General features: G+C 39.1%; 3 protein-coding genes across 5 annotated transcripts; 1 reads left to right on the plus strand and 2 right to left on the minus strand.

Annotated features, from left to right (window-relative positions):
* Positions 1–50149: 50149 nt before the first annotated feature.
* Positions 50150–52606, plus strand: LOC124358552 (trichohyalin-like). Its single transcript, XM_046810854.1, has one exon. It carries the CDS (start codon positions 50948–50950, stop codon positions 52604–52606), a length of 1659 nt encoding a protein of 552 aa, XP_046666810.1. The 5' UTR covers positions 50150–50947.
* Positions 52607–92779: 40173 nt separating this feature from the next.
* LOC124358023 (chondroadherin-like protein) lies at positions 92780–216992 on the minus strand. Of its 3 annotated transcripts, none has more exons than XM_046810275.1 (4): positions 216854–216992; positions 153525–153560; positions 97363–97478; positions 92780–94341 (listed from the first exon to the last, which is right to left on the minus strand). In XM_046810275.1, exons 3-4 carry the CDS (start codon positions 97471–97473, stop codon positions 93274–93276), a joined length of 1179 nt encoding a protein of 392 aa, XP_046666231.1. In that variant the 5' UTR covers positions 97474–97478; positions 153525–153560; positions 216854–216992; the 3' UTR covers positions 92780–93273. The 3 variants fall into 3 exon arrangements, with proteins under 3 accessions (XP_046666231.1, XP_046666232.1, XP_046666230.1); XM_046810276.1 differs by having other exon boundaries at positions 216923–216973; XM_046810274.1 differs by lacking the exons at positions 153525–153560; positions 216854–216992 and having other exon boundaries at positions 97363–97786.
* Positions 199063–200966, minus strand: LOC124358553 (keratin-associated protein 16-1-like). The gene is made up of 2 exons (XM_046810855.1): positions 200943–200966; positions 199063–199860 (listed from the first exon to the last, which is right to left on the minus strand). Exons 1-2 carry the CDS (start codon positions 200964–200966, stop codon positions 199063–199065), a joined length of 822 nt encoding a protein of 273 aa, XP_046666811.1.
* Positions 216993–288358: the final 71366 nt, after the last annotated feature.

A 288358-nucleotide genomic window follows, 5' to 3' on the forward strand; every position in this document is an offset into this window, starting at 1 on the left:
GGTGGCAGGTCGATAGTTATGTTGATTGGTTTGATACCGCGCTACATGTTCTCCTACAGCAACAGTGTTACATTTGTTGTGCACATGGCTACACCTTGTCTGACATTAGTGAAACATTTAAATAGCTATACAACACCTAGACGTGGTTACACTACAATGAATGTAACATAGACACGGTGGCAGGTCGATAGTTATGTTGATTGGGGTTGACAATCGCGCTACATGTTCTCCTACAACAACAGTGTTACATTTGTTGTGCACATGGCTACACCTTGTCTGACACTTAGTGAAACATTTAAATAGCTATACAACACCTAGACGTGGTTACACTACAATGAATGTAACATAGAGACGGTGGCAGGTCGATAGTTATGTTGATTGGTGTGACACCGCGCTACATGTTCTCCTACAACAACAGTGGTTACATTTGTTGTGCACATGGCTACACCTTGTCTGACACTAGTGAAACATTTAAATAGCTATACAACACCTAGACGGGGTTACACTACAATGATGTAACATAGAGACGGTGGCAGGGTCGATAGTTATGTTGATTGTTGTGACACCGCGCTACATGTTCCCTACAGCAACAGTGTTACATTTGTTGTGCACATGGCTACACCTTGTCTGACACTAGTGAAACATTTAAATAGCTATACAACACCTAGACGGGGTTACACTACAATGAATGTAACATAGAGACGGTGGCAGGTCGATAGTTATGTTGATTGTTGTGACACGCGCTACATGTTCTCCATACAGCAACAGTGTTACATTTGTTGTGCACATGGCTACACCTTGTCTGACATTAGTGAAACATTAAATAAATAGCTATACAACACCTAGACGTGGTTACACTACAATGATGTAACATAGAGACGGTGGAAGGTCGATAGTTATGTTGATTGGTTTGACACCGCGCTACATGTTCTCTACAACATACAGTGTTCGATACATTTGTTAGTGTTACATGGCTTGTGAACATGCACACCTTGTCTGGACAGTTTAAATAGCTATACAACACCTAGGTGGTTACTACAATGAATGTAACACTAGAGACGGTGGCAGGTCGATAGTTATGTTGATTGGTTTGGACACCGCGCATGTTTCTCTACAGCAACAGTGTTACATTTGTTGTGCACATGGCTACACCTTGTCTGACATTAGTCTGACACTAGTGAAACATTTAAATAGCTATACAACACCTAGACGTGGTTACACTACAATGAATGTAACATAGAGACGGTGGCAGGTCGATAGTTATGTTGATTGGTTTGACACCGCGCTACATGTTCTCCTACAACAACAGTGTTACATTTGTTGTGCACATGGCTACACCTTGTCTGACATTAGTGAAACATTTAAATAGCTATACAACACCTAGACGTGGTTACACTACAATGAATGTAACATAGAGACGGTGGCAGGTCGATAGTTATGTTGATTGGTGTGACACCGCGCTACATGTTCTCCTACAACAACAGTGTTACATTTGTTGTGCACATGGCTACACCTTGTCTGACATTAGTGAAACATTTAAATAGCTATACAACACCTAGACGTGGTTACACTACAATGAATGTAACATAGAGACGGTGGCAGGTCGATAGTTATGTTGATTGGTGTGACACCGCGCTACATGTTCTCCTACAACAACAGTGTTACATTTGTTGTGCACATGGCTACACCTTGTCTGACATTAGTGAAACATTTAAATAGCTATACAACACCTAGACGTGGTTACACTACAATGAATGTAACATAGAGACGGTGGCAGGTCGATAGTTATGTTGATTGGTTGTGACACCGCGCCTACATGTTCTCCTACAACAACAGTGTTACATTTGTTGTGCACATGGCTACACCTTGTCTGACATTAGTGAAACATTTAAATAGCTATACAACACCTAGACGTGGTTACACTACAATGAATGTAACATAGAGACGGTGGCAGGTCGATAGTTATGTTGATTTGTGTGACACCGCGCTACATGTTACGCAACAGTGTTACATTTGTTGTGCACATGGCTACACCTTGTCTGACACTAGTGAAACATTTAAATAGCTATACAACACCTAGAGTTACACTACAATGATGTAACATAGAGACGGTGGCAGGTCTGATTGTGTGCTACATGTTCTCCTACAACAACAGTGTTACATTTGTTGTGCACATGGCTACACCTTGTCTGCTGAAACATGATAGAAACATTATACTATACGGAGTGTAACAATGAATGTAACATAGACACGGTGGCAGGTCGATAGTTATGTTGATTGGTTTGACACCGCGCTACATGTTCTCCTACAACAACAGTGTTACATTTGTTGTGCACATGGCTACACCTTGTCTGACATTAGTGATACATATAAATAGCTATACAACACCTAGACGTGGTTACACTACAATGAATGTAACATAGACACGGTGGCAGGTCGATAGTTATGTTGATTGGGGTGACACCGCGCTACATGTTCTCCTACAACAACAGTGTTACATTTGTTGTGCACATGGCTACACCTTGTCTGACATTAGTGAAACATTTAAATAGCTATACAACACCTAGACGTGGTTACACTACAATGAATGTAACATAGAGACGGTGGCAGGTCGATAGTTATGTTGATTGGTGTGACACCGCGCTACATGTTCTCCTACAGCAACAGTGTTACATTTGTTGTGCACATGGCTACACCTTGTCTGACATTAGTGAAACATTTAAATAGCTATACAACACCTAGACGGGGTTACACTACAATGATGTAACATAGAGACGGTGGCAGGTCGATAGTTATGTTGATTGGTGTGACACCGCGCTACATGTTCCCATACAGCAACAGTGTTACATTTGTTGTGCACATGGCTACACCTTGTCTGACATTAGTGAAACATTTAAATAGCTATACAACACCTAGACGGGGTTACACTACAATGAATGTAACATAGAGACGGTGGCAGGTCGATAGTTATGTTGATTGGTTTGATACACCGCGCTACATGTTCTCCTACAGCAACAGTGTTACATTTGTTGTGCACATGGCTACACCTTGTCTGACATTAGTGAAACATATAAATAGCTATACAACACCTAGACGTGGTTACACTACAATGAATGTAACATAGACACGGTGGCAGGTCGATAGTTATGTTGATTGGGGTGACATCGCGCTACATGTTCTCCTACAACAACAGTGTTACATTTGTTGTGCACATGGCTACACCTTGTCTGACATTAGTGAAACATTTAAATAGCTATACAACACCTAGACGTGGTTACACTACAATGATGTATAACATAGAGACGGTGGCAGGTCGATAGTTATGTTGATTGGTGTGACACCGCGCTACATGTTCTCCTACAGCAACAGTGTTACATTTGTTGTGCACATGGCTACACCTTGTCTGACATTAGTGAAACATTTAAATAGCTATACAACACCTAGACGTGGTTACACTACAATGAATGTAACATAGAGACGGTGGCAGGTCGATAGTTATGTTGATTGGTGTGACACCGCGCTACATGTTCTCCATACAAGCAACAGTGTTACATTTGTTGTGCACATGGCTACACCTTGTCTGACATTAGTGAAACATTTAAATAGCTATACAACACCTAGACGTGGGTTACACTACAATGAATGTAACATAGAGACGGTGGCAGGTCGATAGTTATGTTGATTGGTGTGACACCGCGCCACATGTTCTCCTACAACAACAGTGTTACATTTGTTGTGCACATGGCTACACCTTGTCTGACATTAGTGAAACATTTAAATAGCTATACAACACCTAGACGTGGTTACACTACAATGAATGTAACATAGAGACGGTGGCAGGTCGATAGTTATGTTGATTGGTTTGACACCGCGCTACATGTTCTCCTACAACAACAGTGTTACATTTGTTGTGCACATGGCTACACCTTGTCTGACATTAGTGAAACATTTAAATAGCTATACAACACCTAGACGTGGTTACACTACAATGATGTAACATAGACACGGTGGCAGGTTGATAGTTATGTTGATTGGTTTGATACCGCGCTACATGTTCTCCTACAGCAACAGTGTTACATTTGTTGTGCACATGGCTACACCTTGTCTGACATTAGTGATACATATAAATAGCTATACAACACCTAGACGTGGTTACACTACAATGAATGTAACATAGACACGGTGGCAGGTCGATAGTTATGTTGATTGGGGTGACATCGCGCTACATGTTCTCCTACAACAACAGTGTTACATTTGTTGTGCACATGGCTACACCTTGTCTGACATTAGTGAAACATTTAAATAGCTATACAACACCTAGACGTGGTTACACTACAATGATGTAACATAGAGACGGTGGCAGGTCGATAGTTATGTTGATTGGTGTGACACCGCGCTACATGTTCTCCTACAGCAACAGTGTTACATTTGTTGTGCACATGGCTACACCTTGTCTGACATTAGTGAAACATTTAAATAGCTATACAACACCTAGACGGGGTTACACTACAATGATGTAACATAGAGACGGTGGCAGGTCGATAGTTATGTTGATTGGTGTGACACCGCGCCACATGTTCTCCATACAGCAACAGTGTTACATTTTTTTGTGCACATGGCTACACCTTGTCTGACATTAGTGAAACATTTAAATAGCTATACAACACCTAGACGGGGTTACACTACAATGAATGTAACATAGACACGGTGGCAGGTCGATAGTTATGTTGATTGGTGTGACACCGCGCTACATGTTCCCATACAGCAACAGTGTTACACTTGTGAGTACACTTCCACGTTGTATGTAATAAGCATAACATTGTATATAGTTGAATCGGTGAAGGCTTCGTAAGAAACAGTGTTTTAAATTACTGTTTATTATCATGAGTTCTTTTTATATTTATAAAAAAAATATTAATTTAAGGGGATGTGTGGACCTAACTCTCATGTTGTTTATAAAGCTAAGTGTGTTTTATTTATGTGACATTGTGCTGACTGCAGTATTTATAGCGTCGATTTAATAGTAGATGAGTAATACGGATTTGGTTTCCGCCGTTTAGTATTAACCAGTATCAACATAGCATTTGGCTAAAATGGTTCCCCATAGTGATATACCTAATTATCTCGAGATAGCAAATGTTTTTATAATGTTCTGACTTGGATTGAACCGAGAAACAAGTTAGGTAACCGAAACCATGGTTCTGAATTCACATTAAGCTTATCTATTAAACCTTTGTCATCCATTTCATTCACTTTTGTGACGTTTTTATAATACGGTAATTAATTTTAATATTAGGATCCTTAAATTCAAGAGGATAATGTTTGTAATTTTGATGATAGGCTCTGGATATTTCAGTTGATATTGTTATTTAATTGTAATGAGAATCAGCTGAAACTCAGTTTTCAAAGCCTTCTAAGAGTTCCGTATATCACAGTAACAAAAGATGTTAGTGGAAAGAACAATATCCTATGTCATTAAACCCCAATTGGTGGAGTATTTATTATGTAACTTGGAAATGTTAATGATCTTTACCAAAATAATGTTTTTGTACATAACTTACACTTACACTTTTAAGGAATCAAGAATTTTCATTCAAAAGATATATTGAAGATGTTAGTGGAAAGAAGAATATCCAACTCCAATAACCCCCTATTGGTGGGGTATTTATGATATAACTTGGAGAAATTTTAATAATCGTAACTAAAAGAATTTTTTTTACAGAAGTATACCTTTATTTTACATTTTTGTATACTCCAGCTCTCAATTCTTGGAATGACTGTCACTGTGTTCTTGTTATAACCTCAATATATTGTTTTATTTGATTTTATTCTTGTATAATCAGAATGTTTAGAATCAATCATTATATTCTTGGCGGAATTCAAAACTAAACCACCATCATTTTAGGTTCATGCCGAGTTCTCTATAGCTAGCAACACAAAAATTAATCCATTGACAAGTAAAAGAATAAAGACAAGGCTCAGAACAGAACCCTGTGGACTTACAATTAATTATAATCTGATCTTGGTCTGAATTTAGGATTCCCAGAACTCTTGGTTTACCGCAGATATTTTATTCACGTCGATGTATCAACTCTTAAAGAGCCGCATTAGACACTTAGAATGAGTTTAATGTTCTTGTTCTACCTCCGCTACAAATGGAAGGGCGGAGTTAGGGAGGGGTTTTATCTGGCCATTAGCTCGATAGTTCACAGACAGTCCGCCCCACACTCCACTACTTCTGCAGCCACTACTTCCCCGCAACCCAGTGATGGGAGAACCGAATACGGTGTATTCAAAACCAACCTTGTATTCGAATACTTTATCTGCGTTGTGCATTTGTAACAGACAAGTCTAGACTTGTCTTGCTTCCTTCCCCTAAGTTATTGTTTCTTGGTTATTTGGGATTGTTCTGTCAAAAAGGTAGAAAAATCCTTTGCCTTTTTGTGCCTCCTACAAACATATCATACCATGTTTTATGAACTTCAGAAAAAATTGTTTACTTGCTATTTCAGTCCCAACTGATTGTTTCCTACTGCAGGTTTTGTCACCAACGGTCGTAGAAATATATTGAAGCCGAAAACCTCAATAATGTATATTTATACAATTATACAGGTCTGAAAATGTTAATCACTTATTCAATTTCATATATATATATATATATATGTATATATATTTATCGAACACCCTCCAATTAATACTTGCCTATGAAGACGAATAGAGCTCATGAATATTTTATTTGAATACTATTAGTCCAAAGAATGAATACTGTAGGTTTGAATTCGATACTTCCAGAGAGTTGTATTCATTTCAAAAGTATTCTAATTCATGTTGAGGTAATGCCCGGGCTGTATTCAAATACTATTCGATTCGCACATCACTACCGCAACCTCCTCCAGCGATCTAAATCAAGTGGCCCACCGCGAGTACAAGAAGAGGAGTAAACTGAGCGGAATATCCGTTTCGTTTTTTTCCAAAAAGAAATTAAATCACTCTTAGTTGATATCTGTTAAAGAATAAACTCAGGTACGCTACTTACCTGAGATACTTTGAATTTGTAGAACTTGAACTTACATAATTGTAGGTCGTAATTGTCTATTCTCAAAATAAGGAGGAGATAAAAGCACATTTCGAAGATTTTTTTAAATATTGAAAATCATTTGCAGACTTGAATGAAATTTTTTTGATTAGTTTGGTTGATCGAGGTAAATTTTGTCAAACAATCGCGTGTCGCCAGTTCGGGTCTTCCTACTGAATATTAGATGCGGCTTCATGAGCATTATGTACCTGTGAATTTAGTTTGGATTTTTAACTGTGATTGATCGAGGTAAATTTTGTCAAACAATCGCGTGTCGCCAGTTCGGGTCTTCCTACTGAATATTAGATGCGGCTTCATGAGCATTATGTACCTGTGAATTTAGTTTGGATTTTTAACTGTGATTGATCGAGGTAAATTTTGTCAAACAATCGCGTGTCGCCAGTTCGGGTCTTCCTACTGAATATTAGATGCGGCTTCATGAGCATTATGTGACTGTGAATTTAGTTTGGATTTTTAACTGTGGTTGATCGAGGTAAATTTTGTCAAACAATCGCGTGTCGCCAGTTCGGGTCTTCCTACTGAATATTAGATGCGGCTTCATGAGCATTATGTACCTGTGAACTTAGTTTGGATTTTTAACTGTGGTTGATCGAGGTAAATTTTGTCAAACAATCGCGTGTCGCCAGTTCGGGTCTTCCTACTGAATATTAGATGCGGCTTCATGAGCATTATGTGACTGTGAATTTAGTTTGGATTTTTAACTGTGGTTGATCGAGGTAAATTTTGTCAAACAATCGCGTGTCGCCAGTTCGGGTCTTCCTACTGAATATTAGATGCGGCTTCATGAGCATTATGTACCTGTGAACTTAGTTTGGATTTTTAACTGTGGTTGATCGAGGTAAATTTTGTCAAACAATCGCGTGTCGCCAGTTCGGGTCTTCCTACTGAATATTAGATGCGGCTTCATGAGCATTATGTAACTGTGAATTTAGTTTGGATTTTTAACTGTGGTTGATCGAGGTAAATTTTGTCAAACAATCGCGTGTCGCCAGTTCGGGTCTTCCTACTGAATATTAGATGCGGCTTCATGAGCATTATGTACCTGTGAACTTAGTTTGGATTTTTAACTGTGGTTGATCGAGGTAAATTTTGTCAAACAATCGCGTGTCGCCAGTTCGGGTCTTCCTACTGAATATTAGATGCGGCTTCATGAGCATTATGTAACTGTGAACTTAGTTTGGATTTTTAACTGTGGTTGATCGAGGTAAATTTTGTCAAACAATCGCGTGTCGCCAGTTCGGGTCGTCCTACTGAATATTAGATGCGGCTTGACGGGAAAGTGCTATTTGGGTTTACAGTTATTTAGTAATTTTGTTAATAAAGCATTTTGTCATTCTAAAGTGGCCATAAGCAATTCAACACACATTTTGAAATTACGATTTGTTATAATTAGTTTGTTGTAAGAGACAGTAAGCAACTAACTTTCAAGTAACCAAAAATTACTAGTTTAATTTACAGTTACCTAAAAAAGTAATGATTTTGGTATGTGCACGCATAAATTCAAAATTCTATATTCTAATTATTAATTACAACTTGAAATTATTTAGCACAACATCAACACGTGAGTGGGAACATAGACTACCATGATACGCGATGCGGTTGGAAAATAAATTATAATTAGGTAGGAAACAGTAATTAAGAATTTTAAAATTGTTTCGTTCATTCTACCTAACTACCTACCATACGAGAGCTGAGTACTAATTTGTCTTGTACAATAATAAACCTATTTTTTCGAATGATTCATATATGACTAAATTTCTTTTACTTTGTCTCATGACAAAAGAACTGAGAAAAATGTCATTGCACATAGTCTTAAAACGATCTTTGCGCTGCTTCCGGAGTGCCAGGATATTCTGGATGGGTAAGGTTGGGGTAGGGGCCGCCTCCTGTGAGGATCCACAAGGAAGGATTTATTTATTAACGGAAAACAAGTACAGTATTCAATGCATGGAACAAGAACGGTACAACCATAGTGTTAGAGAAAGCATTGGACATATACAAACCAAAATGACAGCACACCAAAAAATAGTAATAACAATATTAATAATAAAGTATATCAACAGCAGTAGATAATATAATAAAATTTAAATATTACAGTACTATAAACAACAACACAACAGTCACAGAATAAAATAACTGCTTACTGTTTCTTACAACAAACTAATGATAACAAATCGTAATTTCTAAATGCGCTTTTTCAATTGTTTACACGATTTTAGAATGAGAAAATGATTTATTAACAAAATTTATTAAATAACTGTAAAAACAAAAAGCATTTTCTCGTCAAGCCGCATCAAGTATTCAGTAGGAAGACCCGAACTGGCGACACGCGGTTTTTTAAAACATGTACCTCGCTCAACCAGAGTTAAAAATCCAAACTAAGTTCAGAATTATATAATGTTCGTCCAGCCGCATTAAGAATCCAGAAGGAAGGCCCGAAATGGCAACACGAAATTGTTTTAAAAATTTACCTAGATCAACCAGAGTTAAAATTCCAAACTAAGTTCAGAGTTATATAATGTTCGTCAAGCCGCATCAAGCATTCAGTAGGAAGACCCGAACTGGCGACACGCGTTTGTTTTAAAACATTTACCTCAATCAACCAGAGTTAAAAATCTAAACTAAGTTCAGACTTATATAATGTTCGTCAAGCCGCATCAAGCATTCAGTAGGAAGGCCCGAACTGGCGACACGCGTTTGTTTTAAAACATTTACCTCAATCAACCAGAGTTAAAAATCTAAAATAAGTTCAGAGTTATATACAGGTAAGTTTTAATTTATTCCAAACAAACTTTGTCATTAAATTTTCAACAAGATATTTCTATTTTATATAATATGTTTCTTTCACCCGCCACATGCACTGGTTTACTACCAACGTTCGTTATTACATTGGTAGTAAACCAGTGCGCACATGGTAATGCGCACATTACCATGTGCGCATTTATTAATTCGGACAACATGGTGAGTTCGTATCAATAAAACTTAACTGTTATACCACATACTACTAGGAAAATTATTAAATTATGACCTTTTGTATTTTTCAAACAAAACAATTTATTAATGTACCTGAGCAAACAAATTTTAAATAATACATTTTTTTAAAGAAGACCTAACCTATTTCCGTAATTTGTTTAATCGTTTTGTCATTTGTTATTAAAAAAATCAACCCATTGTTCTAGGAAAAGAAGTTATAATTCAAAATATTTATTTCTGTGTGGTTTATGGGTTACCATAACTCATTATTCATGAAATCTACTTAAAAGATTTGTATTTAAAAACAATTCTCATAAACCTTATAGTTTCTCATGACAATGAATTACGTTATTATCAAATTAATGTATATGAATCAGATTATTAATTCTTTAGTTAGCCTGGATTTGGGTCTGATTTGAATACGATTTACGCAAATTCTCTTAATAAAATGTAAAGCAATTTGTAATTACAAACTTCCGTTTCAACTTTAGATTTTAATGTAAACTCAATATAATTTAAGAAGGTACGTGATATTTTTAATGGTTCAATCCAACATATATCTGATTTTATGGTTACTTCGAGCCAACTACACATATACAGTCAAATACACATTAGCAAATCTTGAAAAATACAATTAAAGGTTATTATTAAAATTTAACTGTAAAATTAAAACTTTCACAGTTAATAATACGGAACGCAGTTTAAGAGAGCTTTTTGAAATAGAACAACGAGTTTATTCAGTTTGCGGGCAAGGGAATATTCTGTCCCGTGATGGGAAATGTGAAACTTATTCCATTTGCGAAGAAAGGCTCTTTTGTCCACATTCTCCAGGGAGAGTGAGGGAGGGAGGGAAAGAAGAGGAAAGGACGGTGGAAGGGGTGGTGGTCCCAACGCGTGACGTAATCCACATTCTGAACAAGGGGAAAGAATTCAATAATTATTACTGCAACTGATTAACATATATTTGAAATATATCTGTCAAGTATTTAAATACCTAAATAAGAACTTCAAAGTCAAGTCAAAAGTCAAAACGTTTATTACACCATTCAACATTGGTTTTAGCGTTTTTTAAAACATAAAATAACTTATTTAAATAAACAATTGTTTGGAATAACGTATGTATATGTACTCAGTGAAGTAACTTTCAAGATCCTCATTAATAATATATTAGCTTAAAGGGCCATCTCTTCAGCTGTAGAAGGCCCTCTCGGATAGATAGAACCTTATTTTTTTCTTAAAAATTGATACATTAGTGGATGTTTTTATCTTAGGTGAAATACTACTGTACAACTAAGGCTCTTGAAAAAAATGAGTTCATACAAAAAGAAAGTTTAAAATGGTCAGGAACAAAGGGTTTTAACATCGTGTTATCTATAAACATATGTTTATGTTATGTTTCTTCCAAAAAGAGCAGTATTGCAGAATGTTTTGGGATTTAAATGATCTTGTACTCTAACTCTCTTCCCCCACCCAACAATGGCTGACTAAGATTTCACACACACGAAAATACGCAAAATTGACTTCTTTATGTATAAAAAAGTAATTTTGATTGAAGGCAAATCATATTATAGGTGGATTGAATCGATAAACAACAAACGAAAAGATCAGTCATATAAAACCAGTTGAAATTAAGCTTTCGTTAGACTTGGTGGAAAGCTTTGCTGAAAGTTTTGTTTTAAATTAACTATGTAAACGTGAAAACTGGAGGGGAGAGTGATCAAAGAATATAACTCAGTGGTTTTTATTTTAGGGCGATTCATTAAAAAAAATGAATTCAAACTCTCTGAGACGTCTTGTGCCAAGGCAGCTCACAGCATTGGTGATACAGGTAGACTCTTGGTTTACTTTTACTTTTTTGCGGAGAATTCAAAACTTTTAAATTGTAAAGATACTCATATAAGGTAGATATTATATTTTTCAATATATTTATTTTTTTGTGATAATATGTATGCGGTTCTTATTAAGGGTTCATTGGTGTAACTTAATACTTTTCTCTTATAATGAACTCAAAAATGTATTGCAATCTTCTCAAACTGTGACTCTAGGTAAAGAGTAAGCTCGCAGGATAAAATGTGCAAATAGAAAAAGCTGGAATCTATCCCTGGGGTAAGTTTAGCACTGGATGATCGAGATGAATGTTTAAAACAATCACGGCTCGGTCGGTTCGGATCGTGTCACTGAATTTTTGATTCTGATTGGCGAGGAAAGGCAATGGTTAATTGAGCTACTAATTAATTTACAGTACATTAAAATAAAGCAAATTAAAAATATCAGTGTATTCTTACTATACATGTAAAGATGCAATATTGAATTTATATATGTTTATCCATACGAGTAAAAACTTTAACTGATTGTTTTAAAATCTTAGCAGAGACATAGGTCATATTTAAATATAGTATTTAAAATATTTTGGTCTACAAGTTAGCCTTAACCTATATCAAAATTATGTAGACGCTTCAAGATATAGAGATGGCAACTGGTAACTGGTTATGTAGTATGTTACATAGTATGTTACAAATCAAAGTAGTATGTTAATTGGAAAGGAAATTTTGGAGAATAGAGCAAGATTTTTAACAAAAATGTGGGTTAATTAGGACGAATGAAAAAAACTTTAAAAAGTGTCTTTTCATTATTGGGTCCAAATATGGCGAAAATACTAGAAAATATGGATTAAAAACCCACGAGTAGCATTTGTTATCTCATATCCGATCCACTTTAAGTGGCAAAATCTCTAAAAATATACAAATTGGTGGCAATCCTTAACCGTATTGCAACGCAAATTATTTTCCAAACCTTAAGATAAATTGAGGTTTTAATTTTAAATATGTGATATGAAATAATGTGATTTTTAAATTACAATTTTATAGATGTCTAACCATCTTGCTAAAGTTGCAGAGTTTGAATTTAAAGTATAAATCTCATAAAAGTCTATTAAGTTATGGTTATGGGTAGATAATACCTCCATTTTGACTCTTTATGAAAAAATGTTCATCAATATAATTTAGTTTTTTCGCACATCAGTAAATAGTAGTAAAATAAATATTTGAATCAAGATGTGAATAAGTAAAATACTGGATGTACTGATTTAAAATCATTGTATTCATCACAACAACCACTGATGTTTTAACGAGTGAAACATCTTAGCTGCATTGAATATCATTACAATATACATTCGGTATTACTGTTAAGATTGATTGATTACAATAAATATGGTCAACATATATCCCTGACTCATAACAGTTGAATACCTCAAACAGTCAAACAATGCACCTTTGACTCTTGAAATTATTGGGTCCTTCCAGCTGAACTCAGAGTTGAAGGGCTCTTATTGATACTTTCCAGACTTAACGGACCTGTCGTTTTCTTTGTGTGTTCTTAACTTTCTGTCTCAAGGGCTCGCGAACTCTTCCAAACTTCTCACAACTTTTATAACACTTAAGTTGAGCAGAAAGCTATTGAAATATTAATGACGCTACGGAACTGTGTGGGGTGTTTTAGACTTTAAAACGAAACATGTCCACCATTGTTGCTTTAATTGTGGTGAGTGCTCGCCAAGCATCAGTGCTTATGTGCGGCAAGCACATTCACAACTTACATAATAAACCGTTTATGGAGGTTTGATAAATCTTTGAACATTACGCTCCTTAAGATTATTTTTTAAATACGTGATTTTTAAATATGGTCTTAAGTTACTACTAGAGCAGTTACAAATATTTGGTCCAACCAAAGGATAGTTTTCGTTATGCAATTTCGTTAATTATAGAACTGAATAATAGTAGAAAAATATTTCCACCGCGCCTTCACTTTATTAATAAATACTTTCATGTTTTCGGCTTTAACACATTGGGAATAAGTTTTATGTCTAAAAATGTGTATTTACTCTTAACTCTCAACTTTTCAATTCAAAAATAGAAAATGGACTCCATGGAAAGGGTAATGATAAATAATAAAAAATAATAAATTCTCTTTCCATGTTTTACATTTTGAATTAAAGGTTAAAAATAATTCTTGTCCTAGAATTTCAAAGAAACCAGAAACTGTCCGCTAGCCGACGACGATCTGAGTCTTTTAAACGATAACTGCATTGCGGTGTACTTTGTACATTTCCGTGTTATCTGAGGTTATGGAACTCTAGTCTATTCTGCTTATATATAAATTATACATTATAAATATATTATGCTTAAATAAATATTTTTATTTATTATTATTATTATGCTTGTTTATAAATATATTTTATAAATTATTTTATTTATTTCAATTATAAAAAGTATGAAGAAAGTTATTTATCTTAACAATGTGACTGTACAGTAATTATCCGTCAAATAGATGAAGTAATAAATTACAAATCCGTACCTTTACTGTAAATAATAATCAACACCACTAGATATATTATAAATATTCGTGATATTTCTTGTAATATATCACATCTTCTAATAATAAATTTATCGAAGCTAAACTAAAATATATTACATTTTAAAAGATAATTTTAAATCATAAACTAAAAACCCCTTTTCTTCTTTAATTAAAGGGTATCTATGAGGTTAAAGGCCGATCCGTTAAATTAAGAATTTGACGTTATTAATGTATTTTGCTCATCCTCCTGGACAAAAATATATTTAGGTTTTAGGGGGTGCAAATGACAAATAACATAGTTTTAGGGGATATATAGTTAAGTTACTAATATTTTAATGTTCTGTTTGTGTGCTGTGTGTCTCGATATCTGTGTACCTCAATGTTATGAGTGGCCAGGATTGATAGCGTATTTGTTATCTGAGCGCTCCGGGGCTGTGGCCCACTGTTTTACAAGATATCGCGGTTCGGATCGAGTGAGTGCTTGTTAATAATGGATCAACCATCCACTAGTTCGACGAATCGTAGTGAAATGTGTGTGTCGGAATGTTTTGTCGGGAATGTTTAGAGTTTAAGTTTTGACCGAAACGAGATTATTTCCTTTTTAATAGAACATGGAATTTTTAATAATGAGTGTATTTGTTCGTCGTGTGGTCGCGTATTGTTTTTAAACCGGGAGACTTTAATGTTTCATTGCGACAGAAAAATACGTAAAAGTAGTAGCAAAAGTTTTAAATGTTGTAATTTTATAAAGCGACCCGAGCAGGTTCATTTTTTGGAAGAACGCGATTTCACATAGAGACATTCTGTGGTGGACTGGTACTCTTTCTGCCGCGAAGTGTATTTCATTACATTTCAACGACGTCAAAGAGAATTGGCGGTCCTCGTTGATGAAATTGATGAGGCCAAATTTGGAAGGAGAAAATACAATCGCGGCAGAATAATTCAGGGACAGTGGGTTTTTAGGGGAATCGAAAGGCAGAGCAGAGATTCCTTCCTTGTTCCTGATGAACAACGCGACAGGGACACCCTGCTTGACGTTATTAAAAAGTGGGTTCTGCGAAAATAACGACAATTGTTAGCGACTGTTGGAAGGCCTACAACTGTTTCGGTGACGAGGTATTCCGGCACTTCACCGTTAATCATTTTATTAATTTTGTTGACCCTGATACCGGTGCACATACGAACACCACTGAGAGACACTGGCAAGAAGTCAGGGCGAACTTCCCTCGTTATGGTGTTCGGGGTGACCATTTTGTCGGGTACACCTGGCAGATTTCCTTTTCAAGGCCAAATACCCCCAACTACATACCAGGCTGCACCACTTTTTTGTTGCTGCTGCTCAACTCTATCCGCCAACATACTAATGGTAAGTGTTTTTATTACTGTCCATTTATATCTTAATATTGGATTTTGAGATGACTTGTTTTTTTACACTTTACATAAATGTCTTTGCAATATTTTTCAATTAATATTTCCGATCAGCCCCTCTATAATTTGAATTTTACTGAAAGGTACTATCTCTAGGGATGTTTTTATTTCATTTTCATCATTTTGTTGTGTTAGTTTTCTATTGTTTCGTCAATACTATCTCTCATCCATTGCGTTATGAAAGTTTTATAATTTTAAAAGAAATGTAAAATAATGTCATATATAAATAAGGAATAATATATAACAAATATATTTATTTTGTATAAGGATCCTACACTACAAGCCTAAAGACTACTTTTTTTAACGGTTTGTACAAGTACACTATATTATTAAAAAAGTTCTGACCGCTTAAATAATATTTTGAAGTGCGCCAAAGATAATACTCAGTATTTCACTTAACAAAATTACGCAAAGAAATGTATATAAAATATAAACATTTAAATATTTTGTACTACTGTATGCGTGCTGTAGTAGAAAACTATGAGAATTCCACAGATGTACCTCAAATTCTTAGTTGTAGAATTTTTGAGATAATGAAGCAACGTGAAGTTAATTTGAGGAGATTTTATATTTTAAAAACTAGATTTGGTATATTCAAGGATAAGTAATATAATATAAGTAATATAGTATTTAATTTTAATACTATAAGGTGGGAGTGTTAATAAACACAAACATATTTAGGTTCACAACAATCACATATTACTTTAGTGGGTCAGAAATCACAATATTATTATATAAAAATATCCAGCAGCAATAAAATATTTATTTGCACGCTAGTCTTTATTACAACCACGAACATGGTATTCAATAATTAGATATATGTGTATCTCTAGGAAAGTTTCAGTAAACGTGTGTATACGATGTCGAAACTATATATGCTCATACTTACGTAGTTTTTGAATCTGCAATAGCCTTACAATACAATTTCTCTTATATTAATTAACCTATAGCAAACATATTTTTTTATACACGTTAATGAATCTGCGATATATTTTTTGCCTCAATTTAGAACACAGTAATAAACATCTGGCCAAGTTAACCCCTGCTGTGCAAATGACACTTTATCTTACTTTTTTGCTTTACAATTCTTTGGTAAGTTTTTCTCAACTTTATTTTCTTTTTCATAAAACTACAACAAAGAGAGCAAAATCTTCTCCCTTTATTACCTTAATCGGTGTTAACCCTTGAAACTGAGTGCCAGCACGATATCTCGAGAACTGATTGACCTGTGGAAATGACATTTTTACACGTTACTTATTCCCAAGATAACCAGACATAATCGTACCAAAAATAATTAAGTTATTATTTCTTTTATAAGCTCGCCCAGATTCCTCATCGAATGCTCGGACTTAACATGTTCCCAAAATACCCTTATCCTCGAATTTGCCAACATCCCACTTAGGGGCCTGGGGGCGTAGCCCCCAGCGAGCCGAAGGCGAGTAGGAATATATAATCTGTAGAAGCAGAAAGTCCCAAGAGTATACGTAGGCTCAAATATCTTTTTCGTCTTACGCTGTCCTTGGTAACTTTTTAGTGGATTCTCCCCCTTATCTGAAATATTAAAAGTAAATAAAACTGTACAGGATTATACGTAGCAAATTTCATAAGATGAGTGGTGCTTAAATTTGGAATTAAAGGGGATTAGAAATTTGAAATACTGATTTACTGCTAATGAAATACTATTAAACGCAGCAGTTAGTTGCAAAATAATGTTCCGACAGATAATGTTAATTTAATTTAAACAAAACGTCCAGAAAGTTTTAGCGTTTTTGAATTGATGGTTTTATAACTCAGTTCAGTTTTATATAATATTACAAATAAAGTGTAACTTAATTGTATTTCGCATGCTAATGCAAGAACGGTATAACTTACAACCTTGTCGACGATTCCATTGTTTAATGATGTGTGCTTGGATGTTAAATGACAACAATGGTTATGTCAAGGTCGAAGTTGTCAATAGGAAGGGAGGAAGCGGCGACAAGGAGATAACGACCGCCGCTGTGACTATTGACTATTGACTACTGTCTGACAACTGACTGTTCCCTGTGAACTACTGACTGTAGGTTGCCTCTCTGCCGCATATTATGCACGACGCTCAGGATGCCTCTCGGCTGTTGATCTTTATTTTAAGACCGATAAAGGAGATAAAAGGCTGTGTTACCTGTGACACCCGTCTATCCTCGGTTCCCGACTGATTGACAAGAGCCCCTGAATTCCCTCTCTTACTCTTAGAACTTATTTCGCTTTTTCACTTGTGTAAGATAAAGGATTGATGCTAAACATGCACTTTCTTTAATCGTTTGAGTATTCTTTTCTCCTAAGCTAAAAGATTACAAAGAATATTTTTCAAAGTAATAGCAAAAATAAGAATTATCTAAGAATATTATATAGGAATTAAATTAAATACTAACCGAACTAACTCACAAACTCAGAGCGGGGAAAAAAATAAAATCTGCATAAAACTATTTGAAACTGAAAACAAATACATATTATACAAAATGTCCCGTAACTCTTTGGACAAATGTATACCACGCTATTGCTCAGGTCAAGACAAACATATTTCACCGTATGAACTTGGGTCTCTGATGCTTAGTTTCCCATCTGTCTGTCTCTATGTGTTTTCTATTAAAAAATAATATCTTAAAAAAGCCAATAAATTAAATTATACCAAATTTGGCTCAAATTTTTATAGTAATAAGGCCAGTAACTGAAAAAATCATGAAATTATCTTGAAAAACTGGCAGTTTTTTTCAAGAACTACCAGAATAACAGTTTTTAGAGGATAATCTAACTATTCAAAACTTATTTAAATCGAATAATAAATAATTAATTTCGAACAAAATTACTGTGACAAGACATGGCTCACATTGACATCTGCCGTTTATTCAGTTGTATTGTGGGCTATTCGCTCAGAACCTCAAATAAATTATTAAAAGTGAAGTAAAATATTTCATTGTTACTTTGAATTTCGACCGGTAAATTAAAACTTTATTAAAAATTTGTTAAACCTTGTTGTGTTATATTCAGGTTATTATTGTTGTTGTATTTACTGTCAAATTTTATAATAGCTTTGTTAGTATTAATTTGATTTATTTCAGTTATAAACTATGTTAAATTATTATCTTTTTGACTATAGTAATTATGGAAATAAAATGTATCCTGATAATAATTGAACAAATAAAGCCATTTTCACTCATTCATAACCATTTAAATTCACCCCTACCCCTACTATCGAATACGCAGTATAAAACGGAAACGCGGTAAGTGAAATATCTAACTTAACAATCTTATGTAACTCAATTATAAATGCAACAGATGTATCAGTTGTAAAAATATATATTTGTAAAATTTTAAACTCATTATTCTTCCACCCAATAATAAGTTAAAGAACAAAAATAATTATTTATATAAAAAACCTACACTTCAGTTACAATTATCTAAATACCATTTCAAGATGTTAATATAATTGATTATTTTTAAGTCGACACATGTTAAGTGATGGGAGATATGATAAAAACTATCATTGGATCAATGTGAAACACACATTAACATTTGTCAAGGGTGTCTCTGCATTATGTTTTATAATCAAATAATACCATTATATTATACAAAATTGAAAAGAATAATAATAATAATGGCTTAAATAAGATAGTATGATATTCCATTTTCCAAGGACTGTATTGTCTATAATACAACAGATGGATGAGTTAATTTCGTCATTAACCGTACTCTCAAATGGATAACGTGGAGGGACAAGAAATGATTTATCGAGTGTGTGATCACATACAACCCAGACAGGTGGTTAGCTGTCACATTAAACACGGTTCCCAACGTCAAGAGACAACGACATAATTAATTCCTATGCGGTTGTTTTCAATTTGCAGTCTCTCCGCGGCAGATTGCAGACTAAGCCGCGCTCTACCGTTCTGCTGGATGACGATCAGACCGCTTCAGCTGCTTCACACAACCACCTTACATTGTCATTGTGTTGTACTTGCTGAAGTATTTGTAGTCTCTCCGCGGCAGATTGCAGACTAAGCCGCGCTCTACCGTTCTGCTGGATGACGATCAGACCGCTTCAGCTGCTTCACACAACCACTTTACATTGTCATTGTGTTGTACTTGCTGAGGTATTTGTAGTCTCTCCGCGGCAGATTGCAGACTAAGTCGCGCTCTACCGTTCTGCTGGATGACGATCAGACCGCTTCAGCTGCTTCACACAACCACTTTACACTGTCATTGTGTTGTACTTGCTGAAGTATTTGCAGTCTCTCTGCGGCAGATTGAAGACTAAGCCGCGCTCTACCGCTCTGCTGGATGACGATCAGACCGCTTCAGCTGCTTCACACAACCACTTTACACTGTAATTGTGTTGTACTTGCTTAGGTATTTGTAGTCTCTCCGCGGCAGATTGCAGACTAAGCCGCGCTCTACCGTTCTGCTGGATGACGATCAGACCGCTTCAGCTGCTTCACACAACCACCTTACTCTAGGGAAGTTATAGCATGACCGGTGGGATGCGCGTGAGGAGTGGAGGAGTTGAGCGCGTGGGGGCACAATCTAAAGTAGGGGAGTGAATACGGTGCTACTAACCCTATTGAGAGTTTTCGGCTCCCGGCTCATAGTGGTGGCGGGAGCCGAATATTGTAGTGTTTGCCAACATTTCTAGACCCTTATGTTCTTACCACGGTGGTCTTTTATGATGAGCAATTTAGTATAGGAGACCTTGAGAATATTTGAAACATTTCTAGACTCTTTTGAAGTTACGGCGACGGATTTTTATGATGGGGAATTCAATACAGGAAATCTTGGAAATATTGGGACCGATGTACGTGATCTTAACAATGACTATGTTCTGCCGAAATTGTGTTCATAGCTCACCCTTCTTAATGAGTTCGCAGTAGAGATACCTGGTGGTAAGAAAGTGTTCTCATAAATTGGGAAAGGTTTGGAATTTATATTATTCTTGATCTCCAACGACGACAACAGTTCAGAATTGTAATTGTTACGCTTTGTTAGCCATTAAAATTCAATTTATCATATACTAACCGTGTAAGCTTCAGGATTTACGATAGTAGATACAATTATACACTACAAAATTTTTAACTGACATAGCCTAGCTGCTAAATTAAAAATTAATATAAAAATGGTTAAACTAATTTGTCAATATTCACAGTAGAATAAGAAAAAACTCAGTTTTCTCTACCAACTTGTATCAAGTTAATTTAATGATGTATACTTACAATAACAATAACGCCAACGATCCACACGCAATAGTTAACATAACAAAACCCCGTTGTCGATGAAAATTATTTATTGTTCTTCGAACTGCACCCAAATCAAAATTGTCCAGATTACTTTTAGTATGTTTGCGTTTTCTTACTTTGTTGGGAATAGGCTACTAAAAGAATTGCCAATTGGACTTATTTTTTTCCTCCTTGAAAATTCGTCTCAGCGTACTTTCAGAAATTCCAGTTGCCTCTACGACACGCTGTTGAACTTTCTTCAAATTTATAAGTGTGTTGGTTTCTGCTTCCCGTTTCATAAAATGGGAAGCACTTCTCTTGCTTGGCCGTGTATAACCTTTCTACCTCCAATTTTACTTTTTACATTATGATCCATCTCAAATTCTTTACTTAAAACGTAATGAGCACAACGCAATTAATTCACAAATTGTATTACAACTCGTGAATTGGCACAAGCGAATGTTTTTTGGGCGGCACGTATAGAAGACTGGAGACCGAAGTTCACAAGGCTAAATACGGCAACAGACTGAGGGGCTCCACCCCCCACCACTTTAGTTCCGTCTTTCCCTACGGCGCATCTCGAAGTCACCGGTCATGCTATAAATTCTCTACTATACATTGTCATTGTGTTGTACTTGCTAAAGTATTTGCAGTCTCTCCGCGGCAGATTGCAGACTAAGCCACCTCTACCGTTCTGCTGGATGACGATCAGACCGCTTCAGCTGCTTCACACAACCACTTAAAATTGGTTATTGTGTTGTACTTGCTGAAGTATTTGCAGTCTCTCCCCGGCAGATTGCAGACTAAGCCGCGCTCTACCGTTCTGCTGGATGACGATCAGACCGCTTCAGCTGCTTCACACAACCACTTTACATTGTCATTGTGTTGTACTTGCTGAAGTATTTGCAGTCTCTCCGCGGCAGATTGCAGACTAAGCCGCGCTCTACCGTTCTGCTGGATGACGATCAGACCGCTTCAGCTGCTTCACACAACCAAATTACATTGTCATTGTGTTGTACTTGCTGAGGTATTTGCAGTCTCTCCCCGGCAGATTGCAGACTAATCCGCGCTCTACCGTTCTGCTGGATGACGATCAGACCGCTTCAGCAGCATCACACAACCACGTTAAACTGTCATTGTACTCGTATTGTACTTGCTGAGGTATTTGCAGTCTCTCCCCGACAGATTGCAGACTAAGCCGCGCTCTACCGTTCTGCTGGATGACGATCAGACCGCTTCAGCTGCTTCACACAACCACTTTACACTGTCATTGTGTTGTACTTGCTTAGGTATTTGTAGTCTCTCCGCGGCAGATTGCAGACTAAGCCGCGCTCTACCGTTCTGCTGGATGACGATCAGACCGCTTCAGCTGCTTCACACAACCACCTTACATTGTCATTGTGTTGTACTTGCTAAAGTATTTGCAGTCTCTCCGCGGCAGATTGCGGACTAAGCCGCGCTCTACCGTTCTGCTGGATGACGATCAGACCGCTTCAGCTGCTTCACACAACCACTTTACACTGCCATTGTGTTGTACTTGCTGAAGTATTTGCAGTCTCTCCGCGGCAGATTGCAGACTAAGCCGCGCTCTACCGTTCTGCTGGATGACGATCAGACCGCTTCATCTGCTTCACACAACCAAATTACATTGTCATTGTGTTGTACTTGCTGAGGTATTTGCAGTCTCTCCCCGGCAGATTGCAGACTAATCCGCGCTCTACCGTTCTGCTGAATGACGATCAGACCGCTTCATCAGCAGCATCACACAACCACGTTAAACTGTCATTGTACTCGTATTGTACTTGCTGAGGTAGTTGCAGTCTCTCCCCGACAGATTGCAGAATAAGTCGCGCTCTACCGTTCTGCTGGATGACGATCAGACCGCTTCAGCTGCACCACACAACCACTTTACACTGTCATTGTGTTGTACTTGCTGGGGTATTTGCGGTCTCTCCGCGGCAGATTGCAGACTAAGCCGCGCTCTACCGTTCTGCTGGATGGCGATAAAACCGCTTCAGCTGCTTCACACAACCACTTTACACTGTCATTGTGTTGTACTTGCTGAAGTATTTGCAGTCTCTCTGCGGCAGATTGAAGACTAAGCCGCGCTCTGCCGTTCTGCTGGATGACGATCAGACCGCTTCAGCTGCTTCACACAACCACTTTACACTGTCATTGTATTGTACTTGCTGAGGTATTTGTAGTCTCTCCGCGGCAGATTGCAGACTAATCCGCGCTCTACCGTTCTGCTGGATGACGATCAGACCGCTTCAGCTGCTTCACACAACCACTTTACACTGTCATTGTATTGTACTTGCTGAGGTATTTGTAGTCTCTCCCCGACAGATTGCAGACTAAGTCGCGCTCTACCGTTCTGCTGGATGACGATCAGACCGCTTCAGCTGCACCACACAACCACTTTACACTGTCATTGTGTTGTACTTGCTTAGGTATTTGTAGTCTCTCCGCGGTAGATTGCAGACTAAGCCGCGATCTACCGTTCTGCTGGATGACGATCAGACCGCTTTAGCTGCTTCACACAACCACCTTACATTGTCATTGTGTTGTACTTGCTGAAGTATTTGTAGTCTCTCTGCGGCAGATTGCAGACTAAGCCGCGCTCTGCCGTTCTGCTGGATGACGATCAGACCGCTTCAGCTGCTTCACACAACCACTTTACACTGTCATTGTATTGTACTTGCTGAGGTATTTGTAGTCTCTCCGCGGCAGATTGCAGACTAATCCGCGCTCTACCGTTCTGCTGGATGACGATCAGACCGCTTCAGCTGCTTCACACAACCACTTTACACTGTCATTGTATTGTACTTGCTGAGGTATTTGTAGTCTTTCCGCGGCAGATTGCAGACTACGCCGCGCTCTACCGTTCTGCTGGATGACGATCAGACCGCTTCAGCTGCTTCACACAACCACTTTACACTGTCATTCTATTGTACTTGCTGAGGTATTTGTAGTCTCTCCGCGGCAGATTGCAGACTAAGTCGCGCTCTACCGTTCTGCTGGATGCCGATCAGACCGCTTCAGCTGCTTCACACAACCACTTTACACTGTCATTGTGTTGTACTTGCTGAAGTATTTGCAGTCTCTCTGCGGCAGATTGAAGACTAAGCCGCGCTCTCTACCGCTCTGCTGGATGACGATCAGACCGCTTCAGCTGCTTCACACAACCACTTTACACTGTAATTGTGTTGTACTTGCTTAGGTATTTGTAGTCTCTCCGCGGCAGATTGCTGACTAAGCCGCGCTCTACCGTTCTGCTGGATGACGATCAGACCGCTTCAGCTGCTTCACACAACCACCTTACATTGTCATTGTGTTGTACTTGCTAAAGTATTTGCAGTCTCTCCGCGGCAGATTGCAGACTAAGCCGCGCTCTACCGTTCTGCTGGATGACGATCAGACCGCTTCAGCTGCTTCACACAACCACTTTACATTGTCATTGTGTTGTACTTGCTGAAGTATTTGCAGTCTCTCCCCGGCAGATTGCAGACTAAGCCGCGCTCTACCGTTCTGCTGGATGACGATCAGACCGCTTCAGCTGCTTCACACACAACCACTTTACACTGTCATTGTATTGTACTTGCAAAGGTATTTGTAGTCTCTCCGCGGCAGATTGCAGACTAAGTCGCGCTCTACCGTTCTGCTGGATGACGATCAGACCGCTTCAGCTGCTTCACACAACCAAATTACATTGTCATTGTGTTGTACTTGCTGAGGTATTTGCAGTCTCTCCCCGGCAGATTGCAGACTAATCCGCGCTCTACCGTTCTGCTGGATGACGATCAGACCGCTTCAGCAGCATCATACAACCACGTTAAACTGTCATTGTACTCGTATTGTACTTGCTGAGGTATTTGCAGTCTCTCCCCGACAGATTGCAGACTAAGCCGCGCTCTACCGTTCTGCTGGATGACGATCAGACCGCTTCAGCTGCTTCACACAAACACTTTACCACTGTAATTGTGTTGTACTTGCTTAGGTATTTGTAGTCTCTCTCCGCGGTAGATTGCAGGACTAAGCCGCGCTCTACCGTTCTGCTGGATGACGATCAGACCGCTTCAGCTGCTTCACACAACCACCTTACATTGTCATTGTGTTGTACTTGCTAAAGTATTTGCAGTCTCTCCGCGGCAGATTGCAGACTAAGCCGCGCTCTACTGTTCTGCTGGATGACGATCAGACCGCTTCAGCTGCTTCACACAACCACTTTAAATTGTCATTGTGTTTGTACTTGCTGAAGTATCTGCAGTCTCTCCCCGGCAGATTGCAGACTAAGCCGCGCTCTACCGTTCTGCTGGATGACGATCAGACCGCTTCAGCTGCTTCACACAACCACTTTTACACTGTCATTGTGTTGTACATTGCTGAAGTATTTGCAGTCTCTCCGCGGCAGATTGCAGGACTAAGCCGCGCTCTAACCGTTCTGCTGGATGACGATCAGACCGCTTCAGCTGCTTCACACAAATCAAATTACATTGTCATTGTGTTGTACTTGCTGAGGTATTTGCAGTCTCTCCCCGGCAGATTGCAGACTAATCCGCGCTCTACCGTTCTGCTGGATGACGATCAGACCGCTTCAGCAGCATCACACAACCACGTTAATTTGTCATTGTACTCGTATTGTACTTGCTGAGGTAGTTGCAGTCTCTCCCCGACAGATTGCAAGCCTCTCCCGACAAGGAGTTTGCAAAGCCGGGAGCTAAAACTCCAAGAAGTGGCGTCCGACACCCCACCTCCAGCGGATAGTTGATTGCGCCATCATTGCCGGCACTAACGATGTTTTCGCCGGTCAACAGGTGAACATCTACCAACACCTGGAGCGGCGCATCACCAGCAAGCTGAGGACTGCCGGCGGGGTTGTCGTCGCTACTCTGCCCCACAGACACGGACCTGCCTGCGAGCCATCCTGTCAACCTGGAGACCGCGCGAGTAAACTCGTACATCCGAGGAGCTCTGCGTGAGGCATCGTGGGACAGAAGTACTCGACTTCGCGATCAAAAACTATAAACAAGAAAATAGAAAAACAAGAAGTCAACAAGAATATAAAGTCCAATAGTAAAAATATTAACAAAGCAAAGAAGAAAACAACATGCAAGACGAAAAAAATAACAATAGAGTGAAAACTAGCCAATTGCAATCAGGACAACATGGGGTCACGAAAACTCTTGGATTTCAGCTCAGTGGTGATCGAGGGTGACAGCCACGCGCGTGGTCTAGCAGCTCTTCTCCAACAAACGAGTGGATCGGAGGACTTCAGTGACGGGTATCTGCAAAGCCTTGGGGCCAAGCTGGGTGCTGTTACATCTGCATCACCACCGCCATCGAGGAGCTGCTGCGTCATACTTGCCGTACCAACGACATCGCAGCCGGAGAGTCTCAGACCATCTTTAGAGACCTCGAGCAGCGCATCCTCACCCGCACAGGCCCGGCCAGTGTGTTACTGGCTACTGTCCCCCACAGACACGACCTACCTGCCCGCCACCCAGTGAACCAACAAACCCGCCTGGTGAAACAACTATATGGAAGAGTTGTGTGTTCAGACACAAACGTCTACATTCTACTCAACTTCAACTCCATCAGTAGGCGGTGGTTCACTGGGCATGGAATGCACCTTGGGCCTGAGGGCAAGTGTCTACTGGCCGAGCTTATTCTGGACCATCTGGCGAGTCTCTCGGCACGTGCAAGGATAGGGCTACAGCCTAGAGTGCCCCCTACTCAACCGGCTCCCAGCTCCAACACTCTTCCAGCCACCCCAGCAGAGGACCCCACCACCGCCGCCTCCGCTGGTCAGCTCACCTCCGCCCCGGGTCACCTGTTTCCAGCTCGATAGTTACGCGGATGTGGTGAGAATGGCTCCTCTTGCTACAGTGCCTGAAGGACAATATAGACCATCAACATCACATGTTGAATCTGTTTTTTTAGGGACCCCGCTTCAACTCATAGGACCAAATTGACAAACAAAAACAAACAAAATCAGCAAATCTCAAATAATCACCCAGAAATTGAAATAAGACTGCTTCACCAAAATGCACAATCAGCAACCAACAAAATGGAAGAAATCCAACTCATGTGCGAGGATCAAAAAACTGATCTCCTTGTGGTAACTGAAAACTGGTTTAACGAGGAAAATCTCGCACATTACAAAATTCCAAATTACAAATTGGCTTGCGCGTTTTGTCGACCTCACTCCAAAGGAGGGGGCGTTGCCAATTTTTCTGAAACAAAATTTCATGTTCTCCCCCTTTCCGATCCAAGATTTAGCCGAAAAAGACTTTGAAGCAGTAGGAATCAATTTGCAAAACAAACAAATCTAAATTGTTAGTGATCGGAATTTACAAGTCTCCCAGCGGATGTAAGGACACTTTCTTTTCAAAATTCGAACAATTACTTACGAAACTGACTAACCAACGTCAGAAATTCGTCGTAATGGGGGATTTTAACATTGACGCGTTGGGACAAAAGTCATCAGTCCACCATTCGACTAGTCGATTTATTGAGGTCATTCAACCTTGAGTTGCTTGTCAACACTCCGACGAGAGTTACGGCTACAACTAAATCGGCTATCGACAAACGTCATCTCCAATCACTCAAGTGTCGCAGTGTCTGTGGTAAACACAGCGATTTCCGACCACTATGGCCAAGAGGTCATAATAAGTGGAATAAAATTAGAAAGGGAGCCCAAAAAGTACACAAACAGTAAGAGACGTATGGCCAGAAAAACATCGCTCACCTCAACACTTCCCTGTCTAAGAGACATGGAATTTTCTAAATTCATCTGATCCTGTAGAGCAGCAATTCAAAACGTTTAACGACACTCTAAATTTTCATTTTTAACATCTGCTGCCCTACCAGAAAAAATTAGTGTTGGCGAAAAAAAAATCAAACAACAAACATTGGATCACTAAAGGCATTTTGGTTTCTAGAGAAAAATTAAAGTTTTTCTCGGGAAATTAATAAAAAATACTTCAAATGACAACTTCAAAATTTTTTTTAGGAAATATAAAAGCATTTACAGAAAAGTGATCCAAGCTGCAAAAGCATATGATGTCTCTAAATCAATTCTCTCTTCCAAAAACATTTCAAAAACAACTTGGAGCATCATTAACAATAAAACAAAAGTTCACAAGCAAATCAAAATTAAAATTGGGGGACAAACTTGAGGAAGATGCAACTGAGATTGCGAAACCAGTTTAACGGGTTTTTTCGCAACCGTTGCTGGTGGGCTGAGTCCTCGACCATCTGAACCTCAAGTACGCCCCTCGCGAAGACAGAGCCCCACAGACTCCATGGTGTTGGCGCCTGTTGTTGAGGATGAGCTTAAACGAATTATTCAGCAGCTCCCAGCCAAAAAATCAAACGATTTAAATCTTATGTCAACATGGCTCATTAAAAGTGTCTTCAAGCACTTAGTGAGACCATTAACCCAACTGATAAATTCTTCATTCCAAAGTGGAGTTTTCCCCTCCCTCCTGAAAGTCGCTAAAGTTGTCCCAATATTTAAGAAAGATGATCCGCTGTTCTATCAATAATTATAGGCCTGTCTCAATTTTGCCAGTATTGAGCAAAATATTTGAAAAACTTTTTCTCATAAGAATGCTTTCTTTTTTGGACAAATACAATCAGTTCTCTGATGAACAATTTGGGTTCAGAAAGGGCAAATCGACAACTGACGCAGTTGTTAGTCTTGTTGATATGATTGTGGAGGGGATAGAAAATCGGAAACACACAATGAGTGTGTTTCTTGACCTGTCCAAAGCATTCGACTGCGTTGACCATAACACACTGCTAGACAAAACTGGAGTCTCATGGCATTCGAGGCGTGCCCCTTGAATGGCTTAGCTCATTCCTAAGCCACAGATCCCAAGTTGTCCCAAATTTCAAATCAACTGTCCAGGCCAATAAAACTGAAATATTGGTGTCCCACAGGGATCCATACTCAGTCCTGTGCTTTTCCTGCTTTATGTCAAACGACATAGGATCATCACTTCGGCATGGAAAACTAGTGCAGTATGCTGATGATACGACTCTCTGTTTCAGTGGGAAATCCAGTGAAGTTTTGGAACAACAGGCTTTTTGTTGACATCAACAACTGTGTCCAACACTTCAACAGCCTCAATCTCACAGCAAACTCATCAAAATCAAATGTTTTGAATTTCTCTTTGCGTGTGGTGGAAAACCTTAGTGAACCCGCAGTTTTCTTGGGGGACTCCACACTGGACGAAGTCTGCTCTTCAAAATTCCTGGGAATACACCTTGATAGAGGGTTGACCTGGAATGATCATATTGACCACGTTTGTGCCAAAATTTCCTCAGGAATTTTCGTTCTGAGGTCTTTAGCAAAAATACTGCCCGAGTCAGGTACTGATAACGGCGTATTACGGCTTGATTATTCCCCATCTGTCCTACGGTCTGGTTCTGTGGGGAGCGTGTGCAAACACTCACTTCCAGAGAGTTTTCAGACTTCAAAAAAAATCGATTCGAATCATCGCAAAAAAATCAATTACAGAGAGTCGTGCAGGCCGGTTTTCAAGAAATTGCAGCTGTTGACGTTGCCGTGTCTCTACATTTTAGAAACAACCATGTTTTGTATGTACAAATGTGCCTTAACCAGAGGCCGGGACATACACATGTATGAGACACGAGGCAGAGAAAACTACCGTACGGGAAGACACAGAACGGTAGTTTGTGAACACTTGCCTTCGCAAAGCAGGGGTTAATTTCCTCAACAGACTGCCCAACTCTATAAAAACTACCCCAACGCCCAAGGCGTTCAAAGCTCGTCTCAAACGCCTTTTGGTGTCGCATGCATTTTATAATGCAGATGAGTTTTTTGAATTCGACTGGGAGACCACACAATTGGAATGACTGACTCCAATGTTTGAAGTGGGTTTCATTGGCCAGGAATGAAAGATGCGTGATTGTAAAACTGTATGTTTGAATGAGGTAATGTGGTATGAATGTTTAAAATTTTAGAAATTACTCGTACAATATTGACGTTTGCTATGCAACTCATACATGTTGTCCTTGCAATAAAAGAATTTGATTTGATTTGATTTGATTTGACTTCAGCCTCATCGGCAGAGAGGCCTTCACACCGCACGGGATGCACCTCAAGCCCACACACAAACACCTGCTGGCCGAGCTGCTGCTGGAGTGTGTGCAAAGGTTGGACCACGCAGTCACCCCGGCCTTGGCGTCGCCCGCTAGCCCCTGCGGGCCGCCGCCGCCGGCCCAGCCGGGATCACCCGCCACCATGTGTCGCCAGCTTCTCCTGAACCTCCGGGTCCGGACCATGGCCTACGACACCTTCGCCGAGGCGGTGAAGAGCCAACGCCCAGCCAACCTCCAGTGCGGTGATGATTCTGGACAAAATAACTGTCGGTTTTTTAACCAATGTAAAAGAAGGATAGACAACATCAGAACCAGAGTGTCAAAATTTGCGACAAACATTCCACAGAAACTTCAAAACCACAACAAATTCAAAATTCAACCAAAATTTTTCTCGGTTGTGCATCAAAATGCACAGACTGCCACCAACAAAGCAGACGAGCTGTCGCTCATGGCACGCGAACTGCATCCTGACGTTTTTGTTATTTCTGAACATGGTTTCAAAACCTGAAACAGTCAGACTGTTCAGGATTGACAACTATAAATTGGCAACATCTTACGATCGAACTCATTTTAAAGGGGGAGGTGTGGCAATTTTCGTAAAATCTGATATTGAATTCCTTCCACACAAGTTGACTCACAGTTGTGATTTAGATTTTGAAGTGGATGGAATAAAAATCGGCCTGAATTCTGATGATTAAAATTACAATTATCGGTTTATTATCGTTCTCCAAACGGATGCAGCAATATTTTTTTTGAAAAATTTTGAAAATCTTCTAAATTCTAATCTGTTTGAAGTCGTCCAAGTTTATCGTTAACTGGCGACTTTAACATTGATGTTTTAGACCCCCCCCACACCAACCCTGACCCAGCGGCTACGCGACATCCTAAATTCTTTCGGGTTGATCTGGTCAGTAAACACGCCAACACGAGTGACCGCCACATCGAGTAAAGCCATCGACAACGTCATCACAAAACATTCCAAACGCCTCAGTCACTGTTTTCAATGCGGCCATCTCTGACCACTTCGCTCAGGAGACGACTATCAGTAGTAACTTTCAGCCAGAAATTGAACACCCGTCATCCAAAATCAAAAGAGACACTAGCTCGGAAAACATTTCCCTTTTGAATACGTTTTTAAAAAATGAGTCCTGGTCGTTTTTTAGACAATCTTGAAAGCGTAGATGAAGCTTACACCGCGTTTCATAATCTTTTTTTTATCACTTAAATATAACTTGTCCTTTCAAAAATTTTAAAGAGCGCAAACAAGCAAAACAAAAATTCTTGGGTGACGAAGGAAATTTTAGAATTACGTGAAACGGCTCAAATTTTACCATTCGATTTACATTAGCACCGAAAATGAACAATTTTAAAACTTTTTTTAGAAATTTCAAGAGCAAATATCGGAAAACAATAAAAATCTGCAAAAGCACGTGAAATTGAAAACAAAATTGAAAAATTGCGAAAACTTTTCCAAAACTGCTTGGGGCATTATGAAAAAATGTAACAAACAGCCAAATTGCTCAAAAAACTTCCAAATTCCAAAGCTCAAAATCCCAGGACGAAATTATTTCAGATCCCTCTAAAGTGGCAAGTGAATTCAACTCATTTTTTTCATCTGTTGCATCACTTGACCCATCATTCAAAGGCCTCAATTGCAGCGAAGTGTCATCGATAGGACCGGTCTCATCCATGGCACTGTCTCCTGTGAGTGAGGAAGAGGTGGCCCGCGTGATACAGGGATTGAATCCAAAAAAAATCATGTGACATCAACGGCATGTCTGTGTGGCTGCTCAAACGTTGCTCTAAGCATATTTTGGCTCTCCACTCACAAATTTGATCAAACTTGTCTTTCGCACAAGGCATTTTCCCCTCCCTTTTGAAATCTGCGAAAGTCACACCCATTTTCAAAAAAGACGATCCTTGCCTAGCAAGCAACTATCGTCCAATATTTCAATCCTCCCAGTTATGAGCAAAGTTTTTGAAAAGATTTTTCTTGTCAGATTTGAAAATTTTCTTGATCGATTTGAAATCCTCTGTTCCGAACAATTTGGTTTCAGAAAAAAACAAATCAACAATCGATGCGGGTCACAGACCTAATCGATACAGTTGTCGATGGCCTGGAGAGAAGAGAACATGTGTTAAGCATATTTCTAGACCTCTCTAAAGCATTCGACTGTGTACATCACGAAACACTGTTGTACCAGTTGACGACATGTGGTGTTCGAGGTCTGCCGCACGAATGGATCTCGTTCTTACCTTAGGGATAGAAGCCAGTGTGTGCAGATTGCGAATACCCTGTCAGGGAAAGGTTCAAATGACTTATGGTGTCCCACAGGGATCTATCCTTGGACCTGTCCCTTTTCCTTGTGTACGTCAACAGATTGAACTCTTCGATTCTTACGGGGAGGATGGTTCAGTATGCTGACGATACAACTCTCTGCATCAGAGCAAAAACAAAAGATGAATTAGAAATCAACTCATTTTTAGAACTGAATTCATGTATTTCAGTATTTTTCAACACTAAATCTGAGGGCCAACAGTTCCAAATCAAGCGTCGTCAATTTTTTTCTCCGGCAGCAAGAACCTGACAAACTTCGCTGCCGTGATGGTGGATGATGTTCTAATATAAGAAACTGATTCCACCAAGTTCCTCGGAATGCACCTAGATCGAGGGCTTGACTTGGGACGATCACATTGACGGCATTTGTTCAAAGGTTTCCTCAGGCATTTATGCCTTACGGAACCTTGCAAAATTCTGCTCTTTGGATATACTAAGAACGGCCTACTTTGGCTTGGTATATCCACATCTGACATACGGTTTGAGACTGTGGGGCAGCTGTTCTAAATACAAATTCGAACGTGTATTTAGAAGTCCAAAAGAAAGCTGTCCGAATCATTTCTAAATTGAACTTCAGAGATTCATGCAAAAACACCTTCAGGGAGCTTGGATTGCTGACTTTTGCCCTGTCTCTATATCCTGGAGGTTGTCCTGTACTGCCGTTCTAAGTGTAACTTGGTTCAAGGCAGGGACGTTCACCAGTATGGGACTAGAGGCAGGGGACAACTTCCGCGTTCAACAACACAGAACTGCAAACATTCGAACGTTTGCCGTCTGAGGTTGGTGTCAAGCTAATCAATAAGCTCCCTGAAGAGATCAAACAATTGAATGACCAAAAAAAATTTAAAACTCGACTAAGACATCTTTTGCTGTCGGGGGTGTTTTACTCGGTTGACGAGTTTATGGAGAGCCGTCTGGACGAAATTCAAAAACTAACACCATCAATCCTCTGGTTCTGGTGTGGCAGTGGCAGGATTGTCTGGTGAGAATGAAGATGAGAGTAAATGAGAGAAACCATGTGACTGTTGTGCGTGAGTGAATGAAGTTTAGGCCTACCTTTTTACTATTTAAATGTTGATTTATGACGTTTGTATGCAATTTTATAATTGTTACCGCAATAAAGAAATATTTATATTATTATTATTATTATTATTAATATTATTGCAGACTAAGTCGCGCTCTACCGTTCTGCTGGATGACGATCAGACCGCTTCAGCTGCACCACACAACCACTTTACATTGTCATTGTGTTGTACTTGCTAAAGTATTTGCAGTCTCTCCGCGGCAGATTGCAGACTAAGCCGCGCTCTAACGTTCTGCTGGATGACGATCAGACCGCTTCAGCTGCTTCACACAACCACTTTAAATTGTCATTGTGTTGTACTTGCTGAAGTATTTGCAGTCTCTCTGCGGCAGATTGAAGACTAAGCCGCGCTCTATCGCTCTGCTGGATGACGATCAGACCGCTTCAGCTGCTTCACACAACCACTTTACACCGTAATTGTGTTGAACTTGCTTAGGTATTTGTAGTCTCTCCGCGGCAGATTGCAGACTAAGCCGCGCTCTACCGCTCTGCTGGATGACGATCAGACCGCTTCAGCTGCTTCACACAACCACTTTACACTGTAATTGTGTTGTACTTGCTTAGGTATTTGTAGTCTCTCCGCGGCAGATTGCAAACTAAGCCGCGCTCTACGCTCTGCTGGATGACGATCAGACCGCTTCAGCTGCTTCACACAACCACTTTTACACTGTCAAATCAAATCAAAATCAAATCAAATCATTTTTATTTTGCAGAACATTACAAAAATGTATAGCAATAGTCATTTTTCTATTAATTTGGACCAATCACTCCACATTGAGACCAGTCAAACATACAGAAATTCAGTCGCCCCACATTCACTCTTGCCAATTTTCTCATTTTCCAACGCTGGTTGTCAGTGTTCCAATTGTGCGGTCACCCAGTCGAATGCCACTGTAATTGTGTTGTACTTGCTTAGGTATTTGTAGTCTCTCCCCGACAGATTGCAGACTAAGTCGCGCTCTACCGTTCTGCTGGATGACGATAAAACCGCTTCAGCTGCCTCACACAACCACTTTACACTGTCATTGTGTTATACTTGCTGAGGTATTTGCAGTCTCTCCGCGGCAGATTGTAGACTAAGCCGCGCTCTACCGTTCTGCTGGATGACGATCAGACCGCTTCAGCAGCTTCACGCAACCACTTTACACTGTCATTGTGTTGTACTTGCTGAGGTATTTGCAGTTTTTTCCTGGCAGATTGCAGACTAAGCCGCGATCTACCGTTCTGCTGGATGGACGATCAGACCGCTTCATCTGCTTCACACAACCAAATTACAATTGTCATTGTGTTGTACTTGCTGAGGTATTTGCAGTCTCTCCCCGACAGATTGCAGACAAGTTGCGCTCTACCGTTCTGCTGGATGACGATCAGACCGCTTCAGCTGCACCACACAACCACTTTACACTGTCATTGTGTTGTACTTGCTGAAGTATTTGCAGTTTCTCCGCGGCAGATTGCAGACTAAGCCGCGCTCTACCGTTCTGCTGGATGACGATAAAACCGCTTCAGCTGCTTCTCACAACCACTTTACACTGTCATTGTGTTGTACTTGCTGAGGTATTTGCAGTCTCTCCGCGGCAGATTGTTAGACTAAGCCGCGCTCTACCGTTCTGCTGGATGACGATCAGGCCGCTTCAGCTGCTTCACGCAACCATTTTTACACTGTCATGTGTTGTACTTGCTGAGGTATTTGCAGTCTCTCCCCGGCAGATTGCAGACTAATCCGCGCTCTACCGTTCTGCTGGATGACGATCAGACCGCTTCAGCAGCATCACACAACCACTTTAAAAACTGTCATCGTACTCGTATTGTACTTGCTGAGGTATTTTGCAGTCTCTCCCCGACAGATTGAAGACTAAGCCGCGCTCTACCGCTCTGCTGGATGACGATCAGACCGCTTCAGCTGCTTCACGCAACCACTTTACACTGTCATTGTGTTGTACTTGCTGAGGTATTTGCAGTTTTTTCCTGGCAGATTGCAGACTAAGCCGCGATCTACCGTTCTGCTGGATGACGATCAGACCGCTTCATATGCTTCACACAACCAAATTACATTGTCATTGTGTTGTACTTGCTGAGGTATTTGCAGTCTCTCCCCGACAGATTGCAGACAAGTTGCGCTCTACCGTTCTGCTGGATGACGATCAGACCGCTTCAGCTGCACCACACAACCACTTTACACTGTCATTGTGTTGTACTTGCTGAAGTATTTGCAGTTTCTCCGCGGCAGATTGCAGACTATGCCGCGCTCTACCGTTCTGCTGGATGACGATAAAACCGCTTCAGCTGCTTCTCACAACCACTTTACACTGTCATTGTGTTGTACTTGCTGAGGTATTTGCAGTCTCTCCGCGGCAGATTGTAGACTAAGCCGCGCTCTACCGTTCTGCTGGATGACGATCAGGCCGCTTCAGCTGCTTCACGCAACCATTTTACACTGTCATGTGTTTTGTACTTGCTGAGGTATTTGCAGTCTCTCCCCGGCAGATTGCAGACTAATCCGCGCTCTACCGTTCTGCTGGATGACGATCAGACCGCTTCAGCAGCATCACACAACCACTTTAAACTGTCATTGTACTCGTATTGTACTTGCTGAGGTATTTGCAGTCTCTCCCCGACAGATTGCAGACTAAGTCGCGCTCTACCGTTCTGCTGGATGACGATCAGACCGCTTCAGGTGCACCACACAATCACTTTACACTGTCATTGTGTTGTACTTGCTGGGGTATTTGCGGTCTCTCCGCGGCAGATTGCAGACTAAGCCGCGTTCTACCGTTCTGCTGGATGACGATAAAACCGCATCAGCTGCTTCACACAACCACTTTACACTGTCATTGTGTTGTGCCACCGCGGGGCCCACAGGAGATTCGGACACTCCTTCTGTGGAAATAATACCCGGAAAGCGCTCAAAGAGTTTATTGCGAGTGTAAGAGTTTACACCTGACCTGCCGGGCGGCAATCATTTAAAATTTATTTTAGTGGTTCGTACCGTACCGGGGCAGTGATGTAAGTAACAAGGTGAGATAAACGTTGAGAGCACTCCTCCACCTCCACGAGGTCGGTGGTGGGCAACGACTGAGGGCAATTAGCCAGGGACCCCATTTACCTGCAATAAGTAAGTTGCACGAATGTGTACCCTTCAGCGGCTAAGTGAGGAACGAGCGATGAGCGCTAAGGACGTAGATCAAGTGAGCCCTGACCAGGAGTCGACTGAGTGGCCACTGGAACCTACTCTAGCGGAGGCGAAGGCGGTCACGGAAGTGCCCGTCTTGACCCCTACCTGCTCGGAGATGAGGTGCCAGAAACGACCGCTTGTCATTCTGGAAAGGACCGACTTGGAAGAAGCCAAGAGGACAAGGCTGGAGCAAGCACTCGTGCCCAATCCAGACCCCCTCGAGGCAACCAGTGCAATGCACGAAACGGTGGCACTAAGACCAGAGGCGGGAAGCCTTGTCCTGGCAGCTTCGGGGAAAACCTCACAGAAGGGGCCTCCGAAGTCAAAGGGCGAGACCACTCCTAAGCCCGAGGCAGCCAACCGAAATGGGGCAGCACCAAACACGGCTCTGGTGACTGAACCCCGAAATAGGTCAGCACCAAACACGGCTCTGGTGGCTGAACCTGATGAGGCCAAATCCCCAGTAACCTCCAAGAGAGACGAGGGGAATGGCCAAAATACCCATGAGTGCCCAGTAACCTCCATTGGAGACGAGGGTACGAGACTCCCAGTAACCTCCATGAGAGACGAGGGAGCTAGGAGCGAAAGACACCCGACTAGGACAGAACCAGCTTGCTAGCATGCTAACCAAGCTGGATGCCCTGAGAGGGACATTGTCCAAATCACCGGGAGTTGCAGCCCGGAAACTCACCGAATAAGAGAGCCGGGACAGCAGAAGCGAAAGGCTACTACTGTTCCCGAGCCTCTCTGATGACCATAACTGAGATCTGTCAAGAACTCAGACGGGTGCTAGATCCGAAGCGATCTACATCCAAACCCAGACCCAAACCACCAGTCCAGACTGGAAGTGGGAAGTCTCACAATGGGGCGGGACCAGCCGGAGGAACCGGTCCTCAACCGCAAGGTGAGGGCAAGGCCGAAGGTGGAGTCGGGGGCGCGGGCACCACAGCCAGCCAGGGCCGAATCCCCCAGGGGAAGAAACCCTGGAAGGCGAAGGAGCCCGGACCTGGCACCGGTCCGGCCCGCAGTTACGCTGCGGTGGCCGCCAACAAGCCAAAGGGTGCCGCGAGGCCAGGAGTCGAGCGGACCCAAAAGCCACCTGGGAGGAGAGCTGCTACGCCCTCTAAACCCATGGCTGGTGAGATGGCTGAGGCGACTGCCGAAAGTGGGACTGACATTGTGGGAGAACCCAGCCTTGTCGGGGAGGAGAGCATGGAAGTGGAGGCCTGCGCGAACGACTGTAGCGCAGAACCCTTCACTGAAGTGAAAAAGCGCAGGAAGCAAAAAGGCAAAGCTAAGGCTGAACCCCTAGCCAAGTCTGCGGTCTCCTCCAAGACAACGGAGTCAGCGGCATCCCGACCTGGCCGAAATACCGGGGCGGGGAAAGCCGGGCCGAACAGGAAAGCTTACCCAGCCCTGATAGTTAACGCTGGGCCGGACACGCCTGCAAAGGCGACCGTCCGAGCCGAACTCATGAGGAACATCAACCCACGTGAGATAGGCGTGACAGTCAGGGCGGTACAGTGTCTCAGCAACGGAGTGCGTGTGGAGGTGAACGCGGTTGATCAGGCGGAGCGACTTGCTGAGGCTATTCACGCCAATACTACATTGGTGGTGAAGACGCCACAAAAGCGGTGGCCGACTGTGAAGATCAGCGGAATGCCTGCCCACATCACTCAGGCTGAGCTCCTGGAGTGTATCCATGAGCAAGTGGTAGAGCCTGCCGCAGGTGGATCCCTGGACGACACCTCAGTTGGTGTTCGGATCAGGACAGACAAGCTGCGGAATGGCCGACGGACCGCAATAGCGACGTGCAAGCCCGGAGTCTTTAAGGCACTGGTGGCGGCCGGTTCAGTTATGCTGGATTGGGTCGTCTGCCGCATCACCGAGGAGGCCCTGCCGCCTCGGTGTCACAGGTGTCTAGCCTACGGCCATCTTGCGCGGAGCTGTGCGGAAACCGAGGTTGTGTGCTCCCACTGTTCAGAGCGAGGACACGTGGCTGCCAACTGCCGTAACAAACGGCAGAAGCCACGCTGTGTTCTGTGCAGGCGAGCGGGCCGAGCGCATTCAACGCTTGGTACGGCCTGTCCAACTGCGCAACGGGCGGCGGCGAACCTCCGAAACAGAACGGACTATGGATCTTAAGATCGGTCAGTCCAATCTGGGGAGGGGGAGATCCACGCCCAGCGAGCTGGAACTGGTGGCGGCCTAACGCGGCCTACAGGCGGTGATGGTACAAGAACCTTACGTAACAACTAGGGGGACAGTGCCTCGTCCGCCAAAAGGCCGCAGCGTACATTATGGGCGGGCCGACGAACGGCCCACAGCGTTGGTTTTGGTGCGGGACGACTCAATAGACGTTCTAGCAATAGACGCTCTGATGAGACCGTACTGCGCCGTGGCGCAACTGACCTTCCAGAACGGCACCTCCCTATACCTGGTGTCGATCTACTTTAGGCCGGAAGTAGACGTCACGAATGAACTTAATCACCTATCCCATGTGGTCCAAACAATCCGTGCCAGTGGCTCAGAAATGATCATTGGCATGGACGCCAACGCCACGTCTGAACTCTGGCACAGCCAGAGGTCCAGATGGTGGCGCAGACCACGGGAGAGAAGGGGAAGGAGGCTCGTAGACTGGGCTGTGGCGGCGGGGATGCGTGTCATGAACCGCCCGGGCCAGCCGGATACCTTCATCAGCAACAATGGTAGACTCCGATCGAAGATCGATGTCACATTTTGCTCTGAGGGCCTGGCCCCCGGGATGACTTCGTGGGAGGTGTTACCGCACGCCACGACCAGTGATCACAGCTTAATAGTCGCCACCTTCGGAGAGCGCCAAGAGCAAGCGCCGGAGGTGAGACGACTACGATACATGACGAGCAGGGCCGATTGGCCACTGTTCACTAGAACACTACGGGGGACCGTAGGGAGTTGGCGAGACCAACAGGAACAACTGGATACGGCAGTTGAAACGCTCACGGAATGTCTCCAAACATCCTGCCGAGCGGCGATACCTAAAAGTGCAGGCGGCAGACGCCCAGTCCCCTGGTGGAACCAGAGACTGGAGCGGATGAGGAGGTCACTCCACCGCATGTACCGTAGGGTAGATCGACTGCCGGACCATGAGACACGTGAGGCGTATAGGGTTGCCCGCAATAGATACAGGCAACAAATACGAATGGAAAAGAAAGAAGCATGGCGATCTTTCGTGACAGACAACAGTCAGGAAAACTCTTGGGGCATCGCCTACAAGGTCCTGACTGGAAAACTAAGGGTAGAACAGGTGCTGAGTAACTTCACGATACCGGGCTCGCCGCCCACAATGGACATTGTGGCAACGGCAGAGTCATTGCTTGAGCGACTACTGCCTGCCGACGACCCAGCGGGGGACACCCCATGGCAAGCCGGCATCAGAGCGCAAAGCCTACTCGGATCGGATGGACCGGACACTCCACCGTTCACCCTAGCAGAACTGACGAGCGCACTCTGGTCGATGGCCAAGCGCAAAGCCCCAGGACTGGACCAGCTTACGGTGGAACTCTACCGTGCAGCCTGGCCAGTAATGGGAGAACATATTTTGACAGTCATAAACAGGATGCTAGCAACAGGCACCTTTCCTGCTCTGTGGAAGGAGGGCGACCTCAGGCTCCTGCTCAAAGGACCTGACAAAGATCCATCGGATCCAAAGTCGTACCGGCCGCTAGCTCTACTACCTGTTATGGCGAAAATGGCAGAAAAAGTAATAGCCGGACGTATCACGTACTGGCTAGATGAGATTCCCTTGCACTTACGCCTTTCTGAAAGGCAATTTGGCTTCCGGGCTGGAGTGGGGACGCAGGACGCACTCCGTAGCGTGATTTCTCACGTTCGAGAGTCACGTGAAAGATACGTCTTGGCGGTCTACCTCGACATCTCCGGGGCCTTTGACAGCGCCTGGTGGCCAGGAATACTCTGGAAACTACGGCGCATGCATTGTCCAAAGAACTTGCACCGCGTAGTGCAGAGCTACTTACATAATAGAGTCGGATCGCTCGTACTTCGGACGAGGACGATCCGCAGAGGACTAACCAAAGGTTGTCCACAAGGCTCGATCCTTGGCCCACTTCTGTGGAGACTCGTCTACGACGACTTCCTGAAGCTGGACCTGGGGATGGGAGTAGAGGCGTATGCGTACGCAGATGACGGGCTGCTCCTGATAAAAGGACGGTCGCGAGCGGAACTGGAGATCAGGGCAAATGCGGCCATGCGTACCGTCCTGGAATGGGGCGGGCGCATGAAGCTGACCTTTGCACCTGCAAAAACAAAGATGAGTATACTGGCTGGACGGCTCGATCCTGAGCGGCCACCCCGCATCCGTGCGGGGCCCGCCAGAGTAGAGCGGGTCAGGGTACACAAATACCTAGGGTTGCATGTAGGCGAGCTCCTCCACTTCGGGCATCACTGTCAGGAGATTGGAGAGACAGCAAAGACAGTTCTGGCAAAACTGTCGCATGCAACAAAGGCTAGTTGGGGCCTATCTTTCAGTGCACTCCGGACGATCTACCGTGGAGTCTTCGAATCCATGGTGACGTACGGAAGTGACAGTTGGAGCATAGCTCTGGACGTCAAACGAAATCGGACCAAGCTGCTATCAGCACAAAGGACAGCGCTCCTAATGGTCACTAGGGCCTACAGGACGGTGTCCGGGGTAGCACTACCGGTGATAGCCGGAGTGATACCTATCGACCTCCTGGTGAAGGAACGGGCATCTGCTTGCCAGATGATCCGGGACGGAACCACGAAACGTAGGGCAACTAAGTTGGCTCGAGAGTCAACTATGGACGAATGGCAAAGGAGATGGGATTCCAGCGTGGAAGGCCGCTGGACACACACGGTCTGGCCCAGTGTCAGAGAGAGGATGGCCTCACCTTGGTTTGCGACCAACCACTACACGACCCAGTTCGCTAGTGGCCATGGGAACTTCCGAGGGAAGCTGTACAGCTTCGCGAGGACAGACTCACCGTTGTGTACATCCTGTGACGTGGAAGATGACGTCGAGCACGCTCTCTTCCACTGTACCGCAACAGAAGGAGAGCGAGGGGAGCTAGTCGCGGACCTCACAGAGGCCGGTCTAGACTTCACACTCCACTCCCTGTTTAGAACGCCGTAAGGCATTGCATTATTCCTGACTCACGCAGTACGGATGGGGAAAGCGAGAGAGTCCCGGGACGCACAGGCGCAGGCAGCCGAACTTGTTCGGCCTGCAGGTGGCCGGCGTACCTAGGGTCTCCTCCCCCATGCCGACTGAGATGACGAGACAAGCTACCAATTGACACAAGAACTATCTCCCAGAAACACGGCTGGGAGATAGGAATGACAATACCTGGATGTGACACGCAACCTGTTGAACGCAGACGGACGCTGGCGCTGGTGCCCAGGTCGGCGAGCCCCATCATGGGACGAAGACCCCACCCCCAGGTGACTGGTTAAAGGACACCAGACAACCAGACGTGCCGCAGATGCAAGCGAGCAAACCCTTGCTTAGGCAGGGTGCAAACCTGCAAATGGGTAGGCGTGAAGATGGCACGCCGGGTAGGTTGACCTTAAGACCTACCTTAAAGGCTTCGGCAAACAAGGTACTATGGGTGTGGGGGAGCCCGACCTCCCAGGAGGTCCCCCCACAAACTGCGGTTGGACTCGTAGTGGCAGTGGTTTAACACCGCGCCGGGCCCAGGAGGGTCCCCACGGAACGCCCGGTGGGAGCGTTATCTCACAAGCCCCTGTGAGCTGGTAGGGGGGCGCCGGAGCGCAAACTGCCGGACCTTCATGCCATTGCACTGGTATGTGGGAAGCAAAAGTTGCACTTCCCGCCGTCACACACGCTGCCGATCGTCAGTAGGCTAGAAGTCTGGCGGTTGGGAAGTGGGGCGCCTTTGGCACTCGGAATAGGCGGAAGCCTCTCGAGACAGTCCCCAGCACCGGCATCCGGTGACAACCGTATGTCATTGTGTTGTACTTGCTGAGGTATTTGCAGTCTCTCCGCGGCAGATTTTAGACTAAGCCGCGCTCTACCGTTCTGCTGGATGACGATCAGACCGCTTCATCTGCTTCACACAACCAAATTACATTGTCATTGTGTTGTACTTACTGAGGTATTTGCAGTCTCTCCCCGACAGATTGCAGACAAGTCGCGCTCTACCGTTCTGCTGGATGACGATCAGACCGCTTCAGCTGCACCACACAACCACTTTACACTGTCATTGTACTCGTATTGTACTTGCTGAGGTATTTGCAGTCTCTCCTCGACAGATTGCAGACTAAGTCGCGCTCTACCGTTCTGCTGGATGACGATCAGACCGCTTCAGCTGCACCACACAACCACTTTACACTGTCATTGTACTCGTATTGTACTTGCTGAGGTATTTGCAGTCTCTCCTCGACAGATTGCAGACTAAGTCGCGCTCTACCGTTCTGCTGGATGACGATAAAACCGCTTCAGCTGCTTCACACAACCACTTTACACTGTCATTGTGTTGTGCCACTGGGGGCCTATAGGAGTTTCGGAAACTCCTCCTATGGAAAATATACCCAGGCAGCGATTAAACCTTTAGTCTTTTGCGATATCACCAGCGATATCAGTGTTCTATTAGTGGTTTTTCTGGATTAGATTTGTCAAAACACGTTCAAACATGTAGACGGACTACCTGGGTATATAGCCTTTCTCCACCTCCCTGAGGTCGGTGGCGGGCAACGACACAGGGTGTGAGTCAGGGGAAGTAGCCCTCTGCTATAATTCCCTGTGACGGCTGAGAGAGAAGGTTAGGTAGGATAAGACTTGGTAGGTTAAGGTGCTTAGGATGTAAGTAGGTTAAGGTTAGGTTAGGAAGGAAGAGTTAGGCCAAACGCGGACTGCGGTTGGAACCGCAGGAGTCCAGTTTGGAGCAGGGGGCGTGCAGCGACTGCGGACGCTAGAGCTCACCCCGGTCAGAAGGATCAGGCTAGGTTAGGGACCTTCAGGAAGAAGAGAAGAAGAAAACTTCAGGAACTTCCGGAAGATGTCGGATTTGGAGAAGGGGAAGGAGAGAAGAGAAGCGGATAGGGAAAGGGAGAGAAGAGAGAAGGAGAGAAGAGAGAAGGAAAGGATGGAAAGGGAGAGAAAGGAGGTTGAAGCGAAGGAGAGGCAGGAAAAGATGAAAAGGGATAGGCAAAGGTTAGGGAGAGAAGAATTGGATCGTAGGGAAATGGAGAGAAAGGAGGAAAAGGAAAGGTCCGAGAAGGCAGAGAAGGAGAGGATAAGGAAGGAGGTCGAGAGACGAGAAGAAGAGCGACTGGAAAGGGAGAGAATGGAGTTTGAGAAGCAACTCTTGACGCAGCACTCCAGAAGGAGCAGTCTGGAGAGATCGCCACCAGTAGCTAGGAAGAAGTCCAGAGAAGAGAAGAGGTCTGAAGATTCAGCGACATGTACGGAAGGAGGGGAAACTACGGAAGAAGAGAATAAGAAGAGAAAGTCCAGAGAAGAGGAGAGCCCACCGAAGATGAAGAAGAAGACCCGGAACGTCAAGACTCCAGAAGAAGAAGAAGAAGTGCCAGAAGTCATGGAGCTAGGAGAAGAAGAAAAGGCGCCGGAGAAGAAGATAGAGTTAGTCATGAAGAAGATGGAAGGATGGCTGGAGAAACAGGCTAGGCTGAAGACAGTCAGTAAGGTTCAGCTAGCGGAGATGGTTAGGTTAGTGGGAGAGATGAGGAAGGAAGTGAAGGAGATGGAGTTGGAGAAAGCGAAGCTGGAAGGGAGAGTCGAGGAAAGGAGAGAGTTAGTGGGGATGCTGAAGGAGATGGTTAGAGAGGGAGGAAGAAATGAAGGAGTAGGAAGGATAGAGGAAGGAGTTTCTTTCGCAGAGATAGTTAGAGAAGAGAAGAAGAAGAAAGTAAAGAAGAAAAATCCTGTTGTGACAGGTACTGGAAGAGAGCCGGTGAAGGCTTTGAACGTGGTGATAGTTAGGAAGGAAGGGAAGGAGAGCGAAGAAGTTAGGAAGGCGATGAAGGAAGCGGTGGACCCGAGGAAGGAGGGAATAAACGTGCGAAGAATGATGAAGATAAAGAATGGAATAGCTGTGGAAGTAGGTTCGAAGGAGGAAGCTAAGAAGATTGTGGAAAGTGAGGGAATGAAGAGGGCAGGCATGGAAGTGAGAGAGCCGGTTAGGAAGAGGCCAATGGTCATGCTTTATGACGTGGAGGTCTCTTTGACGAATGAGGAGGTAGTGAAGGAGATACACGAGCGAAATTTGAAAGAAGAGTTTACGGAAGAAGAGATGAAGGAAGAGTTCAGGATAAGGAACAGGATAGTGGAAGGTAAGGGTGACAGAAGGAAGAAGCTGGGAAGCCTGGTTGTAGAGTGTAGCGGAAGAATGAGGAATGCGCTGCGAAAGAGAGAGCGAGTGTACGTAGGATGGACATCCAGCAGGGTGAAGGACTATATTGACCTCCCAAGATGCTACAAGTGTCAGAGATTTGGCCATGTAGCCAAATTCTGCAATGGTAGGAAAGCGTGTCCGAGGTGCTCGGAGGAACACGATATCCGAGAATGCAAGAAGAGTGAGGACGCCACATGGAAATGTGTGAACTGCCATAGGGATGGAAGAATGGAGGCCAATCACGATGTCAGATGGAAGGAGTGCCCCGTCTACAGGAGAGCTGAAAGAAGATACCTTGAGTCCATTCAATATGAAGATTAGGATCGGCCAAGTGAACTGTGGAAGAGGAGTGATTGCGACGAGTGAGTTGGTCAAGAGTGCGAGAGAGAATGAGTGTGTGATTCTGTGTCTGCAGGAGCCGTATGCAAGAGGAGGGAGAGCGGTGGTGCCAGGAGCAAGAGTCCTGCAGGATAGGAAGCTGGGAGAGGAGCAAGTATGGGCCGCTGTAGCAGTCCTGGATGACAGAGTGGAAGCATTTGGTAGGGATGAAGAGTTGGATGATTGTTGTATGGTTGTGGACGTGAGGATGTGTGAATGGGAGGTGACAGTGGTGAGTGTGTACTGCAAGGGTCAGGAAGACATCCGGATGAGCCTGGAGAAGCTGAGGAGAGTTCTGCGGAGAAGAAGAGGTAGGAGGGTCTTCATTGCTGGAGACTTCAACGCCAAGTCGGAGGTGTGGTTTGCCAGGGATTTGAATGAGAGGGGAGAGCGTGTGGAAGAGTTCGTGGTGACAGAGGGTGTGGAAGTCATGAATGAGGTGAGTGAGTGGTCGACGTTTGAAGATAGTAGAGGGAGAGAGTCTAACATTGACATAACGATCGTGACAGCTGACATCAGCAGGAGCTTCACCGGATGGCAGGTCTTACCGGAGCTGATCAGCGACCACCGGATGGTGGTGAGTGAGGTGAGAGTCGGATGGGAAGGAGCAGGAAGAGAGGTTGCGATTCCCAAGCGTTGGAACCTGCGGAAGGCAAATTGGGGCAGGTTTAGGCAGGTAATGGAAGAGGAGAAGGCCGGATGGGAAGAGAGTAGGAGAGAAGGAGAGGAAGGAGAGGAAATCTTCCGACGGATAGAGGAGAGCTTGGGGAGAGCAGCGGATGAGGCGATCCCATATCTCACTAGACGCGACGTGAGATGCCCGTGGTGGAACGTCGAGTTGGAGGAGAAGAAGGTGAGGCTACGTGCGACCCTACAGAGATGGCGAAGAAGAAGAACTGAGGAAAGAAGAGAGCAATACGTAGAGGAAAGAAGGAGATACGTCCAAACACTAAAGAAGGCCAAGAGAGATCACTGGGAAAGGAAGAGGGCGGAAGGTGAGGAGGATCCCTGGGGATACGCCTATAAGTTGATCTCGGGAAAGGCGAAGAAGGATGCGGAGATCGGAGGAGTGCTGAAGGAGGATGGCCGGATCACTACGGGAGTCGAGGAGACTTTGGACGAGTTTCTGAGGGTTTTGGTACCGGATTACATCGTGGATGACGACGAAGAACGACACCGAGAGAAGCGGGCAAGGATGGAAGATCCCAGCGAAGGAGAGAGTGTGGTGGACTTCACCCTTGAGGAGGTACAATGGGCCATTGATAGGATCAAGGTGAGGAAGGCGCCGGGGATTGATGGCCTCAAAGGTGAGCTCATCAAGGAGGCGAAAAGGATCATCGGAAGTGAGATTTTGAGGGGCGCCAACCAAATCCTGAGAGATGGGAGGTTCCCTAGGAGATGGAAGAGGGGCCGAATAAAGGTGTTCCTCAAGAGCGACGACAAGGATCCTAGAAAGGTGAAGAGCTACCGGCCGGTCACTCTTCTGCCGGCGATGGGAAAGCTCGTAGAGAGGTTGATCGTGAGGCGTCTTGGAGAGTTCCTGAGAGAAGGAGGAAGGATAGGGGAGAGACAATATGGCTTCATGGAAGGACGAGGCACGGTGGATGCGCTGAAGAGAATGGAGGAGGTGACGAACAATATGGAGGAACGATATGTCATTGGCATATTCATGGATATCGCTGGAGCCTTCGATGGAGCATGGTGGCCAGAGATTATGGAGGTCTTGAGGAGCTGGAGATGCCCGAGGAATCTGTGGAAGGTGGTCAGAGACTATTTTAGGGAAAGGAGCGTGGAGATGGACATCGGCGGAGCAAAGAGAGGGAAGCTGGTGACAATGGGGTGTCCTCAGGGTTCTGTTCTGGGGCCCCTGTTGTGGAATGTTCTGTTTGAGGGCATCCTCGGATTAAACATAGGACCAGGTGCACAGGCCTTGGCCTATGCAGATGATTGTCTGGTGTTGGTAGGAGGAAGGAGTAGGGCAGTGCTGGAGAGGAGAGCTGGAGAAGTTATGGAGACCATCAAGGATAGGTGTGATGGAAGGAAACTCAAGGTGTCCACGGAAAAGACAGTGTGTGTCCTGTTAAGGGGCACGCTTAACAGGGAAAGGCTGCCTGTGATTAGGATGAGGGATTTCAGGCTGCGCTGTGTCGACGAAGTGAAGTACCTTGGTGTGAAAGTTTGCACAGGAATGAGCTTCAGGAAGCATGTCGAGGAGTTGGCAGGGAAGGTCAAGATCGCTTTCATGAAGTTTAGGAGGCTGTCAAGAGCGAGCGGCGGAGTAGGAGTAGGGATGCTGAGGGCAGTGTACAGAGGAGTGATCTGTGCGATGGTCAGGTATGGTGCTGAAGTGTGGGGCGTGGCCCTGAGGGAGAGAGCGGCGAGGATGAAGTTGATGTCTGCCCAGCGGACCATTTTGCTGGGGATGACGGCGGCATACTCAACAGACTCTCATGAGGCAATCAGGATAGTGGCGGCTGAAATCCCGTGGGACCTGCTGGTTCAGGCCAGGGTAGGAGTCAGAGAGGATGTGGAAGGAGGAATGGAGAGGAAGGAAGCGGAAGCACGAAGGAGAGAGGAATGTTTGGATAGGTGGCAAGCGAGATGGAGTACGTCGGAGAAGGGCCGAGAAACATTCCAGTTTTGGCCGGATGTTAAGAGTAGGCTGGAGTTGAAGGTGAAGGTGGATCACTATGCCACGCAGTATCTGACGGGCCATGGAAACTTCAAGGAAAAGTTGGCAAGCTTCAACCTCCGAAGAGATGGCATCTGCAGGAAGTGCGGTCAGCAAGAAACATCAGGGCACGTACTGATGGTTTGTGAGGCCTACGAGGAAGAGAGGGAAGAGTTGAGGAGGCATGTTGAGGAGAGAGGCGTCGAGTGGGCTAGGAAGAGTTTTGTGGAGACGGAAGAGTCTTTCGAAGTCTTCAGAAGAGTACTGCGTGCAATAGGCAACAAGAAGGAAGCAGATGATAGAGAAGAGCTTGTAGTGGAAGTGGGTAGAAACGCTAAGGGCTAGGAGGTTAAGTTAGCTTAGAGTTAAGGACTCAGTCAATGGCTGTGTTAGGTAAGGAATAGTATAAGGCATGTTAGGTTAGTGGACTTAGCCAATGGCTAAGTGAGGTATGGTAGATAGGCAGAGGGAATCTCGTGCTGGAACTCAGGTTTTGTACCTGAGGGGTAAGGTATAAGGTATTAGGTTAAGGATTAGAATTAAGATTAGGGTAAGGCATGGTAGAGTTAGTGTGCGGTGACTCGGGCATGTTCCCAGAGGTAGGTCTGGTAAGTTAGGATAAGGTAGGATTAGGAGGAAGTAGGATTAAGGAGTGTGTGGTGACTCGGGCGCATGTCCCTGAGTTAGATGTAAGGTAGTAGGTAGGGTCTAGGGTAAGTTCTTAGTGTGAGGTGACTCGGGCTTGTTCCCAGAGGTAGGTAGGTAGGTAAGGTATTAGGTTAAGGTCATTAGTGAGTAGGTAGGTTAGTGGTAGGACTCAACCCCGTGGTGTGAGGTAGGTTAAGGCATGTTAGTGTAGGATGTTTTCTGTGTGTGACTGACATTCTTTCTGCTGTTGCAGGTCCAGCGGCGGCAGAGTCACAGGAGTGACACAACCCGATGAAGCATAGTGCACAGGGCGCTATGCTGAGGGGGACACGGATAGGATTAAAGAGTACCGATACGCCCTATACCCTGTGACGTGCACAGGTGTGGGGCGTCAGGCCACAGAAGGTGGCGCAGGGAAAGGAGACTAGTGCTAAGGCACATTGCCCAAGAGGCAGGAACGGATAATGACATGCATGTCGGTACGAGGAACTGACTAATGAGGCTTATAAGCCTATAGTCAGGGGTGGTGGTGGGACCTCGGGGGGCAACCCCATATCATCCGTGTCATTGTGTTGTACTTGCTGAGGTATTTGCAGTCTCTCCGCGGCAGATTGTAGACTAATCCGCGCTCTGCCTTTCTGCTGGATGACGATCAGACCGCTTCAGCTGCTTCACACAACCACTTTACACTGTCATTGTATTGTACTTGCTGAGGTATTTGCAGTCTCTCCCCGGCAGATTGCAGACTAAGTCGCGCTCTACCGTTCTGCTGGATGACGATCAGACCGCTTCAGCTGCACCACACAACCACTTTACACTGTCATTGTGTTGTACTTGCTGCGGTATTTGCGGTCTCTCCGCGGCAGATTGCAGACTAAGCCGCGCTCTACCGTTCTGCTGGATGACGATCAGACCGCTTCAGCAGCATCACACAACCACTTTAAACTGTCATTGTACTCGTATTGTACTTGCTGAGGTATTTGCAGTCTCTCCCCGACAGATTGCAGACTAAGTCGTGCTCTACCGTTCTGCTGGATGACGATCAGACCGCTTCAGCTGCATCACACAACCACTTTACACTGTCATTGTGTTGTACTTGCTGGGGTATTTGCGGTCTCTCCGCGGCAGATTGCAGACTAAGCCGCGCTCTACCGTTCTGCTGGATGACGATCAGACGGCTTCAGCTCTTCACACAACCACTTTACACTGCCACTGTGTTTGCCCCTGGGGGCCCACAGGAGTATTTCGGATCACTCCTCCTGTGGAAAAATACCCAGGCAGCGCTCAGAACTCTTAAGGCTTTTGCGGTGTCACCAGCGTTTAAAGCGATTATTTTGGTGGTTTCCTGTTTAAATCTGATAAACTTGTTTGGACATGTAGGGCGACCTACCTGGGTATTAGCCTTTCTCCACCTCCCCGAGGTCGGGGGCGGGCAACGGACAAAGGTGTAGGTCGGGGGAATTAGCCCCCTGCAATAATTCCTTTGGACGGCCAAGTGAGAACAGGTGGTAGTGTGGGACAGAAGGAATCTGTGTGTAAGTTAAGGTAGTTATTAGTAGTGTAGCCCATTATACTGGTAAGAGGGTTAACATTGTTTATGTGTGCTATTGTCTCCTTTGTTACAGGTGCTGCCCTAATACTGGTAAGCAGGGTAAGTGTAAATAATTAATTAATTAGGTATAAGGTTAACTGTTTGCAGTGCTAACTAACTGGCTTGTTTATAGTGTGTGAACTAATTATAGGTGCTGCCCGAATTATACTGGTAAGTGGGTGAGTACGATTAAATTAGGTGCTAACGGATTGTTGTTTGAATTAACCACTTAACTGAGTGAGAATAATACAAGGTGACAGCCGTTTTATTAGGTGTAAGCGGCAACTGAGGTAAGTACCTGCCATTAATTAATCACAGCTGGGTGCGAACTGCGGCTGCTTTCCGCAGGAGTTTCAACCCGGATAAGAGGGGGCGTGCAGCAACTGCGTTGCTGGAGCTCACCCCAAGCTAGAGTAGATAAGTTCGAACACTCGAAAGAAGGAGATGTCGGACTACGAAAGAGATAAAGAAGGGAGAGAGCAGGATAGAGAGAGGGAGAGAAAGGAGAAGGAGAAGAGAGATCGGGAGAGAATGGAGAGAGAAAGGAGAGAGCTTGAGGAGAAGGAGAGATTGGTGAAGGCCGAAAGGGAGAGACGGCGAAGAGAGAAGGAGGAGAATGAAAAGAAGGGTGAGAAGGAGAGATTAGAGAAGGAGAGAAGTAGGAAAGAGCAAGAGAGGCTCGAAAGGGAAAAGAGAGAGAAGGAGAGAGAAGAGTACGAGAAGAGACTGCTTGAGCAGCATAAGAGAAGGAGCAGTCTGGAAAGATCCCCACCAGTAGGGATAAGGAGAGACATAAGACCGGAAAGAAGTACGGACGGAGAGTCCGAGACGACTACAGAAGATGATACCAAGAAGAGAAAGGAAAGAGAAGAAGAAAGTCCTAAAAAGGTGAAGAAAAAGAACAGAACCGGAAAGGAACGAGAAGAAGAAGAAGAAGAAGAGGCGGAAGAAGAGCCAATGGATGAAGAGACGCAAGAAATAGAGCCAACACCGCAGAAGAAGATGGAAGAGTTGTTAAAGAAGATGGAGAACTGGTCTGAGAGACAGATAAAGAGCAAAACAATAAGCAAGACGCAATTGAGTGAATTAAATAAGCTGGTGGGGATGATGAGGAAGGAGCTGAAAGAGATGGAGATAGAGAAGGCGAAGATGGAAGGAAGGCTCGAAGAGCGGAAGGAGATAGTAAACATGTTTAAGGAAGCCCTGAAGGAGGAAGGAGAGAGAAAGAGCAGAGAAGGAGCACAAGAAGAAGGGACGACTAAGTCCTTCGCTGATATTGTGAGAGATGAAAGAAAGATGAAGGAGAAAAGGCCCCCTGCAATTACAGGTAAGAGGGGAGAGCCGGCCAGATCATCAAACGTTGTGTTGGTGAGAAAAGAAGGAAGGGAAAGTGAGGAAGTGAGGAGAAAGATGAAGGAGTTGATAGATCCTGGGAAAGAAAGGATAAATGTAAAGAGAATGACAAATGTGAAAAATGGAATCTTGCTGGAGGTGACCTCAAAAGAAGAGGTGAAGAGATTAGTGGAGGATGAAGGAATGAAAAGAGAGGGAATAGAGGTGAAAGCACCGGATAAGAAAAGACCAATGCTGATGATTTATGATGTTGAAATGAGCTTAAAGGATGATGAAATCATGAAAGAAATTTATGAACGGAACCTGAAGGAGGAGATGACGGAGGATGAGATGAAGGAAGGATTCACAATACGGAGTCGGAAGGAGGAAGGGAAAGGAGACAGAAGAAGAAGGATAGGAAGTATAATTGTGCAATGTAGTGCGAAGGTGAGAAACCTGTTAAGAAGAAGGGAGAGGCTGTATATAGGATGGACATCAAACAGGGCTAAGGATTATATAGACTTGCCCAGATGTTACAGATGCCAACGTTTTGGACACGTGGCTAAGTACTGTAATGGTAAGAAAGCATGCCCCAGATGTAGTGAGGAGCATGATATCAAGGACTGCCGAGTGCAGGAAGATGCACCCTGGAAGTGTGTAAATTGTGAGAGAGATGGAAAGGTGGATCTCAACCACGATGTGCGATGGAAGGGATGCCCGGCATACAAGAGGGCGGAGAAGAGGTACTTGGAGTCAGTTGCCTATGATTAGGATTGGACAGGTCAACTGTGGAAGAGGAATGGTGGCGACGGGTGACTTGGTGGAGAGAGCCAAGGAGGAAGGATGTAATATAATATGCTTACAAGAACCTTACTCAAGAGAAGGTAGGATAAATATAAGCGGAAGGTGCTACCATGATAGGGATATTGGCGGAGAGCAGATATGGGCTGCGGTCGTGGTCCTGGATGAAGAAATGGAAGCAATACTAATGGATCATGAAACCGACGGATGCTGTGTAACGTTGGACATAAGAAAGAGAGAAAGGGGTATGACCATAATGAGCTTGTATTGTAAGAGACAAGGTGAAATAAGAAACGAAGCAAGAAAGATTGTGAGAGTTCTGAGAAGGAGAGGAGGAAGAGGAACCTTTATAGCAGGAGATTTCAATGCGAAATCAAGGATATGGCATGCTGGAGTGACGGACGAGAGAGGAGAGCAAGTGGAGGAGTTGGCTTTTGCAGAAGGACTGGACATAGTAAATGAAATGAGTGAATGGACTACGTTTGAGGATACGAGAGGTGGTACCTCAAACATAGATTTGACAATAGTTACAGGTGATGTGCGAGAGAGAATAAGGAGTTGGCAGGTGAAGGAGGAGCTGATAAGCGACCACAGAATGATTGTAACGGAAATTAAGTGGGAGAGAGAAGGAGAAGCAGAAGGAGAAGAGAGTGAGGAGAGAGTATCCTGGAACCTAAGAAAGGCAGATTGGCGAAAATTCAAAGATGTAATGATACGGGAGAGAAGGAGATGGAGAGAAGTAGAGGATGAAGGAGAGACCGGAGAGGATATATTCCGAAGGATGGAGGAAAGCATAGTAAAAGCGGCTAGCGAGTCGATACCAAAAATTGGAAGGAGAGATAGAAGGTGCCCGTGGTGGACCGAAGAGTTGACTGAAATAAAAAGAAAAATGAGATCCAAATTGCAAAGATGGAGAAGGAGAAGAGATGAGGAGAGCAGAATAGCGTATATTGAGGTGAGAAGGCAGTATGTGAGAGAAATCAAGAAAGCGAAGCAAGAATTCTGGGAAAGAAGGCTGAAAGAAGGAGAGGAGGATCCGTGGGGACACGCATACCGAATAATATCAGGGAAAATGAAAAGCGAAGTACTGTTGGGCGGGCTAAGGAAGCCCAATGGAGAGTTGACGACCTCCATAGAAGAAACCTTGGGAGAATTCCTACGAGTGCTGATACCTGATGATGATGTGGAAGGTGACACAATAGAGCAAGCTATGGTGAGAAGGGAGATGGAAAGAGAAGGAGAAGGAGAGGATGAAGAAGGGTTCGAAAAGAGAGAGATAGAGTGGGCGATACAAAGATTGAAAAATAGAAAAGCGCCTGGCTTAGATGGCATCAAAGGAGAAATGATAAAAGCGGTGAAGGATGTGATTGCGGAAGAAGTGCAGAAAGGAGCTAATAAGGTGCTGAGAGAAGGGAGATTCCCAAACAGATGGAAAGAAGGATTAGTTAAAGTATTCCTTAAGTCGGAGGATAAAGACAAGAAAAATCCAAAAAGCTACAGACCTGTAACCTTGTTGCCCGTGATGGGAAAGGTGATGGAGAGGCTGGTGGTGAAGAGGTTGGGAGATTTTCTAAGAAGGAATGGCAAAATTGGCGAAAATCAATACGGATTTCAGGAAGGACGTGGGACGGTAGATGCCCTGAAGAAGATGGAGGAATCGGTGGTGGACCTAAACCATAAATATGTACTTGGCATTTTCATGGACATATCCGGAGCCTTCGACGGAGCTTGGTGGCCGGAAATTTTGCGAGTGTTACGGGAATGGGAATGCCCCAGAAACCTGTGGAAGCTCGTAAAGGATTACTTTCAAGGAAGAGCCGTGAGAATAAGGGTTGGCGGCTCGGAAGGGAGGAAGGAGGTGACAATGGGGTGTCCGCAGGGGTCAGTGCTGGGGCCCCTGCTGTGGTGTGTGTGCTGTTTGAGGGAGTGCTCAGATTGGAGTTGGGAGAGGACACCAGGACGATGGCGTATGCTGATGACTGCTTGGTCCTTGTGGGGGGACGGAGCAGAGCAAGGTTAGAGGCGAGAGCCTCCGAAGTATCAATGGCGGTAATTGAGTGGTGTGAGGCCAGAAAGCTGAAAATCTCCAAGGAGAAAACTGTGTGCATGTTGTTAAAAGGAAAGCTGGACCGGGAGAGGATGCCAGTGGTAAGGATAGGGGAAGGAAGATTAAGATGCGTAAGTGAGTGTAAATATTTAGGATTAAGGATAACGACTGGATTGAGATACCACAAACATTTAGAGGATATAGAATATAAGATTAAAGTGATATTTATGAAATTTAGAAGGCTGGCAAGGGCAAATGGCGGTGTCGGCTGTGGCATGCTGGGAACGATTTACAGGGGCGTGATCATGCCCATAGTTCTGTATGGCTGTGAGGTGTGGGGCGAAGCCCTAAAGGATATGAGAGCGAGGAGGAGGCTGATGTCGGTCCAGAGGACCTTGTTGCTAGGCAGAACGATGGCCTATGCGACGGTGTCGCATGAAGCGATAAGGGTGTTGGCGGCAGAGATACCGTGGGACCTGCTGATCCTGGAGAAGATGGCGGTGAGGAGAGATGTGGAGGAGGGAATGGAGAAGAAGGAGTCGGAGGAGAGAAGGAGGGAGGAAACGGCTGAGAAATGGCAGAGAAGGTGGACGGATTCGACTAAAGGGAGAGAGACCTTTGCTTACTGGCAGGACATAGGAAAAAGGAAAGAATTGAAAGTGGAGCTGGACCATTATGTGAGTCAATTCTTGACGGGACATGGAAACTTTGCAGCAAAGCTAGAAGGCTTTGGTTTGAGGGAAGATGACCAGTGCCGACAGTGCGGGCAAGGAGAGACTGCTGAGCATGTATTGATGGAATGCGAAAGCTTTGAGGAAGAGAGAGAGGAGCTGAGGAGAAAGACTAGGGAGAAGGGACTCCCATGGGTGAGAAGTAGCTTTGTGGTGGATGAAGATATTTTTGAGGCTTTCAGAAGAGCAGCGAGAAGGATTGGGAGAAAGAAGGAAGAGATGGATAAAGAGGAGATGAGAATTATGGATCTGTTTCAGGATTAGCAGATTAGTATGTAAGTGGTGCATGGCGAATTAATGGATCTGTTTCAGGATTAGCAGATTAGTATGTAAGTGGTGCATGGCGAATTAAAGGTAAGACCTAAACCTTAAGCCCAAAACACTAGTGGATTAGTGGGTAAGAACAATTAGGTCAAGAGACATGCAGAGCATGCATGTGAGAATGGCGTTAGTAGGTTAGAAAATTAGTAGGTTAGCATGCAATTTGTTAGTAAGTGTTAGTAGGTTAGAATGTTAATAGCATGCAGAACATGCAGAGTTTGTAAATATTAGAAGTTAAGGCATGTAAATAGTAATTAGTAGGGTTAGTAGGAGGACTCAGCCTTTTGGTTGAAGGAAAGGACCAGAAGCATGCAGGACATGCAGTGTTGTAAGTGTTAGAAGCTAAGGAATGTAAATAGTAGTTAGTAGGGTTAGTAGGAGGACTCAGCCTTTTGGTTGAAGGAAAGGAACTGTAGATTAAGAGATTTGTGTAGGTTAGAGGTATATTGTGACATCTGTATGTATTGTTACAGGTACAGCATAAGCTGCAGAGTCACGGCGTGACAACGACCCGATGAGCCGTGGCATACTGGGATGCCATGGGGAGGGGGACACGGTAGGGCTAAAGAGATCCGATACGCCCTTCCATTTAATTGGGGGCGTCGGGCCACAGAAGGTGGCCAGGGAAAGGAGGCTAATGCACGGTAAGGACTAAATAACATGCAATGTCGGATCGAGGAACTGACTAAGGAGGCTAAATGCCTATAGTCAGGGGTGGCGGTGGGTCCTCTGGGGTTAATCCCCAAACAATCCGTGCCACTGTGTTGTCCTTGCTGAGGTATATGCAGTCATGTTATATGATGTAGAGGTGGCCCTAACGAATGAAGAGGTGGCGAGAGAGATACACGAGAGGAATGTGAAGGAGGACTTCACGGAGGAAGAAATGAAGGAGGAGTTTAGGATTAGGAATAGGATTGTGGAAGGTAAGGGTGATAGGAAGAAGAAATTGTGGAGTTTGGTTGTGGAGTGCAGTGGAAAGATGCGAAACGTACTGAGGAAGAAGGAGCGAGTCTTTGTAGGATGGACTTCTAGTAGAGTGAAGGACTACATAGATCTCCCTCGGTGTTACAAATGCCAAAGATTTGGCCATGTGGCCAAATTTTGTAACGGTAGGAGGGCGTGCCCGAGATGCTCGGAAGAGCTCGACATCCGGGAATGTAAGAGGACGGAAGATGCCACATGGAGATGTGTGAATTGTCACAGGGATGGGAGGACCGAGCTGAACCACGACGTCAGGTGGAAGGAATGCCCAGTGTACCGAAGAGCGGAGAGAAGATATCTGGAGTCGATAGAGTATGAGGATTAGGATTGGTCAGGTGAATTGTGGGAGAGGTGTGATTGCGACTGGTGAGCTAGTGAAGAGTCCGAGAGAGTGTGCAGGAGCCCTACACGAGAGGAGGAAGAGTGACAGTGCCGGGTGCAAGAGTTCTGCAAGAAAGAAAGGTAAGCGAGGAGCAGGTTTGGGCGGCGGTTGCGGTGTTGGATGACAGAGAGGAAGTGTTTGGAAGGGATGATGAATCGGACAGATGCTTTATGGTTGTGGATGTGAGAGTGAGTGAATGGGAATTGACTGTGGTGAGTGTCTATTGTAAGGGCCATGAAGATATCCGGGAAAGCTTGGGAAAGCTCCGAAGAGCGGAGGGGAAGAGGTAGGAAGGTGATCATCGCTGGGGACTTCAATGCCAAGTCGGAAGTCTGGTATGCTAGAGAACTGAATGAGAGGGGAGAGCGAGTGGAAGAGTTTGTCATGTGTGAAGGGTTGGAAGTGATGATTGAAGTGAGTGAGTGGTCGACTTTTGAAGATACGAGAGGGAGTCTCGAACATTGACATCACGATGGCGACACCGGATGTCAGCAGAGCTTTCACCGGATGGCAGATTCAGGCTCAGCTGATGAGTGATCATCGGATGGTGGTAAGTGAGCTGCGAGTGGAAGGTGAAGGAGTAGAAAGGGAGCTTGAGGGTCCCAAGAGGTGGAATCTGAGGAAGGCCAACTGAAACAGATTTAGGATGGTGATGGAAGAGGAGAAGGCTGGATGGGAAGAGAGTAGAAGAGAAGGTGAGGAAGGAGAGGACATTTTCCGGAGAATAGAGGAGAGTCTAGGAAGAGCGGCAGACGAAGCGATACCACAACTGACAGGAGGAGATGTGAGATGCCCGTGGTGGAACACAGCCCAGGAAGAGATCAAGATGAGGCTTAGGACGGCATTGCAGAGATGGAGAAGAAGGAGGACGGATAAGAGAAGGAAGGAATATGTGGAGGAAATAAGTAGGTATGTGCAGGGAATCAGGAAGACGAAGAGGGAGTACTGGGAGAGGAAGATGGAAGAAGGAGAGGAAGACCCGTGGGGACATGCCTATAAACTCATCGCAGGGAAACTGAAGAAGGAGGTGCTGCTGGGAGGAGTTACGAAGGAGGACGGTCGTCTAACAACAGGGATTGAAGAGACCCTGGGGGAATTCCTGAAGATCCTGGTGCTAGATGACACAAGAGAAGATGACGACGATAGGCACAGAGAGAAGCGTGAGAGGATGGAAGTGGTTAGTGAGGGAGAGAGCGTTCCAGATTTCACGTTTGAGGAAGTTTATTGGGCCATAGACAGGATCAAAGGGAGGAAGGGGCCGGGGCTCGACGGTCTGAAAGGTGAGATGATAAACGAGACGAGAAGAATAGTTGGCAGTGAAATCATGAGGGGCGCCAACCAGATCTTGCGAGACGAAAGGTTCCCGGGAAGATGGAAAAGGGGACTTGTAAAGGTATTCCTGAAGAACGAGGAGAAGGACCCCAGAAAAGTGAAGAGCTACCGCCCAGTAACTATCTTGCCGGTGATGGGAAAATTGGTGGAAAGGCTGATTGTGAGGCGGCTGGGAGAGTTTCTACGAGAAGGAGGAAGAATAGGTGAAAGGCAGTTCGGCTTCACAGAAGGGCGGAGTACGGTTGATGCGCTGGTGAGGATGGAGGAAGTGGTAGGTCGCATGGAGGAGAGATATGTGTTGGGCGTTTTTATGGACATCGCCGGCGCTTTTGACGGAGCCTGGTGGCCGGAGATTTTAGATGTGCTGAGGAGCTGGAGATGTCCGGAGAATTTGTGGAAAGTAGTGAGAGACTACTTTAAGGATAGGGAGGTTCTGATGAACATAGGAGAAACAACAGGTGTGAAGGTAGTCACAATGGGGTGTCCCCAGGGATCCGTCTTGGGCCCCCTGTTGTGGCACGTCCTTTTTGAGGGAATTTTGAGGCTGGACATAGGACCAAATGCGGAGGTTTTGGCCTATGCGGACGACTGTTTGGTGTTGGTAGGTGGAAGGAGTATGGCAGTGTTGGAGAGGAGAGCCGGAGAGGTGTTGGCGTTGGTCAATGACTGGTGTGACGGGAGAAAACTGAAGGTGACGGCGGAGAAGACTGTGTGTTTCCTTTTGAAGGGCACACTCAATAGGGAGCGGCTGCCGGTGGTCAGGATTAGGGACTTTTGGTTGCGCTGTGTTGAGGACATCAAGTACCTTGGAGTGTGGATCAGCACAGGTTTGAGCTTCAGGAAGCACGTGGAGGAGCTCGTGGGAAAGGTGAAGGTCGCCTTTATGAAGTTTAGACGGCTGGTGAGAGCAAGTGGATGAGTAGGAGTGGGGATGCTCAGGTCTGTCTACGAAGGTGTAACTGTTGCGATGATCCGATACGAGTGTGAAGTGTGGAGCGAGGCCCTGAAAGAAAGAGCCGTTAGGAGGAAGCTAATGTCTGCCCAGCGAACGATCTTGCTGGGTATGACGGCGGCGTATGCGACTGTCTCGCACGAGGCAATTAGGATCGTGGCGGCCGAAGTCCCGTGGGACCTGTTGGTGCAGGCTAGGGTAGGTGTGAGAGAGGACGTGGAAAGATGAATGGATAGGAAGGAGGCAGAAGGACGTAGGAGGAAAGAATGCATGGATAGTGTTAAATTACTAAACTTATAAAAATAAGAAAATAAACTGTTAAATCTGCCATAACATTGAATTGTATTTTCAAACCACATTTTTAAAACATAAACAAAAAAACATCTGATGGATTAATTATAAAAGGCAAAATTAAATCAATCATATGTATCAATTCTCCCCCCCCCCTAAACTTCACATTTCAATAGCTGGTCAACATGCCTCCTCCAAACACTTTCCATCGTCCATTTTAACTTTGTACAGTAGCGAACTTTCTTTTTTCCATAATTGTTCCAAAACTCCACTTGTATCTTGAGTTGGTGTAATCTCGAGCCTGTACTCTGTCTCCCACCTGAAATTGTCTGCGTACGATTCGTGTAACTTCTTGTGCATTTTTGCTATCTGGTAGTAATAGGCTCAAGTGAGTTCGAACACTTCTTTCCAAACATTAAGTTGTATGAGTTTGAGCCAGTTGTGTTTTGGAGATTGTCCGAAGTTGCATCAAAAGCCTATATAGTTTTAGCTCAATCTTTCCCCCCTCATCTTCCATTGCCCTCAGTGATTTTTTTACTGTTTGGACATAACGCTCAGCTTGTCCATTAGACGAAGGATGGTAGGGAGCTGTAGTTTTGTGTTACAACACCATTAGCAGCTAAGAACTGGCGAAATATTGTAGATGTAAAATTGCTTCCATTGTCTGAAACTAAGACCAAAGGAAGGCCGAATGTAGAAAAAAACATTTTTCTTAGCTCCTTCATACACCATTCTGCTGACGTGTTTTTTAGTAGGGATTACTTCAACCCACTTGGTAAAGGCGTTCCACAACAATGAAATACCACTGACCTTGTATCGGGCCAGCAAAATCTATGTGTAAACTCTCCCATGGTCCTTGAGGGGTCAGCCATGGATGATTCGGTCCTTTTGCAGGTTGATTTTGTTTTAGTCGACATTGTTTACATGTACGTACCATTTGCTCAATATCTCTGTCAATACTTTTCCACGTGCAAAAACTTCTAGCAAGGATTTTCATCTTCTCCATGCCTAGATGTCCCAACATGTAGTTCATTTAACACTGAGTGTTGTAAAGCTTCTGGAATCATTATCCTGTAGCCCTTGAATATGCAACCATTTTGTTAGTGTTAGTTCGTTGTCGTGGAAACCAAAAGGTTCGACCGTCTCTCCTGTTTCAAGGGCATGTAGTACTGTTTGTAAATATTTAATCTTGAGCAGTTGTTTCTGGATATAAGCATACTGTCAATCTGCAATGAATCAAGTTGATTAAGTTGAAAAAGGCTGCAATCGTCCACAAAGTTTGTAGTGCTATGTTCAGTAGGAAAGCGAGACAAAAAGTCAACGTTGGCATGGTCAGAGGTTTTTCTATATTCAATTGAGTAGTCAAAACCTGATAAAAAGTGTGCATAATTGAACAGTCTTGTAGCAGATATTGTTGGAAGGGTTTTGGTGGGACTGAATATTGACACTAACGGTCAGTCACTAAAATGAACTTTCGCCCGTAGCAGTAAGGGAAAAATTTCTTGAGTCCCCAGTAAATACCTGTTGCTTCCTTATCAATTTGACTATATTTTTTGTTCACATTTGGTCAAAGTGCGTGAGGCAAAACTAATTGGCCTCTCACTTCCATCGCTGTATCGATGTGAAAGACAGGCTCCAAGGCCCACTGGAGACGCATCGGTTGCAAGCACTAATGGGAGTTCTGGATTGTAGTGGACAAGTACATTGTTACTGGTTTATTTCCGACTTAACCTTCTGAAAGCTTTCTTCACATTTTGAAGTCCACATATAACGGTTGCCTTTCTCAGTAAATTATTGAGTGGGTGGAGGATTGTTGCTAAATCTTTGATGAACTTGTTGTAATAGTTTGCCAGACCGAGAAATTGTTCTAAGTTCACTTATGTTTCCGGTCTTTTGCTGTTTCATGATAGACAAGACTTTGTCTTTGGTTTTGTGAAGTCCTTGAGCATCAATGACATGCCCAAGATATTGGATACTCGTTTGAAAAAACTTGCATTTATCTCGGGTTCATCTTTAAGTTATTGTTTCTTAATCGTTCTAGAACTTTACGTAATCTAGCCAATAATTCTTCAGCTGTTTTACCTGAACGATAATATCGTCAAAGAAACATTGTACACCAGAAAGTCCCTGCAAGGTTTTGTCCATGAATGCCAGAGAGATGGTGCTACCTTCACCCCAAACATCAAACGATTTACTTTGTACATACCTTTATGGGTGCTGAGTGTCCTGCATGTGTGCACTTTCTTCGTCCATTTTCATGTGGAGTAAGCATTAGAAATATCCAAGGTACAAAATAATTTTCCTCCGTTCATTTGAGAGAATATTTCTTCAATCCTGGGTAATGGATGGTTTTCCGTCTTTGATCACTTTGTTTAAAGTCACTTTATAGTCAGCACAAATCCGTGTTTGACCGTTCTGCTTGACAACAGGTACGATGGGTGTTCCCCAGTCTGAATGATCTACTTTTGTTATGATTCCACATTCTTCTAGTCTCGTAAGTTCATTTTCTACTTTACTTCTTAGGAAAAAACGGTACTTGTCTTGGTTTTTACAAATATTGGCGTCGCGCCATCAGTAAGTCTAAAATGTCCCAGATATTCAGGTATAACACCAATTTTTCCATCAAATAAGTCACTAAATTCACTTAACAAGCTTCCTAGATTTGAAGTCTGACTCGTTGTAAGACTTTTAATCTCACCCCAATCTAATTTAACTTCTCCTCAACCAGTCCCTTCCGAATATGGCGTCAACGTTTTGATCAATTAGGTAAAGTTTTCCAACAAACTTCTGAGTCTTGTACGTGCATTTAACAAATGTGTTACTCCTTTTCGGTTTTATGGTTTCTCCTGTATAAGTTCGAAGTTCAATGTTAGTAGAAAAATATTTTCTGTGGGATGGCAAGCTTTTTAAACTCGTTGTAAGACATTGTACTAAGAGCTGCACCAGGTGTCCAATTCCATGGGTAATGTTCCTGCCTTCGATGTTGATGTTAACCATAAATTTGTCATTATTTCTGTCACTAATTACATTAATCTCATATTCAATTCTCACTATTCAAGTCACTTTTGTTTTCAGTTTGATGTTGTCCAGGTTTCATTTGTAATTGAGATTTTACTTTTGCAAACAAACACTAGCTATGTGTCCAAATTTTCCACATTTTCGACAAGTTTGCATCTATGAATCTGCAGTTATTAGCACGATGGGAGGGTGAACCACAACGATAGCATTTTCCTTTGAGCTTTTCAATAGCTGGAATTTGTTGAACGTGGACTAAGTAGAGGTTTTGGCCGAGGTGAGACTCTCTTAGATGTGTTTTTTCTTCATTTGAATGTCTTTGCTGAACCTGATTTAATTCAATGTGTTTCAGTACGTGTTCGGCTAACAGTCATACTTTCTGCTTTGGCAAGCTCTATAGCCGAAGCTATGTTCACAATGTCCTGATAGGTGTGTTTCTCGCGGTCTTGGAGTAATTTAGTCCGAATATCTATGTCTTTTCAATCCACGAATATAAACTGTAACTTGAGAAATAAGTCTGCAACTGATTTACCGCAACCACAATTGAAGTTACAGTTAATTGTCATCTCTTGAGAGCCACCGAGAACTCACTAAGTGATTCATGTTCTTGTTGAGTCCGTGAAATAAAATTTATTGCTGCAAGGCCCACTGGCTTGGTTGCGGTCGATAAAATCCTTAAGAAGCTGTACTAACTCGTCGTAATCTTTATCTAACGGGTCGTTGGGAGCACAAATATCGTACAGTTGTGTTGGTGCAGTTTGGGGAGTGAGAGCATGTAGCAATGTGTAAACTTTAGTTTTATCATCAGCTCTTTGATTCTTTAGTTGTAAAAAAACACTTCTAATCTTCTCACAAAATTTGAAATGGTTTCATCAGGGTGGTAGGGATTGAAAATTTATATTCCCTGAAAGTGTAGTTTGAAACCGTACAAACAGCTTCACTTGGAGATGAAGTAGATGTAATGTTTTGTGTCTTTGAGATTGTGTACCATTTCTTGTAATTTTGTTGTAAGGTTTAAATACTCATCCCTCCACATTACATCTGTATTCTATTTCATGTTCTAAATAGTTTTCATCTGTCAAACAATCAATGCCATTCTGAACCTGCTTGTAACGTTCCCAGTATTCAGTCACAAATTTAGTTCCCTTGGTTTTTATATTTAGTTCGGTTAATGTAGGGTTACCTTCAGCAAGTCTTTTGCCCTTTGAAAATTGGCCCTTAATAATAGATCGAAGCTTTTTTTAGTTTTTGTAACTCTTCTTCTTCTTTAGTCATTTCTCCTTCTTTTTACCTCGTCGCCACTGTTAAATTACTAAACTTATAAAAATAAGAAATAAACAGTAATCTGCCATAACATTGAATTGTATTTTCAGAACCACATTTTTAAAACATAAACAAAAAAACATCTGATGGATTAATTATAAAAGGCAAAATTAAATCAATCATATGTATCAGATAGGTGGCAGGAGAGGTGGAGTTTGTCGGACAAGGGGCGCGAAACCTTTCAGTTCTGGCCAGATGTGAGGAGCAGGATGAGCTTGAAGGTTAAGGTGGACCACTATGCCACTCAATTCCTGACAGGTCATGGAAAATTTAAAGCCAAGGTAATGAGCTTCAACCTCCGGAGAGACGGGATATGTAGGAAGTGTGGTCAGCAGGAGACATCAGGGCATGTGCTGATGGAGTGCGAGGCCTACGAGGAGGAGAGAGGGGACTTGAGGAGAGGTATTTTTGGGAAAGAGGAGTCGAGTGCGAGCGGAAGAGCTTCGTGGAGACGAAGGAATCCTTCGAGATCTTCCGAAGAGTGGTACGTCTCATCGGCCTCAAGAAAGAAGAGGATGACAGAGAGGAATTGGTGGTGGAAGAGTGGTAGGAACCTTAAGTTGTTAGGAGGTATAAGTTAGATTAGTATAAGGACTCAGTCACTTGGCTGTGATAGGTAAGGGTTAGTCGTAAGGCATGTTAGATTTAGTGGACTTAGCCTATTGGCTAAGTGAGGTAAACGGTGGATAGGAGAGGGAATCTCGTGGTAGGAACTCAGGCTTAGCACCTGAGGAGTGGAAGGTATTGGTAGGTTAAGGATTACACTTAAGAATAGGTTAAGGCACGTTAATTGGTGTATGTGGTGACTCGAGCATATTCCCAGAGGTAGGTCGGTAAGTTAGGAATAAGATAGGATTAGGAGGTAAGTAGGAATAAGTAGTGTGAGGTGACTCGGGCTTAGTTCCCTGAGAGTAGATGTAAGTTAGTAGGTACGGTTAGGGTAAGTATTAGTGTGAGGTGACTCGGGCTTGTTCCCAGAGGTAGGTGGTAAGGCTTTAGGTTAAGGTTAAGGTAGTAGGTAGTATGATACACATTTAATAAAAGTACATGATAAATATCTCAGGTTGTTATAAGCAACGAATTCCTTTGAATTAATGGGAAATCTGTTTACATCAGCATTGCACATTGCTGTTTACATGCTTTTGCAAATACAATTTTTGACGGCCAAGCCAGCAGTTCCAGGAAGATAACAAAGTACGATTTGCAAATATTAGTAAACATGTACAGTCGTACTAAACAAATTCAAACAATCCCAATACATCGTAAATACTATGAGGTATGGTTCCAAAATGGGATCACAACTTAGTACTAAAAATATCACATTTTTTTGTAGATACCCACTGCAGCCAACAACAAAACATTGCCAGAGAAAAGGAACAATTATCTGTAAAGCACAGTTACAAGTTACAAAACTTACATGTAATCTGATAGTGCTAAGTAAATACTATGAACTATATGGTTTTAAAGAACTATGATGCATTATTACAGAAACACAATCAACAATACAAAAATGATACACGATGAATCGTAAATAATATTATTAAAACAAAATAAATAAAATGTTGTTAAATAACTAAGCTATACAATATTCTGTTGACACTAAGCAAGGAATGTTAAGGAGAGGAAAACATCAGTGGCAACGAGATTTGTGTGCCAGTTACCGAAGTAATTCAAGTGGTAGCCGCGGCCAACTGTGGCCATTATTCTCCACTGTACCTCAGTGGCTAATCACGCTCAGTATTGTGTACTGTACTGTACCAAGCATTGTGACAGAACATGAGTAGGATTTGTGTATCAGTTACCGAAGTAATTCAAGTGGTAACCGCGGCCAACTGTTGCCATTATTCTTCACTGTACCTCAGTGGCTAATCACGCTCAGTATTGTGTACTGTACTGTACCAAGCATTGTGACAGAACAAGAGTAGGATTTGTGTGTCAGTTACCGAAGTAATTCAAGTGGTAACCGCGGCCAACTGTGGCCATTATTCTCCACTGTACCTCAGTGGCTAATCACACTCAGTATTGTGTACTGTACTGTACCAAGCATTGTGACAGAACATGAGCAGTATTTGTGTGTCAGTTACCAAAGTCACTCAAACAGTAAGTCACTGTATCTCAATGGATAATCAACTTCTGTATAGTCTGAAGTACTTTGCTAAAAATTTGAGATTTCTCCTTTGTAACTCAGTGGATAAACAACGTCAGTATTGTGTTTGCAATACTGTATTAAACTATGTGACAACTCTCCTCTGTACTTCAGTTGATAAACAACGTCAGTATTGTGTTTGCAATACTGTATTGAACTATGTGACAACTCTCCTCTGTACTTCAGTGGATAATCAACGTCAGTATTGTGTTTGCAATACTGTATTAAACTATGTGACAACTCTCCTCTGTACCTCAGTTGATAAAGAACGTCAGTATTGTGTTTGCAATACTGTATTAAACTATATGACAACTCTCCTCTGTACTTCAGTTGATAAAGAACGTCAGTATTGTGTTTGCAATACTGTATTAAACTATATGACAACTCTCCTCTGTACTGCAATTGATAAAGAACGTCAGTATTGTGTTTGCTATACTGTATTAAACTACAGTCACGTGCAAATTAATCTGAACAGAGAGGTAAATTTATATTTTCGGCGTTGGCCAACCTGCAGATGTGGTGTTATTTCTTTTGTACATGTGATTCATTGTTTCTACATCACTACAATACTTTTTGAGGTTATGTTTATGTTTGCACATGGTTAAGTGTTATTACTGTCTTTTTTTCGTCATTTTTTAACCTTCCGATTATTTTGGTGAGTTCTTGGGTTATTTTCGATATTAGTTTATTATGGATCTAACTCCTAGGAAAAGAAGCAAGATTGTAACTCTGCATGTACACACTTCTTTGACTCAAAGACAGATTGCTGAACAATGTGGTGATAGTTTGCGCTCTGTAAATAATATTATTAAGTTAAAAAACATAACCGGATAAATATCTCCTAAAAGAAAAGGGTTTTGTAGAAGAAAAAGAAAAACTACAACCAAAGATGATGCAATTTTGTTAAGAAATAGTAAACTTCACCCTGAAAAAAAACAGTTTTGATCTTAAAAAAGACTTAGAAGATGCTGAGGTTCATATTCATGACTCAACAGTCAGAAGACGTCTTTTGGCCGCAGAAAAGCCAGATGGCCAAGGAAAAAAAACAACTGTTAACAGCCGCTATGATGAAAAAACGGTTGGCTTGGGCCAAAAAGTACAAATTTTGGAAAGTTGAGTATTGGAGGAAGGTTTTATTTTCTGACGAGAGTCATTTTGAAGTCCAAGGTAGGAAGTTGCCCCATGTAAGAAGGTCAGATAATGAACCTGTTTCACCGAAACATTTGCAACAAACAGTAAAACACCCAGTTAAAAAAATGTTTTGGGGTTGTTTTTCGGCTTAGGCCTTTGGTACCAATATCTGGAATGATGAACAGTGAGAAATATATCCCTATTCTACAAAGCAGAGTGATTCCTCAACTTAAAAAAAGCTAGAAGCTGACTATCACGTAAAATATCCTGTGTTTGAACAAGATCTTACACCCTGTCACGCATCCAAGGCAGTTAAAAAAATTAATGGATGGACAGGGTATTTTGTGCTTGGAATGGCCTGGAAACTCGCCTGATGTCAATCCAATAGAAAATCTCTGGTCCATTTGTAAGAAAAGATTAAGAAAAAAGGACTGCACAACTAAAGAAAAGATGATTTCAGCCCTGATTCAGGTTTGGTTTCATGACCTTGAAATTCAAGAAATCTGCAAGAAACTGGTCGATTCAATGCCAAAAAGACTTGAAATGTTAATACAAGCAAAAGGATGCCACATTAAGTATTAAATGTAGTATGTATAGTGTGAAAACTTATGTAATTAGCCTAATAAATGTTTGTTTTTAACTGAAATTGGTTTTATTCAGATTAATTTGCACATGACTGTGTGTGACAACTCTCTGCTGTACTTCAGTTGATAAAGAACGTCATATTGTGTGTTTGCAATACTGTACTACTAAACTATGTGACAACTCTCCTCTGTACTTCAGTTGATAAAGAACGTCAGTATTGTGTTTGCAATACTGTACTAAACTATGTGACAACTCTCCTCTGTACTTCAGTTGATAAAGAACGGCAGTATTGTGTTTGCAATACTGTATTAAACTATATGACAACTCTCCTCTGTACTTCAGTTGATAAAGAACGTCAGTATTGTGTTTGTAATACTGTATTAAACTATATGACAACTCTCCTCTGTACTTCAGTTGATAATGAACGTCAGTATTGTGTTTGCAATACTGTATTAAACTATGTGACAACTCTCCTCTGTACTTCAGTTGATAAAGAACGGCAGTATTGTGTTTTCAATACTGTATTAAACTATATGACAACTCTCCTCTGTACTTCAGTTGATAAAGAACGTCAGTATTGTGTTTGCAATACTGTATTAAACTATATGACAACTCTCCTCTGTACTTCAGTTGATAAAGAACGTCAGTATTGTTGTTTGCAATACTGTATTAAACTATATGACAACTCTCCTCTGTACTTCAGTTGATAAAGAACGGCAGTATTGTGTTTGCAATACTGTATTAAACTATATGACAACTCTCCTCTGTACTTCAGTTGATAAAGAACGTCAGTATTGTGTTTGCAATACTGTATTAAACTATATGACAACTCTCCTCTGTACTTCAGTTGATAAAGAACGTCAGGATTGTTTTTGCAATACTGTATTAAACTATGTTACAGTTAGTTCTCTGTATCTCAGTGGGTAAACATATTAATATAGTTTAATACTGTTTCACACAATATGATATTTCTTCTGTATACCTCACTCTACAAAAACTTCATTACATTCTCTATTACTGCCCCAAACTTGTGTCAATTCTTCTTTATAACTCAGTGTATAAACAACGCCAGTATAGCGTTTGCAATACTGTATTCAAGTATGTGACAATACTCTTCTGTAACGCAACGGCGAAACATATTCAGTACTGTTTGACTTGTATTCTGTACCAAACAAAATTAGAGAACAGCAGCGAGATGTGAGTTACTTATTGAAATTATTCAAGCAGTAGTTAATATGTAATATTACCATTATACAGTCTCATTATTTCAGATAAGCCCCATACCTTACTCTTTCTACTCTTTTATATATTAACTCTTGACTATCACAAAATAGACAATATACTGTAATTGTTTTTATTAGTCACAAAGTTTGCATCAATGTTTAAATTTTTTGAGGTGTAAAAGTGGTATTACGATACATAATTTCAATGTAATGATTTGCACTGAATACGATGCTACAATATATTATAATATAGTAAAATAAATCACTAAATGCTATATAAGCGGTAATGTTAAGCTATATAAGCGGTAATGTTGAGCTATATAAGCGGTAATGTTGAGTTATATAAGCGATAATTTTGAGCTATATAAGCGGTAATGTTGAGCTATATAAGCGGTAATGTTGAGCTATATAAGCGGTAATGTTGAGCTGTATACGCGGTAATTTTGAGCTATATAAGCGGTAATGTTGAGCTATTTAAGCGGTAATATTGAGCTATTTAAGCGGTAATATTGAGCTATATAGGCGGTAATGTTGAGCTATATAAGCTGTAATATTGAGCTATTTAAGCGGTAATATTGAGCTATTTAAGCGGTAATATTGAGCTATATAGGCGGTAATGTTGAGCTATATAAGCTGTAATATTGAGCTATATAGGCGGTAATGTTGAGCTATATAAGCTGTAATATTGAGCTATATAAGCGGTAATATTGAGCTATTTAAGCGGTAATATTGAGCTATATAGGTGGTAATGTTGAGCTATATAAGCTGTAATATTGAGCTATATAAGCGGTAATATTGAGCTATTTAAGCGGTAATATTGAGCTATATAGGCGGTAATGTTGAGCTATATAAGCGGTAATGTTGAGCTATATAAGCTGTAATATTGAGCTATATAAGCGGTAATGTTGAGGTATATAAGCGGTAATGTTGAGCTATATAAGCGGTAATGTTGAGCTATATAAGCGGTAATGTTGAGCTATATAAGCGGTAATATTGAGCTATATAAGCGGTAATGTTGAGCTATATAAGCGGTAATGTTGAGCTATATAAGCGGTAATGTTGAGCTATATAAGCGGTAATGTTGAGCCATACGAGCAATGTTTGCAACTATTTTGATGTTTTGTAACTTTTCAAAGCTGTAATGTTTCTAAATTTTTTTAGTCCTGAATGCGTATTCTAGATTTTATATTCTCTACATTGGAGCCATATTATATACGAAAAGTAATTTTCTTCTGTATTAAATCCTTTGTCAAATGAAATTTAGTCCAGACAAGATTATTTAACTTAACATTAGGAAAATATGTTAAAGATATTTAATTTTAGTACCAAAGACATTGCAAAGTACCAAACTTAAAACGTTTCGACACGGTGTGAACTGGTAGACTTAAGTGTTACTTATGACACCTGCCGTGTAGATTAAGAATGTAAAATCATTTTAAATGCTCTCACCCGAGTTTACACAGTCCGTGGCGAGACGTATCATAACACTATGGCTGAATTGACTATATGACAGAAACATAGAATAGCTGTGTCTCTCTGACCACAATCCATTACCCAGGCTTTGACCCAACCAACCTGATTATAGGCAATCCACAGGCACCCTTGCGACCTGTACTGGCACTGGCGTACGCTTCTGCTAGCGGCCTTTACTCGTACAGTTTACTGTATTCGTATTATTAATATAATTCACTATACTGTACGATTAATTTAAGTTCTTGTCATTAGTTGTGTATAAAATTATAGGTAATCTTTCCCCTTGATTTAAAAAGCGACATTTGACATTTTTACAAAAATAGTAATGTTTGTTAAGAGCAAATAATAATATGTATGGTAGTATTTGTGTTGAAATATATTTATAACATTATTTCACGTTATAATACGTTATTTAATATTATTCACGACCTTTCTTGTAATTATTAAATAATCCGAGGTCAGCTTAACGATTCTAACTGCCTTCATGCTGCTTCATTCTCTAACAAAATCTTTACCCATATATTTTCAAGTGTATAGTAAATATTTTTATGAATTTTTATTACACTACCATAAAATTAATCGAAATTTAGGACTCTAATTTTTTTAATTAAACCATGTAATCAATCTATAGTTGAATTAAAGACAGAAGGGTATTGGGACCCGGCAGCGATGGCCGAGGTTTCGGGGCTCTTCGGGACCGGTCGGCTACAGTGTTGCCAAGTTGTTCTGTCTGACTCGATCATCCACAGCGTTCACATCAACCGCTTCTAGGTAGGGGTGGTTCGCAGCGGAAACATGTGGACACATTTATCGAAGCGATAAATTAATAGCGTTTCGTTGTTTTGAGAATTGTTATTTTATAAGTAATTGAATCAGAAATCAAAACCTTGTAAAGGATTTTTACTGAAACCACGAGTGTATTATTGAAAATATATACATAGGCCTAATAATAATAATTTGAATATGGTACATTTTACTGTTATTAATAGTTACACTTCAAAACACAAAGGAGTATATTGAAAAGAACTAAAATTATATTCGTTAAGTAAATGCAAGTCTGCTAAGTTATAATTATATACTCAGTCTTATCAGTCTTAGCAAATCCGTTGAAATGACCACTGTTGCCGCGGTCAAAAATCAACTTAAACAAATAAAGATACTGTAGTTTGAACCTGATAAAGCTCGTTTAGGGATAGTATTTTTAACCAATAAAAGGTATCCTGTTAAAACCGTTATAGTATAATAATTGTTAATTGTTGAGTCTAAACTTAAAATTGCTTAGAGTGACCAAAATGCAAAATTTGCGACTAGGGCGTCAATTCCGACTATGATATGAAATTTCCTTCAGTGTGACTTTTATCGATCAACTTAATGTAATCTAATTACTTTACAAAAAATCTGTAAAAATATTTCGAAACTTGTTATATTTTTTAATTTATTACTAAATGTTACTAACTTTAACCACAGATTTGTGATGAAGGATGTTTTTTTTTATTTTCTTATTATTCAATTTAGGAAATCAATTTGATATACAGAAAAAACGTGGATTTATTTACAAAATGTAAGATTTAGTGAGTCGATTATTTTTATTTGTCTTATAATTTTTTTCATTTATTTTTCAATAAGCGCCCATTTTATAATCGGCTAAAACCTCTTTGGAAATTACTTTTTATTTCTGAGTAAATTAAATACTAAACAGTACATATACAAAAAGCCAACTGACTTTGCTGCACAGTTTAACCAGGAATAAGTAGTGCCATTAAAATGCATTTAACAAAATTTTATTAGTAACATGTAAGGTGTAATATTTACCAATCATTACAAACTATCAATCAATACGGCTTTTTACAGTTCATCGAAGTCCAACACTCTTTCTGCCACCGGAGAGAGAGGGAAAAATACCACTCACGTTACTGCCGCGTTCTTCCTCTTCATTGTCACAGCTGTCACTGTCCGAATCCTCTTCACTGGAGCTGTCATTGCCGATGTTTATTACCATCCTGCTCAACGGAGTCTTCCATCAACCCTTCATTTTTCCAAGCATCTAGGATTATATTCTTCGTGTGGTCTACTACCTTCTTCCAATCAGACTCTGTTACACGTTCCAAACCCCTCTTTCGTCAACTGTAATATTTCAGATTTATATTAAATTTCCTGTTGCTTCTTGCAACATATTCCTTTACTTGAGCCCAGATTAATTCTATAGGATTGAAGTGACAGTGGTAGATTGGTGGCAGACGAAGTACTACCGGTGACCATGTTTTCTTTGCAATTTTCGTCGACTTCATATTTTGTCTGAGGTTGTTTCTTTGAATAAGTTCTAACAATTCAGCTTTTAACATCGCCTTTTCATACTGTATGTCATGATTATTTAACCACTCTATTATTTCATCCTTTCTAGAACTGCTGTTAGGTGGTTTGTCAACTACTTTTGAGTGGTACTTTGCATTGTCCCATTACAATGAGCGAGGGCCTCGTTAGGTTTTGGAAGTAAAGCATCTTGAAACCATTTTGAAAATACTTTGTGGTTCATCTCTTCATGATACTCGTTGGTTTTCTTTGATGTAAAAAGTAATGCACAGTTTAGGAATAAATCCAGCAGAGCTGCCCAGCATGCAACACAATTATCCTCCCCCCTTTTCCAACGGGAACAGGAAACGTACCTTCAACAGAATCATCAGTCCATTCCAATTTTTTTTACAGTGCCCAGAATTTACCCAAGTTTTCATCAAGCCAAACTATTTCCTCAAAATTTAAATCTTTTATTTCTCTAAGAAATCTGCACCTCCAAGCAATCCTCTTTCCATTAATATTTTACGGCTACCAAATTTCTTGTGTTTTGAAACCCAATCTCTTCAATATAATGGCAACAGATCATTTGCTTCCACGAAAAAGATCTGCTTCTGGAAGACTTACTTGTAGCTTCCTTACTGTGGGATACTCTCTTCTCACGAAGAATCCGTAGACATGGCGGCGGATGGCATCTTTTTGAAAGGCGTCCAGCTCCGTAACAGGCTTAAACCTCGAATATTTCTTATCAGGAGTGTTCAGTTTCAAGCCACTCTGTTCACTTTGTATTTTCTCCTTTCCAATTCTCACAACTGTATTTTTTCCTATCTCCAAAGCCGCAGCAGTTCTTTCGATAACTTTTTCTACTGGAAGTATCGGTCCTTTGTTAATTTTCTCTCGCTGGAAGTAGTCTCTCACTCGACAAACCAACTCACGGGATTGGCCTCGCAATGGAACGCCTTTTTCTCCAACCTTGGTGTAAGGCACGCTTATCACGCGAGTGCGGGGCCTACCGCGTTTTTTTATCACTGTTTCAGTGCACTGAGACATGGTACGGAATTAACAGTAATTAAATAATGTCTGTCACAAAAGTGTAAAACTAGAAAGTACGTGCGTACACTTGTCTTTCAAATAAGGTTTAGTCTTGAAAAAGACTGTTTTAAACACTTGGCCACGAACAAACAGAAGCGCAATAACACCACACCACACGAAACAACATACATAACAATAAAACCAACAACCAATAACGTAATGAAGCACGGTTTGCTACTGCGCATCACCCAGCTGATACCTACCGGATGACAGCTACAACAGAGGAGACGTGACAACGCTGCCTCCGTCGAAAAGGAAAGTGCTCGGCTGTGATTGGTGGAGCGTAGGGCGAGCCTTCGTGAGGCAGTTCGGCTGTCTTCGGTCGAGCTCGTCCCAATACCCTTCTGTCTTTAATTCAACTATAGTTGATTGAATCTATTACAAAATCTTACCAGGACACTTTATTCAGATTATTAATTTCAAACATTAAAAATTAACTCCATAGGTAGATTAATTATGTTTATTTAATGAAAATTATCGGTCACAAGTTGAGTGCGTTCCAAAACTGACTCAACAAACCAGCTAATCTGATAACGGCTTGTTTATTGCTGGTCGTTTGAGGCAAATCTAGATTGCATGGAAATAAATGAGTAAGTAGGCTAACGATACAACCCTTCTTGTGTATTACTTACTCACGAAGTTTTCATTTAATTTTCCAGAGAAACGCGTTACCTATTAATACACATTGAATACTTTGAGATTTTTACCAAAAGAATTTTGGGTCAGTAGAATTAATTTTTATATTTCTAGCAGATAAAAGGGCTACCGCAACGAAGATTAGTACATAATACAACCAACAACATTATAATTGGTGAAACACGGCCTTCTGTATCAGCTACTGTGCAGTAGCCCTCTGTACAGATCAAAGCCGGGGACACTAAATACATTATGGTGTCGGAACGTGCTTGTATGAAGGTAATACAGCATTGAAATTCAGGCTTCTATTTTGAAATTCTAAACTAAAGGACATCTGAAATGTTTTGTTCCATTGTAGTCATTGTTGAACGATCATCGCAGAAGCTGAGTACCATAGTATATTGATTATTGTACAATTAAAATTGATGTGCTTTATTGGGATCTTTGTGAAATAGATAAATCGCCTTTTTGTGAAACAGTTCAAAGACTACTGCAATTTTATGCATTGTCAGATCAAAAAGTTTGACTCATCTGAATTTTTCTTGAAGAACGAAATAAAGATAAGGACATTTTTAATAAGTTATTAGAACCAAATTATGCCTTCAAAATTGTCATGCCGGTTAAAACTACACTAGAAACGGATATGTCTCCAACTGCTGGCTCAGAGATTATTCAAGCAAAGTACAACCTTGGATACCTTACAAGAGCTTTAAGTGGAAAGCATAGTTTTAGATGTTCAATGACTAATCAGCACAAAAGTGATATTTGAGATGAAACTCGGGCTAGATTTTTAAATGTATAATTTTAAATGTAGATATTTCATTGTTTTTATAAGACGGATTTCGAGAACAGTATTGTCTCTCAATAAAATTGTATTAGTTTATAAGTCCACGAAGCACTTTGGATCCCCAACGTTCTGTCGTCAGCAGCATATTCCCTTCCTAAGCGTCATTCAACCACCAATTCGTCATTTTACTTCTACCACAAAGCGTCTCCTTGAAAGAATGTGGACTTATTTCAAAGCAATTTCAAATTCCACTAATGTAGGAACAGCAAATTTTCAGCTGATTACAGCATATTATGGGTTGATTTACCCCCACCTTTCTAACGGGGTTGTTTTGTGGGGAGCCTGTGCAGGCAGTCATTTCTTGAGGGTGTTCAGATTGCAAACAACAATTCGTGGTATTGCCAAGTTGACCTTCAGAGAGTCGTGCAAGACAGAATTAAAAAAAATAAAACTGTCGACTCTACCCAGTCTCTACATTTTTGAAACAACTTTATTTTTTATGTCTAAATGTGCCCTAGTCAGGGGCCAGGACATAGCCTACATAAGTATTAGACAAGAGGGAGAAACAACTACCGTACTGGAAGGCACATAATGCTAGTTTATGAGCACTTGCCTTCTCTGGCTGGTGTTCAAATCAACAACAGATTGTCCGATTTTACAAAATTTCCCCTACACTAAATGCGAAAAAAAACTCGCCCGAAACTCATTTTACAGAATTCACGAGTTTCTGGCATTTAACTGGGAGACCACCCAATTCGATGACTGACTCCGGCGCTGGATGAGGTTTGCAATTGGCGATGGACAAAAGAGACTTGAGTGTATGAATTTGTTGTAAGTTTGAATGTGGCAGGACTGTGGTGTGAATGTTCCAAATCTTAGAATTAAAAATGACGTTTTCCATGCATTGTTAATTGTAACGAGCAATTCAAAAATTTGATTTAATTCGTGTTTAAAGTTTTAGATGTTTTAGCGCAGCAGAGCAGTATATGAATAACATGGAGTAAGAATTTTTAGGTTTCATATGGTTTTATTGGTAACTAAAATATTTTTCTCTGTGTGTTTTCTGCCAAACCCCGTAACCTTGGTGACATTATTATCTATTAATACTTACCCAGAAAAAAGGAAGCTTGTTTTGGACTTCCAAAGATAAGTACTATACACCTTGTATAGTTTATTGTTTCCATTAGAAAAAATAACAAACGCATTATCCACAAATGCCTACCAATGTTCAGATTGAACCAAGGTAAAGCCAAACATTTTTGCTCAAATTTTTTGAAACTTATTGGCAAAAATATAATTCTTGACAGTAACTTGACCCTCTAACTCAAAATAAGAAATATTGAGTACATAGTTCTATCAGTTCTACAATAAGTTGTTCACGGTTTTGTTCACTAATTGCTTACTATAATATTTACGTCTATGTTAAAATTGTATGCTTAAATTTACGATGTTCTCGATTTAATAATGTATTGTAGTTTCATACCAATAACATGTGACTAATTTAAATACATACATACAAGCAATTGTTTTTAGCAATTCCCACATAATTTTCAATACAGGCTAATACCCTAAAGTGATAAAAACCTTTTATTACTACATTTTTATCTTTTTTCCGTGGTCTTGATTAGCGAATATCTTTTGTTCGCGAGGTTTGTTATTTCAAATTTCTAAACATTGGAACCACATGTACTCTCACGACACAATAACCCTGTTGACCCCAATGACGGGTGTGGTGGGGGGGGCGAGGGTGGTCAAGGGGGTGGGGGCGAGGCAGCCGTCTGGGGGGATTAATTATATGGCCCGAGTCGCTCCTTAAATTATCGAGTAACTGGCCTCACACTAATCTCATGGCCTTCTACTCAGTTTGCTCTGAAACTTTGCGTGTAAAAATTACGTAGTCGTGTTTGGTTAGGTCTTAATTTAGTGTTTTAGTTTGGTAGTTCATCATAAACGAAATAGTTAACTAAGTGATTTCAACGAAATAGTGGACATTTCTTATCGTTGTATATGAAATAATTATTTATTCCTACGCATCCTGAAGATAATTATAAAGACAAAAATTTCCTTAGAGATACACTGACCAGATTTGTAAGTATTGTGGCAAGCGATAAAAACACAAACAAGGAAGTTTTTCATCACTTGAAAACTTGCAAAGTTTTTCCAGAGCTGCACTCTGTTGCGAACGTCACTAGAGCTTACTCTTATCTTTGTCAATCTTTTATCTAGTACAGAAATCTGGTACAATTTTCAGTTTACATATTTTCTTTACAATTACATAAGAAAACATCAGTTGTATATAAAACAATTCTTACAAAATGGAGCGCTACAGTTTACACCCCCTTTACGCTTAGCTAACGATGCCACATCGTCCTTGTATCTCTATTATGTGCAATATGGCGTCAATGTCGAAGCCAAAAAAGAGTCAAACAGTATACAGTATTACTCTGTTTTTTAAGTTATAAATGCTGGTAATTCAAAATTTTCAGTTAATTTGGAGCGGTATAATTAATAAAATACTCCTAATAGAGACAGTTTAATATGTTTGAATTTTTGCGTGTATTGTTCAGAAATACAATACATTTTTTTATTTTAAATTAAATAAACGTTTACTTGAAAAAAAAAAAAACATTATTCCAGTTAAAATAATGTGGCTCTATTAAAAAACAAAAACAGTACTCGATAACTATGACTGCCCTACTATGACGTCACACAGATAATGGTCGCTGGCTACCGTAACCTTTTTTTATCTCATTGGTGGATTTGGAGTGAAATATTGGTGGAGAGAGGTGAAATATTTAGAATCCTACATCATAACTGACCATGTTTAGAAACTTGCTAGTATAATATGAACACTGGTGTTGTTTGTTTATTTGGCACAGTAGTATTCGGGAGTTGTTAGTGTCGTTAGTGTTTGTGACCTCGGTATTCTTTTGTCTTCTACCCTGGACTTCAGTGAGCACATCACTAACATTGCAAACAAATCTGCAAGAATACTTGGGTTCATCAGTTGCATCTGTTGGCAGAACTTCTCCATCGCATCATTTAAAGCTCTCTATGTTGCACTTGTTCGGACTATCTTGGAGTTCTCTACGGTGGTCTGGTCCCCCTACCAAGGGGACAAGCCTCTATTCTGGATTCAGTGCAGAGGCGGTTCCTCAGGATGGTCGGCATCAAACTTGGCTTCCGGTACAGAGATGTTGATGTGCAAGAAATTCAACTCAAACGTCAACTACCCACCATTGCATCCCGAAGAATATTAATGGACAGGGTTTTCTTGCAAAAATTATTGAATGGTCTCATCGACTGTCCAGAGATTCTTCGCCAGGCTAATCTTCCTGTTCCTCGTGGATCCAGACACTGTCAGCTTTTCTGCAAGCATCACCACCCTACAAACTACCACTACCACAGTAATATACCTAGACTAATGAGAACTGGTAATGCCGTATGTCGTGAAATTGATTTTTTTGGTTTATTTCTTGCTGCCTTCAAAAACAGATTGGCTAATATAATTATGATTGATTAATGTATATTTTTATGTTGTTACTATTATGAATATTGTTATGTTATTATTATTCTGGTAAATATTATTATAGACCTAGTTATTTTTTTCAAAAGTCTATCATTTGTTGCTGTTTTGCTGTTAAGTTTTCCACCATTTAAGTTTATTGTTTGTTATTATATTATCTAATTTAATTTATTGTTATTGGAGCACTTGCGCTTATCAAAGTTGCCTGTTAATAATTTTACAGTACATAGTATTATTTTGTTATATTTAAATATATTTGCTATATTGCAGTATTAGTATTTATTGTTATATCATTGTATCTGCATGTTAATCAGCCTTTCTCCATTATTAAATTCATGTAAAAAGGTGTATTTCCGTGTACAAATAAACAACAAAGTAAGTATTGAACTGAATATGTACTATGAGGGCGTGTATTCCGTATCGTGTATCTCTGTTATTCAGATTGCTGTCTCATATGTGTAAACTCATTATAATAATGCGATAACTGAAAGTTATTCCCATCATGTAACATTAAATTTAGAAATTCATTAGTTTTAAAGCATATTCTAGTTTTTTAATGTGACTCAGAAAAGTCATAATTTTAAAAGCACCAAAATGTATGCTGAATTTGTTTGTGCTGCTTTAAGAAAAGAGCAGCAGTTCTTGCTTCAAGTAGACTTCAAAACTCGTCTCTAAGAGATGATGTTCTTAAAGTGGTCTGTGTCAGGGGATCTGCCGCAATACTACGAGTACTTTAACTACCCTCATTAACAGTAGAAAAGCAAGTATTTATTTCGCTTTCTCTATCCTTCATTTTACTATTTGTGAAGGGGGAACTAGCATCAATGAAATAATACTTGGTACAACAGAAGACAATTAAGACAACTAGAAGAAAAATGCGGATAAAGGTGTCTTATGTTATACCCTCGGCAGACGTCTCTTACAATTCCTCAGGAGTATTGGGTTTGCCGACAAGAAGCGTATACTCGTACAAATCACCCTTTTCACTTTCACAATTACCTTGTGCATTCAAACTGCATACTTACAGAGTTATCTTCATAAATGATTCTTGTAAAATATTATTTACTATTTAAGAAGATTTAGGAAATAAAATATGATATTTCAAAAATTTGCATTCATTTTGTGTTGAAATAATAACTTTTCTTCGAACATAACATGCCTTAATGCAGTAACACATATTTCTAATTTCTATATTCTTATCAAAAAATATCGAATTACGTAAATTGACGTTCCAAAAATGTGGGACATAAAAAACAAACTTTTCATTTCTCAGCAAGCGTGGTAACAACGTTACAACTATTAAACGTTCGAACTATTAATTTCTTGACGAACTCCACATCCGACACAGCAAGAGTTTCTAACTTTTTTACGTATATTTTACTTAAACAGCGATAAAAGATAAAAAAACTGACAAAATATTTATAATTTACAATATAAATTTACAGCGGTACCAAACTGTTATTCTTATTGTAATAAATTATAATGTGAAATTGAATGATTTCAACAGTCAAAATGAAATATTTTTTTACGCGGCTGAGGTTTTTACAGTCCACAAGCTAGGGGTCTGTTTTTTCCGGGATTGTGGAGACATCGGTACAAACTATCGCCTTTAGTTTATTGTACTAGAAGGCGATTCATACTATATGTGATCGAGGAGAACAATTGAAACTATCCAGTTAAAATGTTTTTATATTAAAATTACTGGGAATTATGCGATAATAGAAAGGAGTTAGGAATAAGATTATGGTTATGAATACGTTAGAAAGTAAATCGTGTTTAATGTCAATTTCATCTTAGCTTTCTTGTTTTATTATGTATATTCAAATAAACACATAGAAAAGATTTTTTTAATTCCAATAAATCTTAACTTCTACATTTTCTTAATATTAGTGTCCTTGTCCTATTTATCAAATCACCTTGGAAGTGACGGAAAGAAACACAGAAATTATGCGGACAAGCGCCACATTGGTGTCCGAAATTCCGTTGAAAACCATTTCTCTAAATTTCCTTTAAGAAGAAAATGTTGTATTTAAAGGAGTTTTAAATGATTTCCACCAAACAGTGACTGCATTTGATCACCATAGAAGATGTTGTGTTCCACCAAACAGTGACTGCATTTGATCACCATAGGAGATGTTGTGTTCCACCAAACAGTGACTGCATTTGATCACCATAGGAGATGTTGTGTTCCACCAAACAGTGACTGCATTTGATCACCATAGGAGATGTTGTGTTCCACCAAACAGTGACTGCATTTGATCACCATAGGAGATGTTGTGTTCCACCAAACAGTGACTGCATTTGATCACCATAGGAGATGTTGTGTTCCACCAAACAGTGACTGCATTTGATCACCATAGGAGATGTTGTGTTCCACCAAACAGTGACTGCATTTGATCACCATAGGACATGTTGTGTGATATATAACAAATTGAGTGTTTCAAGTACGCCATCATTATTTTGCATTTATAAACTTGATTTTTACTAATAAAAACCAAACAGGATGAATAAATTTCGTTGGGCTATGCCAAATTTATTTTGCGGCAAATCGCAGTCAAATTCCAACTAAAGATTGTATTAACGTGTTTCCTGCAGAACTTGTGCGGAACTTTCTCAAGGCTTGTTGAGAGTTCGAAACGCTTGGGAAGTTGAAACAACACAGAGGGGAAAGCAGTGACTAACAACTTTAGGATATTTACAAAATCTCGTGAGTAGTATTTAAGTCCATTACAATTTTTATATACTAGGCATAAATATTAAGCAAATGTTTACAAAAACCCTACTTTGTCCTACTTTGTTATAATATGTTGAAGTTCAAGAGGAATACAAATATTAAGCGAGCAAGACAAGTACAATGTGTTGTGCTATATCAGGCTCTGCTACAATTTACTTTCTGGCCATTCTTGGACGAAATCTTTAAAGGCCTTATTTGGTTCTCACCACTTATGTACCTACATAGAACAGCTTACCGTTATGCCTACGCGCTGAGATGACAATGTCCAATCCTCTACCAAACATACTGTCTCATGATATTCACACACACACACACACACACACACACACACACACACACACACACACACACACACACACACACACACACACACACACACACACACACACACACACACACACACACACACACACACACACACACACATATAAAATAGGGGGCCTCTTTTATTTTTATTATTAATCCATTCTAGATGATTACTGTGATTCTTGTGTATTTAACTTTTCAAAATTAGCAAGCAAAGCTGTCCAGTGTCGACTGATAGTTAACTGTTCGAATGGTCCTATAATTTCATATATTAAATTAATGTTTTAGAGACAGTGTACATGGAGTTTACTCAAAACATATTTGATGTAATTCCTGGCTTATGCGTGTCACAACGCTCCAGTATGAGTTTTTTTAATACAATCTATATTGCTTTAGGTTAAATATATATCTGAGGAAGAGATGATTGCAGATACCGAACGTAGTGTATAACTAAACTAAGACAAATTTATGAAACAATCCTATTTCCTATCATCGACAAAAACTAAATTTAAATTATGTTTAGTAAATGTAGTTACCATGTAGAGCTGGTTTTGTATCTTGTAAATAATAAATGTAATTATGATACTGACTAGATATTATAGCAGAAAATCCAATAAGATCAATTGTACTTATCCATTCACATAGTAAATATTAACTGTAAAACATGCAACTTGTGTTGTAATTAAAATTTGAACCGTAAAATTATTAATAATATTTCTTAGAAAGATTTAATTTTTCATAATGAAATATAAAGCTAAATCCGTAACAAGAATATTAAATACAAACATTTATTTTAACGAAGAAAATTTCATTATAGAATATAAATGCACATGTTAGATTCGAGGAATAATAAATACTATTATCAAAGCTATTACCGTAGCCCTAGGAATAAACCATTAGATTCTGTTTCGAGTTTGATCCATCGATGCCCCACATTCCAACTGTTTGATTACCTTCAGTTGGGACAGAATGACTACGTAGGCAGCCACAAAGCATTGATTAAAGGCATAGTCACTGTCATATGGACAGCGGCATTGCATTCAGATTGTGTCTACGGTTCATTTGTGTCACATCTACGATAATTGTTTCATTACCTGTCAGTTTGGACAGAATGACTACGTAGGCAGCCACAAAGCATTGATTAAAGGCATAGTCACTGTCATATGGACAGCGGCATTGCATTCAGATTGTGTCTACGGTTCATTTGAGTCACATCTACGATAATTGTTTCATTACCTGTCAGTTGGGACAGAATGACTACGTAGGCAGCCACAAAGCATTGATTAAAGGCATAGTCACTGTCATATGGACAGCGGCATTGCATTCAGATTGTGTCTACGGTTCATTTGAGTCACATCTACGATAATTGTTTCATTACCTGTCAGTTTGGACAGAATGACTACGTAGGCAGCCACAAAGCATTGATTAAAGGCATAGTCACTGTCATATGGACAGCGGCATTGCATTCAGATTGTGTCTACGGTTCATTTGAGTCACATCTACGATAATTGTTTCATTACCTGTCAGTTTGGACAGAATGACTACGTAGGCAGCCACAAAGCATTGATTAAAGGCATAGTCACTGTCATATGGACAGCGGCATTGCATTCAGATTGTGTCTACGGTTCATTTGAGTCACATCTACGATAATTGTTTCATTACCTGTCAGTTTGGACAGAATGACTACGTAGGCAGCCACAAAGCATTGATTAAAGGCATAGTCACTGTCATATGGACAGCGGCATTGCATTCAGATTGTGTCTACGGTTCATTTGAGTCACATCTACGATAATTGTTTCATTACCTGTCAGTTTGGACAGAATGACTACGTAGGCAGCCACAAAGCATTGATTAAAGGCATAGTCACTGTCATATGGACAGCGGCATTGCATTCAGATTGTGTCTACGGTTCATTTGTGTCACATCTACGATAATTGTTTCATTACCTGTCAGTTGGGACAGAATGACTACGTAGGCAGCCACAAAGCATTGATTAAAGGCATAGTCACTGTCATATGGACAGCGGCATTGCATTCAGATTGTGTCTACGGTTCATTTGAGTCACATCTACGATAATTGTTTCATTACCTGTCAGTTTGGACAGAATGACTACGTAGGCAGCCACAAAGCATTGATTAAAGGCATAGTCACTGTCATATGGACAGCGGCATTGCATTCAGATTGTGTCTACGGTTCATTTGTGTCACATCTACGATAATTGTTTCATTACCTGTCAGTTTGGACAGAATGACTACGTAGGCTGCCACAAAGCATTGATTAAAGGCATAGTCACTGTCATATGGACAGCGGCATTGCATTCAGATTGTGTCTACGGTTCATTTGAGTCACATCTACGATAATTGTTTCATTACCTGTCAGTTTGGACAGAATGACTACGTAGGCAGCCACAAAGCATTGATTAAAGGCATAGTCACTGTCATATGGACAGCGGCATTGCATTCAGATTGTGTCTACGGTTCATTTGAGTCACATCTACGATAATTGTTTCATTACCTGTCAGTTGGGACAGAATGACTACGTAGGCAGCCACAAAGCATTGATTAAAGGCATAGTCACTGTCATATGGACAGCGGCATTGCATTCAGATTGTGTCTACGGTTCATTTGAGTCACATCTACGATAATTGTTTCATTACCTGTCAGTTTGGACAGAATGACTACGTAGGCAGCCACAAAGCATTGATTAAAGGCATAGTCACTGTCATATGGACAGCGGCATTGCATTCAGATTGTGTCTACGGTTCATTTGAGTCACATCTACGATAATTGTTTCATTACCTGTCAGTTTGGGACAGAATGACTACGTAGGCAGCCACAAAGCATTGATTAAAGGCATAGTCACTGTCATATGGACAGCAGCATTGCATTCAGATTGTGTCTACGGTTCATTTGTGTCACATCTACGATAATTGTTTCATTACCTGTCAGTTGGGACAGAATGACTACGTAGGCAGCCACAAAGCATTGATTAAAGGCATAGTCACTGTCATATGGACAGCGGCATTGCATTCAGATTGTGTCTACGGTTCATTTGAGTCACATCTACGATAATTGTTTCATTACCTGTCAGTTGGGACAGAATGACTACGTAGGCAGCCACAAAGCATTGATTAAAGGCATAGTCACTGTCATATGGACAGCAGCATTGCATTCAGATTGTGTCTACGGTTCATTTGAGTCACATCTACGATAATTGTTTCATTACCTGTCAGTTGGGACAGAATGACTACGTAGGCAGCCACAAAGCATTGATTAAAGGCATAGTCACTGTCATATGGACAGCAGCATTGCATTCAGATTGTGTCTACGGTTCATTTGAGTCACATCTACGATAATTGTTTCATTACCTGTCAGTTGGGACAGAATGACTACGTAGGCAGCCACAAAGCATTGATTAAAGGCATAGTCACTGTCATATGGACAGCAGCATTGCATTCAGATTGTGTCTACGGTTCATTTGTGTCACATCTACGATAATTGTTTCATTACCTGTCAGTTGGGACAGAATGACTACGTAGGCAGCCACAAAGCATTGATTAAAGGCATAGTCACTGTCATATGGACAGCAGCATTGCATTCAGATTGTGTCTACGGTTCATTTGAGTCACATCTACGATAATTGTTTCATTACCTGTCAGTTTGGACAGAATGACTACGTAGGCTGCCACAAAGCATTGATTAAAGGCATAGTCACTGTCATATGGACAGCGGCATTGCATTCAGATTGTGTCTACGGTTCATTTGTGTCACATCTACGATAATTGTTTCATTACCTGTCAGTTGGGACAGAATGACTACGTAGGCAGCCACAAAGCATTGATTAAAGGCATAGTCACTGTCATATGGACAGCAGCATTGCATTCAGATTGTGTCTACGGTTCATTTGTGTCACATCTACGATAATTGTTTCATTACCTGTCAGTTGGGACAGAATGACTACGTAGGCAGCCACAAAGCATTGATTAAAGGCATAGTCACTGTCATATGGACAGCAGCATTGCATTCAGATTGTGTCTACGGTTCATTTGAGTCACATCTACGATAATTGTTTCATTACCTGTCAGTTTGGACAGAATGACTACGTAGGCAGCCACAAAGCATTGATTAAAGGCATAGTCACTGTCATATGGACAGCGGCATTGCATTCAGATTGTGTCTACGGTTCATTTGTGTCACATCTACGATAATTGTTTCATTACCTGTCAGTTTGGGACAGAATGACTACGTAGGCAGCCACAAAGCATTGATTAAAGGCATAGTCACTGTCATATGGACAGCGGCATTGCATTCAGATTGTGTCTACGGTTCATTTGTGTCACATCTACGATAATTGTTTCATTACCTGTCAGTTTGGACAGAATGACTACGTAGGCAGCCACAAAGCATTGATTAAAGGCATAGTCACTGTCATATGGACAGCGGCATTGCATTCAGATTGTGTCTACGGTTCATTTGAGTCACATCTACGATAATTGTTTAATTACCTGTCAGTTTGGACAGAATGACTACGTAGGCAGCCACAAAGCATTTATTAAAGGCATAGTCACTGTCATATGGACAGCGGCATTGCATTCAGATTGTGTCTACGGTTCATTTGTGTCACATATACGATAACTTCAATGTCGATGTAGCTCTACGCATATCGTGAAACCTCTATCCTCACTAGTAAATGTTTCATTTTTTACTTGAGTTTTCCCCTCCTCCTTAAGTTTTAAAAACTAATTCCAATTTTAAAAGGAGACGATCCCATCAATAACTACATGCCTGTCTCAAGTTTGTCAGTCAAACTATTTTTTATGATAATGATTCCATTTCTAAACAAACAAAATCAGCTCTATAACGACCAGTTTGGATTTATAAGGGCGATATACGCTGTAATGAGTCTTGTCAATATAATTGTGGAGGGGCTGGATGGTCGAAACCGCACCGTAGTGTGTTTCTTGACCTATACAAGGCTTTAAATTGAGTTAACCATTTAAAGCTACTTGACAAATTAGAATTCAATTGGCATTCGAGGCGTGACTCTCTTGTGGCTTAAATAATTTCTAAGTCAAAGAAATATAGCCATCCGGACTTCAATGAAGATGAGCTATGGAGTTCCTCAAGGATCTATTATAAGTACCATTCTCTTCCCGCTTTACATAAAATCATCACTGACGCACGGTGCAATCTTACAATTCACAGATGATGCGACACTGCGACAAAAGCGTCCTACATTTCCAAAGCCTTAATCTAAAAACCAAATTCTTCAAAATCAAATGTTCTGAAATGACTTTGCGCTCGGTAAATTTCGAGTGTAGGCCAATCTTAATGGTGGCTGATATCATACCACATGAATTTTACTCTGAAAATTTTCTCGGAATTCACTTAGATCGAGCGCTATTTCTTTTAGTACGGCAGTTTACTAAGTACCCGCTTTTTTCAGTTATTACATGGATACCAAAGGCTTTCACAACCCATTCTCTTCTTTCCACACCTTATAATGAAGGATGACAAGTTGGAAGTTTAATAGTTAAAATTTTGAGTTAACTATTACGAGTTAACTCAATCACGATTATATAAACAACGTATTTCAACGTTTATATCCTTATTCCGTCATAGTATATTCAAGGTACGAAAAAAAACTTTCACACCAAGTAGTTGAAAAGATTTTAAAGATTTTCTACAGTTTATATTGAGGAAGTGAAAGTTCTCGAACAGAGCTAACCTCACGTTGAACCAATGAAGTTTTCAAAACCAAGCGCGTGCAAGGCAGGCTTCCCAACCAACAGCTGATATGGCGGCCACAACCGCTAATCTGATCACGCTTGCCAACCTCACAGCTCTTGTAATTCAATTATGGCTATTGATGCACCACCCTCGTACACCTATGGCCGAAATGTAACTCGATCATTTTACATTGGTCACCTTTCAGTGACTTAATACTATACTCCTAATAAGCGGGTGTATAATTATCTCATTATGACTTGTGAATTATAACGTATTGACAATTTTACAAAGCAAATGCATGAATGTGATAGTGAATTTTTTGAATAATTGACTTCAATATTTGTATTCAAACTTTGAGAGCTATTACCAAAACTTTAAATGTAAAACGTATTAAGTGGTAAATAAATATACAAGAACTGAAAGGATGAAATAAAAAAAGTAGAATACAATTTCAATGCATGTGCCTATACAGACCACTTACTTGTTGTTTGTTAGATTAAAAATATTCAAATTCTACGTAATAAACTACTGACTTTCGAACTTACCCTATCCGAGGGACGACCTCTATACCCCGGAATAAACCGCTAAACCCATGAGAAAACTACCCTGTATGAGAAGGTCAACCCAGATATACCCTACTCATGCCCTGGGGTATTACGGGGCAGTATACCCTCGTGTAGGGCTGTGGGTAAGGAAGGAGGGTGCACGTGCGTAACTATTACGTAATTAGGTAGGGTAAGTTTTCTAAATATTCTCATGACCAATTATGAATAGGAATATTCTCATGACCAATATGAATAGGAATATTCTCATCCCTGAATAGGAATGGTTTAAAGTGATGTACAGGCAGTATTCGACATGATACAGTAATGCTGCTGCACCTAACTAATTGTATCTTATCTTCATCTCGAAGAAATTAAATTAGATACAATATTTCTTTATTTAAAGCAAAATTAGGGCCTCAAGGCACTTTCTTATGTCTTCTATATAATGTCCTCACACTTACTACTCATGCCAGTGCAACCGTAGCGAAGAGACCTGTGCCGACCCTGCCACAGAATTTAAAATTGAATAGACTAATTTTATATCTATTGAAAATTCTTTGAATTAATATTATATGGTGTTATACGCTCATCTCTACTGAGATTAAATGCATATATCATACAATAATTTTTGGGTTGTCTGGAGTTTTTCACCCAAAGTCAGTCATACCGTTCATCACACTTTTACAATGAGAAAAATGAAGCAGTACTTTGACCAACAACAGTTTTATGTGAAGTGGCAAAAACCTCTGCAGTTTTTTTAGTAATTGTATTGATACAAAGACTTTCTTCAAGTCTGTGTCTCTGCACCAGTCCAGCTTACTGTCAGACCTAAGTTTTTAACTCTATAGTAATCTGGGAGTACAGTTCAATTTACAGTATCGTTACGTATATATGTAAAATCGATCAAAGATAGATAGCGGTAATGATATATAACAATCGGTTTAGTTTTTCGTGGTTTAGCTACGTCCATTTTTACTAAGTCCAGTCCAGCAAATTTTTGATGTCAGTGTTCTATAGATGTAGTGTTTTTGTTGGATAAAGCAGGCAGAATACTAATTGGTTTGAAGTCTTAGAAAGGTGTTGGAACTGAGGTTTTGCTCAAGGGGCGGAAAAAACAGCGGTGAAGGGAAAATAACCTGCCTAAGTGACGTGTTGAAAAAGTATGTAATTATTGGGAGAGTAGCAAAATTATTATTATTAAACAAATCGTTATGTCGTCTGACCCTTCAGCATTACTGTCAATACGGTAAATTACTCTTAACACGTCTGAAAGTATCAGGTTTAAAAGTAAATTTTTCACATTCGTGCCGATTGATAAGCATATTTAAAAGTTGGTTAGCAACATCTGTAACTTCATTTGTATTGACAGTCAGACAACAAGAAACAAAATAGTCATTAAGATCATTTGTGAGTAATTGGATCTAAGGGGAAGCGCGGTCTTTGCCTATACCAAGTTTCCTAAGACAGCAACAAAAATCGGTAGATTACTGTTTCTTTTCAAAAAATGTACGCGTGTATTTCAATCTGGAATTTCTTAGAAGTTGTTAAACTCTATTCCTCATTTGTCGATATTGAACCATTAAAATAGAGTCAATAGCTCGTCGAGCTCTCCTATACACGTTGAACCATCAAGCTAAGAATTTCTTCACACGTGATCCAAGGCACTGGGCGCTGCTTCTTGGTTATGCTTTTGGTAACAACTGGTGTATATTTATTTATCGTATAGCTCCAGAATGGTGGTGTTAAATGGTTTAACCATGCCATAAACAGATTAAACAGATTGTAATGTCTGTAGATTCTGTCCTCGGGTTCAATAATCATCACATATAAAAGAGGCTTCGTCCATTTTTTTAAAATCTCTGTATTTAATCAATTTTACTTTTAGCTTTGGAACTTTGACCTTGATAACACAGTACACAAGATCGTGGCGTGAAACAGCTGGAATTGGAAATTACCCTAGATGCGTCACGTCAGAGGGGTCAGTAACAACTAGAAGGTCCAGAAGGGTGTCTGACTCGGCAGTGTGATGTGTCGGGCCTAGTGGCAGTATAGTCATGTTAGTGGAGTCGAACATTGTTATCAGTTGCCTAGTATTATAATCTGCCTTTGTTAGTAAGTTTGTGTTAAAGTCACCCATGATCAAGACTCGACTGTAGCCGGGCAAGTGGTGTAAGAGAGCATTTTCAAAGTCTATCATATGACCTGTTCTGGGAGGACGATACCACATACCGAGCAATAGTAAACCCGATGCAGATAAACCAATTCAATAAACATGGATTCCGGCATGGCCAAATATTCAGAGGGACATGCAGACAATAGCCTACACCACAGGCCCTCTCTGACATAAACTGCCACCACCAATTTTAGAATTACTGTCTTTTCTCAGCAGAACATACCCTGAGAAGGCCACCTAACTTGACACAACACTTGGCTTAAGTCGTGATTCTGGTACACCAATAATGTCAAATATTTGAGGCCGAAATTTTTTCTCTGATTTCGTCTCTATTTCCAGGTATAGATAAGATACACCAACACAAAAATGTGTATCAAGTGTATTGTTATTATTGACCAATATATTTTCCTTTACTTTTACACATAAACGTACAAAAGAAAATAACGCTAACTGTGATCGGCATAATGGATACATGTCATAGTTTTAACAACCCTCCTAAATAGCAGATGGGTATCCGAAATAAATAAAAACTGCTAAAACTTAAAATTATTTGATTTGATGCCTCTCGGTATATCTCAATTTATTATCGTAGTGAGAATAAAAAACCCACAATATGAGAGTAACATTTCCAAACATCTTGCCAAGTGACGACTGTATTTTTAAGGATATATTTGAAGTAAACTTAAAATTTACAATATGATTATTCTCATGTAAAACTTCAAGTAAATATTCTGCAAAACGGTAAAAAGTTCGAAGATGGTTAAAACGTTTGATTTTATGTATTCTAAAAAAGATATATGGATTTTCCGAAACAGCAGATTAAATCAATTAATGGTATAATAAGAATAAAAATTGAATTCAAAACTACCAACAACGACAAGTCTTCTAAATTTGTACTTGTAATCAGCAAAATCAGATAGAGTTAATTCACTAAACCAGTACAGGCTATATGGATCGGTATATGACTAAATGGATAGATCAAAGCCAGTGTAATAGACTGTGGTGGAACCTCTCCCCCTCCTCCATCATCTCTATGACGATATTTACCTGTATACCAACTACAAAACAAAAAATATGATTAGGATATAGGTTTTTGGATATAGTTATTATGAAAATTATATTAGTAACTGTTACGTTCCTACTATCTAACAGAGATATACTTTCTCTGTAAAAAACAACAGGTTCATTGTTTCATTGATATATGAAATTGTGAATAGAATTCTCTCATTATTATTTCTCTCTTTACTGAAATATAAATGAAATGAAATGAAAAATGTCTTTATTAGAGGCGAAGTTAGGGCTATAAAGTCCTCTCTACCACTTAACCTCGCTACTAACGTAAGCTATCCAAGTATCTATTTCCATAATTTTGCGTCTTCTATAAATAATGAGTACGGTGTAATTTAGTCAAGTACATTTATTTCCATCTTTTGTTTTATGTCAGGACAACGTAAAGAGGATGGAGAAACAAAATTCTTAATCCTTTAAATATATAGAATACCTGATTTAGAAACTCATTTTATACTTTACAAACTATGTCCTTACAATCTTGTTACCTTTAAGTACTTCTTATGGTAAATAAGTTTTTAAAGTACAGTAAGTATGAGTATATTATACTATCCTTTTTTTAGACAATACATCAATAACACGAAGTAAAATATGAAATCGGAATTTGTTTTTCACGAAGCCACACGAATATCTCAATTGATTTTGCAGGTTTATTTTGCTTCAAAATTTAGAAGATCTCCTGTAGTGTGTTTTTAATTTAATGTGGAAAAAGTAATTTAAATCGTAAATAAGTAAATATATGTTATGGTATATTATTTGTTCGACACCATACGGTTACGGTTTGTACTAAAGTTAATATACATGCGTCAAAAGAGTATAACTATCCTAAAAGAATTGAATTTATTGATCTTCCGTCACAGAGTAAAATCCAAACCATGTAACCAATCCAGCCAAGGTAAATCCAAGTTGTAAATGTTGGGTAAACATTCCGAAAAAGAGCGCAAAGAGCAAACATTGGAGATGGGTTCCATTGTCTGAGAACCCACACCACAATCTCATAGAACTTCGATACTAATTCCTTATTTGGATTTCCATGCATTGAATTTGCTCATCCCAGATCAAAATCGATTCCAAAGAACCTTGTCCTTTTGAGGAAGGTCCGTACCACCTAATCTAATCGTTGCATTGGAAATCAAAAACTTAAACATATCTCAGGGGAGAGCCCTGTTAGCGTTCGGTGAAAAATCTGAGATAATGTGGGAAGTTGCATGTAAGAGAGGTTTGCAGGACTGTCGCCTGAGAATATTTATTTCCGAGAATAATAAAAAAAATTGCAAAGTACTACCATAACATAAAACAAACGAATGAGGAAACAATAAGACCAGTTGAACACAACACATTTTATTTGTCCATCAGTTTCAACGGCTAACAATACACTGTTTGTCGACAATAATTACAGTTACAATAGTTGATATCTTACATACATTACAGAATTATCTACATGTACAAGTCTGTGAAAGATAATAAGCGCATAGATCCACACTAGCGAGTGGGCAAGAGTCCGGCGAGAGGAAAGAATACCGATTTCTTCACGAGGTAGTCGTAGGCTTTGCCACTTGGGGGAGCACCTGCTCACAGAACATTTACGGTGTTGATCTCTGTCTATGAACAAAATCTTCCTTTGGTCCATTGATTTAAATAATAATTCCGGATGAATAACCGTTATGTAGACAGTAAGCACAAAGTGTCTCGAGGTAGGATACACTATTTATTCACTTAGTACTGTCAAGTACCACACGGCAACCAGCAGTCGGTGCTCCACCAAGTGCTCTTCAACCTACCAGAGGGTGCTCTATAAACACATGACGTCACATAACAGTCAGCTGACCCCCGCCCTCATAACCATCAACACGACAGACGTGAGACACGCGGACACTACCCCGGGGGCACTGGAGGGTGCGTCCCAGTTACCTCTGGTCACCTCCTCCTGACACCTCGCTATGGAGTCCACCTCCAGCTCAGCGATGGCCTTGCCGTTGACGTCGAGCGGTGATATGCAGAAGTTCTTCGTCTTGAAATCACCGCCCGTGGAGTTCCCGAACGGGCCTTCTAGGAGTGCGTGGATGTTGCAGTCGCACGGGAAATGGTTCGCGGTCACGCTGAGGGTCTCCACCCCTTGGATGGCGACCACCCCTGCCTTCGGCGCCTCCAGTAGGTGGTTCCCGTGGAACCTTATGATCTTCACCTTGTTCACGTACTTGATATGGAACTCCTGTATGGAGTCGATCTTGTTGTTGTAGATGTTGAGGCTCCCGATGTGGGCGAGGCCCTCGAACGCTCCGGACTTGATGGTACCGAGGTCGGACTCCTGGATGGCCAGGACGTGCACGTGGCTCAGACCCCGGAACGTGTGGGGCTTCAGGGCTTGCAGATCCATGAAGGGGAGTTTGATGAGGCCCACGGAGTCCAGACCGCTGAAGGCGTCCGGCTCCAGGGACTTGATGCCCGATGGTAGCAGGAGGTGCTCCACGTTGGTCAGACCCGAGAAGGCCGAGGTTTCCACCTTCTGGATGGGGTTGTTGTTGAGCAGCAAGAGCCGGACGTTGGAAGTCCCAGCGAAAGCGTACCCTTCGACCTTCTGTATCTTGTTGTGGCCGAGCAGAATCGCAGTGATGTTCTGGAGCCCGGCGAAGGCGAACTGCGCCACCGTCGTGAGGGGAGTGTGCTGGATGGACAACTCCCGCAGACGCGGCAGGCCCCGGAACGCGAAGGGTTTGATGGTGCTGATGTTGTTGCCGTCGAGAGACAACTTCCGCAGGTGGCGGAGTCCGGTGAAGGCGTCACTGCGTATCACCGGGAAGTGGTTCTTGGTGAGAGACAGATGTTCCACTGTCGAGGGCAGCATCTTCAGAGGGATCTCTGTCAGCCCTCCGGTGTTGCACAGTACCTGGAACATTACACCCTTATTAGGAAATTGTTCCATACAGTTTACTTGAAATGTTTAAGTACAGACATACTTGAAATTATGAATAATAATCTACACTTAACGACTAAAGCAATTCACACCAAAAATAATCAAGAGTCTAATTTTGGATTTAGCATTTTTCCACTCAGTGATATTTTAATAATTCTCGACCAAATTTTAAGTAGGTATCGAACTAAATTAAGGATTGAATGACGTGCTATTTGTCTGCATGTAGTCTAAAATTAAATATTTAAACCACTTTCTTTTTAGTATTTTACATCAAATCTTAAATTAAAACATTTATTTTGCTAAAGACACATTTTACTATTTAGCTATGAGGTTGTGTAGGTATAAAAGCGAAGAAAAATCACTTTTTTTGTGTTTAATTACTGCTATTTAACGGTGTGCTATGAAGTAGTTATTTTCCATTTCCATTTTCCACACACTGATATTTTAGTATTTCTCAACCACATTTTAAGTAGGTATCGAACAAATAAGGGCTGAATGTGCTACTCAAAATAAACTATTTATACATGTCAGCAATTAGTCTAAAATTCCATATTTAAACTTCTTTCTGTGTAGTATTGTAGATCAAGTTTGAAACAGCAAAATTTATTTTGCTAAAGATACAATTTCAGTATTTAGCTGTGAAGTTGTGTAGGTGTAAAAGCAAAGAAAAGTCATGCTTGGTGTGTTTTTAACTTACTGCTATTTAACGGTCTGCTGTGAAGCATTCAAACTCATCCTAGAATTTACTTTTGATACTGCTACCAGCATTGGTGGATGAACAGATTGAGATGGTCGTGAAAAATTTAATAATCGCGCAGGAAAGATAGATACGTGCAGCACGTTGATTATATTCACGTTATTTTTAACTATTACACAAATTTTGCTATTTAAAGTAACTTTTTCCTCGAACCTATAATAGAATTGAGCTTGCTTTTGTCAAATTAAAGTAAAGTAAAGACCAGAAATATGCCTAGTTGAAAATGATTGTCGGTTGTTTCATCACAGTTGTTTGATATTGAAACAACTATTTTAACTGCTTATAACAATGAACTTCACTAACAAGCATAGCATTAAAAAGACCAATATAACTTTGATCGTTATCCTAGATATTCGTTAAAACTGCATAAACAAGGAACAATGCACATTGTTGTTGCTGGTGAAGTTGCAGTCATCTTTGTTGGCATTGTTGCCCTGCACACAAATTCAACATTGTAGACATTCTAGCGTAAACCAATCAATAAAACTAACAAGAGTCTAGTCAATAGATTATGCAGTATGTATATGTAAGTCTGTGTAACCAAGCCTATCTGCTCCAAATACAGACTTGTAAATTTTTTCATACGTCGGTTTTCAAAGACAGAAGAACACCACGAAGACTCAAAAGTTTAGTTTTGGCTTAACTTGCCATATAAATGTAACTATAAATAAATTGCAGTAAACATATAACCAGATAGTTTTTAATTTCTTCAGTTTTCATTTATATATAAAATATTATATGCTTTGTAAAAGTTGTAAAGTGGTCTAATAAATTAATAAAACTTCAAAATTATGTCTTATTAATGCACTGAAAAATTCTAGAATTACGATTAACTTAAAATCAATAAAGAGAAAAATAAGTTTTAGAATCTATTGAATAATTTTTATTGTCCATGCAATTGACGTTGTAGACAATTTTCATGACATTGTTAATTTCGTGTTTTATAAATGAAGCTACTTGGCTGATTTTTGGCTTCTTAATGTGCCTTTGTAAACTTTATCCAGCTAATTAAAATTGTTTAAGTGTAACTTTGTTATTCAATTCAATTCAAGTAGTCTACATCAATAATGATTAGATTCTTGGTTCGTATACATAAAATTTTTGGAATAGACTCGATGTACATTGGATGGAAAACTACATGTGACTAGTACTATACACTTCCGTTTACAGAATTTTGATATTTGGACTATAAGTCTTTTAATATGGGTTTTAAGTTTTCAAATGAACACCCTGTATAAAGGTTTAGATAGTTCATTGCATTTGTTGTTTTAAGGTAAAGTTACGTTTTCATTTATCCTGATTAGAAAAGTATGTTTAAATCTAAAAAATGGCATTACATCACAACAAATCCATGTAAATTAAGAGGAGAAAACTCATTTTCAGAAACTCATTCAAATATTTCATGCCATGATGCTGTATGAATAAACATTCTTCTCAGTGTTTCCCATGAATAGGATAGCATACAAGGTGTACCAGACATTTTAGATAGTTCTTGTTGTTGAATTAAAAATTGTTCTTTGTGAGAACGAATCGAATGAAATTAATTAAAACGTTGATTGATGGAATAAAATTGGGTTTTCTATTATTTAGAACATTCCCTACAGCCTTCAGGCCGTCTTCATACGATATGATCGTGTATTTACTGTTATGAGAATTGAAATGTAAAGAAGTGGTTGGAGTACATTAATAATTATTTCATTGAAGTTGGTAAACATTTTATATACGATGGTAATTAGTGTACAAGCAGTTGTAATTGATCAACAGTAAAAGCCAAAATTCTTTCTGACGGATTGCCATAGGTAGAAACAATAGGTCTTAGATCTACCAGGAGGAGGAAGAATGAGATTGTGAATTTTGAAGTGTGTAAAATATTGATGTTCGAGGCCTTTTTGGAGTTAATAATTCAATATTCTGAGTAGACAACCCTTTACTGGGCTCGTAACATTTTTGGTTTGTAGGATCTTCAAGTAGTCTTTTGCACGCATGTTTATCAGATAACTGTGTAGCAACTTCTTGGATGTAATCTTTAAAATTTAAAATAAAAATTTTACACCCTTTATCAGTTGGGAGAGTAACTATATTGTGATTTTATTTTAGTTATTCACTGTGCTCTACTGCCAATGTGAAGGTAATAGTAATCGGTAACTTCTCTTTGTTACCGCAAGCACCACTACTAAACCAATCTAACACAAACGCGGTGTACCGAGATGGAAGAAATTTAAGGATGGAAGGATTACCTGAGACTGAGAGAGACAGATACACTCCGGCGGACAGGTGACGACCGACGAAGAGAACCTCAGGTACAGGATCAGGAGAGTCACAGACCCCAACACAGACACACGCCTCATGCCGCCTGCAACACACATGTATACTGTTACAGTACTGTAGTTTCTGACTTCACTTTACTGGTAGTTTTGGTGTGGTACTGAGAGAGACAGATACACTCCGGCGGACAGGTGACGACCGACGAAGAGAACCTCAGGTACAGGATCAGGAGAGTCACAGACCCTAACACAGACACATGCCTCATGCCGCCTGCAACACAAATGTATACTGTTACAGTACAGTAGTTTCTGACTTCACTTTACTGGTAGTTTTGGTGTGGTACTAAGAGAGACAGATACACTCCGGTGGACAGGTGACGACCGACGAAGAGAACCTCAGGTACAGGATCAGGAGAGTCACAAAACCCACACACGCCTCATGCCGCCTGCAACACACATGAGTACTGATACAGTACTGTAGTTTCTGACTTCACTTTACTGACAGTCTTGGTGTAGTACTGAGAGAGACAGATACACTCCGGCGGACAGGTGACGACCAACGAAGAGAACTTCAGGTACAGGATCAGGAGAGTCACAGACCCCAACACAGACACACGCCTCATGCCGCCTGCAACACACATGTACACTGTTACAGTACAGTAGTTTCTGACTTCACTTTACTAAGTCTTCGTGTGGTGAAATAAAAGTAAAGTGAAGTGGTGTTAGTGGACTCTGCACAATTAGCCTATTTGATAGAGGCTTAGAATGTTAGGGAGAGATTCATGGATATCTGCAACTGTGACGTATTCTTCACCAAAAACAAGAAGCCGCTATGATGCTGCTCCTGGATATCCATTGAGATATCCAGATGTGACATATTGGTTTCTGCTATACCCAGCGTAAGCTCCACTATTTGTTCCAGAAGTGCAATTTTAAGGTGCCGCAGTTTATTGCCGAATAATAAACTACGTATAGATAAATTATAGGTTGAAAGTGCCATCTAGAAAAGAAACAATGTTATAATTAAGTTTACCAGGTTTTTAATTTCCGTGACTGAACAAATTTGTTCTGACTATAGTTAAACTTTTAGATATTGTAGTTTTAGTCTTTGTAACTGTCATATTATATTACAAATATTTTTAGTATTTGTAGAATGACGTAATTATACAACATATAATGTTAAATAGAGAGTTTCTGTTTCAGATTTCAATCAAGTTTACAGTTATCTAAGTTTTGTCATCAATATATACTTACATGCTCATGAACTAGAACTATTAAAATATCCAGAAATAAATTTGAAACTAGTATTACGTAAGAGATCTTTGAAATGTCGGATACCACAGTTTTGTACGTTATTCTCTGTCACTATTAGAGTTGTAACCGCTTAATAATTTCAGTAAAAATTAAATCACCCTTGTTAATAAGTATATTATGAAAATAAGAATATTATAAAAATAAGTATAGGCCTATTATGAAAATAAGTTTATCAATAATTTACAGTTTAACAGTGAGTATGGAACCGTTTGACGGTATACTTAGTGTCACATAACGGTTTCGCTTGTAGTTGTTCGACAGCGTGAGTTATGGAGTCATAAATAGCTAGCTAAAAGCCTTGCCAGAGCTGACAGTAGGGTCAGTTCCATGAAGTATGCCATAGGAGAGTTCTTATTTGTGACCCTACTAACCCGCGCGTTACATGGTTATATTTGGCAAAATGTTCCTATGTAATTATTAAATATTAAAATATTTTTATATGTTTATATTTGTTATATATTTCAAATATAAAAATAATTGCTGAGCGTTAGCGAAGCCTATTACTCAATGGACTTGAAAATATTTATTTCAGTATAACTTTTATTTCTGTCCGTTCGTACGAGATCTCGAGAACGAATTGACCCATAGACTTGAAAGTTTGCATGAAGCTTCATTTGTATTTAAGGATCATCGAGTTTGATGATAGTGCACGTCCATACATGAGACTATGTGCTGCACTCCGTATGATTTGGCTGATCGTTAGATACCGTTTTTACCATGATGGCAGCAAGAAAATCATAGAAGAAACAATTTGTTACAGACTTAACAAGTATAATCATATGACACTTTAACATTGTAGAATTTGGTGGCTGGTTGGTAAAACATTTCGCTACATTCTACCAGATCCTTCAATATTCTGTTGTACCAATCAGAATCAGAAAATGTCTTTATTTCAAAAACATTAAGTTTTATAAAATACATAGTACATAGTGCGCCAGTGCATAGTATAGAATTATACTTGTGTGTGTGTGTGTGTGTGTGTGTGTGTGTGTGTGTGTGTGTGTGTGTGTGTGTGTGTGTTTGGTAACTTTAAGTTAGTTACAACATTTTATATTGTATGGTATATACAGTGTTTTATTGAAATTACTGGTTCGCCTGCAATAGTAAACAGTATAGGCTATACAGTGCGTTCCAAATTTTAATTCAAAATGAAGGGATCTTTGAATCTATAAGAGATAGAAAAAATATTAAATGGACAAAATTTTCCGTATCTTCTATGTTTTAAATATTATGATTAAACAATTTTCAAGGCAACCAAGCAGGAGGTGTAGGGGTTGAGTCACAACGACAAATTTTTACCTAATGAAACTAAAGTAAATTTTCTACTGATTTCAAAAATACCATATATTTTATACTTTCCTCGTAGTTTTCATCAAATAATTCATAAGAAGAACTCTTTTTTGTATGGTTGTGTGAAGGGAATTTTTATCCTACTATTCGGATAGTTGGTAACAACTGACCGATATTTCACTCCATACAGTATTGGAATCAGCTGCTTGCTGTTTAACCAAAAACAGTGTTTTGGATGTGGCGAGTGAACGACGCGACGACCAATCACATTAATCTGTTGACCTTGTTATTACGCACAATTTTGTCTATTTAATCTTTGCTGTATCTCTTAATCTATAGATTCCAAGATTACTTCGGTGTGCATAAAATTTGGAACACTGAATAGCAAACACTAACACCCTCAACTGTTAGTATACGGTATTAGTTTATGGATGTTCCTCTACAAAAGTGAAGAGCTAAATGTAAAAAGAGTGAAGTGAAAATGGGAGCAAACAAAGAAATTTACTATGAGGCAAGGTCTTAGTAGGTGATTCAATTCTATTGTCTTTCATAACAGTAGAAATTAAAAAAAAAATTATGGTTGCCTGTAAAGTCGGTTTTTACGGGCGAAGATTTTACGTGACAACGTCTTTTTCTCGGTAGAATATTTATTGATATGAATATTATTAAATTGCACAATAGGAACAAGGAATTGAATACAAATAAGAATTGCACAAATTTTAACTATAGAAATATATTTTGTTTACTAAAACATTGTACATAATTTGAAATTAATTAAAATTTGTTATTGTAAATGGTAAAGTTGAATAAAACATTTACTAAAATTGGAATTTGAAATTCTTGCTAAACACAGTTAAATTCTAACTTCGCGCGTGGTGATTGGTCGGTTTAGTTCGTTTGTTTGGTCGCACTGTTATGACAGGTTAGAGGTTATAATTTGTTATTTTAAATGTTTGACTAGCAATACGCGCTGTTTCTTCTCAATCGACTGAATTACGATTGATTGCAGAGTGATTTAAACTAATAATTTACTTAACACTATCAACATTTGTCAATAGTATGACATAACCTATAAACTCAGTTTCTCAACTTTTGTGTCAATCTAACAATTAATCAATCAATCATAGTTTACGATAATGAAATATCAGTGTACAATTATTTACCTTTATTGTTGTAGTTGTTGTAAATGACGAATCTAAGCACTCCACATTTTCACGAATAAACATAGTTATCTGCTTTATCCCGTGCGGCGGACCCACAGTTATCTGCTTTATCCCGTGCGGCGGACCCACTGGACGGGCATCGTAACGTTACCGGGCGTTACACTTTTTCATGAGTGACTCCGAGCCGCAACCTAATTTAAGACGTTGTCACGTCAATAACAATAACATTTTCAAACTTTAATTTATTAGGTAGGTATAGGAGAAATAACTATGCAACCTACTACGTTTTGAGATTTTATACTATGATGTTTAAAATAAAAACAAGAGAATTTTGAGGTTAAAGATCTGAACTTACCAACCAATCTGGACACAACCTGGAAAATCAAGGACATCTGGGATGTATACAAAGGTAACGAGGGTCTAGGTAGAGAGAATCGAAATTTCACATCATCAATAAGTTCACTACAACTGATCTGATCGGTTCTTTAGAGTGGATCTCTTAATTTCCGTACTCTTTTGCGCTTTTACTTAATAATTCTTTTAATGATGGTCAATGTTAAATATTAATCATATGAACCATTGCGAGAGGGTTGAAATATTTACCTTATTTACCCCGAATGTGGAAACAACTCTACTTAGGGGCCTGGCGAGCCAAAAGGTTAATCTTTACAACATAATGCCAAACGAATAAAAGTGTCTGAGAAGTAACTAACGCATAAGTTACTATACCTGTATCAAAGTTACATAACTAACATTCCATCAATATAAAATACAACTTAAAGCCAGACCTAAGATCAGAACAAGAACCCAAGAACATTACAATGGGAAGCCGACATAAGTCCCTTCGTTCCCTAATTCACGCTGCACTTTTAAGACGTCCTTTGTCTGAGTTATTGTTCGATAAACTCACAATGAATAGGTCATGGCCCTGCTGACATAACTTCTGGCACGGTTTGTACAGCACATGTTCATTTCTTACATAATTCAGATTAGTACTGTTCACTTACATAAATATCCTTGGGCTATTCGAGGAAAGTCTGAGAATGGGATTCTAATGTCAAAACACGTGTAGTCACGATAAAGAATTTGTATTGTAAATTTGACGGGATGTATATTTAACTAAAGAACCCCTAATATAAATATATTATTTAAATAATAGTTTTATATATTTAATTTATCTTTAATTTTAACGTGTTGTCATTGTATTGTTACAACAGGTATCCTAAAAGTAAATTTATCAATTAAGAGAAACCTTTTATACCCATAATACAGACAGCCGTGCGGTAAAACATGAGATAATTGTAATCTAGAAATATCGTGGCCAACATTTACTGTGGTGGATATGTTTGTCTAGGCAATCCCTCAACATTCGAATTGCCCGACTCAAAAGAACTTCAGGACCCAGAAATATTGTCCAAATAATTATGAAAATTAAGGTTCACCTCGGAGTGAAAATCATGTAACGTTTCAGTTCATCATGATGTAATCAATTCTGGGTAATATTTTTAATCAAGTGCAGGATGAAGATTACAGACAAGTGCAAGGTCCAAGTTCACAAAAAAGGTGTAAGTTCCAGGCTGATTTTCAGGTTCAGTTGCAGATGATGTGATAAATTCTGGGTGATATTGGCGGTCCAGCTAAGTTAAGAAGAGAAAAATATAGCTTCACTCATAGATATGTTCATAAGGTAATAGAATTTGGACAATATTAATCCTTACTACTTATAATTGCGAAAGCTTTATACTGAGGTGCATAGTTTGAGAACATTAGCCAGTTTCTTAAGAATACTTTTTCTGAACTCGCCATTAGTTCATTGGCACATTCTATGAACCCCTTATCCACTAGGCATTTGGGTTCATCGACTATAACCAGAAAATTACATAAATGTGTTGTATCTTTCAGTTTCAGTCAATTATACTTAATTCTTACTTAATTCCATGTTTTATATATCGATTAAATCGAGAATCTACAGATAATGTCGAGGTTTTAGGATTTCGACGTTTTTTATAGGTAAAATTACTTTTTTTGTGCTATCTCTACCATTTCATTACTTTGTTTCCATTGATTGTTTTTATGTGTACTTTTAAAAAAAAACCTTTTGCTATACTAATGCTACCATGTTTATGCTTATTTTAATAAAAAGGTAATTAACAATATTTCAGGTTCCTAATTATTATTATGAATTTATTAAATTTAAATTGCTTTGATTCGGAATATTTTACTAAAACTTTTATGTAACTATTTTTTTTCTGAAGCGACTAAAAATGTTCCCAAGAAAATTATCATGAAAACTATACTATTGATTAGAGACTTAAATAATGATTAAAAGTAATTATGGTGACATATATATATATATATATATATATATATATATACAGTCATTAAATATTTACCATTCGCAACATGCAAACCATGATATTGTATATTTGCCAGAAAAATATGCTTTCTAATAAAAGAATGTTTCAGTGCAATGCAGTGATTACTTTATAATGATATATTTGTAGATAAATATTGTTAGATGAATATAAACTAAGTTGTAACTGTAATAAGCTGTAAAAGTTTGTTTTTGTTTCAGCTTTTCCACAGTGTTGTGTTAATATAAGGATGCAGTATCGTTAAGAGAAATGTGCACTATTTTGTACGCGTATTTTAGACAGTTCCTCCTGTAAATATATTTGTTACAAGTTCCCGTGCACTTTTCAAACTAACTTAAGTAAAATCACTCAAGTTAAGGTCAAATAGCACGTTCATCGTGCCATAAACTGTGTCAATTAAACTTTAAGCTTGTCGAGTGAGTTTAAGCAAACATAGGGCAAGTTGTTGCTCAAGGGAGGTTAATTACAAACTATTGTCCCGCACAACACAAACACCCACTCACGCTTACGTGGCTACTCCTCGCCCCTCGTGAGCGTAGTGGCTCGGTACGCTGAGTTGAGCCATGATCGCTAAATAATTCCATGAGCGTAGTATTATTTTCATTTGCAAGATTAGTATCCCCGGAAAGGCAACATTTCCGTAAGATTAGCAATTTCAAGTAGCACCATGAAGTTGTACCGTTATTTAGTTTTACTTCATATAAGACATATTTTCGCAACCCAGTTGCTTGTTACTGGTTAGTATAAGTTACATCCAATGTTCTTAGAACTAAATTCTTGGCGGATTGATAACCTAATTGGCACGCGTATTAATTATTTTTGTCGGGAACTTTGTAGCTGCCGAACCTCGCTACCGAAGCAACACCTCGCGCGCCTTAAATGTATATTTTCGTATCATAAGTTAACCCTTTAATGCGAGACATCTAATTTGAATGTAATGTAAAGTAAAATTATAACTTGTAAAGCAACTTACCTTAAATGTGTTTTAATTGCCAGATCAACTTGGATAATATTTGTGGCGATGTCCTTCTGACGAGACCACGTTGTCGTGATTATAAATTGTCCCGATAAATGGCTAATACCGTCGCGATTTTATTTTAGGCGAGTTGCAGTTCGCTCTTCGAGCTCACTTCTTGAGTTCAAGCCCAATTACTTCATGTTTTAGACTTCCAGTTTACTAATCTTCCCTTTTCCGACTACAGCTGCTTTGTTGAGCCATGAATTCTGACGCCCGCGTTTAGAAGACAAGTTCACGTAAAAGGATGTTATTTTTTTAAAGTTTTGATAATTTTTAATTTCGAGGGTACAATCCATGGAACATTGGAATATTTAGGCCCATCCCATGGTATCATATTTTAGTTCATTCATAGTCTATTTAGCAGCAACGTGGCAATACTTTATTATATTTTACCAACTAGAAGTGGCGCTTTTATTTTTATTTGCCAATATTAAACATATTCGTAAACTTCGAATTTCGAGTATTTATTACTACGACCTCAGCGGTATCCAACCCCATGTGTATTGTCCATTCGGTTATCACATGCTTAAAGTTTGTTGCTGACGACGGATGATTTGAAAATATAATAGAATCTCGGACATTTGACATCGTTTGTTCACGCAGCATGTCATTAAGTTTCAGAACCACCAATAACGCTGGAGGTTGCTGTTATTCACCCGTCACAACCATCGCCATTCTGATTTCTTTGCGTATGATGACGCGCCACGATACCACAGGAAATGCCTACATTTATTTTCTCCTCAGTCTTCCGCCTTCACTGGTGCGCGTGATACTAATTGTGTAGTGCTCTTAATTATTTGTACTGACATTGCTTGAGTTCACTCTCCCCAGTCTGGAATTCATGCTGCTGGTGTACTAGTCAGGTATTACTAGAATGTTTTAATGGAAGTTTCAATACCACATTTTTAGTTTCTAAGTTTGTTTGCATGCTCATGTGTTAGGGATTTTTAATCTTGAAGAAGACGGTAGATTTAATCCTGGAAACGTTGCGTAATCTATAACGATGGTAAATGTTCGAAATCCTATAATATCATGTGATGACCAGACCCAATAATGATTAGCACTATGAAATCAGTCCACTACGATGAGAAGCCCAATGGGATGGCTCATCTCCGTGATCAGGAGCCATAAAAGATTAGCAGAACTGTGATATAACTAACCAAATTCGGTAAAAAAATTTTAGAGGAGTAGTTCAATGAGATCTGTAGGTTCTCGATGTAAGTAAATCCCAATACCTGACTAGCTTATACCTTTATAAAGCCTACTTTGAATGTTCATGTACGGTTACTTTTAATACATGTAAGCAGAAGATAACATTGCATATATACTTATCTCTTTACATGCACTTTAGTTAGAAATATTTTCATCTTCCATTCTACATTCGATCATAAAGTTCTATTTTATATATTAACATAAATTGATTTTTAAATTCAAACGTTGATGTGGTAAATACACTTTAATTTTTACTCATTTTTTATCTTTAAAGAAAGATATGTTGCTTAATACAACTAACCAATTGTGAGATGACTCTTAGTAAGGGTTTTGATGTTATCGTGATAAAAGTAGATGAACGTTTATACACATCTGTGACACTACAGGCAGCTGGAGTGAGTGACAGAGGACAGTCTCAGAGGACCGATACTCTATGTACGTTTGACCGCTACAGGTGACACATGAACGTTTATACACATCTGTGACACTACAGGCAGCCGGAGTGAGTGACAGAGGACAGTCTCAGAGGACCGATACTCTATGTACGTTTGACCGCTACAGGTGACACATGAACGTTTATACACATCTGTGACACTACAGGCAGCTGGAGTGAGTGACAGAGGACAGTCTCAGAGGACCGATACTCTATGTACGTTTGACCGCTACAGGTGACACATGAACGTTTTATACACATCTGTGACACTACAGGCAGCTGGAGTGAGTGACAGAGGACAGTCTCAGAGGACCGATACTCTATGTACGTTTGACCGCTACAGGTGACACATGAACGTTTATACACATCTGTGACACTACAGGCAGCTGGAGTGAGTGACAGAGGACAGTCTCAGAGGACCGATACTCTATGTACGTTTGACCGCTACAGGTGACACATGAACGTTTATACACATCTGTGACACTACAGGCAGCTGGAGTGAGTGACAGAGGACAGTCTCAGAGGACCGATACTCTATGTACGTTTGACCGCTACAGGTGACACATGAACGTTTATACACATCTGTGACACTACAGGCAGCCGGAGTGAGTGACAGAGGACAGTCTCAGAGGACCGATACTCTATGTACGTTTGACCGCTACAGGTGACACATGAACGTTTATACACATCTGTGACACTACAGGCAGCTGGAGTGAGTGACAGAGGACAGTCTCAGAGGACCGATACTCTATGTACGTTTGACCGCTACAGGTGACACATGAACGTTTATACACATCTGTGACACTACAGGCAGCTGGAGTGAGTGACAGAGGACAGTCTCAGAGGACCGATACTCTATGTACGTTTGACCGCTACAGGTGACACATGAACGTTTATACACATCTGTGACACTACAGGCAGCTGGAGTGAGTGACAGAGGACAGTCTCAGAGGACCGATACTCTATGTACGTTTGGACCGCTACAGGTGACACATGAACGTTTATACACATCTGTGACACTACAGGCAGCTGGAGTGAGTGACAGAGGACAGTCTCAGAGGACCGATACTCTATGTACGTTTGGACCGCTACAGGTGACACATGAACGTTTATACACATCTGTGACACTACAGGCAGCTGGAGTGAGTGACAGAGGACAGTCTCAGAGGACCGATACTCTATGTACGTTTGGCCGCTACAGGTGACACATGAACGTTTATACACATCTGTGACACTACAGGCAGCCGGAGTGAGTGACAGAGGACAGTCTCAGAGGACCGATACTCTATGTACGTTTGGACCGCTACAGGTGACACATGAACGTTTATACACATCTGTGACACTACAGGCAGCCGGAGTGAGTGACAGAGGACAGTCTCAGAGGACCGATACTCTATGTACGTTTGACCGCTACAGGTGACACATGAACGTTTATACACATCTGTGACACTACAGGCAGCTGGAGTGAGTGACAGAGGACAGTCTCAGAGGACCGATACTCTATGTACGTTTGACCGCTACAGGTGACACATGAACGTTTATACACATCTGTGACACTACAGGCAGCTGGAGTGAGTGACAGAGGACAGTCTCAGAGGACCGATACTCTATGTACGTTTGACCGCTACAGGTGACACATGAACGTTTATACACATCTGTGACACTACAGGCAGCTGGAGTGAGTGACAGAGGACAGTCTCAGAGGACCGATACTCTATGTACGTTTGGCCGCTACAGGTGACACATGAACGTTTATACACATCTGTGACACTACAGGCAGCCGGAGTGAGTGACAGAGGACAGTCTCAGAGGACCGATACTCTATGTACGTTTGACCGCTACAGGTGACACATGAACGTTTATACACATCTGTGACACTACAGGCAGCCGGAGTGAGTGACAGAGGACAGTCTCAGAGGACCGATACTCTATGTACGTTTGACCGCTACAGGTGACACATGAACGTTTATACACATCTGTGACACTACAGGCAGCTGGAGTGAGTGACAGAGGACAGTCTCAGAGGACCGATACTCTATGTACGTTTGACCGCTACAGGTGACACATGAACGTTTATACACATCTGTGACACTACAGGCAGCCGGAGTGAGTGACAGAGGACAGTCTCAGAGGACCGATACTCTATGTACGTTTGACCGCTACAGGTGACACATGAACGTTTATACACATCTGTGACACTACAGGCAGCTGGAGTGAGTGACAGAGGACAGTCTCAGAGGACCGATACTCTATGTACGTTTGACCGCTACAGGTGACACATGAACGTTTATACACATCTGTGACACTACAGGCAGCCGGAGTGAGTGACAGAGGACAGTCTCAGAGGACCGATACTCTATGTACGTTTGACCGCTACAGGTGACACATGAACGTTTATACACATCTGTGACACTACAGGCAGCCGGAGTGAGTGACAGAGGACAGTCTCTGAGGACCGATACTCTATGTACGTTTGACCGCTACAGGTGACACATTGCAATGTTAGTACTGTCTAATCAGGATATAACTGTTAGATTAGTAATGTAAAGGTAGGACCTGCCATAACAAACGTACATTTTATTTAAAGATCTTACCACCGTATTAATTGGTTAAACCGCTAGTTCGAAATGTGTTAGTTAACACACCGTGTGGTTTAAAAGGGCAACTTTAGTGAAATTAGTTTTAAGATTTTTCTATGTAAAGTGTTTTGGAACAAAATTTACTATTACAAAAACAAAACTTTGACAATGGCGTACATGATTTTATTTACTTTTTAATAAATTTATAATCATTTCAGAAATACGTAATTTTCTACGAAGGCGTTTATATTTTTAAAGAGCCATGACTGAAGTTAGCTAATTTGCATAATTATTTGTGTACAAATTAGAAACATATTGTAATGTTGCCTTAAAGTTTTTACCTTAATATCTGAAATATAAATAAAATGGCGGCTACCGAAAACAATGGACAGTTTAATCAGCAGCGCAGGTTGTCGATGAACATTGTATACACATGTTTGCAACATCTTTTATTTCGAAGAAACGTTTATTTAACAACAAACATTCTCCTGTGTACTCCGCGTAGAACAGTTGCTTACACAATTACTTCCTGAAATACTTCGGCCTCGATGTGGGGAACATATTCAATCAACAATAATCCGAAACTGCCAGTAATATGCAGTCGTCTGTACAGAGGCGAGCTTTGACGTCATATGGCGCGTAGACAGTTTCACGCTATTTTCTTTGTTGTTATTTTAGCTTTTGATTATTTCTAACATTTTTTTCCCTTAGAATTTTTGTAAATACATTTGTTGAACGGTTATAATATACGGTAAATAATGTAAACAATGCAAACTTTAATTGTTCATCCCAACCGTTAGAAAATCGTATACTTGTATCTACATTACGTACTGACCAATCTTTATGATATATATATCAAAATATTTTTAAGTCGATTTAAAAACTTACATTATTCTTTAAACAGTTTCACAATCTTAGTTTTAGCTTAAAAACGGTATTAAGCTTTAAAGTCTTCTACTAAATTCAACCAATGTTCTATCTCTTTTCGTTTAAATTTTGTCTGTCTTTACGTGTATAAAGATTGTAGACTTTAAACATGATATATTACTATAATATTAATTTTTTTGTTGCCACGATATGAAGAGACCCGCAAGAAAAATAGTTGTACCAAGTTTTATTTTTTTATTTCTAATATTTTCGGTAAGAAAAAATAAAAGACACGTATAGACAGAGAGAATGTATACGAAAAGAGATTGAACATTGGTTGAATTTAGTTTCTAGCTCCTCTTGGTTTGTGTAAAGAGTTTTATTACACCCTGTACAGAAACATTTACACGGAAAACCATGTTTCCCTAAACCTGATTCAGTGTTATATGGTAAATAGGAGATATGGTAAAATATTAAATTTGGTATAAAGCCAACTTACTTAGTTAAATACAGTAAACATTTAAAAAATTAAACACACCTCTAACTGCAATTATGTATTTTGGAGCTGGGTGTAGGGCACAAATTTCTATACTTTTAACAATAGATAACATCGCATGTATAATGATGACTTGGAACCAATTGCATTGGCGTTGTTACTAATTTGAAACACACCACCAATGATTGTAGAGGTAGAGTATCACTTACACTACATCCCGAACAGGTGCAATACAATACACTACAATACACAGTACAGAACTTGGGTGCCAATACATCTGGTAGGCCAGGAACCTAGTAGTACCTAATTAAGAAGTTTTCTTGTTATAGGGAATTTCACGCAGTTACGCGACTAGATTGCTTATTTATTAGAATAAACCAATTGAAACGAAAGCTGTTAGAATATAGAAAACCTCCATGTAGAATACATTTTTCCTGTTTGAATAAAGGATTAATTTCTTCTTTATAATAGTTAAAATTTGAACATTTTGTGACTAATTTGTGTAAATTTGGACATTAATAAGAATTCAATTTGTAGAAAGTTGCATTTGAATTTCAAAAATTAACTGAAACATAACGGAACTGAACAAAATTCGACGGATTGAGTTTAGCACGAGGGGTACAATAGAACATTAACACTAATTTTATTTCTATTTGATTCATTATTTTGTTTTAAGAAGGGAAAATCTTTATTTCATTTTAGTTTTGATTTGAAAAGCCGATTTTGTTTGAATATTAATATTCTTTGCAAAAGAGTTTTTGAATACGTATTCCAAATTTGATGGTAATATAAAGATTGAAAATTAGACCGTAAAGTGTTTTAATATTCAGTTTTCCAAGTGACATTACATTTTTTTAAATTGACTTTCAATTTCGAGTTTTATTTTAATACATTGCAATAATATTTCATAGGCGTAGATATATTTTTTGTTCACTTGTTAAGCATTGTTCAGGCATAAATAATAAATCAATATTTTTATACCTACTTGGAGATTTTATTACAATTTATTACTGGAATTTTATTCAGGGTTTTGTGACACAATAGGTATGCACTCAGCGGCCAACCAACTTGGCCGAAAAAGTTCTATTTGGTTGGCCGGTGCGTGCAGACCAATTTTGACCTGAGGATGAGATCAGATTGCACATCTCGAAACGTAGTGTTACTCATTGTATTGTATCAATGGACGATGGAAAAAATCCGGAAAACATGTAGATTCCTTCAAATTTCATCCATCGTCAAGAACGAACTTCTAACCATAAGCATTGGTTCCCGGGTCCAGATTATAATAGTATATTGTGTGACAGTATATCAAAACATAGAAGTCTAGTTGTGGTCAGAAACTTGCTAGTTTTGCGCCAGATCCCACTAATAGTAGTACTAGGCCTGGCTGACGGATCGTACTGTGAACAAATGTCACAGTAAGACTTTTTGTCAAATCTTTACTGTTTTTAGCATTTAGAAAATTAGTTCCCACCACACCAGTGGTCCTAAACTCTATGATGAGAATTTGTAGTCTTCTGTGTAAACCATAACCGTGGTATTAATGGAGCGAGCAGGTGTGATATACTCGCGTGTTTCTACACGAGGTGAGACGCCCTGTGAGACCTGTACCTACATTGACAGACGGAACTGTTGTTATGCAGCAGGAGTCTCCCGACGATCCAGCCTCGGCTCTAATCTCATGCATTTCCAATGAACTGTCATCCGTTTGATAAAATCACCATCAGTCTGTTTACACGCCGTTAACACTCTACTTCGTGACCGTCTTCCCAGGCCTAACATCTTTACGGCACGTTTCCTGCACAAAATAAAACTTTCAATTCTACTACAAATCAATAGAAAAATTCAAAATCATCAATTTTCACACAATAAACTTATTTTCTTTTATAAATTGCTCCGTATGCCCTTTCTTCGTTAATTTTAATTATATTCGTACTTGAAACAATTAGTATCATACTCGTTTTACTACAAATCAGTATATCGATCTGATCTGAGGCAAAGAACATCCCAAGGGCACATTTGTGGCCTGGCGATATGAGACAACCAGTATATTATCTTCATTACATAACCCATGAACTGTAAGAAGTATTACGTAATTCAAATTAATATTGTTTAAATTACTGAAATTTTTTTAGCAAGATTCTCGTCCTTTGTTATATGTTTATGAATTCCTCCATTGCGACCAGTGGCCTCTCAAAAATAAAGTAGTCCTGAGGTAAAAAAGTTTCACTTTCCGCGTACAATAAACCGAGTTCGAGAATTTTAGCAAGTTATAATTCACGTAACATTTTGTGTTCTGCTTGAACATTGCTAATACCTCACACAACAGATTTAAATTATCAGACATGTTTGAAATGCCAGTCCCAATCTAAATGAGTACCCAACATGAGACAGAAACAAAGTCAACCGGATAAGATTTAGACCTTATACGTCGCATGGTACATAAATATCACCTTAGCATGCTGCTAGGTGTTATTTTATTTTTTTTTTTTTTTTTTAGTTTTCAACATATAATGAATTCTTAAATTTGCTACGAAAATGGATATAAACTTTTTAGCTATGTCAATAATGCATGTTGCAAATACAATAAAATGTATATTATTAGGATTATTAGATTATTATTGTATATATGGTTAGATTAATGCATCTAAAATAATATATAGTCTCATTAATGACCAGTAAATCTATTCCACGCTGGTTAATGTAGAAGCACGATAGTATTATCACAGAAATCTGCTCATCAGTCTGACTTAATGACTTCACTAAATCTATTCCACGCTGGTTAATGTAGAAGCATATAGTATTATCACTGAAATTCATCACTATGACTTAATGACTTCACTAAATCTATTCCACGCTGGTTAATGTAGAAGCATATAGTATTATCACAGAAATCTGTTCACCAGTTTGACTTAATGACTTCACTAAATCTATTCCACGCTGGTTAATGTAGAAGCATATATTATTATCACAGAAATCTGGTCATCAGTATGACTTAATGACTTCACTAAATCTATTCCACGCTGGTTAATGTACAAGCTGGTTAATGTAGAAGCATATAGTATTATCACAGAAATCTGGTCATCAGTATGACTTAATGACTTCACTAAATCTATTCCACGCTGGTTAATGTAGAAGCATATAGTATTATCACAGAAATCTGCTCATCAGTATGACTTAATGACTTCACTAAATCTATTCCACGCTGGTTAATGTAGAAGCATATATTATTATCACAGAAATCTGCTCATCAGTATGACTTAATGACTTCACTAAATCTATTCCACGCTGGTTAATGTAGAAGCATATAGTATTATCACAGAAATCTGCTCATCAGTATGACTTAATGACTTCACTAAATCTATTCCACGCTGGTTAATGTAGAAGCATATATTATTATCACAGAAATCTGCTCATCAGTCTGACTTAATGACTTCACTAAATCTATTCCACGCTGGTTAATGTAGAAGCATATAGTATTATCACTGAAATCTGCTCATCAGTATGACTTAATGACTTCACTAAATCTATTCCACGCTGGTTAATGTAGAAGCATATAGTATTATCACAGAAATCTGCTCATCAGTATGACTTAATGACTTCACTAAATCTATTCCACGCTGGTTAATGTAGAAGCATATATTATTATCACAGAAATCTGCTCATCAGTATGACTTAATGACTTCACTAAATCTATTCCACGCTGGTTAATGTAGAAGCATATAGTATTATCACAGAAATCTGCTCATCAGTATGACTTAATGACTTCACTAAATCTATTCCACGCTGGTTAATGTAGAAGCATATATTATTATCACAGAAATCTGCTCATCAGTATGACTTAATGACTTCACTAAATCTATTCCACGCTGGTTAATGTAGAAGCATATAGTATTATCACAGAAATCTGCTCATCAGTATGACTTAATGACTTCACTAAATCTATTCCACGCTGGTTAATGTAGAAGCATATATTATTATCACAGAAATCTGCTCATCAGTATGACTTAATGACTTCACTAAATCTATTCCACGCTGGTTAATGTAGAAGCATATAGTATTATCACTGAAATCTGCTCATCAGTATGACTTAATGACTTCACTAAATCTATTCCACGCTGGTTAATGTAGAAGCATATAGTATTATCACAGAAATCTGCTCATCAGTATGACTTAATGACTTCACTAAATCTATTCCACGCTGGTTAATGTAGAAGCATATAGTATTATCACTGAAATCTGCTCATCAGTATGACTTAATGACTTCACTAAATCTATTCCACGCTGGTTAATGTAGAAGCATATAGTATTATTATCACTGAAAATCTGGCTCATCAGTATGACTTAATGACTATTCCACGCTGGTTAATGTAGAAGCATATAGTATTATCACTGAAATAACAGTATGACTTAATGACTTCACTATTCCACGCTGGTTAATGTAGAAGCATATATTATTATCACTGAAATCTGGTCATCAGTATGACTTCACTAAATCTATTCCACGCTGGTTAATGTAGAAGTACGTAGTATTATCACTGATATTTCCTAATTAGTCTGGTTTTATTGACCTTAGTAAATCTGTTGAACACTGGATAATGTACAATCATGTATAATGTTATCACTTATATATGCTCATCGATCTGACCTAATGACTTCAATAAATCTATTCCTTGCTGGATAATGTATGAATCATGTAGTATTATCATTGATATTTCTTAATTAGTCTGCTTTTATCGACTTCAGTAAATCCCATTGCATGCTGGATAATGCAGAAGAATGCAGTAAAAGACATTAACAGGTTATTATGACTTTAATCTAAAAAAACTACATTTCAAGAGTAGTTGCCACAACTCGATACCGGTATATGTTTACACAGACGTAATGACGTCATCTCTTGTATTCATTATGAGATATGTTCGCAGTAGTCTTGACAACCCACGCTGGACCATTCTACGTCATATCTTGAGATAAGAAAATATCAAAAACAAACGTGCATTGGAACTATTCCATTTCCATATTTTCTCAAAATCCAGTCTCATAATTTAAAAATATTTAAAGTTTACATGAATTCCCATCTGCATGGCACTTATTACAACCAAATGACAGACAAGACCAGGTTAACCTATGCAAGTACTTTTACATAAATTTAAGTTTCGCAAATAGTTTACTTCGTTCAGAAGTTGATCCTATCCAGACATATTTCTAATAACATGACAATTAATATAAATATATTATTTTGTAGTAATTTGTTTAAAAGCACTAACAAGGTTGCTTACTTCAAAAACGAACCCTCCAATAATGATTTTATTTTATTTCAGTGAGGTACTTCATTTTCAAAGAAAACAGCATAACACCCATATAACTAAACTAAAAGTGATTAGAATAATAGCATAAACAATTTATTTCAAAAAATCAAATGTTATTAAAAAACAATGAGATAAAATTAAAAAACCAGGAGTTTAATGTATATGTAAAAAATTTGTAATTACATTAAAGACAGTAACGGTGAATTTTGGAAACGCTCAGGTTCATTATTTACTAAATCATGTTGGTTCTTCTTTATAAAAATCGTTATTACTTTAACCAGTTTTTCCACTTAAGTGGGATTGATTATACTTTCTTTGAATACAAAAGGCCTCAAAAATAAAATTGATAATTATTGGTGTTTTTATTTTTTATTAAGTAATGAAATCCAGTAAGAAAGAAGCTGATGCAATATACTAACAAGGTATTTGCCGTTACGTCATGAAAAAGTTAAATTTTCTCATTTGATTCATAAAAATCCTTAAAAAAATATTTACTGTCTCTAAAATTCATAATAAAATTCTGTTTTTGTGATAGGTCAGTATTTTTAATTTTATGTTTATCATATTTTAACCTATTTATTAATTTCAACGAGAACAGTTACAAATTTCGTTACAAAGAAACAGGAGCTCTCTCATTTTGACAAGGTTTTACGCTTTAGCTAATTGACTATTATAGCGAAATGGACCTGCATTGGTAGATCTAAAATTTCATTAAAACCATTTTAGATTAAAATTTTCATTTTAAAAACGTATAATGTTATATTCCCATAGTTTAGAATAAGATGAAATAATAGGATGGGCTAATCTTTTGTCTATCAAAGAAGTAACATGCTTAAGCTTATACATTTTCATTACCGGTACATCTCGGCTTCATTGAAAATATCTCACACACTTCTAGTTCGATAAGTATGTAGAAATTGCCAATTAAAATTTTGAAAAACTTTTATACTCTTCTCGTACTGAAATTATCAAATATATATATTATATATATATAATATATATATATATATATATATAATATATATATATCTTGGGCACATTACGGGTACTTCGTCATAGTAATAAGTTTGGGGGAAATGGCTTCCATAAGAGATATTGAATGTACACAATTTTAAAGGTACACACACAAACTCTGTATTTTATAGCATGTTTATAATACTAGTAATGTATCCTATAAGTAACATTTATAAAGAATAATACAGCATTAACACACATTGTACCTTACTGTATACTGTATACAATTCAGTCTTAAGAGACTATACCAAGGTAAATAAAATAACAAACTAGGTAATTATAAACATCAGTAAATAATAAAAATATATTAGGATTATTTCAAAAGAGCTTTTGTGGAAAATGTTATAAACTAAACGAACTAAAAGTATGCCGGTACTACGGTTTAAAAGTCAATTCATTCAAAACCTAACATTGACATTGACATTTGACATTTAATAATTTCAGAAATAATTTTAGCATATTTATCAATATTAAAAATGTTTTTAAGTTAGTTGGAATTAGAGTACATTGTTTGCATACAAGTAAAATTTCAAGTGTATACTTACAATGCTCGTATAATTTGGCCAATTTTGTGAAAATGAACAGGATATTTTGAATTTGATCGTGTTTTTAAAACTGCTTTTCAGTGTGAACACAATCTTTAAAGGTAGATTCAACAGACGAAAGCTCTTATGAAAACAGACCTTCCAATTTATTTGTGTCACTACAAGAAGTTTCACCTAGGTACATTAAAACAGTAAAATAATATTACCATATGAACACAATTTAACTGATTGGTCGATAATTATTCATCCTAGACATACAACCAATGTATTGTGTTTTTCACCACATTGGTATTACACACCAATCTAAAGTTGCTCGTGAAGATAATTCCGACCTGTAACACTGTTTCCGTTCCATTATTTAAATGTTCTCGAGTAAAAATGCTGTAAGCAGAGAGAATAATTACCTCGGCCTCAGATGGACTCAATGAGCTTGCACTTGTTATTCCGGGCGAGAACATTTAAAACAACAGTTCTTTGATCAGCTTTACCTAATCCTCTTTGCGAACTGCGTAACACTCAATTAGCTGTCCTGGCTGTTTAATTGCTAACAATGTGGAATGCTTAATGCTGCGCGGGCAGCCTGCGTGACGTCATTCACAACTTTGGTCTCAGGTAGTGTTTCTTAATTACGATTGTTTCACTTTCGAACAGGAAGTTCTTATTCTGCTTTGCCAATAAAACACTTCTATAAGAAAACCCTAAAATATTTATAAAACCAAGTCCGTAAAAATGACCGCTCCATAATATTGTTTGGCCAATTCTGTAATTTTCAAAATTAGACACTAGGTCTCTTAAAATGTTCCTACAGAACTATCAATATAGTATATTTCATACTGTAAAAACCTTCAAAAATTAAACAATATAAAGTAAACACCACGAATATTTAATTAAGCGTCAACAAGTCGTTATATAGTGTACGTATAAATTGCAGTTTATGTAAAAAATCCTTTGAGAAATAAACAGATGCGAAGTATTTCTACAATTTCCATCACAAAAATGTATCCATTCAACATTGTTCACCAAACGAATACAACAGCATTCATACTAACACATTAAACACAATAAGACTACGAACATTTGACATCGTTATATGTTAGTACAGTGTTATACATTTTGTGACATATAACGAAGGTAAATGGTTGAAATCCTATTATTATCTTTACTACATACTAATTTTAGTAACATATATATTAAACATGATAGCACACATACTAACATACACATTAGGCATAGAACACATAATAACTTAAAATTGTATGTGGCAGTAATTTCGTAATCAATTCGATATGGCCTAATTATGATTAGCAATTGGCTATCACTCATTTAGAAGCATCTCGATAGCATTCTCGCCGTCGCCTAAAATACAAATATAGTCATGGATTGCACTTTGAAGTTGTTACGTTGCATACAAAAGTTTTAAAAGAAATAAAACCTATCGCGTTTATTGACCAGAAAAGCTTTTTGTAGTATTTCATATGTACAATATTCAAATTAAGACAAAGAAACTAAAACTGTGAATTTTACTTACGTACAGTTTCTATTATCATTTGGAAACATTGCATGGGGAGGAGCTTGGAGATCGGCCCTTGAACCTCTTTTTGTTATTCAGAAAGGTATTTTAAAAGCAGGGTTTAGGAAAAGTAAGAGATATCTTACAATCGTTTTCATGAAACATCAATTCTTCCCTTGCGCCAGTTGTATATAAAAAATATATTAAAAAACATATATTATATAAAAATGTTTCTTCAATTTCCTCTTTAACGTCACATTCTTATAATACTAGGCACTCTAATAGAGTGGGGATCTCTGCTATACCAAACATATTCAAATACTAACTCATTTTATATATCTCAGACCTTATTTAGAAATATATGTAACAATTTTAGTGATTTTTGTTTATTCGAACCTGTGTCAATTGAAATATGTAAACATAAAGTTAACAATCTTATTGGAATTGAGGAGGCCGAGGCCTTGTTACTGTCCGAGTGTGGGCGGTCATGACCATTTGTTTTACCAACTGTTTGCTCATGATTATGGTTTACGTATGACTAACTGCTACAGTAGACATTACTGAATACTTCATTTATCTCCCCCTTCACATCCACCTTCGGCAGTAAACTTGAAAAAAAAAACCCGTGTTGACGGGTACTGGAATACATTGATGGCGATAAACATTTTAATTTAATGGAGACAACACTAGCTTTGGTGTAAGAGATAATCATTGCTACATTCCTTAGAGATTAGTTTGTATACACAACTATCTATTAATAATACGACTCTAGCCTACGCACAGGATGCTTGGCCTTGTAGGCTAATTTCCAAGCGTTATGTATAATACTTTTAGTCATTTGTAAAATATTATTATCAATTTAGATATTAAGTATATATTAATACTAATTAATTGTAATAATATTGTAATTGTAACGGAAATAATTTTCTTTCATTTCATATGTAGTTGTGTGTTCGGTAAATAATATACGAATATGAATTTTTATTCTAAAACTTTTACCGGCCAGAACTCCGTAATATTTTTACTTAGCAAATATTTAAATCGTCTTAAAGTTAAGATTCAAAATTGCATATAGTCTTTATGCATAAGTAGGAGAAATTAAATTAAGTGGTTTCCTTAAAGCTAATGGAAAAACTTAAAAGTGTGATGTTTGTGTCAGGTAAATGCCGAAGTGACTACAATTCAATTTAATTTTTAGATAGCAATGTGGTTTATTGCCATTTTCTATTACCTTGGTATTTGCAATCTGATATGTTCCTCAATTAGTTTACAAGTGCTAGTTCTCCATAAGGAAATGTTATACCTAAATATACATGGGAATGATCTTGTTAGGGGATTTACCTGGGGCGAGCATGTTGATATTGTTTGTGCCATATTCACCGCAAGACTCCTTGCCCTGTAGAATCTAGCAATGTTTAGTTCTTCCGGAAGCTTAAACATTGCCTATTATGGCTCAATCCACTCAAATTTTGCTTATGAAGTGAGACTTTAAAGAGGTTGTGCTAAAAACATAATGGAACGAGTCTTCAAACTCCAAAAAAGGCTGTTAAAATACTTAGCAATATTAATATTAGAGAGTTCGTATAAGTACCCTTTCAGGAAGTTGGGACTTGACTTTCCCTTACCTCTGTATTCTTGAAGTGATCGTGTACTGCAGATTTAGATGCGCTTAGAATCGTGGCGATGCAGTTTATCAACATAAAAACACCAGAAGCAAGGAAAACTTTAAAACTCACCAACATAGACTGACGGTATCTTAACACCTACCGCAACAAGTTTCTGTCAGACTAATCAATAGACTATATGAAAGTATAAAAAATTCTGATCACCAAGATCAGTTTAAAACGCTTCTCAAACGCCTCATGGCATATTAAAGAAAATATTAATAAATTTAATGACTCAACCAGTACTCACGGCTTTAAGACAAGATATAAAAATAATTTAAACACGAAAATATGTATGTATACTAATACACAAAATATTTTTTAATATATGGGTATAAAAATGTACAATGTTTTACCAAATAATATCAAGAAATTACCGTACAATAAATTTAAATCAGCAGTTAAGAGCTTCCTACTCGAAAACTGTTTATATGAGGTCTGTGAGTATTTTGACATAGTTAAATCTAACTTTAACTGGAAAATATTCTAGCCTTAGTGATCTTTGACCATTGTTATGTTGTAGAGTCTACAACAATAAAAATCTTGAATCTTGAATAATATTTAAAAAAAATCTTTAATAGATGATTTATATATCATTCTACTTTCATTTTTTCAATTATAACACTACTTAATTTACACATCTGCTTCAACCAGGTTATTAGACTATTAATTTAGCTTCTAATACAAATTAAAATTAAAATTAATAATTCTCATGATCGCGTTCAATTTCGTAATAAAACATTTTTATTAATAAATCTGTAACGTATATGTTATGCAATAGTAATCACTCACGTTTCTGATAAATTTAAAAATAATTTAAGTGGTGTTATGACAAGGTGACAGAGAGAGACACCAGCAAGTCTTGTGTACGTGGTGTAATACTCGGCTTAACCATGTTTTATTAAGGTTTTAATTAGCGACGCACCGCGCCGGCCAACTCGCGCCCTCCCCAGGCCATACACAACTGCTACTTATCGTCGACACGACTGTGTAAGTTCAGTTATCACATGACAAGGTGACAGAGAGAGACACCAGCAAGTCTTGTGTACGTGGTGTAATACTCGGCTTAACCATGTTTTATTAAGGTTTTAATTAGCGACGCACCGCGCCGGCCAACTCGCGCCCTCCCCAGGCTATACACAACTGCTACTTATCGTCGACACGACTGTGTAAGTTCAGTTATCACATGACAAGGTGACAGAGAGAGACACCAGCAAGTCTTGTGTACGTGGTGTAATACTCGGCTTAACCATGTTTTATTAAGGTTTTAATTAGCGACGCACCGCGCCGGCCAACTCGCGCCCTCCCCAGGCCATACACAACTGCTACTTATCGTCGACACGACTGTGTAAGTTCAGTTATCACATGACAAGGTGACAGAGAGAGACACCAGCAAGTCTTGTGTACGTGGTGTAATACTCGGCTTAACCATGTTTTATTAAGGTTTTAATTAGCAACGCACCGCGCCGGCCAACTCGCGCCCTCCCCAGGCCGTACACAACTGCTACTTATCGTCGACACGACTGTGTAAGTTCAGTTATCACATGACAAGGTGACAGAGAGAGACACCAGCAAGTCTTGTGTACGTGGTGTAATACTCGGCTTAACCATGTTTTATTAAGGTTTTAATTAGCGACGCACCGCGCCGGCCAACTCGCGGCCTCCCCAGGCCATACACAACTGCTACTTATCGTCGACACGACTGTGTAAGTTCAGTTATCACATGACAAGGTGACAGAGAGAGACACCAGCAAGTCTTGTGTACGTGGTGTAATACTCGGCTTAACCATGTTTTATTAAGGTTTTAATTAGCAACGCACCGCGCCGGCCAACTCGCGCCCTCCCCAGGCCGTACACAACTGCTACTTATCGTCGACACGACTGTGTAAGTTCAGTTATCACATGACAAGGTGACAGAGAGAGACACCAGCAAGTCTTGTGTACGTGGTGTAATACTCGGCTTAACCATGTTTTATTAAGGTTTTAATTAGCGACGCACCGCGCCGGCCAACTCGCGCCCTCCCCAGGCCGTACACAACTGCTACTTATCGTCGACACGACTGTGTAAGTTCAGTTATCACATGGCAAGGTGACAGAGAATGGCACCAGCAAGTCTTGTGTACGTGGTGTAATACTCGGCTTAACCATGTTTTATTAAGGTTTTAATTAGCGACGCACCGCGCCGGCCAACTCGCGCCCTCCCCAGGCCGTACACAACTGCTACTTATCGTCGACACGACTGTGTAAGTTCAGTTATCACATGACAAGGTGACAGAGAGAGACACCAGCAAGTCTTGTGTACGTGGTGTAATACTCGGCTTAACCATGTTTTATTAAGGTTTTAATTAGCGACGCACCGCGCCGGCCAACTCGCGCCCTCCCCAGGGCCGTACACAACTGCTACTTATCGTCGACACGACTGTGTAAGTTCAGTTATCACATGACAAGGTGACAGAGAGAGACACCAGCAAGTCTTGTGTACGTGGTGTAATACTCGGCTTAACCATGTTTTATTAAGGTTTTAATTAGCAACGCACCGCGCCGGCCAACTCGCGGCCCTAGGGAGGCCATACACAACTGCTTCTTATTGTCGACAAAACTGTGTTTGTTCAGCTAAATATTTATATTCAGCTATATATCTATACTAATATCGTTAGCTTGATTAAAAAGTAGCAGTTGTATTGATTTTAACAAGCGAATTATGAATTCATTCGATATTTCAATTAGCGTTGCAATGATATACTGTTTTACATTAATATTAACAGTATTGGTCTATAAGGAACTGCTACGTATATGGTTAGTATACATTTCTTTAATAACCGAAGTATTGTACTTAAAATGTCCTAACCGTAACCATGGTACAACAGTTTTCAGTTGGTAACCTATTATCCAAGCAGCAAGCGCATGTGCTTTAGTTACTCTTCGTTAACAATAGGAGATAGTTTTAATGTGTTAGCCAGTGCTGTCAACATAAGCGTAGTAAATAAACTTGGACACGAGAAGATCTAAATATTTTAACTAGTTTTCTCTTAATTCATTACAATCAAAAAACGTTGACCCGTGATGAACTATTGTAATTCCTTCACATGATTTTTAATAAAACCAAAAACAAAACTGACTGACAATAACTTGTTTTCTTCGTTTAAAAATAACGAATTATAACGAGTTACTTTAAGAATCTGTAAGTAGTTATTTGTGGGTAATTTAAAGTACATTTAGATATTTATTAATGTCTATTGAAATCCTAGCAAAGTTTCAAAACAAAGTTGGCATGTCAGAGTTGGGGACCATGGGCCAACATTATTGCTAGCTTTGAACATGAGCTGGAACACGTTTGTGGTCGGACATCAGAGTTGCAGGCACGAACTCGCAGCAGTCTGGGGTCGCTGTGGTGAAGATCCGTGACAGTAGACCGATGGCCGATCACTGCCAGCAGAGTCTTTATTGTCTCCGAGATGTTTTATCATACGAACATCACAGTTTAACGTCAAAATCTTGAATATTAGAACGGAATACCTCATATATTATGAACATATGCCTGTGTTGAAAACCTACTGCACAGCTTAAATGCTTCTCAATTTCCTCCAATTATTAATAAATATAAACACTTTAGTTAACGTGTTTAGAAAAACTATACAAACGCACTAAATGTCTTTAAAAAACTATAACGTATTAAAGCGAGCATAAAGAGAATTTTAACTTGTAATTTGATAACATTTTTTAAATCCAATTCAATTAAAAGTTTTTATTCCAGAATAACCATTTTTTACAGTGTAGTTGTTGTTTTCTCTCTTCTAGTCGAGCTATTTGAGAGAAAAACTTAAGAAAATAACATATAAATACATATTACAACTATTATTTATAAATACAAATGTGGAGCTGAAAATTCGTTAACATCTGAAATTTGTTTGCAAATACATTGGTCTCATTATACATTAATAATTTGATAATTGTCCTAAACAAACACTGTGTACATATATATATATTTTTGTATAATATATTTATTGTAATATATATACATACAATTTTGTATATTATATTTACAAAACAGGAAACCCCAAAAGAAATAAGGCATGACAAATTTGAGAAATATATAAAGAAAACTTTGATTTTTAAATTACAAATTTAATTAATCATTTGGCCATTTTAAATAATATAATGACTGAATTGAGTATTATTTTACACATTTAAGGTCGGAACACACATATCCGCACCGTGCCCGACACGTGAGTCGGCCGAATGTCGGTGGGGGCTCGGCTCGGTTACCGTGAGGCCACACTTGTCTGTACGTAGTCCGAGCACAACAATCTTACGGTTTAGACAAGAGCATATTTCTTTTGGATTTCTAAGTGACAGATACTTAAAAAATATTTAGAAGATTAAGCATTGCTTGAGATGAAGAATGTTAATTTTATTGTTGTAATTTTTATTAATCGCTGTGGCGAATGAAACATTGCAATGCTACAGTTTTTTCTTGCATGAAAATCTTATTGCAAATAAAATATTTTTATTTTAACTTAATTGTAGTGAAAATAATAAAAAACAAAAATGTCATGGAAACATTCTAAATATGATCCATACAAAATACCGGAATAAATTTATCAAGTAACTTCAATACATCCAAGATAATTATAATTTTACGCAAATAAGTATATCCTTGTTATTTCTTAATTAATGAAAACTTTTAATAGATTTTAAATAATTCGAATTTAGTTGTTTAAAATCACTACAACAATAGTACTACATAGTTTTTAAATTTGTTGTAATTTTAGAACAATAAGAAAATATGACTAGTTTAATCTATATGTAAAAAGTATTAATACTTTTATCAATAAATATGTTTTGTACGCGAACGCAGGATGTAAAGTTAGTAGGCTATAATAAAAAATTCAATAAAATAGAACGTTTAGACTACTTAAATAGTTTTAAAAAGAAGAATGCAACAGTAACCAACATATAATTATATTTCAAAACTCTATTCAAATTTATGCTTTTTCAACTCCTAATTTCCGTAACCTTGAAGAAGCACACATTGTCATTATACTCTGCATTCCGATATTTTTCACTTGATTGATCATTACTTTAAATAATAGGATAAATAATAGATAAACAACAGAAAACTTCCTTACTTCTTCGATATGTGTTCTATATCCATGAATGATGCCGCTCGTAGACCGCACCGTGCCCATCAAAATTCAAACTCCACGTATCGGTGACGGTGCGGGCACGGTGCGGCCACGACGGTATGTATGGTGTCGGTGCGGACATGTCTGAACTTGCAGGTTGAATACTGCGCTGCAATTCTTTCACCGTACTATGACGGCCAACACTCGGCCGACTCGCGTGTCGGGCACGGTGCGGGCATGTGTGGCCCGGCCTTTATACATATTTGGATAATTGGAAATTTTGCTGAATGTATGTTGAAAAGGACCCTGACTATACCAAGAGAATTCAGTAAATATATTGTACCATCGGACGTGTAAATAGTGATGACTCTTCAAATACGCAACTGTAGACACTGGCTCATCTGATACGGGCAATAACCTGATCACCGCCATCCTGTTCTCTTTGTTTCAGATGACGCGCCGCTATACCACAGGAAATGCCGACATTGAGAGCCTCGTCAATGCTTCAAATTCGTTTGTTCGGGTGTAACATGTTCAGCTAGTTTTGTCCTGCGCAGTGACGTAGCTTTGGTTCATTCCTTCTAACCTGGCCTTCATGCAGTCCGTCAGGTATTTAATTATTATTACTGTTTAATATTTAATAGTTAGAATATTTAAATAATCTAAGTGTTTTCCATGCATCTTACAATAAGCCAATTAGCTGCTGTTGCAGTTAAGGAAGTTACTAATTACAGGCATATTGCATACTATTTCGTATTTCGGTTTTCGTAAAGACGTCTACTGGACAGATTTCAGTTCAGTACTGATTATGATCAGGTAGTCTGATGTATTTGAGGAGAGACAATTTATTGTGCAAAGGTTCTAGGCTCTGCGCTCTCTGTCAGATTTACTGAAGATTGATGTTAGTCTGATCTTAATGTATTTGACATAAAATTAGTATGGAAAGGTTCTAGGCTCTGCACTCTCTGTCAGACTCACTGAAGATTGATGTTAGTCTGTATGTGTTCGACATAACATTAGTATGCAAATGTTCAGGCTCTGCACTCTCTACTAGATTCACTGAATATTGATGTTAGTCTGAATGTGTTCGACATAAAAATTAGTATGCAAAGGTTCTAAGTTCTGCACTCTCTGTCAGATTCACTGAAGATTGATGTCAGTCTGAATGTATTTGACATAAAATTAGTATGCAAAGGTTCTAGGCTCTGCACTCTCTGTCAGACTCACTGAAGATTGATGTTAGTCTGAATGTGTTCGACATAAAATTAGTATGCAAATGTTCAGGCTCTGCACTCTCTACTAGATTCACTGAAAATTGATGTTAGTCTGAATGTGTTCGACATAAAATTAGTATGCAAAGGTTCAAGTTTTGCACTCTCTGTCAGATTCACTGAAGATTGATGTTAGTCTGAATGTGTTTGACATAAAATTAGTATGCAAAGGTTCTAGGCTCTGCACTCTCTGTCAGATTCACTGAAGATTGATGTTAGTCTGAATGTGTTTGAGATAAATTTATTGTGCAATGATTATAGGCTCTGCACTGTCTACCAGATTCACTGAAGATTGAAGGTAATCTACGTGTATTTGATGGCAGTTAAAGAGCTTTTGTTGCAAAGATGAAACTACAACGTAGTTTCTATTGCTATTTATCTGATTGTTTTTATTCCAATGGCCTATATGTTTCTCTTTAATTGCCCATATTTTTAACCTGAGCCGAGACATGATAAACCATCTATTATTTCCAGCTTTCTCAGCATTTCCTTACTTCTAATTTACTTATTGTATTATTTTATATTTGCCTGCTTATCTGTGACGATAATAAATAGAATATACTAAATAAATACGTCTTTTTACCAACGCTCAAATAGAATAATTTTTATCACAAATTCCTAATAAGCTGCCAACCTCGTGTGACATTAAATACATCATCCGCTAACCAACGTACGAATAAGTTTTCTCACCTACAGTTATTAAGAATGAACCTTACAACCACGCACATGTTATTCAATTATTCGATATATTTATCTCTATGAAAGTCACAGTAACGCGTGTACACGATGTCGAAGTATATGTACTCATACTTACCTAGTTTTTGAAACTGCAATAGCCTTACAAGACAATTTCTCTTATACTAAGTGATCTATGGCAAACTATTTATTTTAATACACGTTAATGAATCTGCGATATATCTTTTGCCTCAATTTAGAACACAGTAATAGACATCTGGTCAAGTTAACCCCTGCTGTGCAAATGACACTTTATCTTATTTTCTTGATTTACAATTCTTTTGGTAAAATTTTTCTTCAGATCAACTTTATTTTCTTTATTCATAAAACTACAAGAAACAGAGCAAAATCCTGTCCCTTTATTTCCTTAATCGGTGTTAACTCTTGAAACTAAGTGCCCGCACGATATCTCGAGAACTGATTGACCTGAGGAAATAAAATTTTTGCACGTTATTTATTACCAAGATAACTATAACATAATCGTATCAAAAATAATTAAGAAAAAAATTCCGGCAAGATTATTATTTCTTTTAAAAGCTCCCCCAGATTCCTTATCGAATTCTCGGACTTAACCTGTTCCCGAAATACGCTTATCCTCGAATTTGCTAACACCCTACTTAGGGGCCTGGGGCACACCCCAGCGAGCCGAAGGCGAGTATAAAATATATAGCCAAATTTAATGGCAGTTAAAGAGCTGTTGTTGCAAAGTTGCCACTACAGTGATGAGTATTTTTGTCCCGATAAGTTTTATGATCATTCGTAAATGAAGGTTTAACTTTTTACCACTAACTGTAAGTAGACTTCTAAGTACATCTGCATGTAAAAGAGTAACACAGTAACCATGCCAAAAAAATTTAAGGACTTAATTTGAAACATATGTTAATATATGAATATTTCAGAAATTATAATGTGAAAACAAAAATTATAAAGAAAAAAATCTAAAGTCTAATTATTTACGTCGTTGCTTTGCATTCGGTGAACCATCCTTTTATGGACTTAGAAAAACGTGAAATTTCTACACGCGTAAAATTATAATAAAACTATTAAATAACACTGAGTTCATTAAAAATATATCATTATATGACATTTAAATATTTTAATTTTCATATAATCTATAGCACTAATAATAGTGTTAATGAAATGATGGCCAGGATTGCCTAAAATGATAGATTAATTATAAGCGAGTTTTGAATGAAACCACGTGACCTAGCAGAACAAAATGATAATGCTCATGCTCGCGACCCGCGCCTGATAATGCTGTAATGACCGCAGGGCTGTAATGATGTGTGTGGCCCGTGTTTGGGCGGGCCTCATTAGCGTAGCGAGAGGTAACAATACTGGCACTCGCCACAATGCATTGTTTTGTGCTTTCTTGTTGGCAAGAATCATTCACTGGTTTGTTTCCCGGCTATATTGTTATTTTCCATTTGAAGTACGGATGAAAAGTGGTGTAAGTACGAACAAGAAAGTCATGAAAACGTCGGGTTTTGAATCCAAAAGAACAGCCGTATTATATTGATATAAATATTTTGTTTTGATAAATGTAGAATGAAAACGTGCATTGCTCTTGTCATCTTACTTTAAATAATTAACGAATAAGCGATATGTTTACATTTGGCTCGATGGGGATTCACCCCCCCCCCCCCCCCGGCCACCGGTTTATATTAGGTATCCTACATTTAGTGTTGTCCAGGTTAGGCTAAACCGAAGAGTTCGGTTCACCAGAGAGAAGTTTTTTGTCTGAAATACCTGACAACTTATCCAAATACGACATAACTACGTATGATCCCTTGCATTCATTGTAGAGGACCAGAGTTTCTTGTATGGACGAGTAGATAACCCTACATCATAGCTACGTATGATGCCTTCCTTGTATTCATTGTAAAATGATTGTTGGACATGACTTGTTAAAAGTTTAAATTTGGAAGAGCGTTATAATCTGTTGAAACGTGAAATAATGTAGATAATTAGTTTTGTTATATAATATTATTGTTTATATTAGTATGTTACTGTTTTTAAGCTATATTACCTTATTTTATTATTTTTATAATATTATAAATCTCTAACGATATTTTAACTTTTTTTTGGCGTTGCAACTAACAATCATCATTGTGTGTTACAAACATCATATTTTTCATCTGATATCCTATTAAAAAATGCACAGTAATAAGGTGTCCCTTTTTTTTATTTACCTTGCCACATTTAGCTTTGGAGCTGAAGTTAGGGCCTTTCTCCTGCGGACTCGACAGAAGTGATAGTTAGTGGTTCTGGTGGTGCACTTGGAGTAGCTAGAGAATGAAAGCTGATAAGGATTCTATTAGTTGATTATTGCAATTAAAGATAGTTTTATTAGAGTTCAATCAATATACTCAAATTTTAATTTTATAATGTACATTTGTATGTTAAATTGCAATGAATTATTGTACGTAATTTAGTTTTACATGCCAGTTACAATATTTAAATAGGAATGATTTTATTTTATTTGTGTTTAGATGTTAAGTAAAAGTGAGGACTTTTTAGTCCTAACTTCGCCTCTATAAATGAAGACATTTTTTATTTCAAGACAGTATTACAGGGCAACTTAAAATGTTCTAGCTTTTTATGAAACCAACCGATCTAAAAAAGTAAATTCCACTACCCATGACCAATTAAAAAAATTTGGAATTTTATTTTTATTTTGACAGATACAGATATATACTTATTAATTTTATTTATTTATCTATTTTAATTTCATATGATTGTGTTGTCATCCAACTCTCAACTAACAGACATTAAACGAACCAATAAACATGTTTAAAAAAGTATCGATACCTAATTTGTAGGAAATATTAATAACACAAAAACTTGGGAACGTTTATCCCATTAATTATTTGTAATCTAATATGGTAATTTAAACGGGACTGTAAATTTTTTATTTTTTTTTGCAAACATCAATACCATATTTTACTCTAATATTACTTATAGAAATAATAGTTGACAAAACACACACATAAAAAGTAATTTAATTTAAGTTATGTAGCAAACTACGATAAAAATTTAATATTTTGCAACATACGTGAAACTGTATCTTTCTAAAAGCGTTAAGGTATTAAAATATTTTTCGCATGTACCTGTACGTTGAATAATTTAGATTAAGCCTTTAAACAAAATTAATTCTAAATGAACCAAATAAAACTTTGAGTTCTTTTAATTATTTTATATTTCAATATCCTACAGCATTCGCCGACTAACGTTTATAAATTACAGAACGTTTTTAACTGTATATCTGACTAAAATTCATGTCACACCCTGGATCTAATTTATATTGCAAGAAAATCTACTTCATTATTTTCAAGTCTTCTCAAGCACCCAATAAAAGCAAATTTAGTATTCAAATTCCATAAAATTTGAATGGTATTGATTATTGTATTTATTAGTTAAAAGTTATTGCATGGTTCAAAAATAAATTATATTGTAACTGATATGTACTGATATTGTAACTTGTAAACTGATATTGTAAGTCAAGTATACAATAGTAATTATTTATTTAAGAGAAACCTGAAAAAATTAGTATTCTGGATAATGATAATATCTTATGCAAAATAATAGAGGAATTAATATAGCAAGAAATGTACCCTACGCGGTGGAATATGATAAATGAATCTAAACCTCTCTCCTATGGCTCTTGACAAAAAAGCAGCACCCTTACTCTAAATTCTACTTCTCCCAACGTCCCCCACGGCCACACAGTTTCCTGCGGTCGATTGAATGACAACAGGCCAAACAGATCAAGTAAACCCAGCTGTTTCTATTGTCCTGAGTTCTCGAACTTCCGTGCAATAACATCACAGGTAAAGAAACCTATGTTATTCTTACGTAGGCACGCTCCTTTGCCTAACATAATGCGATCAAAACACAAGAGAGCCTTATTTATCTATTATACAGGGTGTTAAAAAGTCACACTGTCTTGGTAACTCCCGAACGATTACAGGTAAAGCAATAACTTGGTACATCATTACTGCACCTATAAATTTACTTTTTGAAGCAACTACCATCTTTTGTCGTCAACGAGATAGCCCGCAAGGAGTCAGAAGAAAACCTTAAATGAGAGCATAGGTCGAGTAGTACATCAAATTAAAGGTCTTTATTAGTACACTACAATGCCACAAATCAGACCTCAAAGGGTTAAAACTCTTTAAAACAATTACGCTGGTTTAAAGTTTGAAATATTTTCAATATAGGTCCTGTTCTAGATTGTTTAATATTTTTTAGCTTGGCTCAAATTGTGTAAGTTAAAATTATTAAATGAATACTGAAGTTAAGAAATAGTTTTTAAAGTAGTAAACATCCACTGAAGAATGGTCTACAAGGAGTTTTTACCGTAAGCGTAGGTCAAGATGTACATCATTATAAAGGGGTTGTTTAGCAGAGATGCATGCTAAAGGGAAAACCCTGGTATCAGTTATTATAATAGAACATTCTTATTTTTAGGTTGGGCTTTGGACTTCACTTGATGTACATCTTACATTACACTTTAAAACAATGTACATCTTGAGCTGTGCTTACGAGAATTTTGTTTCCATTGGATGTCAAGAGACACTGACTACCTTAAAAACTATTTCATGAGTCCAGTATTCATTTACTAAGTTTAACTTTCACAACCTGAGCCAGGGCAAGAATATTAAAACATCTAGAGCAGGACCTACATTGTAAATGACTCAAACTTTAAACCAGGATAATGTTTTAAAGAGTGAATTCTTTGCGGTCGGATTTGTGGCATTGTATTCTACTAATATAGACATTTAATTTGAAGTAGTAATTGACCTATGCTCTCATTTTAAGATTTTCTACTGACTCCTTGTGGGCTATCCCTTTGACATGAAAAAATATGGTTGTTACTTCAAAAAGTACATTTATAGTTGCAGTAATGATGTACCTAGTTTTTTGCTTTACCTGTAATCGTTCGGCAAGTTCGGCCCTTGTGGGAATTTTTTCACCCTTTATATTAGTGAAAACCCTGTATTTATAACCCTGTAGTTATAAAACAGTAGCTATTTCGTTTATATGAGATTTTATTTTTATACTGGTAAAAAAAAATGCGCTACTAAAAATGTCCCGCGCTATCCCAGAAGTCTTTTTTGGGATGAATATTTGAAATATTCATCCAAAAAAATCATAAAATCAAATTCATTGTTTATTTCTTTTATTATTTTATAAGTTAGCGTATTTATTAATTAATATTTATAGAAGTATTGTCGTTTTGCTAACTTGTATTTGCATGTACTTCTTGTAATCAATTGTAATAATGGCTGCTGCCGTTGGAAATAAATAAATAAAATTCACACAACATAGATATGGTGGGAAATAGGGTTGCTTATAACGTAGGTACGCATGTGAAAAAACATTAAAAAAAAACAATACATATAGAAATTTAGTTCGGTATTTTAGTTTTTCCACCAAAATTGATGCAGAGAAAAAGATCGGAATAATAGAAGTAGACTTCTGTTAAAAATGTATCTCGAGAAGGAATGTTTATTTATTACAAACAATTCATGACATTCAAATTTGATTTAAATTTTAACCTGAAGTAGTAGCTGTAGTAGGTCGATCTACTTGTGCTTGAAACAAACCTCAAATTTCGAAAAATGTTTCGATCCACTTCACATATTTAACTTGTATTACTTTGTACGATAATACTCTCTGATTTATCAATACAAAATAAGACATTTCCTGAGGAAAAAGGTTAAGCCAATCGATTTCTCAAGAAAGTTTGTTCACTGAATAAAATCTTTCAGGTGTAACATATCAAGATTTTCACTTTTACGCTATTAATAAATATAATTCTTAACGACCGAGCTATCCTCTCCTTTAGAAAAGTTTGCTTCACAGGTTAGACTACAATGTTTATCCAACCATCTAAAAACCCTTAAAATAAGTTCATGAAAATAGTAATTATAATATATTAATAATTGTATTTGTAAAATGTATATCTTTTTTGTCTTTCGTTGGTATTTATAGATCTTTATCAATTGTTATTGATTCTTAGTCTTTTGCATTGTTACTTATTTAAAAATATGTTATTAGCATTGTTATTCATTTATACATTTCTTTTTTTTATTCTTGTTTTCCATTTATAGATTTCTGCATTGTTACTTATTTATGGATAGTTTATTTTTATTTATTTATAGATCGCCTTTTTATTTATTTATAGATCGCTTACCTCCTCGTTTATTATTTATCATTACCGTTATATTCATTATAATTTATACATATTTTATATATTGTTAATTATGTCTAGGAATATAAAGTCCAGTTGCATGTTTGGCTTGTCCCTACCATGTTTAAGCACTGTAATAATTAGCTACCTTGCAGTATATTTATAGTTATAAAGTGGTCTTTGACCGTTGGAAGGAAATAAAATAAAATAAAATAAATGAAAAATATAGCCTACATATAATTACGTGTTCGCTTGTTTGTTTACTGGTCTGTTTCTTCCGGATGTCTCCAGACCAACCATGTTACCTATAAGCCTGATATTAACAATATTAAATTTATTTTACGATTTATTTTTTTAACTGTTTTAGCAATAGACATGAAGTAACTCGTATTACATTATAATACAAATTTTAAATTTATTATTTCCAATCTATTGGAGATCTTTATTTTACAGATATCATAATTATTCAATTAGTTAAATTAGCGTAAGTGATGACATCAATTATTTTAATAAATTTTATCAGTTAAGTTTTATATTTTTGTTTTCTTTCTCACCACTTTAGTTGCATTCATCGATACCAGGGTGGATAACAATGTTTTTAATTGAACATTCAACAGAAAGCATACAACATATGATTGTATCTAAATTAATCCTAATCACCACAGCGTTGTGCCGTTAAACGCACTAATCTCTTTTAATTCAATAACACACTAATTACAGTTTGAATACTCAATTATGAGTCCGACCGTTCCCCCATGTGTTGCAATCACACTAATATACAGTACACAGCGTTGGTCTCGGAGTATCTTTCCCTGTACTGTGTACTTGTGTTGTTACAACTACAGTTATATTATTCATTGCCTAATGGCTAAGTCGTTGGAAGACAAATAAATAAATAATAAATAAGGGCATCTTTGTCCTTCGCAATTTGGCAAAGCACTGCCCAATTACGGTATTGAAAATGGCCTATTATGGCTTAATTTATCCCCACTTAGGATATGGAATCAGACTTTGGGGCAGTTGTGCTGAGCACAAGCTGGAGCGAGTCTTCAGGCTCCAAAAAAAGCTGTAAGGGTAATTCTGAACTTAAAAGCTAGAGAGTCGTGTAGAAACGCGTTTAAGGAGCTGGGGTTTCTGACTCTGCCCTGTCTCTACATTCTCGAGGTGATCCTCTACTTCGTGTCAAGGTGTGCTTTGGTTAGGGGAGGGGATGTTCACCAACACGAGACGAGAGGCAGTGACAACTTTCGCGTCCAACAGCACAGTACAAATGCGTTCAGATACTTACCATCCCAAGTTGGTGTCAGATTGATCAACAGTCTTCCTGAACACATCAAACAACAAAATGGAAAACAAATCAAAACTGAGTTGAAAACCCTTCTGATTTCGCAAGCATTTTACTCAGTTGGCGAGTATATGATGAATAGCTGGAATAGTTGAAACCAAAAATTCTCAAAAACCAGCAAAACAAATAAATTTGCCAAACCTGTAAATTGTGTGAAAGAGGAGTCAGTGATATGTATGTAAGAATGGTCTATTGTCAGAATGAATAATTGGGTTAGGTAGGATGATTGTGATACAATGTGTGCATTTTCTGTTCGCAATACAGTTTTTTTTATTAATAAATAATGTTTTTGTTTAATTTTAAAAATTGAAGGATAGTAAAGAAAATAAGACAATTTTCCGAACATTTGCCATTGTTTAGCGGTATAAGAAATCAATAACACTACGGTCGAGATCTCCCATCTGTTATATTCTCACTTGGATAACTAACCTAACACAAAACTAGAATTTAGGTTAAAATAAACAAATCATAACAGAGCGTTGTGGCACGCTTAAGTCGATTAAGGAATCCCAAATACATAGGTGTCTGGGTGTCAACTCATCCACGCCCTCTAACTCTACAGTAAATAGATATGTTAAGCGAGTGAGGCTAGGGTATTATCTTGCGACTTGCGTACTTGATAGCTAGCTATGGTTGGACTGTGACCACAGAACACCGGTCACGTGTAACTCAGTGCCACAATGTTGCAGTAAACAGATATGTTAAGCGAGCGAGGCTAGGGTATTATCTTGCGACCTGCGTACTTGATAGCTAGCTATGGTTGGACTGTGACCACAGAACACCGGTCACGTGTAACTCAGTGCCACAATGTTGCAGTAAACAGATATGTTAAGCGAGCGAGGCTAGGGTATTATCTTGCGACTTGCGTACTTGATAGCTAGCTATGGTTGGACTGTGACCACAGAACACCGGTCACGTGTAACTCAGTGCCACAATGTTGCAGTAAACAGATATGTTAAGCGAGCGAGGCTAGGGTATTATCTTGCGACTTGCGTACTTGATAGCTAGCTATGGTTGGACTGTGACCACAGAACACCGGTCACGTGTAACTCAGTGCCACAATGTTGCAGTAAACAGATATGTTAAGCGAGCGAGGCTAGGGTATTATCTTGCGACTTGCGTACTTGATAGCTAGCTATGGTTGGACTGTGACCACAGAACACCGGTCACGTGTAACTCAGTGCCACAATGTTGCAGTAAACAGATATGTTAAGCGAGCGAGGCTAGGGTATTATCTTGCGACTTGCGTACTTGATAGCTAGCTATGGTTGGACTGTGACCACAGAACACCGGTCACGTGTAACTCAGTGCCACAATGTTGCAGTAAACAGATATGTTAAGCGAGCGAGGCTAGGGTATTATCTTGCGACTTGCGTACTTGATAGCTAGCTATGGTTGGACTGTGACCACAGAACACCGGTCACGTGTAACTCAGTGCCACAATGTTACAGTAAACAGATATGTTAAGCGAGTGAGGCTAGGGTATTATCTTGCGACTTGCGTACTTGATAGCTAGCTATGGTTGGACTGTGACCACAGAACACCGGTCACGTGTAACTCAGTGCCACAATGTTGCAGTAAACAGATATGTTAAGCGAGTGAGGCTAGGGTATTATCTTGCGACTTGCGTACTTGATAGCTAGCTATGGTTGGACTGTGACCACAGAACACCGGTCACGTGTAACTCAGTGCCACAATGTTGCAGTAAACAGATATGTTAAGCGAGTGAGGCTAGGGTATTATCTTGCGACTTGCGTACTTGATAGCTAGCTATGGTTGGACTGTGACCACAGAACACAGATCACGTGTAACTCAGTGCCACAATGTTGCAGTAAACAGATATGTTAAGCGAGCGAGGCTAGGGTATTATCTTGCGACTTGCGTACTTGATAGCTAGCTATGGTTGGACTGTGACCACAGAACACCGGTCACGTGTAACTCAGTGCCACAATGTTGCAGTAAACAGATATGTTAAGCGAGCGAGGCTAGGGTATTATCTTGCGACTTGCGTACTTGATAGCTAGCTATGGTTGGACTGTGACCACAGAACACCGGTCACGTGTAACTCAGTGCCACAATGTTGCAGTAAACAGATATGTTAAGCGAGCGAGGCTAGGGTATTATCTTGCGACTTGCGTACTTGATAGCTAGCTATGGTTGGACTGTGACCACAGAACACCGGTCACGTGTAACTCAGTGCCACAATGTTGCAGTAAACAGATATGTTAAGCGAGTGAGGCTAGGGTATTATCTTGCGACTTGCGTACTTGATAGCTAGCTATGGTTGGACTGTGACCACAGAACACCGGTCACGTGTAACTCAGTGCCACAATGTTGCAGTAAACAGATATGTTAAGCGAGTGAGGCTAGGGTATTATCTTGCGACTTGCGTACTTGATAGCTAGCTATGGTTGGACTGTGACCACAGAACACCGGTCACGTGTAACTCAGTGCCACAATGTTGCAGTAAACAGATATGTTAAGCGAGCGAGGCTAGGGTATTATCTTGCGACTTGCGTACTTGATAGCTAGCTATGGTTGGACTGTGACCACAGAACACCGGTCACGTGTAACTCAGTGCCACAATGTTGCAGTAAACAGATATGTTAAGCGAGTGAGGCTACGATACTACCTTGGGACCTGCACACTTGATAGCTAGCTATGGTTGGACTGTGACCACAGAACACCGGTCACGTGTAACTCAGTGCCACAATGTTGCAGTAAACAGATATGTTAAGCGAGCGAGGCTAGGGTATTATCTTGCGACTTGCGTACTTGATAGCTAGCTATGGTTGGACTGTGACCACAGAACACCGGTCACGTGTAACTCAGTGCCACAATGTTACAGTAAACAGATATGTTAAGCGAGTGAGGCTACGATACTATCTTGCGACTTGCACACTTGATAGCTAGCTATGGTTGGACTGTGACCACAGAACACCGGTCACGTGTAACTCAGTGCCACAATGTTGCAGTAAACAGATATGTTAAGCGAGTGAGGCTACGATACTACCTTGGGACCTGCACACTTGATAGCTAGCTATGGTTGGACTGTGACCACAGAACTATACCGGTCACGTGTAACACAACTTTACAGTACATATGTCACGTGACCACCTGGGGACATCATAAGTGTTATTCCTGTCTGTTTATATATCAACAGCCGTTGTAACAGTGTATTCGACGTAGTACTCCCAGTTTTATCCGTAAATTATTATGTGTTATAATACATTTATACTACTTACTGCGATAAATATTTTATAATAAGTACAAAAATCCATTTTTGTAATTATCAATATTAACAATATTTAAAAACTTTCTTCAACTTATCCATACTCGTATTTATATCGACGTAGCTTGCCTACTACAGTTAAATTTGCTTTAGTCAGTGTTTTATGACACTTGTTCTTTTTCATAGTAATATTCTGTGAAATTCTACTCTCTACTTATTATTATTCTGTATCTAGATAGAGTGGCTCTAGCAACACAAACCGACCTTGTCGTCTGTATTCCACGTACAGCCCAGTAACCTACATCAGTGCTATGTCATGTACATGAGCTGGGTGGTATTGTGATAAGATAGTTGGTAGCTGGTAGCTCTTTATTTTCATAATACTTATAAATGAATTTTAATTTACCTTAATTAAAAACAAGAAAATACTAATTAAATTTTTATATAAATTGACTAAAGGCCTTTTCTATCGGCTGAAAGTAATGGTGACCTTCCCTAATTGTACTGTATTTATGATGTTAATATAACTTTTTGTCCAGTGATGTTCTATCATGTTTAATACTCACGTGTGATAGGCCTATCAAATGTAGTATTTCTCTTACCATTTATTCGTTATGTTTGTACTGAGTTCGTAAATTATAAACTATGACGGCTCCAGATGGATAATCCTCACTTTAATGACACCGATACCAGAAGATGACTTATTAAAAGCCGAAACTATAGCAGTGTATGACTACGGTTTGGACTATTTGACGAAGGTACGTAGTTACTGTTATAATAATCTTCTTAAACATGTTTATTATTAATTTTTTATTGTATTGCAGCTTTAAATTATTTTTAGAATAAAAATTATTGAGTTTGCGTATATTCAAAAAGCATTTTGACACTTTACAGGTTTTTATCAAATTCATATCCTTCTTTATTAACCAGGTTTATAACGAAGTTTTCATTTTCATAAACTATTAATTGTAATTTGTAGGTCTGTGCACAGGTTTAGATGTGATTCATGCTTGTATATAGTGACCTTTTTTCAATTAGTATCTAATTCATATTTCATGTATTGTTGCAGTTGCTGATATGAACTAAAGGAGCCCGCATTTATTATGAGCCCGCATTATTTTATCAGGTTGGTAGGCCTGGTCCTACGCTGTAGGTAAAAGTGAATATCGTTTCTTATTCTTACTCAAATGTTAGTGCATTTCTAGGAATTAGTTCTTATTCTGAACCAGTTCATTATGTTTTGGAGTCTGCGTCCTTGTGATCGCGGCATTGAATTGCTCTGGACTGTTTGTAAGTAGCCCAACCAACTAATAAAAAAGTTCGATGTTATCAGTGAGAGTGAACTGATTCCTGGAAGTGCGACGTGGACCGCAGACTGTTTCATTCATGTCCGAGTTTGCGCACGCGCACTGATAGCTCGCTGCAGGCTGCCAGCCGCTCCTGATTTCCCTCCGAATGACTGGCTACCCGATAGACGAGGAGTGGTGAATGCAGCATTGTTTTGATTGCGCCTGACGTTCGCCTGGACTGCAACATTTCTGCGGAGCGTCGTGCACATTGCAGTGACTTGGTTGCGGGGGCGCTGCGAACCTGAATCGGACACTCGAATGCAAATAAATAAATTGTTATTAACTATATATTTTATTATATTGCATGCCAGGTTACATTCTTGAATATTTTTACATTTTATTATTTTATTTAATACCATTGAAAGACTAACATGGTTTTTACTCGTGCCATGTCAACAGCAAAACTTAGCAATGACAATTTATTATTAGACAGTGTCAATTTGGATGAGTCTGCTGAGAGTGTTGTTGTGAGGTTGTGTACGGAACATTGGAGCAAACCATCCAGACGTGGAGCTAAGTTGCATTGAGGCGGAGTTAAAGCGTCTTGTGGCGCTGCTGGATGAACAGCTGTGTGCGCGGCGAGACCAACAGGTTCAGATGGACGGGCTCAGTTCCGACGTCATTACCTTGGAGAAGATGCTTCATGAGGAAAAATGTTTCAGACGAACTGAACTAAACGACTCATTTAATGTTCAGGAATTATTAAATGATGAAAAAGAAACTCTTGTTGTAAATAATAATTTATTGACTTCTAGTCTTAGTAAATTAGGTTCTATGTTTAAAGATGTGACAAATGAGCAAATGTCACTTAGGTTAGAGTTAGAGAATAAGGATGCTGTAATTGATGAAATTAGTAAGGATTTAAAAACTTGTACACTCGAAAAAACTAATTTTACATCAACTGTTGAGAATCTAAAAGCTCAGTTAAAGGAAGCTGAAAACAAGGCTTGGTCTAGCAGTAGGTGGCTAGATGACAAAGTGTTAGACTCATATTTCGATGCTTTTAAAATTGACGATGAACTTTCGTTTAGAAAAACTTTGTATTTAGGCCCAACCATAACCCAACTGTTGAAGCTTGGATCTGACGAGGTTGTAGGGGTATTGTTGAAGGATTTGTGTTTTACATCGGCAGATTTCGCTTTTTGTTGTGTGGGTGACAACGAGGCGGTCCTTGCTGATGATGCTGGTTCGCACTGGAGCCTGCTTTTTATAGACATTAAGGCAAATGTCAGCTATCATTTAGACTCTCTATCTCCTTACAACTATGAAAATGCAAGGAAAGTTTCTGAGAATCTTAGTTTCAGGGAGGGTAGTGTTGTAGAAATAAGTTGTCCGAGACAAAAGAACGCCTTTGAATGTGGTTTAAACTTACTAGTTAACACTAGGATTATAAACCAAGGTTTTTTAAGGGAGCGGCTTCGGACGACACTGCTTTCCCTGAATGGTTTTCATGTTTCAATCGTAAGAAACATAAACATGGAGATGATAATGATAGTATACTAGAAGTACAAGAGAAACATGTAAGCCTGAAAGGCGCGGTTTCTTTGTTTCCTGATGAAAATCTAAACAGTGACTTCAGTATTGTTAACAATAGGGAATGGAAAACTGTTAAAACGAAGCAAAGGCGGAAAAAAGTAGCCATGAATCACTCTAGAATACATTGTAAAAATAGATATGATATACTAAGCACAGTTGAAACCGATGAAATAATTTTTAAGAATGTATCTGGTACATGGAAACAAAAACCTGTTCACTGTACTAAAAAAAACCTCACCATCAAAACATGTTAATTGTAGGCTTGCTGTAAATAAATCATCTAATTGTGTAAAAATAAAGTGTAAAAATAAGAACAGATTCGTATCTAGTAGTGCCATATCGGAATCAGAGATGTCAAATAATAAGGATATCCTCACTGAAGCTACTGTTGGGTTGACTTTCAGGTGTGCGGGCTCTAGTGTTGCTGGAGGGTTGGAGTCAGGAAGTGTTGGCCCTCTGGGGGGCGTATTGCTGATTGGAGACTCTATGTTGAAGTACTCGGGTCGGGGATGCGCTCTTGCGGGTGCAGAAGTGGATGTGAATCCAGGCGCGAGAATCCATAACATTAAAGAAAAATTGATCCGTACATATGTAAATAATCAGCCAAAAGTGGTTTTTATTCATGTGGGAACTAACGACCTGTGCAAAAATTACAATGGTGGTGAAGGTTATAATGGCGGCTGGGGCAAGCGAGCGGTACTTCACACCATGGCCGATCTGTTGAATGTGGCGAGGCACAGTTTTCCTAATTCATTGATAATGTTAAGTGGGGTCCTTCTTCGTAATGATATCAGTGCGCTGGCGATAGCTAACTTTAATAAGCAGCTGGCATTGATGTGCAACAATTTTGGTGTGTTGTTTGTGGATGCTAATCTTTGGTTGTTGAGGCGTCACCTTGCTCGTGATGGCAGACACCTGAACAGGATTGGCAATGGTCACTTTGATGTGTTTATATTGAATAGGGTGCGTGAAGTCCTTGACGTCTGTGAGATGCCTGGAGGCGATAGATTCCACGAGAGTGTTGTTGTTGCTGAGTCTCCGGTGGAGCCTACTGTCTCGCCTTCAAGGTCAGAGGGATCGGCTAAGCGGCCGGAAAAATGGGGCGATGGCGATCGACGCTCACACGGTTAGCACAAGTCAATATCCGTTCTATAAACACGGGCTTTGAAGAGCTGTGTTCAGTTGTCGAGGATTTTGCTTTTGATTTTCTGGGTTTCACTGAGACATGGCTTACACCTGCAGTTTCTTCTGATTGCTTCAGGATTCCAGGGTATGGCTTGTTGCGCAGTGATAAACTGCTGGAGATAGGTGACCGTGGTGGTGGTGTTGCTCTCTATGCAAAAAATGAGTTGAGTTTAAAGCAAATAATTCTCGACAATGTCGATGATAGAGTTGAGTATGTTTGTGGATCGGTTTTGTTGAGAAGTTTCAAGCTTTGTGTATTTGTAGTATATAAACCACCAACTGTTCCTTATTCTTGTTTAAGGTCGATCTTCCACTCATTGTTTGTAGATGAAATGCCAAGCTTTGACGGTGTGGTTCTATTAGGAGATCTGAATATTAATCTTCTTGAGTCTGATAAATCTGACAGTAAGTTTTTATTGAATATTCTCAGTTCTCTGAACCTTCGGCAGCTCGTAGAAAGTCTTACACGGATAACAACAACTTCTTCAGCCTTAATAGATCACATAATTTTAAATAATGAGATGGATGTCTCAAATATTGGCATTGTTGATACCTCGTCTATAGTAGATTATAGGGGAAAACCTATGACCGATCACAAACTAACTTATTGCGATATCCACACAAAACAAAGCCAAAAAAAAGAAAGATATATTTCTTATAGAAACTTTAAAAAAATTTGATACCTCAAGGTTTCTGAAATTGGCGGCTGAAGCCGATTGGGACAGCATTCTCTTGAAGGATGATATTAATGATATTGTCGGCTGCCTGTCCGAAAACGTTATAAAGGCCGGTATCGACAGTGCGAGGCTGCTCGCTGCCAATGCCTCGTGCCATCTGCCTCAGGGTGAGCTCTTCAGCTAGCAGCTAGTTTGTAACCACGAATGCTCACTGCGAGCACGCGAACCACCCGCATTCGTAGTGAAGACAGTCGAGACAATATGGTTTTTTTTTCTAGAAATCCGCAAGTGTCTGCCGCTGCTTTTATTGTGATGGCGACGATTATTAAGAAAAAAACAACAGAAAAGGCTACGTAAACCCCGTTGGTGGGTCAAAAAAAGTTATCGAAATCGGTTCGAATATGGGAACAGACTCCAAGAAGACGTGAGGTTCGGTTGCAAATTTCATGCGAATGTCCAAGCAAGATTTTGAACATTTAATTACATTGATAGAGCCTGCCGTGAAGAAACGTGACACGTACATGCGAAGTGCTATTACCACCAAGGAAAGATTAGCTGTTACTCTGAGATTCTTAGCTAGTGGAGACTCATTTACAAGTTTGCAATACCTCTTTCGTATATCCAAACAACGAATATCTGTGATTATTCCAGAAGTATGTGATCCATACATACAAAGATACCTAATCCTGTAACTTGACTTTTCTTTTCCCTTGACCTTTCACGTCGGTAAGACCCCAACAGAGACGTCATCTTCTTTTTCAGATCTTTCACCGAAACATTTATTGACTGCGATATTTCGCGCCACAAGTCTTCTCTCTTGTTTTTATTATAATATTCAGGGTGTTTCGAGTCCCACAGTAAACGTTTATCTGATAATTTAATGATTATCTATGATGACAATTTCGTTGTGGAGGTTTGTTGGTTTACAGTCTTGTATGGTGCGAGGCAGACAGCGCAGGTATCCACTTGACGTACAGCTCGGAGCGAGGCACCTTTGAGCACTGCTCTAAAACCGACAAGCACACGGCTCACCTCACATTGTGCGACGGGAACGCCTCATAGCGAGCAACCCCGGTATCCACAGTCCGAGGCAAAGCCGAGCATTCGCCACGAGGCATTGGCAGCGAGCAGCCTCGCACTGTCGATACCGGCCTTAAGAATATTTGATATATGCGCACCATCGGTCAAAAAGAAAGTAACAAAAAAGAGAGCTAAGTAACATAAATATAAAGCTATGTGTATCATAGATAATAGCGTGGAAGCAAGAAGACGATACTGCGAGGCAAGAAATAAAATGAATGCATCTATAAGGAAGGCCAAAAAGAAATATTACAATGATAATCTGAACTTAAAAAACTCGAAAGCTTTTTGGGCAACTCTTCGATCCTCGGGTGCATGGGAATCCAAACAGGCAGGTGATGTTTTTGGTTTTTCACCTGATGATTTGAATGACTATTTTTCTCGAATGGGTTGTGAAAAAAGAATCAGTGAGGAACAGCTGGAGTGTTATGAGAACAGTCAGTGTGATAGAATTAAAAACAGTTTTTCATTTAAGACCATTACCGAACAAGACATAAAAAGAGTGATGATCAGCATCTCCTCTACGGCCTATGGAGCGGACGGTATAAATATTGTGATGGTGAAGAGTCTCAGTCCTTTTTGTGTTGGTGTTAGCACTCACCTAGTAAATATATGCCTAGTGACTGGCTGCTTTCCTGATTCTTGGAAGCGAAGTATTGTCTTGCCTCTGCCAAAGTCTAACAATCCTTCATTACCCTCTCACTTCAGACCTATCTCGATTCTTCCAGTGGTCTCCAAAATATTAGAAAAGATAGTAGTTGAACAAGTTTCATCCTTTATAGAACAAGAACATGTCTTGCCTGAACATCAATCTGGTTTCAGAAAGGATTTCAGCACCTCCTCTGCTCTTGTGGATATTCTTGATGACATGTATTCTGCGGTTGATAGGAATCTCTGCTGTACCTTGACGTCTTTAGATTATTCACAGGCGTTTGACTCTGTCAATCACCGAATGCTCATCGCAAAACCAAAATTTTATGGGTTTGATGATGCCTCTGTAAGATTCTTTGCATCCTATTTAAGTAGAAGATCTCAAATCACCAAAATTGGTAATGATTCCTCTAACATACTGCACAGATCTGGTGGAGTTCCACAGGGCAGCTGCCTCGGTCCTGTTTTGTTTTCCATCTACATGTATACGTCTGATCTTGCCGACACGATAAGGTTTTGTTCCCTGCACTCATATGCTGACGATTGCCAGCTATTGCTTCCTTACCCATGCTCAGAAGCAAAAACGGCACTAACAAAAATTAACAATGATTTGTCAAAAGTGCTAATGTGGTCGGAAAGAAATGGGTTGGAATTAAACCCAGATAAATGTACAATTTTAAATCTGAGATTTAATAATACCGGCCAGTCTCTTCCCGGTGACGTCATGTTGAACAACTCGCCCCTGTCTCTGAGTGAAACTGTTAAGATTCTGGGTGTTAAAATAGACTCACAACTAGAGTTTACAAGTCATGTAATATATATATATATATATATATATATATATATATATATATATATATATATATATATATCAGAAGGTCATTTGTAGATTGAGGATTGTTTGCAGGCTGAAGGCTGAGGTCGTTCCTGCCGGTGTCAGCTAAGCTCCAGATTGTCAAGTCATTGATATTACCTTTAATATATTATGCTCTCCCCGCATTTGGAAATAGTTTGACCAAAGAAAAATTATTAATTTTAACAAAGTTAGAAAACAGAGCCATAAGATTTGTGTATGGTTTGAGGAAATATGACCATATCAGTTCTTATCGTAAATTGGTTCAAATTCCATCAATACAGGACACTTGCAAAATTCAAACTGTGTCTCTTGTCCACAAGGTATTGACAACCAGTAGGCCAACATATCTAAAAAATAAATTAGTTACCCAGTCAATAATCAGGGAGCGTAAGACGAGACAGGATGCCCTGCTGGCGGTGCCGCGCGTGCGCCTTGAAAGAGGGAAAAAGGGCTTTTCTCACTTCGGTCCCCAGCGCCAGCGGTACAACGGCCTGCCGCCTAAAATGAAATATTTAAGTATGAGGGCGTTTAAAGACAAATTTAAAAAAATGTTAGCTTAAGGAATATTGTGAAGTTATTTTTATTGTTTGGTTGTATATTGTATGTTTAGTTTATACATGACCTGAGTTATGTTTTAAAACAACATCAATGTTGAAAATCGCTCACGAATAAAGGCCTTTTTATTTATTTATTTATTATCTATATGTTTACTGTAACTATTTCTCTATTTACTTTGCCAATTTATTCTAACTTATTTCATGTAATTTTTAGTTATGACGATGATATTAACAGTAGTTCGCGCCAACGTACAGGTTCTTTCTATGCAGCACGAATTTCCAAATTCTATTATAATAATAATTTTATTAAACACTACTCTTATTAGTTTTTTATAGTATTATGACTTGAAGTTATTTTTGCAGTAAATGTGTTTGAGTTTGAGTGTATTTAAATATTAAAGTTTGTAATATTATTATTAAATAGATGTCTTCTTTATTGACTTGGTTTATAACAAAATTTTCTTTTTATTAACTTAATTAACTTTTTATTGCAATTTAGGCTACACGTTTAGATATGATTTCATGCTTGTACTAAGTGTCCCCTTTTACAATTCATGTTTCATGCATTTCTGCAGATACTGATATGATCTAAAGGAGTCCAAAATATACTTCATTCAATTGTGTCTAACATAAAATGTTAGTTAGTGAATAGTTAAAACTATTACATAGGATACAATACATTGTACGTACATTGTCACGTTGTACAGTTGTTCAGTTGGTTGGCCCTTTACTTTTAGTTTGCCCTTTACAGTTTGTTTTTGTCATTTCTGATAAATTACAATATACATGATTGTAAAAACGGAATTTCAAAATTGTTTAATATGCGAAACTGTTAATGAGGAATAATTTATTATGGGAAAAATGGAAAATATTTACTACTACGTACAAGATTATTTTGTACGAAAATTGTATAAAATAAACACTACGTTATATTCTACGTGAGTATTGTTCCAGTAGTTGAAGAGATAATAACAATTAATGAGTCTATTGTTAATAAGTTCCCATACATACGACGCGGGAACACACAATTGTGACGTCGACGCCACAGCCTTGAGGCAAGAATAGGATGGCACGAGAGACCCTAATCCCACTCAGCTATTAAGCCTCTTTAACACCACCCTACTAATTGATTGCATATCTCCGATCCTGACAATAGCAGATGATTTGATTAAACCACTCGGTCTAATTGCTTGTTGTCTGATACCTCTTATTCTGTCTCTTATTGTGTTGGTAAATTGGATCCCATTTCTGTATTGATTCGTGTAAAACTACCTACGTCTTCCATAAGAGGACAAAACTTTCTGACATGAAAAAATGGATGCTCATTTTAGAACTTTTGAGTTACAAACATTTATGTGCCTTAAGATAGAACAATACACTCTTCATCTCAAGAGATTTTTGAAGTGACTATTTCTTTTGGCAGGCTATGGATGTATTTTTCGCACGGGGGAAAACTTTCGTTTCTCTTCATGGAACGTCACGTCACGCTTGTTTGATTTCAGTGGCTATCCAGGCGTGCTAGAGAGAGGTTATTTAGACCGAACTCACTATTTTAAACACAAATTGTTCTTTAGTGTTTTTGTTAAAAATGCACATTTATTGAGGTACAGGGTTGCGGAACACTATATTCTTCGGATAACCTACAATATTCTAAATCACGTACTAATCAAAAGGTTATGATGGTATGTGTGAATAACTATTGTTGATAGTTTGGGTAATCTAATTATATACCATAAATTGGTTATAGAATATTTTTTGCAATATTGAAACTTGTATTGCTCTTGGTTAAACTACAGAGGTAAGTAGAAGGTTTAAAATTATAGGACTAGAATATTTTTCTAGACAATACATGTAATTCTAAACAGACATTGTTCTTGGGATTTGTTTAATACATATAAACTGGGGTAGAAGGATTCTTCAGAAAGTTGTTTTGCTTACTGGGGTTTACAAAAATAATTATATTATTAAATTTATGGCCATTGACTGATTTCATTAGGTTATTAAATTAAATTTATTTACAATTTTGAAAGTTATAGGACGACAGTACTTTTTAGAAAAAAAACTCACTCTTTTTTAACAAAAATTGCTCATTAGTGTTATGGGAAAAATGCATAATTATTGAGATATAGGGTTGTAGAATATTATATTCTTTTGATAACCTTAAATACTTGAAATCGCGTACTAATCAAAAGGTTGTAGTGGTATGTGTGAATAACTATAGTTCATAATTTACATACTCAAATTGTATATCATGAATGTTTTTAAATTGGGTTTAAGTCATTTGTAATAATATTTAAATTATAATTTTTCATGAATTTCACTAGGACAAACTCCTGAGGTGTGTAAAATGTTGAAAATTATAGGAGTGTAACATTTATATTCCCGTGATTTATATTCACAACTAGTTATAAGAAATATTCACTTCTGTTGGTCAGTCCCGAGACTACATATCTCTCCATGTTTTTATTCCTCATGAACTATTCGACTACAGAGTTGATTATTAATAACACGTTTCCCTCTTGTAGTTTATGCCAGTTTTGTTGTTCGAATTGCATGAATGCAACAGCTATTTGGTATTAAAAGCCTTAAGTATTTGATCACAATCTGGTTGTGGCCCCTTTGAAACATGCCTGGTAGTGTTGGAGTGGTAAAATCCAGAAAAAAGGTAAAGGATTACTTATTTTACTAAGTTAAGTTAAGATTAGGAAGCTCTCTCTAACATTTAATCTGGAGACCAATGGCTACAACGTGACTTCCCAACCACCACCAATGGCCGGGCAGGCGGGCTGCTTGCAAGGACAGGATCGCTCAGCGGTCACCCATCCAAGCAGCAGCCATGCTTGGCGTTGCTTGATTCGGAACCTCTGTATCCGCTACATCGCCATTGGCAGGAAAACAGATTATCTATTCGTTATTCATCTTTAAATTATATCAATCGAGATTAAATACCCATTTCAGATTCTTCAGTGAGCCACACATATATTGTCTAGCATATATAGAACAATACAAGATCTCTTCTCAGTTTAAACATTCTATGACTGTGGAAATTCAGATGTGCAGATACGTCATACATCCATCATGCCATCTGATTCACTATCAGCTTTCAGTTACCTCCAAGAAATACTCCTGTAGAATATGCAGAAAATACTCGAGATTTTGCAATTATACAGTGCACAAACTACTCTATCAAACTTTGCCAATTAATATGTCTGATAGAAATAATAAAACACCTCATGTAAATTGCAATCATATCTTGTTAAGTTTAACATCTGTTTGTATGTTTATGTGTTTTTTTTATAAACAGTTCATCTTTAAAGTAAATAAAACCGTGTAAACTTTGATTTTAATGCCTGCTTTAAAAAAGCATCAGTAAAATATGATCTCATCTTTCAAAATTTTGCCCACACAAAAAAATAAAAATTCCGATAACTAAAAAAGGGGGATTTTATGTAAAATTTATAAGAGGATGCGATATGGGTTACTTTTTATATGAACATTGTAATACAAAGTTTATTTCACTACGCCAAATAATAATCATTCACTATATGAGCTAGTACAGTTGTTAAACCGCTGATTTTGACATATTTTTGTATGGATGTATGTTTTTTTTTGGAGAATCACATGATTTTAATGAGTTTTATTTCTTTATGTATTTAAAATAAATATCACTTATCGAAAAATGCTTTTCTGTTATATCCTTCTCTTACCAATATGAGTTAATTTAAGGAAATTACTAAAACAATTAACGTAAACATTTATTATTTGAATGTCCATCTTAACATTACATAAAATACGAGTACATAAACATTATAGCTCATTTTTTATATTTCTTCCATTAAAATATTCATCGACAAGTAACCAATATTACTACACGATTCAAATAGGCTATGCCACAATATTTCAAAACTATTGGTTGGGCATACATTAATTTTTAAACAATGCAATCTAATGGTCTCTTACTACAGCGTTGTAATTTTTCCAAGTGTGCAATATTGATATATAGTTTTATTTAAAACATAGGTAATTAAAATCCTGGAATATATTGGTAGTGAAATAATCACGCGTTGTTTGCCCAGTTGGTAATATATTGTGGATTCCAGTAATGACTTGAAGCTTGTAATGATGTATGTAGACCATGTTTGGATTGGTATCATTAGTGCAGCCGGAGCTACAGCGGCGAGCGCGGTAACAATCCTATACCCACCACACTGTATTGTTGCCCAGATCCTTGCTGATCCATGGTTTCTCTCTCTTAAGAATATTTGTACAGTTTTGAGTAACTAAGGTATAATTTAAATAAACTGGCAGATAGTTAAATAATCATGAGTTGTTTGCCCAGTTGGTAATATATTGTGGATTCCAGTAATGACTTGAAGCTTGTAATGATGTATGTAGACCATGTTTGGATTGGTATCATTAGTGCAGCCGGAGCTACAGCGGCGAGCGCGGTAACAATCCTATACCCACCACACTGTATTGTTGCCCAGATCCTTGCTGATCCATGGTTTCTCTCTCTTAAGAATATTTGAACAGTTTTGAGTAACTAAGGTATAATTTAAATAAACTGGCAGATAGTTAAATAATCATGAGTTGTTTGCCCAGTTGGTAATATATTGTGGATTTCAGTAATGACTTGGAAGCTTGTAATGATGTATGTAGACCATGTTTGGATTGGTATCATTAGTGCAGCCGGAGCTACAGCGGCGAGCGCGGTAACAATCCCCCACCACACTGTATTGTTGCCCAGATCCTTGCTGATCCATGGTTTCTCTCTCTTAAGAATATTTGTACAGTTTTGAGTAACTAAGGTATAATTTAAATAAACTGGCAGATAGTTAAATAATCATGAGTTGTTTGCCCAGTTGGTAATATATTGTGGATTCCAGTAATGACTTGAAGCTTGTAATGATGTATGTAGACCATGTTTGGATTGGTATCATTAGTGCAGCCGGAGCTACAGCGGCGAGCGCGGTAACAATCCTATACCCACCACACTGTATTGTTTACCCAGATCCTTGCTGATCCATGGTTTCTCTCTCTTAAGAATATTTGAACAGTTTTGAGTAACTAAGGTATAATTTAAATAAACTGGCAGATAGTTAAATAATCATGAGTTGTTTGCCCAGTTGGTAATATATTGTGGATTCCAGTAATGACTTGAAGCTTGTAATGATGTATGTAGACCATGTTTGGATTGGTATCATTAGTGTAGCCGGAGCTACAGCGGCAAGCGCGGTAACAATCCTATACCGACCACACTGTATTGTTACCCAGATCCTTGCTGATCCATGGTTTCTCTCTCTTAAGAATATTTGAACAGTTTTGAGTAACTAAGGTATAATTTAAATAAACTGGCAGATAGTTAAATAATCATGAGTTGTTTGCCCAGTTGGTAATATATTGTGGATTCCAGTAATGACTTGAAGCTTGTAATGATGTGTGTCGACCATGTTTGGATTGGTATCATTAGTGTAGCCGGAGCTACAGCGGCGAGCGCGGTAACAATCCTGTACCCACCACACTGTATTGTTGCCCTAGATCCTTGCTGATCCGTGGTCTCTCTCCCACGAATATATAAACAGAGTTTGATGTAACGAAGATATAATTTAAATAAATTGGCAGATAGTTAAATAATCATGAGTTGTTTGCCCAGTTGGTAATATATTGTGGATTCCAGTAATGACTTGACTGAAGCTTGTAATGATGTATGTAGACCATGTTTGGATTGTTATCATTAGTGTAGCCGGAGCTACAGCGGCAAGCGCGGTAACAATCCTATACCCGACCACACTGTATTGTTACCCAGATCCTTGCTGATCCATGGTTTTCTCTCTCTTAAGAATATTTGTACAGTTTTGAGTAACTAAGGTATAATTTAAATAAACTGGCAGATAGTTAAATAATCATGAGTTGTTTGCCCAGTTGGTAATATATTGTGGATTCCAGTAATGACTTGAAGCTTGTAATGATGTGTGTAGACCATGTTTGGATTGGTATCATTAGTGTAGCCGGAGCTACAGCGGCGAGCGCGGTAACAATCCTGTACCCACCACACTGTATTGTTGCCCAGATCCTTGCTGATCCGTGGTCTCTCTCCCCCGAACATTTAAACACAGTTTGGAGTAACTAAGATATAATTTAAATAAATTGGCAGATAGTTAAAAAATCGAGCGTTGTTTGCCCAGTTGGTAATATATTGTGGATTCCAGTAATGACTTGAAGCTTGTAATGATGTATGTAGACCATGTTTGGATTGGTATCATTAGTGTAGCCGGAGCTACAGCGGCGAGCGCGGTAACAATCCTGTACCCACCACACTGTATTGTTGCCCAGATCCTTGCTGATCCGTGGTCTCTCTCCCACGAATATTTAAACAGAGTTTGGAGTAACTAAGATATAATTTAAATAAATTGGCAGATAGTTAAATAATCATGAGCGTTGTTTGCCCAGTTGGTAATATATTGTGGATTCCAGTAATGACTTGAAGCTTGTAATGATGTGTGTAGAACATGTTTGGATTGGTATCATTAGTGTAGCCGGAGCTGCAGCGGAGAGCGCGGTAACAATCCTGTACCCACCACTGAGCTATGTTGTGTCTTCCATGGATATTTGTACAAAAGTGTGACTAACTCTGGTATAATTTAAATATATTGTCAAACAGTTAAATATATCTCGTGTTTTTTGCTCAGTTGGTAATATATCATGGATTCCAGTTATGTTTATTATACCAAATTATAAAATAGAATGTTATGTTAAATCTATTATATCTAGAGCCCTTTAATGCTTTATATGTGGTCAAGTTAAAACAGTCACATCTGGTATAATTGTGGTGATTTCCCTTAGAAAAATAGACACCTCTCAGCCACGAAGGCAAATCTTTTTCCCTAAATATTATTTTTACGTATTATTGTTAATTGTATTTTCTAAGGTGAGAAACTTCTTATAAATATTAATAATAATATACAGCATGGTAACAGTAATTAATTTCTTACCTTTATATGGTTAAAACTAACCGTATAATGGTAAGAATTTCACGCCCTTAAAAAGTTTTTTGAAAAAAACCCAGATTTTATGACACTTCACTTTCGAGGATCTTGTGAAATAGAACATGTTCCTCGAGGTGAGCAATGGAATAAGTGAACAGCCTTTCACTGGTAGATATTTCACGTGTGGTTATAAAAGAGGCCATTGCTGAAAATGAAAAATAGCTTCCAAAGTTAGTATACAAAGTATGAAGCCATTAACAGTGCCATATATGTTTGGAAACTGTTACTAATTTTGGAAGACAACGAGTTTATGGTTTCACGTTATGATATAAGTAACGTGAGTGTTGATGTTTTAAGCAAATATTGATTTAGAGATCACTGTTGATCAAGACATCGCAATTTTCTGTATAAATTCAGATTAATCGGCATAGACACATTTTTAAAGGAAAATTCTAAATACAGAACATTGTACACTTGAATGTTATGGTATTTTTGGTACATTATTAAAAACTGAAACCAGTTCAGATCAAAAGACAACAAAATTACAATGGTTACAAAACTCACCCGTTTTCAGTCTGATTACGGCAAGCACATTGTCTCCTGCAACATAATATATATTTGTAATGGCATTAATTTCAATTTAAAATAGATTAATAAGGGTTTTCTATTCTGTAACATATATTTAACTACCTGTTCAACAGTGAATGTCTGATAAGTTCCTCTTTTCAGAAACCAGTTTGTCAAACTCACGTTGCTTTCGAAGAATCACGACATTCTTCTTTTTGGAGACTTTTCTCTTACATATTTCTTCGTCTGGCTTTTAACGACATTAGCCCCTGTAGGATTTACCAATCTCTCGTAGCCCAATAAAAATTAACTTTAATAATAATGCCATTCAGAGTAATCTTGTAAACTATAATAATATGAACTATGCCTCCTTTTTTTGAGCGTACAGCTATTGCTACTTGCTTGCATTCGTGACTTAGAATTAAATATTTGAATGATAATACAAAAGACTTATTATCATCAGATCATAATATACCGGTAAATGTACATTCAATTTTACAAAAATCTGTATTCTTTTGTGTCTAATGAGTGAAGTTAACCTTTAAAGATAAAATATTATAACAGCGGACTGCATATTAAGTCAGGTTTGATATCTATGTTACAGGGAATTTTATTGAAAATCGTAATAAAATTAATTAGGACTCTCCCTTGTAAGGATAAAGGACTCTCTTTTATACGTCACTGATCAGGACGCTTTTTTATAAATGAAGTGAATTCCGGAGTTTATGACGCAGATCTGAATCACGCCTACACTGACAGCATCTATTGCTGTTGAGGACTCAGGGTGCATAAAGGTAATTTTCTAACGTGGATTAAAAGTCATATAAATAGTACAGGTTTATAATCTTAAAAGTACTCATCTTCTTGTCTTTTAAGATCAATGTTTCGACCTATTTTTGATTTTAAGGATGAGGGTTTTTTTTGACACACTACTGCGCTTCCTTCTTAGGTGTTTAACCCACCTCTACTTAATCTTCAGAAACCGTGTTCTGAAATACTCCTTCAAATTCATTTTATAACAGTTATGTACCAGCTGTTTGACACACTACTTTACTCTCCTCATTCTCACAGGTGTTTTAACTCACCTATACTTAATCTTTAGACACTATGTTCTGAAATACTCCTTCAAATGAATTTTAAGACAGTTATGTACTAATTGTTTGACACACTACTTCACTGTGTTTCTCATTCACTCTTAGGTCTTTAACCCACCTCTACTTAATATTCAGAAACTATGTTCTGAAATACTCTATCAAATGAATTTTAAGACAGTTATGTACTAATTGTTTGACACACTACTTCACTGTGTTTCTCATTCACTCTTAGGTCTTTAACCCACCTATACTTAATATTCAGAAACTATGTTCTGAAATACTCTATCAAATGAATATTAGGACAGAGGTGCACCAGTTGTTTGACACACTACTTCTCTTCCACCTTAGGTGTTTAACCCATCTCCACTTAATATTTTAAAACAGTGTTCTGAAATAATCTTTCAAATGAACTTTTATAGAATTGTTTGACACAATACTTCACTTTCCTCATAGCTGTTTTAATCCACCTCTACTTAATCTTTAGAAACTGTGTTCTGAAATACGTTTTTAAATGAATAAATAGAACGAAGGTGTACCAGTTGTTTGACACACTCCCCCACTGTATTTCAAACATTAGCACGTCCCTTAAAGTGCTCGCATATGCAAGTTTCTAACACTCCACTCAAGCACTTAGGAGAGCAGACTTTGAGCGGTCTAAGACGTCGGACCAGACCTCAGTTAGATATATCGCGGGTTCAAATCCTGTTTGTGACCGGTGAAATTTTTATCAGTAACATCAACCTTGTACTAAATACTCCTTCTTTTTTTAAGGAAAGGCCTATCCCAAGGTGATATAATGATATAAAGTACAGCGAACACAGACAGGATTTGAATCCGTATCATCTTTAACTCAGATTTAAAGTCCGACGTCTTAGACCGCTCGGCATTCTGCTCTTTAGATCCATGGTAGTTGTTATTATATTGGATACGTTCCTCGCATAATAACATATGCAGAATACGTTACACAGGAGGTAAGGCATTCCTTTCATAAAATCTCTTGAGGAACCAGTTCAATGATACACTCCGCGATGTGAACCACTTGCTCGAACAACTGATCGTTTGTAAATCACAGGCCGTGGCAACATGGTAACCATGGCAACGTGGGCCACTGATACACGTAATTCTGGATTGCCACTTGGATCACGTGTAATTATTTCATTGTTATCGTGGGTTATCTCTACTCTCGTTTGTCACTGTAAACCGACCGACACGTTGGGATTAAATATTGACACCAAAATCAAATCACGCGTTTGGAAACGAAAAGTAATATTTTTGTTGAAATAAAAGTACGATTATATCTAACTGCTAAGTATTTATTAGTATAGAAATTCACAAATGGAGAGAAATTTTGCCGTCATTACAGCATAATGTATAGCTCTTTAACATCTGCAAATTCTATTCAAGATTACTAGGAGTGTAACAAGATATCTCAAACAGAAATCCGGTATCATATACTCGCAAATGCATTCACTTGTCACGATCTCTATTCAACATTAATAGGAGTGTAACAATATATCTTACACAGGCATCCGGTGTCACATACTCGCAAATACACTCACTTGTCACAATATATAATCAAAATTACTAGGAGTGTAACAAGATATCTTACACAGGCATCCGGTGTCACATACTCGCAAATACACTCACTTGTCACAATCTCTAATCAACATTACTAGGAGTGTAACAAGATATCTTACACAGGCATCCGGTGTCACATACTCGCAAATACACTCACTTGTCACAATCTCTTATCAACATTACTAGGAGTGTAACAAGATATCTTACACAGGCATCCGGTGTCACATACTCGCAAATACACTCACTTGTCACGATCTCTAATCAACATTAATAGGAGTGTAACAAGATATCTTACACAGGCATCCGGTGTCACATACTCGCAAATGCATTCACTTGTCACGATCTCTAATCAACATTAATAGGAGTGTAACAAGATATCTTACACAGGCATCCGGTGTCACATACTCCCAAATACACTCACTTGTCACAATATATAATCAAAATTACTAGGAGTGTAACAAGATATCTTACACAGGCATCCGGTGTCACATACTCGCAAATACACTCACTTGTCACAATCTCTTATCAATATTACTAGGAGTGTAACAAGATATTTTAAACAGGCATCCGGTGTCACATACTCGCAAATGCATTCACTTGTCACGATCTCTATTCAACATTAATAGGAGTGTAACAATATATCTTACACAGGCATCCGGTGTCACATACTCGCAAATACACTCACTTGTCACAATATATAATCAAAATTACTAGGAGTGTAACAAGATATCTTACACAGGCATCAGGTGTCACATACTCACAAATACACTCACTTGTCACAATCTCTTATCAACATTACTAGGAGTGTAACAAGATATCTTACACAGGCATCCGGTGTCACATACTCGCAAATACACTCACTTGTCACAATCTCTTATCAACATTACTAGGAGTGTAACAAGATATCTTAAACAAGCATCCGGTGTCACATACTCGCAAATACACTCACTTGTCACAATATATAATCAAAATTACTAGGAGTGTAACAAGATATCTTACACAGGCATCCGGTGTCACATACTCGCAAATACACTCACTTGTCACAATCTCTAATCAACATTACTCGGAGTGTAACAATATATCTTACACAGGCATCCGGTGTCACATACTCGTTAATACACTCACTTGTCACAATCTCTAATCAACATTACTCGGAGTGTAACAAGATATCTTACACAGGCATCCGGTGTCACATACTCGCAAATACACTCAATTGTCACAATCTCTAATCAACATTACTAGGAGGGGAACAAGATATCTTACACAGGCATCCGGTGTCACATACTCGCAAATACACTCACTTGTCACAATCTATAATCAACATTACTCGGAGTGTAACAAGATATCTTACACAGGCATCCGGTGTCACATACTCGCAAATACACTCACTTGTCACAATCTCTAATCAACATTACTCGGAGTATAACAAGATATCTTACACAGGCATCCGGTGTGACATACTCGCAAATACATTCACTTGTCACAATCTCTATTCAACATTAATAGGAGTGTAACAATATATCTTAACACACATACTCAAGTGTAACAAGATATCTTCGATACATCACTTGCATCCTGTGTCACATACTCGACATCTTACACAGGCATCCGGTGTCACATACTACGTCAACATACTCGCTCACTTGTCACAACTCTTATATTATACTAGGAGTGTAACAAGATATCTTACACAGGCATCCGGTGTCACATACTCGCAAATACACTCACTTGTCAACCTCTCTATTCAACATTACTAAGAGTGTAACAAGATATCTTACACAGGCATCTGGTATCTCGCATCTATTTATATATCATTGCACGTTACTTTGTATAAAAAGACATTGCTGTTGGTCCAATAAATAAATAATTATATTGGCCTAGTCACACGTAACCAAAGTGTGAGCCCATCGTGGTTTTACGCTTGCAACTTCCATGCAAACCTATACATTATTAAAACAATATGGTATTGATTTATAAGAATTAAACGTACTTCTTTGCTTACTAGTGCTTTCAATTAACAACCTCTTAATGTTCATCGTCACATATATCAAAGGTACAGATAGACTACAGAATAAATATAAGCGTATTAGTAAAATAGTAATGAGCCCACTGTCGCAAAAATTATAACTGTGCCTCATTCGTATTGTTAACTAATTTGTTTTCAATATGTTTCAAGAAGTAGCTTTTGCCTCATTTCGTTTTTATAACCTTCAATATGTGTCTAATGTAATAGATTTAAAAGAACTTAAAAGTGTTGTTATATTAAAACGTAATCATCTCAATAAAGGTTCTCAAATTTTAGCATCCAGGATAAGAGTTTTAACATATATAACTGCTGCCTGTCTGTACATACGCTGATGGAAGCTGAAGTAAAAGAAGAATTAGAAGTGTTTCACTTATTCTAGCGGTATTACATTGTCGTATTTTTCAAAATAAGTACCGGCAATGAGTAACACAGACGATAATACAATACGTTACGATTAGACCCCAAGTGTAATTTATATTTGCATAATGTAAGTAAAAAAAAAACTAATAAGCGACTTTTTCTCATTTTCTACCGTTGTTTCAATTCTGTGGTGGGAAGAGTTAGTACAAAGCGAGTACTGATGTCCTTTTCAACTTCCGCGTCCGGAATCTGACACAACTCATCTAGAAACGATGCGAGGAGTTCCTCTTTTTATGGATATCTTCAGACAGAAGTTGAATCCACAGTCCAGGAGTCACTCTGTGGTTAGTGTAAGATTTCATACGCTGCAAGAAGTGGAAAGTGAAATGGAGTTCAACTCAATATTTGACGCAAGACTAAATTTTAAATCCTGCAGCAGTGTTTTAAACCGATAGATCCAAAGGTACTTTGGAAAAACAGAGAAGTTAAATTTAGAATGCCTATCAAAGTACTGTACATTTCAGTTATATTTTTACGCCCACATATAAAAACAAGAATTAGAAATCCAAAAAGTGCAGATTGGTCCAGTGAGGTGACCTTAAAGAATGCCACTAGAGCAACCATTGATGTTTCACACACCTCTTGCTCCTTATACGTCACGTAAAAATATATGTTACTCTGTACTTACTTCTAAGCTATAAAAGCTGACTGTGATATTGTAGCGTTTTTACAGCTACATTGATTTATTTTTTTAATTAAAACTTAAATTAAATAAAAATTTTGGGATCGAAATATTGGGATTTAATTTTAGATTAGATTGTGAGAAGTCAGGGTAAAAACGAACATGTAATCCTTTGGCAAGTTAGTACTGGTAGTTTTAAATTATTGTCAGGAAGGCAGGTTGACTGCCTTAAATTGATTAGAACTTGTCTTGTTGCGACTATTGTTCTCCTTGTTTGATATAGCTGGACCAATGAGAGAACACCGCGAATGTCCTGCAAAGTTGATTGGAAAGGGAAGTATTTAAGCGCCCGCTCATAATTTTCGCCCTTCTTTTGGTCATTTTCGTGAGTTAAGTTGATTACAGTGCGCCGTGTTTCTTAATTTTTTTCCGCGAGGGATTTTGAGGTAAGCACCAAATGTATTGTACGTTTTATTGAAATAGTCTTCCTGATCTGATATTACATTAATTTTGTTGTCTTTTTATAGGAAAAATTTAAATTCATAGAAACTACAGAGCAATCTGCATAATTAATTCTCGATGAACAATAGAGCATAATAAAATCATACAAGTTACAGTTGGTTCAATCTTGCAAGAAAGGTGAATTAAAATTGAACTTTGTTAATAACTTTAATTGAAAGTTAGAAATTTAGTAATTTATTAATATTTAACTGGAACTGTTTTATAGTGAATTATTAATTGGAAATTAATTGAACATTAATAATTGTTTGAGAGAGTTGTAATCTGAATTGCAGAGACTTGAAAGTTAAGGTTCAACTAGTGTAAAGAGAATTTTAAAGTTCTATTTTTTTAAATTGTGAGTGTACTTAGAAGTGAACATTTTTAATCTAGTTATTTCCAAGTGGATATTTGATTTTTATTTTAAAACTTTATTATTTTATTTTAGAAGAGAGCTTTGATTTTTAGTGTGATATATTTGATTAATATTTTTATTTCTTGCCAAAGGAACTTTTAAATTTACTAAACGGTTTGTCAATTCTTTGTGGAAAATAGAGTGATGAAAATGTTGACACGTTGAACTTATTAATTTGCCAGTTTAAAATAAATCCATTGTTTTTACTTGGAACTGTGATTTTTATTTTAGACAAACCAGATAATATTTAATAGTTAACCAATTTAGTAATAAATTGTACTGAATATTCACTAGGAGCTTACTAATCAAAAAATATTTTATATCGTCTTGGATATCTCATTGATAATTTAAATATTAATACTCTGGAATATTAATATCTACAAATCTACAATCCAAGTCGTTATAGATATGATTGACTTTTGTGGCATTGCTAAATGTTCATCGGAATATAGTGCTAAGGAGTAACTTTACCTCTAACCGAAGGCAATCGAATAGAATAGAATAGAATATATTTATTTCCTCAAAATAAAATAAACATTTACAAGTTTATTCATTTTTACATAGAAAAATTCAAAACTAAAACTAAAACTCAAATGTCTTGTTGCCAGGTTTTTTAGGCTACATAAGTCCTACTTAAAAATAAACTTAAATTCAATTAAACGCCAGTTTAATTTATAGTTTTAAAACAAAAATAAGAATATAATATTAATATATATGAGGAAATAATAGGGCCTCCAAGGCTAAGCCTGTTTGGAGGTTCCATCAATGTATTTTTATGTAGCTTCAGAATTACAAAAACATAAAATTCAACTTCTCACTCATAAACAATCAAAACAAAACACGCATCTATTTAATATGGTTAAATTGTGCCATGTAATGTAAAATAAAATAACTCCTTGTAAAATATACATTCACACACATATCCATATAAACATACATACACACATACATACATATATACATATAACAATAAAAATAATATTAATACAGCTACTACGAATATTGAAATATAAGAAATCGAACAATTAAATAACAATACCCTGCTGCAATTTTTGCTACTACAACTTTAATTTACTCATCCAGGAATCTCTAGCAGTGTTTTAATCTCTTTTATACTAAATAGCCAATGTTTAAGTCTTTTTACGAATATATTTACATTTTTAGAAGTTTTAATACTCTCCGGTAATTTATTATAAATCCTAGGGGCAACGAAAATATAGGATTTCGTAAAAAAGGTTGTACAAGGTTTTGGGACAAAAAATGCATTCCTATTCCTAAGTCTATGCTTGTATGTATTATTATCTCGAGGCATGCTACCATTCTTTTTATAGAAAAGTTTCATTACATTGTAGACAATCAATGAGCAATACAGCAAATGGTGAAAAATTAAAATAGCAAAAGGTCAAAACACATTTTTTTCATGTTGTATTCTCGGCATATGCGTCCGCGAGGCCATTAAAACTGAACGACACCAGTTTTCATTGCGGGCAGTTGGTGGAATTATTCACATTGTTGTTCGGTCGTCCGTCAGAGAACGTATCGCCTCTGCTTTCGCAAATATGTCGCCTTTCATTGCACCTTTATAAACACCGTCATATCCGATAGACTGTTATTAAATACTATTCGTAGTGGTTGATAGTACCACTTTAACGACATAAAAATGCATTTTTTTACAACTGTACACGAATGGTAAAAAATGTTTTACATTAGGTATAGTTACGTAGTAGTTTTTTATTGCTTGGTATTGTTTCCTGAAGAGATTGGTATTTCAAAGATGATTTTTTTTTAATTTTTATATAGTAAAATCGGATTTATTTACTTTCCAGTTAATTTTTAATACAATTTTTTAATCACCAAAAATAGGTTTCATGGACATTGATCGACACATTTTTTTCCATATTTTCCTACCGGTACAACATATTTTCAAAATGGTACAATATGTTATATTTATTTATAAATCTAAATAGAAAGTGGATTTTCCTAAATTTAGATCGACTAGGCTGTATAACCCATTGGTGTATCTGTAGTAGACGGTGTGGAAAAGTAAAATAATTGATTTCCATGGTGATAAAATTTGTAACGCCCTATTACCTCTTCCCTTCAGTAAAACTGTAGTAGACGATGTTGACAAGTAAAATCATTAAATTCCATGCAGATACAATGTGGAATGCCCTAATATCTCGCCCCTTCAGTGAAACTGTGGTAGACGATGTTGACTAGTAAAACAATTCAATTCCATGGAGATACAATGTGGAACGCCCTATTACCTCTCCCCTTCAGTAAAACTGTAGTAGACGATGTTGACAAGTAAAATCATTAAATTCCATGCAGATACAATGTGGAACGCCCTAATACCTCGCCTCTTTAGTGAAACTGTAGTAGACTATGTGACTAGTTCATTCCCGTCATCTGTATTCCAGGAGGACTTCCAGCAACCCACAATAGTCTGTATCTGTAGCACGTCCTGGACAGGTCGATGGTTATCTGCCTTTCTGGTACTTTTTCTTAACTGTATCGGATTATTTATTTCTTCCAGGGAACAAAGGATTGAGTTTAATCATAAACACATATTGTATAAATAATATTTGATATCAGGTAATATTTTTATATAAGCAAATTGTTTGCTTGAAAATGAAATTGCTTGAATTTTATGCTAAACGTTAAAGTTCAATCAATTTTTTGGTTGATAAATAATTTCTTTTGGCTATTTTAATTCTTATTACTGTAAGATATAAATTTTTTATTACTCCACGAGAAATTACTACAGGCGTTTAAGCATTTTTTAAATCAGACCCAAGTAAATCGGCTGAAGTAAAATTTGATATTTTTGGAAAATTTGGTGTTAACTTTTTCAGTGTGTACTTGACTTATACTTGCTTTAGGAAGTTACATTTTTCATTTACAACTTAAAGAAATTATAGTTTTATTTAATATAAATTAAGATATTGATCATCGAATTTCCTCACGGCCACAACATCTAAGCCGTCGGACTTTGGACTTTAGTTGCAGGCAGTTTCAATGTCTGTGACCTTAGTACTTTCTACCATTACCATCGAATTTATACTTTACCATCTCTCCACCTTACTGTGTTTGATAAGAACCTCACACAGACCAACGGTACAGACCGGGGCCTCTCCTTAGAAGAAATTACAAATGTATTTCTTAAGATAATAACATTTTCATGAATGTTTAAATTTGGTAAAAACAGCTCGATACAAAACGATAAAAAACCGTTCACTTCCAATCATATTTCACGTACTGTATATACAGAAATATTTCTAACATATCTTAGACCGTTTTTGTTTGGACCTGGTTATACGATATCCGAAATACTCTCGTGCAAAAATAAAAAATTATATTTCCCTGTCTTCACAAATGATATTTTAAAGGTCTGCGACCTACATTTTCTTCAAACGACATTTCAACCGAAATATATTGCTCCCTCACAAGAACGATTCGAGTGATCTTTCGACCACTTTTTCCACAGTTATAAAATAACCCTTTTAAATAATTTAATTGATTTCTTAAGCTATATTCACTATGTACCGATTGTATTAAATAATAATTCTGGAGTAACTGGATTACCGGTGGAAGGAGTAGGCCCAGATGAATGATAAGGACTGGACTGTACAAAAGAGGTTGCTATCGGCGAGGCGCGCATCGCAGATGGCAGTGTTTGATAATGAAATTGAGAGGTGGGGTGAGATAGTCGTGCCGTACCTCCGTCTCAGTTAATCGGAAGTGATTGTAACGAGTAGAGTTGAAAGTGCTTAGAGTAAATCTTTTTGCTAATCGTCATCGAACCTGCGGGTAAGTGAACCTTTTAACTGGAATCCAGTCAATATACATTCTTAGTTATTTTGGAATAATTTTGGGGAAAGAAATATTGTAAAAATTAAATTTAATGGGAATTTAGGAACTTGTCCTTTTGATCTGTGCAATATAAAACTTGTTGGTGCAGTGAGCACATGTATATAAAATGTTATGTAAAAATACTAAAAGAGTTTTGTGGTTGTTACAGATGCTTTCAGCAATATTTTTTGATTTATTAAATCTCTAACGCTGAAGAATTTTTAAGTGTCTAACACTGAAGAATAATTTTTTAAAGTAAAGTAAACAAAATTAGTAACAAAATAAAAATTTAATTTTGAAGATAAATTAAAGTGAAGAATTGCCAGATCAGAGTTAGAGATTAGAGTGTGAAATTTTGAAAATTGAATAAAAGACAAGCTGTAAGAACTTTGTACATTTTGGAAGTGAAGAATATATTACAAGTTTGAATTTAAAAGTCATCAAGAAGTTTTTATTTTAATTTCAATTCCAGTAATTATTTTTAAGAAGAAGTTTTTTATTTTAGTTTGAAATTTATTTATTTCAGAAAATTTTCTTTAATTTTAAAACCTTCACAAAAGTTTATTTTAAATTTCAAAGCTAACCCCTCATGTTACAATAAAACGGTACAACTATTAGCCAGAAATGCATTAACCTGTTCTTGACTTCGAGCTAACTGGATCCTCAAGAATGACCAATCCTACTGAACTATTAAGCTCTTTACACTACCCTTCTGTATAATTGATCGAATATCTCCAGCCCCTACAGCAGCTGGTAATTTGATTAAATTACTCTAATTGCTAACAGCCTTGCATCTTCCTCTTATTACCTACAATTACTGTGCCATTTTAATAAAATACGAGAGATTTATTCCCTATCGGTTTTACAAAATGGTGGTTCTTGGATAATCTCCAACAAAAACCAAATTAACCCCTTAAGAAGACCATTCGAAATAATTTTGCATAAAACATGAATCTTAAATTTCCTGCATAATGTTTTTAAAATTCCTTTACATAACACACTAAGCCGAGGGTGAAATGTAGTTTAACCCGCAATGTGTAGAAAACTCGGCTATTCCGCCGTACTTTGGGATCGTGCCTGAAACGTCGTAGTGTACTCTTTGTTCACCTGCTGAGACAGTAAGAGTACCTCTTTATCTAGGATATACATGGACTAGCTTCTGGATAACCAGACTGACCTCTATGTCGCCTGGAAGTCTCTGATTACGAAACTATGCAAAGAGTTTGTTTTAAACGTCTTCGACATCAACTTTTTACAGATCTCTTCACACAGACATGAACTCCAGATTTCAGGAGACAGTCTGTACCAGTATCTGATTTCAGATGATGTATACTAAACGGAAGATAAAATGGAGCTTAACTAAAAATTAGCATTTAATGAACTCCTCCTACCAAGTTACCAACTAATGTGTCTCTATAATCATAAACAAGGGTAAAAACATTCATAAATAGTGATGGATTAAGCATGAAAATGGCCGAGGTCTACAGAAGGAACCACATTATATTTTTTTCGCCTTGACATTTATTTTAGATGAGTTGTCTGCGGCATATTTTTCGTTTCGGGAGGAAAGAGTTTCTGTCTTCTAGAATTCAGTGCTCTCCTTCAATTCGTCATGATTTCCTCGAAATATCTCAGAAGGCAGTTGAAAAATAATAACATAAAAAAAGGCAACATTAGTGATCTGGCTGGAGTAAGTTTCCCATACATTTTAGTTACTATTTCCTAGTTTAAATAGATTCAGATTTATGATTCTGTAACAAATCCTTTGTCTGGTAAACTCACTGTTTTCCCTGTTCCCACCAATTCTACCACCGTTGTTGTTTAGACAAAGTTGTAGGGAATCTGTTAAATTGACTATGTATATGTAGACTTTGCTAATGGTGTAGTATATCGGGTACAGCGGTTATCGCAAGATAACCGGATCGAGCAACGTCGAACGTGGCAGCTGCTTGGATAAGTGACCGCTGAGCGATCCTGTCCTTGCAAGCAGCCCGCCTGTTCGGCCGTTGGTGGTCGTTGGAAATCGCCTTTAAGTCGTTGGTCCCCAGGTTAAGTGTAAGAAAGAGCTTTTTATACTTAACATCGCCTGGTAAAATAAGACTTCTTTACTTTACTTTATTTTACTTTGAAAATTTTGTACTGAAAATAAAGAAAATATAACGTTCGAAAAGCGGCAAAATATTTATATGGATGAATCGTACATAATATTTCAGGAAAGCAGAATAGAAATGAAGAAAATACTAATTTTGAAGTAGGCATTAAATATTAATAAAAGGACAATTTAATTAATGCGACATTTAGTGACATTTAAACTACATTCCAAGTAAGTCAGAAGTGCATGAAATTAAACGTATACCATGCGGCCACATATATGGACGAATTGTGCGTGATATTTCAGGGAAGCCGAATACAAATTAATGAAAAAAATACCAAGTTTAAATACTAAAAGAGGGAAATTTAATTATTGCACAGAAAAATAAATCACCATATCTTTCCTTTAATGATATTTAAAACTAAGTACCATTTAAGCCAGAAGTGCAGGAATTAAACTTATACCAAACGTTCACAGATAAACGTGTTCACAAATTATTTGTATAATCAAATCTTACGCAAAATTAACTAATCCTATTGAAGTGAAAAGAAGCGCTTAGCACGTAAAATATACAATCGGTGCCACATATATTTTTGAGAGTTGTTTAAAGTAGTTGACAACTTGTTGGCGGCCTGACAACGACCTGGGAGCGACAGTCGAGGCTCGGCTCGGCGGAACAAACACTAACCGCGGTAAATAATTCCGTGCGGTGAAACATTGACAAGTTGTGAGTGGCAAGTTGACTGCGAGCCACAAAACAATCGCTTCTCGGTCCCGCAGACATCATCTGATTACCTCCCGCTTCCCTGTCTCATTCAGATCTATTGTTTCTTATGGTTGGTGCAACAGTATCTCGCCGCAGGTACGCATTTAACAATGTGTAAATCACTGAGTATAAAACATTTCTTGTTTGGGAAAATATTAAAACTGAGTGTATCTCTGAACAATGAAGCTTTAGGGTGTATCAGTCTAATATAATTCGTCCCAGAGTGTGTCAATTCCCTACGTGCAGTGCCTACATCTAAGTATGTAGCATGTGTTAGTGAGTCTGTCTCTGCTGTTATCTGGTACGTCATACTGATCTGTTGAGAGGTGGGATTCATCGTTGTCTCAGATAGAAAGCTAGGGCAATCTCTCGTTGACTAGACACATATAAGTACACCGTAAGGAGACTGTTGTACCTCGGGACGATCTGCATATCTCTGACATCTGTTGGCAAAAGACAAAACTAGCCTGATGTAGTTGTTACCTTAGCCACCGGGAGTTAGTGTAGAGTGACTGGCAGCTGTGGAGTTAGTTTTGTGGAAGCTACAAAATAAAAGGAAAACCTCCATAGGTAAGTAAATTGTTGTCGCTTCAATGGTTGTTTCTTTGGTTTTTTCCTAATTCATTTGTGTGTAAAGCTTTAAGACATTGTATTGGAATTTAAAACGTGCTCTACTAAACGGACATGATTAAGTTATTCTCTATACCTAACCTAAAATATTTTTAGAGGCCATGTTTCCGTTTGTGGCACTATGTTTTACCTCGGGACAAAATTACAGTTGTACCTTGGGATGTCATGGTACAACACATATAGATTTTTACAGGAAATACATTGAAAAGAAGTTAAATTTTATGCTGATTTATTTACTTTTGCCAGTAAATTTGCAATGCTTTTTGTCAGCTAGCTTATATGTAGAATAATTATTTTTATTCTTCATTTGATTTAAGGACTATGCCTCGCAGTAAGGAAGGCAAGGCGTAGTCTAATCGCTGATAGAAGCCTCCTTTTGATATACAGTAAGATTTCTTCGCTCAGTCTCACTGAACTTTTTTGAAAAATAAGCAACAGGCTTATTTTCACCCCTTATATATTTTGCACCAGACAACTACCTGCTGCTTTCTCAGATGCATCACAATACAGTATAAATCGCTCATTGTAGTTTGGTATAGCTAACACTGGTGGGTTAGTTATACATTGCTTTAATTTTTCAAAGTTTGCTTGGCACTCTTCAGTCCACACAAACTTGGTATTCTTTTTTCTTAAATAATTTAGGCAGGCAGCATATTTTGCATACCTTGGTATGAACTTACTGAAATAACCTACTGCTCCAATAAATCTACTCACTTCTTTTGCATTCTTCGTTCCATTGTTGACATTTGAGGTTAAGGTTGGCTTTGAGGTTATGTTTACAAACCCTTTGTTTACATACTGACTATCGTCTGCTCTCCTGGGTTTGTTTAACTTCCAGCTGTCGTCTGTTTTTGAGGTTATGTTCGGTCTTGAGGTTATGTTTGACTCTCTTACCTCTTTTCTTCGTAGTATACAGTACATTCTGCTCATGTGTACATAGCTGGTCCAGGTCCTCAAAGTTTTTCGGATTGTCGCAAAACACTAGTCTTGCTCTTACATTTGGTGTAATACCAACCTTTATAGTGTCAACAATCTCCTTCTCGGTGTAGTCACACTGTAGAAGTTTAGCGTTCTCCTTAATGCTACTAATATAACTACTTAATCTTTCGTTATGTTTTTGTGATCTAAGTACAAGATCCCTCTTCAAGCTTACCTTTTGTCCCATAGGCACAAAGAAATTCATAAGACTTTTATGAATCTCTACAATACTTTTGCCACTTACCTTGTATTCCAGTAACTTTTGGTACAATGGCCCATTAGCATACCCTATGCTAATATTCAACACTTCACTATCATTAAGTGGAGTTTCAGATACCGATTTTTGCATAACCCGAAGGTAATCCACCAACTCAAATACGTTTAACCCGTTAGTCGGATTACACGCTTTTAGGTATCTTTCAACAGGATTCTGCAGTTTAGCAAAACTAGCAGACATCCCACTAGCTACTTGCAGTGTAGGGACAGTCTCTACAGTAAACTTATCTATAGGTTTTTGGTTTAACTGCTCATTTAAGACTTCCTCTTCTACACTCAAGTTCAGCAAACTTTCATCTACACCTAATACATCCTCAGGTGTCAACTTATCTTCACAAACAAGTTTCTTGACTTCTTTTACTTTGTTTATTAAAGTTTCCAAAATAATCTTACTTTCGGGAGTAACCTTGAAACCTATGGCCCCAGTGGTTCTGTTTATCAGACTTCAGAGCAAAATAGTCGGCCACAGGCTTGTGATGGCTGGACAACCAACTCTTTGGCTCTCCAGTGCCTGGAGCCCATGAGACGCTGGTGGATTGTCTTTACTGGCATACTGGCAGACTCCACAGCAGAAATAGCAGTGGCCAGAAAGACACCAAACTCGTGAAAATCAATCTAGTATGGGTTGCTCTAAGGGGACCATACTATAATGGAAATGATGCCAACATCTCTGCTGTGACTGCAGACTTGGCTGAACATCCTTTCTCAAATCTAGGAATCAATCTAGAGTCACTGGGCAAGGGGTTTGAACAGTGGAGTGTAGTGCAGGGAACTGCCAATATAGACGGTAGTGTTACCAACATCCATGTTCCATCTCTGCGCTCTCACTGCTGGAAGTGGCCTCACATGTCTACTCGGTTAGCAGTAGTGGGGATTGTGGGTGACGGGACACTGTCCAGCATTGGTTACAACTTTGCTAAGTTTAGGACTCAGCTAGGTCATGTCAGGTATACAGATGGCAGGATTGAGACTCTTGTAGGCACTTCAGAAGTTGACTCTGTAGCGGTGGGGGATAAGTTCGTCAGAACTTTTAAAATTTGTTGCTACGATCACCAAGCCTATGTTGTTCGTTCTCAGTTCCAACCGTGGGGCCCTCAGCACATAGTTACGGCCAAGTGTACCTTCGATAGTTCTCAGGCTACTTGTGTCAAGTCTCCTCCTGTCCTGGGTCAAGTGTGTGCCGGAGGATTTACCCAGCCTGTCGCTGTTACAGTGTTCACTGACAGAAAATGTGGAACTGGTGATACCATTGGACCACCCTGCACGTACCAACCCTGCTGTGGTTGGGGGAAAGGCTGCCTCCCTTGCTCTTCTTCAGGAGACTACCCATACCTTACTCAGGAGTAAGGCTGTGGTGCCAGCAGGTTTCTGCCTGAGCGTACATGCTATGCGACTGCAGGCCCAGAGCTCACAGCCACTCTCCTCAGCTGTCAAATTGCTCAGCCTTGTCAGCTCCGGCCAGGAGTCTGGAGACTCACAGGAGCACTGCCAGCATGCAGTGACGGCGTAGCTGACAATGCCGATGTGTACTGCGGTGTTGTCTGTGCTGGTGTTGTCAGGTGGTGTGGTGGCAGACCGTACTTACGCAGTGCTCCCCTCCTCCACTACAGAGGATGCGCCTGATACGTCTGCTGCAGGTCAGAATGCGACAGTGCTCGGGTGTGTAGGTCTGGACGCTGTCGTGGCTGCGGTTCAAAAGTGCTGGTCTTCTCTGTATATCTATCAGTCCATCCATTAACGCAGACAGTCATATCAACCGTTGGATGTTACAATAGCTGTTGCTGTACAAGAGATAGTGGAGGCCGACTCTGCAGGGGTCATGTTCAACAGACACCCTGTAACTGCTGACCCTGCCCAGCTGCTCATCACTGAAAACTATTGCTTGGGTGAAACTGGTACCGGTTGAACCGCACACCGTAGTAATGAACACTGAGAACTCTCGTCTAATGGTTGAGTCCGTCGTCAAGGGCAGTATAACTTAAAGGATTGTTGTCTGAGAGACTGGTGGAGTGCATGTGGAGTCCACTACAGAAGATATGTCACACTCTGACTATCTGTCCGAAGCTGAGATCGTAGCTCTTGCCAGAGTTGGACTAACACTAGAGCAACTGTTTGGCTGACCCAGAGATGTGGAGTGGGCTATTCATAAGGGGGTGATATATTTGCTACAATGTATATCTGTGACATCACAGCTAGCCTGGTCTCAGGACGAGTTGATACATGAACTGGACTCTGCTATCCTACCCAATGATGCCAATACCACTGACAACATTGGAGATGTTTTGCCTGGAGCCACTAGTCCGCTCTGTCAGTCTACAAATCTGCGCTGCGCAGACTTCGTCATGATACCATTGTTCGCAGGGGTAAATCATCCTCTATGGTACAATAACAGCAGAATATCCACTTCCCACCACCATGCGCTACTCAACATTTACAATACTATTTTGAAAGGAGGGTGGAGCAAAAGCCAACACTGAGTCAGAAGGTCCTGGAACTTGCAGTCTGCGGTCACAAGATATCTACTGCGGAACTGGAACATGAGTCAGCTTTTTACATTCACACAGAAACTGCAGATTGCTGCATTCTTCATTATACAAATTATTGTGAGCAGATTAAGGACCAGGAATGCTCAACACATCGGAGAAACATTCAGAATTCATTACGACACATTTACATCACCATCAGCCTTATATGCCTACCTGACTGCAAGCTATGCAACAGTCTTAGAGGTGCTGATGTTCTACTCCCGAGTCTCTCTAGCGTCCACCCTCTGGCAGACCATACTGTTCTCACTGTTGGCTGGCGAAAATCAAGAACTGACAGAAGAGAGTCTATAAGACACCGCAACACTGCTGGTTGGGAAGCAAACGCAGTGTCAGCCCAGATACCAGCTGATGTCAAGGAGCTGACAAAAACCATGAAGACTTGTGATAAGTGGCCAGAACTGACCAATTTGCCACCTGAAAAGATACCTGTCTGGTTGGACATCAACTGTCCCCTAGCTGCTGACATTATGAAGAGCATGATCCATAGATACGAGCATCGCAATAACAAAGAGCTGGACTTGATGACTAAGACCTGGGGTCTAGACAGTTTTCCCATGTTGGTCTTGATACACACAATGTTGAAGACATCATCTGACAGTGAGCCAGTTACACAACTGACAAGGATAGAGTCTGACAGTGACATTGTAAGCCACCTCAAGTCTATCAAGAAACCAATCGCCAGATGGATGATCAGGCAACTGATGTGACTGGCGTGCACGGCGGCGGGAAGGCGGGAGGTGACCAAGGATGTCAGTTTGAGGATGGTCCATCTACTACGGCTTGAGTGAACACTACGAACTCTCGTCTAATGGTTGAGTCCGTCGTCAAGGGCAGTAAAATTTCCACGATTGTTGTCTTAGACACTGGTGGAGTGCATGTGGAGGCCACTACAGAAGATATGTCACACTCTGACTATCTGTCTGAAACTGAGATGGTAGCTCTTGCCAGAGTTGGACTAACACTAGAGCAACTGTTTGGCTGACCCAGAGATGTGGAGTGGGCTATTCATAAGGGGGTGATCTATTTGCTACAATGTAGACCTGTGACATCACAGCTAGCATGGTCTCAGGACGAGTTGAGACATGAACTGGACTCTGCTATCCTACCCAATGATGCCACTACCACTGCCAACATTTGAGATGTTTTGCCTGGAGCCACTAGTCCGCTCTGTCAGTCTACAAATCTGCGCTGCGCAGACTTCGTCATGATACCATTGTTCGCAGGGGTAAATCATCCTCTATGGTACAATAACAGCAGAATATCCACTTCCCACCACCATGCGCTACTCAACATTTACAATACTATTTTGAAAGGGGGTGGAGCAAAAGCCAACTCTGAGTCAGAAGGTCCTGGAACTTGCAGTCTGCGGTCACAAGATATCTACTGCGGAACTGGAACATGAGTCAGCTTTTTACATTCACACAGAAACTGCAGATTGCTGCATTCTTCATTATACAAATTATTGTGAGCAGATTAAGGACCAGGAATGCTCAACACATCGGAGAAACATTCAGAATTCATTACGACACATTTACATCACCATCAGCCTTATATGCCTACCTGACTGCAAGCTATGCAACAGTCTTAGAGGTGCTGATGTTCTACTCCCGAGTCTCTCTAGCGTCCGCCCTCTGGCAGACCATACTGTTCTCACTGTTGGCTGGCGAAAATCAAGAACTGACAAAAGAGAGTCTATAAGACACCGCAACACTGCTGGTTGGGAAGCAAACGCAGTGTCAGCCCAGATACCAGCTGATGTCAAGGAGCTGACAAAAACCACGAAGACTTGTGATAAGTGGCCAGAACTGACCAATTTGCCACCTAAAGAGATACCTGTCTGGTTGGACATCAACTGTCCCCTAGCTGCTGACATTATGAAGAACATCATCCATAGATACGAGCATCGCAATAACAAAGAGCTGGACTTGATGACTAAGACCTGGGGTCTAGACAGTTTTCCCATGTTGGTCTTGATACACACAATGTTGAAGACATCATCTGACAGTGAGCCAGTTACACAACTGACAAGGATAGAGTCTGACAGTGACATTGTAAGCCACCTCAAGTCTATCAAGAAACCAATCGCCAGATGGATGATCAGGCAACTGATGGGACTGGCGTGCACGGCGGCGGGAAGGCGGGAGGTGACCAAGGATGTCAGTTTGAGGATGGTCCATCTACTACGGCTTGAGTGAACACTACGAACTCTCGTCTAATGGTTGAGTCCGTCGTCAAGGGCAGTAAAATTTCCACGATTGTTGTCTTAGACACTGGTGGAGTGCATGTGGAGGCCACTACAGAAGATATGTCACACTCTGACTATCTGTCTGAAACTGAGATGGTAGCTCTTGCCAGAGTTGGACTAACACTAGAGCAACTGTTTGGCTGACCCAGAGATGTGGAGTGGGCTATTCATAAGGGGGTGATCTATTTGCTACAATGTAGACCTGTGACATCACAGCTAGCATGGTCTCAGGACGAGTTGAGACATGAACTGGACTCTGCTATCCTACCCAATGATGCCACTACCACTGCCAACATTTGAGATGTTTTGCCTGGAGCCACTAGTCCGCTCTGTCAGTCTACAAATCTGCGCTGCGCAGACTTCGTCATGATACCATTGTTCGCAGGGGTAAATCATCCTCTATGGTACAATAACAGCAGAATATCCACTTCCCACCACCATGCGCTACTCAACATTTACAATACTATTTTGAAAGGGGGTGGAGCAAAAGCCAACTCTGAGTCAGAAGGTCCTGGAACTTGCAGTCTGCGGTCACAAGATATCTACTGCGGAACTGGAACATGAGTCAGCTTTTTACATTCACACAGAAACTGCAGATTGCTGCATTCTTCATTATACAAATTATTGTGTGCAGATTAAGGACCAGGAATGCTCAACACATCGGAGAAACATTCAGAATTCATTACGACACATTTACATCACCATCAGCCTTATATGCCTACCTGACTGCAAGCTATGCAACAGTCTTAGAGGTGCTGATGTTCTACTCCCGAGTCTCTCTAGCGTCCGCCCTCTGGCAGACCATACTGTTCTCACTGTTGGCTGGCGAAAATCAAGAACTGACAAAAGAGAGTCTATAAGACACCGCAACACTGCTGGTTGGGAAGCAAACGCAGTGTCAGCCCAGATACCAGCTGATGTCAAGGAGCTGACAAAAACCACGAAGACTTGTGATAAGTGGCCAGAACTGACCAATTTGCCACCTAAAGAGATACCTGTCTGGTTGGACATCAACTGTCCCCTAGCTGCTGACATTATGATGTGCATGATCCATAGATACGAGCATCGCAATAACAAAGAGCTGGACTTGATGACTAAGACCTGGGGTCTAGACAGTTTTCCCATGTTGGTCTTGATACACACAATGTTGAAGACATCATCTGACAGTGAGCCAGTTACACAACTGACAAGGATAGAGTCTGACAGTGACATTGTAAGCCACCTCAAGTCTATCAAGAAACCAATCGCCAGATGGATGATCAGGCAACTGATGGGACTGGCGTGCACGGCGGCGGGAAGGCGGGAGGTGACCAAGGATGTCAGTTTGAGGATGGTCCATCTACTACGGCTTGAGTGAACACTGAGAACTCTCGTCTAATGGTTGAGTCCGTCGTCAAGGGCAGTAAAATTTTCACGATTGTTGTCTTAGACAATGGTGGAGTGCATGTGGAGGCCACTACAGAAGATATGTCACACTCTGACTATCTGTCTGAAACTGAGATCGTAGCTCTTGCCAGAGTTGGACTAACACTAGAGCAACTGTTTGGCTGACCCAGAGATGTGGAGTGGGCTATTCATAAGGGGGTGATCTATTTGCTACAATGTAGACCTGTGACATCACAGCTAGCATGGTCTCAGGACGAGTTGAGACATGAACTGGACTCTGCTATCCTACCCAATGATGCCACTACCACTGCCAACATTGGAGATGTTTTGCCTGGAGCCACTAGTCCGCTCTGTCAGTCTACAAATCTGCGCTGCGCAGACTTCGTCATGATACCATTGTTCGCAGGGGTAAATCATCCTCTATGGTACAATAACAAAAGAATATCCACTTCCCACCACCATGCGCTACTCAACATTTACAATACTATTTTGAAAGGGGGTGGAGCAAAAGCCAACTCTGAGTCAGAAGGTCCTGGAAGTTGCAGTCTGCGGTCACAAGATATCTACTGCGGAACTGGAACATGAGTCAGCTTTTTACATTCACACAGAAACTGCAGATTGCTGCATTCTTCATTATACAAATTATTGTGTGCAGATTAAGGACCAGGAATGCTCAACACATCGGAGAAACATTCAGAATTCATTACGACACATTTACATCACCATCAGCCTTATATGCCTACCTGACTGCAAGCTATGCAACAGTCTTAGAGGTGCTGATGTTCTACTCCCGAGTCTCTCTAGCGTCCGCCCTCTGGCAGACCATACTGTTCTCACTGTTGGCTGGCGAAAATCAAGAACTGACAAAAGAGAGTCTATAAGACACCGCAACACTGCTGGTTGGGAAGCAAACGCAGTGTCAGCCCAGATACCAGCTGATGTCAAGGAGCTGACAAAAACCACGAAGACTTGTGATAAGTGGCCAGAACTGACCAATTTGCCACCTAAAAAGATACCTGTCTGGTTGGACATCAACTGTCCCCTAGCTGCTGACATTATGATGTGCATGATCCATAGATACGAGCATCGCAATAACAAAGAGCTGGACTTGATGACTAAGACCTGGGGTCTAGACAGTTTTCCCATGTTGGTCTTGATACACACAATGTTGAAGACATCATCTGACAGTGAGCCAGTTACACAACTGACAAGGATAGAGTCTGACAGTGACATTGTAAGCCACCTCAAGTCTATCAAGAAACCAATCGCCAGATGGATGATCAGGCAACTGATGTGACTGGCGTGCACGGCGGCGGGAAGGCGGGAGGTGACCAAGGATGTCAGTTTGAGGATGGTCCATCTACTACGGCTTGAGTGAACACTGAGAACTCTCGTCTAATGGTTGAGTCCGTCGTCAAGGGCAGTAAAATTTCCACGATTGTTGTCTTAGACACTGGTGGAGTGCATGTGGAGGCCACTACAGAAGATATGTCACACTCTGACTATCTGTCTGAAACTGAGATCGTAGCTCTTGCCAGAGTTGGACTAACACTAGAGCAACTGTTTGGCTGACCCAGAGATGTGGAGTGGGCTATTCATAAGGGGGTGATCTATTTGCTACAATGTAGACCTGTGACATCACAGCTAGCATGGTCTCAGGACGAGTTGAGACATGAACTGGACTCTGCTATCCTACCCAATGATGCCACTACCACTGCCAACATTGGAGATGTTTTGCCTGGAGCCACTAGTCCGCTCTGTCAGTCTACAAATCTGCGCTGCGCAGACTTCGTCATGATACCATTGTTCGCAGGGGTAAATCATCCTCTATGGTACAATAACAAAAGAATATCCACTTCCCACCACCATGCGCTACTCAACATTTACAATACTATTTTGAAAGGGGGTGGAGCAAAAGCCAACTCTGAGTCAGAAGGTCCTGGAACTTGCAGTCTGCGGTCACAAGATATCTACTGCGGAACTGGAACATGAGTCAGCTTTTTACATTCACACAGAAACTGCAGATTGCTGCATTCTTCATTATACAAATTATTGTGAGCAGATTAAGGACCAGGAATGCTCAACACATCGGAGAAACATTCAGAATTCATTACGACACATTTACATCACCATCAGCCTTATATGCCTACCTGACTGCAAGCTATGCAACAGTCTTAGAGGTGCTGATGTTCTACTCCCGAGTCTCTCTAGCGTCCGCCCTCTGGCAGACCATACTGTTCTCACTGTTGGCTGGCGAAAATCAAGAACTGACAGAAGAGAGTCTATAAGACACCGCAACACTGCTGGTTGGGAAGCAAACGCAGTGTCAGCCCAGATACCAGCTGATGTCAAGGAGCTGACAAAAACCACGAAGACTTGTGATAAGTGGCCAGAACTGACCAATTTGCCACCTAAAGAGATACCTGTCTGGTTGGACATCAACTGTCCCCTAGCTGCTGACATTATGAAGTGCATGATCCATAGATACGAGCATCGCAATAACAAAGAGCTGGACTTGATGACTAAGACCTGGGGTCTAGACAGTTTTCCCATGTTGGTCTTGATACACACAATGTTGAAGACATCATCTGACAGTGAGCCAGTTACACAACTGACAAGGATAGAGTCTGACAGTGACATTGTAAGCCACCTCAAGTCTATCAAGAAACCAATCGCCAGATGGATGATCAGGCAACTGATGTGACTGGCGTGCACGGCGGCGGGAAGGCGGGAGGTGACCAAGGATGTCAGTTTGAGGATGGTCCATCTACTACGGCTTGAGTGAACACTGAGAACTCTCGTCTAATGGTTGAGTCCGTCGTCAAGGGCAGTAAAATTTCCACGATTGTTGTCTTAGACAATGGTGGAGTGCATGTGGAGGCCACTACAGAAGATATGTCACACTCTGACTATCTGTCTGAAACTGAGATGGTAGCTCTTGCCAGAGTTGGACTAACACTAGAGCAACTGTTTGGCTGACCCAGAGATGTGGAGTGGGCTATTCATAAGGGGGTGATCTATTTGCTACAATGTAGACCTGTGACATCACAGCTAGCATGGTCTCAGGACGAGTTGAGACATGAACTGGACTCTGCTATCCTACCCAATGATGCCACTACCACTGCCAACATTGGAGATGTTTTGCCTGGAGCCACTAGTCCGCTCTGTCAGTCTACAAATCTGCGCTGCGCAGACTTCGTCATGATACCATTGTTCGCAGGGGTAAATCATCCTCTATGGTACAATAACAAAAGAATATCCACTTCCCACCACCATGCGCTACTCAACATTTACAATACTATTTTGAAAGGGGGTGGAGCAAAAGCCAACTCTGAGTCAGAAGGTCCTGGAACTTGCAGTCTGCGGTCACAAGATATCTACTGCGGAACTGGAACATGAGTCAGCTTTTTACATTCACACAGAAACTGCAGATTGCTGCATTCTTCATTATACAAATTATTGTGTGCAGATTAAGGACCAGGAATGCTCAACACATCGGAGAAACATTCAGAATTCATTACGACACATTTACATCACCATCAGCCTTATATGCCTACCTGACTGCAAGCTATGCAACAGTCTTAGAGGTGCTGATGTTCTACTCCCGAGTCTCTCTAGCGTCCACCCTCTGGCAGACCATACTGTTCTCACTGTTGGCTGGCGAAAATCAAGAACTGACAAAAGAGAGTCTATAAGACACCGCAACACTGCTGGTTGGGAAGCAAACGCAGTGTCAACCCAGATACCAGCTGATGTCAAGGAGCTGACAAAAACCACGAAGACTTGTGATAAGTGGCCAGAACTAACCAATTTGCCACCTAAAAAGATACCTGTCTTGTTGGACATCAACTGTCCCCTAGCTGCTGACATTATGATGTGCATGATCCATAGATACGAGCATCGCAATAACAAAGAGCTGGACTTGATGACTAAGACCTGGGGTCTAGACAGTTTTCCCATGTTGGTCTTGATACACACAATGTTGAAGACATCATCTGACAGTGAGCCAGTTACACAACTGACAAGGATAGAGTCTGACAGTGACATTGTAAGCCACCTCAAGTCTATCAAGAAACCAATCGCCAGATGGATGATCAGGCAACTGATGGGACTGGCGTGCACGGCGGCGGGAAGGCGGGAGGTGACCAAGGATGTCAGTTTGAGGATGGTCCATCTACTACGGCTTGAGTGAACACTGAGAACTCTCGTCTAATGGTTGAGTCCGTCGTCAAGGGCAGTAAAATTTCCACGATTGTTGTCTTAGACAATGGTGGAGTGCATGTGGAGGCCACTACAGAAGATATGTCACACTCTGACTATCTGTCTGAAACTGAGATCGTAGCTCTTGCCAGAGTTGGACTAACACTAGAGCAACTGTTTGGCTGACCCAGAGATGTGGAGTGGGCTATTCATAAGGGGGTGATCTATTTGCTACAATGTAGACCTGTGACATCACAGCTAGCATGGTCTCAGGACGAGTTGAGACATGAACTGGACTCTGCTATCCTACCCAATGATGCCACTACCACTGCCAACATTGGAGATGTTTTGCCTGGAGCCACTAGTCCGCTCTGTCAGTCTACAAATCTGCGCTGCGCAGACTTCGTCATGATACCATTGTTCGCAGGGGTAAATCATCCTCTATGGTACAATAACAGCAGAATATCCACTTCCCACCACCATGCGCTACTCAACATTTACAATACTATTTTGAAAGGGGGTGGAGCAAAAGCCAACTCTGAGTCAGAAGGTCCTGGAACTTGCAGTCTGCGGTCACAAGATATCTACTGCGGAACTGGAACATGAGTCAGCTTTTTACATTCACACAGAAACTGCAGATTGCTGCATTCTTCATTATACAAATTATTGTGAGCAGATTAAGGACCAGGAATGCTCAACACATCGGAGAAACATTCAGAATTCATTACGACACATTTACATCACCATCAGCCTTATATGCCTACCTGACTGCAAGCTATGCAACAGTCTTAGAGGTGCTGATGTTCTACTCCCGAGTCTCTCTAGCGTCCACCCTCTGGCAGACCATACTGTTCTCACTGTTGGCTGGCGAAAATCAAGAACTGACAAAAGAGAGTCTATAAGACACCGCAACACTGCTGGTTGGGAAGCAAACGCAGTGTCAGCCCAGATACCAGCTGATGTCAAGGAGCTGACAAAAACCACGAAGACTTGTGATAAGTGGCCAGAACTGACCAATTTGCCACCTAAAAAGATACCTGTCTGGTTGGACATCAACTGTCCCCTAGCTGCTGACATTATGAAGTGCATGATCCATAGATACGAGCATCGCAATAACAAAGAGCTGGACTTGATGACTAAGACCTGGGGTCTAGACAGTTTTCCCATGTTGGTCTTGATACACACAATGTTGAAGACATCATCTGACAGTGAGCCAGTTACACAACTGACAAGGATAGAGTCTGACAGTGACATTGTAAGCCACCTCAAGTCTATCAAGAAACCAATCGCCAGATGGATGATCAGGCAACTGATGTGACTGGCGTGCACGGCGGCGGGAAGGCGGGAGGTGACCAAGGATGTCAGTTTGAGGATGGTCCATCTACTACGGCTTGAGTGAACACTGAGAACTCTCGTCTAATGGTTGAGTCCGTCGTCAAGGGCAGTAAAATTTCCACGATTGTTGTCTTAGACACTGGTGGAGTGCATGTGGAGGCCACTACAGAAGATATGTCACACTCTGACTATCTGTCTGAAACTGAGATGGTAGCTCTTGCCAGAGTTGGACTAACACTAGAGCAACTGTTTGGCTGACCCAGAGATGTGGAGTGGGCTATTCATAAGGGGGTGATCTATTTGCTACAATGTAGACCTGTGACATCACAGCTAGCATGGTCTCAGGACGAGTTGAGACATGAACTGGACTCTGCTATCCTACCCAATGATGCCACTACCACTGCCAACATTGGAGATGTTTTGCCTGGAGCCACTAGTCCGCTCTGTCAGTCTACAAATCTGCGCTGCGCAGACTTCGTCATGATACCATTGTTCGCAGGGGTAAATCATCCTCTATGGTACAATAACAGCAGAATATCCACTTCCCACCACCATGCGCTACTCAACATTTACAATACTATTTTGAAAGGGGGTGGAGCAAAAGCCAACTCTGAGTCAGAAGGTCCTGGAACTTGCAGTCTGCGGTCACAAGATATCTACTGCGGAACTGGAACATGAGTCAGCTTTTTACATTCACACAGAAACTGCAGATTGCTGCATTCTTCATTATACAAATTATTGTGAGCAGATTAAGGACCAGGAATGCTCAACACATCGGAGAAACATTCAGAATTCATTACGACACATTTACATCACCATCAGCCTTATATGCCTACCTGACTGCAAGCTATGCAACAGTCTTAGAGGTGCTGATGTTCTACTCCCGAGTCTCTCTAGCGTCCACCCTCTGGCAGACCATACTGTTCTCACTGTTGGCTGGCGAAAATCAAGAACTGACAGAAGAGAGTCTATAAGACACCGCAACACTGCTGGTTGGGAAGCAAACGCAGTGTCAACCCAGATACCAGCTGATGTCAAGGAGCTGACAAAAACCACGAAGACTTGTGATAAGTGGCCAGAACTAACCAATTTGCCACCTAAAAAGATACCTGTCTTGTTGGACATCAACTGTCCCCTAGCTGCTGACATTATGATGTGCATGATCCATAGATACGAGCATCGCAATAACAAAGAGCTGGACTTGATGACTAAGACCTGGGGTCTAGACAGTTTTCCCATGTTGGTCTTGATACACACAATGTTGAAGACATCATCTGACAGTGAGCCAGTTACACAACTGACAAGGATAGAGTCTGACAGTGACATTGTAAGCCACCTCAAGTCTATCAAGAAACCAATCGCCAGATGGATGATCAGGCAACTGATGGGACTGGCGTGCACGGCGGCGGGAAGGCGGGAGGTGACCAAGGATGTCAGTTTGAGGATGGTCCATCTACTACGGCTTGAGTGAACACTGAGAACTCTCGTCTAATGGTTGAGTCCGTCGTCAAGGGCAGTAAAATTTCCACGATTGTTGTCTTAGACAATGGTGGAGTGCATGTGGAGGCCACTACAGAAGATATGTCACACTCTGACTATCTGTCTGAAACTGAGATGGTAGCTCTTGCCAGAGTTGGACTAACACTAGAGCAACTGTTTGGCTGACCCAGAGATGTGGAGTGGGCTATTCATAAGGGGGTGATCTATTTGCTACAATGTAGACCTGTGACATCACAGCTAGCATGGTCTCAGGACGAGTTGAGACATGAACTGGACTCTGCTATCCTACCCAATGATGCAACTACCACTGCCAACATTGGAGATGTTTTGCCTGGAGCCAATAGTCCGCTCTGTCAGTCTACAAATCTGCGCTGCGCAGACTTCGTCATGATACCATTGTTCGCAGGGGTAAATCATCCTCTATGGTACAATAACAGCAGAATATCCACTTCCCACCACCATGCGCTACTCAACATTTACAATACTATTTTGAAAGGGGGTGGAGCAAAAGCCAACTCTGAGTCAGAAGGTCCTGGAACTTGCAGTCTGCGGTCACAAGATATCTACTGCGGAACTGGAACATGAGTCAGCTTTTTACATTCACACAGAAACTGCAGATTGCTGCATTCTTCATTATACAAATTATTGTGAGCAGATTAAGGACCAGGAATGCTCAACACATCGGAGAAACATTCAGAATTCATTACGACACATTTACATCACCATCAGCCTTATATGCCTACCTGACTGCAAGCTATGCAACAGTCTTAGAGGTGCTGATGTTCTACTCCCGAGTCTCTCTAGCGTCCACCCTCTGGCAGACCATACTGTTCTCACTGTTGGCTGGCGAAAATCAAGAACTGACAAAAGAGAGTCTATAAGACACCGCAACACTGCTGGTTGGGAAGCAAACGCAGTGTCAACCCAGATACCAGCTGATGTCAAGGAGCTGACAAAAACCACGAAGACTTGTGATAAGTGGCCAGAACTAACCAATTTGCCACCTAAAAAGATACCTGTCTTGTTGGACATCAACTGTCCCCTAGCTGCTGACATTATGATGTGCATGATCCATAGATACGAGCATCGCAATAACAAAGAGCTGGACTTGATGACTAAGACCTGGGGTCTAGACAGTTTTCCCATGTTGGTCTTGATACACACAATGTTGAAGACATCATCTGACAGTGAGCCAGTTACACAACTGACAAGGATAGAGTCTGACAGTGACATTGTAAGCCACCTCAAGTCTATCAAGAAACCAATCGCCAGATGGATGATCAGGCAACTGATGGGACTGGCGTGCACGGCGGCGGGAAGGCGGGAGGTGACCAAGGATGTCAGTTTGAGGATGGTCCATCTACTACGGCTTGAGTGAACACTGAGAACTCTCGTCTAATGGTTGAGTCCGTCGTCAAGGGCAGTAAAATTTCCACGATTGTTGTCTTAGACAATGGTGGAGTGCATGTGGAGGCCACTACAGAAGATATGTCACACTCTGACTATCTGTCTGAAACTGAGATGGTAGCTCTTGCCAGAGTTGGACTAACACTAGAGCAACTGTTTGGCTGACCCAGAGATGTGGAGTGGGCTATTCATAAGGGGGTGATCTATTTGCTACAATGTAGACCTGTGACATCACAGCTAGCATGGTCTCAGGACGAGTTGAGACATGAACTGGACTCTGCTATCCTACCCAATGATGCCACTACCACTGCCAACATTGGAGATGTTTTGCCTGGAGCCAATAGTCCGCTCTGTCAGTCTACAAATCTGCGCTGCGCAGACTTCGTCATGATACCATTGTTCGCAGGGGTAAATCATCCTCTATGGTACAATAACAGCAGAATATCCACTTCCCACCACCATGCGCTACTCAACATTTACAATACTATTTTGAAAGGGGGTGGAGCAAAAGCCAACTCTGAGTCAGAAGGTCCTGGAACTTGCAGTCTGCGGTCACAAGATATCTACTGCGGAACTGGAACATGAGTCAGCTTTTTACATTCACACAGAAACTGCAGATTGCTGCATTCTTCATTATACAAATTATTGTGAGCAGATTAAGGACCAGGAATGCTCAACACATCGGAGAAACATTCAGAATTCATTACGACACATTTACATCACCATCAGCCTTATATGCCTACCTGACTGCAAGCTATGCAACAGTCTTAGAGGTGCTGATGTTCTACTCCCGAGTCTCTCTAGCGTCCGCCCTCTGGCAGACCATACTGTTCTCACTGTTGGCTGGCGAAAATCAAGAACTGACAAAAGAGAGTCTATAAGACACCGCAACACTGCTGGTTGGGAAGCAAACGCAGTGTCAGCCCAGATACCAGCTGATGTCAAGGAGCTGACAAAAACCACGAAGACTTGTGATAAGTGGCCAGAACTAACCAATTTGCCACCTAAAAGAGATACCTGTCTGGTTGGACATCAACTGTCCCCTAGCTGCTGACATTATGAAGTGCATGATCCATAGATACGAGCATCGCAATAACAAAGAGCTGGACTTGATGACTAAGACCTGGGGTCTAGACAGTTTTCCCATGTTGGTCTTGATACACACAATGTTGAAGACATCATCTGACAGTGAGCCAGTTACACAACTGACAAGGATAGAGTCTGACAGTGACATTGTAAGCCACCTCAAGTCTATCAAGAAACCAATCGCCAGATGGATGATCAGGCAACTGATGTGACTGGCGTGCACGGCGGCGGGAAGGCGGGAGGTGACCAAGGATGTCAGTTTGAGGATGGTCCATCTACTACGGCTTGAGTGAACACTGAGAACTCTCGTCTAATGGTTGAGTCCGTCGTCAAGGGCAGTAAAATTTCCACGATTGTTGTCTTAGACACTGGTGGAGTGCATGTGGAGGCCACTACAGAAGATATGTCACACTCTGACTATCTGTCTGAAACTGAGATGGTAGCTCTTGCCAGAGTTGGACTAACACTAGAGCAACTGTTTGGCTGACCCAGAGATGTGGAGTGGGCTATTCATAAGGGGGTGATCTATTTGCTACAATGTAGACCTGTGACATCACAGCTAGCATGGTCTCAGGACGAGTTGAGACATGAACTGGACTCTGCTATCCTACCCAATGATGCCACTACCACTGCCAACATTGGAGATGTTTTGCCTGGAGCCACTAGTCCGCTCTGTCAGTCTACAAATCTGCGCTGCGCAGACTTCGTCATGATACCATTGTTCGCAGGGGTAAATCATCCTCTATGGTACAATAACAAGCAGAATATCCACTTCCCACCACCATGCGCTACTCAACATTTACAATACTATTTTGAAAGGGGGTGGAGCAAAAGCCAACTCTGAATCAGAAGGTCCTGGAACTTGCAGTCTGCGGTCACAAGATATCTACTGCGGAACTGGAACATGAGTCAGCTTTTTACATTCACACAGAAACTGCAGATTGCTGCATTCTTCATTATACAAATTATTGTGAGCAGATTAAGGACCAGGAATGCTCAACACATCGGAGAAACATTCAGAATTCATTACGACACATTTACATCACCATCAGCCTTATATGCCTACCTGACTGCAAGCTATGCAACAGTCTTAGAGGTGCTGATGTTCTACTCCCGAGTCTCTCTAGCGTCCACCCTCTGGCAGACCATACTGTTCTCACTGTTGGCTGGCGAAAATCAAGAACTGACAAAAGAGAGTCTATAAGACACCGCAACACTGCTGGTTGGGAAGCAAACGCAGTGTCAGCCCAGATACCAGCTGATGTCAAGGAGCTGACAAAAACCACGAAGACTTGTGATAAGTGGCCAGAACTGACCAATTTGCCACCTAAAGAGATACCTGTCTGGTTGGACATCAACTGTCCCCTAGCTGCTGACATTATGATGTGCATGATCCATAGATACGAGCATCGCAATAACAAAGAGCTGGACTTGATGACTAAGACCTGGGGTCTAGACAGTTTTCCCATGTTGGTCTTGATACACACAATGTTGAAGACATCATCTGACAGTGAGCCAGTTACACAACTGACAAGGATAGAGTCTGACAGTGACATTGTAAGCCACCTCAAGTCTATCAAGAAACCAATCGCCAGATGGATGATCAGGCAACTGATGGGACTGGCGTGCACGGCGGCGGGAAGGCGGGAGGTGACCAAGGATGTCAGTTTGAGGATGGTCCATCTACTACGGCTTGAGTGAACACTGAGAACTCTCGTCTAATGGTTGAGTCCGTCGTCAAGGGCAGTAAAATTTTCCACGATTGTTGTCTTAGACACTGGTGGAGTGCATGTGGAGGCCACTACAGAAGATATGTCACACTCTGACTATCTGTCTGAAACTGAGATGGTAGCTCTTGCCAGAGTTGGACTAACACTAGAGCAACTGTTTGGCTGACCCAGAGATGTGGAGTGGGCTATTCATAAGGGGGTGATCTATTTGCTACAATGTAGACCTGTGACATCACAGCTAGCATGGTCTCAGGACGAGTTGAGACATGAACTGGACTCTGCTATCCTACCCAATGATGCCACTACCACTGCCAACATTGGAGATGTTTTGCCTGGAGCCACTAGTCCGCTCTGTCAGTCTACAAATCTGCGCTGCGCAGACTTCGTCATGATACCATTGTTCGCAGGGGTAAATCATCCTCTATGGTACAATAACAGCAGAATATCCACTTCCCACCACCATGCGCTACTCAACATTTACAATACTATTTTGAAAGGGGGTGGAGCAAAAGCCAACTCTGAGTCAGAAGGTCCTGGAACTTGCAGTCTGCGGTCACAAGATATCTACTGCGGAACTGGAACATGAGTCAGCTTTTTACATTCACACAGAAACTGCAGATTGCTGCATTCTTCATTATACAAATTATTGTGAGCAGATTAAGGACCAGGAATGCTCAACACATCGGAGAAACATTCAGAATTCATTACGACACATTTACATCACCATCAGCCTTATATGCCTACCTGACTGCAAGCTATGCAACAGTCTTAGAGGTGCTGATGTTCTACTCCCGAGTCTCTCTAGCGTCCACCCTCTGGCAGACCATACTGTTCTCACTGTTGGCTGGCGAAAATCAAGAACTGACAGAAGAGAGTCTATAAGACACCGCAACACTGCTGGTTGGGAAGCAAACGCAGTGTCAGCCCAGATACCAGCTGATGTCAAGGAGCTGACAAAAACCACGAAGACTTGTGATAAGTGGCCAGAACTGACCAATTTGCCACCTAAAAAGATACCTGTCTGGTTGGACATCAACTGTCCCCTAGCTGCTGACATTATGAAGTGCATGATCCATAGATACGAGCATCGCAATAACAAAGAGCTGGACTTGATGACTAAGACCTGGGGTCTAGACAGTTTTCCCATGTTGGTCTTGATACACACAATGTTGAAGACATCATCTGACAGTGAGCCAGTTACACAACTGACAAGGATAGAGTCTGACAGTGACATTGTAAGCCACCTCAAGTCTATCAAGAAACCAATCGCCAGATGGATGATCAGGCAACTGATGGGACTGGCGTGCACGGCGGCGGGAAGGCGGGAGGTGACCAAGGATGTCAGTTTGAGGATGGTCCATCTACTACGGCTTGAGTGAACACTGAGAACTCTCGTCTAATGGTTGAGTCCGTCGTCAAGGGCAGTAAAATTTCCACGATTGTTGTCTTAGACACTGGTGGAGTGCATGTGGAGGCCACTACAGAAGATATGTCACACTCTGACTATCTGTCTGAAACTGAGATGGTAGCTCTTGCCAGAGTTGGACTAACACTAGAGCAACTGTTTGGCTGACCCAGAGATGTGGAGTGGGCTATTCATAAGGGGGTGATCTATTTGCTACAATGTAGACCTGTGACATCACAGCTAGCATGGTCTCAGGACGAGTTGAGACATGAACTGGACTCTGCTATCCTACCCAATGATGCCACTACCACTGCCAACATTGGAGATGTTTTGCCTGGAGCCACTAGTCCGCTCTGTCAGTCTACAAATCTGCGCTGCGCAGACTTCGTCATGATACCATTGTTCGCAGGGGTAAATCATCCTCTATGGTACAATAACAGCAGAATATCCACTTCCCACCACCATGCGCTACTCAACATTTACAATACTATTTTGAAAGGGGGTGGAGCAAAAGCCAACTCTGAGTCAGAAGGTCCTGGAACTTGCAGTCTGCGGTCACAAGATATCTACTGCGGAACTGGAACATGAGTCAGCTTTTTACATTCACACAGAAACTGCAGATTGCTGCATTCTTCATTATACAAATTATTGTGAGCAGATTAAGGACCAGGAATGCTCAACACATCGGAGAAACATTCAGAATTCATTACGACACATTTACATCACCATCAGCCTTATATGCCTACCTGACTGCAAGCTATGCAACAGTCTTAGAGGTGCTGATGTTCTACTCCCGAGTCTCTCTAGCGTCCACCCTCTGGCAGACCATACTGTTCTCACTGTTGGCTGGCGAAAATCAAGAACTGACAGAAGAGAGTCTATAAGACACCGCAACACTGCTGGTTGGGAAGCAAACGCAGTGTCAGCCCAGATACCAGCTGATGTCAAGGAGCTGACAAAAACCACGAAGACTTGTGATAAGTGGCCAGAACTGACCAATTTGCCACCTAAAGAGATACCTGTCTGGTTGGACATCAACTGTCCCCTAGCTGCTGACATTATGAAGTGCATGATCCATAGATACGAGCATCGCAATAACAAAGAGCTGGACTTGATGACTAAGACCTGGGGTCTAGACAGTTTTCCCATGTTGGTCTTGATACACACAATGTTGAAGACATCATCTGACAGTGAGCCAGTTACACAACTGACAAGGATAGAGTCTGACAGTGACATTGTAAGCCACCTCAAGTCTATCAAGAAACCAATCGCCAGATGGATGATCAGGCAACTGATGGGACTGGCGTGCACGGCGGCGGGAAGGCGGGAGGTGACCAAGGATGTCAGTTTGAGGATGGTCCATCTACTACGGCTTGAGTGAACACTGAGAACTCTCGTCTAATGGTTGAGTCCGTCGTCAAGGGCAGTAAAATTTCCACGATTGTTGTCTTAGACAATGGTGGAGTGCATGTGGAGGCCACTACAGAAGATATGTCACACTCTGACTATCTGTCTGAAACTGAGATCGTAGCTCTTGCCAGAGTTGGACTAACACTAGAGCAACTGTTTGGCTGACCCAGAGATGTGGAGTGGGCTATTCATAAGGGGGTGATCTATTTGCTACAATGTAGACCTGTGACATCACAGCTAGCATGGTCTCAGGACGAGTTGAGACATGAACTGGACTCTGCTATCCTACCCAATGATGCCACTACCACTGCCAACATTGGAGATGTTTTGCCTGGAGCCACTAGTCCGCTCTGTCAGTCTACAAATCTGCGCTGCGCAGACTTCGTCATGATACCATTGTTCGCAGGGGTAAATCATCCTCTATGGTACAATAACAGCAGAATATCCACTTCCCACCACCATGCGCTACTCAACATTTACAATACTATTTTGAAAGGGGGTGGAGCAAAAGCCAACTCTGAGTCAGAAGGTCCTGGAACTTGCAGTCTGCGGTCACAAGATATCTACTGCGGAACTGGAACATGAGTCAGCTTTTTACATTCACACAGAAACTGCAGATTGCTGCATTCTTCATTATACAAATTATTGTGAGCAGATTAAGGACCAGGAATGCTCAACACATCGGAGAAACATTCAGAATTCATTACGACACATTTACATCACCATCAGCCTTATATGCCTACCTGACTGCAAGCTATGCAACAGTCTTAGAGGTGCTGATGTTCTACTCCCGAGTCTCTCTAGCGTCCGCCCTCTGGCAGACCATACTGTTCTCACTGTTGGCTGGCGAAAATCAAGAACTGACAGAAGAGAGTCTATAAGACACCGCAACACTGCTGGTTGGGAAGCAAACGCAGTGTCAGCCCAGATACCAGCTGATGTCAAGGAGCTGACAAAAACCACGAAGACTTGTGATAAGTGGCCAGAACTGACCAATTTGCCACCTAAAAAGATACCTGTCTGGTTGGACATCAACTGTCCCCTAGCTGCTGACATTATGAAGTGCATGATCCATAGATACGAGCATCGCAATAACAAAGAGCTGGACTTGATGACTAAGACCTGGGGTCTAGACAGTTTTCCCATGTTGGTCTTGATACACACAATGTTGAAGACATCATCTGACAGTGAGCCAGTTACACAACTGACAAGGATAGAGTCTGACAGTGACATTGTAAGCCACCTCAAGTCTATCAAGAAACCAATCGCCAGATGGATGATCAGGCAACTGATATGACTAGCGTGCACGGCGGCGGGAAGGCGGGAGGTGACCAAGGATGTCAGTTTGAGGATGGTCCATCTACTACGGCTTGAGTGAACACTGAGAACTCTCGTCTAATGGTTGAGTCCGTCGTCAAGGGCAGTAAAATTTCCACGATTGTTGTCTTAGACAATGGTGGAGTGCATGTGGAGGCCACTACAGAAGATATGTCACACTCTGACTATCTGTCTGAATCTGAGATCGTAGCTCTTGCCAGAGTTGGACTAACACTAGAGCAACTGTTTGGCTGACCCAGAGATGTGGAGTGGGCTATTCATAAGGGGGTGATCTATTTGCTACAATGTAGACCTGTGACACCACAGCTAGCATGGTCTCAGGACGAGTTGAGACATGAACTGGACTCTGCTATCCTACCCAATGATGCCACTACCACTGCCAACATTGGAGATGTTTTGCCTGGAGCCACTAGTCCGCTCTGTCAGTCTACAAATCTGCGCTGCGCAGACTTCGTCATGATACCATTGTTCGCAGGGGTAAATCATCCTCTATGGTACAATAACAAAAGAATATCCACTTCCCACCACCATGCGCTACTCAACATTTACAATACTATTTTGAAAGGGGGTGGAGCAAAAGCCAACTCTGAATCAGAAGGTCCTGGAACTTGCAGTCTGCGGTCACAAGATATCTACTGCGGAACTGGAACATGAGTCAGCTTTTTACATTCACACAGAAACTGCAGATTGCTGCATTCTTCATTATACAAATTATTGTGAGCAGATTAAGGACCAGGAATGCTCAACACATCGGAGAAACATTCAGAATTCATTACGACACATTTACATCACCATCAGCCTTATATGCCTACCTGACTGCAAGCTATGCAACAGTCTTAGAGGTGCTGATGTTCTACTCCCGAGTCTCTCTAGCGTCCACCCTCTGGCAGACCATACTGTTCTCACTGTTGGCTGGCGAAAATCAAGAACTGACAGAAGAGAGTCTATAAGACACCGCAACACTGCTGGTTGGGAAGCAAACGCAGTGTCAGCCCAGATACCAGCTGATGTCAAGGAGCTGACAAAAACCACGAAGACTTGTGATAAGTGGCCAGAACTGACCAATTTTGCCACCTAAAAGAGATACCTGTCTGGTTGGACATCAACTGTCCCCTAGCTGCTGACATTATGAAGAACATCATCCATAGATACGAGCATCGCAATAACAAAGAGCTGGACTTGATGACTAAGACCTGGGGTCTAGACAGTTTTCCCCTGTTGGTCTTGATACACACAATGTTGAAGACATCATCTGACAGTGAGCCAGTTACACAACTGACAAGGATAGAGTCTGACAGTGACATTGTAAGCCACCTCAAGTCTATCAAGAAACCAATCGCCAGATGGATGATCAGGCAACTGATGGGACTGGCGTGCACGGCGGCGGGGAGGCGGGAGGTGACCAAGGATGTCAGTTTGAGGATGGTCCATCTACTACGGCTTGAGTGAACACTGAGAACTCTCGTCTAATGGTTGAATCCATCGTCAAGGGCAGTAAAACTTCCACGATTGTTGGCTTACACACTGGTGGAGTGCATGTGGAGGCCACTACAGAAGATATGTCACACTCTGACTATCTGTCTGAAGCTGAGATCGTAGCTCTTGCCAGAGTTGGACTAACACTAGAGCAACTGTTTGGCTGACCCAGAGATGTGGAGTGGGCTATTCATAAGGGGGTGATCTATTTGCTACAATGTAGACCTGTGACATCACAGCTAGCATGGTCTCAGGACGAGTTGAGACATGAACTGGACTCTGCTATCCTACCCAATGATGCCACTACCACTGCCAACATTGGAGATGTTTTGCCTGGAGCCAATAGTCCGCTCTGTCAGTCTACAAATCTGCGCTGCGCAGACTTCGTCATGATACCATTGTTCGCAGGGGTAAATCATCCTCTATGGTACAATAACAGCAGAATATCCACTTCCCACCACCAAGCGCTACTCAACATTTACAATACTATTTTGAAAGGGGTGAAGCAAAAGCCAACGTGGTATGTGAGGAGCTAATTGGGTTTCTTTAATACAGATTATTTTGGGCATTTTTGTGTTTATAAGTAGTTTTAAATCCTCTAAATGACTTCTTAAACCATTAATATTCCATTGAATAAGCATGATTTTATTTTATTATTATAATGCATGCAAATTTTTACTTCTTTACTTCATAGGAATTTTTTTTTCTTTTTTTTGTTACAGGGCGGAAAGATCCGCATAACGTTTGGAACTCCGTCCGGAGCTCCAAAGGATCCTCAGCTGTGTCATCATCATTGATGGACAGTTGAGATGACTTAGATGATGACGTGTTAAGGTTCCTAACAGGCACTTTTGACCTGTTATCGACTTTAGTTTGAATATTCTTCTTAAGCTTTTCTGACAGTTTCTTTCTCTCTTCTTAAGTTAATTCATGTTTCAAATTTTGCTGAACTTTATCTCTGTATATAAGACCTCCTGGTGAAGGTTTGACATAAGACTGTGCATTAGGTTTAGAGGAGGTCTGAACGTCTCGGGGAGATTTACTGGGCAAGACCACAGACTGTTCCCCAGCACCTGCGGCGAGGTGCTGAACCAGAGCAGCCACCTGCTCAGTCAATGCACGCACCATACCCTCCAAGACTGTACATGAGGAACACTGTGCGGTCTGAACAGGGACAGATACAGCTTCAGAGTAAGAAACTCCTTTTTTTGGAGATGGGGCGACCCTCCTCCTGTACTCATTACGCGCCTCGTTAAATGAAAGCTTTTCGATAGTCATGATTTTTAATATTTCATTTTCTTCTTTAAAAATATTACACTCTCTTGAATATGCCGGATGTTTTCCCTTGCAATTGATGCATCTCAACTATCCTGTTTTCGGTCCAAACTATCCTGACCACATCTGTCACCATCTCGCACTGCAGCTCATCCTTTATTTCCTCTTCACTACAGTCCATAAGGTCTCGACAGAAAACGATTCCCTTGGAAGAGTTCAGAGAGGCATGGAGCTGGACAGTAAAGTAATCGCTACCTGGTCGAAAAAGCTCGTCATTTTAAGGAACTTCTTGGATTGGATGCAATTTGCAGCCTCCAACAGGATAGTTCCATTCCTCAGCTTTCTTATAGATTTAGGTTGCCCTCCACAGGCTACTAAAGATTTGTGGATAAGGAACGGGCTCACCTTAGTCAGGGTTTTTCCATCTTCCTTATGACTTAGCACAAGAAATAAAGGTGTAGGAATATTTATCTCATCGTCGGCTTGTTCTTTTTCCATTTTTCTTTGCTTGTTTTGATCGAGCTCACATTCTGAGTCAGACAACTGCCGTTTTTTCTCTAGATCACTTTGACCTCTTGTTACAACACTTTGCCCTAGTTTTGGGGTGGTTTCGGTTTCCATAAGTATTTTAACCAGCGCATCGTGTGTAAGGGTGCAGGCCGAGATACACCGGGAACGGGCACGCCCTCGATAAAACTGGGTCCCGTGGGAGCCCAGGTTAATCTACCCCAGATCCCCGGGGCCCGGTGTTGACTCGTTTAACCAGGCTGGGTATACTCGCACGGCCTGGGCTCGCACGTTGCAGCAGGAGCTCCGACACTCCTGCTCAATACACACTTCCTGACCAAGGACATCGAAGTGGCTGGCTTCTGAACCAGTACATGACTTACGCCTCGGCAGAGACAAGCTCACATCAGCTCTCACCGACACCAGATAGGGCACCTAGTGCCGGCTTAAGCACTCCCAGCGAGCCATGTACTGGAACGGTCGAACAGAGCGGGTACTAATAGGACCCTGGAGGGGGATTGGGTAGGAATTAAGGAAATGGTTAGGTGGGTGTGGGCAGTTTAACGTCATACCCAGGGCGAAGGCTTTTTCTCAGAATGCATTTCAAAGTTCTCCTTAATGTAATGTTACACGTATTACTGTACCTTACTTCTGTACAGAATATATAATAATTATAACAAACATGTATTGATCTACTGATGAAATTATTAATTATAATAAACAAGTAAACACGTAAACAGAACTACGGAGCTACCAAAGCTGAACTTCTAATTAATAAAATCATTTTTTATTTTTTATGTGTTTTATTTGTATATTGCTTTTGCGTAAAATTTTCCTAAACGGATCCCAATAGTCTTTAGTAGATTTCATCTTACAATATTACCAACATTGTAAGTTACTACAGCCTCATGGACACCTAAGTTTCGAGTAGTATCAAATTATACAAAAGTGTTTTTGGGTATTCGGTTCTATATTATATTATTCACCGACTCGTTTAGATTTCCAACATAACCTATCTGGTAATAAAACAACAATACCAGCTGTTTCTAACCAACATTTTAACTGGCAGTGCTGTCAACTGAAAAAAAAAAAAAAAACAAAAATATTCCAATAACTATGTGAATGTGGAACTATATCAACTTTAAGAACGACAGCGAAGCTACAGAAATCAATAAAATTCATTACAGCAGTGTATATTTTAAAACGAATTTATCACATGTTTCTTTTACTGAAATATTACATATTAATATCACTGTAACCGGAAAGAAACGTATAATTTATAAAAGAACAAGGTATACACTTCCCTTCAAAATAGAGTATAACTAAAAGACTCTATACAAATATTCCGTGGAACAAAACTGAGGGGACTTTATGTCACTTGAGTTTAGAAGAGATGTTCCAGTCTCCAGTGTAGCGAGTAGCAACATCACCTCCTTCTTGTTCAACACATTTTGGGTTAATTACCGTAAACAAGGAGTCTCGCAGTTATAAAATAGTTCACAATTCGCGAATACGTATTTTCCCTTTCGGCGTGAGATCAAATCCTGCGTCCAGACATCTCACTGTACCTTATTATAATATAATTCAGTCAATAGCTCTTAATACATAGATCCGCGTTGCTCACACTTCACAAGACATAATAATAGCAAAATAAGATATTAGAATAGCAAAAATATCTTTACTTCATGTAAAAAAATTTATGAAATAAAATAATCTTAAATGAGTTACACAAACAATAGACACTCATTATTTGCATGTAATTTATTTAATAATTCAGTACTAATATTAACAAGATAATTTTCAAAAAGTTTTTATTCACAAAAATATTACCAAAGACTTTTTTGTTTATTTTCGCGAAATAGATAGGAATCCCCTAGGTAAACTGTTTGGGATTTCTAGCACACAAAAACATAAGAACTGCAGAGACTGTGTTAGAATAAAATACACATCCACGCAATAAAAACTCAATGACTATTTCATAATATGTAATAAATTAACTAAATACTAACCAATCCCGAAAGTATAGAATTCGTACAAATACAAAGAACAAATAGATATACACAAATTAAGTGCCACATTTCATTAAGATAATGAGCAGATACATCTTTACTATTTTATCTCTCCTTTATTTTATTATTTTGCTTTACTTTACTTTACCTAATTTTTACTTTATCTTGATCACTTATCACTAACACTATCACTTTACACAACATATTATATAGAGTTATAGTTAGAAAAGAAATCCGTCTAAGTATTTTTCGATGTTAAAAACTTATTCTTTTCTAAAAATTCTAACGAATTTGTAGAGGAGTCCAAATCCCTGAAGTTTGCTCACACTCACAGGCCACTATCTCTTGACATTGGAAATATATACACAAATACATAAGATTCAGAAACTCTGGAAGACATTCGAACAAGTGTCTAAAAAGATCAAACAATAAAGGACTAAACGTGTCAGTTATAATAGAACTGCTAGAGCTCTGCACTCATTGTAATTAATTTGTGTTGTAGAGTCAAATAAACCATACTTATTAGACGAGGGGTTCTCATTTTTCACATATTTTCACCATTAGAACTATGCACTCAATGTAATTAACTTGTCCTAGAGGGTCAATATAATTAAGACGAAATTTGTTGTATAAACTTGGAATTAATCTCAGCTAAAATTGAAGATTTGGTGGAGATATGTGAATGATACATTTGTTGCTTTCCTCTTGCTAACACTAAATTGTAGGAGTTTTTATTATTTATCCTTCCATCCACCTCACGATGGAAATAAAATCCAAAACAAGCTTCCCTGACCTAAGTGTATTAAGAGGGATGACCAAAAGACGACGGGGTTTTGAAAGAAAACACACATAGATAAATATGTAAAGTATCAATCTAACCAACAAACTCTGTCAAAGGAGTATCATACTCGTTATTTGATATAAAACAAGAGCTAGCCTCATATAAAGATAGATTAAGAGAAAATTATAAAAATTGGCTCGGAATTTAGACAGAATGGATATTTTCAGCCAGTAATAAACAATGCATTCGTAAAAACCAAATAAGAATTAAAATACATATTTTTAATTAATAATTTTGAAGGATACGAACATCTTCTCATCTCTTTTTATTACATAGTGGCTAACGAAAGTTTATGAGGATTTCCCCCAGAAACAATGCTGTAACTCAACAGCATTACAGAGACAATCGGAATGTCCAGGGCGCATTGTAATGCCGGTCTGGCGCTCGCCCGACACAGGAATGTTTGCGCAGTTGTGAAACCATGAAACTGAAATAAAATTAGGCACTCAAAGTAAATTGAATTGAGCGCGACAAAGGTGCAATAAAGGCGGCGACATCGCGGTATTACCTGGCTGAGAGCGCGCTGCTCAGCGGTGGTCCGATACCATCGTTAGGGGCTACGTCCTGGCCATTTGTTTTATCACTTATAGCGATAAAAATAATACATTTCATTAAGTTAGATCTATGTTATTTCCCCCCTGGAAATCCACAAAGTTGTGAATAATAGTGTAAAACCTGTTACGTGCTTACGTAGGAATTATTGGAAACTTTCCGCAGCTGGAATAAACAATAACTTTTGTCAGTAGTGTACACTACAAACTACTTTAACACGAATCTTTTCACGGAAATCACATAGATCCTCTGTGCTCTGGAAAGGCACATTTGGATATGACTCAATTTTTGAGCCCTTTTCATCTAACAGCAAACTAATAAATTCCAAAAATTCAACATTTGGTTAGTTTACATTCTACCAGCTTTTTCTTATTGGAATCGAACACTTAATTTATAAGCAAACACTCCAATAATAGTCACATTTTATTTTTTTTTTAAGTCTTTCGTGTTCAATTAAACACATGATCAGTCCCACATGACTGATAAATAAAAACTGATATAAAAAAAATAAAAGTGGTTTCATTATTATTGGAGTGTTTGTTTATAAATTAAGTATTTGGTTAGTTTGTTTGCTTGTAAAACCACTGCATATAACAATTACGCTAACAAATGAGGTTACATAGTAACAGTGTTCGCAAAATTTACAATTAGTCCGGACGTGAATCCTTGGGCACAAAAACCCTGGCCAAAACCTTCCTAACATCGTGTTACTCATAATGTTTTTCCATGAGGCATGCGCCCAAGTTCTTATTTTTTCACTAGAATAAGCTTCCTAGACGCTTTCATGGGGACCAGGAATTCCGCTTAAACTTCAAATATACGATATAGCAGCGTATAGAAGGACCTATACGAAGTAACGAGAGAGTTATCCTACAAACAGATGTACTGGTACTGCTCTTTGACCTTTAAAACCTAAAGTTCAAAATAGAAGTTAGTGACTCCTCACATCCAATGGAGGATTGTCTACAAGGAGTTCGGAAAAAAAATTAACTTTAAGATATACATTGTTTTAAAGTGTAATGTAAGATGTAAAGTGTGTCCAAAGTCCAAATAACAATAAGAATGTTTTGTTATAATAACTGATACCAGGGTATTCCTTTTAGCATTCATCTCTGCTAAACAACCCCTTTATAATGATGTAAACCTTGATCTAAGCTTACGGTAAAACTCTTTTGGATATCTACTACCTTAAAAACTATTTATTAAGTCCAGTATTCATTTACTAAGTTTAACTTTCACAATTGAAGAAAAGAATATTAAGAATATTAAACCATCTAGAACAGGACCTATATTGTAAATTTTTCAATTTTTAAACCGGTGTAATTTTTTAAGGACTAAACTCTTTGAAGTCGGATTTGCAGCATTTTACTCTACTACTAACTACCTTTAATTTGATGTACTACTTGAACTATGCTCTCATTTAAGATTGTATTCTGACTCCTTACGGGCCATCTTCTTGACATGACAAAAAATGGTAGTTACTTCAAAAAGTAGATTTATAGGTTCAGTAATGGTGTACCTTTAGTTTTATTGCTTTACCTGTAATCGTTCGAGGGTTACCAAACCAATGAGAAGCTGCCTCTAAGACTATCAAAGGTACTTCCAACATAGTATACAATAGCGCCAATGAAGGAATTCCAAAGAGCATGTAGTAGAAGATATTGAAGGAACGTCTAAAGTGAAGAGAGGAGTGATTAATACTATTTGAAGAGGGTAGGGTTTGGGAAATGTGTGTCAAGCAGTCGGTTATGAACGATGATAATGATTAATATAAAATAGTGTTCAAATTAAGAAATAATTCTGCGATACGGTACTTTAAAATGTTATGCATATTATTAAATATATTTTGTGTAATAAAGTATATATTTATTGTAAATACAAATAAAACAAACGTACCTAGGTTTTGTTTCAGTGAAATTTAATGATTAGTTCTTATTAAATAAACAAATAAAAATATATATTTGTCACTCGTACTGTGATTTGAATTTGCCATCAATTTCCTTAGATGTATTTTTGTCAAAATGTTCTCTTTAGCGTGTGTCAAAAGTTATATCCCACAGCCAGATAGACAGATAAATTGACCTGAGTTATCGCACAGACGGACGGACAAACAAATGGACTGCCCTGAGTTATCGCACAGACGGACGGAAAGACAGATGGACTACCCTGAGTTATCACACAGACGGACGGACAGAGAGATGGACTGCCCTGAGTTATCGCACAGACGGGCGGACAGACAGATGAACTGCCCTGAGTTATCGCACAGACGGGCGGAAAGACAGATGAACTGCCCTGAGTTATCGCACAGACGGGCGGACAGACAGATGAACTGCCCTGAGTTATCGCACAGACGGGCGGAAAGACAGATGAACTGCCCTGAGTTATCGCACAGACGGACGGACAGAGAGATGGACTGCCCTGAGTTATCGCACAGACGGGCGGACATACAGATGAACTGCCCTGAGTTATCGCACAGACGGGCGGACAGACAGATGAACTGCCCTGAGTTATCGCACAGACGGGCGGACAGACAGATGAACTGCCCTGAGTTATCGCACAGACGGGCGGAAAGACAGATGAACTCCCCTGAGTTATCGCACGGACGGACGGACAGACAGATGAACTGCCCTGAGTTATCGCACAGACGGGCGGACAGACAGATGAACTGCCCTGAGTTATCGCACAGACGGGCGGACAGACAGATGAACTGCCCTGAGTTATCGCACAGACGGGCGGACAGACAGATGAACTGCCCTGAGTTATCGCACAGACGGGTGGACAGACAGATGAACTGCCCTGAGTTATCGCACAGACGGGCGGACAGACAGATGAACTGCCCTGAGTTATCGCACAGACGGACGGACAGACAGATTAACTGCCCTGAGTTATCGCACAGACGGACGGACAGACAACGACAGCCTTTCGGGTCCTTAACAAGTGACGTATATTTATATTATTTTAATTTCCCTACTATAATGTTTTAATAGTTTGGCTCAAGAATATACTGACATGAACTAAAATGAACGGCCGTTGGAAAATTTCCAATTATAGCATACCGACCATTTCCGGACACCGTTCCTTTGTAAATAAAGCAAGCGTAGATGCTAGTGGAGGTTTGCACTTGTATATTATGCAAACACAATAAAAACAAGAGCGCCAGAGGTCTGGAAGCTATTACTCTCTCCGACCGCATTCCGAAGCGGACCGAGTGCGTGGAGAATGCTGCGGTTTTTACAGTAATGAATGCGGTCACCCCACATCCGGTAGAGCTACCAGCTACTGTCCGATACAGGTACGGTACTGCCGGAATTTATTTTTAACTTATTTTGGGTGTGTCAATGGTTGCATTCTACCTGGATTCTTCTGCACCTATTGATTTTTTTAATAATTCTGTAGGATGGGTCGTTACAGTTATTGTTTATGGTCCGATGCCATTTCAGATTTGCTTGCTTTTGAAAGAAATAAAAAGTTATTTTTTACAATCACAATTTACTCTTCAAAATATTACATAGCTGCAAATATCGATACTTCGATGCATCCTCTTCTAAAAGTTTCCTATATACATCCCTGTCGTTTCTGGAGTAGTGATCTTGAGTGATTTCCTTCTGTATTGAATATTTGTTTGGTGTGGTGTTGCAAGTTTGTTTTGTGACGTTTTTTATGTTTTTGAGGAACACTATGGAGTGACAGAAAATGCTAACTCGAGACTGCCACTGTAACTTGCTCGAGTCTTTTCTCCGGCCAAAGACGAACCCATTATGTGAAGCTCTTGAATGAGAAAATTTGGCTCTAATAAGACGAAACTACATCCTACTCCTGGAGAAAATTGTTTCCTGAATGTCTCCTCTCAGTGCAGGGGTGACGTTATCTGGGCATCAGGCTACACAACTTTACAATTGTTTTATTTAATTTGAGGTTACCAGAAATCCCAAGTCTACAAACATCGTGCTAGGATCTTAGAAGCTCTGTAGGAAGCAATCACTCAAATATTTACACACCAGTCTTCCATAAAATGTTGCCGTCCCGCCACCACTAGTGCTTAATTTGATCGTTCCCCGATTCTTCGCAATAGTAAGGCAGTTGCGACAACAGTAGTTGCGTCAGAGATCAGATAAGCAATAGACACGGAAGTTTACCTGGGGCGGGGAATTGGTCTGTCTGCAGTGGGAACGGACAGAGATCTATTCGGGGCAGGAAAGATAGATTAGAGCAGGATATCTTTATGTAACTATTTGCAATTTTTTACCTTTGTAGCTGGAAATATGGCTCAATATCTGAGATAGAGATAAAATCGGAGAGATAATTGGGTATATTATTGATTTCGTATTTATAAATCAAAGCAGGCCTGGTCCTGACGTCTCACGTTTTGAACACCGGTCCTCTTCAGGGGTTTTTTTGTTCAAAGGAAAACACTTTGCAGACTCCATGTAAAATGTTCGCTAACGCTCAGCCAAATCACATAGAGTGACATGTGCCATCGTCAAACCCAGTATTCCTTCCTTTTCGAGATTTCCTCTGGACGGGCAGACAGAAATGAATTATTCTAGCCCCACGAGTTGTTTTTTCGCTAACGTTTAGCTAACAATCTCACACTGAGTTCCATTATCCAAGAAGCAATAAATTACTTATTTTGTCTAACATCTATTTTATTCAGAAGCTACTACAACATTGATATTGCACTGTTATTTGATATGGTTGAAATATTGCCAATTTTCCTGCACATAATTCTAATTTAATTTTGATATTTCACACGGATATTTTGAGCTCCAAAAGCTGTACTCTGCAATGATATACTTTCTGTGAGGAATTTATGAAGCTTCCTCGATAAAAGTAATACTAGCTTATACTTTGTATATTTTTATATTCTCAGTTTTGTACCTTCACATTTCTACCTAGTTTTCCAGTTCATAATTTGAGACTACGCACAGGATAATCTTAATACCCTCATTCAGACTGAAGATATTTCAGAAATCTATTCGAAACGTTGAGCATTAATTGTTTAACAGCCTCCTCGAACCAGTAAGAGAATGTGACATATGTCCTATTTGAAAATAACACTAATAGACTTAAGCAATAGAAGCTATCAAAATAGAGTAGTATATAAGAGACTTGTTCTAGTTCAGACTTTTCTACATTAACAAAAAACTCAATGTTTTAAAATTATTGTATTTATTTAAAATTATTTAAAATTTTTTTGTTTATCAACAATGCAAAATTTGATTTAGTATTAAATATTAATATTGCCGCCACTTACAAGAAGTTCTTTTTCAATAAAACAACTGTAAATTTGTATCTGTTTTCTAAAATAAAATAAAATGCTATATTTTATTCATCGATAGAAAGATTTCCTATAGACACATACTCATTTTTCTGTGCTTTTATTCCGTAATACAGTTTTTTTCCAAATTCTAATTGTTATCTATTATGAAATACGTGCAGTTGTAGTTTATTAAGAAAAATAAATGTAAGAAAAAATAAAAAATAAGTGATTTATTGATTCTTGGGTGTTTTTACTCAGTGTAAAATTTTTAGCTGAGTCTTTGCAACACTCGTGGGGCTAGAAACATTCCTTTCTGTCTGCTCGTCTGGAAGAAATCTTGAACATGAATTGACCGTATATACTTATACCTATATACCTAAGTTTCGCATGATGCTTCATTTATATATTACCGATACTGAGTTCGATGATGTACACGTCACTCCATGGGATTTGCTTGGCGTTAGTGAATGTTTTTTACACTGATCTTATGGGTAACCATGATGGATAAGAGAAAATAGCTGAATAAATATATGTTTAAACAAACTGTGTACAATCATATGGCAAACATATCAGCTTTCAAAAACTGACAGTCTTATTCAGCCTAAAACCTAAAAGTCGGTTTACTTCTGCGTACTCGTACGTTGCAGTACCCTTGCTAGCTTACCGAAACTTTTATTTGAATACTGCTATAAAACCTTTCTTACCGAACAGAACTGTGAGTATATCATGTGACAAGATATCTCGAGAAAAACTAAGATGTTTATATTTTTTGAAAAAGATGTGCACGGAAGATGTCTTAAGAATGTTATATTTTTCATTAGTAAACAGTAGATTGAATTATGGTATTTTCTGTTGGGGTGGGACTTTTGACAATAATTTGAAACCAGTTTTTACACAGCAAAAGAAAATTATTAGATTAATTAAACGAAAAAGTAAATTTGAACCATCTTGGCCTTTATTTGTAGATTTAAGAATTCTCCCTCTAAAATATGTGTTTGTATATAAAGTATTAAAAATGTTTTTACGTAAAAAGTGGGAATTTGAATGAATTAAATAATTGTTACAAAGAAAAATTGAGGTGTAAAGAACGTTTGGAAGTACCCAAGCCAAATTCGACATTTTTTACAAAAAGTTATTGTTTTATGGGTTCTAGAATTTTTAATATTATTCCGAAAAGCATTGCAAATTGTACAAATGCTAAGTTGTTTGCAAAAACATTGAAGTTTTGGCTTTAAAAAAAGATAATATTGATCACCTTATTAATATACAAGTCAAACATTATTCTAAGCGGCTAGGTTTGTTGAAGTTATATTGCCACAATTGCATTTATGTAGTGGGACTTTATGTGGTTAAATAAAACATAAAAATCTTTGTAGCGCAAAATGTTTAATATTAGAGAAGGAACCTCTACACAGGCTTTGCCTTAGAGGCCCTATGTTTTTTTGAAAGTAAATATATATTAGATATATACTAGAATGTGTGTGTTAAATTTAAACTTGTATATAGTATTTTTATTCTCTTAATAAATTATGATAATTTGTGATATTGTATAGTTTAATTTCAGTAATTAATTTAAGACTAAATGTGAATTAGTATTATTACCATCTTTTTTGATAATTTTGTACCAGATTATTTTAGTTGTGATGGATTGTAATTACTTTCTAAAAATAAATATATTCTATTCTATTCTATTCTAATTTAATTTTGCCTTATAATTCATTTCTATATAGACAAGGAAGAGTTCTATGATGGTGCATGTCCAACCACGGAATTAGCCTGAGCGTCACTGATGCCTATTACCTAGTAGACTAACACAATTTTTATTTTTCCGCCGAGAGGACATCAAAATTTCTTTTCTGTGTAATTTTATGTCTGTTTATCTGTCCGCAGAACATCTACAGAATAAAATGACCAATATAGATTTAGAATTTTTAATGCAGCTTTAGCGAAGTCTCTTACACTTGGCGTGGCTGTATAAAAAGACAAAAAATTGAATGTTTACTTTTAGAATAACCACTAATCCTAAGAATATTCTCTTATTGGCTGAGCATTAGCGAAGGGTGGAGCTGAAAAATGCTAATATTAACGACTGTAAACACGTAATTAGTGTTAATACAGAGATAAATGTGTACAAAATAAAAATGGAAAGCGGGAGGTACAGAGCACGATCACCAAAACAAATTTAAGCATAATAATTTCATAACCAAATCAACAGTTAATCTAAATAATAGTGCATAGTAAATACCCAAACTCAAATCTTACAAATAGTCTGCAGGACCAGATATCTCTATCAACACGAATTAGAACACACAGGATAAAGGTTATACTATAAATATAGTATATTTTCTCAATATAAATAATAATTATACCTTAGACTGTCCCGCAGCACCCCATTAAACTGTGGCACCATGGTAGCAAGGTTACATTACAAAGTTAGTGTAATTTATTTCAATATAAATACGTATACCATAGACTGTGCCGCAGCACCCCATTAAACTGTGGCACCATGGTAGCAAGGTTACATTACAAAGTTAGTGTAATTTATTTCAATATAAATACGTATACCATAGACTGTGCCGCAGCACCCCATTAAACTGTGGCACCATGGTAGCAAGGTTACATTACAAAGTTAGTGTAATTTATTTCAATATAAATACGTATACCATAGACTGTGCCGCAGCACCTCATTAAACTGTGGCACCATGGTAGCAAGGTTACATTACAAAGTTAGTGTAATTTATTTCAATATAAATATGTATACCATAGACTGTGCCGCAGCACCCCATTAAACTGTGGCACCATGGTAGCAAGGTTACATTACAAAGTTAGTGTAATTTATTTCAATATAAATACGTATACCATAGACTGTGCCGCAGCACCTCATTAAACTGTGGCACCATGGTAGCAAGGTTACATTACAAAGTTAGTGTAATTTATTTCAATATAAATACGTATACCATAGACTGTGCCGCAGCACCCCATTAAACTGTGGCACCATGGTAGCAAGGTTACATTACAAAGTTAGTGTAATTTATTTCAATATAAATACGTATACCATAGACTGTGCCGCAGCACCCCATTAAACTGTGGCACCATGGTAGCAAGGTTACATTACAAAGTTAGTGTAATTTATTTCAATATAAATACGTATACCATAGACTGTGCCGCAGCACCCCATTAAACTGTGGCACCATGGTAGCAAGGTTACATTACAAAGTTAGTGTAATTTATTTCAATATAAATACGTATACCATAGACTGTGCCGCAGCACCCCATTAAACTGTGGCACCATGGTAGCAAGGTACAAAGTTAGTGTTATATACTCAGACTGTGCCGCAGCACTCCATTAAACTGTGGCACCATGGTAGCAAGGTTACATTACTAGTGTAATTTATTTCAATATAAATACGTATACCATAGACTGTGCCGCAGCAAGGTTACATTACATTTCAATATAAATACGTATACCATAGACTGTGGCACCACTGTGGCACCCCATTAAACTGTGGCACCATGGTAGCAAGGTTACATTACAAAAAATAGTGTAATGTATTTCAATATAAATACGTGTACCGTACACTCTGCCGCAGCACCCCCATTAAATTGTGGCACTATACTAGCAAGGTTGTATTACAAAATTAGTATAATTTATTTTATCAATATGATTATACATAATTTATTTATCATTAATTAAGTGATTTGTTTAAATATGTATACCGTAGACTGTACCGCAAACCCTCACTAAGCTATGGCACCGCAGTAGCAAGGTATACAAAAAAATGTTTATCACCTCTCTTTATAATACTGTACTTCAAAAATTCTAAATGGCAAACGCAAAAACGTCATATCACTTAATACAATATATAAATAAATCGTGATTGTGATTAATGTTTTAGTAGATAAGTTGTATTTTGATACAAATAATCAAGGTAATTCTATTGTAGTAATATGTTTTACAAATCTAAAAACTTGGTTCCATCTTATTTAACTGTCTCAAACTGGAATTGATTATAATAAGGATTACTAACGAATCTAACAGTGAAGATAATTTGAAGATATTGAATAACAATAAGTAACAACAAAGTAACAATAAGTCTAGTAATTCTATTTTTGTAATATTGTTTACAAATCTAAAAACTTGATTCCCATTTTATTTTACTGTCTCACACTGAAATTGATTATAACAAGGATTACTGACGAATCTAACAGTGAAGATAATAATAACAATAAGTAATTAGACTTGATAAGTTTGCACGAATTTTTAGTAAATTGATAAACAGTTTGCAAAAACTCAGAAACGGGTACACTATAAATCAACAAGCTTTCTAGACATTTTGTATTTATTATTCTTTAAATGTTTGAAATTTTCTAAATCTTTCTAGTTAAAAATACAATATTAATTGACAACATGTCGTGGGAGTTTTATTTTAGGCTCCACCAGTGAACATTACAATTACAGGGTATTTCAAAACTTGTTGAAGGTTGTTTAGTTCAAATAGATTAATTTGAATTTGTTTTTAATGTATAATTTTGTTTGTTTTTATTTTTAAAACTTAATAAATAGAACAATACGAATAAATTATATTTTGAACGTAGTCTATTAGGAAATAGTATTTATATTTTTAGTTTTGCTTTTTCTTATTATTATTTTGAATTACAAAAGTGCTCGATAGAAGGACAACAGTAGTAGTAACGTACTTAGTTTTTAAATTAAATTACATTTTTAAATATTGTTTCATTTTAAATTTTTGAGAAAGAAAACTCCTACTAACATTTGAACTTTGGCTATCGTTTTTTTAAATTAATAAGCTCTCTTTTGCTTACAATTTTTTTTTTTTAATTAATAAGCTCTCTTTTGCTTACTAAATACCGGTACAGTATGTATATACGGTGTAGTTGGTTATTTACATTGTATTCATTATTTAAATCATCATCATCATCATCATCGTTAGACGTTTCCGTTCTCACGGGTCGTCGTACACAGCCTCCTCCACTTTAGTCTATCGTTCCATGTCTCCTCTTCATCCACCTGTATTTTCTGTAGTCCCCTTCTCTCTATGTCTTTCCACACTTGGTCCTCCCATCTTCCTCTCGGTCTTCCTCTTGGTCTTCTTCCTCCTTCCTCCTTCTCCAGTGCTATTCTAGGCATTCTATTATCTCCCATCCTCTTCACATGCCCCATCCACTGTATTCTTCTTCCTTCCATTGTCTCTTGCAGTGAAAACTACCTTCAATCTTTCTCTGGTTATTTCGTTCCTTATTCTATCTCTTCTTGTAGTCTTCTCTATCCCTCTTAAAAATCTCATTTCTGCAGCTTGCAATCTGCTTAAATCATTTTTAGTCCACGTCCACGTCTCTGCTCCATATAATAAAATTGGTTGGAAATAAGATTTATACATCAATACTTTTGATTCTTTCCCAATGTTCCAACTCCACACAATCTTCTTTACCATATTGAAAAACTTTCCACTCTTCCATATTCTGTTTCCTATCTCTTCTCTTATTGTGCCCCTATCTGTTATGATACTTCCTAAATAACAGAATTCCTTCACCTTTTCAAGTCTTTTTCCTTCAACTAACACGTCTTTGTTATTTTCCATCCCTTCTCTCTACTTTCATTACTTTACATTTTTGTATGTTCATCTCTAAACCATATTTCTTCGCCACTTTTGCCCATTTGTTTAACTCTCGTTCTAACTCTTCTTCCCTATTTTCCCATATCATTATGTCATCCGCATATGCTATTGTCTTAAGTTCTTCTGCTCCTCTGTTTCCTTGTACTTCTAGAATAATTTCATCCATTATAATATTGAAAAGGAAAGGTGACAATATGCTTCCCTGCCTTACTCCTCTCTCTGTTTTAAAAGTATCTGTATATTTTTCTTCAATTCTTACGCTGTTTTTTACATATGCCGTACAGGTTCTTTATTCTTTCTACTATTCCCTCACGCAATCCTCTCTTTCTCATACTCTCCCATATCCTTTCTCTCAGTACCTTATCATATGCCTTCTGTAGGTCTATGATAATTATTTAAATTTAGATATGATATGATAGTATTAACACGTTTATTATTTAAATAAATATGTTATATCTATTGTAATAAAACAACGGAGAACCACATAAAAATGTGCGCATAAGCACTCAATATAGTTGTTATTAGCACAAAATCACATTTATTAAGTACAGAACAATTAATTATTGCTCAAAACAACTTATCATCGTTGGGATAAATGCATCAGAATACAAATGGTCTATTAATTAAAACATATTCTTGGCGTTTTACTTAACGAAGAATAACCCAACACTTGTTCCACAAAACATTTTATAATAAAAGAAATAATAAATCTAAAAACTTATAAATATTTTTGTATAAGTACTTTTATTACCGAAAGACATGGAGATATAATATATTTTTGTTAAAGATTTTTTAAACTTCAATTTTACAAAAATATTTATTTATAGCATAACCATAAAATCCATGGCAAAATAATAATATACTATAATATATAATAATACAATATATAAAATATAATATTAATATTAAATATAAAGATTTTATAAACTTTTTATTTTGCGATAAAGTTTAAAAAAAATTAAACCATTTTTAATTTGTGAGATTTTATCATCGAATTGGAAAAAAGTCTTTATTAGAGGCGAAGTTAGGACTACAAATTCCTCCGAATTGGGAGATATTATCATTGTGGAATAGATAAATACAGGGCGACTCACGAATATATTCAGTAACTGTGGGAGCTCGTTCTACATGTACACATAATGAAAAAAGTTCATGTAAACATGAGTCCGGAAATGCTTCATTAGCGAGTTACGGCTAGCGAAAGATTTCGCTCGGATTTCAGCTCACCATGTAAAAGAGGTCTTCCTGAAATTCTAGTAAGGTATAAACAGGTGTACATAAAGTAGATAGAAAGTGAATAGATGATTGGTTAAATATATTTTTATTCATAACAGTAAACAACGCCTTTCAAATTTGACTGACAATAACTTTGTTAATTACCCATTAAACAAATTAAATTAATTTAAGAAATTATAAATTTAATTACTGAAATGAAACGTTATTTCATAAAGTACATCGATTTTAGCAGTGCATTCAGATCCTGCTGACATACTGTACCGCTTGATTTGATTTAAAAACACAGACATCTTGCGCTAAGCGTAACTCGGTAACGAAGCATTTCCGGACCCATGTTTACATAAACTTTTTTTATTATGTGTACATTTAAAATGGGCTCCCACAGTTTCTGCATATATTCGTGAATCACCCTGTAATAGTACAACGAGACTAACACACTTAATGAAAAGATTTAGTTCAGAACTTACAAATTTTTTATTAAAGATAATTTAACAGCGCAAACTTATATAATAACCTCGAATTTCGGACCTTACCAATGAAATATAAAACAGATAATTTTTTACAAAAAATTAAAACTCATTAAGATATATTTTTTGGCTATACCTTAAATATTAAAAAATAATTGAAGTAAAATAAAATTTATTTGATTATATCACTATAAAATTAACTACGCGTGAAATAGATCTTCAACTTTACTATCTATGACTCTTTAACATCCTACAACACCAATGTAAAGAAGTGTGTTATAGAGGAAAAGAGAGTAGCTTATAATAAAATAAAAATTACTTTCCAAGAAATAAAATTCAAACTAAATACGATTAAATAAATAATCACCCCCTCAATGTTGTATGGAAATTCATAAATGAAAACACGGCATAGAAAAGAAAAGAGAAATAATGAATTTACAATACAATACAAAATGCAATGCGTAACATGTTGAATATTGAAAATATATTGTTATTGTTTATTAACTACTTCATAAACATTACTAAAAATGAGAAAAACATACAATAAAAGTTATAAATGAATAAAATATTGTTTAGGTCCTACAACAGAGCAGGAAATCTAAAAAAATAATTTTTCAAATCGTTCAAAAACATTTAAGTAGCCAATTTATAATGTCTTCAATTATATTAAAATAATGTTGCAATAACTACGATAATCATTTAATAATCAAATATATTACAAATCATGGATTTCTGAATTCGTTACAAGGACGCAAATTTGTTATATTCATAAAAAAATTGTAATATGTTCTGTAAAACAATCGAAAAAGTCTTATCATTTGTTTTGTTTCATTTTAGGGAAAATTTAAAATTGTATCACATAATCGGTATGGGTTTTATAATAGTTAATAATATAGTATTGTATGTAGGGCAACGTCGCACAGCCAATAAAGTTTTGCCGACTTTTAAATAAAAACGAGAATTTGGAAAAAGACATTATGTAAAAAATACCAATATTATATTATTTGAATTTTTGTATCTACAGTACAGTATATTAATAAATAAATCTATCCACATTTTTTGTAGCAATGATACAAACAGTTGGAATTTTAAGTGTTTTATAATAGTTAATTTAGATTTGTAATGTCAACGTAACAGAATAAAGTTTTATAGCTTAAATAAAAACGGATTAAAGTTAAAAAGTAAATAAAATTTATTTTGAATTTTGTAAATAGTCTATTTTTCACAAACATTGGTTGAAGTGAAAAGATTTAACAATCGGTCATTTGTAATGTCTTTTGTCAAAAAATTAAAAACGATGTTTCAGAAATATTTTCGTATAGGTTCAGTCTATGCTGATATGGCCTAACATGTCCTTTAAATCTAGTATTATATGAATGCACATCTCTGCTTGTTGTCAGCGTACATTTATGACGAGAAACAGAATATTTGTTTTAAAGTGTACAAGGAAGGCAGAGTTATAATTAATTCCAAAATTATTAAAGGGCCATGATTCAATATTTCTAAGATTAGATGTTATCCTCATAGACCTATTTTAATCAAACGATATTTTTAATTCTCTTAACAATATAGTATCTACAGTACAGTATAGTAAATTCATCAGAATTAAATATCTTTGCCGATGATACTTCACTGACAATATCTATAAAAAATAGAATAGCCTTTAGAGACACAAGCCTTCATTCTTAGGCGGCCGGTATCTGAAGTCTCCCGCTTCACACTGCGTTGAGACATTGCTTGCACATTTCATTTTTAAAATATTATGCAGATGTTAAATCGAATCAGTCGCGTTCCTCAAATAAGAAAACAGTATATACGCAATAGAATAACGATTATAATAAATATTTAGTAAGCATTTAGTAAATAAGTAAATATTTAAACGAACTATAACATCGTCCATGGATCAAATCATATCAGCTTTCATACATTTTTGATTGATAAAATTAAAAGTTTCTCAGGGATGTAAATGTGCTCAAAATATTAAAGTGAAATTTAGTAACTCAGAGAATTTTGACTTTTGTGATACAAAAGTATCAATACCAATTTATTTTTAATCATAATTTACATATATAACGATAGTTGGGAAAGGCCAAATATAAAGTCAAATACGAGTAGATCTTTCAATTACAAAAATTATAAATAAGAACCATATTTCAATTACAAAGAAAATAATGTGAGAAATTAATTTAAAAAATAATATTTCCTAGTACAATTCACAAGCATATCGAAACTTTGTCCATAGATGAATTGCTGTATACATAAATGTTCATAAAATTTAAACTTCATAAATTTATAACCTATTCCTTTTATTAATTTTGGAGTGAGATAAAATCACGTACTTTTTGTTAAATTTTACTAATAAATAATCGAATTCTTTTGGTGGAATTCGTAATTTCATTTGGGACAATAATTTTAAAATGTATTTCTAACAGGTTTTTACGAAAGCATTTAGTAAAAGTATAGGCTATTATTATTATCAATTGTATTATAGTAGCAAACTATTTCCATATTTTTCTAATCGTATTTTTGTAAACGAGTTGGTGAATTCTTATTTTACGGGTTAAGATGTACTTGGATACAGACCTAAAAGCTTCAAAAATAGTGACTTGTTAAAAACTATACTAAAAAACTAAAAGCGACTTGTACTTTACAACATAGGAAATAGTAATTTCACATATGATAATAATACCATAAATTTTCTTAAGAAAATAATATTGCAATAATAATAATAAATAATAAAAGTATAATAAGTTTTAATTAAATAATAAACTTCAGTTATGTTGCTTAATATCGGGAGTAACTGTCATTTGAGCAAGGACTACAAACTTGATTTAATTAATGAAAATATTAATACCCAAATTAATTTATATATTTTTACGTTTTAGAGGCCAATACAAAATACTCATTTCGGACATTATTGGTTTAAAAACTTGTAGAGTGCTTTAAGTAATAAGAAAGTATTTGTAAAAACTTTTTCATTTGAAAAGCCAAATGATATTAAATAAATAATAACTCCCCACAATAATAGTATGTTATTTTATTTTTGTTTTGCTACGTAAGATCGAACATCTCCTTTCGTAGTCTGATTATGCGATTTTTCTATTTTTAAGTATATTTTTGGATATTTTGGAATATCACCCGCAAACGTTTAACTATAACATACATATCATATCATATTAAACAATTTTATACGTAATGCTCTAAATGGATCTAGTTATTATATGTTTTAATTTAGGGAATGTTTAATACCACGGTTATGATTTTTGGAATGGAAATTTTGACAGCAAGCGCTACGCGTTCTCCTCCAAATGATACGTGTATTTATTTTTAATTTTGGCCCTACACTGATCATTAGGTATTTTGGTATTTTATAAGGAGTTCCATTATTATTTACAACATGAGACGCTTGTCCACAAACACACGATCAGCAGAAATTCGTATTATTTGTCATAGTTTTTATCTTACAATTTATTTTCTTTTTCAGAATCAATTGTTTATCTTTGTACTTATGTATGTGTCAAATTCTTTTAAGGTTTGTCGCATTCATTGTTGAATTCTCTAAAAACCATTTTCTTTTTGTATTGAAGCACAACTTTATATACTAAAAATTGTTATTACATCATTTCTAGGTTACACTTTGCCTAATAAAGTTGATGGTTGATGGTATATGCTACTATATCATCGTTTATCATTTGAAATCTCAAAATCTGCAAACTTAACAAAAAATTTAATATAAAAAGCATAACCCGTACTTATGTGTTACTTTTATATTTGTTTAGTTTTTATTGCAATGCATATTAAATTTGCGCAATAGGATAATTTTAGTGTTAACTTTGTATCTAAATTTATATTTTACTCATATATCGTAATTACACTTTTAAAAATTGTGGACGTATAAAGAACTCGGCGGGAGTACTTTTATATTATATATTTTATTTTATTGTTGCTTAGGGTTCAAAAACATAATCAATTATATGGATTCAAATATTTGATAGTTATTATTTTCATTTGCTTTTTTATCTGTTATACATCTTTACTTATAACGCAAACTTTAAATGCGTGAGAAAATTGTTACCAACAAAAATGTTACACGCTTTATGAATTTAGACCTTTTTCAACTAAGAAGCATATTTGGCTGATTGGAAGAATATTTTTAAATTCGTATCTAAAAATTTCTAACTAGAAAAAATGAAGTTTTATTTAGCTCAAGAAGATAAAATCAATGTTATATTCTTAATTTATAAATCTTAATTAATATCACGAGTCCAATCAAATTATACTAACCGTTTATAACTGTATTTATTAAATTAATTTTATTAGTGTGTTATCAAATAAAACATTATTATTAAAAGGCTTTTCAGAATAAAAAGCTGATAATGATAGGGTTGTTTTACTATGTTGTTACAAAGTCGACACTCGTTGTATTCTTTTGTTTGTTTTTTCTACAAACTTCTTTATCTGTGCTTGTGGCAGGAAGAGTAAACTTTCCCATGAACACCCTTAAAAATAAATCATGATATACATTCTTATTTCAATGTCCTGAAATACATTTAATGTGTAGTAAAACAATAAAGCTATCTCAACAATGTAAGCTTTAAAATAAACGAGTAACTTTTAGAGAAAATTGGTTTCTCGCGGTTTTATATACTTATAAAATGTTGGCAAATAACCCCATAACATTAGAATTTGTTGCGCATTAAACCAATTTATGGTAATTTTATGTTAATTCTAGTTCTTCATCTTTAATTAAATTTCTAAATAAAGTTATACATTTGGGAACGCTAATTATAATAAAACATAAAATTTTATGAAAAGTAAGACTAATAAGTAGTTCCTTTAATTAATTGTCTTGGGTACATTTAAGAAACGATAACAGTTTTTGATTTGTCTTCTGTACGTTTTAATATTTTAACTCAGTACTCAGTAATATTTTAATTCTGCACTAACTTCAAGATCACAATCTAAACAATTTTGTATTGTGAAGTCGTTGCACTCTGATTTTATTATTTTTATTGTAAATCATTGTATGTAATATCTTATTTTTTTATTTTTTCAGCTATGTTGTAAGAAAGTATTAAGAATTAAATTACATTATATTTGTCCTCTGACACGCGCAATGTTTTATCGTGAGTTTACAAATTAGTAATAGCATTATAATTATTGATTACAAAGTATAAAGTATATTTTCTAAACAGAATAAAGATTTGTTGATTTATTATAAGGATTTGTTTGATTTATTATGTATTGAAACATAAAATTTATAAAACCCCATAACATCCTTAAAATTGATATAAGAAATTAAATATTTTAAGATTTTATTATATTTATTATATCCATATAATCTTTTACATTTAAATAATTCTTGTAATATTTCACTTAAAATTTCAAATAAAAAACTTTCGAATCTGAACATCATCTGATTTGAGATTTCAAGCGTTCTATATTTAACGTAGGATTTTTTAAATGAGTGACAAAAAACTGTTTTAAAATGTTTTTACTAATGTTTTAAAAAATTTACAGAGATATACTCTCGTGTCTTCAGTATATTTTATGAACATTGAAAATTTGGGAGTTTTAGCAACTGAGTTTACTTGATGTGATAATGTTCACACTCTTGCGCTCTAGGACAGATCGAGGATTGTAGCCTAAATGTGTTATTTGTAAAATGTGGTGGAAACACTAACCAAAATATCATTGTCTTTAACCAAGTTAATCTTATTTTACGATCATTCAAAGTAATTTTGAGACAGACGATCGCAATAAAACTAAACATATAAGAAATATGGAACAGTATCATGTTACAGTAGCTTATTTAAATATCTCTTTGCTATGAAATGGCATGTTTTAAGCATGAAATTTCTTAACAGAAATACGTGTTAAAATTGCTGAACTTATTATTTACCATCAAAAGGTTTACAAGCGATGAAAATTCTTTAGAATTTTAAAATCGGGCAAACCTGACTTTGGTTTCGGGTATTTATAGGATTAAAACCGTTGATGAATAAAATTTGCCTGAGATAAAACAATTAACAGTCGAAAAATGAAATATTCTTCTATTTTCTCGGTTTTCTATTCCAAAATCCAAACTGACGCAGTATTAAGTCTATATTTAATTTAGTCTCCATATTTAGTAAGATCTCAGTTGATGAAGATAAATATATATATATATATATATATATCTTATGTATATATATGTTCTCTAAGGTGTGAACCTTGTTGGGCACCATATTTAAGTTAATGGGACTTGTTTTAATTGGAGGAAATATATTCTTTTATTTCAATGTGTCAAGTTTGCATGCTTCAAATTATTACAAATTTAATCTCTCAACCCACAACTAATTAAAGTGTTTAGCAATATTTAACCATTATAATAATTAAAATAACATGCGCTCTTTAACGATGAAGGTTGTATTTTAATTACATTTATTGGACATTTGGAAATTAATTAAGTCAGTTAAAACTATATTATTAAAATATGTTTTGTATCACTCAGAATATATTGTTGATATAATTTTTAATTTTGTAAAATGAGTAATTTTCCACCTTAAAATATAAACAATACTTACGTTTATATCAATTTCAAATATCTTTCGTAAGACTTGATTATCTTTAAAAGATGTTACTTTAAAGAGTTCTATAAGTATTAAAATAATTTTTACTATACGCATTGATATTTATTAGTTTGAAGGAGGTAATTTATTCGCTATGAACTGAGTATTAACGTATATTATACAACTTATTGTGACTTACAAGTTGGTGTATCGTGTTTTGGAATTTTAAATTGAATCATCAACATAAAACTTTATTTTATCAGCCACACGGTAAAAGATTATTTGGTTATCCTTCCCTTAAAGATTTCCAGTAAAGAATCTTTAAGACAACCCCATCTACTATATTTAACAGAAGTTAATTAAAGTTATTTTAAGTCATTATAGTAAAATTCTACAGTTAATATTTTCGCAGGTCTTGAATTTAAGCTCCAGGGGCAAATTGTGAAAGGTCTGATCCCCCACAGTGTTCTCTTGCTCTGAATAAAAAATGTTAATAATATATAAATATATATATATATATATATATATATATATATATATAACATCTTGAAATGCTTTATTTTTAACGGCTTATATACTCTGGTACGGCGCTTCAATAAAACAATCCTGAAAAACACATTTCAGGAACATTTTCAAGTGTTGGAATATAATTTGAACAGTCAATCTGAAGTTTCGACTTACTTTGCTAAGTGGATATTGACTCTGGAGGCTGGTAAATTATCTTTCGTAAACTACGTAATCTCGACTTACGCGGCCTGAGAGCGACGAGGGGTCGTTGGCTGGCGGCGTCGAGACGCTCACTGGGGCGGCAACGCAACAATGCCGTAGTGCGCAGGCGCGGCGCCGTGCGAGGGTGGTGTTGGTGGTGGGGGGAGGGGGGACACTCGATACAATAATGCACACTATGAAACCTTAACCTGCAATATCGCAGTTTTGTATCGCCCCCACGTCTCCACAACGACATTATTCCCATTTTCATTGTGGAACGGTACCGATCTTCAGACTTGAGGTAATTGTCGCTCTAACACGACCGTTACGATAACGCGAGTTGCAGCCCTATAGCCCTTCTTTATTGCGAGATTTGTCTTCACCCATCTCCGACAAGAGAATGTCATACGCGCGTCTATTCTCACAACACTTGTAATTTATTCGTTCCTCACACTCAGTGACAGAGCTGCGAGTGAAACAGTTGTAACACTTCCTTTAGCTTTATCAAAAGATTGAAATTCTCATTATGAAGAATCTTATATTATATAATATATAAATCTATAAAGTCTTATATAAATAATGTAGACATTATTACTATACATTTTCTTTAATTGATGTCTCAAATCCTCACTTCCCCTTATCCCGCATTTTCACTTCATAAAAGGTTTTGAGATAAAGGTTATTATATGTAATTAGATTTAAATAATAATAATAATAAATCTTTATTGTGTTCACAATTTAAGCAAACTGTATACAATCATCAATATACATGTATTAAAATGAATTAAACTTTATAAATCAATTTAAATACAAGTCATTTCAGTCATAAACGTTTTTAGCTGTGCTGATTACAATTTAGAACAGAACTAAAGGACCAATTTATTTAAATTAACTTCAAATTTAATCCCAGCGGCTCATCATAAATTCTTCAACAGAGTAGAACACCCTCGACACCAATAGGTTTCTCATTCGAGCTTTGAAATTTTTAGGATAATTTAAATTTTTTATCTCATTAGGGAGCTTATTTATGAACCTTACGCCAACCTCGGATGGTAGACGTTCGAAAGTGGCAGTTCTGTGCTGTTGAATACGGAAGTTGTCCCGGCCCTTAGTCCCGTATTGGTGAACGTCCCTGCCTTGGACCAACTCACACTTGAATCGGTAGTACAGAACAACTCAAGGATATAGAGACAGGGCAAAGTCAGCAATTCAAGATCCCTAAAGGAATTTTTACATGAATCTCTGAATTTCAATTTTAAAATTATTCGGACCGCTTTTCTTTTAATTCTAAATACTCTTTCAAATTTGTATTTAGAACAGCTGCCCCACAGTCTCAGCCCATATGTTATATGAGGATATACAAGGCCAAAATAGTAAGTCTTAGTAAGTCCAAGGAGCAAAACTTGGAGAGATTTCGTAAAGCATAAATGCCCGAAGTAACCTTTGAACAGATGCTTTCTATGTGATCGTCCCATGTCAGGCCTCGATCAAGGCACATCCCTATGAACTTGGTAGAATCATTTTCCTCTAGGAGGACATCATTCACCATCACAGCAACGCAATCCTCGGGCTCATATTGCCGAAAGCAAATTGTCAAAAATTTAACACATTTGATTTGGAACTGTTCGCTCTCAGGTTCAATGTTGAGAAATACTGAATACATGAATTCATTTCCAAAAAAGTATTGCTTTCTAATTGCTTCTTTGTTTTAGCTTAAAGACTATTATTATACCCATGATGATTTTAGAGTGTACAAGTATGTTTAGGTTTATCTCTGGGTCTGGTTTAGTCGGCTTAGCGTTTTATTTAACTGGCGTACATGTCCAACGCCAATATAGTTTACCTTGTTGCCAAAAGCAAGAAATTATGTCAAAAAGTTTGTAATTTATTCCAGTTTCAGTATTTTGTTTTTGTAACATGGTTGATTATAGCTTGTTTCTCTCATGAAGAAAATACATATACATACATAGATCTAAGAAGACGGTTTCTCTCAAAAGACGACTAAGATTAATAAAAACAGTACTGACGACAGATGAATACAAGCTAAATTTGTACTGACCAAGTGCTGTATACTTAATTTACTAAAATGTACAGCTGAGTATATTTTTACTAAAACTTAATTTCCTTATCTGGATATTTTCACACCCTGTGCTCAACAGCTATTGCATAAATGTTAAATAAGAAGTGTAGTTACTACCACGCTACTTTTGTATTTTCAAGAGTATAAATATAAACAAATTGAAAGTAGTGGTTAAATTAATTAAACTTATGATTGTGCTGTCATAAAACAATGTTCCCATCACTCTGTACGGTAATGGACTACTTTCCAATACTTCCCCATCTGCGTAAGCCATTTTTACCCTCGTAGCTCATTTTCTCTCTCCCAAACATTATTTTCCCTACGAAAACATCTCTTTCCCTGCTTTGAGCTAATGTAATCCGTTATTTGTTTCTTGACAGTTCGCTGTTAAAACAGATGATTTCGTCACCAAAATGTATAATAAAATTGTGTTGCGTTTCATTATGGAAGAGTTTACTAGGCTATGAAATGTCAGATAATATTTTTAAAAGATTTCGTGTAATGTTTTTGCACCGTGATGAAAAGTATTGTTTAATTACTGGTCTCAAAAGTTCTATTGCTGAGCTCGATAAAATCTTCCGATCTCAGCTTCGCTCGGCGCATTGTCCCGAAATTTCACTTTGAGACTAGTGATGAAATGTAGGCTACTAATTAGACAGAACAGATGATTATATCAAACATGTCCCTTCAGTTAATAACATTTGTTTGCTGTAATGCAACTATTAAGACCATTACAGCGTAGCAACTATATTGTAGTAACGCCACTAATCATTTCGTGTTATTGGGGTAACATGCTAGAGGCACCCTCTAAATTATTGTAACGTCACTGAACCATTTATTTATATTGTAGTAACACCACTAAGAAGTTCCGTGTTATTGTCATAACATCCAAGAGCTATGTTGCGATATACCCTGTGGTTTTGTTGTCTCTTCACTGACCCAATCCGTTATATTGTAGTAATACCAATGAGACATTCTGTTTTGTAACAACCTAGAATAACCCTGTGGTTTTGTTGTAACTTCACCGATCCAATCCGTTATATCTCGTAGTAATTCCACTGAGTCATTTCCTGTTATTGTAGTAGCAACCTAGAGCCACCCTCTGGTTTGTTGTAACTTCACTGACCCAATCTGTTATATTGTAGTAACACCAATGAGACATTCCGTTTTTTTTTTGTAACACCTAGAATAACCCTGTGGTTTTGTTGTAACTTCACCGATCCAATCCGTTATATCTCGTAGTAACTCCACTGAGTCATTTCCTGTTATTGTAGTAACAACCTAAAGCCACCCTCTGGTTTTGTTGTCTCTTCACTGACCCAATCCGTTATATTGTAGTAATACCAATGAGACATTCCGTTTTGTTGTGGTAACAAACTAGAATAACCCTGTGGTTTTGTTGTCTCTTCACTGACCCAATCCGTTATATTGTAGTAATACCAATGAGACATTCCGTTTTGTTGTGGTAACAAACTAGAATAACCCTGTGGTTTTGTTGTCTCTTCACTGACCCAATCCGTTATATTGTAGTAATACCAATGAGACATTCCGTTTTGTTGTGGTAACAAACTAGAATAACCCTGTGGTTTTGTTGTCTCTTCACTGACCCAATCCGTTATATTGTAGTAATACCAATGAGACATTCCGTTTTGTTGTGGTAACAAACTAGAATAACCCTGTGGTTTGTTGTAACTTCACTGACCCAATCTGTTATATTGTAGTAACACCAATGAGACATTCTGTTTTGTTGTGGTAACAACCTAGAATAACCCTGTGATTTTGTTGTAACTTCACCGATCCAATCCGTTATATCTCGTAGTAACTCCACTGAGTCATTTCCTGTTATTGTAGTAACAACCTAGAGCCACCCTCTGGTTTTGTTGTCTCTTCACTGACCCAATCCGTTATATTGTAGTGACACCACTGAGACATTCCGTGTTTTTGTGGTAACATCTTAAAGCACCCTCTGGTATGTTGTAACTTCATTGATCCAATCCGTTATATTGTAGTAACACCTTTATGGTACACCATTGTAGTCATTCCGTGTTATCGTGGTAACTTCTTAGAGCCACCCTCTGGTCTAGAGCCAGCCTGTGGTTTTGTTATAACTTCACTGACCCAATCTGTTATATTATAGCCTAGAGCCACCACCTGTGGGTTTGATGTAACTTCGCTAACTTGGGTCCTTTATATAGTAATACTCGTAACACCACTGAGTCATTCCGTGTTATCGTGGTAACTTCTTAGAGCCACCCTCTGGTCTAGAGCCAGCCTATGGTTTTGTTATAACTTCACTGACCCAGTCTGTTATATTATAACCTAGAGCCACCACCTGTGGGTTTGATGTAACTTCGCTAACTTGGGTCCTTTATATAGTAATACTCGTAACACCACTGAGTCATTCCGTGTTATCGTGGTAACTTCTTAGAGCCACCCTCTGGTCTAGAGCCAGCCTATGGTTTTGTTGTGGCTTCACTGACCCAGTCTGTTATATTATAACCTAGAGCCACCACCTGTGGGTTTGATGTAACTTCGCTAACTTGGGTCCTTTATATAGTAATACTCGTAACACCACTGAGTCATTCCGTGTTATTTTGATAGCATCTTAGAGCCGACCTGTGGTTTTCTATAACATCTCTGAGCCAACCCAGCACGCATAACGACTACACAACCACACACCACACATGCTCATGATACAATATAGTCCTTGCTGTTATAAATTGTTGTTTGTTTCCATAGATAATTTCCGTTCCATTGTTGGTAGATTTTCAAACATTGTATTGCCATCAAAACGTAAAGCTACCATAACCGAAGTTGACCTACGTAAGATACTACTTCGACAATTAGATTAGATTTGCGTTTTCTATAAATATATCCTCAGACTGCAAAGATGATAAAAGTACGTAAGTTATATTACTCAGCTAGGTATCTTAGTGAATGTATTTTCTTAGATTGCCTTCTTTGAGCAGATATTTTTGTAGTTCAATGTCACAAATTGTATTTATGTGTTATGTTTTGTACATCATATAATTTATTATTCAACGTGTTTTAAACTCTGCTGAGGCATTTTTTTTTTATTTATTTATTTACTCAGTCTCTACAATTCAGTATAATACGCTCGTATCAGGCTTAAACATTTTTAACAAACATAGGTTTTTTGCCTATGTGACGCTTTTTAGACTATGCATGAAATATTTCATTACTCATTTTTTAGAGGACCAAACTTGAAGTAATAAAAATAATTTAAACATTTCGAGCTGTCCGAACTAAACCAATATTTTATAAAGTATAACAAAAAAGTAAACCTAAATAATAAATATCTTATTAGTGAAAGTAAGCTTGCTTTATGTGACAAGAGAAGAAAACGATGCAACACCACATTTAAATTGTTTTTATACAATACTAACTAGAACTTTAATTAGAATAATAGTTATTAACTATTTTAAAACTATGATAATTTTAATTTAAGTAGAAAATTAATTTCTTTCGACACCTAGAGTAGTCCCGATGTCCTCCGTCATTTTTATTTTCATGAAGAACCTTCTTTTTATTTTATTATTTTATATAAAAATAGAATATTAATTATGAATATAAAACAGTAATGTAGACTATACTTTGGCTCTGTTTTTACACTAAAAGTATCGCTTATAAATTTATGGTTAGGTGTACAAGAGGACTTAATAGTCCTAACCTCGCCAATTGAATACGTTTTTCTTTGTGTTCAATAAAGACATTTTCATTCATTTCATTTTCATTCACTTCATTTTTATTCATTTCATTTTCATCTATTTCATTTCATAATTTTTGTAAGGCAGTACATAACATAGGCTAACATTACGACAACAGGGAACATTTACTTTCGTAATTTTAGAGCCTATAAAATATTATTTTCCCCAGTTTGTGCCAATGGTGGTGGTGTACCTTGCTGCTCTAATCCTCGTGGTTGTCGGCTCTACACTTCTTGTTTACGCATTATGTGTGAGTGTTAACTTTATTTTATTTTTCGTACATACTTGCACATTACAAGATTCAGTATGTTAGGATACATAATTTATTTAAATGAGCTATGCAGGTTGAGTGTATTAAATGTGATTATATATAATATTATTGCCTTGTCATTGTAATGACTATGATGTTAAATGACATGTAATGAATTGTTTATGCAACTATGTTATTGAAACGTTTCTTAACAACAAGTATATTCCTTTATTCTACGTTTCTTCTTTTCTTAACAGCTTCAGTGGGCAGAATAAGTTTACAAACTATGAGTCACTTCCAACTACAATTTATGCCACTTATATTTTCTTTTTTTGTATGTTTGGAAACTTCCTCCCTTTCGAGGCTGAAATGTTACCTATGTATTAAAATGCTAACGTACTGAATGGTTCATAATATTGCGTACTTCAATGAGCATCAATGCCTTTTTGAGATATTATATTTTAGGAAGAATGTTACTCAACTTAGCATCAATCATGGCAGCCTGTTGTGCCCGTTGTTCCTGTCGTGATTGTTGTGCCGGTTGTTCCTGGTGTACCGGTTATGCCGGTTGTGTCTGTTTTCCCTGTTGTGCCGGTTGTACATTTTGTGAGGCCTTAATATGGTCCTAACATGTATAATGCTCTGGCCCTAGGGTTTGAAAACTTGTGGATGCAGGCTTTTTAAAGACAAGCAGATAAATTAAATATTAAGTTAACATATATTTTTGTTACTTAGCGTTAAGTAAGTTAATACTTTATAAGTCGTTTTGTTTTTTTATACGATTTTATTTACGAGTATTCAAATCTTTATTGCAGCGACAATGCTACTGTACTGCAAGCTATAATTTAGTCTCTCGTACTGGAACCCTCTTACATATTTTGTTCTTTTCCATTGATTCATCATCAATTACTCTCACTTCTATCCTGGATCATTCTAATAATATGTGTGGCCTCGCAGTTAATTTCCAGAAACTCGCCTACATTATAAAATGTGTAAGACTCAAATCAATGTTAAAGGCTTAAACATAGTGTAAATTTTAAACTACCTGATCAAATATTGCCTAATACATGACTAGTTTCTAAAATATTTAAATTATTCTAATTCAGACTAAAACTCTCTAAATCTTTGGTCTTAAATTTTAATCCCAAAACTAACAGCCGTACATTTTCTTCCATAATTTCAGAAAAATGTTACATTTCAAACAGATGGTATAGTAGCAGATAGTTCAAGATGCATGCGGATCAGGATGTCTAAATAAACCCAAAAATTCTACCTCGCTGCATCTTGGATTTCCTCCTACCCCTCCTAAGCTGACAGGGTAACGAACATCACCCGATTATTACCTAGCTACCAGATTAACAACTTGGCCCGACCAGGCTTGCTCTGTCATGTTACTTTCCTATACATAACAATGTGGGCTCTAAAGTCTTAACTGGAGTGTCTTCCTTATATTTCCATATAGTAGTGGGGGTGTCATTACGGCATCTTTAGTCTCTGCATTTTCCCTGTGTACTCTATAGCCACTGAAGGATTTCTACCTGGTTTTTAGGTGCCAATTTGTATTATCTTGAATATTTTCTGCTAGTACGTAAATGGTAGTACAAGGCTTGCTATGGAGACTAAAAGATGTGTGGCGCAGCCAGAGAAATATTTTTTAAATATACCAATTTAATTGTTTATAAATAACATATTAAATACGAGACTACACCCTTCACAATGTTTTCTTGTCTGGACTATACTTCATATAAAGTTTTATTAGAGAACAGGTATTTCGGTGAAAAAATTTCAAACTAGACTGAATTAAAGTGAACCGTCCGCGTGTCGGATTTTTTGATTTTTCTTGTATGCTATGTTTTTAGGCATTTTTTTTATATAAATCGGTATCCATGTTGATTCCAGCCTGCGAGGGCAATCATTCGTTGATCCCCATCTTGTGTCTCGCAGTCCGTTAGTTAGTTCTCCCTGCCTTTAGTCTGGTGCCTCGGCCCTTGGTCAATGCACATTTAAATAAGAAATATAAATATTTATTTTTCTGGAATGCAGAAGTTTGGCAAATTCAACAGTTGCTAACGTTTGAAAGTTGGTCTTGCACGACTATCTGGACATCGACTTTGCAATTAAACGTTACGCGGACTGATTATTTTTACAATTTAAACACTCAGGAACTGTGTGCACCCCACAACACCAGTCCGTAAGTGAAGTGGAGAAAAACCAAGACGTAATAAGTTGTAATTCAGAATCTAAATAGGGCAGTAAGATTGAATTTGGGGACTAAAACATGAATGCATGAGGCTAATTTGGAGAAAAGGTTATCTAAGTCGTTCCATTCAAGGCATGATCTAAAACAATTTTAAAGGGAACAAATCATTTTCACGATAAAGGCCGAAGTGACGTCACCATTTGAGGTAATATAAATATCCATCCTGTAACCAACCAGTTATGTCTCTAATCATTAAAAGACACGTCAGGGTTACAAAGAAATTGTTTTAAAGCTTTGAGTCACTTTACATTTTTTTTTTTTAAAGAAATTTTGGGTTTGTAATTGTGTTATTAATGATCAATTGACTATAGGTAGTATCAGTAGAATGAGACCAATGGTTTACGAGTAAGTAAAGAATGTACCATAATCATGAGCTTAGTACTACCGGTACTATAATCACATTACCCTTATAGTATAATTGAGCTGTCAGGCTGTTAAATGTGTACCAAACAGTTCAGAGCCCATACTATAATAAATATGGATTCAAGCTCTCATTGAGGCAAACATTTAAAGTAACAGGAACACCGCTGTATCTATCAGTCACGAGACAAGTTGACTGCTCCACCACCTGTTGTACCAACTGTCACGGGTCAACATTGTCCGAGACAACACAAACACCCAGCGTTCACGGAGACTTGTTATCTCGCTGCTCCCACACGTCTATGTATGTATGAACACCGCTGTATCTATCAGTCACGAGACAAGTTGACTGCTCCACCACCTGTTGTACCAACTGTCACGGGTCAACATTGTCCGAGACAACACAAACACCCAGCGTTCACGGAGACTTGTTATCTCGCTGCTCCCACACGTCTATGTATGTATGAACACCGCTGTATCTATCAGTCACGAGACAAGTTGACCGCTCCACCACCTGTTGTACCAACTGTCACAGGTCAACATTGTCCGAGACAAGACAAACACCCAGCGTTCACGGAGACTTGTTATCTCGCTGCTCCCACACGTCTACGTATGTACGAACACCGCTGTATCTATCAGTCACGAGACAAGTTGACTGCTCCACCACCTGTTATACCAGCTGTCACGGGTCAACATTGTCCGAGACATGACAAACACCCAGCGTTCACGGAGACTTGTTATCTCGCTGCTCCCACACGTCTACGTATGTACGAACACCGCTGTATCTATCAGTCACGAGACAAGTTGACTGCTCCACCACCTGTTGTACCAACTGTCACGGGTCAACATTGTCCGAGACATGACAAACACCCAGCGTTCACGGAGACTTGTTATCTCGCTGCTCCCACACGTCTACGTATGTACGAACACCGCTGTATCTATCAGTCACGAGACAAGTTGACTGCTCCACCACCTGTTGTACCAGCTGTCACGGGTCAACATTGTCCGAGACATGACAAACACCCAGCGTTCACGGAGACTTGTTATCTCGCTGCTCCCACACGTCTACGTATGTACGAACACCGCTGTATCTATCAGTCACGAGACAAGTTGACTGCTCCACCACCTGTTGTACCAACTGTCACGGGTCAACATTGTCCGAGACAACACAAACACCCAGCGTTCACGGAGACTTGTTATCTCGCTGCTCCCACACGTCTATGTATGTATGAACACCGCTGTATCTATCAGTCACGAGACAAGTTGACTGCTCCACCACCTGTTGTACCAACTGTCACGGGTCAACATTGTCCGAGACAACACAAACACCCAGCGTTCACGGAGACTTGTTATCTCGCTGCTCCCACACGTCTATGTATGTATGAACACCGCTGTATCTATCAGTCACGAGACAAGTTGACTGCTCCACCACCTGTTGTACCAACTGTCACGGGTCAACATTGTCCGAGACAACACAAACACCCAGCGTTCACGGAGACTTGTTATCTCGCTGCTCCCACACGTCTATGTATGTACGAACACCGCTGTATCTATCAGTCACGAGACAAGTTGACTGCTCCACCACCTGTTGTACCAACTGTCACGGGTCAACATTGTCCGAGACAACACAAACACCCAGCGTTCACGGAGACTTGTTATCTCGCTGCTCCCACACGTCTATGTATGTATGAACACCGCTGTATCTATCAGTCACGAGACAAGTTGACCGCTCCACCACCTGTTGTACCAACTGTCACAGGTCAACATTGTCCGAGACATGACAAACACCCAGCGTTCACGGAGACTTTTTTATCTCGCTGCTCCCCACACGTCTACGTATGTACGAACACCGCTGTATCTATCAGTCACGAGACAAGTTGACTGCTCCACCACATGTTGTACCAGCTGTCTCGGGTCAACATTGTCCGAGACATGACAAACACCCAGCGTTCACGGAGACTTGTTATCTCGCTGCTCCCACACGTCTACGTAATGTACGAACAACCGCTGTATCTATCAGTCACGAGACAAGTTGACCGAACCACCCACCTGTTGTACCAACTGTCACGGGTCAACATTGTCCGAGACATGACAAACACCCAGCGTTCACGGAGACTTGTTATCTCGCTGCTCCCACACGTCTACGTATGTACGAAACACCGCTGTATCTATCAGTCACGAGACAAGTTGACTGCTCCACCACCTGTTTGTACCAGCTGTCACGGGTCAACATTGTCCGAGACATGGACAAACACCCAGCGTTCACGGAGACTTGTTATCTCGCTGCTCCCACACGTCTACGTATGTACGAAACACCGCTGTATCTATCAGTCACGAGACAAGTTGACTGCTCCACCACCTGTTGTACCAGCTGTCTCGGGTCAACATTGTCCGAGACATGACAAACACCCAGCGTTCACGGAGACTTGTTATCTCTCGCTGCTCCCACACGTCTACGTATGTACGAACACCGCTGTATCTATCAGTCACGAGACAAGTTGACTGCTCCACCACCTGTTGTACCAACTGTCACGGGTCAACATTGTCCCGAGACAACACAAACACCCAGCGTTCACGGAGACTTGTTATCTCGCTGCTCCCACACGTCTATGTATGTACGAACACCGTTGTATCTATCAGTCACGAGACAAGTTGACTGCTCCACCACCTGTTGTACCAACTGTCCACAGGTCAACATTGTCCGAGACATGACAAACACCCAGCGTTCACGGAGACTTGTTATCTCGCTGCTCCCACACGTCTACGTATGTACGAACGAACACCGCTGTATCTATCAGTCACGAGACAAGTTGACTGCTCCACCACATGTTGTACCAGCTGTCTCGGGTCAACATTGTCCGAGACATGACAAACACCCAGCGTTTCACGGAGACTTGTTATCTCGCTGCTCCCACACGTCTACGTATGTACGAACACCGCTGTATCTATCAGTCACGAGACAAGTTGACCGAACCACCACCTGTTGTACCAACTGTCACGGGTCAACATTGTCCGAGACATGACAAACACCCAGCGTTCACGGAGACTTGTTATCTCGCTGCTCCCACACGTCTACGTATGTACGAACACCGCTGTTATCTATCAGTCACGAGACAAGTTGACTGCTCCACCACCTGTTGTACCAGCTGTCACGGGTCAACATTGTCCGAGACATGACAAACACCCAGCGTTCACGGAGACTTGTTATCTCGCTGCTCCCACACGTCTACGTATGTACGAACACCGCTGTATCTATCAGTCACGAGACAAGTTGACTGCTCCACCACCTGTTGTACCAGCTGTCTCGGGTCAACATTGTCCGAGACACCATGACAAACACCCAGCGTTCACGGAGACTTGTTATCTCGCTGCTCCCACACGTCTACGTATGTACGAACACACCGCTGTATCTATCAGTCACGAGACAAGTTGACTGCTCCACCACCTGTTGTAACCAACTGTCACGGGTCAACATTGTCCGAGACAACAACACAAACACCCAGCGTTCACGGAGACTTGTTATCTCGCTGCTCCCACACGTCTATGTATGTACGAACACCGTTGTATCTATCAGTCACGAGACAAGTTGACTGCTCCACCACCTGTTGTACCAACTGTCACGGGTCAACATTGTCCGAGACATGACAAAACACCCAGCGATCACGGAGACTTGTTATCTCGCTGCTCCCCACACGTCTATGTATGTATGAACACCGCTGTATCTATCAGTCACGAGACAAGTTGACCGATCCACCACCTGTTGTACCAACTGTCACAGGTCAACATTGTCCGAGACAAGACAAACACCCAGCGTTCACGGAGACTTGTTATCTCGCTGCTCCCACACGTCTACGTATGTACGAACAACCGCTGTATCTATCAGTCACGAGACAAGTTGACTGCTCCACCACCTGTTGTACCAGCTGTCACGGGTCAACATTGTCCGAGACATGACAAACACCCAGCGTTCACGGAGACTTGTTATCTCGCTGCTCCCACACGTCTACGTATGTACGAACACCGCTGTATCTATCAGTCACGAGACAAGTTGACTGCTCCACCACCTGTTGCACCAGCTGTCACGGGTCAACATTGTCCGAGACATGACAAACACCCGGCGTTCACGGAGACTTGTTATCTCGCTGCTCCCACACGTCTACGTTATGTACGAACACCGCTGTATTTTATCAGTCACGAGACAAGTTGACTGCTCCACCACCTGTTGTACCAACTGCCACGGGTCAACATTGTCCGAGACATGACAAACACCCAGCGTTCACGGAGACTTGTTATCTCGCTGCTCCCACACGTCTATGTATGTATAAACACCGCTGTATCTATCAGTCACGAGACAAGTTGACCGATCCACCACCTGTTGCACCAGCTGTCACGGGTCAACATTGTCCGAGACATGACAAACACCCAGCGTTCACGGAGACTTGTTATCTCGCTGCTCCCACACGTCTATGTATGTATGAACACCGCTGTATCTATCAGTCACGAGACAAGTTGACCGATCCACCACCTGTTTGTACCAGCGGTCACGGGTCAACATTGTCCCGAGACATGACAAACACCCAGCGTTCACGGAGACTTGTTATCTCGCTGCTCCCACACGTTCTACGTATGTACGAACACCGCTGTATCCTATCAGTCACGAGACAAGTTGACTGCTCCACCACCTGTTGTACCAGCTGTCACGGGTCAACATTGTCCGAGACATGACAAACACCCAGCGTTCACGGAGACTTGTTATCTCGCTGCTCCCACACGTCTATGTATGTATGAATACCGTTGTATCTATCAGTCACGAGAGACAAGTTGACCGATCCACCACCTGTTGTACCAACTGTCACGGGTCAACATTGTCCGAGACATGACAAGCATCCACAGTTCACGGAGACTTGTTATCCTCGCTGCTCCGACACGTCTATGTATGTATGAATACCGTTGCATCTATCAGTCACGAGCAGGGCCGTGCGCAGAATTTTATTTAGGGGGGGTTTGTATCCTATTCACACCTATTCGTGGCTGCAGGAGGACTGAGCGCTGCACGCTCCGTCGCTCTATCGCTCTGGTCCGCGCATGCGCGCTCCGTTTTTGGTCCCGCGCGACCAATTGTGTAGCGCGTCGGAGCTCCAATTTTTAAATAGTATATAACACAAATCAGGCGGAAAGCGCGCGCAATCAAACGATTGGAAATATTGCGGCGCAATAGAGCACAATTAAACTGATATATGGAATCAATATGATATAATCCCAATCTTCAAGGGGGGGGGGTTTGAACCCCCAAAACCCCCCCCCATGCGCACGGGCCTAGGTCACGAGACAAGTTGACCGCTCCACCACCTGTTGTACCAACTGTCATGAGTCAACATTGTCCGAGAACATGACAAGCATCCACAGTTCACGGAGACTTGTTATGTTAATTTTTTTTATTACAATTTAAAGTTTATTTAACATAATGTCTTTCTCTTGTGTTGTGAATGGCTCCTTCCATCAGGGGAACAGTTACTTCCAACGAGCAGAAACGCTCAGTGCATTGCGAATTCTGCTTGTGCCCTTTTGTGGAAGGCCCTTGGTTTTGAGTTTTCTTCAAAGGCCATCGATAAGATTCTCTTCGCTGGTGACTGTATTTACAGAAAATTAAGGGATACTTGTTCCCTGATGAACTTCCAAGCGAAATCTGCATCCAGGGCCAATCCGTAGCCGTTGAAGAAAATGTATTTGTGCACGACGCCTTATATCCTATGACAGAGGAGGATGTAAGCGAAAGTGTCATCTCTCTGTCCAATGTTTTAGAATCTCTAATGGCCCAGGAATTTCAAAATATTGGATTTTTGTTTACTGGACAAACAGTGACAGTTGCTTTTTGGCGCTCTCAGGAACAACTGTACCTATTTGATCCACATCCAGTAAACGAAAATCGAACACATGATTTGGAAAATGATATCAACAACCTGGCACGGCTCTTTCAGTGTGATACTTTTCCTGCTTTGGCCTCGTTGTTGTTGTCCAACGCTGCTCTTGATGGATCTGTAAGACAGTACTCTATTACTAGGCTCACATTTAGATCATCAACATTCAGTGAAAATATACAAAACCTCACAATACATGAACCGCTAAAAATGGTGACAGTAAAACATCAAACCTAAAGCTTTTGGAAGACCCAAGAAAATAAAACCTGGACGACCGAAAATACTGAAAACTACTAGAGAAGAGCAAGTGAGAGAGGCGAAAAAGCGATACTCTCAGCAAAATCTTGAAACCAATCTTAGTCGTGAATTGACAATTTTAGAATTTTTACATGTTTATGCGACTACAATTTGTGCAATTCGATCCTGTTCCGGAATGAGTTAAATGTTTGTCTGTCTATATGTATTTCGTAGTAGATTTCGAGAACGAAACAAGCTGTGGACTAGAAAATTTGCACGACACATCCTCACAACGCTGAAATCATTTCGTTCAGGTGAGGTATACGTACCTCCATGGGTTTTGGCTGAGAGTCAGTGAAGTTTACTGCAGTACAATATTTCTAGAGCGAATAAAGCTATGGACATGAAATTTTTGCATATTTCACGTTAACAAGACATAGTTCAATTACGGGCTATATCCCCCCACGGTAACTGGCTGAGCGTTAGCACAGCATCAATAGCAGAGAGGGACAGAGTGAATTCTATTCACTTTCACAGAACTACACCCTCCAAGAAAGAACCACGTGTGTCTTAACAACCCGTACGGGATTGAGCTTCTACTACAACGTAAACGAGTGACTTGTATACGTTTTGCTATTCGGTATGACCTATTTGGTCATTAAATATCTCCCAGAAAATAAACAGGTTATCTTTTAACCCCCGATTAACATTAATCCCCCCCCTCCCGGGAATTTCCTGGTATGACCAGATAAACTCCTGAGTAAATTAAACTCCCCGATCAACTTAAGAATCTGATATAGATTACTGACTTAGATTAAATAGTCTACAGGTAATAAAACAGATTGTCCATAACGCCATGGTGGGCAGATTTACTCAGTACACAGAGTCTATGGGAGTGCCCATGGCCGAGTGGTCTAAGACGTTGGACTTTGAGTCTGAGTTAGAGATAGCGCAGGTTCGAATCCTGTCTGTGACCGTTGCATTTTTTATCAGTACCATCGACCTTGTACTGTATCGACTCTCCCCCTTATTCTGTTTGATAAGATCCTCGCACAGGCCAGTGGCCCATGAGGACGGGCAGAATAAGGCATAAAAGAAGATCGGCTTCTCCTTTAAAATCCACTTCTTGGAATAATAGAAATTTTTAATATTCATGCAAAATTCTAGATTAGTCCGTTTAATCACTAGAAATCACCTGAAAGTCAGTTATTAATTGATGTTACTCATCAGTTAAAAAATCAGAAAAAAAATTAAATTAAATTAAAAATAAAAAGAATCAGAAGGGCTGGTCAGTGCAGTCTTTCCTCCCAAGCTCCATACGGAGAAAACTGCAAGTCGTAGCTCAAATCCGAGGTCAGAATCAAAATTAAATAAAATTTCTGACAAGAAAGGACCAGTCACTTTTTCTCGTATCTCTAACGGTTAATCCACAAAATGCCCTTAAAGTCAAAACTTTGGTTAAACACAGGTATCCGCTAACCAACATGCGAATACTACAGTTTTCCCACCTACAGTTTATAGGAATAAACCCTATTACAACCACGCACACGGTATTCAATAATTAGATATAATGTATCTCTAGGAAAGTCTCAATAATAAAGTGTGTATACGATGTAGAACTATATATGCTCATACTTACCTAATTTTTGAAACTGCAATAGCCTTACAAGAAAATTCTTTTTATACTAAGTGATCTATGGCTAACTAAAGGAGAAACGTGTATGTTATACACATTAATGAATCTGCGATATGATTGTCTATACCTATTTAAATATATCTTCTTCGATAGATCAGCCAAGGAGATGTAATGTATCAGTAAGTAAGTACAAGGTGTACTTGGCATCACATTTCACACCAGTTCTATGTTTCAGTGGTGTCTAAATCGATTCTGTATTCATGACGACGAGGCTACTCTCCACTGCATACTCGACATTCAGCTGTTCCCTAAAAAGCGAGTGAGTTTCTGAAAAGTACTAAGATTTGCTTATTTGTTTAATTTACATATAGAAAAAGTTTTTAGTGCTAATCATACATATTTCGTTCTGTATCTATGAATGCCAAGAAAGAGATCGTGAGCTTTTAGCTTAATTTAGACTAAACTCAACATTCGCATAATTTTGAATGTAGCTCCAGTTCACTTTCCTCTTTCGTTCAGCATCGGAAATCTGATGCTGTTGCAGACTTCACTCCTGAAATCAGGAGTAATGTTCGTCCGAAGGGATCCAAAAATAATCGGCGACGAAGAACGAAGAAGTTCAAAACGAACCCTCCTCTCCCCATCGTTTTCACATCAGAGATAACCAGAGTACAAAAAATAGTGCAATCTAGGTGAAGAGGTATTCTCATTGTCTCATCAAGTGCACAATTAATTGAGCGCACTACGATGTTGACTGACATGATTCCAAGGCAGCATTATGTGTAGTACATGAAAAAAGAAAGAAAAAAATGTAGACTACGAGGAAAATTAATCGTAAAATCAATATTAAAATTTAAAAGTAAATTTAAAATTTAAAAGAGTAAATTTTTTAAACTTATAAAGCTGTCTTTAGAAATCGAGGTACAATTTGAGGCATTTCAACGGCATTCCTCGTATCCCGTAATGTTCCATTTTTTTAATAACGGTTTGGTGATCATCACAGTCAAAGGCTTTTGATAAGTCGATAAATTATTGTTAGATATTTTCGGTTTACAGCAAGGAAATTAATTTAAACTCAAATATTCATGGTTTGGAAATAGGACGATTAGAAAGAGCTTGATAAAAGTTGCAAGGAGGTTTTTTCTCAAACACTTTGAAGTACAGATGGCGCAGTTATTAATACATACATAAATCATTTAAATAATTATTTTACGCGCTCACACTCAAAATTCTAACAGTTTTAGATGTAAAGTAACTCGATGTAACATGTGGAATATTGTATTAACGATCTATAATGATTCAACTAGGTTGTAGTTCAGTATTAATCAATATGTGTTAAGCATTTAATAGATTATACAGTATTAACATTATACCAGTTGAAAATGAACCTTTACTTTAGGGATTCAGTCAATTAATGAAATATATGAAGCTCGCTAACACTCTATGTTCCAGGATTCGACCTCTACCAGTTGTCTCAAGCCAAAGACGTCTTCGATGATCCACATTAACAAAGCCTACTTCAGCAGCATGGAAAATCTTCCTTCACTCGAGAGCAAAAAATCCGACACGCGGACGGTTCACTTTAATTCAGTCTAGTTTGAAATTTTTTCACCGAAATACCTGTTCTCTAATAAAACTTTATATGAAATATAGTCCAGACCAGAAAGCATTGTGAAGGGTGAAGTCTCGTATTTAATATGTTATTTATAAACAACTAAATTGGTATATTTAAAAATTGTTCTCTGGCTGCGCCACACATCTTTTAGAGTCTCCATGGCAAGCCTCGTAGCCTGTCCTGCCAGGTCCCTCTTCTGTTCATCCTGCAGCATCGCATCTTCTTCTGTGAGTTGACACGTCAATCAGTAGATTCCCTTGTGTCTCCTTGGCTTAGTCTGAATTACAAGGGGCTGACCAGGTATATGCTGTTCCACTTTGGCTTCGAAAGCAGGGAAAATAATCAATTAGGAAAAGAGTGTGAGCAGAAGTCAAGTGTTCAAGGGTTTCCTAATAGATGAGATTAGAACGAAAAGAAAGTAGGCAGTTGTTAGATGACAGACAAGAAGCTAGTCAGTTCAGTTCAGCCTGATAGGATGTAATGAGAAGAAAATAGTAGATAAGGCAGTTCCCAGGTGCGCTCGTACAGAAATAAATTTCTCGCTGAAGAGAGAAGAAAGCTGCAAAAGTGCTTTAAGGACGCAATGACTGGGGAGATGTGTTGGAGTTCGAAGACCCCACCAATTTCATTTCACGAATAGTTTTACTAGCAGAAGATATCCAGAAAGAGTGTAAACTACAAACCAGGTAGAAATCCTTCAGTGGCTATAGAGTACGCAGGGAAAATACAGAGATTAAAGATGTCGTAATGAAACTTCCACTACTATACAGAAATACAAGGAAGAAACTCCCGTTAGACGTTAGTGCTCACAATTGTTATGTACAGGAAAGTACAGAACATGACAGAGCTAGCTGGTCGCGCTGAGTTGTTAGTCTGGTAGCTAGGTAACAAAGGGTGATGTTCGTTACCCTGTCAGCTTAGGAGGGGTAGGAGGAAATCCAAGATGCAGCGAGGTAGAATTTTTGGGTTTATTTAGACTTCCTGATCCGCATCCATCTTGAACTATCTGCTACTATACCATCTGTTTGAAATGTAACAATTTTATAAAATTATGGAAGAAAATGTAGGGTTGTTAGTTTTGGGATTAAAATTTTAAGACCAAAGATTTAGAGATTTTTAGTCTGAATTAGAATAATTTAAATATTTTAGAAACTAGTCATGTATTAGGCAATATTTGACCAGGTAGTTTAAAATGTACACTATGTTTAAGTTTCCGTTTGATAATATACTTTTTAACGTTTAACCAATTATCTATGCACGGAAAGCTATTAGAGAAAGCTCAATGACTATTACAATGCATATTACAGGAATTTTTATATTATTTTAACGATTATTTATGTATATTTTAAATATAATTACTTGCACATTAATAAAATTACTGTCACGTTCTAAGAGTTATGTTCTCACTTCACTAGAAGAGTTTTGCAAATGGAATGTTGCGTTGTTGCGTAGCAATTGCGGGTGAAGTCACGGTTATGTGGTAGTTTACATTATAAAATACTAGTAAAGTGACGTATTTTTTACGGTTTTTATAATGTTTTAATTTTATAAGTTGGGTGAAACAAGTACCACATAAAAAAAAATAAAAAGATATCATAAGGTAAATTTATATAACAAACTATTTAAACTATCTATGAGTAGGCCAACTTTGAGGCTCGTTTACATTAAACGCTTTCGTTTGAACTTGGTCTAGTATAGAACATACTTGGCGCAATATATTCAGTATAATTATCTTCAACTCTCGCAAACCATAAAAAAATTATGGCTGTGGAGGAGGTGACCTATTTTTAGGGAGGACATAAAGGCCGTCTTTGATCAGCGGATTTTGTCTGAGAAAGAAAGGGGATTTTCTAAGATCCTCAAGTATTCTGTTGGAGAGGTAAGAATAGCTCAGAGGATTCCTAGTTGGTCCGAGGTTGAAGCGCTCGTTTCTTGGTCTACTGGACGAAAGTTTAGCCTGATCAACTAAACAAAGTTATATTTGCGCAGTGGCGCGCCAAAGCAAAATTCGTCAACCACCAAGGAAACGGAGTGTGTCCACCCCGACCTTGACCAGATAGATAACTTGATTGTTGTTATCGGTTACAATGAAGTAGGCTACCGGATGACGAAAGCTGAAGTAAAAGGTTCGTCCACCTAGCGCTGGGAGTGATGAGTCACGAACGGAACATTGAGCTTGGGAGTTCCTGGTCTGTTTTAGCGGAGTGCAGAGTTGAGGCAGGTGACCGACCCTCTTCAGCTCCGTGGGAGGATTTCCGTAATTACGGATTTTTTGCTATATTTTTGAAGAGGTAAGGCTCTTCAAGATTGTACTTTTAAGTATCTTCGTAATTTTGTTTCACGGAAATTTAACTTTTTTATTCAACTACACATTTTAAACACCAAAATTTCATTTAAACTTGGATCGAGCGGCAAAGCCATTCCTGCATGAAAATGAAACATGTAACGGCCATTTGGCACATGTACAGTATAATGTTCATGTTAAGTAGGATATGATGTCATTACTTTTAAAAATGTATGCTACGGCTTGTTTTACTTTAAGTGTAAAGTGAACATGTAACGGCCTTTTGGCAAATGTATAATACTCACGTTAAGTGAAATATAAATTCATTTTATTTCAAATTGTATGGTATGGCTTGTTTTACTTTACAGTGTAAAAAAAAGAAACTATAAATTCAGGAAAATTCTTATTTGTTCTTAACAATTTGATCGTTATACTGTAATGCTTTGTGCTAAAACCTATTGTATGGTTTTAATTTATTTATTGGTAAAATATTGTACTTATTGAATATGGAAGAGAGTAACGTAGTAGTTATGGAATAAAAATGCCTAGGTCATAGTCACACAACCCAATTATTATTGTTTTAATTGTTCATTTCTAATCATAAACTTAGATCACCGTAGTTATCAAGTTGTCTGATAGCGGTAATAAGTAAATAATACTTTCAGACTTAAATCAATGTTATTGTTATTGTTAAATTGTATCAGTCTGGCTATTTATTTTATGTCTGCTTAAAACCTAAACCTTATTATTACCATTTAATTCATGTTTATCAAACGAAGTATTAGCCTATATGTCAATAAATGTGAAAGTAGAGTAATAACATACAATTCAAACCAAACCAGAATAAAGTAACAATCTTTTACAGTAATATTAAGTAGTCGTGGGCCTATTTAGTTAAAGTACAAAGTAATAAATTTCTGTTAGGTCAAATGTATGATTTTAAACTTATGTCAGTCAGTTTTAACCTTGTGTTTCATTATTCTATTGTAATACTTTTAATGATAGTAAATATGATTGGTAATGTGTACGGTTAATAATGTTTTAATACTAAATGTATAGTAACATTAAGATCAAAATTAATTGGCGCTCAGTTCATATGAATATATACCGTAAAGTCTTAATCGAATGTTAAAAATTATCTCAAGATAAAAATAATTGGTTATAAACTTTGAATATTTTGGATCATAAAATGATAATGTGTCTTGATAACTACTTTATTATGTACCGTATTCACAAATACTTAAATGCTTATCTTATTTTATCGAATTGTAGATAGGTCAGCATGATATTTTTGATTATTTTATTGGCACAATATAATTATAATTATAAAAACTGTATTCTATGACTCTATGTAAGCACTGTTAGGCTATTTTACTATTTATAAGGAACTGTATAGGGTTCTGGTTTTCGTTCCGGACTGTACGTCAGGCAAACTGCACGCGCCTGGACATTGAGCGGCACAGACTGTACGCGGGGTCTACTGTGAGCTTCGCTGACTGTGAGGAGTACGCGCACCTCACTTCCTTGCGTCACGACGTGACTGGTTGTGGAGTCACGGGCCTGAGAAGTGACTGCGACACGATAAGTCAAACTTTTTTATTCTTGTATGGCCATACTTAAATATTGAACTTGTGTACACGTTATTTGAAAGCAGCTGTGGACTTTGTGGACGGTTGCGGGACTCGCTCGCCAGTGGAGTGTCTTCACACCAGCTAGGATACTTTGCTTTCGTCTTTTAGTTTAGTTTTGCCTTAAAATTTATTTGTAAAATTGGCACCTATATTTATCTGTGTATTGTCTATGTTTAATTGTATGTCTAGTATGGTGGCCACCTACGTCTTAATTTTCATGCCTCTTATTTATAAAATATTTTACCACGAATTGGGTGGTTTAACTGAAACTCTAGTATTTACACCATGGTTTTGTGTTTATTTGTATAGTAAAACTAAGTGAAGTTTGGCACTTCCAGAACATACCTGTTAAATATATTACTTGTCGAGAGCTAGCTAATTATTTTACTATCTCGGGTGAAATTTTGGACCTGAGATTCAAAGTAAAAATCGGCTCTAAAAATCATGTTTTAAATTAACATCAAAATCTTAATGTGATTAATAAATTCAAGTTATTGATAACTGGAACTTGGTTGTCACTGAAGTTAGCCTTTTCTTATAATTATCTAAATAGTATAACTACAGTTGGCGCATGCCGATAATATTAAAGTACTGAGAATAGGTAACAACTACTCGGAAATATTGGTATAGGAACTGCCAGATACTTAGAACATATTCTGTATTTGTTATAAAAACCAAGCCTTGGCCTAATTTAATTCTAATTGAGAAAGCTATTGGTTTTCAATTTGGTTCAGGTCCATAACTTAAGTGATTTTGTTGTCGAGGTTTGCATGCATGAATGGTTACTTGTTTAAACTAAGTCTGCCTTACCAGTGAGAGCTATACCAACTACGGGAGGAACAGGTCCCCGTATTGTCCCTAAACGAAGTACCCCGCCACGGGGTGGCGCCCTGATATAAACCTACATTCAGCCTACACTGTAGGATGTATTTTGAAACATTTAGAAAAATATAAAATTGTATGTAAAAATCCATTTGGCTTCATTAAAAATCTTCCACAGTGACTGCGGTTTACAATGTATTGGATTCAGTTTTAAATTCCATTGATAAAAATCATAAAACAGCTTTGCTCTTAACATAATTTGCTCTTATTAAAACTTGATTATTATGGCTTACGTGGAAAGGTCTACGACTGGCTAAGCTCCCATTTATCTGATATGAAACAGAGAGTCACATACGAAGACGATTTAATAGAAACATACAGTTCAACTTGGAAGACTATTACACGTGGAGTTCCCCAAGGGTCAGTATTGGGCCTTTTGCTGTTTTTAATTTACAATAATGACCTTCCACACAGCCTAACCTGTTCGTCCTTTACATTATTTGCACAACTTTAACAGTGAAAGGAAATAATTTGGCTGAGCTTGAAAGTGCCTTGTAAACGTCCCTATGTAAAAAAAGCCAAATAATTCAATTCATGCCTTTTTAAAATCATATTCCAGAAGTGAAATTGCCTGATATTGAGATTTGTTCACTCTTAAAAATACCTCGGGGTAGTAGAAGACAGACACCTTAAATGGAATGAACACGTAGAGCAACTAATAAAAAACTAATTACAGCTTGTTTTGCTTTGAGAACAATTAGCTCTGTAACAAACTGTGATACTACATATTAAGTCTGTCTACTACGCATATGTTTTCTCGCACCTGAGATATGGGGTGGCATTATGTGGAAATTCATTAAAGTCAAAACATGTGTTCAAACTGCAACAACGAATTATAAGAATTATGTTTAAGCTCCGAACCCGACAGTCGTGTAAACCATTTTTCATAAATAAGAACATTTTCACCCTCACATCTGTATACATTTTTTAAGTTTTTACAAATCTAATAGTGAACAGTTCCATAAAAATCAAGTATTTCACCCTTACAATACAAGGCATCAGATACTACACTATCATGTTCATCGGTTAAAACTCTATATTATTATTCTGCGTTAAAACTTTACAATAAATTGACAGAATATTAAAAAAATAATATTCAATTCAAACATTTAAAACTTCCTTAAAATGCTACCTCATAAACCGGGCATATTACTCTGTTGAAGAGTACTTATATACTTGATTTACCTATTTATATTTCTTATTTGCCTTAAGTAAGTTTCTTTAGCAAAAGTGTAATTTGTACTTTTGATTTCTCATTGCTTTTATTTGTTGTTTTGGCTGTGACAATTCAAATGTTTTTTGTTCTGCTAAAGAATGTAAACACGATGTGAAACTTTTATTGAATAAATTAATAAAGTCGGCTGAAGGAATGAGGGCTGCCGAGGATATAAACAAAATTTTCTAGCCTCAGCCCGTGAGGCTAGGAATGGGGCTCGAGATTCATGACCTTCTTGTCGATGGCAGGACAGCATTGGATGTTAGTGATCGGGAGACGGTCACCAAGATAAAGAAGTAATTCACTGTCACCAAGGCTTTGGCTAACAAGTGACTCAATTTTTCTGACATCACTAGGATTTCTCTTCGTGTAATTGCCTATGATGTCTAGAGTTCTGTGTCTCTGAATGAATTCGCAGTTGTTTCTTAACTAGAGCAACTTAAGAGGGACTTTAGGCCTATGATCAAGAAGGGGGTCATAAGCATCATTTTGTGGTCAAGTTCTCACACTCTGTCCGCAAAGATTTGGTTGATGGTGATAGACTCTTTACATCCTAGTACTCCTGCAAGGTCGAGGACTTAGTAGGCCTATCCAGAAGTTTAAGTGCCAAGAATTTGGCCATTTGTTCAAACTTTGCAGTGGTAAAGAAGTTTGTAAGGACTTTAAGAGGTGTTTAGTTATAGTATCTATACTTGTTCTCATAAGGCTAAAGATGTTATATGTGTTCCTTGTACGACTCAGTCACATTCTAAGAGTCATCTTCACGCTTGACTAGCGGAGTTTACTATTGGATGTCACCCTCCACTGATCCAGCGTTGAAGGAACTCCAGGATTTTAGCGTTATCACTACCATACACCAAGGTAAGTATCACGTAGGTACTGAAGAGCAAACGTTTTAACAACTCGGTCACGTTCTAAGAGTTATCTTCACGCTTGACTAGCGGAGTTTACTCCTGGATGTCACCCTCCTCTGATCTGGCATTGAAGGAAACTCCAGGAGTGTAGCGTGATTACTACCATATACCAAGGGTAATGCATCAAGTGGATACTGAAGAGCAAATATTTTAACAACTCGGTCACGTTCTAAGAGTTATCTTCACGCTTGACTAGCGGAGTTTACTCCTGGATGTCACCCTCCACTGATCCGGCATTGAAGGAACTCCAGGAGTGTAGCGTTATCACTACCATATACCAAGGTAAGCATCAAGTGGATACTGAAGAGCAAACGTTTTAACAACTCGGTCACGTTCTAAGAGTTATCTTCACGCTTGACTAGAGGAGTTTACTCGTGAAAGTCAACGTTCCACTGTTCCGGTGTTACAGAAACTCCAGGAGTGTAGCGTTGCCCCTGTTATATACATAGCGAGGCTATGTTAGAATACGAATCTCATCACATTTATTTTTAAAGGAAACAAATTTTAAAGTACTAAAATTCCTTAATTTTTAAATAGTTTAATCTGTTTCGAAAAACTTTCTCTGGTATAGAATGTTATGCAGTAAACACGATTTTTATGTACAGTATTACGTAGTATTTTTAATTACGGAATTTTAATGACTATGTAAACGCCATATACATTTCTTGAAGTTAACCGGTGACTTTGATGGGAAATAACACATTAGTATCAAGTAACTTGTGTAGTAACAGTGCAAGGCTGTGTTTGGCTTCCATATTTTTGGCGGCTGTCCCTGTATTGGTTGCGAGCATTGAATTTTATTAAATATGATAATAAAATTAAAATAAATTATAGAAATAAAAAATATATAATATACAAAGAGAGCGTTTTATAGTAAACTAGTTGGTTTTTAAGGTTATGGCGTTCTGTATGTATGTTTATATTGAAAACATATTTTACCATTTTCACTATCAAAAGTATATTGCATTAAGATGTATATTTAACAAATTATAGTCAAAATTCGATATCTATCCATTTTTAAATGGAGCCATTTTAACATATTGATTTAAAATAAATTAAAGCACAAGCATTTCTCCAATATTTTGCAAATTAATTTTTATTACCACACTTTATTAGAAATCAAATGTTATATCGATTAAGTAAATCAAATGAAAAATTACCTAAATATAGCTAATTTAGTTGAAGTTGCATTTTCGTCCTTAGTTAAGCCCTCGAGCCAGATTTCGGCGTAAAAATAAAAATATTTAGATGACAAAACTTATTAACTAAAGTAAAATTTGGGCGGGTGGCTATATTTATATTGTAAGAGAAATAAATGTGTATTTAAAATCCACTTCGGTGTATTTATTTTCATACCAAATACATTGAATTTACCAATTGTAATTATTAGAAATTGTTCACTTTAATTTTTTCTATACTTTATGATTTACTGTTTTTGCTTATTATGGAGTATTCTTCAGCCTAATATTTATTAAAATCATTAGAAATGTATGATTAATTATTCAAGAGCAGAAAGACAAATATTATTTTAAGATCTCATAGAAAAACGTATCCTTAATTATACACAGACAAACATTTATACTATTAAGGATGTGTTGAGGGAGTCTTTATATACAAATATCACAGAAAATGTTGCTTTACAAATACCATCTTGTACTATGGTACGTTACGCCCAAGCAGTGTACATTCACACATTAAGCACAAAATATAGCTAGCATTAGGTTTTTAGTTTTGTCATTAGTTAGTAGTTGTAGTTCAAAATATATTTTCAGAAGGACAAGTATGAGAGTATTCTAATATATTATAGTTTATATTTATTTAATATTTTTGTCTTGGAGTTTAATATTTATGAATTGATTCTTTTGTGATGTTGAAGTGTTTTGTATGGATTTCACATGTTTATTAATACTTTATTAGTAGTTGTAATAGACTAAATCTAAACTACAAGTAAGGTTCACCTTTCTAAAACCGATAAAGTTCATTTCATCGACGAAACAGTCCACAATGAGGCTTACAATTCACCAATAGTGGTTACTATAAGTGTGCAACCTCACGACAATTTTTTTATTCCTGTTTTGTCTAAAAAGGTCCTGTTGACAGCAAAGAGCATGCCAACCAATCTCTGCCTGCTCAAGAATTTGGCCTATTGGGATGATTCAGAATTAATGGCTCAGCTAGCACCAGTGAGTGAATATATAAAAAGGAAGGACGTTACAAACCGTTATCCTGTTAGGGCTAGAATTAAAAAAGGGTGGATACGGCCCAGGCACTGTATAAAGATTGGGGTTTCAATATGTGCCTTTTCATTATAACAAATTGACTCTCAAGAAACTTGAAACCTTTGAGAATATTAATCTTACGAGGGGAGTACACTGAAAAATTCCATGAATTAATAATAACAGTTAACATTAATTAATAATTGTTAAATAATAACAGTTCCCCTCTGGAAACCACCACGTGTCAGGAAATATATAACCACTTAAAACCGTTCTTTTTGTATTTTAGGCTAATTGGTGATAAATAAATGCAAATTTCTATAATATATTCGAATTGGAGTTACTGTAAATAAATAAATTCTATTGTTCAAGATATAACGTAAAAATATACATAGTTTATTATTATTTTACTATGGATGTTTTGGTGGATAGGGCAAGTTGTAATGTGGAATCGGGTAAAATAAGTGAGTTTTGATAGGGAAAAAGTCAAAGAGAACAACGAAAATATATCGTTTACAATATGTTTCGTAAAACGAAGTTCTCCTAGAATATATTAATAAAAGACCTTTGTGTTTATTTACCAAAACAAGTTCATAAATATTTTATTTCATTAAATTAAATTTTAATGTATTTAATGTAAATTTAGTATGTACGGCTTCCATAAATAAGAAAAAGTGTTGTAATTTATTATCAATTTATAAAAAGCAGAACGAATAATGTTCTTTTAACATCTCATAGAACAACATATCCTTAATATTACACAGGCAACCATTTATACTATTATTGAGGTGTTGAGAGGTAATATTACACAGGCAACCATTTATATACTATTATTGAGGTGTTGAGGGGTTCTTTGAATACAAATATCAACGAAAATGTTGCTCTACATATACCACCTTGTACTATGGTAGGTTGTGCCCACGTAGTGTAAAACATTTACCCATTAAGCACAAAGTATAGTTAGCATTAGGTTATTAGTGTAGTCATTAATTAGTATTTGTACTTCAGGACTAAAAATATATTTTCAGAAGGGCAAAAACATATTTTCAGAAGGGTATTATAATACTTTCAAGTATGAAAGTATTATAATATTTATAGTTTATATTTATTCAATGTTTTTGTCTTAGAGTTTAAAATCTATGAGTTTTATCTTTTGCAGTGTTGATGTTTTTGTATGGATTTGTCATGTTTGTTAATTGCTTATTATTACGTGTAATAAGATCAAGTTTTGTTGTAAACTATAAAGCGAACCTTGCGTTTTTAGAGGGATAAAATTAATTTCAACGACGCATTAGTTCGAAATGAGACAAATTATTCGCCAACAGTCGTCACTATAACCGGGATTGACCTGCGATTGCATTTTGTTGCTGTTTAGAACACCTGTCACAAAATTAGGATGAAAGCAGGAAAGAACATCAAAATTCGAAAAGTATATATTGCGTTAGGAAAATCAGTTTACAACGCTATAACTGCTGTTTTCAATGACACTACAAGATGAAACATAAAATAGTAGACATAATAGTACCGCCGGCCGACGAACGGTTTATATGGAAATTACCTGCATAATCTTGGACAGATCAAGTATACTGTATATACCCGAGTTCGAACGTTAACCACAAACTAACTAGTAAAACTACAATTACGGGAGTTACATTGAAATAAAACTAGCTTATTTATTTCTAAACATATATAAATCAAATTAGTTACCAACAATAACCGAATTTCATGTTTCTTAAAATGGAAAAGTACAGGTTTTTGACGCTTTAATACTAAACTGCAATATTGAAATTGAATTATTAATCTTTAAACCTCCTATACGAAGTTCAAGGCCGGTATGAGAAAAGATGTTGGGAGATGAACGATGGTCAAATATATTTAAAGTATTACGGTTTCCTCTGGCAGTCAATGATGCGAGGGAGTCAGTAGTGTCCAACGACGCCCATGCTTTGTTACTATGACAGCAGTGCTGTGCGCCGTGGCTGTCATGCACACGAGTGCTTTGCTGCGATGACAGCAGTGTTGTGCGCCGTGGCTGACATGCACACGAGCGCTTTGTTGCTATGTCAGCAGTGCTGTGCGCCGTGGCTTACATGCACACGAGCGCTTTGTTGCTATGACAGCAGTGCTGTGCGGTGTGGCTTACATGCACACGAGCGCTTTGCTGCTACGACAGCAGTGCTGTGCGGCGTGGCTTACATACACACGAGCGCTTTGTTGCTATGACAGCAGTGCTGTGCGCCGTGGCTTACATGCACACGAGCGCTTTGTTGCTATGACAGCAGTGCTGTGCGCCGTGGCTGACATGCACACGAGCGCTTTGTTGCTATGACAGCAGTGCTGTGCGCCGTGGCTTACATGCACACGAGCGCTTTGTTGCTATGACAGCAGTGCTGTGCGCCGTGGCTTACATGCACACGAGCGCTTTGTTGCTATGACAGCAGTGCTGTGCGCCGTGGCTTACATGCACACGAGCGCTTTGTTGCTATGACAGCAGTGCTGTGCGCCGTGGCTTACATGCACACGAGCGCTTTGTTGCTATGACAGCAGTGCTGTGCGCCGTGGCTTACATGCACACGAGCGCTTTGTTGCTATGACAGCAGTGCTGTGCGCCGTGGCTGTCATGCATTCGAGCGAAAAAGAACGTTGTACTCTTCATTATGAAACCCTCTGAAAGTTCATAATCAAGGGTTATTCGTCTTGACGTCTGCTACTAGTACTGGAGGTAGATGAGGTTATGATGTCAGATTTTATTTGGAATGACAGGCATTCGTAAAAGGTTAAGCGTAACTAATTTAAGCATATAAAAGAGAGGAATTAATATCAGTGAGGTGAAATATTGGTATTTACAAAACAAAGAAGGCTACAGATGTAGTGACATTAGTTTGCTAGAGCCAAATTAGTTTTCCAGAGACAAACTGATGTGAAAAGTAACTTGTTTTATAAAACAATCATTATAATAATTATTTTTATTTTATTTTGATAGAAGAATTATAATTTTTTATATTGAGTAAAAATGTTATTTTGTAAACCTTAATAGATTGCTTTTAACTAAACCTCTTCGCAAAAATGACATTTTAATTATTAAAGGTTTTAAAAATGTTATTCGAGAAAATATTGGTTCTAAAGGCTAAAATATTAGAGATCTTTAGACTGTTTTTCGAGCAGTATTCACAGCTGAACACCAATGCTATAAATAATTAAGTATACAGGACAATTATTTTTGCTAAAGAGTCTGAAGAGCTTGTAGCATTTTTGCTAAAAAGATTCGTCCCAGCTTAAATTCTGCACTATAAGTAGGCTATGCAGCCTCTATGTAAAAGGATGTGTTATGCTGTGTTGTCACACAAAAAGTCCTTTGGCAGCAAAGTGCATGGCTAGTAATGTCTGCCTGCTTAAAGATTTGATATTTTGGCACAATTCAGAATTAGCTTAAAAGTTTTTATTCGAGAAAATATTGGTTCTAAAGGCTAAAATATTAGAGATCTTTAGACTATTTTTCGAGCAGTATTAACAGCTGAACACCAATGCTATAAATAATTAAGTATACAGGACAATTATTTTTGCTAAAGAGTCTGAAGAGCTTGTAGCATTTTTGCTAAAAAGATTCGTCCCAGCTTAAATTCTGCACTATAAGTAGGCTATGCAGCCTCTATGTAAAAGGATGTGTTATGCTGTGTTGTCACACAAAAAGTCCTTTGGCAGCAAAGTGCATGGCTAGTAATCTCTGCCTGCTTTAAGATTGATATTTTGGCAAAATTTAGAATTAATAGCTTAGCTGGCACCGGTGAGAGAATATGTAAAAGGAAAGATGTTATCAGGGAGATATGCGGGCTATCTTATCAGGGAGATATGAGGGCTATCTTATCAGGGAAATGTATCTTTTGCAATATTTAACTTGTACACATTTTCCGCAAAACAAAGTTCTCCTAGAATATCTTATTAGTATAACTTATAAGTATAGTATAAACTAAGTTTAATTACCAAAACAAATTTATAAACATTTTATTTCATAATATTTTTATGTATTTAGTATAAATGGCGTATAGACGGCTTCAATAAATAAGAAAGAATGTGTTTTAATTTATTATAAATTTATCAAGAGTAGAAAGAATAATGTTTTTTTTTACAAATCATAGAGCAACGTATGCTTAATATTTTACAGGCAAACATTCATACTATTATTGAGGCGTTGAGGGGGTCTTTGAATAAAAATATTACCGAGAATGTTGCTCTACATATACCACCTTGTACTATGGTAGGTTGTGCCCACGTAGTGTAAAACATTTACCCATTAAGCACAAAGTATAGTTAGCATTAGGTTATTAGTGTAGTCATTAATTAGTATTTGTACTTCAGGACTAAAAATATATTTTTAGAAGGATAAGTATGGATGTCTTCTAATATTCAGTTTATGTTTATTTAATATTTTTGTCTTGAAGTTTAGTAATTTACGAGTTGTATCTTTTGTGTTATTTTAGTTCTCAAGAAAATTTGAGCCTTTTGAGAATATGAAATATTACGAGGAGTGTACACTGAAAAGTTATGAGTGCAGTGAATCTTTCTGGAAAATTCTTTAGGCGGCTGGGTAGAAAAGATGATATTGTACAGCGCTGTGCTTAGGCCATTCTCCTGATATCTATCGTGAGTTTGTTGAATCCTGATGGTCGGAAGAGGGATTTCCGCGCTACCGACGAATTTTAATTGTTTTTATTTAAGTATCACTGAAATAATTTTTTTAATTTTTATTCTGGATTTAATATTTGGTTTAGCGAGGATGAGGGGGAATCTGTACTATTAATTATTTATGCAGTATGTTTTCGCAATCCTCCTTACTGGTAATTATTAATTTTGCAATCTACTTAGTACAAAATGTTTGGAGAAATGATAACATAATTGAAACGCGTAGTAATCTTTTCTCTAGCGAACTGGTAGCCTACAATCTGTCTTCTGGGATAGACCTCGCACGCCTTAACGTAAAGGTTCAGTCCAATTGGAGTACAAGTTCAATTCTATTCACTTTTCCCGTCACTTGGACTTCGATTCTTTTGGGACTACAAACGGTTGAGCTCTGATGTCCAAAGTCAATGTCGAGTCACGTACACTGACATCGAAGCTTGTCAGTCGACGTCAATATTTAAGCGAATTCATTTCTAGTGCATTGTTAACGACTACGTGTCGTACTGAATGTTCTAAAGAACATTAGAATCACTCGCCCCACCCCCAGATAACATTTCAGTTCATACTAAATATATTTTTACAATAAGCTGGCCTATTTTCATTCAATATCAATACGTAGTGGGTGTAAGTTCTCTTGCCACAGTTTAACTTGCATGTGAACTAGGTTTTTTACTACGATCTCAGACATCTCCAGCGTACAATGTATAGGCTTGGTTGTAAATTGTTTTTGTTGATAATCAGATGTATGGTTCTCGATTAGAACCAACCAATTATAAGTTACTGGGAGGTTGTTCTGCATATACCACTTTGTACTAGGGAAAAAGTCAAAGAGAACAACGAAAATATATCGTTTACAATATGTTTCGTAAAACGAAGTTCTCCTAGAATATATTAATAAAAGACCTTTGTGTTTATTTACCAAAACAAGTTCATAAATATTTTATTTCATTAAATTTTAATGTATTTAATGTAAATTTAGTATGTACGGCTTCCATAAATAAGAAAAAGTGTTGTAATTTATTATCAATTTATAAAAAGCAGAACGAATAATGTTCTTTTAACATCTCATAGAACAACATATCCTTAATATTACACAGGCAACCATTTATACTATTATTGAGGTGTTGAGGGGTTCTTTGAATACAAATATCAACGAAAATGTTGCTCTACATATACCACCTTGTACTATGGTAGGTTGTGCCCACGTAGTGTAAAAGTTTTACACATTAAGCACAAAGTATAGTTAGCATTAATTCTTCAACATTGTCGTTAGTTGATTGTTGTAGTTCAGGACTAAGACTACGATTTTTGGAAGACAAGTATGAAAGTGTTCATATGCATTTAATGTTTTTATGTCTCGAAAATTAAAGTTGTGAATTGTTTCTTTTGTGAGGTGGACCTTTTTGTATGAATTTGTCGTGTTGGTTAAGTATTTATTATTAGTTGTAAAAATATCAGGTCAAAATGTAAACTAAAAGTGAAGAACAATTTTCTAAGACAGATTAACTTAATTTCAACGACGCATCAGTTTACAACGAGACAAACGATTCACTAACAGTTTTCACTATAAGTGTGCAGCGTCCATGAGGTTACAAAAAAAAATTAGTTCTGATGCTTTGCCAAAAAGGCTGCCGTTTACTTAAATCTAAAACGTCAGAAACCCACGCTGGGCAAGCAATTAGGCGAACTTCAGCAACAAACAAATAGCTGAATTTTTAACGATGAAGAGATATGTTGGTTGGGAAAAAATCAGCGAGATAAAAAAGTTACATAAGAGGCTTAGTTTTTAATAAAATTAATGTTTCAAAGGAATTTTTCTCTAAAATGAGCGCTACTTCAGCCTCTATCAGCCCACAACACCAACTACAACAGAGGATAAATACATTGATATCCATGATGATCATGATGATGAAGTAAACTCGAGTGTGGTCACAGTGGGCAATATTTTTGCAAACGAAGATAGTCTTGAAGGAAACTGCAAAGTTTGCCAACCTAAAGCCATACTTAGTGTGGGGGACACATTCATTTTTTTAGTGTACGCGCGTGTGTGTGCGCCCGCGCTCCTGTGTGTCGTCATTTCCGTTAAACTAAATTGCATATCTCAGCCATGTTACGGAATCCATCGAGCTTTGTCCGTGAGTATTAACAATATATTTAGTAATACTTATTAATCCGATAACTTCTCAATAGTATATTACACTAATACACGGTATATGGTAAAATTAATTTAGTCCTTACATATTCTTATTTGATGTTTAAAAAAGCACTGAAATTGCACGTAGTTATTCCGTCTGGTGTAGGTTTTTATTTTTAATTAATGTCTCAGCGTAAGGCTTATTGGTTGGGATTGTCTTAGGCGAGTTCGTGGTAATCATCCTTACTTCTCGGTAGCAACTCTTCATGGTCACATTGTTCTTATAGGACACCCTGTATATTACTATTATTTTAAGAAGATTAGCACTTAGTTATATTTTTCTTGATAAAGAGAGCTTAAAGTGTAAATATTCTTTAGGTTTTTAACACAAGGAAAGAGTTTTTATATAAAGTTTTGTGTTGTATCTATATTACCAAGATTGCAATGGTAGTACATGTAAATAGCCACATCCACGCTGTAGAAGTTCTATAATTTAAATTATTTAAGAATCTCTGGGTGGAATGGGTGAGAGGGGGGAGGGGGCAAGCAGGACGGGGATGACGTGACGGTGGCGCCACCCACCGGGGCTAATAACAGATAATGGCTGGTCAGCTGTGTTAGCATCACGTGACCTGAGTACTGATACTATCTCTGTGTTACGTGTCACTTAACTATGTCTACTTTAAAATTATTTATGACCCATATTGACTACCTTCTGCATCTTCACCGCGTTTTTCAGACGGTGGAAAATATTGAGCCGGTTCAAAGTCATGAGCCCAGTTATCTCCCCGGCTCTTGTATGAGTGTCTTTATATAATACACTTGTAAGTGTTGTTCGTTTTGGCTGCAGAAGGCATTGACTGTACTGATTCAGAGCGCTCTGCACGTCCTTTTCAGAGTGGCAAGGAACTTCTGAAATGTTAGAGGAAGAACTTGTAGTGAAATTTTTCCTTTTCAAGTTATTTTTGTTGTTGTTAATTCTGTTTTATTTTCCCACTAACATGCTGGCGTAAGTTCTACGTTTCTCACTGATGAGGTCCAGGAGAGGAACTCTTGCCTCCTGCAGTCTTCCATCATGGGTGGTCGCAGACAAATTTGATTCCAGGGTTTTCCTGCTCTGTCGGAAAACTGGCCTCTATGATGAGATGAAAAAATACCGCTAACTGTGATACCCTGTTATTTGTTTAATTAATTTATTTATTATTGTTATTATAGTTTATATTTTGTTATTTAGTTTTTAAGTCTAATTTAAATGCTATTTAGTTTTATTTCTTGGTTTTCATTAGGAGCCCGCCCTTAGCCGCAGGATACCGGGTGGAATTGGCAATTCTTATTTGATCTGCAAAATGTCTGAATTTTAGTTCTGCCAAATCAGAAAGGAGGAATAAAGGATGCAATTAATTTGGAGTTGCTTCCCTTATCCGGTTCGGCTAAAGCTAGTCTGGTATCGCAGCTATTGCACTGACAGAAATGACAGAGTCATTTTGCTTAGGTCAGTTCCTGATATTGATTCGGAAATGAGAAGTTGGGCTCTTATGGCGAGCCCCAAATTGAAAGAAGCTTTGGATGCGGTCGGTGAAGGAAAAAGGGATGATATTTACCGCCATTACTCCTACCCTTCCTTCTGAGAATCAGTTGTGTTTGTGACCTTGCTCAGTCCGTATGGCGTGTGTTCAGAAGACAAACGGTGACAAAATCTGGGGATCCATAGTTGCAAGGTAAGTGAACCCTTTACAATGATTTATTATATCTTAGGTTGTTTCTGTACTATTTTCTTGCTAGTGAATCTGTACACATGACGTATAAAAACAATCTATTTGCAGACTGATTATGTTTATTAATTAGTTTTTGACAGATTACGTTTATTCCCTTTCGCAAAACATACTCATAGTTTTTTAATATAATAAGGTACTTTTATATGCATATTGCTTGCCATAAATATAAGTGAATTATTTCTCTGTATTTGGATTGGATAGCTTGTTTCTGTATTTCTTCAGGTTAAAAATGCTACTATACTTTGTTTAGATATTATTAATGTGTCTTAAATGGCTCATTTCTTGCTGTATTTATTTTGCTTACATTATTTTTTTCTTTGTATTTCTTATTGAATATTCCAATAGGAGTAGACAAACATAATGTGAACTAGGTCCTCTCTGTTTTTGACAAGCAATTCCAAAAAAATATTCATGTGGTCGGAATAGAAAAACGATTGTTACTTAAATCTAAACAGTGGGTTAACAAATATCACAACTCATGGATGAACTGTGGGACTGAGTATAATAGCCACCGCCTTTTTACTCAAGAAAATAGTTCATTCCTAACTATTGAGAACACTGCTTGAGTTATCAAAGGACATGCGCCAGCCAGGCAAACACAGCGGATTTTGGAATATAATGATGCTACTGTCGAACAGGTCAGGGAAACCTTTGCCCGTAGTCCTAAAACATCAACGCGGCGTGCAGCTGTGGAGACTGGAATTCTACAAAAGACAGTTTGGCGAGTGCTACGGAGACGTTTGCACTTAAAACCATTCAGACTTACGATGGTACAACATATCACTGATTTAGATAAAGCTGCTCGTGGATAATTCTGTGTTGTAATTTTTGATCGAATTGGCGAAGATGAGACATTCCTGAACTAAATAATCTTCAGTGATGAGAGTACCTTTCATATCAGTGGTAAAGTGAACACCCATAGCTGCAGAATCTAGGGGAACGATAACCCAAGAGAATCCCTTGAACGAGTTCGGGAGAGTCCAAAGGTGAATGTGTAATGTGCGATGAGTAAATTTAAAGTGTACGGGCCATTTTTCTTCATGGAGAGAACTGTCACTGGTATCATTTACCTTGATATGTTGCAGAATTTTTTTTATTCCTCAAATTGATGAAGATGAACAACAGCATGCTCCTTTCTACTACCAGCAAGACGGAGCACCACCTCACTACCTAACAGATGTTAGGGATTTCCTAAACGGTCGATTTCCAGGTCGCTGGATCGGTGTTCAGCGATGTAATAATACGTAAGATGTAATATTGAAAGTGTATCTTTATACATCAGAAGAATTGTCAGATTGGGTATAGTTAGACATGATTGGTGTTTTATTTTATTTAAGTTTATATATTATTGTTTAGATGTATAGTGTAATATTTAATATTTATAATCTACGTAAATGTGTAATATTTATCTTTAAATATGTAATCAGGATTGTCTTTTATGTTGTTAACTCTATAAGTTGTTACGTTTAAAATGTGAAGTTATTGTATTTATACTTATTTAAATTTAATTGTGTTTTCTTTATATATTAAAAGTTTTGAACATTTTTACTAACTCCATAAGAATTTCATTCCTTAATGTTGTAATAAAATAATAAAAACTGTTATATACGTTAAGAAATTGAGTGTTGTCTGAAAATTAGACGATACATTAGACGATATTTGAATACCTATATATATATATATTTGAATAGATATATATGTATTCATGGGTACACTGGCTGGTCACACGCGTCCCATACGGATGACATATCTAGAGGATCTATAATCAAGGCTCCTACTGAGGCCCAACTGCCCTCACTCTTACCGACCCTCCACCAGCTCGCTGTTTTGAACATTCCGGAATCCTTATGGCTCCTAATGGTGGAAGCCATATATATATATATATATATATATATATATATATATATATATGTATATAATATAATATATACATATATATATATATATATATATTCTTCGTACATTATTTATTTAATTAAAAACTGATTTTCTTAAAGTTTACGTATAATTTTTATTGGCTTATTTTACATCATTATCTTAAGAAATTAATTCTTTACAAGTTTTGTTAAATAATTTTACGTGTTTGTTACACATTTAACAAAGTTAATCTACTTGAAACCTAAATGAAACTTGTTTTTGGACACCGAATTTTGCGTATTTCTTCAGATATCTTAAAAACTACTGCAGCTAGAGGTCTGGTACAAATTTTATTCAATTTTTCAGTTCAATTTGCATAATATACATTAAATTTTATGTCCTTGGTAACGCCCAAAATAATTTAATAGGGCTCCCTTTTAACGGTGGCACTGAAATCTGGGCGAAATCTTTCACCCTGTATAGCTCGCTAACTAAGCGTTTCTGGACCTATATGTATATGAACTTTTTTCATTATTTTCACCGTAAGAACAAGTCCTGACAGTTTCTCTGTTTCTTCATGGGACACCCTGTATATATATATTTATGTTTACCGATTGTATTAAATAGTAATTTTGGGGTAACTGGATTACCGGTGGAAGGAGTAGGGCCAGAAGAGTGATAAGGACTGGACAGTACAAAAAAGCCTTCTATCAGCGAGGCGCGCATCGCAGATGGGAGAGTTTGATAACGAAGTTGAGAGGTGGGGTGGGGTGACGTCCCATACCTCCCATCTCAGTTGATCTGTAGTAGTGGTAACGATATAAAGCCTTTGAAAGAGTTTAGAGTTGTTTCTTGCTAATCGTCATCGAACCTGCGGATGCTTTCAGCAATTTAATTCTCTAACACTGAAGAAGGAAATTACAATATTCTCTAACACTGAAGAATATCTTTAATATTCTCTTACACTGAAGAATATCTAATATTCTCTAACACAGAAGAAGTTTTATAATACAAATATTGTTGATATTTAAAGTAAAGTAAAGAAATTAGTAACAGAATAACATTGAATTTTGAAGATAAATTAAAGTGAAGAATTGCCAGATGAGATTAGAGTGTGAAAGTTTTGAATTTTGACACTAGAAAAATGAGTGAGATGTTCTACCGACCTAACTTAGCAAATAAAATTAAAGACAGAGTAAGTAAATGTGAACTATGTATTAAAGCAAAGCCTAGTAGAATGTAGTTTGGTAAGTTAGTATCTAATGTAAGTGAGAAACCAATGGACAGACTTTATATTGATTATTTTGGTCCACTTGTAAGAAGTAAAATGCTGAACAACAATGTTTTAATAATTACCAGTGGGGCGGAATCCTGAATCGGGAAAGGGATAAAAAGTATCCTATAACCTTCTACAGATCAAGACGAACAAATTAAAAAAAAAATTAGGCGAATCCGTCCAGCCGTTTGTGAGTGATGCTGTTACACACGAACAGTTTCATTTTTTATATATATAGATTGACGACGACAGCAAGTTTGTATGGTTGTATGCAGTCAAAGATGCCAAAGGTACATCTGTAATTAAAATCCTGGACAATATTGTGTTTAAAAACTTTGGATATTGCAAATATTTTAAGTGTGCATGAAAAATGTTTTAAAAGTGTGGAACTCAAGATCTATTTGTTTAATAGGGGTATAGTGCATCGGGTTATTACACCCTACGTGCTTAGGGCAAATAAATCAGAAAGACAGTTATGAACCTTGAAAAAAATGTTAAAACATTTTTTTTCTAAACACCAACAAAAATGGGATACAGAGTTGACTAGTATTCAGCAAACAATTAATTGTAGTGAGTCTGAAGCAACAAAAATGAGTCCACATCAGTTAATGTTTGGTTTATATATGGTTAGCTGTAATAAATGGTTTCAAAATTCTGTAGGGGTAAGGAGGTGTGTAGGCATTGTAGGGGGAGGGGGACATTCGCATGAGGCTTGCCCTGATAAGGCTAAACCAGCTGTTTGTGTTCCTTGTAAGGCTAAGCGGCTTCGCCATGATCACGCTCCAGGGTCGGGCGACTGCGATACCTTTCTTCGGGGGTGGACGCTCTCATGAAGAGAATTAATTATGGCTGAACCTGTTAGGGATCTGGATGCTGGTGGACCAGGGGTTCTCGCTGAGTTGGCTGGGGTGGGAGATGTATTCACTGTTCCTTGGAGACCTTCTGCGTGTGATAGTTGTCTTCACTGGTTTTTGCGCCCTGGGTTGATTGCGAAGCACTTTGCTGAGCAGCATCCCGGGGTTCGAGTCTCTTTCCGGTGCGGGAATTCCTCGCCCTTGTTTGGTGGCGTCCACGCGTCTCTTTGCCATCTGGGTCGGTGTGTGGCGTTTGCCACTTTATTTTGTTGGTTGGTTGTTGTTGGATTGGTTCTAGTTTTCAGGTTTCTAGATATCTGGAATTAGGTTTCTTGCTCTTCTCTTCTGGCTTCCGTAGGGCGAGGACATCTTAGAGTTTCTGTGGTCGGAGTTTTATGATCAAAGCTGGCTGCCCGCTCCCTCGACGAACCGGCACGGTGTTTTGGTGTTAATATCGTGGGCCCTACCTTCCAATCAACGTTTTACAACCTCGTTTAATATTTAGGACCCAGTCGTTCCAAATTCAGTGTACGAGTTTCGTCGCAGGTGTAGTGGTCCTGTGGAGGTCGCTGATGGTGATTTCTTTTGTACTGAGTGCGGTAGGAGTTTTGTTTCTCAATTTGACCTGTCGCAACATAAGCGACATCGGCATCCCGCGGTTAGAAATATGGAGAGAATGGCGCCCCCACAACGCCCAGATCGGCCTTTGGGACCCTATGAATGGTCAGAAAATGATACTTTGCGCTTGATTCAAGAGTTAGGGGGTGCTCCGCCTCTTGGTCGTTACGCTGCTGCACTCGTCCCAATCTTCCCTGGAAGGTCTATTAAACAAATTAGAGACAAGGCTGCCTCTCTGGTGCGGTCTGGTCGGCTGAGGGCTGTTGACCAGCCTGATCTCGGTCCGGGCCGTGTTGGGGGGCTGGCCGATGTTCAGGTACCTCCCCCTGCTCCTGGGGGCCTCCCTGGTTACGGGGTCTCCCCTGGGATCGGGGGGTGGGGATATTAATGGGGGGTGGAGCACTGGTATTAGGGAGTTCTGGCTGAGGGAGGAGTCAACTCATGAGTTGGCTCTGGAACTCAGGGAACATTGGTCTTCTGTGATTTCTCCTAACTTGGAATGGATTGACGCTTTTGTTGATAAAATCAATGGCTCACTCACCGAATCTGATCCTGCGCCTGTTCGGCGACGCCCTGTCAGGCGTGGACGCACTAGGGATATTATCAGAAGGCGGATCTATGCTTATACCCAGGAGTTCTATCGTAAATGCCCAGCTAGGTTGGCCGAGTGTGCCAGGGCCGGGCTTCCGGCCTGTTCCCTGGCTGACTCGCCCAGTCCGCCTGCTGAAGAGATCAGGAGGGTATACTCTGCTCTGTTGGGCTCCCCTGGTCTGTGTCGTTTTGATCCGCCTCCTGGGAATGAGGTTCACTGGAATGACCCGGTTTCTTCGCGAGAGGTCAAGGCTCGCATTAAGGGCATGAGGCCCAGTTCGGCTCCTGGTCCATATTCCATACGAAAAAGGCATCTTCTTGGCGTTCCAGGAATTGAAAATCTGCTGGCAGGTCTGTTCAATCTTCTTCTAAGTACAGGGCAATACACGTCAGGCTGGTGTGTTAACTCTACGATCATGATCCCCAAATCTGGGGAGGACCTGTCAGTGGTTTCTGGGTGGCGGCCCATTACCGTGGGCTCGGCCCTTGCGAGGATGTACTGCGCCGTTCTTGAGGCCCGTGTCCGGCAGGTGGTACGGCTATCTGTGAGGCAGAAGGGCTTTGTGTAGGGGAATGGTTGCTTCGGCAATGTCTTCCTCTTCCATGAATGCATTCGCAGGGGTAAGTTGTCATCTGTTGCATGTGCTCAGTTGGATGTGAGCAAAGCCTTTGATAGTGTTCCTCATGAGGCTATCTTTAGGGCCCTTAGGGGTAGGTCGGTCCCTGAGGTGCTTATTGATGCTATCTCCTCCATTTACCGAAATGCGTCCACTTCCTTTAAGAACTGTGGGGGGGTTCAATGTTGGTATTCGGCGGGGGGGTTAAGCAGGGGGATCCTCTCTCATCATTGCTTTTCAACATTGTCATTGACTTCTTGTTAGTGGAACTGGCGAGCTCCGGCTTGGGGTTTACTTTGGGTGAGCACAGGGTTCCTGTTCTGGCCTTTGCTGATGACCTCATCTTAATGGGGTCCGATGTTGCTGAGCTCCAAACCCTTCTAGATATTGTGTCCGCCTGTTTTGCATTTGTCAACATGGAGCTGTTGGTTCCGAAGTGTGGTGGTTTCTTTGTTAAGAGGCGTGCGAAGACCTGGGTTCAGGAGCCCCTTGGGGTACTCCTGGATCGGATCCCGCTCCGCAACTTTGAAATCAATTAGCCATTTTCTTATTTTGGAGCTTTATTCACTGTCCATCGGGGGCTCAGCAATTCCAATGTGTATCTTTCAATGAGAGATGCAGCGACCAGGTGCTCTAGGCTTTCCCTGAAGCCAATGCAGAAGTTGAATCTGCTATGCAATTATGTTCTCCCAGGCTTCTTCTACAGACTCATTGCGGACCCGCCTGGTTTGGTCGCCCTTCGGGAGTTGGATGCCTTCCTGAGGTCTCTGGTTCGGACTATGCTCCACCTGCCCTCCGCTGTGGCGTCTAGCTATGTCCACATGAGGGCGATGGGGGTCTGGGCGTGCCGCGGTTGGTCGACCTCGTGAGGGCTGCCAATGTTCGCGCGTTGGCCGCCCTCTCGGGGTCGGACGACCCGGTGCTGCGGTCTGTGCTGGGCGACCCTCGGGTTGGTGCCCTTGCTTCTGACTCGGCTGCGGCCTTGGGTCTTAATTGGATGCCTTCCTGAGGTCTCTGGTTCGGACTATGCTCCACCTGCCCTCCGCTGTGGCGTCTAGCTATGTCCACAAGACGAGGATGTTGTGACCATTAAAACTCAGCTCAGGGACACGGATTTTGTCACCTTTTCCGGTTTGGGAAGCCAGGGTAAGGGAGCGGCTTGTTTCCGTAGAAATAAGGTCGGTAACAAGTGGTTGTGGTCGGAGGGAGAGCTGTACCCGGGAGAAATTATCGACCTGATCCAAATTCGCACGAATACTTTTCCATCACGTGAATGTCTTGCCAGGGCATCTCCTGCTGAGGACATCTTATGCAGGAGGTGTTCCGCCAAGCTGAAACTCTCGGGCACATTATTGGCGAGAGCCCAGGATAGCGCGGCAACACCGCATCGTTGATGCGGTTGAGGCTAGCGCTCTGAATCGGCAGTTTATTGTCGCGCGAGAGAGCAGCTCTTCACTCCGACTGGTGAGGGGGGTGCCGTCATTGCCGAACCGCTCAGGCCGGATCTCGTCGTCATAACACGAGACTCCGTCCTGGTGGTCGACGTGACTGTTCGCTTCGAGGAGGACGATTCACTTGCTGCCGCTGCTCGGGAAAAGACCAATAAATATAGTGTGCTGGCCCAAACGGTAATGGATAGATTTGGGTTCAATAATTTTAGGGTGCTGCCTCTGGTCTTTGGATCTAGGGGGCGGTTCCCTGCAGCCACCAAGAGGAACCTGGGCATGTCCAGCTGGGCAACCTGCTTATGGGGGTTGTACGGTCCACACGGTGGCGATCGCCAGATGCCATTTGGATGTGAGGTGAGTTTCGATATGTGTGTGAGTGGTAAGTGGATTGGGTGAATGAGTATGGAGCGAGTATTAGATTCTATTTCTATACTTTTGAGTAGCCGACCTTAGTTAAGTCGTCTAGATCTTCGGTGATCGAGTCGCTGGGCGGACCAGTGCTGGGGCTAGAGTGGCGTCTAGTCCCGCCCTAGCCTGACATTGTCTAATGAGGCTCCTCCGCGGCGAAGGGGGTCCTCCCCCGTGCTGTTGGGGGAGTGGGGGCTTGCGTCCTTCCCTGCCTGCTTCTGGGCCGGTCTGGTCTTGTCCTAGTGCAACGATGGGGTGAAACTCGGCCGACCAGTGCCGCGAGAGATACTGGTACCGCGGGGTCAGGGGTGTCTCCTGCTGGCTTACCCCAGCCAGCGGGCTCTGACACATGAGGTCGGACTCGCGGGGCTAGTGGTTGTACCTTCGGGCGCTGATAGTTTGGGGTCCGGAATGCGTCCACCTCCTTTAAGAACTGTGGAGAGTTCAATGATGGAATTCGGCGGGGGGTTAAGCAGGGGGATCCTCTCTCACCATTGCTTTATAACATTGTCATCGATATTCTACTAGTTGAACTTGCGAGCTCTGGCTTGGGGTTTACTTTGGGTGAGCAGAGGGTTCCTGCCCTGGCCTTTGCTGATGACCTCATCCTTATGACCAAATGTTCGTTCAGGTGGCCAAATTAAATTTGGCCAAATAAACCTGCAGCGCAGCCATACGGCAGTATATCAGCTTAGGCAGGTAATTGCGGAGGATGGACTGGATGTCGTGCTGATCCAGGAGCCTTACTCTTCAGTCGGTAGACTGTCCGGACTGGGCCTCAGGACTAAGTACCTAGGCCACAGAACCGCGCAAGAAGGTCGACCCTGGTCCACCGTTGCGGTTGCTAACAGTGCGATCGAGCCATTAGAGTTACTGCAGTTTAGAACAAGCCATTTTACCTGTGCACAAATTGACACAGAGATCGGTAAACTGTACGTAATTAGCGCTTACCTACAGCCATCACATGATATTGAGCCATACCTGACCCATCTGCGAGGAATTTTGCAATCTTTAAGAGGTGAACATGTTATAATTGGGTTGGACGCTAACTCGAAAACCGAACTGTGGTTCAGTGACAGACCAGACGAGCGATGTGCCGCTCTTGAAGACCTTATATTAGCGCACGGTCTTGTGATCATAAATATGGATGGTCAAATGTCGACCCACGTCAACATGTATTGGGTTCTGCATGGACGTGGGGAAACGAATATAGATGTGACGCTGGCCTCGGCCAGTGTTGCGAACAGAGTTAGCGACTGGAGCGTCAATGACACGGACATTGGCTCCGACCATCGCCTGATCACTTGGTCTGTCTCATTGGGCCCTCAGCACGGAAGAGTAGCTAGATCCAGAAATTATGCAGTCCGAAAAGCAGATTGGAATAAGGTCAAGTGCGAAATCAAAAGAAGGATTAATGATGCTCATATCGGTGAAGGCGAGTATAATCAGAATGTACAGGAACGAGCAGCCGAGTTCTCGCAGTGTGTCATTCAGGGATGCGACGAAGGAATCCCGAAAAGGGCTATTATAAATAATGCAGTACCCTGGTGGACCGGCGAGATTGCAGAGAAAAGAAGGATCTTAAAAGCAGCCAGACGGCGGTTTCAGCGATACTCTCCGTGTCGAAACCGACTTTTGCTTTTGAATACCTATCGGCGCTTGAGACTGGAGTACAAGCGCCTCATAAAGAACAGTAAAAGTGTCTGCTGGAAAACGCTCGTGAAGGAGGTGGGCAATTCGAATCCCTGGGGCTTCGTATATAAGCTCGGAGCGGACAAGTTACAACTACAAAATGTTCTTTCAAGTCTGAGAGTGGGCAGATTTGCTTACGCGGGACAGTGGACAAGCTCCATAGAAGAAACGCTCAACTTGCTTCTTGACACCCTGGTTCCACCTGACGATGAAATGGGTGAAAACGAACACTATAGCCATATAAGATCTATCTCTGAAACTGGACAGGGAGACTGGGAAGAGGCCCCATTCACCATGCAAGAGCTCGAAACTGCCATGAAACTAACACGACTACGAAAGGCTCCAGGACCAGACCGGGTCCCCACTGAAGTGCTTAAATGCTGGGATCACCGAATAAAGTCCTGTTACCTCAGATTAGTTAACCTGTGTTGGGCCGAGGGAACTTTTCCAGCTTGCTGGAAAACCTCGAGGTTACAAGAGTAATCAAAAAGGCTGGGGACAGAGACTGGGCTGACCCAGGAAATTATAGACCGATCAGCCTGCTACCTGTGGTGGGAAAAGTCTATGAGAGGCTGATCGCGATGGCGTATCTTAGCCGACATCTCTCTAAATGAAAAACTCCACACATGTCAGTACGGCTTTATCTCAGGGAAAAGCAAGGTCGATGCTTTAGAGGGGCTAGTGGATTTCGTTTCTCAGGCAACAGATAAATATGTGGTGGGCCTCTTCATTGACATCAAGGGCGCCTTTGACGCCGTATGGTGGCCAGGGGTCATCGAGAAGTTGTTGCGTATGTCCTGCAGCCGTAACATTGTCGACGCAATAAAGAGCTACTGAGCCGGTTCAATACCTATATCTCCCCGGCTCATGTGTGTTTTATATAGTGTATGTGTGTGTGGTTTATTGGCTGCAGAGGCCACTGACCATTTGAAGGCGTTTGGCTTTTCCGGGAGGGTGGCGTCAAGAGTCCGAACCGTGGTGTACAAGTTAGGAGTAGCTCCAGATTGAAAATTTTGTTTATTTAAGTTGTTTTGTTAGTTTTACTGAGCTGTTTTCCTTCTGACATGTGCGGCTAAGTTTACGGCCCCTCACTGATGAGGTCCAAGAGATGAGTTGATTTTCTCCTGTCATCTCTCCATCATGCGTGGTCCCAGAGAACCTTCGCTTTTGCGCTCTGCTGAAGGACGGCCACCATGATGGACAATATCTTCTAGTCAACATCTGTGATACCCTGCTCATATTCTTTATTTATTTGTTATTGTTATTGTTACCATTTATATAGTTTATATTTTGTTATTTAATTTTAAGTTAGTTTTAGATATTATTTAGTTATTTCTTGGATTTCATTAGGAGCCCGCCCTTAGCCGAAGGATACCGGGTGGAATTGGCATTTCTTGTTTCAAATTATGGCTTTTCTAATTTTTTGTATGCAGGTGCACCTGACAAGGATTGTTTGAGGTATATACTACTGCAGGCACCTTTTTTATTATTTTTTTTATTTTTATTTTATAGCCTATATATTTATATTGACAGGAAGGTTCATTTTGGTGTGAAATTTGTTGAAAAATTTTGTTTTTCTCTCGCTGGATAGGCCTATGTTATGTCATAGTAAATGAACCTGAGTATACTGACCACGGTGTTCTTTATTTTACCTAGTTTAGTTTTGATCCGGCTTCCCGTTCGCCACCATGGGGGCGCGCTTCCCTGATGGTTTGCTGTGGGTGTGCGAGCGGCGATGTACGGTTTCACTACCTAAGCGAAAGGACCGTCACTCTGGAGTCTGGCTTGACCAGTATAACCAGGAGAGAGAAGAGAGAGAAGTTACAAAAGGATGTCCTCAGGGATCGACAATTCTTGGTCCCATCCTCTGGAACATAGTTTTCGATGACTTTCTGAGGCTGGATTTCCCCAGAGATACTAGAGTCATTGCGTACGCAGACGATGGGTTGATCCTGATACAGGCAAGATCTAGGAATGAGATAGAGGATAAATTCCATGCCATTACAATCGAAATGGAAACCTGGGCCATCTCAGCTAAAATGCGTTTTGCAGTGAACAAAACGAAGCTTATGCTTCTTAAAGGCCACCTACATCGGGAACGTCCCCCGATCGTAACATTGCAAGGTGAACGCATTGAGATGACCAGGAGTATAATGTACCTTGGCATTATGCTTGACGATAAACTATCCTTCCTTGATCACGCCAAATATGTTGGACAAAAAGCCAAAATGCTCTTCGGTAAGCTCATGCGAGTGACTCGATTCCAATATGGAATCCTTCCATCTACACTGAGCACAATTTACGATGGAGTATTCGTACCCATCGTAACTTATGGTGCCAGTGTCTGGGCGACCACTGGAGTCCGCAGGGCTCTCCGAAGTAGCCAAAGAACTGTCCTTCTAGGGATCACGGGAGCTTACCATACAACCTCGTTTGCTGCGCTAACGGTGATAGCTGGAAAAGACCCGATCGACCTCATTGTACTGGAGATGCCGAGAATCCGTCAAGTCCAGAGGGGTTACCTGGATCTCTCTAAGAGAGAGATCCGGCAAGGTACCCTGGCTACCTGGCAAGAAGAATGGGCCCGGTCAGAGACCGGTAGACTAACGTACGGATGGATCCCAGACATTGGGGAAAGGTTGGGATGGACCTGGTTAAAGCCGGACAATTTGATGACTCAGTTTCTCTCAGGTCATGGGGCTTTTGTTTCCTACGTGCACTGTTTTGGACACTCGGAGGACTCGCTTTGCCCTTGTGGTGAGGCGGAGGATTCTCCTGGGCACGTGGTGTTCGACTGTACTCAGTTGGAGGACGAGCGTCAAGCTCTAATCCACTGTTTGCAGGAAGAGCACCTGGTCTGGCCATGCCAAGTCGCTCACATATTTTCTTCTGAGGGAGTGTACCACGGTCTTAGGAACTTCCTAACACAAGTCCAAGCCAAAAGAAATGTCTGAAAGGCCGATCAAGGTTCCACCTAACATGAGTCAGCAGTGTGCAGTCCCAAAGTTTTCGCCCCTTGCAACGCTACCCTTTGCAGTACCAGACATCATGTCGCCCTTAGGGTGAGAGGTGCCGAAAAAAGAGCTTCCACACGTCTGGTAACTGTAGCACGAACTAAAGTTTGAAAGGCACGTTATTTTATAATTTATAAGAATTTATATATGCATGACCAATATTTTAAAACCCCATGACACAACTAACAGCTCACTTTATAAGGACCGACGCTCGATCAATGGGCGCAGCAACGTGTAGCACTAACTAAAGCATGTTATTTTATATTTTAAAAGGAACCGCAGCTCCTTTTTAACCATTAGAACTTGATATAGTTTACTCTAATGGGTGCCCCAGAAATAAACCCTGCTATTTCTGCCCAGCATGGAGTTTTGGTGTCGGGGGGACAGTGGTTGATTAATGCCCAGTACGCTAGATGTTTAGCATAAGACAAAGTAGAGATAGGGACATAAAATTGATGTGATTAACGTCTGCATAACAGGGATAACGCAAGAACAACAAATAAATAAACCGCAGAAGTAAACCTGGGTATGCCGAAAGGTAGGTACCAGGTGCAGACAATACTCAATAAAAAAAAAAAGCTGGGCCACCCTCGGGTTGGTGCCCTTGCCTCTGACTCGGCTGCGGCTCTAAGTCTTAATTGGCCTCCGCGTGACGAGGATGTTATTGTCATCAAATCTAAGCTCCGAGACACTACGGCGCAAAGGGTGGCAGCGAACCTCCGGAACAGAACGGACTATGGATCTTAGGATCGGTCAGTCCAATCTGGGAAGGGGGAGATCCACACCTAGCGAGTTGGAACTGGTGGCGGCTGAATGCGGCCTACAGGCGGTGATGGTGCAAGAGCCCTACGTAACAACTAGGGGGACTGTACCTCGTCCGCCAAAAGGTCGCTGCGTGTATAATGGGAGAGCCGACGAAAGGCCTACAGCGTTGGTCTTGGTACGGGACGACTCAGTGGACGTTCTAGCTATAGACGCCCTCATGAGGCCGTACTGCGCCGTGGCGCAACTGACCTTCCACAATGGTACCTATTTATACTTAGTTTCGGTCTACTTTCGACCCGAAGTAGACACTACTGATGAAATCAACCATCTATCCCATGTGGTCCAAACAATCCGTGCCAGTGTATCAGAACTGATCATTGGCATGGACGCAAACGCCACGTCTGAACTTTGGCACAGCCAGAGGTCCAGATGGTGGCGAAGACCAAGGGAAAGAAGGGGAAGAAGACTAGTTGACTGGGCGGTGGCTGCGGGGATGCGTACCATGAACCGCCCGGGCCAGCCAGATCAGCAACAATGGTAGACCCCCAGCGATCATAGCTTAATAGTCGCCACCTTCGAGAGCGCCAAGGCACCTGAGGCGACTAAGATACCTAATGAGCCGGGCCGCCTGGCCATTATTTACTATAACACTACAGGGGACCGTAGAGAGTTGGCGAGTCCAACATGAGCAACTGGGCATTGAGACCTCAGTTGCTTCACTCACGGAATGCCTCCAAACTGCCTGCCGAGTAGCGATACCCAAAAGTGCAGGTGGCAGACGCCCAGTCCCCTGGTGGCACCAGAGACTGGAACGGATGAGGAGATCATTCCACCGCCTGTACCGTAGGGTAGACCGATTACCAACTCCGGAAGCAAGTGAGGAGTACAGAGTTGCCCGAAATCGATATAGGCAACAGATCCGAACGGTAAAAAAGAATCATGGCGATCTTTTGTAACGGAGAACAGTCAGGAAAACCCTTGGGACATCGCCTACAAGGTCCTGACTGGAAAACTACGGACTGAACAGGTGCTGAGTGGCATAACGATACCAGGCTCACCGATCACAATGGACATTGTGGCAACGGCGGAGACCTTGGTTGAGCGACTTCTGCCTGCCGACGACCCAGCGGGAGACACCCCATGGCATGCCGGCATCAGAGCGCAAAGCCACTATGGATCGGATGGCCCTAACACTCCACCGTTCAGCCGAGCAGAACTTGAAAGCGCTATGGTCGATAGCCAGGCACAAAGCCCCAGGACTGGACCAGCTCACGGTGGAACTCTACCGCGCAGCCTGGCCAGTTCTAGGGAATCAAATTCTAAAAGTCACAAACAGGATGTTAGCAACGGATACCTTCCCTGCTCTGTGGAAGGAAGGCGACCTCAGGCTCCTATTCAAAGGACCTGATAAGGATCTCTCGGATCCCAAGTCGTATAGACCGTTAGCGCTACTTCCTGTTATGGCTAAAATGGCGGAAAAACTAATAGCCGGACGTCTTACGTCCTGGCTAGACGAACTTCCTGAGCAACTACGCCTTTCTGAAAGGCAGTTTGGCTTCCGGGCTGGAGTGGGGACGCAGGACCCATTCCGTAGCGTGATTTCTCACGTTCGAGAATCACGTGAAAGATACGTCTTGGCGGTCTACCTCGACATCTCCGGGGACTTTGACAGCGCCTGGTGGCCAGGTATACTCTGGAAATTCAGGCGCCTGCATTGCCCAAAGAACTTACGTAACAGAATCGTATCGCTCGTACTTCGAACGAGGACGATCCGAAAGGAGCTTACTAAAGGCTGTCCACAAGGCTCAATCCTTGGTTCGCTTTTGTGGAGACTCGTCTACGACGACTTCCTGAAGCTGGATCTAGGGGAGGGCGTGGGGGCGTGCGCGTACGCCGATGAGGGTTACTTCTTATAGAAGGCCGGCAAAAAGCAGAACTGGAAATTAGAGAACTAGAAAAACACAGCCATGCGTACCGTCTTGGAGTGGGGCAGGCGTATAAAGCTGACCTTTGCGCCGGCAAAGACAAAGATGAGCATGCTGAAAGGATGGCTCGATCCTGATCGGCCACCCCGCATCCGTGCGGGGCCCGCCAGTGTAGAGCGGGTCAGTGTGCACAAGTACCTGGGATTGCACGTATGCGAGCAACTTTAACCGAAACGAAATTATTTCCTTTTTAATTGAACATGGAATTTTTAATAATGAGTGTATTTGTTCGTCGCGCGGTCGCGTGTTGTTTTTAAACCGGGAGACTTTGTTGTTTCGTTGCGATAGGAAAATTAGAAAAAGTACGTTAGTAAAAAAAAGTTTTAAATGTTGCAATTTTAAAACATCCACTTTTTTGTTGCTGCTGCTCAGCTATATCCGCCAAAACACTAATGGTAAGTGTTCTCTGTTAATATCCATTTATATATTTATGTTAGAGTTTTTCATGATTTATTAAGTTTTTCACTTTACATAATTGCCTTTGCATTACATTTCAATTTATATTTCTGATCAGGCCCTTTAGAACTTGATATTTTACTGTTAGGTACTATCTCGAGGGATGTTTTTCTTTCACTGACCAGCGCGGGGCGCTGATGACCGGAGGCACTCGTCTCATTTCGATGACAAGTAATTAATTTGTAGCTCGAAATTAAGAAAATCATTGTTCATTTGGAACAAAATACTGCTCATTTCAGTATTAATTTTCATTTACGTTTGCAAAGATGGCGGCGCAACCGATGACGTCATCATGAGGTTGAATCATGGTCACAAAAGGTCACGTGACGCTCGACGTGGATGTAGAACATGGAAATATTACTCCGCGCGTGAATAGTTGTTTAATTTTTTATGCTCTAGAACATCGTTATTTCTCATTTCTTACCCATCAAACCTTATACTTTTTTTGTTCTATAGGACGATTCCAATAAGTTAATAACGCAAAACTCGTATTTTTCCGCTCCGGCCGTTAATATTATAATTATCAATAAAAGTTTAATGGGAAATGTAAATAGAATTATAATATAATGTGGACTTTGTGTATAGTGAAAATCAGAGTGAAGTTAATTAAAAGTTACATAAATTACTTGCAGTATGTGCATTAATCAATTTCAGGTAAATAAAAAGGAAATAAAAAACAATAATGCAAGGAGATATTATATTACTGGTGTACTTGGAAAAATGATGAAAGTGAGAGGAAACTGTTTTAAACTTAGATTTTAAAAGAATAGGAGAATTCCTGTGTGTCCAGGAAATCAAACAATGGGCCAGCTGTTTCGTCCTGAGATAAGGCCAGGGGCGTACCGAGCGGCGCACTCGGGGGTGTCAGCGCCCTACTATGGTTCCACTCAGCACCCTCTTGTTGTATGTACATAGTAATGTGTGAATGTGTTTGTAGTTGAATGTGTTTAAAGTAACAGACAAGAAGTTTTTTTGTTTTTTTTAGTAGGACTCTTCCACGGTAATGCCAGTTTTGAGCGTGGGTGATGTACCGATTGTATTAAATAGTAATTTTGGGGTAACTGGATTACCGGTGGAAGGAGTAGGCCCAGAAGAATGATAAGGACTAGACAGTACAAAAAAAGACTTCTATCACCGAGGCGCGCATCGCTGATGGGAGAGTTTGATAACGAAACTGAGAGGTGGGGTGAGGTAGACGTGCCGTACCTCCCGTCTCAGTTGATCTGTAGCAGTGGTAACGATATAAATCCTTTGAAAGTGTTTAAAGTTGTTTCTTGCTAATCATCATCGAACCTGGGTATGCGTTCAGCAATTTAATTCTCTAACACTGAAGAAGGAAATTTTAATTCTCTAACACTGAAGAAGAAAATGTTAATATTCTCTAACACTGAAGAATATCTTTAATATTCTCTTCCACTGAAGAATAGCTAATATTCTCTAACACAGAAGAATTTTTATAATACAAATATTGTTGATATTTAAAGTAAAGTACAGAAGTTAGTAACAGAATAACATTAAATTTTGAAGATTAATTAAAATGAAGATTCCACCTGCCCTCACCCTTACCCAACCCTCCACCAGCTCGCTGTTTTGAACCTTCCGGAATCCTTATGGCTCCTAATGGTGAAAGCTATATATTTGAATATATATGTGTGTGTGTATTCATGGGTACACTGGCTAGTCACACGCGTCCCATACGGATGACATATCTAGAGGATCTATAATCAAGGCTCCTACTGAGGTTCACCTGCCCTCACTCTTACCGACCCTCCACCAGCTCGCTGTTTTGAACCTTCCGGAATCCTTATGGCTCCTAATGGTGAAAGCTATATATTTGAATATATATGTGTGTGTGTATTCATGGGTACACTGGCTAGTCACACGCGTCCCATACGGATGACATATCTAGAGGATCTATAATCAAGGCTCCTACTGAGGTTCACCTGCCCTCACTCTTACCGGCCCTCCACCAGCTCGCTGTTTTGAACCTTCCGGAATCCTTATGGCTCCTAATGGTGAAAGCTATATATTTGAATATATATGTGTGTGTGTATTCATGGGTACACTGGCTAGTCACACGCGTCCCATACGGATGACATATCTAGAGGATCTATAATCAAGGCTCCTACTGAGGTTCACCTGCCCTCACTCTTACCGGCCCTCCACCAGCTCGCTGTTTTGAACCTTCCGGAATCCTTATGGCTCCTAATGGTGAAAGCTATATATTTGAATATATATGTGTGTGTGTATTCATGGGTACACTGGCTGGTCACACGCGTCCCATACGGATGACATATCTAGAGGATCTATAATCAAGGCTCCTACTGAGGTTCACCTGCCCTCACTCTTACCGACCCTCCACCAGCTCGCTGTTTTGAACCTTCCGGATTCCTTATGGCTCCTAATGGAGGAAGCCATATATTTGAATATACATGTGTGTGTGTATTCATGGGTACACTGGCTAGTCACACGCGTCCCATACGGATGACATATCTAGAGGATCTATAATCAAGGCTCCTACTGAGGTTCACCTGCCCTCACTCTTACCGGCCCTCCACCAGCTCGCTGTTTTGAACCTTCCGAAATCCTTATGACTCCTAATGGTGAAAGCTATATATTTGAATATATATGTGTGTGTGTGTGTATTCATGGGTACAGTGGCTGGTCACACGCGTCCCATACGGATGACATATCTAGAGGATCTATAATCAAGGCTCCTACTGAGGTTCACCTGCCCTCACTCTTACCGACCCTCCACCAGCTCGCTGTTTTGAACCTTCCGGATTCCTTATGGCTCCTAATGGTGGAAGCCATATATTTGAATATATATGTGTGTGTGTATTCATGGGTACACTGGCTGGTCACACGCGTCCCATACGGATGACATATCTAGAGGATCTATAATCAAGGCTCCTACTGAGGTTCACCTGCCCTCACTCTTACCGACCCTCCACCAGCTCGCTGTTTTGAACCTTCCGGATTCCTTATGGCTCCTAATGGAGGAAGCCATATATTTGAATATATATGTATGTGTGTGTATTCATGGGTACACTGGCTGGTCACACGCGTCCCATACGGATGACATATCTAGAGGATCTATAATCAAGGCTCCTACTGAGGTTCACCTGCCCTCACTCTTACCGACCCTCCACCAGCTCGCTGTTTTGAACCTTCCGGAATCCTTATGGCTCCTAATGGTGGAAGCTATATATTTGAATATATATGTGTGTGTGTGTATTCATGGGTACACTGGCTGGTCACACGCGTCCCATACGGATGACATATCTAGAGGATCTATAATCAAGGCTCCTACTGAGGTTCACCTGCCCTCACTCTTACCGACCCTCCACCAGCTCGCTGTTTTGAACCTTCCGGAATCCTTATGGCTCCTAATGGTGGAAGCCATATATTTGAATATATATATATGTGTGTGTGTGTATTCATGGGTACACTGGCTGGTCACACGCGTCCCATACGGATGATATATCTAGAGGATCTATAATCAAGGCTCCTACTGAGGTTCACCTGCCCTCACTCTTACCGACCCTCCACCAGCTCGCTGTTTTGAACCTTCCGGAATCCTTATGGCTCCTAATGGTGGAAGCTATATATTTGAATATATATATATATATGTGTGTGTGTGTGTGTGTGTGTATTCATGGGTACACTGGCTGGTCACGCGCGTCCCATACGGATGACATATCTAGAGGATCTATAATCAAGGCTCCTACTGAGGTTCACCTGCCCTCACTCTTACCGACCCTCCACCAGCTCGCTGTTTTGAACCTTCCGGAATACTTATGGCTCCTAATGGTGGAAGCTATATATTTGAATATATATATATGTGTGTATTCATGGGTACACTGGCTGGTCACACGCGTCCCATACGGATGACATATCTAGAGGATCTATAATCAAGGCTCCTACTGAGGTCTCCTAATGGTGGAAGCCCTCCTGAAGCGATGCATCAGCTATTGTTGTTCCTTCCTTTTCTAGTTTTAGTAAACTACCTCATACTTTGGAGGTTGTTTTACAGCACTTTTCTAGAGTTGATGACCTCGACACAAATTTGCTCATCCATTTCCTTGATGAAGTTTTTAAATTGAGACAGTTTCCAGGTAAGACTGATAGCACGCTAATGCAGATTTTAGCTCAGTTTTGTGCCACTCAATGACCGTCTTCTAGACTGCCTTAAGAGGGGATCAGCTTTTAAACAGTTCCATGCTGAGATTTTAAAGTTTTTTTACATGCTCGGGTTATGGAGCGCTTGCGTGTAGAACCGCAGGCACCAGATGAGACGTTGAGCCAGTTTGTCGGGGAGATACGGGAGGTAGCCCAGGTTTTGCGTTTGGGTTTAAGTGAAACGGAGTTGGTGCACCTTATTTTGCAGGGCATCAGTCCTGAGGAGCGGTCCCGCTTAGTTTTCTGTACTCGCCCTTCATCTTTTGCGGATTTGGACCGTCTCTCCATTATTTCTCGAGGGGTCCAGGACGCTGATGGTCAAAGGGAGGCAATGTTGAGACATCATCCTCACTCGCTCCCGGGGTCGGTTCATGCTCCGGTGCGGTCTGAGTCAGCAACTACTCCTCCCCGTAGGCAGCCACCAACTTGTTATGGGTGCAAGCAAGTGGGACACATCTAACTTTTTTGTTCACGTAATAAAAAAAACTGTTTGTCTTGCGGGCGAGTAAGCCTGACTCGCACCGTAAAAACAATCTTGAGGGCAAGTATAAACGTAATGTAGTAAGTAAAGGTGTTTCTAATTTAAGTTCCAATAGTCACCGCAAGGTGCTTTTAAAGAAGAAATTGGTGAAAGGACTTGGTGACAGTTACCATAGTTAGCCGAAAGGGGAGGTTGCTGCTATAGCTGCACAAGGAGTAAGGGCTGCCCGCCCAGCCTACCCACATCTAGACGTTCTTGTGGAGGATGTAGTGCAGAAGGCCCTGGTAGATTCTGGGTCAGCCCGCAGCCTGATTTCTTTGTCAGTTTTTGAAAATCTTAAATCCTCTGGGCTAATACGGAGGGTTGAACCTATTTACCTCATCTGCTGGATGGCGTCACGCACCCCATTACCTACCATCTATAACGCCCATATCCATATAAAAACCCATTATTTCTCTTGGGTTTGGAGCTTTCTAGTGGTTAAGGGCTTGGCTTTTCCTCTCATCTTGGGAGCAGACTTCTTTGGTAAAACTGGTATGAGTTTGGATTTGGGTTCGAGTCATGTTTTCTTCCCTTTTGCCTGGCGGGTACTCATTACTTTTTCTGATGTGGAGTCTCATGGGACTGCAGCATTAGAGATGGAAGCTGAGGTTAGCACCACCCGACCCACTTGGGACATCTAACACCGAAGGAAGCCGACCCCATAAGGCGGATTTGTTCTGGTGTTCCTGAAGTGTTGACAACTAAACTTGGTATGACTAACATTTTTGAATATGAGATGCGTCTTACAGACACCCGCCCTGTGCGTTCACATCCATATAAACTTGCTCCACCCAAGATGAAATTCTTAGAGATATGATCAATGAATTACTTGAAAGTGGGGTGATCGAGCCGTCTTGCTCAAGTTTTTCCAGCCCAGCTTTCCTAGTGCCAAAACCTAAAATGGCAAGTCCAGATTGGTCCTGGATTATCGCAAGTTCAATTCTCAGATTGAAATCGACTCCTTGCCTCTCCCCGATTTGCATTCTGTTTTCGACTGGTTCGGTAAGGTCAAGTATTTCTCAATTTTCGACCTTAATCAGGCTTATCATCAGATTCGTCTACAGCACGAGTCTCGACCTCTAACTACATTTTGTGTGCCTTGGAATGTATACCAGTTCGCTCGAGTGCCAGTGGGCTTGGTTGTGGGGGCCCAAACACTTACCACTTCTGGATTCTATCTTTCGTAATGTCAAATTTAAGTTCGTTTTCAACTATCTAGATGATCTCCTCGTGTACAGTGAGAGCTTTGAGGAGCATCTAGAGGAAGCTCTAAGTAGGCTGTGTAAGTCTGTCCTTACCGACAATCCTAAAAAGGTGAGTTTCGCTCAGCCTGAAATTTCGTTTCTTGGTCATCTTGTCTCCTCTCGAGGTTTAAGTACAGATCCAGAAAGAACCCAGGCAATCAGGGAGTTTCCTCCTCCTAAAGATGCCAAGGGTGTTGACAGATGTGTGGGAATGATACATTTTTATCGTCGTTTCATCCTCAATGCTGCAGAAGTGGCGGGCCCTCTAAACTCTCTTATCAAAAAGGGTGCCAAGTTTGGGGTGAAAAAGGGGCGAAGCGCAACAGACTTCCTTTGAGCTGTTGAAAGAGGCAGTGATGCAGCCTCCAGTATTGGTTATGCCTGATTTTGGTCGTAAGTTCGTCTTGCAAACTGATACTTCCTCCTTAGCCGTTGCAGCGGTATTGTCGCATAAAATACATGGTATGCGGCAGCCCATTGCTTATGCTTCACGCACGTTAACTACTTGTGAGAAAAAGTGTTGTTATGTTTATGAACTGGTATGTTTGGCTGTCGTGTTTGGAATTAACAAGTTTAGGCGTTACCTATAACATAAGGAATTTTTGTTGGAAACTGATAACCAGGCACTTTCTTGGCTCCTTGCTCACCCCCGTCAGCTCGAGAAATTGGTCGCTGGTTAGTCCAAAATTCTTCCCTTAAGTTCACGGTGCAGCACGTTTGAGGCACCCAAAATATAATAGCGGACACTCTATCACATGCCCAACGGCCACCAGAATTTATCTGAGCCGACAAGTTATGCCGTGCTCTTAGTCTATCCTATAGCATTTTCGGACATTGTTCCACATCAACACAAAGACCCCGAACCGACTGCTATTGTCAACGAGCTTCAAAACGGAGGTGCCCACCCTCCTTATTTTCTGTACCGAGGTGTTCTATGCTGCCGTGACAGGCAGGGGAGAAAACTAAAGTTAGCGCTACCAAGCTCGTATCCTAGTCTTGAGTCTTGTGAGTATATTCTAGTCCGTGAGAACTGGGACTTATAATAGTTCTGGGTCTGTGAGCGTATCCTAGTCCAGAGCTCGGGAGCATATCCTAGTTCTGAGCTCAGTGAGCATATCCTAGTCTTGATTCTTGTGAGTATATCCTAGTCCGTGAGCACTGTGAGCATATATTAGTTCTGAGTCTGTGAGCATATACTAGTCCTGAGCCCCGTGAGCATATCAGTCCGGAGCTCTGTGAGCATTTACTAGTCCTGAGTCCTATCAGCATATCCTAGTCCTGAGCCCCGTGAGCATATCAGTCCGGAGCTCTGTGAGCATTTACCAGTCCTGAGTCCTATCAGCATATCCTAGTTCTGAGCCCTGTGAGTATATTTACAGTTAAATTTCTAAACATTGTATGGCAACACTAAAGCCCGTCAATTTTTATCCATTACACTTCTCTATTGAGTTCTTTATTGACTAATTTTATATTTTTTCCCACAGCCAATGTGACGCCAGTATGCCGGGTCAGTCTGTATAGGTCAGTAATTCATCACTCACACACATTGATTTTGTCTGCGATAAAAAATTACCAAACATCGGCTAAACTTAAGTCACAGAGTACGGACATGAATAAATATACGTAGTTCATTATGAAATGATAACTCAAATCAGACTAGTTTGTATTTAAATCATTTAGAAACAGTTGCTTCATGAAATGTTTCATGTTACGATATTCTTTAATACATATAAATGCAATACTTTTTACCATGGATTTGACTAATACAGTTCGGTACTCCACGTAACTGCAAGAAACTAGCAGCAAACAAGACGTTGAGTAACTGCAAGTAGGGCTGGAAGTAATTACAGGAAGAGACACCTGTGCCAGGTCAGTCGGGGACTGAGTGACCGCGGTCTGTCGACTGATACTGATCGTTCCGGGACTCGACCAACTTTGCCTTTCCAAACTAATCTCTTATTTTATAGATTAATTAAAACGTAGGTAAATAATTATTTCCTTGTCAGCTCAAAAGATAGTGTTTTTAACATAGACCTCTGTATTCCTTTTATTCGTAATGTATGACTACAATTATAATACGCCGTCGAAGATAAGTATGTGACTATGAGATACGATGGTATGTAAGTACAAGATAGTTTTGCTATTTCAGTTGGAGATACGTTTGCTGTGTTCATATGAGGAACGTTTGGTATGTGACTATGAGATAAGTATGGTATATTAGTACTAAAGATTTAGGTATAATGGTACAAGGTAGGTTTGCTATTTTAATATGAGAAACATTTGGTTTGTGACTACGATATAAGTTTGGTATGTTAGTAAAAAATAGTTTGGATATATCAGTACAACAAAGGTTTGCTATTTTGGTATAAGAAAAGTTTGGAATGTGGCTATGATATAAGTTTGATATATCAGTACAAAATTAGGTGTGTCAGTCCGAGATAGTTTTACTATTTTAATATGAGAAAAGTTCGATATGTGATTATGAGATAAGTTTGGTATATCAGTATAAAATAGTTTTGTAGCTTATAGCATTTTCGCTAAGAAAATGTTCATCCCAGCTTAAACCCTGAGTGTAAAATAGTGTAAGTATCTCAGTCGAAGATAGGTTAGGTACGTCATTACGAGATAAGTTTAGAATTTTGATATAAAATAGGTACAGTTTCTCAATACGAGCTTGGTTATATGTTCCTAGATTGTTTGTGTCAGTACTATATCGGTTTGGAATTTCAGTAAAAGGTTACTGATCCGCAACTGGTGCAATAGAAGATGATTCAGTGATAACAAGCAATGAAGAAAAGAGGAGAAACATTTATATGGAATAATTAAACAGGGTAGGACAATGTACTCTAATTAATGGTGATAATAACATGAAAAAGGAAGAAAAGAGTTCTTACAAGACTGGAAGATGTGTTGCAATAGGACCTAGCATCAAAATCAGAAGAGGATGTACCCCTGATAAGATTGTTCATCCTTCGGTCACAATACCATAATAAATGTAATTCTTATTTTATTAATAGACATTTTTTAACCTTTGTTTAGTATTCCAAAACAGAGAATGTTTATAAAAATTGCTCTAAAATAATTAATAATATTGGTTAATGAATACGTAAAGCTGTAATCAGTACGAGAGTCAAACCCAATCAATGTCAAAACCTTCCACAGTCTAGTGTGGAATGCCAATGGATGTGCGCACTTACTTTCCTTCCCACCCTTACGGAACACCTATTTTAGCTTTTGACCACCTTAGCGTATTGGATACTTGTGAGAAGAAATAAAACTATCCTCGTTTCAACACTTAGAGCTAGTAAATAATGGTAGCTACCACAGAGAGTACGAAACTCCTGTTCGTTTATCTTATCACCACTAGGTTTCTCCTCCTACTTCTTTAAATACTTTTTTCATCTTGGCTGGATTGGTCCGTCAGAATGGATGTCAGCCGTTACGCTCCTTGAGCTCTTCGCGGTCGTGCAGGAGATCCATACTGATACTACTTCTAGCCTTTTGCTGATACCAACGATACCAGGGGTTTTTTTAGTTTACATTCTGTCCTACCCCTCTATTTGCCTTAACCTGTTGAGAGAGTATTTTTTTCTTTTTACTCCCCTGGGTAGAGGGGGGGATGTGGCGTCTGCCACTTTTACTTTGTTAGCCGGTGGTCGGGCCAGTAGCTGTGCCGCCCTTTTTTCTGTTCTCGGCCACATCTGGCCTTGTCTTCTGCGTTGGCTAGGTTGTTAACCTCGTTGCTAGATCAGCTGTTTGATTACTGGTGATTACTTGTTGCTTTTAGAGTGATTAACCTGAACAAAGGAAGGTTTCCAAGCATTTTTTACCTTCCCTATAGTGTGTGAAATAAGTTATGATTATGAAAAAAAACTACTTATCGACATTTCACTCCGTATCCTTGCTCCTAGCCGTCAATAAAAGGACTCCTACAGGAGTGTTTTGGAACCTGATGTAGAGTAGAAAACTCCCCACAACAATTTAGAGATAACTTACAGTGATTTTGAAAATACCAATAACCACATTCAATTCTCCCCTGATACTACAGGAGGGATTTTTGGCATTTCCTTCAGCAGTGACATCACTTGGAGCCACGTTACGTTGTACGTCTCTCAGCAACTCTGATGTAATAATGGTTTGGAACTCTCCAACATGCGCTCTCGTTACTTCAGGACGGATTTTTCATACTGACTCTAATAAGGACATCACTCGGACCATAACCATGAATAATGCTATGTTCCTTTGAATCTGCGATGTAAGTTGGGGGACAAAAGAAAAGGACATCTCGGCATCTTATTCCACCTCGTTGCTCTACGTCATGTTTCAGAGGAGAATTTTCTGGAACCCTGATGTAGACTAGGTAGCTTTCCACAGTAACTGCGGTAAATCATTGTAATTTTGAAAATTTTCAAACTACTCAATAGATTCTGTCCCGTTCATTCAGGACGGTTTTTATATATTGCCTCCAGCAGGGACGTCATTCCGAAACCAAATACGTATAAATTCTGAGACAAGCCGTAGGAATTGTAAGAAAAAAGCGTCTCTACAATTTTTTTGTACGGCTTTTTCCTTATGTGCAAGGCTTCTAAAAAGATTTCCTGGTCAGATACTTGTCCAATCTATAAAATAATTAATTTGGGACCACTGTGATGTAGCCCTCTTTCGTTAAAAAGATTAGTTTAAATTAATTCAATAGATTTTTTTCTTACCCGTTGAGGGTTGCCCCCTGATACGACCAAAAACAGATAGTCACTTAAAAAAATTAAATTTCCAGTTTAGTAATGATTTACCGAGTGTTATCGCTTAATATTTCGGAAAATACTAAGCCATTGCGGGACTATACGCTCATCCTGTATTTACACCATACTAAATTGTATATTGTAGAGAAATATTGTAGGCCCTATATTGTAGGCCCTGTTACTAACAATGGCCAGAGCTAGTTTAGTGAAGAGCTGGAGGGTGTTTATCACGCGAGTTCTGGAGCAGGTGGCAAGTCCACTCGGTACTCGAGTTAATTAGAGACCCCAGTGTCGGGGGTGTAAAGTCCCGCCCCTTGGTCAACACTTGCTACGTAAAGTCGACTAATTATAACTACCGCGATTGTTTCCCCAGAATTAATTCTTATTTTCACGTTCAACTTAATTAGTTTAAAACTGTTGTTGTTCCACTTTGTCTCCGACAGACATATTAAAAGAATACAGTTTATGAATTAAATTAGCTATGGAAGCCATGCTACCACATTCTGTAGTACGAGACATATCATTGCATGCCTGGCCGTTTGGCTTTATTATTTAATAATAATTGTATCTCTATTAATAAATTTAATACTAGTGTTACCGCAAAAACTCTTCTATACCAATTTTAAATTATATAAAATTTTAAACAATATCTCTCAGGCCTAAATCCATATAAGAACAGTTTAATTGCCTGAACCCAGATTTGTAATCATATTGCCTCGTACACTTAATCAATTTTATTTACATTTTCAAAGAAAGGGATGAGACATTTTTCTATTGTAACCAACCATTTTTTAGAAAAAACTGGGCTTTTTTAATTGCAATACGATCTATAGACGGACATATAGAAGTCTTTTTAATAAGTAGTTGTGATGTAGCCACTGTTTGGCTATAATGAGACATTTTGATATTGAAACCAACCATTTTTTAGAAAAACCGGGCTTCTTTTAATTGAAATACATTCTATAGACGGACATATAGAAGTCTTTTTTAATAAGTAGTTGTGATGTAGCGACTGTTTGGCTACCATGCTATGATATTGTAACAATAACTTCACAGGTTACTTGTTTTAATTCACACTAAACAGCTATTAAACATATAACGTTAATAAAACACCTAACTTTGTTATTATCTGTGTAACATAGGCGAAGAGAGGAGAGGGTTCCACTAATCAATATGGTTTTTTTCCAAATGTTTTAAAGACCACTGATCGACCTTAAAGTACATAATACACACTGAATTTCAAACGCATCTAAATTTCAAACATCAATAATCTGAAGCCTTTTTGGGACAATATTCCAAAGACGGTAACAAACCTTAGAGGTCCTGGGAAAAGCAGGTGTTCGTCTTTCCCATTAAGAGACCGCTGTTTATTTATTTCACCTGTCAATTAATTGTGTCGACCCTTGACTAATGCAAATCATTAAATTTATTGATGTCACATCAGCGTCACAGTTATAGTGGACAGATATAGGTTAGGGCAGTGCCTCGTAGATATATTTGAACATTGTTCAAATGTAAGCCAGCATTTCGTAACAATTCTCCTAAGTTGTACTTCACTGGTAATACCATAAATACAACATATTGATTATCCTAATATTGAAATATAAATAAATATAGTGAAACTAATATCAGATTTCATTTTGAATTTTAATAAAAGAGAAAAACTGAGGTTTAAACTGAATTAATGCTCTATTTCATTAAAAATATAAAATATTTAAAAAAAAAAACGTCCAGATGGCACATAAAAAACGTTAATAGAGCAAATGTTATCAGAAGTGTCTTTCATATTAACATTATACTATAGAAACTGAATGTATTTACGATAATAAATTTAACTTATGTTAAACTCTACATTTAAAGCGTTTCATTTTTGTACCTACAAATTACGTACATTGCGGCGAGTGCCTCTATAGATTTGAAATTGGCGCGCGTAATCTGTCAGTAGCCGCGAACACGATAGCCAGCTGCGCCGACCTCTAGGTCATAGCTTAAACAATAGGAGCCTCCTACCATCCGGAATTCTTCTGGACAGGTTCTGGTAGGATGATTCCTGCTAGGTTAGCAAGCAGAGAGCGCAGGTTGTGTGGGAGTCGTTGTGCAGCGATCGGGTAGAGTGGACCGGGTAGAAGTGAATGTACGTTGTCTAGGATTAAGTATAATATTGTTAGGGAACTTTTCGGAACCATGTGTAAATTATTAGTTTATCTGAATAAATGAATAAATTTATTCATTTATTAGTTTATCTTTCGTCATCAAAGCTGGTTAGGTTTGGATAGGGGGAATCAAGTGGCGGATCCACGGTTAATTATTATTCCTCTGGAAGGTGCCCTCTTCCGGTTGCGACGACACGAGGTTGCAACATCATTACAAATAAAACTTATGCCAGAATTAGTTAATTATATTTTAATTCAAGTTGAATACAATTAAAGAAACGTACATTGGTCAATACGACAGTAGAACAGTATTTTTCTGTGAGTTGTAAAAGGCCATCAATGCATATCCGCTTATAAATGCGAGTGGATGTGCATTACCCTTATTAGCATTAACACTTATGCGCAAAATTTCATCACTGGATCTTCCAGTCTTAGTTTAATTGCTTATTACTAAATATGGATGTCCACAACAATAGCTAAATATTTCGAAGCTTTAATTATTGTGCTTACAATGTTTTGACACTATAAATAGGAAAACTTATAAGACAGTCGCAATATATATTTTTGTAAATTTAGTTTTAGTGTAGTGATTTATTTATTAGTTTACATCTGTAAACGTTGCTTTCACATAGTAAAAATCTCATTTCATTATATAATACCATATGATAAACAACATTTTAATGATAGAACGTTGGATGCGTAGAAAACATAATGATGATTTAGTTTTCATCCCTTCAAAATTAGTCTCATTAAAAACTACTAACTTATTAACTACTTGTATACGAACTATCGTAACCAAAGAAAATAACTACGAATTCTAACCTAAAAAATAAATGTGTAATCTTTTTTGTACAAGGTTGGCTTTTAACTTCACGTAGAGTATATGCAGTGTTTAAGTAGTTATTTTTACTCTGTCATAAAAATAAATCAATATTGTATTTTATTGTTTTATCGTTATGTATTATTTGGTAATACGAAAGGGTTTACCAAGGTGTCATGCATTGTACATCCTGCTGCTCTTGAATGATAATAACTTTATCCAACTGATTGCTTTTTATTAATTGATCCTAATATTATTATTATTATATTATTTATTGTGATTATTTTTAGCTTAAAGAGGTTGTCATTATTAACAGAAAGATCATCTACTATCTAAATTTTGATAATTACTTGTTTCTAAAATTTCTAAATTTAATGTATTACAATTAATTTGTTTCTTCTAAAATCCGTTCCAATTATCGACACCAGAATGGCTCGGGTCTACGCACAGGCTTACTTGCCCTTGAAGACGATAATTTCCCTAAAGGAACTGTATCCTTTTTTTTATTTTTGTTTTCAGATAGAATTAATACCTTTTTTATGTTATAAAATAAATTGTAATGTAAGATACATATGCATTTTAATTTGTATTATTGGGAAATAAATATTAATTCATTCATTCATTCAGGTCATCTCAGGACAGAAAGTTTTAGTGTTTTAGTAAAAACCAACACGAAGGCATGTACTAGGAATCGGAACAGTTCTATTACTGAAAGCCATCCTTGGTAAACTGCGTGGGTAGCAACTGTAGAACCTTATCACCGCAGGAGGAGGGATTCGGGTTCGAATCCCAGTTCGGGCATTTGTGTACGCTAATAAATATTGATCTAAGCTCAGCCTATGTAGCATAGACGGTTCCAGGCTAAAGCTGTTTGTACTAGCAGTGACCATTGTCGGATACGAAGATAAGCTTAAATACTGCAGTAACAGATGAATTCGGCCACGACGATGTATGAAGTGTGGTCTGAGAGTAAAGGCTCCGGGGTCCAATATATACTGCTTTGTTTGTTCTCAGTGTTTAATGCCCCGTCTGACAGACAATGCCAACTTGCGATTGCCTGGCTACCATATTGCTTTCCCGCTCTTCAGCAAACTCATTGAGGTTCCTTACAGGCCCGAATCTTCATATTCAAACAAATTAAAAGTACCTTAAACGTGAAAATGTATTTTTAATAAACGTTTATTTTATATTTACTTGTTGATTACTCCACGAAGAATTGTTGGCTATCAACTCGAAGGGGTAAAATAATGTCATGTCTGTCTGTATGTACTGTATTTTGAAAACTATATGACTTAACAGTTTCCAAGAAGCTTCATTTCGGTAAAGGCAACACTGGGTTCCATAGAACTCATATCTTATCATAATATGACATGTCACTCCAGAGGATTTACATTTATATTATGGGTAACTGTGATGACAACGATAAAAATATATGAACATAGATTTACAAACAAACTTAGTGCAATCAAATGAGATTTTAACATGTGTTATTTTTATTTTTAGGGTAAAAACAAAATGCAATATTATAGAGTGGAAAGTTGACGTTGGAAGTTAGTGGCAGATTTGATTTCAGCTCCTTCTCACGTTTATTTTTAGGGTAAAAACAAAATGCAATATTATAGAGTGGAAAGTTGACGTTGGAAGTTAGTGGCAGATTTGATTTCAGCTCCTTCTCACGTTTATTTTTAGGGTAAAAACAAAATGCAATATTATAGAGTGGAAAGTTGACGTTGGAAGTTAGTGGCAGATTTGATTTCAGCTCCTTCTCACGTTTATTTTTAGGGTAAAAACAAAATGCAATATTATAGAGTGGAAAGTTGACGTTGGAAGTTAGTGGCAGATTTGATTTCAGCTCCTTCTCACGTTTATTTTTAGGTAAACACAAAATGCAATATTATAGAGTGGAAAGTTGACGTTGGAAGTTAGTGGCAGATTTGATTTCAGCTCCTTCTCACGTAGGTTAAACACAAAATGCAATATTATAGAGTGGAAAGTTGACGTTGGAAGTTAGTGGCAGATTTGATTTCAGCTCCTTCTCACGTGGCTGGAAAGTTGACGTTGGAAGTTAGTGGCAGATTTGATTTCAGCTCCTTCTCACGTTTATTTTTAGGGTAAAAACAAAATGTAATATTATAGAGTGGAAAGTTGACGTTGGAAGTTAGTGGCAGATTTGATTTCAGCTCACGTTTATTTTTAGGTTAAACACAAAATGCAATATTATAGAGTGGAAAGTTGACGTTGGAAGTTAGTGGCAGATTTGATTTCAGAGTAGGGAGCAATATTATAGAGTGGAAAGTTGACGTTGGAAGTTAGTGGCAGATTTGATTTCAGCTCCTTCTCGCGTTCTTAGTGGCAGAGATTTCAGCTCCTTCTCACGTTTATTAGGGTAAAAACAAAATGCAATATTATAGAGTGGAAAGTTGACGTTGGAAGTTAGTGGCAGATTTGATTTCAGCTCTTTCTCACGTTCTAGTTCACCAAAACTAAAATTATAAATTTCTAGTAATTATAATTTATTTAACATTTTTAAAATTTTTATTCGTGAGATAAAAACAAAATGCAGCATTATACATTATATTTGAGCACTTGTATGAGACCTAACTTAATGAGCAATAATGTGAATATACCATGTGAAAAGGTCTCTTGAAAAGGATCTCAAAAGATACTTTATTTGTAAACTTCACATTTTCTTGAAACTGTATTATTTATACAAAGACAAGAACTAGTCCCCTGACGGTGCATTGCCCATACAATTTTGGCTTATAATCATTGAAGCCTATTATTTAGAAGGTTGGAAAATATTTTTTCTTCTACTTAAGGTCTGTAAAAGTGTCTTTTTGTCTGAACGTCCGTCCTATCTCTCTATTTGCACACCAGGATAATGAAATTATCTTTTTGAGTGGAAGTTTTGCACGAAACCCGAGTTTGTTACGTAACGCGTGGTATGACGAACTCTTGTGAATAAATGAACACAAAGAGGATTTGTTGTTTTTCTTTGAAGTATAAGGCAATGGATTGTTTAGTATTTATTCCAGAAAGCTAATTACAAGAAATAAAGAGTTATAACAGACGGTTACAATAGGCGTTTTATTACAATTATTAAAGTACTAAAGACCAACATGTAATAATTATATTAAAATTGATATAGGCCTATGGGTAGATTACTTTCTTCTGTAGAATGGTGGTCATAATGTGCTTATACTATGAAGTGATTAATCGTGCCGACCAGATTTACAATTCAATTCTGTTTTAAATTAATAAATAGTATATCATATAAATTATTATTTTCTAAACACATCAACCCGTAGTCTCCTTTCAGTACAGAGGTGGCTGAAAGATTCTGTATTGACATTGGCCACAGCCGCAGATAGCTAATGGGTAACACCGATATTCCGCGGTTATTGCGTCATTAACAACGTTAACAGCCCACTTCATCTCCAACACCCAAACACATCACACCGTATTCTTCTTTCAGTACAGAGTACGCTGAAAGATTCTGTATTGACATTGGCCACAGCCGCAGATAGCTAATGGGTAACACCGATATTCCGCGGTTATTGCGTCATTAACAACGTTAACAGCCCACTTCATCTCCAACACCCAAACACATCACACCGTATTCTTCTTTCAGTACAGAGTACGCTGAAAGATTCTGTATTGACATTGGCCACAGCCGCAGATAGCTAATGGATAACACCGATATTCCGCGGTTATTGCGTCATTAACAACGTTAACAGCCCACTTCATCTCCAACACCCAAACACATCACACCGTATTCTTCTTTCAGTACAGAGTACGCTGAAAGATTCTGTATTGACATTGGCCACAGCCGCAGATAGCTAATGGGTAACACCGATATTCCGCGGTTATTGCGTCATTAACAACGTTAACAGCCCACTTCATCTCCAACACCCAAACACATCACACCGTATTCTTCTTTCAGTACAGAGTACGCTGAAAGATTCTGTATTGACATTGGCCACAGCCGCAGATAGCTAATGGGTAACACCGATATTCCGCGGTTATTGCGTCATTAACAACGTTAACAGCCCACTTCATCTCCAACACACCCAAACACATCACACCGTATTCTTCTTTCAGTACAGAGTACGCTGAAAGATTCTGTATTGACATTGGCCACAGCCGCAGATAGCTAATGGGTAACACCGATATTCCGCGGTTATTGCGTCATTAACAACGTTAACAGCCCACTTCATCTCCAACACCCAAACACATCACACCGTATTCTTCTTTCAGTACAGAGTACGCTGAAAGATTCTGTATTGACATTGGCCACAGCCGCAGATAGCTAATGGGTAACACCGATATTCCGCGGTTATTGCGTCATTAACAACGTTAACAGCCCACTTCATCTCCAACACCCAAACACATCACACCGTATTCTTCTTTCAGTACAGAGGACGCTGAAAGATTCTGTATTGACATTGGCCACAGCCGCAGATAGGTAATGGGTAACACCGATATTCCGCGGTTATTGCGTCATTAACAACGTTAACAGCCCACTTCATCTCCAACACCCAAACACATCACACCGTATTCTTCTTTCAGTACAGAGTACGCTGAAAGATTCTGTATTGACATTGGCCACAGCCGCAGATAGCTAATGTGTAACACCGATATTCCGCGGTTATTGCGTCATTAACAACGTTAACAGCCCACTTCATCTCCAACACCCAAACACATCACACCGTATTCTTCTTTCAGTACAGAGTACGCTGAAAGATTCTGTATTGACATTGGCCACAGCCGCAGATAGCTAATGGGTAACACCGATATTCCGCGGTTATTGCGTCATTAACAACGTTAACAGCCCACTTCATCTCCAACACCCAAACACATCACACCGTATTCTTCTTTCAGTACAGAGTACGCTGAAAGATTCTGTATTGACATTGGCCACAGCCGCAGATAGCTAATGGGTAACACCGATATTCCGCGGTTATTGCGTCATTAACAACGTTAACAGCCCACTTCATCTCCAACACCCAAACACATCACACCGTATTCTTCTTTCAGTACAGAGTACGCTGAAAGATTCTGTATTGACATTGGCCACAGCCGCAGATAGCTAATGGGTAACACCGATATTCCGCGGTTATTGCGTCATTAACAACGTTAACAGCCCACTTCATCTCCAACACCCAAACACATCACACCGTATTCTTCTTTCAGTACAGAGTACGCTGAAAGATTCTGTATTGACATTGGCCACAGCCGCAGATAGCTAATGGATAACACCGATATTCCGCGGTTATTGCGTCATTAACAACGTTAACAGCCCACTTCATCTCCAACACCCAAACACATCACACCGTATTCTTCTTTCAGTACAGAGTACGCTGAAAGATTCTGTATTGACATTGGCCACAGCCGCAGATAGCTAATGGGTAACACCGATATTCCGCGGTTATTGCGTCATTAACAACGTTAACAGCCCACTTCATCTCCAACACCCAAACACATCACACCGTATTCTTCTTTCAGTACAGAGTACGCTGAAAGATTCTGTATTGACATTGGCCACAGCCGCAGATAGCTAATGGATAACACCGATATTCCGCGGTTATTGCGTCATTAACAACGTTAACAGCCCACTTCATCTCCAACACCCAAACACATCACACCGTATTCTTCTTTCAGTACAGAGTACGCTGAAAGATTCTGTATTGACATTGGCCACAGCCGCAGATAGCTAATGGGTAACACCGATATTCCGCGGTTATTGCGTCATTAACAACGTTAACAGCCCACTTCATCTCCAACACCCAAACACATCACACCGTATTCTTCTTTCAGTACAGAGTACGCTGAAAGATTCTGTATTGACATTGGCCACAGCCGCAGATAGCTAATGGGTAACACCGATATTCCGCGGTTATTGCGTCATTAACAACGTTAACAGCCCACTTCATCTCCAACACCCAAACACATCACACCGTATTCTTCTTTCAGTACAGAGTACGCTGAAAGATTCTGTATTGACATTGGCCACAGCCGCAGATAGCTAATGGGTAACACCGATATTCCGCGGTTATTGCGTCATTAACAACGTTAACAGCCCACTTCATCTCCAACACCCAAACACATCACACCGTATTCTTCTTTCAGTACAGAGTACGCTGAAAGATTCTGTATTGACATTGGCCACAGCCGCAGATAGCTAATGGGTAACACCGATATTCCGCGGTTATTGCGTCATTAACAACGTTAACAGCCCACTTCATCTCCAACACCCAAACACATCACACCGTATTCTTCTTTCAGTACAGAGTACGCTGAAAGATTCTGTATTGACATTGGCCACAGCCGCAGATAGCTAATGGGTAACACCGATATTCCGCGGTTATTGCGTCATTAACAACGTTAACAGCCCACTTCATCTCCAACACCCAAACACATCAC

This window comes from Homalodisca vitripennis, chromosome 3 (assembly GCF_021130785.1).
Source record: "Homalodisca vitripennis isolate AUS2020 chromosome 3, UT_GWSS_2.1, whole genome shotgun sequence".
NCBI lineage: Eukaryota > Metazoa > Arthropoda > Insecta > Hemiptera > Cicadellidae > Homalodisca > Homalodisca vitripennis.

What these genes read in the sequence shown, in the direction of transcription:
- LOC124358553 (XM_046810855.1), bottom strand. Translation starts at nt 200,966, where the DNA reads ATGTTTGTAGACTTGGGATTTCTG. An exon ending in TTGTAGACTTGGGATTTCTG is followed by an intron (nt 199,861 to 200,942) that starts GTAACCTCAAAT and finishes GCGATAACTCAG; the next exon opens with GGCAGTTCATCTGTCTGTCC.
- LOC124358023 (XM_046810274.1), bottom strand. Translation starts at nt 97,491, where the DNA reads ATGTGTGTTGCAGGCGGCATGAGGCGTGTGTCTGTGTTGGGGTCTGTG. An exon ending in TCTGTCTCTCTCAGTCTCAG is followed by an intron (nt 94,342 to 97,362) that starts GTAATCCTTCCA and finishes GTAATGTTCCAG; the next exon opens with GTACTGTGCAACACCGGAGG.
- LOC124358552 (XM_046810854.1), top strand. Translation starts at nt 50,948, where the DNA reads ATGTCGGACTACGAAAGAGATAAAGAAGGGAGAGAGCAGGATAGAGAG.